The sequence below is a fragment of the Macaca mulatta genome, chromosome 4, assembly GCF_049350105.2.
Source record: "Macaca mulatta isolate MMU2019108-1 chromosome 4, T2T-MMU8v2.0, whole genome shotgun sequence".
NCBI lineage: Eukaryota > Metazoa > Chordata > Mammalia > Primates > Cercopithecidae > Macaca > Macaca mulatta.
The window spans coordinates 8,543,406-8,815,941 of NC_133409.1; the positions used below are offsets into that span (position 1 = coordinate 8,543,406).

General features: G+C 40.1%; 1 protein-coding gene and 1 long non-coding RNA gene across 10 annotated transcripts; one reads left to right on the top strand and one right to left on the bottom strand.

The window, feature by feature from the left end:
• Positions 1-24,102: 24,102 nt before the first annotated feature.
• QKI (QKI, KH domain containing RNA binding) lies at positions 24,103-189,461 on the bottom strand. Of its 9 annotated transcripts, none has more exons than XM_028846996.2 (8): positions 188,872-189,461; positions 150,081-150,223; positions 126,563-126,679; positions 69,066-69,209; positions 38,763-38,850; positions 37,101-37,376; positions 34,021-34,095; positions 24,103-30,103 (listed from the first exon to the last, which is right to left on the bottom strand). In XM_028846996.2, the coding sequence occupies exons 1-8, from the start codon at positions 189,011-189,013 to the stop codon at positions 30,087-30,089; spliced, it is 1,002 nt and encodes a 333-aa protein (XP_028702829.1). In that variant the 5' UTR covers positions 189,014-189,461; the 3' UTR covers positions 24,103-30,086. The 9 variants fall into 9 exon arrangements, 6 of the variants coding, with proteins under 6 accessions (XP_028702829.1, XP_028702827.1, XP_028702828.1 ...); XM_028846994.2 differs by having other exon boundaries at positions 37,101-37,400; XM_028846995.2 differs by having other exon boundaries at positions 26,995-30,103; positions 37,101-37,397.
• A 71,042-nt stretch (positions 189,462-260,503) lies between these two features.
• On the top strand, positions 260,504-269,731 carry LOC106998128 (uncharacterized). The gene is made up of 5 exons (XR_001444465.3): positions 260,504-261,151; positions 262,540-262,795; positions 264,186-267,022; positions 268,242-268,849; positions 269,166-269,731. It is a non-coding gene; the product is annotated as an uncharacterized LOC106998128 (long non-coding RNA).
• The last annotated feature ends 2,805 nt before the right edge of the window (positions 269,732-272,536 follow it).

Here is a 272,536-nt window from a genome sequence, read left to right on the forward strand (position 1 = left end):
TCGGGGACCCAATGATGGAGGCTCTGCTGTCTGGTCTCTAGGCGTGGTCTCTAAGGCCATGCTCATCATCACCATTTCAGCCTGGAGAGTGGATGAGCAGAAGCCCAAGAACATGAGGCAGGGATTGTGCATCACCCTTTCCCTCACATCGCATTGGAGGGAGCCAAGTCAAGGAAACACACTTAGCTGTTGACGGGGTGGGGGCGATGGGAAGGCCTTAGAACACTGTTCCCACCTGGATTTCCACATTCCAGCCATCAGTTATTTGTGTGCACTCCCTTCGTCCACATGTAGATGGCCCTGACTGCCCTGCCCAAAGCAGACAGCCCTATGTCTAGGTCACATTCAGGAACTAGGTCGAACTCAGTGTAGAGGACAAGTGGTGACTTCATCCTCCTCCTCAGGCATGGACATCACTCATGGTCTGGTGATCCATAAACTAAAAGGTAACACTGAGGCCTCCCACACACACACCTAACATGTGCTGGAGCAGACACGGGGCACTTCCGTAGAAATTCTCACACAGAAAACAAGGAAAGAGAAACTAATGGCTATTGCTGTTCCACAGCAACAAGGGGTCCAGCTGGGCAGGAACTATAATAACAACTGTCCCGGCCGAGGGAATGTGCCTTGATTTGACCTCAGTTTTTCCCTCTGGGAGGAAATCCCTGGTCCACTTTTTCCTGTGGGAAGCCTTGTCCTCAGGAGTGTGCCCTCCCGGGGCCACAGCGCTTGCACAGTCCATGTGGTGTTGGGACAAGCTTGGAATGCCATGCATCCTCCTGAGGCTCGGATTGGTACAGATCCCTGCACACTCATTCAGCGCAGGCCAGGCTTGAGGTTCCTTTGACAATGTAATTCTCTCAGACTCTTCAGAGGCTTCTAGTGCATTTGCTTTTAGACCATTCCATGTGCTGATAACTACAACCAATGCTTCACCTATTTGTAGTTCTTAAGTCAACTTTGATTCTGTATTTTTTCCTTCTTTGTGTACCTGCCCTTGTCTCAGTGTAATGACAGCTGAACTGAGGCCAACTGACATAATAAGCAACACCCTTCCCACACAGGACAGGTGAGCCTCACAGCTGGGGCTTAGCCTGGGAGGGTTCTTGGCTGTATCCAGGGAAGAATTAGATCTTTGATTGAACTGCACTGCAGCTTCAAGAGCTGGCTAACTAATATGCAGTGATCACAGAGTCGGCAGCATATGGGCTATAGGCAGCTGTATTTATAACCATGTAAACCCAGTTTAATTACATGCAAATTAAGGAGCAGGTCAATGTAAAGTGAGGGGCAGGTTACGTAGAACTTTCTAGGAAAGGGGCAGTGACTTTCAGGTCATTGCCATGGACAGGTTCAGAAACTTCTGGATTGCTGCCATGGAAAGGGGCATGACTTCCAGGTCACTGCCATGGCATTTGTCAACTGTCATGGTGCTGGTGGTGGTATCTTATGCCAATGAGCAGTGAGGGCAGCTAGGGATCACCTTCTTAGCCATTTGCTGGTTCCTGTCAGTTTCTTCACTTTATCCTGTGTGGACTAGGTTCTGATTTGGTCAGCAGGGTTGTGACCAGAAAACAAATCCTGCTGGTCTCCTGCCTCACTTCCACCTTTACAATAAGCTTTTCTACAAGGATGGTTCCCCCTCCTTTTTTTTCTTAGCAAGAAGCAATTTGGAAAGGTTTTGAGCAATGGGCATCATCTTATCACCTGCTGTTTGGGGTACAGAAGCAGTGGCCGTTCCATTTGGTCTGGCCCCCAAATCTCTATACTCTGTTTGCTCCACTCCACCTCTTCCTACTCACCAGGTCATTCTTTTCTGAGTTCCCTCTTCCTTTTAATATCTCACTAAAAGCAGTCAAGAGTAGACCACACACACCCAAATTCTGGTATTTGCCAGTTGCTTTTCCTGGATCTCTGGGCTGGGTAGGCTTATGGTCCTTCCAAGTTCCTGCAGGAATAGTTTATAAATGTTTCACCACAGCATACAGGCCACCAGGTCTCTTGTGATCTATTTCCCAGAATTAGTGAACCTTGAACATGTGCCTTTGACGTTATGTCAGCAAGAAATAAACTCCTACCTAATTTGAGCCGTTAGATTTCTTGGTCTCTTTTATAGCAGTTTGCGTTACCCAACCAATACCGAAATTGTTATCTGGAAGTGGGGTACACAGAAATTGTTATCTGGAAGTGGCATGGCTTTGATGGTCAGGTTCAGATGGCTAGGAAACCAGTGTGGCCAGTTGAGTTCTGGGTACCAGTAAACATGACCATCTCCACCATGTGATGCCAAACAATCTATTATACATTTTGAAATATTTTTCTCCATGTTCATACATAAACATATTTATGATGTGCATACAGTTATACATATATAATGAAGGTCTGGTTATTTTTTAAATCAAAGTGAGATCACACTATAGAGAGTTTTCTGAATCTCGCTTTTCCATACTCAACAATATCATAAAAATCCCTTTAACTCACCTGTTATAATTCCAATTCATTCTTTTTGTAACTGCTGCCTAAATTTCCAAGTGGTTGTACCATATATTATTCAATGATTTTTCTTATTCTGAAGCATTCATTAAATTTTGCCACTATGAAAAATGTTGTGATAAATATCCATGTACAAATATGCTTACGAATTGATGATCTAGTGTCCATGGGCCCAATTCTCAAGAGTGGGACTCTTACAGTAAATAACCCATATCCATACAGCCTCACAGCAGCAGCCTCTCTCTTGTGCTCTCTCTCTCTCTCTCTCTCTTTTGCCAACTCTTTGATGGTTGAGAAAAAAATATATCATGGGACCAGGATGCCACTATGCTGTTCCTTTGTTTCGCATTTTCATGCTTTTGACTTGGCCTTTGAATTTGATCCTTTGTGAACTGCCTCTGCAAATCTATTACCCACTTTTTTAGTGAGGGTTTATGCCCTTCTTGCCAATTCTTCAGACTCCTCTGTTTATTATACAGTTCAAACCCCTTTCTCAATAATGCTTATATTTTTATGTGTTTCTGTTCATGTTTAACTTCTTTTCCCATACAAAAGTGTCTAATTTCTACATATTCACATGAGATTATTATTGTTTCAAAGTTGCCAGATAGGAATATCCCTCACCCCAGACTATAAATGTAGTGCCTAGTTTTTCTTGAGAGATTTCATTGTTCTTTTTATTTTTAAAATTTAATTCCTAATTCACCCAAAATTTCTGCTGTGCGTGATGAGGTCTTATATATTTTATTTACTTCCATTTTCTTACAAACAGATGGCTGGCAATGACAGAATTTGTATTAAATAATTCACTCTGGCCGGGTGTGGTTGTTCACACCTGTAATCCCAGCACTTCGGGAGGCTGAGGTGGGCAGATCACAAGGTCAGGAAATCGAGACCATCCTGGCTAACATGGTGAAACCCCGTCTCCACTAAGAATACAAAAAAAAATAGCCAGGCATGGTGGCGGCGCCTGTAGTCCCAGCTACTTGGGAGGCTGAGGCAGGAGAATGGCATGAACCCGGGAGGTGGAGCTTGCAGTGAGCCAAGATCGCACCACTGCACTCCAACCTGGGTGACAGAGCGAGACTCTGTCTCTAAAAAAAAAAAAAAGAAAAAAAAAAAAGTCCACTCCATCCACTGAATTAAAATAGTACTTTGTTACATATTAAATTCTTACATAATTGAGATCTATTTCTGGACACTCTAGCTGTTTCACTGATACAGAGTCTGTTCTTATGCAGTTCCCACTCTGATTTGAATACAGTGATTTGCTAATTTCACTAGTTGTTAGGTCAAGCCCTCTCTTACTATTCTTTTCCTTAAACATTCTCAAGCATATATCTCTTCCATATGAACGTTAAGTTCACTCTCCTCAATTAAAAAATCTTTATGGAAGTTTTCTTGAATTATAGTTTTAAACATCTGTTCTATTTCATTGTTTTATTTCTTTGAGCATGTCAATTATACAAATGTTGGATCTCTCTTGTTTATATTTAGTCTATCATTTTTTTCTTGGATCCTTTTAATCTATTCTTCCCCATTTTCTTGACTTTTCTTATTTCTATCTGTTCTGTCCCTTACTCTTAGTTCCATGATATTTAGTCTCCCTTGTGCACTTTGCAATATGAAATGATTTTGCATTTTTCTTCAGATTTTTTTCCAGAGTTCCAGTCATCTCTTCTCTGAATTTTTTCAATGCTATTTCTCATGATTTTCTTCCAGAGTTGCAGTTGCTTTACAGGATGTTTTTTCTTCAAAAATTCATTTTGGAATGTTATATGTCAATTATCCTCTTTTTGTTAATTTCTTGCTTTTTTGGTGTTGATTTTCTTCCCTTCTGCCAAGAAACTTTAATTTTCTTTGTCTTATAGTATCTACAGATGCAGAATTTGTTACTTCTAAAATTCATATTTTTGTGAGCTGGATTTTACTGGGCTGGCTCTTAATAGGAGAATATGAATTTGCTACAGAGCTGCTTTTCTTGGTTTCTCAGTTAAAGAGTTACTTCATTTGTTGCTAGAATGACAAATGTGTTAGTCTAAGGACCCTTGGCTCCATGCAGTTTCCACACTTTTTTCTTCCTTCTCCCCTAGTACTCATCTGTTGTTCTATTCATTCTCAGACCTGCCAGCAGAATTTCCATTCAAGTCGGTGTCTTCTTCTGGGATAAATATTTGCTGATGTTTTCTGGGTTGCATCTCCCTTAAGCCTCTGGGAATACCTACTTATTTTCTGCCCCCAGCATAATGGCTGTCTGTATTGATTATTTCTGGCAGTGGTGTTTTCGTTTTTTTTTTTTTTTACCCAAAACTTACTGATGTTATGGAGTTTGCAGGTTTCCTCTACCTTCCAGTCTTTCAGAAAGGTGTATATTATTAGTATTTTCATACATTTTCCTTGTTTCTCTGTATGGTTTTAGGAGGAGAAACATGAAGATGTGGCTGCCACCACATTCCCACCAGAACCTAGCTCTGTCATTTGGCCTTTCTTGTTTTGTAATATAAATATCCAAAGTTATAACTTACACTCTATTTACAGCTTTCATTATTGCATACACATTTTAATACACAGTACTTCTGTTATCAATCAGTTCAAAATAGGTTTAATTTTCATTATGGTTCCTTATTTGACCCATGACCTTAGTAGTGTGTTTGTTTTTTAGTTTCCCAACTTATGAGGGATTTCTAGTAATACATCTGTTAGTCATTTTTAGCTTAATTGGACTATGGACAGAGAACACAGTCTAAATTATTTCAGTCCTTTTGAAGACTTGCTTTGACACAGTGTAAAGTTAATGTGTATCTAGCAGTTGTTAAGCAGTGTTCTAAACAGGTAATACAGGTCAATAGTTTTAATCATATTGTTTAAATATTCTGTCTTCTCTTTTTATCACATTTGTGTACATGTTTTACTAATTACTAAAAAATTACATTAAAATTTCTCACACTGAAAGTGGTTTGGCTTAATTCTCCTTATAGTTCTGATAATTTTTTGTTTTATGTAACTGCCTCAAATTTTAAAGTAGTTAAATACTGACAAATTAAACTTTCTACCATTATCTCTAGTAACTTTTTGTCTTAATTCCATCTTAATGTAGAAATTCTGCTTTCTTTTGCTTATAATTTTGCTGCTAATTTTTTCCGTCCTCTAACTTTCAATCTTTTTATATATTGGTCTTTTGGATTTTTTTTTTTTTTTTTTTTTTTTTTTTTTTTTGAGATGGAGCCTGTCTCTGTTGCCCAGGCTGGAGTGCAGTGGTGTGATCTCGGCTCACTGCAACCTCTACCTCCCAGGTTCAAGTGATTCTCCTGCTTCAGCCTCCCGAGTAGCTGGGATTACAGGTGTGCACCACTACACCCAGCTAATTTTTGTATTTTTAGTAAAGACAGGGTTTCACTATGTTGAGCAGGTTGGTCTTGAACTCCTGACCTCAAGTGATCTGCCCACTTCGGCCTCTTGACGTGCTGGAATTACAGGCATGAGCCGCCATGCCTGGCCTGGATATGTTTCTTATAAACAACATATAGTTAGATTTCCTAAAAGTCCAGTCTAAGTTTTTTGTGTTTTATCTAGAGCTTTTAGTTCACTTAAATTTATTATAACTGATATGTTTGCATTTATATGTACTACCTTATTTTGCGCTTATTTTTCCTGCCTTTTTATTTCTCTCTAATTTTTTGTCTTATTTGGATTGATGAAAATTTTTCTCATCCTATTTTTTCTTTCCTCAAGAATGGAGGTTATACACTGTAATTATTCTAATTGTGGTTGACTTATCATGTCCTATCATGTTTACAGAATAAACACAAATCCTCTTTGGAGAAATCCTGTTAACCTGTCCCCAAGAAAAACAAGAACTTATCATTAGAGGTGTTCATAAATAGTACAGTGCTCTTCCTTTTGGTCTTATGGTAGGATTGTCCTTCCTCACCCCGATGCCTTGAATTTAGATATGGCCATGTGACATGCTTTAGCCAATAAGAGGTGAAGGGGGTCATATGTGTTTAAGAGCCAATGAATTAATTTATCTTATTCTTTTCCCTTTGCCATGATGAGCTTGGAAAGATGTGTTGAGATGAATACTCTCACTCTGGGTCGTTGAGGGTCATTTGATTACATGAGCACTGTAGCAACCTGCATGGGCCATACAGTACAAGGGAAAATAAAGCTTCCTTGTGTTCAGTCACTGACACTTCAGGACTGCTTCTTACTGGAGAATAAACCAGCCTAATCTGAATGATTCAATATCTTAATTCCATTCCCCCCTGTCTAATGTATGCACTATTATTGGGTATTTAATTTTATCTTGCTTTTGGTAAACCCCCAAATATTATTTATATGACCAAAATGTATTTACGACTGTTTGTGATCTTTACTTCTGTTTGCACATCAGATGTTTCATCAAGAATCACTTGTCTGAACAACAACATTTTTTTAGCATGGTTCCGTTAGCAAGCTGTCTTACTTTTGGTTAATCTGAAAATGTATTTTGCACTTATTCTTGAAATAGTTTGGTCGACTATAAAATTTAGTTTGATAGTACAGATGTGGATTTCCCTTTATTCACTGATCTTCTTGAAACCATAATTTGGCATTTTTCATTAGTTCTGGAAACTTCTCAGTCACTATCTACTTATTGGCTTTGACTAATGATTTCTCTTTTTCCTTCTGGAAGCCTGACTAGGTGTATATTGGAAGTCAGTCTATTCTCATATTTTTAAATCTCTCATTCATGTTGTCTACCTATTTATCTGTGCTACATTTGGGCAATTCTCTCTTTAACTGTATCTAATCTTCCACCAAGCCCATACGTTGGGATTTTCCTTTCAATTCTTACATTTGTCATTAATAGACATTCTGTTTGCCTGTTATTTATATGTGCTTGGTTATTTTTTATAGCTGCTTCTTCTCCATACATATTTTCAAGTTTGTCTTTTTATTTCATTAAATTTATTAAACACAGTAATTTTATATCGGTGTCTGATACGAAGTCTTTGTGACTCTGCTTCTGCTGAATCTATATATCTACTTCTGTATCTGTATCTATATCTGTATCTGTATCTGTAGTCATAGCCACACACATCCTAGTTTTCACTCATGGTGCCTTATTTCCTTGTTGTTTGTTGATTCACTCTGATTGCCATATGCCATTTGTCCTGGAACTGTATTTGCTAATATATTCCGAGGCCTGGGATGAAGAAGGATTTTTTTCCAGAGCAGATTTGTGTTTGTTTCTGAAAGGTGCTAGTAAGGTACCTCTTTAAACTAAATCTTTGGCTTGAGATTATTTTTTAGTCCAGCAAGGTGGTTTGAACTCTGGCTACAAATTGGTGTAAAGGCAGCTCTGGTTAAACTGTTCAATGTTTGCTTTCTTTTTTCTCTCTCTACCATTCGGACTAGAGGCTGCAAACAGGCACTTTCCTGGCAGTCCTTTGTGTGTCTCTGTGGGTGGGCAAGTCCCTTCTAATTTGCCCTTATTCTGAGGAGTCCCAGCACTATGGGCTGAAGGCCTCTTACTGGAACCCCACCATGGGTTGACCCCAGGTATTGGCTCCTATATTCCATGCCTCAAAAATGATAAAAATTGAAGCTCAGGCTACACAGGTTGGCTAATACCTCCTTAGCAAAATCCAGTCTCAGTATTATGGTTATTGCTCTGCATTCATGACTTCATCTGATTTTTTAGCCAGAGGATTTCTTACTCTCTTGCTCTTTTGTTAATGCTTTTTAGAAAACTGACAATATATTTTATCCAACAAAACTGACAGCATATTTTATCCAATATTTTTTGCTGTTTTCAATGGGAACATATTCTGAGTACCCAGTGTGCCATGTTACTCTAAACAGAAGCCACTCATTCACTTTTAGAACAAACATTTATTAATGATCTTCAGAGTGTCAGAACCTATTCTGAGGGCTGAGACATGAAGATGAATAATAACCCACAGCTCCCATCTCCAGGACGTCATGACAAGGTAGGGGAGAGAGACATGAGGACAGGCAACAGTGGAGAAAGCAAAGTGCTGCAAACATTCCCAGAGTGCTTCATTACAGCCATGAGGTACTTGAAGAGGCAACTAACCCATGTGGCAGTTCAGACAAGACTTGCCAATTAAGTGCTGAAAAACAAGAATCAGTTAGGCAGGCAAAAGGAGGGAGCAAGCAGTGGTCTTCGGAGGAATTAGGTGACATGCTGAAAGCATGCGGGGGAGAAAAGAACGTTTGTGGCTGGGCGGGCTCACACCTGTAATCCCAGCACTTTGGGAGGCCGAGGTGAGTGGATCACGAGGTCAGGAGTTCGAGATCAGCCTGACCAACGTGGTGAAACCCCGTCTATACTAAAAATACAAAAAAATTAGCCAGGTGTAGTGGCACCTGCCTGTAATCTCAGCTACTCCGGAGGCTGAGGCAGGAGAATCCCTTGAACCCAGGAGGTGGAGGTTGCAGTGAACCGAGATTGTGCCACTGCACTCCAGCCTGGGTGACAGAGTGAGACTCCGTCTCCAAAAAAAAAAAAAAAAAAAAAAAATTTTCTCTAACAAATTATTAGAATTGATATGTGGAAAGGATTCTGTTTAACTTACCTAAGAAAATACCAGCCTGGCCAACAATGTTGAAACCCCATCTCTACTAAAGATACAAAAATTAGCCAAGCATGGTGGCGGGTGCCTGTAGTCCCAGCTACTCGGGAGGTTGAGGCAGGAGAATGGCGTGAACCTGGGAGGCAGAGCTTGCACTGAGCTGAGATCACGCCACTGCACTCCAGCCTGGGGGACAGTGAGACTTTGGCTCCAACTCAAAAAAATAAATAAATAAATAAAAGGTTTGAGCAACAATCATTCAAACAGGACTGGAGCTTAGAGGGTGAAGGGCAGGGTAGGTGAGGAGATATGAGGATGGAGAGACACGCAGGGAGAATGTTGAGGCGTTGCCGGGATTCTCTGGTAAAATGGCCATGTCTCTGGTTGATTGAAGCCCTCCAAGAGTATGTTTTGGGGGGCAATGATAGGAAGAGTTGGTCTCTGTGCAGTGCTTTTGTTTTGTCGCGGTCATTTGGAGAAAAGCACACCATCATATAAAGGGAGGGCGTCTGGGGAGAGGTGCAGGAGAGGAGTGGCTGGAGAGGTTGGAATAGAGGGGTCTATAGAGGGGATGGGTAGACAAGGTGCCGCAGAAGGGGCTTTGTGGGAAAAAGGGTGTGTCCCCAGGGACCATCCGGAAGAATGCTGCTTCAAGCACAGGTGGGCACCTTCAGTACCAACGTTTGTCCCCAAAGGGGCTGGGGAATGGCATGTTGGGCCTTGCAGGAAGCAGGATCATCCAAAAAACAGGCTCTTTCTAGGCTCCAGACTCAAAAAGAAAGCAGAGACAGCAGTGGGGAGGCCCAGGCGTGAGCCCTGGTGAGTCTGGCAGGAATCCACCACGTGGAGGAGCAGCTGAGGCTGCGGGAAGTAGAGCCCCAGGGGCTGCAGTGATTCCAGGCTGCGCTGGTGGAGAAGAGGGAGGCCCAGAGATCAACAGCAGAAAAAACCAGTGTGTCCAGAGGTGGTTCCTTCTGGTGGTTTCGTGGTCTGGCTGACTTGAAGAATGGAGCCACGGACCTTCCCGGTGAGTGTTACAGCTTTTAAAGATAGAAGGGACCCAAAGAGTAAGGGGCAGCAACGTTTATTGTGAAGAGCGAAAAGACAAGGCTTCCACAGCCTAGAACAGGAGCCCAGCAGATTGCGCGGCTGGCTGTGACCAGTTTTTATTCCCACATTGTCCCCGCCCATGTTCCATTTCCAACCTATCAGAGTGCCCCTTTTATTCAATCCTCCCTGCTATTGGCTACTTTTATAATCCTGCTGGTTGGTGCATTTTACAGAGCACGGATTGGTGTGTTTTATGCTGATTGGTGCATTTTATGCTGATTGGTGTGTTTTACAGAGCGCTGACTGGTGCGTTTCACAATCCTCTTGTAAGACAGGGAAGTTCTTGATTGGTGCGTTTTACAATCCTCTTGTAAGACAGAAAAGTTCCCCAAGTCCCCACTCCACCCAAGAAGTCCAGTTGGCCTCACCTCTCAACAGGGCAGAGGGAGGGCAGCTGGGAGGGGCAGAGGGGCGGGAGGCAAGGCTGACTTCCAGGGTTCCACCTTGGCCAGCGACTGGAAAGAGAGGGAGGAAATAGCTGAAGGGAAGGGAGTCTAGATGGAGAGACAGCTCAGTGCTGGGCTTGTTGGGTTCAAGCAATTTTGGAGCTTTGAGGGCACACCCACTATAGGGGAGGAAAAGATGTTAAATTAAATTCTAAATTGTGGCAAGAACGTCACATGGAAACAGCCTCTGGTGATGCACCTGGCAATTGTGACTGTAATGATCTCTTTTCCAGCCTACGTTCATGTCAGCTTCAGACTGAAGCTCATTCCTTTCTTGTCCCTAAGGTTTCTTCATGACCAGGGAGGAAGCAGTCCTTTAACTTCATGAATGCTTTTAAATCCTGGGTCACGCAAAGCCTTCCTAAGATCCTGAGTAAAACATAAGGTTGCCCGGCACAATTCTGTGGCTGACTTTCAATAGTTTTCCCAGCTTTATTCTCAACTCAATTGTATTATTCTAGTCAGCTGACCTATGGCATCACTATCACACCTCCATTATTTCAGAAATGGGATTTCCAACCTCAGCACGTCATTCATCTGAGCAACTTCCACCGTGGTTTCCTGTTCATACAAGCGGCCCTCCTCCACACCGCAATTCCACTCTTGTGCCAATTCTTCTTTTAGAGTCAGGAGCCCAGAAAGCTTCTACCATGCCAATTACAAGTCTCTTTGTGACAAGCATTCTAATCTACTCAAAAAAATACGTATTTATAGCATTTGTTCAACTAAAAATGTATACTATATAAAGCCCAAGAATGGAAGAGTTTACATGTAAAAAAAACTGACATCAGCAATTTTACCTCCTCCTTATTTTCCTCCAGCTGCCCAGTTAGGAGGATTGTTTTCTTGGTCTATTCATCTTCCCAGTCTTCTCACTGAATTATCCTCTGACTCTCCTAGGGACCAAATCTCAATTCTTGTCTTCTGTTCATCCTTACTCGTTGGCTTTCTCCTCATCCTTACTCCTTTCTCTTCTTTTAAAGAAGCAGGCCTATGTAAAATTCCAGGGAGTATTACTGTTATTACTACATTTTCTGTTACATTCTTCAGAGGGGCTAGACTCCTTGCAAAGCAAAACCGTGGGCACACAGGCAACCGAAGACCTAGGATCCGCTCAACAGGGTCATGGTGCCCTGTGTGCAGTCACCCCGGAACCAAGTCAACGGTGCTTTCAAAGACTACAGCCAGCCTCTGTCTGCATCCTGGCCTGCGCCCCGGGGAAATAGTAAAGCAATAGGTACCTTACAATAGGGGGTGAGGAAAAGCCCGCCAAGCGGGTGGCGTTCAGATGAGATTGCTTACTCTACATGCCCTCAATTTAAAGGGACGAGTGGCCCACCAAGCCTTCTAAGTCATCGCGCGCATTTCTCAAAAGAGGGCTGTCTGTGGGTTGCACACCAGTGTGACCGTAGAGAATAAGGGTGGCGTCAGTCACCTCCTGAGAAAGCGATGAATGTATCCTTGTGAACCGATCAAGGTTCTCCCTTGCAGGTGGCCTGACTCAAGGGCTTTGCAGGACACAGGGACACAAGAAGAAACTTTCAGCAAGTTTTACCATCAGGGGAAAAGGACATTAGGACCCGCCGGTCATTGCAAGTCATGCCAGCGGAAGCTTGACCCGAGGGGGCAGGGCGCACAGACACAGCTGTGCTCTAAGAGTTTAAAAAGCATTTTGGCAGATGTTTCTTGGTGATCAGTTGGAGTCTTTGGCACGAGGCTGGCATCTGGCGTGTTTCCTGTTCATTACTGATGAAATTGTCTAACGTGTCTGTGTCTCATCCGAACACAACAGAAAAAAAAAAAATGCCTGGGAATAAACACCCTCATCTAACCCTTGGAGGAATGTGTAGGTATTGTTTATCTTTGAAATAAATATTCAGGTCACATAAACTGCAGTTCAATGTACAAAGCAGAATTGAATATGAGGACATATAAGGTTTAAATATCTTTGCATAGTAGTGACTTTTTAGGTAATCACAATTTTACATGCCTGTTACATTTGTGGTAGGAGTTTAGCTAGATTTTATTTGAAAACTACAGCTTACTTATAAAGTACACACATTATTTTAATCATGTACAAAAATGTGTAAAACATGTTACTATGTAACATGGGCATCCCAAAGTACATGAGTTTCTTAAGAAGGCACGTGAAATCTTTTCAAGGCTATAAAGAGAGCGGGAAATGATTCACTTCCCAATGTCCCCAGGTGGATTTAATACACTTTTTTTTTTTTTTTTTTTAGACTGTGTCTCACTCTGTCACCCAGGCTGGAGTGCAGTGGCATGATGTTGGCCCGCTGCAACCTCCACCTCCTGGGTTCAAGCAATTCTCCTGCCTCAGCCTCCTCAGTGGCTGGGATTACAGGTGCACGCTGCCATGCCTAGCTAATTTTTGTGTTTTTAGTAGAGACAGGGTTTCACCATGTTGGCCAGGCTGCTCTCAAACTCCTGGCCTCAAGTGATCCACCCACCTCGGTCTCCCAAAGTGTTGGGATTACAGGCGTGAGCCGCCGTGCCTGGCCTAAACACATATTCTGAATTTAGCAACAGGAAACAATTGAGGAAAATAATGACACATACTCACTGAACACACACCAGTTCCAGGCAATGTGCTGAGAGATTTACATTAATTAGCTCAGTTGACCCTCTTAGGAGCCCTGGGACGTAGGTACTGTATCCCCATTGTATAGGTGAGAGACCTGAGGTTAAGCCACCTGTCTAAAATCCCCAGAGTAAGAAAGCAGTCACATTCCAGAGAGCTACGTTATGCTGACAGAGAAATATGGCTACATGAGAAAGATTGATGCAGCACCTTAAAATTTGCACCTTACTAATAGGAAATTCTGAGTGTTTCACAAGTACAAGTACTTTCTTACCTCTTCAAAAGTATTAATTTTTTTGGAATAATGATAAAAGCTCAAACCTGTTCTGCTGAACAGGAGAAAGGGCAGCCAGGGGGGCACAGAGGGAAAGCCCCCCTTTCTGTCTCTACTCCCCATGGTTAAAATGTTACTATTTGGCCACGCTGGCCTCCAGACATAACTGTGGCCAGGCACAGAATGGGGTTTCACACGAGGGTAAACCCTCAGATCTTCAAGGTCTATTCCTAGGTCCTGCCAGGCAGGTCTGGGGATTGGAGTGTGGGAGCCACTGCTCTGTGGGCTGCTGCCTAGACGGCAAGCTCCTGTTTGTTTGTTTTTTTGAGGCGGAGTCTTGCTCTGTCGCCCAGACTGGAGTGTAGTGGTGTGATCTTGGCTCACTGCAACCTCTGCCTCCCAGGTTCAGGCAATTCTCTTGTCTCAGCCTCCCAAGTAGCTGGGATTACAGGCGTCCACCACTACATCCGATTAATTTTTGTATTTTTAATACAGATGGGGTTTTGCCATGTTGACCAGGCTAGTCTAGAACTCCTGGCCTCAAGTGAGGCCGGGTCTCCCAAAGTGCTTGGGATGACAGGCATGAGCCACCATGCCTGGCCTGAATGTCTCGTTATTTAAAAGTGTGTTGGGGTGGTGGGGGGCCTTACTCCTAATACTTAAAATCATACACTGATAAATAAAAAAGCACACTATCAGGAATGAGTTAGGAATTGAGAACTCAAGAAGTTAACTTCAAGTACTTCTCCCCTTCCTAGGTAGAGGAGAAAACCGAACATCAAATATAGAGAGATAGGATTCTAAGTCATGGTACAAACCTCCCCAAAGGAACTGTGAGGATCAACTTTTCTTAAAGATCCTAGCTTCCCCGTTTGCTAGCGCTTCTGAGTGATAACCAATACTATCATTACCAGGAGAGCACATGCAGTAAAGTCATCGACGTCATCAGCGCAATTTCTCACTAGACGCCTGGTGCTGAGCGATGCACTTTCAGTCTATGCTGTGCACCTCTTTATTACTGAAAGGTGGTTAAAGCTAGATTATAATAGTCCCCCCTTATTCACATTTCCCTTTCTGAAGTTTCGGTTACCTACGGTCAACTGTGTTAGAAAAATATTAAATGGACAGTTCCAGAAATAAACATTTCTTAAGTTTCACATTTCAAACTATTCTGAGTAGTGTGATGAAATCTTGCACCATTCCTCCTGGGACATGAGTCATCCCTCCGTCCAGCATATCCTTGCTGTAGACACCGCCCTGGCCCCCAGTAGTCACTTGGCAGCCATCTTAGTTATCAGATTGACTTCCTGTGTTCAAGTCATCCTTATTTCACTTAATAATGGACCCAAAGTGCAAGAGCAGTGATGCTTGCAACTTAGGACAAAGAGATTGTAAGTGCTGCCTTCAAGTGAAAAAGTGAAAGCTTATCATAGGTACAAATATATAAGAGAAAACATTGCCGGGCGTGATTGCATATGCTTGTAATTCCAGCACTTTGGGAGGCTGAGGCAGGTGGATCACTTGAGGCCAGGAGTTCGAGACCAGCCTGGCCAACAAAGTGAAACCCTGTCTGTATTAAAAACACAAAAAATTAGCTGGGTGTGGTGGCGCGTGCCTGTAATCCCAGCTATTTGGGGGTCTGAGGCCGAAGAGTTGCTTGAATTCGGGAGGTGGAGGTTGCAGTGAGCTGAGATTGCGCCAGGAGTGAGATTCTGTCTCAGAATAAAAGAAAGAAAACAGAAAAAAACCATAATGTAATCAGGTTCTGTGTTATCTGTGGTTTCAGTCATCCACTGGGGGTCTGAAAATGTATCCCCCATATATAAGCAGGGATCACTGTATTTCAATTCTCTCAGCCCTAATCTTAGTCTATACTTTTCAAAGATTTATCAATGAAAGCAAGTCAAGATCAATTGACTTTTGTTGTTGTTAAAACAACTGTAGGACTCCCGCTGGCCTGAAAACTTTTTAAGGCAAAAATTATGAGACACGTATTTGGTAGTGTGCTTTTTTAGTGTTCTGTAAGTAATTTCAAATATTAGCAGTAAGGTAATTTTAAAATTTTGTTTTAGAGAACAGGCATTTGTATTCCCTAGTAATTATTGTTATGAATGATTTTTGGGTTAAATAAACCAAAGTTTGTGGTCTAGGCCTCAATTTAGATGTGATATTGTGTTCTAATAGTAGAAATTTCAGTGATGTTTAGATAGCCAGCTACACTATTTGGAGAAACCCACGTTGGATGTTAGAGATTTTAAAGTGCACAGGCCCAGCGAAGTCACAATTGTGTGATGGAAGCATTAGTATGAATGCCTCCACTAGGACTAAATTGTCAGTCAACAGAACATTGAATAGAGTGAAAGAAGAACCCTCTTGATTACTATGCTGGGTCATATAATCCATAGGGAACTAAATTCTGTGTGAAGAGAATCAGATAATGCTAGCTTCAAATAAACTGAAATCCCACAAAATTCAGTGGTAAATCAGGTTACTAGGTGGGGGAAAAAAACCTAGTTATTTCAGCATCATTGATACCAAGTGGAAATCTCCAGTCAACAATCCATATCCCTTGAAAAGGAGATTTGTAGTAGGTAGGGATCAAATAATTAGTTGACCCAAATAGTCCTTCAAATACCTGAAAATGTGAACATTATCACTGCCAAAGGAAGAAAAAACACTCGTCTTACTACACTCAGAATGTTCTAAATCTTCAGTACTCTATAGCTTTCTCATCAACGTGTACAGTGGTATAAAACGATTTTCCAGAGGTCAACTCTTGATAAAATGTTCTACTGCTATGAGTCATTAAGTAGGTGAACGATGATTTATGAACGGAACTTAGATGTTGGATACCAAGAAGACTTAAACTCACATCTTGTAGACAGTACCTTATGTTTTCATGGAAAAAAAGATACAGATTAGCATCACTTCCTATTCACTAAAATGGTTCGAAATTTTAAGTAATGAAATAACGTGACATTTGTCATGCTGTTCTATACAGAAATGGGTAACAATCCCGGTTTTACAATTATATTAAACTTCGGTGCAGTCACCTCTGATGCTACCTTTCCACAGAGTGGCGGGGGTCCTGCTCTGCCCATTCCCCAGCCCTGGCCTGAAGGGTATGGATTCCAAATGCATCTGAAATATTCAGTCTGCTGCTAGGCCCTGAGCAGCTGCCTCCCATTATGAGCAGCCTCATCAGTTGACCCCAGCCACCCATTCAAATACTATTTTGCAAGTGTACCATGATTAGAAAACCTTTGGGAAGCCCTCTTCTGGGGAGCCCACCTGACCCCAAGTTTTGGCAGGAGCCAGCACTCTCAGTGTACCCCTTTCTTCTTCTTACCTTTCTCCTTTGTGGAGAAAAAGAATGGAAATGGCATTTGGGAGGGTCATAAAATGATGGAGGGAATTTTGTCAGTTGTGCAGGAGTTTGGCGGAAAGCATGAAGATGAATGGACTTGGGACCAGAGGTGGGAATGTGGGTGAGGCCATCGCAGTAATTGACAGGAAGCGACGGAAGGGCAGGCAGGCCCGTCACTGGTCACTCACTCCGATGCTATTTATCAGGCACCTCTCCCACGCCAAGCACATTTGAGAAACGGGAAGAGCGAGCTCTCACTTTGCCCTGCAGAGGCTAGACACATTCCGTACGACCTCCAAAATAGTGCAATTCCAAAAGACACATTTTTGGAAAGGTGCCTTTTGAGACAGAGTCTCGCTCTGTCGCCCAGGCTGGACAGATCTGCAGTGGCGTGATCTCGGCTCACCGCAACCTCCGCTTCCTGGGTTCAAGCAATTCTCTGCCTCAGCCTCCCGAGTAGCTGGGATTACAGGTGCCACCACCACGCTCGGCTAATTTTTGTATTTTTAGTAGAGACGGGGTTTCACCATCTTGGCCAGGCTGGTCTTGAACTCCTGACCTTGTGATCCACCCACCTCGGACTCCCAAAGTGCTGGGATTACAGGCGTGAACCACCACGCCCAGCTGGAAAGGTGCCTTTTTGTTTGCAGTGTTTTTTCTCTTTCTTTTAGCAAATACTGCCTGAAACAGTTATAAAGTGTGGAGGTGGCAGTACAGTAGAGAGCCACATGTTAATGAAGCTAGAGCCCAGGGAGAAAACCGTGCCTTTCTGTGTAGATGGTTCTGCTCAGAGGATGCCAACTCTCAACACGTGGCAAGGGTTTGATACAAGAGAGTCTATTCCCAGTTTGTCAACCATGTATATGAACTTAGGACTATCATTTCCCGATATATCTCTCTGGGCATCTGATTTCTCATCTGTAATCAATAGAGTGTTAGTTCTTATGATCAACAAAACTGCTCTCACTTCTAAGGGCTTTTGATCAAATTTTAAAATTCTACATCTTTTAATTTTGGATGCTTACAAAAAGATCCTGGGTTATCTCTCAGATACGGAAACTGGAATAAACCATTTTCTATACCCTGCTTCTCCCACAATAACTTAATATAGATATATGCTTAAAGTGAATATCAAAGACAGTCTTGAAGATTAAAATACGAGTAAGGAGTACAGTTTCAGTTTCACTTTTGCAGATGGAAGAGCTGATGATGGGACAGCTAGCGCTGGCACGGCCTTGAGAACATGCACGAACCAGCTCTGGTGCACTTTAGAACCTGTGAGTGACTTGCTGCCCTCACCAGCCTTCCAGCCAGTCAGTTGGCTTCTACACCAATTTCAGGGCTAAGTCTATCAGTTGACTTGACGATTCTCTAGGGACAGGTAGGAAATGGGATATAGTGGCATTTATTCACTCAACAAATATTTACTGAGCACTTCCATTCCAATTGCAATTAAACATTAGCGACACCGTGGTGCTCCCACCTTCAGGGGCACTCTGTATACTTTCACACGAACAAAAGGACGAACAGTCTGAAGGAAGAGGAATGTTATCCTAAATTTATATAGACTGCGGAGATTAAGTGCAAAGCTACTGTTTTTAGATAAAATCCTTCTCAGACAAGACCATAGTACAAGGGTTAAAGGACAGTGGTTGAATTTCAATGTTAAATGGTATCTCATGGGAGTATGAAAGACTTTGAGACTGGTCAAGGCGTTAGTACTAGGACTATGAGGATTGTACCCTTAGGGATACATCACACTAGGACTTGGCTTTGGATAAAGAAAGCCCCCAGGAAGGCCTAGAGGGAGAGGTACCAGGGCTGGAGAAATGCCTTTCTCAGCAGCAGCCAAAGGTGGGTGAAAATAAACGGTAATTCCTCCTGGTAACCCAACAGCCAAAATATAGTGGCTTTCAAAAAATACTTTTGGAAAGTCATAGATCAATAAGATATGATATCAAGGAATAAGATTACTTCAAATATGGCTATACCAACAAGCAAGACTTTCTACTAAAGTTTAGCCATCATTCTGAAATGAACATACTGTGAGACATTTAGCTCCTGTCTTCACAGAAGAGAATCATTGACTCGATGTTCTACATAAAGCGGGGGCTTGGAATTCTTCTGTATAATCCTCATACTACTTTTATATTCCATTTCTCTCCCCAACCTGGGACTGTGAGCTGTTTAAAGCAGGAATGGTATCATCACCCTTGTCTACCCAGAGGCCAGGCGTGGTATTCAGCCCAATCACTTTAGCACATAAATACTGCTTGAATGAATAAAATCTCTTATTTTGAAAGTTCTTTGACTTGTATTTGGAATTTTAAAAAATCAGCATGAGTTCTAAATTGGATTTGTCTATTGAAACAATGTAATTAACAGTTCAGTCTCAAAATTCCTATATGTTTTTAATCTACTTCCTTGATCATCAACCCCTATTAAATTCTGTGATATGAAATAACTTAGGTGAAATCTACTCTATGTCCAAAAAGTGGAAACACACATACAATGGAAAAAAAATTAGCTTAACAATAACAAAAAACGTCACCAGAATGACCAGTGTTTAAAAAACATAACAAAAAAAAATAATATCTAGTAGTTTGGGATGTTTCCTATGATGAAAGAAAACAGACAAAAAACTGACATGGCCAGCAGCCTTGCTAAAGGTAACTTGTCTCCATAAATACACATGTGCCAATTCAACCTGGCGTAATACACATGTGGAACTGAAATCTTCATTTGGATAGTGACCATAGAGTTTTCTAGCCCTACTGAAAAGCACAGACACTCCTCAAGAGCAGGTTCTGTCTTCCAGTTTGCTTTGCAATACACCAACCATTTAGACACCTGGATGCTTTTGACAGTCAGTCCTTGGTGCAACTGTGGAAAGCAAGCTTATATTGCTCTGAGAAAAACAAAAAAACAAAGCAACAAAACAAAACAAAAACAAAAACAGCACACTTATGTATACTTATCAAGTTAAAGTTTTTGACTTGTGGCTTCTCAAAAATATTTTACGTTGAAATTCCTTAGAGATGTCGACGAGCATAAAGACGGGTGGGAGTAAAACACTTGGACACTTTGTTTAAAAGAGAGGCTAAAATTGTAAAATAAAAGATGCCCCTCCATTAAAATATCCTGTCTTTACTGTCTACCCAGACCATGTATTTGAAGCTTGCCAGTTACAATAGCAATTTCTCCCCAGTAAGTCATTAAGGGAGTATTTTTGAGAACATGTACTCAAGGTATATTGATCCCCCTTGGTTTCTGATTGTAAGAGATTAATCTGTTCTATTACACAACTTTATCATATTTGACTAACATAAATCTGATGCACAAGTTTGATTTTCGTACATTTTGATATACACAGAAATACTGATTGCATCATTTAATTAACACCAATTAAGCACTCAGAAATTTGACTGTGGTGCTAATTCATCAATATGAGTAACCTGCAAGTGCAAAGCATGCATGATTTCTGCTGGGTGCTTTCTAGTGGTTTTTTCTCCCTAATATTTGATTTTTATAGCCACTGATATACAACAGGGTATCACAACAACCCTTTTCTATATATGGCCTACTATTTTTTCCTCTGGTATTTCTGTATTTTAATTCCATTACAGAATTCCACAGTTTCTACTTTTAAGAAATATTCATATGAGAAACAGGTAGTAATTCAAACTGAAAAGGACTGGCATGAGAGCCCCCTGTGCATAAAACTCTTCAGGCATTCCTCACAGCCTGCTGAGGGCTCTCAGCAAGAAGGCTCATGTTGACACTATTACCAAATTCTTGGCAAGCAACCTGCTGGAGTGGATACAGATCTCACAGCAGGCATGACTTTCATCACCTTTGGCTTTAGAAGAATGACAAATGAAAAAATACTTAAGAAATGGGAGGGGGTGTGGTATCCAACTTCACTTTTCAAGTTTGTATTTAGACTAAATTTACATTTGTCTCTATTTTTCTTTTCCATTAGCTCTGTTCAATGGAGTTTTGAAGGCAGTAGTACTCCTCTTTGAACTGACGGGAGAAAGTGGTAAGGAAAGCAGGAGCTTCCCAATATTCCCCTTAATAACATGAACTCTTCCCAGTTCATTGCGTATGTACTTAAATGTGGGGTTCCACAGATAAAAATAAGGTGATCCACCCACCTTGGCTGAGCCCCTGCACCTGGCTTACTTCTTTCTTTTACATCAGGGACACTCTGCTTTCTGGTTCAGTAACTTTTCTTTGTTACAACCTCTCTAGGATGGAGCTAAGGATGGTGGTGGTGATTCTTTAGCAAAATACAACAAACATTTTTGAAAAATTGGGTCACACATTTTGCTGTGGTTTGGGTGGAGTCTGTCCCCAGGAAAACTCCTGTTGAAATTTGATCCCCACTGTGGAAGTATTGGGAGGTGGGGGCTGATAGTTGGGTTACTGCGGTGGATCCCTCGTGGAAAGATTAATGCCCGCCCCCCGGATGGGGTGTTTTCCCTCTTGCAGGGATGCATGAGTTCCTATAAGACTGGGTTGAGTCTGGCCTCCTCGCTTTCTCTCTTGCCTTGTGATCTCTGTGCACCTGGTCCACACTCCCCTTTGGCTTTACACCATGAGTTAAAGCGGCATGAGGCTCTCACCAGATGCAGCTGCCCGATCTTGAACTTTCCAGCCACCAGAAATGTGGGCCAAATAAACCTTTTTTCATATAAATTACCCAGCCTCAGGTGTTCTGCTATAGCAACACTAAATGGAATAAAACACTTCTCTGAAGAATCCAAGGTATTCACACGGCCATCTCGGTATTTATTAGCTTAGCGGGATGTACATTATTGGTGGTGTCCACATTAGTGATGTTTTCCTTGTACAGTACAAAATCTCTCTGCCGAATAGACTGATAGAGAATTCAGTGAAAAGGACATAACGTCAAGCTTACACTACATTTTTTTCTTTCATGTCTCTCCATACCAGGTTGCTTTAATTCCAAGAGTAATGGGAGGTTTCTAATGCATTTTAGAATCAACACCAATACTTACTGATGACAGACCACTTCTGGATGTGGTATCCAACTTTCCCAGTTTGTTTCATTTTAAACTAACTTTACTGCTAGTAGCCCAAAAACTGATGCCTGAATACTAGTTCTGGATGAGGCATATGTATGTTTGATTTGCTCATCTAGCTTTCTTCCCTGAGAGTCACATTTAACTCTTAGTTTCAGGTGTTTTCACCCGCATTGCATTCCGCCCATGAACTTTAAAGTTTTACATTTTCCCACCACCTAGGTAGGAATCTAGAAATCTAGAGTCAGTTTAAATTCTGGACAACTTTTTAATGCTGGTTTCCCTCAGTGAGCAATGAACAAAAACAAAGCAATGAACAAAAACATAATTCGTTAACATATATCATTTAATTAAAATGTATTCAAACCAACTTTCAACTTGTACTACCAGTATGTCTTAATTTTATAAACCAACTTAAAACAATAAATGTAATAAGGGAAGCACTAAAATTCAGGTTTCAAGCATAGCCAAGGCACTTTCATCACTCCCAACCTTGACAGTCCTAAGTTAAAGGAGTGATCATAAAATCTTTAATCAACTCAAATAGTTCTGCAAGAATTGTGGATTCACTTGCAAATATTTTCTTCTCCTTTTGCTCTTAATCATCTTTTTCTTGTCATAACTTTATTAATATTAATATCCAGTTAAGTAACCAATGAATATAGTATAGCATACTTTAAGAAACAAAGACTAGAGATTTTCATCCCAATTTTAGGAGATATTCTTTAAAATTGAAACTGTTGTATAGCATGTAAAAATAAGCACTTTCAGATATACACTTCACAAAATAGCATTAAACTGGAATAATCTAATTTTAATAAACATTTTTTGGGGAAGATGTGATGTCAAACTTACCATGACTATTATTTTAGATATATGTATAGTACAACTATTAGATGGTCAATTAGTTTAACTGCTAAGAAGACCACAAATTATTGTATAAAAGAGGTAATCATTAAAAATTACATTGGGAAGGAAATCCAAATGTCTAGTGCTTCCACTCACTTAATAGAAGTCCTTCTTTAAACAGTAAGAAATACAATATGCATGAATAAGTGACTAAAATATTCATCTGATTTTTTCAGGAGGAAAAACATCAAAACCGATTTTACGTCATCCCTTTTGAAAAGTTGGTTTGAAAGTCAGATCACCATCCTGGACCAGGAGACAAGCAGAGAGATCCACAGGAGTCAGGGAGAGGAGGAAGGATTAAAGCAAGACAAGAGTAAGAAAACCAACAGCCCAAGTGTGACACCAGAGACAGGAAGGAGTGGTGGGGTGGTGACTAACCAGGGAATGCTTGGCTCAAGGGGACAGTTGAATTACTCAGTTTCGGCTGGGGCCTACTACATGAGAATACATGTTTGGGCTTTCTAGACACTTTGATCTTTCAGGAAGAGCAGATTTTGCGAAGAAACTTTTTTTAAAAAAATTCTAATATGGGCAATCACTTTTTAAGTCTAGTGTTGCCACCTTTAAATTATGGCAAGTAGTTTAAAAAGGCAAAACACTGTATAAGCCAAACCAAACACACCTTTCGGCTGCTAGTCTGTAGGACGGTGCTATGGATCCTGCACCTGTGGGCTACTTTAACAAAGCATTCTGTTGAGGAAAACTAAGGTTCCAGTGAGCAAGAGGAAAGGAGCCCGAGTTACTTGGAGATGATATAAATAAGACAGACTGGAAAACTTAAGGCACAAAGAGTCATAACGTTTAGATGTTAAAGAATCGTAAAGGTTTCACACTACTGGAAATGATTTTTTAAAATAAACCAATTCTTTGTTCAACAAGTTAATGACACTAGTCCTTTTCACGAAGCTGATGAAATCAAGATTTTGGTCAGCATTTCTTTCTTCTTTCTTACATTTAAAAACTACATAAAAATTGTACCATTAAAGACAAAAAAAAAAATAACTATTTTGGATGCACAGTCCAACTGTGGAACACTGTAGCAGTCTGTTTACTAATCTCCCTTAATGACTAAAATCAGAGTGAATGTTATGCTCATTTTCTAATGTCATTGTAACTCCAGAATGTCAGATTCTTCTATTAGTATTGCAAGCCTCAATAAAACTGAAAGTGTGCGTTCTTTATTCTGATATTGATACATGCATTTTCTGGGGGTGAAGAATAAGCAGCTCTTTTCAGCTGAGTTGGCTTGAGAGGATAAAGCACATGCACTGTTTCCAGTTGGTTTATTGCATTTCATGTACAGTCATATGCAGTTCTCCATTCACATGTGATCTGCGAACACCTATTTCGACTTCTATAGAGATATATATATACACAATTTCCACAGTAAAATTTTAAATGTTTCATACATACCACTATAAACCATAAAATATATATTTGGTAATAAAAACTTAATAGCACTTTAAGTTATAAATTAACTTTTACCCTGGAAGCTGAGATCTTCCCACAATGTGATGTCTTTTGCCAAGGGGCAACAAAATTGTAATGTGGAATCAATATTGCGGCTGCTCTTTGCTGCACCTATCACCTCCTTCTACTATGAATTCATTCATCTGCCTTCTCTCCCACCCCCTGGCAATTAGTGCAGCAGAAACACAGAAAGGAGAGGACTGTGCCGAGGTTAACCAGTTTGATTCCGCATTGAAGGCACGAGTGCATATAATGTTGGTAAATCTCTTCGTTATCAAAGGCATCTCAATTTAGATCATTTAAAAGAAACTACAGATAAAATTAGATGTGTAGCACATATTTCTAAAATATTGTCCATATTTTTTCCATTTTAAATAAAGGTATTAAGGGATTCGTGACAATGTAAAACACTACTCTAGGCACTTAGGAAATTTGCGAATTCGAAAAGTTGGAGAATAATTTTTGCTAAATAAATTACCATTTGGCAGTAAGTCCTATTCTACCAAAAATAATTTGTTTGAAATGCTGTTAACAGCTACTTCTTATCAAGGAATAAAGACAGGCATCCCACCCTGGTCAAACATGCAAAACCACTCCCACTCCACCCCAAAACTAAAGAAACCTTAGGCTGTCACATGTGAAAGTGCTATGACATATATATATATATATACATGTATATATATTTATTAGTCTTGGTTTGGTAGTGAGCAATTTCATTTAAACCTATGATTCGTTTTTGGCACACTAACAAATTCAGAACCTTATCTAGTGTTGAGAAAACCGTAACCAGACACCAATTGTGTGTACGTATACACGTCCTGGTTTTATGGGCAGGGTGTCTTAACAACCTCTTACACGTGGAGCCACCGCACTGGGGCGTACGGGAGTAACTACTCTCACGTTAAGTCTTCCCTGACATTTTGCCGAAAGGAAAAAAATGTTTAAGTACATTAATTTCACCAACTTCTTGACTGAAAGCTCAGCTTTCAATTGTTTTGTCAAATAGTTTCAATCAATCAACTGACTCTAGAATTTTACTGTTCTAGGAATTTGGTAGTTTTATGTTTAATAATATTGTAACCTGTATAAAAATGAAATTTGTAATGTTATTTTTGCCTTTTAAAACTTTACATTTCCTACATAAAAGGGAGCAATGACTTAATTATACATAAAGTACCCTTAACTGAAAATGAGATGAGGCTGCATTCATAGGCTTTAGAGAATAGTAAATTGCATAGAAATTCATCAATTTAAGTGACATGGTACCATGACAACTTGTACATTAGCAGCTTGACAGACAGCTTCGAATTTTCACAGACTACTACATGAACTGTTAGGGCAACGGAAACTTTTACAAATAGTAGCATGTTAAAGACCTGTCTACCTAACAACAGTACACTGCCCCACCGCTCCCATCAGAGAAATGACCCAGTTTGTTTACACGATCCAAGTGACCATCTCAATGGTGATTCGCTGTTATCACTCGAATCAGCTATCACTACTCTGTGTATTATGTATATGTACGTGTGTATATATATTTATGAATGAGAATACCTTGACAGTCTGATTGGTTAAGGGCGTATTGGTACACTTTTTTCTTCTATTACATGTCACTCATTTCGGCCCCAAATTCTACAACTCTAAATAAATAAAACATCATTTACAAAGATACATTGCTATGTACAAATGCAAAAATTCATCCTGAGGATTTTGTTATCTAGGAGAACTGTTTCACAGAAAGAAGGAAGTATCAATCTGTGAAATAAAAATGCACCTTGAGTTAAACTAAGTAATTCATAATTACAGGTTAATTTACCCAAGTTCCAGCCAAGAAAAGCATGAAGATATTTAGGAAATCTTAAATTGATTTGCATGCAAGAAATTGATCATATACAACTTTTCAAATCCCAGTGTTCTTCCCCCTTAAACTTCTTGTTTAACGTTTTAGTCTGACTGTATTTGTAAAGTAGGTGACAGGGAAAAAAATACCTGAGGAAAACTCAGTAATGTGCTGAGGGTTCTTTTCCTCATTGGAAAGCAGTGGGGCTTCAGGCCACCATGAGAAACAGTCAGTGGGCCTTTGGCTTTACCCAAGTTAAGCTCCCCTAACAGGAGCAGTTAGCTAAACAAGTTCAATGCTTTCCAAAGGAAAAAGGTCAAGTTAAAATAAAAATCTAAATAAAGGTAAAATATCAACAGTTTCTCTGCTTTACAGTGTGACCATAAAATTACTTATTTACAGAAATTAAAAGAAATGGTTCAACAAAGAATCAAACTGGTTTCTCCAGGTATATACCATTACAATATATCTTTTTACTCTTGATGCTGTGAGCAGACAGTGATTATTTTGGAGAAGGAAAAATAAGGTGTGGAATTAGTAATGCAGATGCTGAAAGGCAAGTGGCAAGAGGAGAAGAATGCCTCCAACAAAGGCCTCTTTGTTCCCATCTCTACTGCACCTACCCGCACCCCCCACAAGGTACAAGACCAGAATAACCAAAGCCATTTTAACAGTAGTGTGCAAAACTGTCAGCTGACAAACAACATAAAAACAAGTCACGCCATGTTATCTGTGGTCACGTTCTTCAGGGTTAGTCCAGTAACTCAAGACTTTACATTCTTTTGTCTTTATTTGTTTATTTTAATTAAACATATAAAGGTTAATAAACAGACATAGTCCAGAGTTAGTAGGTTGGTATTATAACATTTATTAAAATAATGCTATGGGTTAATAGAAACAGCAAAGAACCAAAGAATTAAAATGCAAGCTATGTAAAATCCCAACTAAAACCCAAAAGTGTCTAATGTATTCATTCATTAGCTAACTAAAAGCCCAAAAAAGACAAGACACCCAATATAATAAAGTACTGCAAAACAATTGGCAATTTTCAGTTATCAAAATTGTGGATTTTGCATTTTGTATCCTTTTCTCAATCAAGAAAAAAATTCTTTTTGAATGTTATATAACATACATATAAAACAAGATAGAAAAATACATTATAAACTTGTAACAATGGCTGTAAATACATTATCTTACATGTTTCTCATAGGCAATAGGTTGGTTATGGTACATACACAGCATGAAACTAAGATAATAAAGAATAGACAAAAATACATGTCAGCTGTACGATAACATACAAGCGACACTCCCATCTACCCACACTAAAAAATTACATAATACTGTCAGAAAAAAAGTCTTAAAAACTACATATTTTAATAAGAAATAAATTCAATAAAGAATGATAATACTGAGAACCAAGGCATTCAGAGATTTCAAAAGTCATGCTTTTTTCAGTTGATCCAAAATTTTGTCAACCAAGTTTTCAAAAGTTTGTTCAGAGCCAACATTACCCATAAATGTCACACATTTATTATTTCATACATTTACTTTCTTCCCCATAAAAGACCTTTGATAAACATCTAAAATGTCCAGGTATAACACAGTTGAGATGAAACTGGATCAAATACTGGTATTTTTTTAACAACTATCACCTCAAGTGTTTGAGTGTCGCAAATTTATTAAAGCAACCAAACAATATAAAAATCAAAATGGCACAGCATATATTGTAAATAAATCAAAACTGTATGTGTAACAGAAAGACAAAGCAGTGGCATATTAAACCAAAGCTAGCTGGATACAAAACAATGAATGTCTATTGCATAGTAAATAAACTGACAACGGTTTCCAAGTGAGACAAGATGGCAGGGGAGGTCACCAAGAAGGTCATGACTCAGCTTCCTGCTGACCTCTGACTGTGATGCTGGGAAGGTGTGGAAGAGGGGACGAGTTGATAAGCTGGGGGGCGGGGGGAGTCCACTGTCACTTGAGATTTGCCACGTCTGGTACTGAGCAGTTAATGATTATTCACTCAAGTGTTTAGATGTAGGCTTTGCACACAAATTGCTTCAACTACATAACTAACTGTTTCAACTTCTAGAGAAATTAGAAGCTTAAGGTGAAATGTGGTTGAGTATTTATATGCACTATGATGCTAGTTTTTCACATTCTTTTAAAGTTAAGGGGTGGGGGAGGCAAAGGTTACTGAAACAGTAAAAGGATACACTACACCAGTTATCTGGTATGATATAAAGACATGTGATTAAATTTGGGTGATTTAAAACATTGTTTTCCAGAATGAAAATCACAAAGATTCACTTTTCTGAAAACATTTGCTAGGTATCCTATCATCTCCAATTAATTAAAAACAAAATAAAAATCAAAACCAAATGAATGCATCCCCCTTCTCCAAATAAAACAAAGTTCTAATTTGTCTGTAAACTGAAGTTCAGATGACACATAATTTTTATCTCAGAATCGTTTGGGTTAACACTGAAGATTGGAATAACCAAAAATATTAAATTATTTTTTTAAAGAATGATGTTTTAAAACTTACTAGTCAGGCATTAGAAAAGTTATCAAATCTTTTCACAGTATCAGATTTGGCAAATTTGCATCAAGGTAACGTGGCAAAAATCATATAATTCAAACCATCAACTCATTTGTCTCCCTCATATCTTCTTTCACATACTGGGCGACTGAGTAACATGCATTAACTTGTATTCTGAGGGAGGAGCTGATCTTTATGAGACACTTGACTAAATGACCATGAAGGAAAATAAGGCACTTTCTTTTCTTTAGACTTATTCCAATACTTAAAAAATAAAAAAGAAAGACAAAAAGGCTCTTTTGGTCTTTTGTTTCTTGACAACCACCAGAAAAAATCATTTAATGAAATAAAGGGTTTCTTTGTTCTTTTTCTTTTTTTTTTATAACACTTGAAAGTATAAAATGCTACATTTCCAAAAATATATATATTTTTTTCTGCACCAGCACCCTTGTATAGTAAAAGTATCTACTTTTTGTTCATTTGTTTCAATGCACTACACTTTATCTACAATTTCATTACATGTATACAGCAAATAGGCAAGCATGGCTTTTACATCCTTAATGATTTTTTTCTATACAGGGAGGTTTAAAAAAAAATACTTGAACAGTTTGCCCAGTAATGTGACACATAATGCATGTACCTTGTTCTCATATTTTTTTAGAAGGTGTAAAATAAAGATTCGGTAATTTTAACTTAGATATTTATCTTTTAAAAATAGTGTTGCAGTTTTGTTATTTGCATTACTTTTCAAAACTCCTTACGTTTTTCTCTCATGGCACACTTTCTTCTAATACTTCAAATTTTGGCAGGCAATATAAAAAAGGCTGCAACTTCTGCCCTTTGAGGGCACTGTAGTGACTAAACAGCATATCAAATTTTGAATACTTTTCGAAATCACTTCACCAATGATATCCCTGACCGAAGGTTCATGCATGATGCATCATCACACAGTACATTCAGAGAGAGCTTTGACTTTGCTATGAGAAGAAAAAGATTCCTAGAAGTCTCTCACAGTAACTGCCTCTGTCATTGAGTAGTTAAGGGCCATCTGTCTCCCCTTCTTAAGAGAGGCCTTCTTACCGTTCGCTTAGGGTGGGATATTAAAAGATGATCAGTGCTGTGGGATGAATTGGGCCTTATTGCTTTACTACTATTCAGTGCAGGTTCTAGAACCACTTTCACCCAAACAGGAAAAAAAAAAAAAAAAAGCTGAGTTGGAGGACAACAATTTCTTTGTCTTTTGTTTGGTTAGATGGTAAGACGAACGGACAAGTGCCTCAGCTCGCTGCACTGACGACAGGCAAGCAAAGGCGATTACCAGTTAACTGATCAGCAGGCAGGCATGGTCAGGTCATCATTGGGTGAAGAGTTCAGAGGTCAGAAGGTCATAGGTTAGTTGCCGGTGGCGGCTGGGTGGTTAGAAACAAAAAAAAACAAAACAAAAAAAAGAAAAGAAAAGATAGAGAAGAGATTAGTTTCAGCTAGTGACGGCTTAATGACAACATGAAAAACTAATCACAACTAATAAAAAAAAAAGCATGTTTAATTCTGACAAACTGATTGACACCATCTACAGAATACAATTAAAATCATGACAATTTCATATCATGATTTGAACAAATGAAGAAGAGCCCACTCCCACAAAAAAAACAAAAACAAAAACAAAAACAAAAAACTGGTTAACAAGAAAAAATAGAAATAAAATACAACTAACAACTAATAGTTAGTAGCAGTCAATGAAGGAAATTGAAAAACAACAATGAATAGGTTCGGTATACAGAATTTTTAAACAGTCAGTGCAGTTATCAGTATCTGACTGCTATTAAGCATTAGTATTCTCTCAGATGCAAGCATTAAAGCAACTATTAATGATGGATGTGATTATTAATAACTGATGATTAACAGAAATGAATCTAAAGAAATTCAAAATTCTATGAACAATTTGGTTCAACATAAACTCTGGGCCAAACAAGGTTTCTTTTGTTCAATAAATGTTTATTGCTTTTTCAATTATTCTATTTACAAACAACATGGAATTTCTTGGCCTCATGATACAAAGCAATACTAAACTGTAGTCTAGCAGTGTAGGCAACATCATGGGAACCAGAAAATGGCCAGGCCTTTTGCACTAGCCAACACTTTCCAGTTGAAAATACTATTTTACACATATAGAACACTTATAAAATGCACTTGCATGTAAACACTGTAAAATCCTGCCATTTAAAATTCTACACTCAAAAAGCTCTAAGTACATCAAAAAATAGAAGAAATTTCTAATTGATACCAATAAGGCATTTTAAAACTACAAACAGCTTTCTTTATTCAATTTCAAAGCTAATACTCTGCAAATACAATAAAATCTGACATTTCATATACATTCCTGCTTTATATTTTTATATTTTAAAAGAAGCCACCTGTAAATACTATTTTCTTTTGCAAAATAACAAAAAGGACAAAAAATTTTTAAAAATTACAGTAAAACATAAAGTAGTTCTCAAGTGGAAAAGTTATCATTCCCAATGTCCTTGAGTTGTTCCTTCCTTAATCAACCTTTGTCACATTCTGCTTCACCAAACTTGGTCCACTTAACAGTAGTATAATTTTTAAGACTCATTCAACAGCTTAATTATTTCTACTATATTCTGAGGTTTGATAGAATTTTCTGTACTGTTGCCATTGTGACTAAGGCAGAGGAGATGTGAATGAAAAGATATTCAGTGCAAAGTTAGATTCTGTGCCACTTCATAAATCAAAGCCCAGAAGGTGTAATGTTCAGAGTTTAAATGATCTAAATAATGGACTGATTTACCTTCATATGACAAAAATGCTTTCTATAGTCTATCATTTAGAACAGTTTATAAATACTACAAAAATATTGTATCTTCAATGTGACCAAATCTTCCCTGAATTTCTTAAAAGTGGAATTTTATTTAAAATAAAAATTGCTGCCCCAAAATCATAGAAGAAAATAAATATTTAACATGATGTAGTCATACTACTTCACAGGTATTCCAAAATATAAAATCTTAAAGCATTTTTGATGTTATTCATAATTTTGATTAAAACTGTTTAAAGTTTCTTATACAAATTATATAAGTGATGGTTTTTGTATTACTCAAAAAAACTTCTGACTTCTTTTTTGAGTGTGGAATATATAAACGAAGTGAGTGACCATATATATATACCAGGACACCTAGACTACATCCTCTGCCAAGTCTTGGCCTCCTACACAGGTGTGTCACCATACAAGACCATACAGTTCGTTACAACTAAAAGATCAGTTGGTCTCTAATAGGCTTCAAATTCAGTTTTGAAATATATATAGAGAGGTGAGTTTACTTTTAGTAAAGAACTAGATATTGGTCAACCATGTAGGACTCTAAACGTTCATATAGAATTACATGGTTATATGTCCAAGGGCTGAGTTTCTTTGCATTAAATGAATGCTTATACTAATAAACTTCTCTGCAAAATAGTTTTTAAAAATAATTTTAACCTCAAAAATAGAGAAAACAGTAGTATCATAAAATAATTTAAGTGAAGGACTTCAGACATCTCCCTTAGACCCAATGAGTGCATACAGTGATAAGTATACGAGTATTCTGTTACTAAAAAAGAAATGAGCATTTCGGTTTGCTGACACTGCATTTTAAATAAAAACAGTGACAGAACTAATCAAAACACATAACAACAAAAGATCCATGCATGGAATGTGTCGTAATTTTCCAAATACAATAAAATCTTCCTCAAATATGTCCAACTATCTCAAGGCACTGGAGTATTAAGTAGGCCAATAATTATCGTGTTAAAGCAAAATGGTGAGAAATCTCCTAAAAGGGGGCATACAGGGAAAGATTAGCTGGGAGGAAAAAACTACTTTAAAATACTCTTTAGAACAATTGTAGACATAAGCAATATGAATAAAACCTCAAATTATTCATGGAATTGTCCCGTTTCTTTAAAACTAAAGTGACTTTCCAAAAAATTTCCCCATCCCTATGAGACGTGTTCGTGCAGAACACTTACAAGGAATATCATCTTCATAGATGACCACGGAGCTGGGGTCTATTCTGTTCACTGAATAATCACTGTAAGTGATGTATACATTAGTTTGAAAGTCTTGGACATTCTTTATGTATTGTGCTAAACAAATATTAACAGTATCTTTGGGAAAGGCATGTTATTTCTGATGTGGACAACAGCTGTGTCTAGTATTTATCATCAGTACTCAAGGTAATCACATGAAGCAGGTAGGTCCTTCATAAATTCACAGAAGATGTACAATTGAAGTGCAAATCCAGCACTTTCTCCTCCACTAATATTTGAGACTTTGATCAGTTTAATTTGTAGGAAACAAATGTGCCATAATAGAAACTTGTAAAAAATCCTTTTTTACTACCATGCTTGAGATTCCTATCTTGTGATGGAAAAACTTAGAAAACGATTCAATGTCAATAAACCGAAAATACCATTCCTCAATAAGCAAAAATAATTTATAAAAGGGTCCAAGGGCATATACAGGACACAAATTATAAAAGTTGTAAAGGAGAAAAATGAAGACTTATTTTCCAGTCACAGGTTAGTCAAAAATGATATTCACACAGCTGGATCTCATATCACCACAGAAATTCAAGAGACAGTTTACCTTCAGATAATATATTTTAGCAGCAAATGACAAAAATCAAAGGATCCATTTTGGCAAGAGAATGTAAGAATAAAAGGGAATTGACGCTCTAATTTATATTAAAAAAAATCCAACTACATGAAAGTTATCTTCACAGTCCTCACTTTGTTGATTTTAGCTAAGTACTTGACATGTGCACCCTCACGTTTATACAGTGGCTCAAATATTTTATTATAAAGAAAAATGGAAACTAAATCTTCAGTTTTCTCCAAAAGTACACAGGAGGCATATATTCTTTTACTTCTCTCATTAAAGCACCACCCGTTCAATTCATTTTGCAATACCAACCCCAAATTTCAGAATTTTTAAAAGGTAAATTTTAGCAAAAGTTATTAATGAAAATAACTGAGGCAACATCAAAATTTAATAGCTCCCCAAATTGACTAATTTATGTTTTAGTAGGAATAAATCATAGTACATAATAATAGAAGATTTAATAAGTTAAAAATATGAAGGGAGAAAAAACCAAACCAAAACAAAAAACCCAACCCTTATATCTGTCAGTGATCACAAACAAATTTAGAAAAGGAAAAAAAACTGTGTGCAGGTAAGCAATTACATTTTTCCATCAGGTGTGGTGTTGCAAATTTTATGGACACCCAACGCATTTCTTATAGACAAGAACTGCAGAACTAAACTAACCTCGGTCTGCGGTCACAATCCTTTGGTAAGGATGGACACGCATATCGTGCCTTCGAACTTTAGTAGCCACCGCACCTAGTTAAATTGCAATTACCAAGACAAAGTTAGAAAACATTCACAAGGGGGGAAAAAAACATTAACAGCAGGTTTATCAAAATGGATTTCAAATGTTCATTTACTACAAAAGTTTAAGAAACACGTTAAGGCACAGTAGTTTTAAAATTAACCACAATATGTCATGTATATATGCATCTATTAATATTGCATTCATTTCAAACATCTTGGGCCTTAACCTATTTTATCCATTCATTTACAATCCCCAAGTTACAGTATTTCATGAACTCTATTAGATCCAAACATATTTAAGCTTTACTAGTCACATATTCACTGAAGTGCCTTTCTCGCAGCAGGACTACTTAAATAATGCCATGTTTAATACTGACAATTATTTGCTAACCTTAAGACCACTTCAAGAGTTTATCACTTAAAAAGGTTTAAAAGCAATTCTTAAAGCCTACAGATTGTGGTTTTAAACTCTGAGTCAATAAGTATGAACTGCAATGAATTAGGTGATTAGTAAAGCAAACAGTATAGTACACTTAGCAGTCAGTATACTACTATACACTCCTTTATAAATTACCATTACTGTGTAATATTACAGACTAAACCAAATTAATAACATAATTTTACTTTATATCTATGTGCAAAAAGTGCAAGTAAGTCACTGACTGCTAGGCTAAGCTTTTTTCCCCCGGAGGCTGCTGAGACTAAGCATTTGTTAAATTCAGATCTGATGAGGGTTCAGTTAAGACCGTTCTTGAATTCTTAGCCTTTCGTTGGGAAAGCCATACCTAAAGATAAAAGGAAGGGAATTAAAAATTAGTCATCAATGAAGATTTGATGCTAATACCAATCTCCTCACTACTACCAACACACATGTCTGCATCTGTTTTGAAGGGCACTGCTTATTTTAAAATAATTTAATGTGAGATGTGACATAAATAGCATGCATGTTATCTGTGTGCAAATTTATTATAACTTAGAAATTTAAAATAATTTTCTGAGTTCTCCAAGTGGTCAATATCATGTTTTACTGCTTAGGTGGCAAAGCAAGAAATAAAATTAACCATAGTAAGATTTTTTCATTTGGCACTTATTATTATTCACCTTATGAATGCCAATTAGAAATCTGCATATTTTGGTCTTTATTTTACCAGTCTAACAATTAAGTTTTTATAAGTAAAAATTTTTCAACAAACAAAAGACATGAAGCTTTACAATGAGAAACAAGTTTTACTGCAGTGCCTCTTGCTATTTCTAAGCAGTAAACTGGTCCATCACCCCTTATTCATTTTAGATAAGGTAATCATATACAAGTACAATTCCATGTGGCAAAATCAGGGAGATCTTGCACTGAAAGTGCTGGAACAGCAGCTGGTAGCTAAGAGCCCCAGCCCTGCAGGAAGTCAAGAGTCATAACTCCTCGGGAACAGATGCTGTGGGTGCAGCAGAGAGGAGTTCTGGGAAAAGGAGCATGCATGGGACCACAGGACAGAGTATTAATAGAAAAGAAAACTTAAACAACAAGGTTACAGGTTACATGTTATTTTAAAAATGCTTCAAGAAATGTGCAACAGAGACAAGCCTCTCATAAACAGTTCTGTGGTATAATTCTGACCTGCAATTACTTTATACAATGATTTAGAGATAAACAGAAAACATGTACAATGAAATGTATTTGTTCATGAAACAAAGGGCACCTGAGTGCATGCACACACACAGATAACATACAGAGCATCATGGCTTTCTTTACTTGAACAATGAATTTTCGAGTTTAAATCTTAGTGTCCTCCAGTTCAGTAAAGATTTTCATATCCTTATAAATCAATATTAATGCTGGAAAAAAAAAAACCTTAAGAGATCAAAGTCCTAAAAGTCAACAGCATGCATGCAGCACCAAGGTCGTATACAATTCAGGAAAAAAAGTATTCAAATTTTGTCTGGTAAAACAAAGGGGTTGCACAGAAACAGTTTGTTCCACATTGACTGGTCGTGTTATAACAGCTGCTGTATTCTAGTCCTTCATCCAGCAAGTCAATGGGCTGAAATATCAGGCATGACTGGCATTTCAATCCACTCTATAAAAAAAAGGCATCAGTAATGTCTTTTTCGAGCACACCACTTTTTGTTCATGTAAAACCAAGCGTTTAGATTATGATTTTAATTTTTGCCTTAAGTGAGATTCTGAATTCAGTGATTTGGTATTTAACTATTCCATACTGTACTACTGAAATTAAGAGTATCTCTCATGTTTAATACGACTAGGACTCCAAAAGCCAAGAACTGAAAAATCTTAAGAATACAACTACAGTCATGCCTGCATAACAACATTTTGGTCAACAACGGACCACATATACTACGGTGGTCCCATAAGATTATAATGGCTATACCACACAGCCTAGGTGTGTAGTAAACAGTATCATGTATGTCTGTGTAAGTACACTTTATGATGTACACCAAATGATGAAATTGCCGGACAAGGCAATTCTTAGAAGGTATTCCTGTTGTTAAGCGATGCATGACTGTATTTATCTGGTCTCTTTCATATTTTAAGTGATCACAAATATTATAAAACACATACAATAATATGAATTTCATAAAGATCTCAAACTACTTTCACATAGAAGTTTAAAGTTTTTCCAACAATTACACAAATCTGTGAGATAAAATGAATCTAAGTTTGAGAAGTGGAGCTGATGGAAGTGACGGGCCAGTGGGGTGGGACCTAAAACTCAGAATGGCCTCAGTCATGTAAAATGTAAAAGTATTTGTTAAAACGCACACAACAGATTTACCCAACCAAACTGAACCTGAGTTACCAAAGTGGATCTGAATAAACTTAAGGTGCAATTATTTCAAAGGGGAACCCTTATGAGAGGCTGCAATAAAATTTAGGGTTCAGGCTTTCCTAATGGAAACTTGTCTTGCCTCTCTAAAACTGATAAAACCATTTCAAAATCTGGGGGAGCAAAAATATTTATAAAGAGAATGTTGTTAACCCCATGGGGAGAAGAACTTACCTAATACACCACTAGGTTCAATAGGATACTCAAGGATTGATGTAGCTGGTGCCAATGTGTAGGGGTACTCATAGGGTGTATAGATTAAACCAGCTTCGGGCCCTGGAGGAACTATTGCAGCAGTTGGGTGAGGAGTTCCGTTTGGCATGACAGCGGTCTGTATTTGTCTGATCAAAGGCATTATGGTAGGGCCAGCTGGCGTTGGAGTACGCAGGGCAGCTGGTGGGAGAACCGGCGCAGGCCCAGTAATGATCCTTGGAGCAGCCTGGGCTGTTGCTGCAAGAGAAAAGGCAAGGGCTGCTACAGTAAGCAAAGAAATTTAGAAAGAAGTATAGAGACAGCAGTATAAAATACGGGAAAATGAGAGGGGAGTAGGAAAAAGAAAGGAAAAAGCAGGAAAGAAGAAAAATAAAAGGAAATCATTAGTACATGCGCTGATCACACAAAAATGCCAAAGCACACCAATCAAATGCAAACAGCTTTCCCTTTCCCAATGTGATTAAGAATGTGCAAAAAGTAAAAAGCCATTGTAAAAAAATGAATGCCACCATTAAATAGGTTATATTTAGTTCATACATTTGATATACCTGTTTTTAAGATTTCATAAGACTAAAGTACATGCAGAAGCACAATGAAACACTTGCATTAACAGATGTTAAAAAATAATTTGTAACTGGAGTCCACAGAAACTCAGTTTGGTATATTTCTAAAGTACAGCTTTAGTTTCAAAGTAAAGTAAGAATAATTTTTATTGCATTTAGCCAAGTAACCACTAGGTATATATGTACATTTCCTGCATCTTTAGGAACTATCATCACAGAAAATCTTAAAAAGCCCTATTTCTAAATTCCTATAATGATATATTCACATTTTCATGAGTAAATTAATGTTAACAATTTGTAAAGTAACTACTTTTAAACCCAGTAGGTTGCCTACATTTTGTAAAGCTGCCTAGAACTTTAAAATTCTATGTGTTTTAAATAATCACTAATTTAAATATGGTATGTTCATATAAATGATATGTATGAATCTTAAATTGTTTCAAAACAAAAATTTCACATTATTTCATTTTAAACATAAAAAAGCTATCCTCTTATGGCTTATAAAAACATGCAGATACATATACAAACAAAATTAGGACGGAAAAAGAGTTACCACCCACTGATCTCTGTGAACTCACATATGAAATCAACAGGGAAAAATACTGGAGGGAAAACATGCAAGCAGAGTGAAAGGACAGAACTCAACAGAGGGTCATTTTATTCAGATACACTTCAAATTCACTTTGTCAAAGTAAGCTTTCAATATGCTGTCTTTTGCATACATTTAACAAGATAAGCTGGAAGCCTTACATCTGTATTTAACCAAACAGAAAATTTCTTAAACGCTTGAATTTAGAGATGGAGATTTCGTTAAAATAATGTAAGTCTGTCAACCCAAAACTTCAACATGCTGACATAAAATAAAATCAGGAGTGTCCTCAATTCATGAAAGCATTAAAAATAGGACTCTCAAAGTGACAGAATTACTATATCAAGTGGCAGAATTACTTCAACTGTTCACTTTGTATAAACTGTTATTGTGTTGTGTTGCCAAAAGGAAAAGTCTGTAGACAAAAACAACAGAGACAGCAGTAACCCTGGCCTCAGGGTTCATTCTTACGTGATTTAATGTTGGCATCTCTGTAGGTGCCATTCAGAATCGCAAGCTCCATCAGCTGCATCTTCTTCAGGCTGTCTTCTCCTTCTGCCTATACACGGAAAACACACGAGATAAAAGCATTTGAGACTATCCACAAATATAATAGCTATATCCACACAAAAACCTTAAAGTATCATGTGACTACAGTCACTTGTTTCAATACGGGGAAAAAAAGATCAGGAACTAAAACGTGCTAACATAATGGAGCCTGTTTTCTCAGTGATGGCGTGTTGATATACAGGATATTCTATTTGTAAATTTTTATGTCAGCTACACCAATTTATTAAAGTTCTCCTAAAAAGCTCTGCTTTTAAATAGAAATGAATGAAAACCTGAGGTTAAGACTAAACATAGTATATTCTCTTTGGCATCTATCATTTTAAAATTATTTTAATTAATTTCTTTTTTTTTTTTTTTAGATATAGGGTCTAGCTGTTACCCAGGCTGGAGTGCTGTGGCATGATCCTAGCTCACAGCCACCTGGAATTCCCAGGTTCAAGCCATCCTTCCACCTCAGCCTCCCAAATAGCCGGGACTAGAGGCATGCACCACCATGCCTGGCTTTTTAAAATTTTTTGTAGAGACAAGGTCTCGTTTTGTAGCCCAGGCTGGTCTCAAACTCCTGGCTTAAAGTGATCCTCCTGCCTCAGCCTCCCAAAGTGCTAAGATTACAAGTGAGAGCCACTGCACCCAGCCAGCAACTATCATTTTGCTGAATATTCCAAAACTCAGATGTGTTCGTTAAACACACACACACACACACACATGCACGCACACAAAGAATTTTAAACATAAAAGACTGGATTGCAGAATTTAGGTAAGGAAATCTTATGCTTAATTCTTCAAAAAAGGAAAACTCAGTGAAATAAGAACTTCTAAAAAACTGTATATTCTGCTCTCTTACACCATCCCTGTCTGCTTTCAGTCTAATAAGCGAGTGCTATCAATGCCACAGCAATCTATTAGGGTCACCATATGATTTATTGTCCAAAGCAAGAAACATTTAAAAGCAAAAAGGGGCATTAGTAATAACCATGCTTCAAACGTAAATCAGGATAGTCTCTAATCATCAAAATGTTTGGCCACCCCATTCACCTTGAATTCGTCCCACTCTTTCCATTTACTGTTCCAGTCATTTTTGGCAAAGCATCCAAACTACCAAAACAAGTTGCTAATGGTGTCTGTTCTCCAATCAATCTATACACAAAGGCCAGATTAATTGCCCAAATTACAATTTTCATGTTTCTCAACATTCTGTCTCAAAACACTTTCATGGTTTCTTACTATCTAAAAATACAAAAAATTTTAGTTGCCTATAATCTGGTCCCAAGATATCTTCTCAAGTTAAGCCCATTAACCTACTACTTTACACACATATGTAAGTAACATCCTAAGTCAAACCAGATTGCTCTCCACCATTCATCTCTGTGCATATTCCCACTTCCTCCATCCCAAGTGCTCCCCTGTGTACTGCTCTGTCCCTCTCTCTTTCCAAATCCTGCCTATCCGCATCCCCACAAACTTGAACCTAAATGCTACCTTCCTTTTCCAGGGGCCATCCCTAGATTACAGTATATCCTCAATGTGGTCAATACGTTCTTCAAAACTAACTTTAAGTGAAACAATGGATAGTAGGTCCTGAAATAATGCCATTGCTTTCAACATGATTTCATTATAACATTGATGGGAAAAAAAGGCTGCAATATACTCATTTCGTTTAAAGTTGTATCTCCAAGAACCTATCGACAAAGGTAATTATTTCTACTTCAAATTACAGTCTGCTGAGTATCACCACTCGCATGAGAATAGGGCTTATTTCTTTGTTACCACTGCCTAACCCCATGTTCCTACAGCCACCCCCAAGTTATTTGCTAGAACTTATAAGTGACTGGTATGAGAAGTCTCTAACTTTATTTCCAAATCCCAAATGTCTAAGTCCGACACCAACTTTAACCACAGTCAAAGCAAGCAGTAGATGACGGTCCATCAATCAAAGTCTGTGTAGAGACAGAACTAAGTGCCCCCCACTTTTATGTATCATCTAATCCCAATAACTTTACATGACTTTGTGATATTTACAATGAAAGTAACCCAATGAAACAATTTTCTGATATAGTTTTGTTCCTCGCTGATTCATAAAAGGGTAAGGATGAACAGGACACAAGCTTCTCAGTGCTCCTTTCCATTATAGCTGTAATGATACACAAAATTCTGTTTTTGGCATTACAATGGTGAATGGTGTACTATAATATATAGTAAACAGAACTGTTCAGTGAGCTTTTAGTAAATCACAAGAATTAAAGAAAAAGATGAGTGAAACATAAAGACAATGTTTTGATGTGCTACTGTCAAATTTTTAAAAACCTGCTTTGCAGCAGATTACAGGGAGTAGATACTTGCATGCCTGTGGAATTTTACTCCTATCAACTTGCACAAAGATGAACAAAAAATAAGTATGATCTTTGAAAGACAGAAATAATTTGTTAAAAACTAAATCAGTAAGCTACTATTGGAAGAGAAGAATCAAATCCATTATAATAAAACTTTTTAAGCTTATTTGCTAAAAACTAGTCATCTGAAAGTTGAAACTTAGCAAAAGTTTCAAATTTAAATTTTTATATAAAAATGGAATACCAAAAGTATTATAAATTATATGATACATTAAAAAAAGACAAAGAAGAGCAGTAGGTTTACCTCCAGTCATCTACCATAGTGAGAAAGAAGTGGTACAAGTTTGAAAATGTCAGCAAATAAGAGGGCAAATTTACTTCCAACAAAAAGGAAATAAAGATCGAAGAGGACTTTCTTGCAGAAGGAACAGGTGCTTAAAAACATGTTGGCATTGAACTGCTCCTTTTGGATAGCAAAATAACTATTCACTATTTGGCAATGGAGTGTCAAACATGAGAGAAAGCCACAGAGAAAAAAGATAGAAGAAATGCGTGTGATCACCACTGTGTGTGCACACTTGTGTAATCTGCAGGGTACAGGATAATGAAAACAGAGGAGAGATCACCCCAAGAGAATAAAAATAAGAGTGGCATAGGAGGAGATCCTGGTGTAGACTGTCATATGGTATTGTTGGAGATGATGGTATGTTACACCAGATCACAGCCATATTATGGCAGGGTACACTAATGCCTCCCAGAAATGCACAGGATTTAGTTGGCAGAGCTGGAATTTGACCCTAGGTGGTCTCAGCCCAGGATAGGCTTCACCCTCATGTCCTGACCACTCCCCACCACTCTGTATTCACACTTTGTGTGTCTTAAGAGACAACAGGGTTCACTGGCTGGGTGCGGTGGCTCACACCTGTAATCCCAGCACTTTGTGAGGCTAAGGCAGGCAGATCATGAGGTTAGGAGTTCGAGACCAGCCTGGTCAACATGGTGAAACTCTGTCTCTACTAAAAATACAAAAATTAGCTGGGCGTGGTAGCAGGCGCCTGTAATCCCAGCTACTTGGGAGGTTGAGGCAGAAGAATCGCTTGAACCTGGAAGGCGGAGGCTGCAGTGAGCCAAGATCGTGCCACTGCACTCTAGCCTGGACAACAGGGCGAGACTCTGTCTCCAAAGGAAAAAAAAAAAAAAAAAAGAGAGACAACAGGGTTAATTATAGAATTACTTTCACATGGAAGTGGTTATTTCAACCTTACTGTCCTGGTTTTGACAATGAGATTTAGTAGTGTGTACCTGCCTAAACACTGTTGAAGGTGTATGTCACCTCTTTTTCAAATGTAAGTTCAGATGAGAAAACTAAGTTTCTTCTACAGTCTAGAGGCTCTAGAGCTTCTATGAGCCAGTCTTCAGACCAATTTGTCTGACCTTTTTCTCAAAAATTACAACTGATCAAACGGGACATCCTGATGTTGTACATGTCAACTCCAGATAGTTCACAAAGTACCTGCAGCATCTTGATCGGAAATGAGCAACCCTACAGAGACAGAACACTAACTTTTACATTTGTAACATGGGGCATTAAAATCGTATTTTGTAATACTGAACTCAAGTGATTATCTGGAATCTCACAGCTTCTGATTTCCTAAGTATTTGCCCTATATTCAAGAAACATTTAAGAAATGGAAGCTAAATTCACATGCAGTGGAGTCTCAAGATTTTAATTGCAATATCAAATCGGATATTTCTTCCTTTTTTTTAAAGTTTTTGTGGGCACATAGTAGGTGTATGTATTTATAAAGTACATGCGATATTTTGATACAGGCATACAATGCATATTAATCACATCAGGGTAAATGGAGTACCCATCAACTCAAGCATTTATCTTTTCTTTGTATTATAAACAATCCAATTACACTTATTCTTAAATGTATGATAAATCATTGTTGACTGTAGTCACCCTGTTTTGCTATCAAACACTAGATCTCACTCATTCTAACTACATTATTGTACCCATCAACCATTCCCACTGCGCCCTCCCAACCACTCTTCCCAGCCTCTGGAACCATCACTCCACACTCTATCTCCATGAGTTCAATTGTCTTATTTTACCTCCCACAAAAACAGTGAGAACATGTGCAGATTCTTTCTTTGCCTGACTTATTTCACTTAACATAATGACCTCCAATTTCATCCACGTTGCTGCAAATGACAGGGTCTTATTCTTTTTTATGGCTAAATAGCACTCCATTGAAGACACAGGACATTTCCACAAACCCAGAAAGTCTCCTTGTACTGCAAGCCCTAACCATCCATCTGATTTTACTTGCCTAGATTTTCACATAATGAAGGCATATATACTTTTTTGTGTTCAATTTCTTTCCCTCAGTATAACAGCTGTCAGACTCATCCACACTGCTGCATGTTGCTGTAGTTCATCTGTTTTAGTGGCTTGGTATGTTATTTATCTATTCTTCTGCTACAGACATTTGATTGTTTCTACCTTTTGGATATGTGAACAGAGCCACTCTGAAAATTCTCATACAAAGCTTCCTTGCGAATATAAGTTTTCATTTATCTTGCATAAATACCTATCAGTAGAGTTGCTGGGTCATAGGGCAGATGAATATTTCCCTTGTATTTGTATGGAAAATATTATGGAAAGACTATTAAAGCACAACAAAGAATGCCTTTACTTTTGAAATGTAAAAGCTCAAAAATACAATACACTTCTGCTAATAGCTAAAACCTGTGGTATCAGGGAAGTGCCTTGAGAATTTCAGAATTTTTCAGATTTATAGAAAGATTAGACACTATAGATTCTGTAACACCCACCAGAGTCTGGGGGATACTCCTATAATCCAATCTGTAACAAAAAGAAAAATACACTAAGTGGGGTGAAGAGACTATAAACACAGTTTTCCAAACTTCTGGAGGCTTGCAATTAAGGATGATGAATTATAGGTATTTATAAATATATATTTTAAAATTTATGCATATTAAGTAAGATACAGATGTATCATCAACTATGTTTTTTTTGTTGTTGTTTGTTTTTGGTTTTTTTTTGAGATGGAGCTTTGCTTTTGTTGCCCAGGCTAGAAGGCAATGGTGCAATCTTGGCTCACTGCAACCTCCACCTCCTGGGTTCCAGGGATTCTCCTGCCTCAGCCTCCCAAGTAGCTGGGATTACAGGCTTATGTCACCACGCCCGGCTAACTTTTTGTATTTAGTAGAGATGGGGTTTCACCATGTTGGTCAGGCTGGTCTCGAACTCCTGACCTCAGGTGATTCACCCGCCTCAGCCTCCCAAAGTGCTGGGATTACAGGCGTGAGCCACCACGCCCGGCCATCATCAACTATGTTTAACAGCTATGTTAAAAGGATACAAACAGGTCATGTTTAATGCAATTTATATATTGTTCAACTTTTCTAGATTTAGACACTAGATCTTCATTATCTAATCATTTATGCTTCCTAACAAATCTGTGGTATTGGCAGTGCATTATCCCTGAGGCTCAGGCAGGGTAGGCAGCTTATCCAAAGTTACAAAAGTTCACACTGCAAAACTGGCTTCCAACCCAGAATACCTGATTCAAAGTCCTTATGTTTTAACCGTTACATTATACCTTCTCCAGTCTTAGGATGCCTTTAAGTGGAAGTATCTTGAATTCATCAGACCTCATGTTAGAAAGAAAATCATGTTTATTTAGTATTTTTAGATCTATATACTTTAAAAAAAAACTACAACAAAGTGATCACCAGAGAGATGAAACAAATGTATATTTTCAAATCATTAAAACTACGTCAACTAAAAAAATAATTCGAACCACTGCCTATCACAAAGGCCCAAACACTCTAGCATTCAGGGCATTGAACAGTTTATATGAGCAACCTTGCTTGCAAATGTTCTGCATTAGTCAAAATCATCTGTCCACAATTCCCCAGAGTAGACCTGGTACTTTCCTCTCCAAGTTAGGCTCCTACTAGAAGCATCCTATGTGTTCCTCAATAACACAGATCACTGTCTTCTCCCAGAGTGCAGGCTGTTTTTGTTGTTGTTGTTGTTTTTTTTTTGAGATGGAGTCTCGCTCTGTTGCTAGGCTTGAGTGCCGTGACACGATCTTGGCTCACTGCAACCTCCGACTCCCTGGTTCAAGCGATTCTCCTGAGTGCAGGCTTTTCTAAGCACTCTCATGCATACTGGTCTTGCTTTTATAAATTCATGCTGCTTATTTTTGGGGAGATCAATCATATGTAGCCAGGTGCTACCTCAGTTTTTCTATTTTTTGATGTTTTTAAGAAATTTCTCATGAATTGTATCCATAAATTAACCAATAACCAATTAAACCCATGCTCCCTGTAGTCCCCAAAGCCTTGCAAAAATGAATGTGCTCAATATATTTTTAAAAATGAATTAGTTTTCTAAAAATTTGAAATAATGGGTAGAAAAGGTTCTCCGAACAAAAAAATACATGACTAATTTACTTGGAGAATAACAAATATCAGAGAAAAGAAAAAAGGAAGAGTGACCACATTTTATAGTGAATTTTGATGCCAATTACCACCTTGATCTGCTCTGACGGCTTTGGCAGACAGAACATGACAAAGAATTTGATTGACTTAATTTAAACAAAGGGGTTTATGAGAGGGAAGTGACAAAAAAGGATTTGTCTTTAAAGCCTCACTCTGCTATTTTGTGGATGAACTGCTGGGGGTGCCAGCGTGATTACTGAGATGGGTCATGAGCTTTAATATGGTCCAGGCAACAGAGAGGATGAACTGGACTTGGGTAGAGGTCATAACAGAGATGAAAAGAGTTATGTTAACCTGACAGGGCCTGATGATCAGTTGGACATAGAGGGTAAGGGAAAAGGAGAAATTAAACAATGTTGTTTGGGTTCTTGATTTAAGCAATAAAGTAGATGGTGGCTCCATGTAATGAGATAAAAGTTGAGGAATATAGAATCAGAAGTTCTCTCTTGAAAGGTTACATCTGAAATACTTATCTTAAACACCTAAGTGGAGATGTCAGATAGATAGCTGAATATTCGTCTGGTTGATCAACTTACTCTAACTTATCCTATACAGCTGGTAGAAAAATACGCTTTCATATAATTTTCTGAATTTTTCTCCAAGATGATGTGGCAGTTACTAAGTTCCAAACTGACCTGCCATATGCCTTCCAATGCTTAATGTAGGGATCTATAACTACTACTTCGTTGCCAGCTGGTTTTCTGTGAGGTTCTCAGAACTGAGGCATGGTGTGGGTGTTAAAGCGGCCCGCCCTGAAGAGCTGGATGAAGGTGAGAGATGTTCTTTTCAGCTATGCACGTGCCAGAGGCAGCTGTCTCCTGGCTCCATGATTCTTTCCCAGCACCTCTAGAACCAGTCTCATTGTGCAGCCCTCTTCCCTCCATGCATACCAGAAGCAGCCAGCCAGGGTTCTCTCCTCTGAGCTGCTGAGGTTCTTGAATTAGCTGAGAGACACCAAGTCAGGGTCTTGGTTCCATCATTACACAGGCTTTCTTCTCTTTTATTCCAGTCCTGGGGTAAAATATGCTTCTTTGCAGTCTCTAAATCTGTATTACAGCCTGTCTTTCTCCTTTTTCAGTTCTCAATAACTGTGTAACCAATCAACAACTTTCCACAGATAAAGCAAGGTAGAGAGAAAGTGTCAGGCACTCTATTTAACCAGAAAAGCTTAAAACACTCCAACACACACAAATATGATGCTCCTCCTCCATTAAAACTATATAAAACAAAGATTTTTACCTTAGGACAATATGTTCTGCCTCTCTTCAACAAGGTATAAACAGATCCATTTAAAAGTAGTAATAATCTCAGAAAAACAAAAGCCAAGTCTCAATAATAAGTACTTACTTCTTCTAATGTTAAATACAATATGATACAATTTGTGATTTTATTAATAGTAATTAATAGTAATCTTAATAGGCATGATAAACTTTTGAAAGATTTATATGATTCACAACTCGGGCTACATACTAGCATTAGTAGGGCCACATCATTTTATAGATTAAAAAAAAACCTCCAAAGTTGATTGTTATTTCAGATGGATATTATTAGATGATATGGTTGGGCTGGAAGGTGGGATATATAAATACCAATTGGGAGTTTAATATAGCCTTGTTCTACAAGAGAAGATAATAAATAGGAACCTGAGTTGGGCATAGTGGCTCACGCCTGTAATTCCAGCACTTTGGGAGGCCAGGGTGGGTGGATCACTTGAGGTCAGGAGTTTGAGGCTTGCCTGACCAACATGGTGAAACCCTATCTCTACTAAAAATACAAAATTAGCTGGGCATAGTGGTGCACGCCTGTAATCCTAGCTACTTGGGAGGCTGAGGAAGGAAAATCGCTTGAACCCGGGAGGTGTAAGTTGCAGTGAGCCGAGATCGTGCCACTGCACTCCAGCCTAAGCAACAAGAGTGAAACTCCATCTCAAAAAAAAAGGAACCTGAAAATTATGACTATCTAAAAATCTCTTAGTTTTGAGAGGTGGGACAGAGAGGCAAAAACTAAGAAAAGTATACCTACTGTGGTGAGAGTGGTGAGGAGGGGCTTAGAGGTGGGCAGGCAGAACCTAAAAGATGTCGTAATGATTGCCTGACAGAAAGTTCTGAAAGTGAAAATAAATTAAACTCATACATATTCAGAATGAGCACTGAGATAGAAAGGTAAAATAAGTTAAATGATGTGTAACTGGGACTATGATGGGAGTTTGCACAGGCCGCAGTGGAAGACCAAATGAAAAGACCTGGGGAAATAATCACAACAGCTTTAAGGATCTTATGATAATTACAGATTCCTTCTCTAAAAAACACACACGAGTAAGGCAGCTGAACCTTTCAACAATATGGGCTTGAACCATGCAGGTTCACTTTTATATGGAAATTTTTCTGCCTCTGCCAGCCCTGAAACAGCAAGACCAACCCCTCCCCCTCCTCCGCTTACTCAGTATGAAGATGATGAGGATAAAGAACTTTATGAGGCTGGGCACGGTGGCTCATGCCTGTAATCCCAGTACTTTGGGAGGCCGAGGTGGGCGGATCACTAGGTCAGGAGATCGAGACCATCCTGGCTAACACGGTGAAACTCCGTCTCTACTAAAAAAATACAAAAAATTAGCCAGGCATGGTGGCAGGCGCCTGTAGTCCCAGCTACTCAGGAGGCTGAGGCAGCAGAATGGTGCAAACCCGGTAGGCAGAGCTTGCAGTGAGCTGAGATCGCACCACTGTACTCCAGCCTGGGCAACAAAGCGAGACTCTGTCTCAAAAAAAATATAAATAAATAAAAGAAGAAGAAGAAGAAGAAGAAGAAGAAGAAGAAGAAGAAGAAAAGAACTTGATGATGATCCACTTCTGCTTCAATAGCAAATATATTTTCTCTTCTGATTTTCTTAGTAACATTTTCTTTTCTGTAGCTTATTTTAAGAATACAGTATATAATATACCTAACATATAAAATATGTGTTGATCAATGGTTACCAGTAATGCTTCCAGTCAACAGCAGGCTAATTTTGGGGAGTCAAAATTAGACGTGGATTTTCCACTGCATGTGGGGGTGGTTCCCCTAACCCCTACTATGTTCAAGAGTCAACTGTGTAAGCAAAAACTGTTGCATACAATTTTAGGGAGTTAACTGTGAGTATTAAGCTTATCCCTGAAGATCTGTGATCAAACTGTTAATTCACTCCAACTGCTCTTGCAAGACTTCCAAGGTAATGCTGTGTAATGTATTCATCACAGTAATGAAGTACTTTTCAAAGTGACTCTGACTCCTCAAAGTAAACGCTTTTCACCAGGAGATATTCATGAGACTTCCAAGCTATCAAGCACAATCTTGACAACCTCACAGAAGAGTAGAGGTAGAAAACTACCTGGCATTTAAAGCAATTTTATGTCACGGCTGCTACTTTCACTTATACCCAAACTATTTTCAGATGTAGTCATGGTGGTAACACCAGAGGAGGTAATTAATTTTGGTTGCTGCCCATCTTAACTTCTTTTTCTTTTTTGTTTCATCGGATGTCTAACGATATCGTCAATATAAATTACTGGCTAAAATCTTGGACCTCAGAGTTAGGCTAAGCTAGAAAAAGGTAAGGAAGAAGTGTAGGCTACCACCTACTACTTGTGACTGGTGCCTGAAAAGGGAGATGTCTTGTGGAACTGGAGCCCTCAACCTGTGGGACCTAACGCTATCTCCAGGTGGACAGCGTCAACAGGATTAAATTAGAGGACACCCAGCTGGTGTCTGCTGAGGAATCTGGTGTCAGAACCGACGGGTTGCTGGTGGTGGGGAGAAATCCCTACACATTTTGATGACCACAGACCACAGAAGTACTCGGTGTCGTGAGAGTATAGGAGAAACTGATTTTGTGTTTTCCTATATCCTTATACACATAGATATGCAAACACTGGTATTTTTCTAACATATGAGTTTTCATAAGAAATGGAATCAGGAATCAATGAATTAGGTAACATTCACATTGGCTGGCCGTTATTGGTTAAAATTTGATTGCTGTCCCTGTCCTCCAACATAAGCAGCCTTTTTTTTTTTTTTTTTTTTTTTTTGAGACAGAGTCTTGCTCTGTCGCCCAGGCTGGAATGCAGTGGTGCAATCTCAGCTCACTGTAAGCTCCACCTCCCGGGTTCACACCATTCTCCTGCCTCAGTCTCCCGAGTAGCTGGGACTACAGGCACCCGCCACCATGACTGGCTAATTTTTTGTATTTTTAGTATAGACAGGGTTTCACCGTGTTTGCCAGGATGGTCTCGATCGCCTGACCTCGTGATCCGCCCACCTCGGCCTCCCAAAGTGCTGGGATTACAGGCGTGAGTCACCGCACCCAACCATAAGCAGCTATTTGTTGAGGTGGCTGATGCTTTAAATATTTTGTACAAATATTTAAGAAACAGTTTGTTGGTGGTGAAAAAAAGGCAACTGCTCTGGGACCAGAGTTAGAAGTAATTCAACTCGGGATTTGCCCTGTTAGAATTCAGTTTTATAGTAATAGCCATACAGCTTCCCCCCAAATCTTTGATTACTGAAATTCCTATAGGAAAAAGTAGCTTTGTTACTATGTGCTATGGTTCAAATCTCCTCTCCAAAACTCAAGTTGAAACTTAATGCTCAATGTGGATCATGAGAGCTCTGCCATCAGTCCCTCAATTGATTAGTGGATTAACGGATTATTACAGGAGGAGAACTGGTGGCTTCATAAGGTGAGGAAGACAGACCTGGGCGAACACATTAGCTCACTTTCCCCCTTACCATGTAGTGTCCTGAGGCGGCGCAGGCAGGACACTACAGAGTCTCCACCAGCAAGAAGGCTCTCACCAGATGCTGCCCTTTGACCTTGGACTTCTCAGCCCCCGTAACTAAGAAATAAATTCCTTTTCTTTATTAATTATCCAGTTTCAGGTATTGTTACAAGGAACAGAAATCAAACTAAGACACTGTGAGTTTGAAACTCTCCTAATTTCCCACGGAAGAACTTTTAATGGATTTGACTGCATGGTATTAGGACTACACCTCTTCATTTATTGAAGAACAGATTGCACAGTTTAACTCTGAAAAGTATACAATTAGGTTCCTGGTATATATAATGTTAAGAAATATCTGTTCAACAAATACAAACAGATGCTTAAAACACCTGTTAAAACAGTAGTGTGTTAGATTGTAAAAGAAGGTAATTTTTTCTTTAAGAGGTAGAGAATAACAAAGTGACACATTACTATAATTGCATATTAATATATGTTCATTTAAAAAACCACAGACAAGTAAAGAACACCATGTAGTACGTTTTTGTTTTGCTTGTTTTTTTGAGACAGGTTCTCACTGTGTCACCCAGGCTGGAGTGCTGTGGCACGATCTCGGCTCACTGCAACCTCCACCTCCCGGGTTCAAATGATTATTGTGCCTCAGCTTTCGGAGTAGCTGGGATTACAGGTGTGTGTCACCATACCCAACTAATTTTTTGTATTTTTTGTAGAGATGGGGATTTACTATGCTGCCCAGGCTGGTATCAAACTCCTGGCTTCAAGAGATCCACCCGCCTCAGCCTCCCAAAGTGCTGGGATTACAGGTGTGAGCCACCATGCCCAGTGTAGTGTTTTCAGGAAGTAAGTTTTCTAGCTGCTGGTCTTTTACGGAGTCTTCAGTTATTCACAGCACTGGAGTGCAGGAGAACACTTTCTCTGGGATGTTCCCAAGCCTTTTCCTACCCTTTCCCGTCCATCTCCTGCATATCCTTTCCAGGACTGCTAAGGAAAATGAGACATTGGTTCTGCTCAAATTTCATCATCGCCAACCTCAAGTCCCCCCTCAACTTCTCTGGCCTCTCCTCCCACATTTCTCTGGTCAAATCTTCTTCAGTCGGCACTCACTCTCTTTCCTGCTGCCCTGAGGAGACATGCCTTCCGCCATGATTGTAAGTTTCCTAAGGCCTCCACAGTCATGTGGAACTATGAGTCAATTAAACCTCTTTTCTTTATAAATTACCCAGTCAGCAACCATATTCTATAATTTCAGCGAATACAGCACTATCCATCCAGTTATACAAGTCAGAATTCTGGAGTTACAAACGATACCTTCTAGTCAATCACCATTCACCACATCCTGTCTACATTACCTCTTAAATAACTGCTTATTTCACCCAGTTCTAACTCAACTCTCACCCTCTGGGTCTCCTTTCACACATCCACTCTGGCCCATTAAGATGTTAGATGTTCTCATACCTCGTAGCCACAGTGATACTGACAAAATGAAAATAAACCTGGCTCACTTCTTACAACTCTTCAGTACTGCCCAGTGCTCTTCAGATAAGATCAATATCCTTAAACATGCTAGGTCTACTCATTGGGTACCTTACCTCAATCTTTCTCTCACTCTCTGCACTTTGGCCACACATACCTTCTTTCAGTTCCTTATCAAACTGACCATGTTCTCTTATAATCTTTTAAAAAACAGCTTTACTGCCATAATTTATACACCACAATATTTACCTGCTTAAAGTGTAAAATTTAATAGTTTTGGGTATGCTTACATATGTGTATGACCATCACACATATATAGATATTAATTGATTTAGAACAGAGCAACCTAATAAGGTGATTTTTAAAATGAGGCAAAAAGGGGTAAGCGACTTGTGGAAGATTTTACATGAATGTGTTTTTAGGTTTCATTTTCACTGTGAAAAGCAAACAACAAGTGCTTTGTTAAAGGACTAATATTCAATCATTAATTCAACGAACACTGATCACTTTCTATGTATGTAGAAGGCAGTGAGGGAGAGATACTAAGATGAAACAGACTTCATGCATGTCACTGAAATGCCCAATCAGGGGCAAGGGGATAAACAAACAAACAAACAAAAATTCAGTTCTAATAATTCTATACTATCGCAGACAACGCATTCTACTATAATACTAGTACAGAATACAAATCATGGAGGTCTTTCTGGATATTGCCAAAATACACGACGTAAACAAAGGGTGTTCTGAAAACTGCGAGTTATTTAATATGTGTGGGTGTAAGTGTAAAGGAGCAACGACACAAAACAAAGTTGGAAAGGCAGGCACATGTTAGATGAAGCTAAGCGATGAATGCCATGCATTTTTACCATGGGGTGATAGAAAGCCACTGAAAACCTAAAACAAGGAGTGTGATGACATTTCTATATATTAAAAAGATAGGAGAAAATGGATAGGAGGGAGCACCACCAGTAACAGACGTATTCCATCTGTGACAAAAGAAAAGATATGTGCTATTTGGAGGTAGAATCAGACAGAACTTGGTGATGATATAGATGGGAAGGAGTCAGGGCAGGAGAGAAAAAGGTGGAAGGAAGGTGGGTGAATCCTAGGCAACAAGTATCACTCTACAGAGAAAAGAAGGGAAGAACTGGGATACGGGGAGGGCAAGGAAGAATGTGATTTTAGTTTTCAAAATGTTATGTATGAGATGCCTACGTGACATCCAGATGGAGGTGTTGAATGGCTGGTTGATTTGGAATTCCAGATTAGGAGCACACTGAAAAATAATCACCACTGCAGTGGTAACTGGAGGCATGGTTATAGAAGAGACTGTCCAGGAAGAACAAATTGGAAATGAGATAGTTTAATTCTAGTGAGAGCATGACACTTCTGAAGAGCAGACATTAAGTGATCAAAAAAGCAATTAAGAACACAGTAATTTTGTTCTATTCTCATTTACATTACGAAATCTAAGTCTCTGTATATGTTGAAGTCTTGTTTTCTAGCCTTGTAAATGGCAGTTTTTCATTAGAAGTTTGTGACATGAATTTCTTTTGTCTGTCGTTCAATGCTTAACAGAAATATTCCCAGGTATGTTATAATACCACAAATGCTAAATTAAAAAATCAAAGTATTTTTATTTAAATTGACAGAAGTATTCATAAAATAAATTACTGTCACAAAGTAAGCTATTCCTAAACTAGCGAACTTTCTCAGAAATATATTCTACAAAGGTGGTTACTAAAAATAAGCTGAGGCTATGTCAGTTTAAAGGCATAACTAAAAATCCTTTGATAAATACCTTTATATTTTATTTATACCTTAAAGATTAAGTTTTTCTCCACAAAGGTTTTAAAGGTTAAGAGAATTAAAACACATCTACTTATTTATATAATTTGGCAATATGGTTTCAGAGTTAATTCCCATAAAGGAGCCTTGTGATGAATAAGCAGGATAATTTAATAGTCACTTTCAAAATTTTCAAAATACGCTTATTAAAAATACAAACAAAAATCAAGCTATAATGAGCTACCAAAAGCTTACCTGAAATAATCTTAATACTAAAATGCTGATTTGAATCATTTAATATACTATTAAAATGTCACAGTGGTAACTATCTTAATTTTACTTATAAATATCAAAACACTAAAACATTTGAAACGTAAAGAAAAATTAAATATGAGTTAAAATACAAGCAAATTAAATATAGTAAGGGACATGGGATTTTTGAATCATTTAATATACTATTAAAACGTCACAATGGTTACTATCCTAATTTTACCTATAAATATCAAAACACTAAAACATTTGAAATGTGGTAAAGAAAAATTAAATATGAGTTAAAATACAGGCACATTAAATATAGTAGGGGACGTGATTTTCTTAAGGTTTTTATTAATTCAAGTTCAACGCACACTAATATAAAGTGAATGATTACAAATACTTTGCCTATGTATAAGGAACATGATGCTACTTACCCACCATCAGAAGGGCATGCAAACAAATTAAAGGGGCGTATGAAAATAATTGAACTAAAGAAAATATACTGAGAACTCACTCGCCTATTTTTCTAATAAATGATCGTTATTTAAAAATATGTATTGAAATTAATTTTACAGTATCTGTGTAGAATATCATACATTTAATAAAGAAATTTAAAAAAAAACCCCAACCAATGCATTATCCCAACCAATGAGAACTGTATGGGATATAAATATTAATATTTTATATAATTATATAAATATATAATTATATATTTATATCATAAAATAGTTAACATTAAAATTAACAGGTATAAGCAATTATAAAATGTTATAAACTAAACATGCAAATTCTGAGGGTGCATGGAATACCAAGTTAAAGTAAAAGGACTTCCTTTATAAATGCAAAAGTATTTCCTGGGGATAAATATTTAATTTAATAAATATTTCCTAGGTCCTATTATTCTATGCCCAGGGTCCCTTTTTTTTTTAATATTTGCAACACCTAAAATTTAGAATTACAAGATGTCTAAACCTTTTGTCAACCTGAACAAAACCTTGTGTTGAAAGAAGCGGTTCCTCAATGAATCCTTACAAGAATCAGGAGGAGGATGTTATTCATACGGAGTCTCCTTTTGGGAAAGCTTGTTCACAGTTACCGGAAACAAGACGTATTTTTTATCACCAAGAAGCCCGATCAAACTAAACCTCCAAGTTTAAGGAAAAGCTCTCTGTTGTGTTTAAGAAGCCAGAGTCACTGCCAGGCAACATTACGGCTGGGCAGACAGTAAGCAAAGCTTTATATAGCTGCTCAGTGATTTAGGTAATTACGGTATGATGTTGAGGGAAGTCTTAAAACCTGTACCTTGGCAAACTTCTTAATCTGTCTGTATGGACTGGCACCCAAATAAAGGTACTTTTAATTATTTGTGAAAATTCTAGTTAGGACAATGTGCCTGCTGTCCTAAGGCAGAAAAAGCCACACACCTAAAACATGGAGACAGAATATAAAAATTGTGACCCTGATCTAGAACTGGATTTTACTCAGAATTGTCCCTCTTCACAAGAAAGAAAATCAGCACATTTAAATTTCCGCAGTGCTTTTCTCCACCGTCATTTTTCCCAAAGCAGCATACACCCATGAGACTACCTTATACGCAGCACACAAGTGATGGCTGTGATTCCAAGGAGCTCTGCAGAAATTACAGAGCTCTCTGGTAAGGACTACATCGGTCTTTGTATTCTACACTTAAATGAGATTTTAGGATATTATCTGTCAATGAGTCAAGTTTTATTAATGGTTCAACAGTTATCTTAGAGCTATAGGATTTTAATCAGATTACACTGATGTGTGATTACACACTGACCAGTAAAGATTAATATATAAACAAAAAAAAACCTGTACTTTAAAAAATATTTTACTCTTTCTCACCTGAATTGAGCAACTGTTCTCTCCCCCAAAATACCCACATTTCCCTGGTGAAACATTTTTGAAAGACACATCCACATTTTCAGGCCACTAGGGTTAGCAACAACCAAATTATTATTTGCTTTATGAAACTGTACCCTAGTGGCTTGACAATGTTAAGACCTCCAAAAAGACCTTGTTTATTTTGTTAAAAGTATTTTACGGTCTCGAAATTTCTGGCATAAACTGTACTTCGGGTGTTTTTCTGAAGGGTAGACACAAACCACCAATGTAAGAACTACTATTACTGATATCTTGAGGATGAGTGAGGTCACACAAAGCGTAGTGATATTCATCACCTTAGACATGTGCAGGAACATTTTCTCACTAAAAAGTCACTACACCAAAATTTAATTCTTTTGAGAGATAAGGGAGAGCTGAAGCTCTCTCTGAAAGTACAGTTGTCCCTCATTATCTGTGGGGAATTGGTTCCAGAACAACAAAATCTACAGATACCAAAAATCCATGAATGCTCAAGTCCATGATATAAAATGGCATAGTATTTGTATATAACCTACGCACATGCTCCAGTCTACTTTAAATCATCTCTAGACTACTTGTAATACCTAATGCAATGCCCACATATCACTTCATTCATGTGGATTCAATGTAGTGCTTGAAGGATGCAAATTTAAGTTTTGCTCTCTTTGGAACTCTGTGGAATTTCCTCATTGGCTGAATCCATGGGTGCGGAACCCATGTATATGCAGGTTGTATTTACATGCAACCTGAATAATCCAGTTTATAAACCTAACTATCTTATTTTCCAAAAGGGCTTTAAATGTTCTTACTTTGAGAGAAAAACTATGACAAAGGAAAAAATATATATGTATTACATGCAGTGAGTAAAATTAAAGTCAGTATCTGGCTAATGTTTGTTAAAGCAAAACAAAGAATCAGTATAATAGCATTATCTGAAAATATATTTAAATTAAGATGGGAAATTTACGTCTAGAGTTGTCACTTTTTTCCTCTAGAGACTTGGAACAAAATGTCTTTCCTCAAATGTGCTTATTGTACCATATTTAGTGAAAAAACAAGCCTGAACAAGCTGATCGCCTGCATGGGAACATGGATCAACTCATTCTCATTAAGAATTTAAGAAGCTATCAGCCTTCTATACAGTTTTGCCTATATGAGAGAAAGCAAGGACTGGCTTCTTTCAAACCTATAATTTATGAGTTTATTCAAACCCGCCAAAATGCTTTAAGTAAACGCCTCTCACATTTGAAAATTCCCATGGCAACTAATTTAGGTTGGCAGACAGGCAGTCCCAAATTCAATCCTTTTATCCTGCAGCTAAACCATTACAATGGTAATTCTGCTCTGACACTCTGAAGAGACTGCTAATTACCGCACTCTGGGTCCCCAGACAGATTTCCCATTCAGATTAAAACAGCTGTGCAAGGTAGAAACCAGTAACAACACCTTTCTTTACATGAGAGATGTTCTTTCCCATTACAGCTCTATCAAGGAGCCAGTACATTACCTCTAGATGTCTTTTAATATATCTTTTAATACCTCTCCTTCTCTCCCAATAAAATGAAAAGGAGGCCAACAATACCATAAATTTCAATTAATATTTGATCAAGAACTAAATAAATGCAGTGCCACCAAATTTGGTTAAAGAACTAAATCAAAGATAAAATTACTATATCTCTATAGTCACGATGTCTGTTACCTTCTCATTCATTAACTCTTAACATTTCCAGGTTATAATTAATACTCAGCTAATTATGACTCAAATACATATGGCAGACAGAAAAGAACCTTTGGGGAACATGAAATGCAAACTTTTAAAAAGTGCATTTTGTGACAGATGCCTTTCTATTATCCTAAATTTCTATAACATGTAGTGTTATTTGAAAATGAATTAAAATTACTTTTGTTTTGATGAATACTTTCAAATGTCATAATATTCCTGACAACGTTAAATTTCAAAACCCGCAGGTGGAAATCTGTCTTCATCTATTAGATCATTTACTTTTATAGTACTGACCTCCACATATATAAAGAGATCAGCTATATGTTAAAAATTGATCTATATTCAAGCTCTCAAATACCTATAAAGTAAACATACAGAGAAAACAAGCACACAATTTTACTCACCATAAGGAAGACCTGTTATTTCAACACTTTATGAAATGTCTAGGTCTGCAGGCATATTGTGTGCCAAAGTTTGTTTTAAATTATGAGACAACATCAATGAACTTCAGTTGCCTGAAATCACTTAATTTCTGTAATACAGGTAAACTGCTCCTCAGTCTAGCCCTTTCAGATTAGTATCCTATCTCCCCAGTGGAAATCTTTTACTTCCCCACTTCCTATTAAAACTGTGGGCAAGTTATAGTGAAAATAAGATACAGGATCCCTCATCTCTACTTTCTCAATTTTAATATCAAAATAATATTCCTCCAATTTCGCTTTTTTTTTTTTTTTTTTTTTTTGAGACGGAGTCTCGCTCTGTCACCCAGGCTGGAGTGCAGTGGCAGGATCTCAGCTCACTGCAAGCTCCGCCTCCCGGGTTCACGCCATTCTCCTGCTTCAGCCTCCGAGTAGCTGGGACTACAGGTGCCTGCCACCACGCCTGGCTAATTTTTTTGTATTCTTAGTAGAGACGGGGTTTCACCATGTTAGCCAGGATGGTCTTGATCTCCTGACCTTGTGATCCGCCTGCCTCGGCCTCCCAAAGTGCTGGGATTACAGGCGTGAGCCACCGTGCCCAGACCCTTCTTGTGTTTTTAGGTCTCTTCTGAGAAGATCACAAAAGATAATAGAATATGTATCCATATAAAGTCTTGACTAAGAAATATCATGTATTACTTTCCAACTAGATGAATGAGGATTAATGGAAGGAGGAAGGATGGGATCCGATACCTGAGAAGCATTCCCATAATGTGTGCTCGTGTGTGGAGAGACAGTTTTATACCTATTATTTTTTTAGTAATGTTATATAAATAATTACGTAATTTTTGGGGGGCTACTATTCCTTGTAAATAAAAGCCTATATTGACAAGATGACGACTAGCAAACAGGGTACATTTTGTAGGGAGGGAACAGAAGTACTCTCTTTTGGTATGGTGCCTCTTGGGATCACAAATTGAATTTGCAAATGACATGCAGTTGCAAGTAACCAGCCCATACATGGTTAAACACATAAAATGCAAAAAGAGGAAGAAGGAACGTGTATGTGCCCTGCAAGTCCACATAATTAAAATAATAATTACTACCTTTACAAAGTCTCTCTAAGGCAAGTAGGCCATACTGTTTAGTACTGTCTTTACAGAAAACATGCTGCATGAAATAACTGGTATTTGGGGAGAAAAAAATAAAGACCTCAAAATTAAAACAAGGAAAAAGTTAATACCATAAGAAATGAAATAGAGTAAAACTTTTTTAATGATGCCAAACCATGTTCATACAGGTTGTATAAGCTATAATAGACGGATTACATACATAGATACGCATGCATGTACATGTACACCAGATTCTTTTGCCCTTTCAGTGCCATCAAGAAGAATACACTGGTATGTATATCTTTACAATGAATGAATGGAGATTTTTGCACACCTCTTTCCGAAACTGACAAAACTAGAGAAAAGGAAAAAAAAAAAGGGTAGACACGGGAGAAGATCTGAGTGTTTTCAACTATCTTCATCTATAAACAATACAGAATATACACCCAACTACTGCAGAATACACATTCTTTTAAGTGTATGTGAAACATTCATCAAAACAGACCATATGCTGGGCTATCAAAAAGTTATTACTAGATTAAAAAAAGACTACCATCTTACCATATACATACTGAGCATAATAAATTAGAAATCTACAACAATATGATAAATAGAAAAGTCTCAAATATTTGGAAACATTTGGAAATAAAACACAGATCAAAGAAGAAATTACAAAGAAAACTGGAAAAAACTTTTGTACTGAATGATAATGAAAATACAGCATAATAATATTTGTTGGCTATAGCTAAAGCATTACTCAGAGAGGAATGTATATCCTTAAAAGAATAGTCTCACAAGTACAAAAGACAGGTCTCAAATCACTGATCTTCTACCTTTAAGATGCCCCCAAGTAAAATTAAACCTTAGTAGAATAAAGATATAAAAGCAGATATCAATAAAACAGGAAAAAAATGAGAAAAATCAACAAAACCAAAAGCTGATACTTACAAAAAGGTTGATAAAACTGATAAAACTCTAGAACCAGATTGAATCAAGAAGAAAAAAAAAGTAGATTATTTGAAGTCAACCAATTTAGACCAGATAAAAACCTACATATAACTAGAGAAACAACTCTTGCCCAGTTATTGAATGTTTTGTCACCAGGAAACAAAAGGGATAAAAGTAAACTATCAAAATCAAAGAAACATCTAAAACTAAACTGGTGTCATTTTCAGAGTAAACATGTTCTCCAGGTAAAATATTATTTGACTCTAATAATAAATGGTGTGTGATTATCTCAAAACCCTTATTACTTTTGCAGTATAATTACAATACTGAACTGTTCTCTGAAAAGAAACAAGTATAATTGCCCTTATAATGTTCAAGCTTCTCTGGGTTTTTGCACACTTGTTGGTAAAAAAACAAAGAAAAGTCTACCATACTGTTTGGAAACCCAAATACGAATTGAAAAGATCTGAACTCATTTGCTAAACATTTAGTTACATGTAAAGTTATGCAAATTGATGAAACATTAAAATCTTCAAAATTATTTTAAAAATTAGAACTGTATCACAAAGAGAAGGAAGTACAATCTTTAATCAGATTTATTAGCCTTTTCAGCAGATGAAAAAATACAAAATATTTATTACATTTCCTTATGAAAGTATATGAAGCAAAAAGTCTACACCTCTCTACTCTCCACCCCGCTAGGACCCTCAAGCCTGGACTAGATGTTTTTTGCTATACAATACCTAACAAAATGGGCAAAAAACCATTAAAATACACAAAACTCTTTGTCTTTCTAAAAAAGAATTTACTCTATCTTTCCAAAAAAGAACTTACTCATTCTTTATATGATAATGTAAATGGAATATTTCCCATTAAAAAAAAAAACAGTTCAAGATGTGAACATTAAAGATAAAGTTCTTACGTTACAAAAGTATCTCATGTTACATAAGTACCACAAAGCTCCTTAATATAAAAACTGACCTAAATAACAAATAGTTTTAAGAACCAAGAGATTTTACTCACTTTTTTTTAAATTAAAGGGCTTAAAAAAAAAAAAGCCTATTAGAAAAAGCAAAGATCAAAGTTTGATAATATCCAGGGTTTGAGAGTGTGTTGAGAAATAGGCATTTTCGTGCAATACTGGCAGGACAGTAAATTGGTACAAACTTTCTGGAAGGCAACTTAGAAATTTTAACATGAACAAAATAATAAAATTTAAAATGCACTTACCCTTTAACCTAGTAATTCTACTTCAAGAGACTGATCCTTCAAGTACATACGCACAAGTTAATTAACTGACAAACTGATGCAGCATCTCTTCCACTGAGGAGACGGGAAACGTTCACTGCTGGACATTCTGCCGCTGCCTATTTAGGAAGGTGCCTTTAGTGGTAATGAACAGGTCTCAGGAACTACCAGGAGGTTGAGTGACTGAGTTGGAGTGGAAGATACGATCACTGGAGGTGAAGCAATATAAAAGAGCCGAGAGGCCAAAGTACTGGAAGGATTATTTATAAACACATTAAAATCTTTGGAGGGGAGGTGGAAATTTCGGTTCTTTTTCCTTTTGTGCCATTCTTTCTTGAACCCATGCCTGTGACACTTTTAACCCCACTGTTCCAAAAAAAAAAGCAAATTGACTGGCAAGGTCACCAATGACCACTACTTGCCAAATCCAATGGCTGATGATTTCCTGCTCCCACCTATAAGGTCTAAGCGTGACTTCCAGGACTGGCTCCCAACTCTCCTCCAAATCCAGGGGCTCCCCGCTTTGCTCTCCCTTGCTGGATCCTCCTCCTCTTCCTGTTACATGGTGAAGCACCCCACGCTTAGTCCTCAATTTTTCTTTTACACTTATATTCAATTTCTTGATGATACATCCAGTCTCATAGCTCAGAAAGCTTTTGATCTAATGACAATTCTTAATTCTATATATTCTAGGTTCCACTTTCTCACCTAATTCCTGACTGTTACAACCAAATGCCCATTCAACATTTGCTATCAACTTTTATACTTCCAAATCCAATTTTTTGACTTTCTTCCCAAACCTGCTTCTGTAAAAGTGTAAATAAATGACAACTCCAATTGCTTGAAGTTATCACATATCATATCATGCCAAGTCTGTCAAAATTCCTATCTGTTTTACCTTCAAAAAAAAATCTATGATCTGACTACTCAGCACCTTCAACACTACTCCAAGTCACTTTCATCTCTAACTCAACTGCAAAGACTTGCTTACTGGAATCTCTGCTTTCCCCACTGCCCTCAAAGTCTGTTCTAAGGCCAGCAGCTGGAATGATACTTTGAAACGCAAATTATACTTTGTCCCTCCTTTCCTCAAATTCCTCCAATAAACATCTTCTCATCTCAGACTAAAACCCAATCTCCTTACCAGGCCTACAGGCCTTGGATCTGCCAGTGCCTCCCGTCCCCACTGACTTCAACTCCCACTGCTCTTCAGCCTGCTCATTAAGCTCCTCACTGGACCCCGATACTCTCTGAACATGCCTCAGGGCCACCGCACTTTTCGGTTAGGTTTTTTCTTAGATGTCACCTTCTCTAACCAGCCCATATAAAATAGTAGTTCCCTAATCTCAGTTCTCTATTCCCTTATTCTGCTTTATTTTTCCTCACAGCACTTTGTTACAACAGAATATTGCTTGTATTTGTTTTCCTCATTGTCAGTAATCCAACCCCAATCAGAAGGTAAACTTCAGGATGGCAGGCACTTTGCTGGTCAGCTTTTATTTATCATTGGTGTATCCTCCACAGCTGTCCCAGTGTCTAACCTATAGCAGGCATTCAATTAACATTTGCTGAATGAACTACAAAGGCCCAGAGGTGAGAAGACTGAAGGTTTAAGAAATTCCAATAAATACAGAACGACTCAAGCTGTGGTAGGATGCGGAAGATGTGTACATATAAGTGTGTGCTTCAGGTATAGCAAAAAGTAAAAAAAAAAAAAAATGAAACCTGAAAGGTAAGCTATGGCAAATCACAAAGAAACTTGTAGGCCGTGCTAAGGAGTTCTGTATTTTTTTCTCAGAGTAAGGAGGAATCACTAAAAAATCTTCAAGCAGGGAAAGGTAATGACAGACTACAAAATAAAGATGGGTTTGAGAGGCCACAGAAGAAGGAATACCAGTTGTGGGGTTCCGATACAGACATGGTTTGAAGTAGGTAAAGGCAATGGGGATGAAGGAAGGTAAGCAAATCTGAGAGAGACAGGAAGTAACCTGACTGAACTTGGTGTTTTTTCGGGACCATGGTAACAAGTTACAAAGTCTAAACTGCCCAACAGAATACTGAAGGAACAAGAAAAGTGTAACTGAGAATTCCAAAACAAAAGACCTGTAATTTCTGTTAATCCACAAGGTAACTGAGCATCTGCTACTTAAACTGTCAACAATACAAAATTATGAGCATCACTATTAAAGGTAAATTTCAAGATAAAATATCCGCCTTTGAAAATATTTAGGCAATGATAAACTAATGAGCCTTATGTTGCATTTTTATAGAAGTCCAAGCAACTTCTGTAAAAACAGTAACATTGAGTTGGCAAGGAACTGCTATTTCTGTACATTTTCTCTCCAACTTGAATTAATGCATTCATTTTATAATCAGCATTTTTAAAGAATACAATTGCAAAGCAGTATTAGACAACATCACAAAGAAACAACAAACTTTTATAAAGCAAGTATGTGCTAGGTATTATGCTAAGTATTCTCCATGTATCACCTCATTTAATCTTCACAAGAACTGCAGGGGTTTATAATGCTCCAATCTTCTTTTTTCCCCGCTAAGGGACAGGGTCTTATTCTGTCACCCAGGCTGTAGTATAGTGGTGCTATCATAGCTCAACTTCCTGGCCTCAGTGATCCTTCCACATTAGCCTCCCAAGTAGTTGGGACCACAGGCATGTGCTACCAAGCCCAGCTACTTTGTAAATTTTTTTGTATAAAGGGGTCTTGCTATGTTGCCCAGGTTGGTCTAGAATTCCTAACCTCAAATGATCCTCCCACCACAGCCTCCCAAAGTGTTGGGATTACAGGCATGAGCCACCATGCCTGGCCATGTTCCAATCTCATAGATGAGACAATTAAGACGGTTAAAAGTCACAAAGCTGGGATTCAAAAACCAGGAAGTGAGTTCTCAAAAATACAATGTATTCTGTCTCCCACATTTATTTAAGTAAAAAACCAAATCGCTTGATGCTTCAGGAAAATTCAGTTATTTTATGCATTTCTATAGTGAAGATGAAGGAACTGATTTTACCTTATGACAAGATTCAATCATTTATTTTTCAGTTTACTAGGTTATTGCTATGTGCTGGGCACTATGCTAAACACTAGAAATAAAAATGGTAAGCAAGACAAGAGATTATAGGTGACTGGGTAAATAGAAAATTTTAAAGATACTAACAATACCCAGTTGATCCTCAAACAACAAGGGAGGGTTAGGTTGTTAGGGACACAGACCGCATCAAAAATCCTTGTGTAACTTTCAGCTCTCCCCAAATGTAACTACTAATAGTCCACTGTTGTCTGGAAGCCTGACAGCTGATCAACATATATTTTGCATGTTTTGTATGTGTTATATACTGTATTCTTACAATAAAGTAAGCTACAGAAAAGAAAATGTTATTAAAGCGGGGTGTGGTTGCTCACACCTGTAATCCAAGCACTTTGGGAGCCAGAGGCAGGAGGATCACTTGAGCTCAGGAGTTTGAGACCAGCCTGGGCAACGTAGGGAGACCCTCTCTCTACAAAATAAAAAAAAAAAAAAAAAATTAAATTTAAAAAGAAAATGTTAAGAAAATCATAAGGAAGAGAAAATACATTTACTATTCATAAAATGGATCACCATAATGTCTTTATCTTTGTAGCCTTCACACTGAAGAGGAGGAGGAGTTGTTAGTATTGCTGTCTCATCAGTGGTAGAGGCAGAAGAGGTCGGGAGGTGGAAGGGGAGGCAGGAGAGGCAGACACACTTGATGTAAGTTTACAGAAATACATAATAATTTCTGCCTTTTATCTTTTTCATATCTCTAAAAGCATTTCTATACAATACCAATCCTTTTTCCACCACTTACTTTAGTTTCAATGCCCATATCACCCATGTCGTAAAAGAATCCAAAGCAGTCTTATATAATCGGAACCCTTCTGCCAGACAGTCTAACGTCCACCTGTTTTCTGGTACTGTTTCCTCTATATCTTCCTCACTGTCTGGCACTGGTTAAGAAGCACTTATCTTCATCAAATCATCTTCTGTTAATTCCTCTGGTGTGGCATCTATTAGCTCTTAAGATTTCTCCAAGATCCACATCTTAAAATCCTTCACCCACCACCTTTTCTGCCACATCCACAATCTCTTTCAGGACTTCCTTGACTGGCTCTGCACCAAATCCAGTGAAGTCATGTGCCAACACTGGACACAATTTTGCCCCCCCGCTAGGAATTTATTGTTTCGACCTTGACGTCTTTCATGGCTTTTTCTGTAATAATAATGGCGTCTTCAACAATGTAATCCTTCCAGACATTCATGATGTTCTATATGGGTTCTCTTCCCTAGCAATCCTTTCCATAGAGTACGACATGTAAAGAGCCTCAAAGGTCCCTATGACCCCCTGAGCTGGAAGCTGAATTAGAGATGTGTTTAGGGGCAAGTACACCACTTCGATGCCTTCACTGTTGAATTCATGAGGCTCTGGGTGGCCAGGGGAATTGCCCAAAATTCAAAAGAACTTACTGACAATAGTACGCTGACTTCAGGGACAAAGCATCGATCAAACCAAACTAGAAAAAGGGTTCTCATTGTCCAGGCCATCTTGCTGTACAACTGAAAGACTGGAAGCTGGTGTTTATCTTTTCAAGACTCAGGGATTAGCAGGTTTATAGATATGGGCAGTCCTGATCAGAAACCTGATTTATATTTGCATAAAACAGTAGAGTTAGCCTATCCATGCCTTAAATGCTGGTGCTCACTTCTTTTCCTTACTAATAAATGTGCTTTATGGCATTTTCCCCTCCCAGAATAGGGTGCTTTCATCCGCATTAAAGACCTGTTCACACAGATGAACTTTCTCCTCAATGATTTTCTTAATGGCATCTGGGAACTCATCTGTTGCCTCTTGCTTAGCAGCTGTTTTTCCTGTTATCTTGACACTTTTTAAAGCCAAACCTTTTTCTTAAACTATCAAACCATCCTTTGCTGGTAATAAATTCTCCAGCTTTAGATCTTTCACTTTCCTCTTGCTTTAAGTTGTCATATACTGACTTCGCTTTTACTCAAATCATATTAGAGTTTATAGGTATGCCTTTCTCATAGTAATCCTGCACCCACATAAAAGCTGCAACTTCAACAGGTGATAAACAGATAATTTGCAAAAGGTGCAAGGTTTTTGTGGCATAGCTGCAGAGGTGGCTTCACCAATTTCCTTTACTTCTTTCCTTTCCCTGTACCCGACCCCCAATGATTTCACTTATCTTGAAATGGTGGTAACCACAACTGCAGAACCTCAATCTACATATGAAGCAATTCAACTTTTTCTCATAATGTCATGACTTATCTCTGTTTCTTGGAAGCACTTCCATCATCACTAGTGGAATTCCCATGGGTTCCCTGGTACTACTCAAGGTTTACAGTTCATACTAAACACGATTAAAAATACTCAAGAACTGTGAGAGATCACTTTTTACCGCAATAATGCAATTTACCAAAGACACGAAAAGCTCATTTGAGATGATGAGAGTCACAATGCATTTAAAGTGAATACTCGCAACACTTGAGCTCACCATAATAGTAACAGGAGGCAGCTATGAAATTACTGCAGTAGTGCACTATGTATTACAGTTAAGGTTTAATATACTGAATCTTGACATCTGATGACACTTCTCGACTGTGAATGGCACCATGTACAATAAGTGTTTTCAAGTATAATGTCTGATACATTTTAACTTATAATTTTTTTTGCTATATTTTATGGTAGTAAATGAGAAAACAGGCTAGCATATACATACATTTTTTGCATTGTATCTAATTTTTCCAATTTTTTTCAACATTTCAGGCTACATGGTTCATCTGTGCATTTTTTCAAATTGTTGCAAATCTCCAAAAAATTTTCCAATAGATTTATTTTTGAAAAAAATCCACTTCAAAAAGTGGACCTGCACAGTTCAAATCTGTGTAGTATGTGCTATGATCAGGGCAAAAGTGTACTTTGGAAGAACATGTGTTGTGGGTGGTTAAGATTGGTCTTTTCAGTCAACTAGCCTACCATGGTATTCTCATAAAAAGAACTTAAATTAAGATAATTTGATAATACTACTGAATACACTGATACTACTGAATACTGAATACTACTACTGAATACACACATCAAACTATGAAGATTAATCCTATAAATATTTCTAGCAAAAAAAGCAAAAACAAATCAACCTCAAGATATGTATCCAAAGACAAACAATTTTTAAAACAAAAGGATCCTTAGGTCATTTACACTAACTCCCTGGTTTTGTAAGTGTGGTAATAGATACAGAGAGGTCAGAACTAACTTTCTGAAAAACACAGCTTCTAACTCAGTGCTCTTTCCCAGTTTAATACCTTTTCAGAACTAAAGTGGCTTACAGAATGATCAGAATAAATCTAATAGGTCAGTAAAAGTTTCAATACTGCACACTGATCTATTTGCTATATTAGATGAACTCATTTGCTTAGTATAAAATGAGCTGAATATTATTGGATACACTTAGCAATAAAAGTCAATGTTAACTTTTTCTGATCATGACACTAATAGCCCAGTATACTTTCAAAAATCTCCTTTTCTGTACAGTTTTTCAATACCACACAATTAAGGAAAATGAGAAAGATTCCATGGTTTAATATTACACAAATATAGATTTTAGTTTATGTTTAACCTGCTCATTTTTTAAAAATAAAATCTATCAACAGAATTTACACAAAACTTTTATTCCAAGGAATTAATTTCATCAAGTTAATGGGAAATGTTTATGATCTCTGAGTTTACTTGTTGAATAAATGACTAGGGTAATAAAGAATAGGCTATCTGGGAAATAAAAAGCAGCAGGTACCTTAACAAAATGCCAATACTTTTTGTTGGACACAATACTAACAGTATTCCTAGTTTTTTCTTTTCGTTTTTGAGACACGGTCTCACTCTGTCACCCAGGCTGGAGTGCAGTGGCGCGATCTCAGCTCACTGCAACTTCTGCCTCCCAGGCTCGATTCTCATGCCTCAGCCTCCCAAATAGCTGGGATTACAGGTGACTGCACATTCCCAACTAATTTTTTGTATTTTTAGTAGAGATGCAGTTTCACCATGTTGGCCAGGCTGGTCTTAAACTCCTGACCTCAGGTGATTCACCCACCTCAGCCTCCCAAAGTGTTGGGATTACAGGCATGAGTCACCGCGCCCAGCCCTAGCTTTTTCAATAGCAAATTAGGGTCCACATTTCCATATAGTTTTACTAATATAAGAAAAAAAAAATTAATGGCCCAGAAAACCAGTAATTTATTTTTCATTTCCCGTTAAAAACAAACAAACAAACAAACAAACAAAAAAACTCTAGGAGTAGTGCAATTATTATTGCTAAAAATATTAAAGGGTTAAGTAACAATAAGGAGCCAACCCAAGGAAGGGGGGCAGAGGGAAGAGATGGGGAAAGAGAAACCGGGAGGGAAGGAGAACTGAGAACACAAAAGCGTCTGGATAATTTCTTATGAGATGTCACCCTCCAAAATCCCTTTTAATGTCTAAGGACCCCTAAATATGAACTTTACGTTTTTATTATCTTAGAAATATCAGTTAGGTGTTTTTAATTTTATGCTTAAATAAAATTTCTAACAACCAATAACCTATTCCTCATAAACATCACAATAACTTAAAATAAACTGACAAAAAAGGACAAGGCCCAAATCTAAGTTCTGGAAATTACTTACTGCAGGTACCAATAATTTCTTCACTTCTTCAACTGCTCTCTTCAATTTGATTTCTGCTCTGTTCTGAGCATCTTCCACAGTGATTAGTACATGTAAATCTTCATTTAGATGCTCCCAATTGGGCTTGCCTCTATTTTGCTCCTCCTAAAAAATTTACAGAGTACACAATTAAAATTTTTCTCTTTAAAGAGAGTACATCTTTCATAATACTAACCTGTTGTCAATTATTTAAGCTGTGTTTGCATTATTTTGCTATGACGGCATTACAAGTCTTGGAATTATTTTCCTGGGTCCTCAAAGCTTGGTTGAATGTGATACTACTGGGTCAAATGATAATTAATTCAACACGTATTTGCTGAGCACGTACTTTCTACCAGGCACAGAACCAAATGCTACAAGATCAGCCCCTAGCATGCTCCTATGCACTAAGAAACATAGATCTGATACTGTCCTTACATTACCATGAAAAACACTTTGAGAAACATATCATTATTTCTGCATTTTACTTATGAGTAAACAGAAGGTCATCAAGGTTAGGGGGGTTACTTCTCAATGTCACACAGCTAACAGGCTGTCAATTTAGGAGCTGAATCAAAGTTTTCATTCTCCAATTCAGTGATCTTTCCACTTCATTACAACTGTTTTTAATGATATTGGTTGTCTTCAGCATTAGAAAAGGTATTTTGCGTATAGATGTTATTGTGTAAGATGACTGCCACTTGTTTTAAGTACTTCATATGGTAATTATGAAATAGTTTTATCTACATTCCCATCAGACCATACTTTAAAATTAACTGTAAGGCTACTCTTTAATTATATCAAGTCATAAACACTAGTTTCATAGAGAATATCTGTATTTCATTTCCTTAATGCCTTCTAGTAAGAAATATCCCCATGTTGAAAACCTGGTCAAGCTACAGGGAGGTTAAATAGAGTTGGTCATAATTTCAGAATCGCTGTTTCAAGAGAAAGTGTTTTTAAATAAAATAAGAATATAAGTAGTATATAAATGGCATATATAAATGCACCTGGCACAGAGCAAGGTACCAGGCAAACAATAAATATCTGCTGTTGTTGGACCTTTATTTTAGAAGTTACCATTTACCTAATTGCTAGATTCCAATAAAAGAAAATAAAGCAGGCATAATAAAACTGCTTTCTGCAACAATTCACATAGATTTTAACAGTAAATGCTTCTGCTTTATTTTTAATTAATACATCTTTAGGATGAAAATGTATCCACATATTTTAAGGGAATACAAAAAAAAAAAAAAAATCAGACACAATCCTATGCTGGGCCGTCTATGTATTTCCAAAGAGTGAACTCTGAGTCAGCACAGTATTTTACAGGGGTACCATCTGTCCAACACTATGTGAACTACCAGCTCAGAATATCTGACTGTTTCAACATAAGGTCACATTACATTCTTTTTGATGATGTCGTATCTTTACAAAGCTAGGTTTTAGCGGTTGCTGTAATAAAAATCAAGTCCATACAAAAATCCATGTGGAATAAGAAAAGAGGGTGGCAGTATAAAAATCTGATTCCAAAGTTTGAGAATTTAAACAGCACTCAAGAAAATACAAATGCTATTAGTAAAAATGTGGTTATTTACCAAAAAAATGTATAGTGTGTTTCAACTCACTATTTAATATAAATACTAATTGTTTGTAAATATTTAATAAACATAATTCTGAAATATTTATTTTTGACTAGGGTACACCATGCAAACTAACGGGGAAACCAAGGAGTCAATGAATCAAGAAATTGGAAACCTTGGGGTTATCTGTATGGCAAGAAATAAAATGTGTATTAATATCTCTACTGTGGCAAGAAAAATTAGTTTTGTTATCCAGATTTCAATTGTTATGTTCAAGAATGCTAACTATTTTCTCACCAAAATTCGTATTTCTATTTATTTATTTATTTTATTATTATGGTTTTTTTTTTTTTTGGAGAGAGACCTACAAAAGCTACTAGTCTGGCATTATTTGGTGGGCCTAGAAGTGCACCTATCTGCCTAAATGCATATGTATGAGGGACTCCTGCTTCCAGGCAAGATACAGTAACAGGAACCAGATTCACCTTCCTGCTGAAACAACCAAAAAACTGGCAAAACACATAAACAAATTTCAAGCCACTGGACATCAGACAACTAAGGACAAATGATGCAAAGAGTTGGGAAAAACTGAGGTAAGTCTACGACTGCCCCCACTCACTGGCTTGAGAGTCTCCAGACAACTCCATGAGGAGACTAAACAAGAGGGGGAAACCGAGGCAGCCAGAGCTCACAGGGTCCTGGAAGAGCTGCCACTCAAATATTCAGCTGAACACTGATCATTGCATACTCAAGAGGAAATTCCAGCGGCCAGGGAAGGAACCACCCAAAAGGATTCCAGGTCAAAGTGCCTGGCTCTAGAAAAGAACAGACTGAAAGACATCAATGATTCCCGGGGGTAAGGCACACAGAAAGGTCTTGCCTCAGTGGTAGGAAGTAACTAAACCTAATCTGAGCATTGTTCCAGTACAACTAAATACATTTTAAAAGTAAGACCAAATGCCTCAAATTATTTCCAACTAACTTAAATGTGTCCCAGGACAAAGCTCAAAGATATTTATACGAATATAAAAATATCCATCCAACAACGTAAAAGTCTGGCATACAATTAGAAATTAACAGGCATGCAAAGCAGCAAGAAAAATGCAATACATAATGAGACCGTCCCCCCCACCAATCAAGCCACTCAAACCAATCTAGAAGTGATACAGATGTTATTACAAAGACATTAAAAGCTCTATGTGTGTGTCAAACACTGATGCATATAAACACTAATACAATGAAAATGGAGGAACATTTATAATAAAATATATTTGAGAAAAACTTAAGAATAAAAACTAAAATTGTGACTTGCCACAGAAACCTTTATACATGGAGAAAAGCCAGAGAATTTAAAAGGAATAATTATTTTCATGATAGAAACAAAGTTGCAGTATTTGCCATTTTGCTTTATTGCAGGAATACATTTTTAAGGTGTAAAACACCTTGGCCAATGCATACTCTTATTAACTCAACAACTTAAATGATAATTAAAAATATAAAAACAGGAGAAAGCTACATCTACCCTGTTGGCTTCAAACTAAACATTTTTGCTTACACTTTTAAAAACAATTGAAAGAGCAAAAACTTTCAAAGATGGAGAAGTTAATGGGAATTGTGTACTTCCACTCCCACCAAAAATTTTTCTACAACACTGTAGAGTTTAATATGTACAAACTCGGCCAGGAACGGTGGCTCATGCCTGTAATCCCAGCACTTTGCGGGGCTGAGGCAGGAGGACTGCTTGAGCCCAGGAGTTCAAGGCCAGCCTGGGAAACACAGTGAGACCCTGTGTCTATTATAAATAAATAAGATGTCCAAATTCATAAGAAATAAGAAAATGGGAAAGGAAACCATTTAAAAATTAAGAATCTAGAAAGCAGATGGTTAACTTAAAATTTAGCAGACTTTAGTTAAGAAACTTATTTCCTTGCAATCCCCCAATCCCCCCCAAAAATATGGAGGAAATGGGCAGCAGTGAAAATCGGGGTGAGGGTGGGGCTGAGATTGCAGGACTAGATGAACTCTCATTGAAACAGCAGCTCAATCCCCATATCCCCTATCCACAAATGGCTAGCTATCAAGCACCCCCTAATTCCCAGCAACAGACCAGAAACTGATTCCAAAAGGAAGTAAAACACTTGCTGAAACTGCATTAGAAGAACAGTTGACAGGGTAACTTCCACACTGACGGCTGGGCTGGCCGGCCATCTCCCCTGCTCCACATGCAGAGCAAGGGAACCCAGGCCCACATCTTGGGGACAGGAGACTTGAACAACTGACCCTGGCTTCAGAGAGTTAAGAAAAAACACTACAATGCTGAAACAAGTAAAGAATGCTCTATTTAAAAATTCTGAATACAAATAGAAACTCCTGTAACTAAAAATATGAGAGAAAAGATGAAACACTTGATAGAAAGTTGGAAGACAAACTTAGGAACTCTCCCTCTAAGTAGCAAAAGACACAGAGAAAAAAAAATGGTGCAGAACTGTGTAATAGTAGAAGACTAGTCCAAGAGGTTCAGAAACTGAAATGACAGATGTCCAACTACCAATATAAAGAAAAAGAAAGCAGAGGGAGAAAAATCATCAATGTTACACATTTTACGCAAAACTGAGGGATCTGAGCTTCCAGACAAAAAGGACCCCGAGTTTTCACCACAAGGAATAAATGAAGTGGACACTTCAAAATCAAACAATGTAGCAACTGAAAGTAAACACTAAAAGCACCTCTTTTAGTGTTTTGGAGGGTGTGAGGTGTGAAGAGAGAGACTGACCAACCCCTGTTTTCCAAATCAGGCCTCAGAAAATCTTTCATGCATGCAAGTGTCACACAAAAAAAGGCTTTGAGGTCATGCTACCCAGAAGCCACATTTATTCTACTGTAGTCCATTCCAGCTCAAGAAGAGTTAAAGTAAATTCCTTCAGTGAATTTGGAGTTTAGTAATTATTTAATACAAACACTATTTTTCCCTGTGATTTCATTCTGTTTCTTAAGCAGATTATAAAGGCAATCTGGAATTGGCAAATTTTATAGAGAAATCAATAAAACACACCCCAAAAGGTCCTCTTTTAGTCATAAAGTAAGTATAGATACAATTATAGGATGGTTACTTCTGAACTCAAAATATCCATAGTAACAATCCACTCGCAAAACCCATTTTCTCACTTTAATAAATAAATCAGGACACAGAAAAGGTTGAAATAAGCAGACAGGAGGGATGACGATATGGACGCACACCAAAAATGCTGTATTTATCAGTAACTGTGTTCTATGAGGCATTCGTTTCTTTTTACAATTATGTTTCAAATCATCTTTCAGGGGTTAACAGCTGAGATATTGATGTGGAAAAAAATAGCTCATGACTACCATAATGTCTGTTTTACAGTTACTAAAAAGCAGTATCATTTCATAATATATATGACACTAAATCTTCAGCAATATAGAAGAACACAGTTTTGCATCAATATAATCCCAAATTTACATTTTCCAGCACAGTACTGTCCCCTGATTTCTGAACCTCCAATTCAACTGCCAACTAGAAATGTGTACTTCAATCTCTAAAGCAGCCTGAACTCCACATGTCCAAACTGGGGTTCATACCTCCCTGCTTCAAATCTGTCCACAATTATGTCTTAGCTATTACTCATCCTGAATGAATTTTCTGAATCAGCGTGGATTTTTAGAACTTGCGGCTTTATAGGAAATCTCTGAAACATAGTCATGGCTTACTTGTGCTTTGACAGAGACTGGCTGCTGCACATGCACCCATTCATGTCTATCCACACTAACTTGAAGTGCTGTGTTCATTCACTTCCCATGACAGGCTCAGATTTGCTCCATGCTGTATATTGGCCATTCCCCAAACATGGATTTTGATACCCATAAGTTTATGGAAGCTATCACCTACATCTACAATGCCTCCTTTCCCCTTCTTTAATACTTTTCTTTTTTTTTTCTGTATCATATAGTAACTTAGTTATCTGTGCATTGTCTTTTTCTAGCTATTAGAAAGTCTGCTCCAAGTTGAATATCAGAATCGTCTCATTGATTTTCATACTCTTGACAGTAGGTACACATTCATTTTACACATATCTGGCTCTAAACAAGTATTTACTGAATTGAATAACTGAACTTTTATGATTGAAGAGCATCATTAAAATCAAATATCAAACTGTGCATGAATATGCTGCAGCTTTCCCATAGTGCTCTGCTGTACTCATGATTATTGTGTCTGTTTAGATAATCCTTCATATATTCGCCCTTGCTCATGTATCTTGGTTTCTGGGACTGCTTCTTTCTTTCTCCTTGGTGACCAGTTGTACATGACAATTTTTACTCCATTTCTTGTTCTCTTACTTCTAGTCAATTCTCCCAGATTTTCTACAATAACGCTTACGAGGTCCGGTTTTCACACCCCATCAAAGACTGCTTTTCTTTTACTCTAAAACCTCAGTGCTACCTTGTTTTGACGTATCAGAAGAACAGGAAACAAGATGGGTCAAAAGTATTTTTAAAACTGCAAGACTCAAGTTCTATCTCAATATAACAGCAAAGTGACAGCAAAGGCAAATTACATACAAATACTATATGTATAAATATGTTCAGAGCTCAAAACCACTAATCTTCCATCTTTTTAGGGTGCAATAACAAGAGAGGTTCCAAGGAAATGGAAAATAGCTTTATTTATACAGCAAATTAAAATTTAGTAGCATATTAAGCAACTTTATAATTCATTCACACTTGATGGCAGAGCAGATAGTCACAATTATTAATGATTCTTTATTATGGTCTATATTCTTGACAAGTATACTATGGTGAGATAAATTAGCCTAAGGTGATGATAAACACTTAAAAATGAAAATGATGATCGCAATTAAGCTTTTATCAAACACTTACTGCTTGCCAAGGACAATGCTAAGCAATATAAATACATCACCTCATTCAATCCTCGTAAGTTACATGAACATGGGACTATCGGTCTTACCAACATTTCACATGATTTAGTCAAGTCAGGCAGTAAGTGTTGTACCACCAAGCTACCATACCTAGCTAGAGTAACTTTAGAGCATGCACCCTCAACAACTAATTCCTAGCACAACATATCACCTACATGAGAAATTGTCCTAAAACAGCATCATAAAATAGTGAAAAATCAGAAACAGAACACAGAATAGTGGAATCTCTAGAATTTTTTACTTTACCTTTTTACCTTTAAATATTTTTGTGTAGAATTCTAAGCACATCTTGTCCTCACAGAATTCTAGAGCTGGTGGGGACTTTGAAGGCAGATAAAGGGGTAGATGAGATTATTTAGTAGATTTGGTTTTGTCTTTCTGTATTCGTCCTATCTCCTAACTTCATGCCAAGTATTCTTTCTCCATAAATGAATTTCTGAGTAAGTCACATCCACAATAATGTCAAGAACTGGGAGAAACATCTGCTATAACAGATCTCTTTGCACCTACAAAAATGTTTTCTCCCTAAATGAGAGATTCACCTATCAAATTACAATGATACATACATACAAAAAGGATAAATCTGTAGCTATTTCACTTACATAAAATTCCTCTAGTCTTTAAAGTTTTAAATAGGTGAGGTTGTTAAAACTAAAATTAGATCTTAATATACAATGCATATTTCCAACATTATTACTAAGTTAGGACTAATTAACCCCATTGTTTATAACTAAATTTTACTACTTTTCAATAAAATAGCTTCCATTTCATTTTTGAAGCCACTGTATACAGTGATGTAAAACTACGAAGTAAAAAAATAATCTCAATATTTGACAAACCACTTTTGTTTTGGATTTTTGAAAAACTTTCAGTCACTGCTCTATGAAGTTTAAAAGTATGCTCTAATTACAGTATCTGTTTGAACAACGGGATTCTATAACATGAAGGATTAGAGCATACTGACTGTCCCACCCCTGCTGACAAACTCTTTTAGTTATGCATTTGTAGTCAAGCAAATGAGCATAAGACTGCTGCTCCTACTGTGCTCTTGTGAAAGTTCACACGCCAAAACTTCTCCAAACAGAATTCAAAAGTGTTACATACTGACGCAAACCAAGGTTCCAATAACATGCTTGTTGTGAATATATACATTTTAAGATAAATATTAAAGCTTAGACATATTACCATGTCCAGTTGTACATATAATCTTAGATTAGTTGAAGAAATGTTCATTGAGAAACTGGGCATAAAGTAGATTTCACACAATTTAATTCCTCACTGACTCAGTTACAAAAGTAGACCTCAAAAAACTTTTAAAAACTTGAACATGAGTCCAACAAAACCTACATTTTCAAAGCAAATTATTTTTTAATAAAATATGAAAATTAGGATAATTTTATATTCAGTCCGTTGAAATCATCATCTAGGAAAGTCATTCAGCAGGCATTCAACAAATACTTATTAAATGAAGCACAAAGGAACAAGTTGCTAAATTCAAGTTAACTTTTATTGTGTTAAGCCAAATAATTTCCAAGTTAAAAACAACAGGACTGTAACATCTATCTCCTACAGACACAGTACTTATTGACTGCCAGTTCTGTTTTCCAATTTTCATACATTAATTCTTCTAATTTAATTGTTAATTACTTTATGTCTAAACTAAATTTATGTAACCCCAGTACTAGCCAAATAATACTATTCTGGCCCCACGATGACCAAAATGAGCGAGATTTCTCTGATATGAGCTAGTTTTAGCATGCCGAAACTGGACAAGATCAGTTGAAAAGTTGAGTATGATCTTGATGAAACACAGTTAAGGCTGAGAAGAGTGAATTAAATATATACAAAAAGTTTCCCATAAAAAGACAAAAATCATCAAGTGATTTGTTATTTCCCAACAACTTTAAAGCTGACTAATATTTAACAAAAATAGTGATGATAGAAATAAATGATTGTTGGGAAATCCTTTTATAATAGAAACTTTGGGCTGAGTTCCTGTTGCTAACAAGCACCCATATAAAATTAGTTACTGTCCATCAAAGCACAAAATATTTCCTCACAGCATTAAAATAATCCTTTCACTAATTCATATGTGAGATTTTGTACACTAGGTCTTATTCTCACTATCATCTAGGGACACAAGGTAATTAAAAGGCACAGAAAAATGAAATAACTTTTAGAATGTGATGTTTTAAAATACTCAACTGAATATTTACTGATAGTATACCAGGGGAAAAATACATAAATAAAAGACTAACATTTCTACCTATACTCATTTTCCTCCCTAAATCATCAAAATCCCAGTTTCAATAATCATCTTTCAATCAAATTTACCCCTTCCAGGTTCTCCCAGACAGGATGTTCCCTGAATACTCCCATTCTATTATTTTTTCTTTTAACATCATCAGTATGGTATGTATGATTCCTAAAAAGTTTCAAGAAGTATGGAATCAGACTCCTCTCCATATCCTTTAGCACAGACTTTTTAATAAGTGCTCCCTAGAGCACAGCATGAGATACAAAAATAAAGTTAGTGCAGTCAATATCAACCAAAACAAAAAACATATAGGGCTTTACACTCAGCACTTGATATTCATAAAATAACTAATCCTTTCAACAATCTTAGAGGTAGGCATTATTATAATCACCTATTTCTCATTTAAAAATGAGATAAACTAATGGGCAGAAACCTAATGCAATGTACTCAGTTAAACTGACTTCAGATGACACTGTCTGCCTTTGAAGACCTGACAACTACCTATTAAGAAGAAAGGCTAAATACAATACTTAAAAGCCAACATAATGAAGATTATAACTATTTCATTGAAAATGATAAAAAGAAACAAGATGGCCAGGCGCGGTGGCTCACGTCTGTAATCCCAGCACTTTCGGTGGCTGAGGCGGGGGGATCACGAGGTCAGGAGTTTGAGACCAGCCTGGCCAACATGGCAAAACCCCATTTCTATCAAAAATACAAAAATTAGCCAGGCGTGGTGGCAGGCGCCTGTAATTCCAGCTACTCGGGAGGCTGAGGCAGGAGAACTGCTTGAATTCGGGAGGCAGAGGCTGCAGTGAGCTGTGCCACTGCACTCCAGCCTGGGCGACAAGAGCAAGACTCCGTCAAGAAAGAAAGGAAGGGAAAGGAGGGAAAGGAGAGAGAGAGAGAAAGAGGGAGGAAGAGGGAAGAAGGAGGGGGAGGGAGAGAGAAAAGGAAAAAAAAAAGGAAACAAGATGTTTTGAAAAATCCAGATACAGCCTGTCTCAAGCAAAGGTCATTAACAGGTTCACGTACTGAGGTTTTAAGGAGAGAGTGAGAATGGCAGCACATGGTTCACTGTGCAAATGCTCCATTTTTCAGAGGGAATTTTATTTAGGTATAAATCCCACAGAGATTCAACACAAAACAACTGTTTTACAGTAGTATTTTAAAAATGCGAATGTTTAATATTCATTTTCTGATACTCTAAGGAATTTATGATACCACACTTACTAATCACTTAATAGCTGTTTAGTGTTAAGCAAAATGCTTGAACTCATCTATGCCTCACTGTCCTCATCTACAAAAGAGAGACAAATATAGTACTAACATCTCAGAGCTACGATGAGTTTTAAGTGTTCAGATAGCACATAGAGTAGTACCCATCATATAAGAGCTCTGAAATTAATATTCCCATAATGTAACTATGGTATGGACAGGCTGGAATCTAGAATAGATGATTGTAGAAAATTAAACAGAAACGCTGGGAAGGGATGACTGAACAACAAATGACATGACATGACTAGTGGTTATAATTTAGAAAAAGAAAACTGGAAATGCACTTTCAGAATAAAAAGTGCTAGCTTAATTTATTTTTTAACCAACTTAGTTAATAAAACTATATTAACCATTACATGAAAATAAAATTATTTTTAAATATAAAAAAAGCTTAATAAGGACACAACTGTAATCTTTGGGGTTTTAGACTGGAAGAGAGCTCGGTTGATCAAAGCACTAAACTGCCCTCCATGAAGGGTTTGGATCAGAAATGACACATAAAGGAGGACCGCTACAGTTTCCTGGAAAGTGGGATAAACCGTGACTTTTATTATGTCACAAGCAGTACACAACGAATAGTAAAGGGAATTTATAAAAACTTAATGAAATTGAAGGATGAGTTCAAATACTACCTATTCCTTAACTGTTTTCCACTACCCTACTCTATCCAAATTCATTCTCCCTAAGCCCCGCTTTGCTTCCATTGAATCTTATGGCTCTAAAATGATACTTACGATCATACCTTAATATTCCAGTGTACATAACAGTAAGCTCTAGAAAGCAAATACTGCTCCTTTTAATTTTTTGTATTATTCACAAGGCATTAAAAAAGAAAAGTTTGGTACATAACCAGTAGCTATTTCTCTTCTGTCCTGCACAGATCTGAACCTGCACTTTTTATATTTTCATCAGTTTTTAAAATATTAATTTCTGTATTTGTCTCATTTTTGTATAAACAAAGTAGCTCTGAATTCTACAAATGAAATCATGTCAAATACAAATATACTAGTTTCTCAACATATATGCATACTACCATAATTAACATACTACAAACTCATTTAAAAAGAACTATAGAATCCATGGTTTCTGTAATTACGCATTTATTCAACAAATGCTAAACTGTCCTTCTATATTAGGAACCATTTCCCTAAAATATCCACCATTTGTTATTAAATTTCTATTTAATTTGTTATTTGTTATTAAATTTCTAGAACATAAACTGAAAATAGCAAGTAACATAAAATATACTGATTACATGATTACTATGCTCCTAAGCCATATGATGCTTTCTCGTGCATTCTACATATGTATTTTTCTACATTAGTTAGGGAAAATAAATACCAGAAAAATTCAAGATTTACTTTAAAAACTCAGGCAATACTGAAAGAGAGTATTTTACCTGCCTTCTGTGAAATTAAAATGAAAAACACACAACTAAAGAACTGAACCAGAGTCCCATGATCTACCACCACAAGCAAAGTAAGAATTATGCTGAAGGATCCACATACCGTCTGCCCTACTTCCTCCTCAAGCAAAAGATCACAGCCTAATGTTATATATCAAGATTTCCAAAATGTAACAGAGCAACAGCGCATAGCTCATTACGTTACAAAAGGTGTTTCATCCTTGGAATGTTAAGATAGAAGACTAACAGGAGCTCTTTCCATTATTTGTAGTTGGTAGGTTGCAATGTCCTATTCAACCTAGCGGCACTGTGGATATCTGTAGTGTTCGTACTGCCCAAATATTAATTCACAGCTGTCTTCATGTAATCGTGCACACATCAGTGAAAAGCAGTGACAGAAACACAACCGTGTAGAATAATGACTCTAGCTTATGACAATGTCCAGGAATATGTATGTGTGTATGGAAGAGCTATGTTGGCATAAATGAACTTGGAGATCCTCGGCAAGGAAATAGGCACATAATTTATAATTCCACGGGGCTTACCACAGTGCTAAACACTTATCCAGTACTCATATTTGCTGACTGATAAGCGGAATGTCAAAAGTTTGCTCCAAACCCTGAATTTTCATTTGCTCACTGGAGAACAGAGACAAAATGAAAAGAATTGGTTACTCACAAACACACACACAAAAAGGTCTCTCCCCACACTCCATACTCCCCAAAAATCAGACGAGTAGAAAATAGAGTGGGGGAAAGAACACGGACTCAAATGCCAGTCTTATTTCAGTGCCCCTGTAATCTTGAGCAACTCACTCATTATTTAATAAATATATAAATAATAATTGAGTTTCTACTACATCCTGTGAGTGAACAAGGTTTATGACAGGCAAGTGAACAGACATGCAAGCTCTCAAGGAGCCTACAGACTAGTAACTATTTATTTGCAATTGAGGGAGTGACACCAAAGTTCACTGTTATATAAAAGCACATATGAGAGCTGACTGATCAAGGTTATATGACAAAATGTTAACTATTTTTTGAAATCTTATTTTCTCATTTGTAAAGGTTACAAGGTTGCAGGGATTAAAGAAAGTATGTTGAAGACAGTGACTAGTTCATAATACTTAACACTTTTACTATGTAACTCCCATCCCTGTTCTTTCCAGTATCTTCCTTAAAAGATGGCTTTTTAGCTAACAGGGATTCCCCTTAATTCCACTGCAGGATGTCCTTTCTGTCATTATATTAACATAATTAAGCATAAGCACATCCTGCTTCCTCAATTAAGAAGCCTCAAAATCAAAGCCATAGTAAAAAAGAAATTAGCAATTAATCAATGATCCCTTTGGGTTAAAAAATATACAGGCCTGACACGGTGGCTCACACCTGTAATCCCAGCACTTTGGGAGGCTGACGTGGGCAGACCACTTGAGGTCAGGAGTTCAAGACCAGCCTGGCCAACATGGTAAAATCCTGTCTCCACTAAAAGTACAAAAATTAGCTGGGCATTGTAGTGTGCCCCTGTAATCCCAGCTACCTGGGAGGCTGAGGCAGGAGAATCCCTTGAATCCAGGAGGCAGAGGTTGCAGTGAGCTGAGATCGTGCCACTGCACCCCAGCCTGGGTGAAAGAGTGAGACTCTGTCTCAAAAAATAGATATGTAAGTGCCTGCCCGAAATTATTTGGGATGTCATAATTTTTTTCTTGGTAATGACTTTCAACCTTTGAAAGTTCTAGAATTAAGATTAGAGTAGTAAGAGCGAATCAAACACAATGTTAATAGTCTACATATGTTTATCTAAAATATTTGTTACATTTAAGGTTTAACACATTTAAATATCTGAAAGATTATCCTTCTAATTTCAATTGAAAAATATATAGACAGGTACCTACAACACATCCCATGATTCTCATAGGGATGGATCCAAAGCATGGTATTCCTTGTGCACAGTCAGGTGACAGCAGGTATAGCTACTAAGAAGAGCATGCCTCTATACTCATGGGCTGATATCTGGATGACATAATGTCTGATGCAGATTAAAAATCTAATACTAGATGGTGCAAATGCTTAGTGTATTAAATGGAGTTCTTTCTTCACTTAAATTCCAAAGCGTTAACATGTATCTCACACACCCATTCTTCTCAGCAGAAAAAAAGCAAGGGTAATTTTACATCATTAGAAAAACTAAGTGACTTTAGGTCCTCTAGGCATACATTTCTCCCACACTTACACCACCTCTGTCATCCAAAACCCATAATAATCCTAGACTTTTCTTCCAATCTTTTATTAAAGTTTGACTAACAAGATAACTATAAAAACTGATATATTTCTTATAACCCTTCATCATAATTTGATTAGCAAAACTACAAAAAGTGATAATGTAGCAGAGTATATTAAATAATGTAGTTTTTCTATTTTCTTGAAGATACTGATATCTTCACTTCCTTTGGGTAAGACTGATATGTACATTCAAATATGTTAATAACTTGAAAGCATTAAAAAAAATCTTCAATGATGTTGCCAGCATGATTTGGACATAGGTCATACGAACCTAGCTAACAGCACCACTGCAAAGCCTTGTAGCTAATAGGTGGCAGTCAAGCTAAAACGAGACTGTCCTAAAAATTATCCTATCGTACCACCTTTTTTATTCTATAGTTTTGAAAACAGGTAAAAAAATAGCTGTATGAATGTCTTCCTTCATGAGTTACAATTAAGCAACTGACATTTATAATTTCCCCGAACACTATTTTTAAAAAATTCCTGCTAGCTAAAACCTAGACTGTTAGACTCATGATTTTTTTACTAAATGCCACTTTTTACATAGTCTATACATTATCTAGTGTTATGATGATGAGCTTGTTAAATGTTAACCATTTTATTATCTTATACTTTACTGTAAATACCTAAGAATTCAACTACATCAGCCAACAAAACAGTAATCTCTCAGAGGAATACAAAATAAAAGTTCAGAGAATCCATGTTTTGTTTCCTTCATTAGAAATCATTTCAAGTATGTTCAAGTTTCAGAGATATGGAACTAAATTGAAATTCTTCAACTTCTCTCCCTGTTATCAACCCATTATAAAATCAGAAATTATTTGCTTCAGTCTTTGATAATAGCTCTAAATGTTTCACTGGTGACAAGAAAGTATTTTCAAAGGGTACGTTACTTGTCCACTAGTGATTAAAGACATCTTTCCTAAGACAAAAAGTAAGTCTACTCTTTCAGAGTATCTTTGGCCCACTTGCCCTTAATTAAGAAACAGATGTAACATGCCATTCTCAACACTAAAATGTGAATGCAATGAAAAACATTTTCTGAGATATTAAACACATTTTATATAACCACCATATAAAATCCCTGTAATGCTTAAAAAGCTATCATTAATAATTATTGTGGTTAATTTTGAGAGCAAGGGTTAATTTAAATGTTAATCGTAATCATTATAATTGGAGAAAACATCTTTTTGAAAATGACCATAGATACCTCAGGATCTATCAACTGCCTGCTTTCTAAAATAGTATTAAAGAATACTAAAATTAATACCTTTAATATCTAGTAACCCTGAATGGTAGATATTAACTTATTTTACAGATGTGAAAATTTCGACAGCAAAAGTAATTTGTCTTAAGTCCTTCAATCAGTAAGTAGAAGGCCCAGAACCTGAACTCAAATCTGACTCCTTATTTCATCTCTGTCGCCACTATGCCACATAAAAATATCATCACACCCATTCTTTTCAAGGCCCACAGGAAATCTGGCATGATCTCTGAGGTCCCCTTTTGTCAAGCTGTCTTAAGAGCTCTTTTGTCCTGAATTTCTCTAACAGTCCTACTCATGTGTTCTTATTAATGACATATTTTTATAAGGAACTTTGTATGTCTACATATCTTTTCATTTCATAGTACTATGTGCTACTTAGGGTTAGGATTCCTGCCCAGCACTTCTTGAAATAACCTTCATACTCAGGTGTTTATTCAGTGAAATAAAAAGAATCTGATTGGGGAAAGGGAGAGGACGTATCATGTTCAATGAATATCAGCTCTCTAGCTCAGCTCTGTAGGTTTATTAATAAAGCAGAACACATATCAACAGATCTTCACACTGAACAGAAAGCCCAGTGACTACTTTTGTCACTATGCTACTCTAAAGACTACAAATAAATTCATGTAGCCATACAAGGTGTGTAACTCTAAATACCTATTTACATTTTGGAAGAGTTGGAAATGGCAGAATTGTTATGTGCCTTCCTAGGCTTACCTCACAGGTACTCTTGCCAAAATACAAAATTGACATTCTATGGAAAAGGGCAATCTATAAATTGAATTAGTTTTATTTTCTTTGCAAATCATGCTGAAAGAGTAGTTACTACAATCTACTACAGAATAAATGAAACCTCAACCTCAATGTCTGCAGTTCATAAACTACAATTTACTTACATGTATAAAACTTGACCTTAATGACAACAGTTAGTAACACCTAAATTTGTATCTCTTGCTCATCAGTGAAATATAATATTATTTAATATCAACAGCCAAAATAAAGCTTTCTTCACAAAAAGGTAGAAAATACTCTCTTAAAATGTTCATAAGGTTTTTAAGAATTTTGAAAATTATATGCAAGAAGCCTGAATTACTTTAGAAATGAGTCTGTGGCTCTTCTCAATTATACCCATTACTGGAAAAAACTAAGAGCACGTGACCCACAAAAAACGGTATCTATGTAAAACACATGATTTCCAACTTTGCTTATCTCGGCCCCTTCTAGCTAAAATTTGTGTCTGTCCATCCTGACTACAAAAGGGCAGGCACTGATTGTATCTTATATCTGACTGGATATTCAAACACAGCACACGGCCTACCACAAAGGCAAAATTTTATAAGTCTGTTGAATAAAGAAATAAAGAAATGAACTCAACTATCTTCTGTTGATGTGAGTTTTTCCTGAAAAACAAGATTTCCCTAACCAGCTTCTATAGCTTTTTTCCATTTAAGATAAGAATCAGACATCTCTCAGATTACACAATTTCTAATAAACTAGAATCTTACTTTGGCAAAAACCTCCTGAATTACCACTTTCCTTCACAATAAATATTAAAAGGAGTCTATACACTAAACATATAAAATTGGTGCCAGGGAGGAAATCAAAGAACATGTAGGGCAGGGGCAGGTAAACCCATTTAGTAAACATAAGCTAAATGTTGGTCAAAAAAGGACCAGGTTACCGGATTGACCTTAACCTTCTAGAAATAGCTGTGTATCATCTAATAACACCTAAATTTATATCCCTCACTCATCAATGAAAATATCCTTTAATACCAATCAACAAAATAAAGGGAGATACTATTTAGGAAAAAGAGTTAGTTAGTTATCTAGTGTGATGGCTTCACGGTGTGTCAGCTTAGCTAGGCTAAACTAGAGTTTCTTGTATGTTTCCAGTTGGGATGGTCTATGAGGTATACTTTTTCAAGAGGTGGACTATAAATGGGAAACCGTGGTCATTTGGTAGCATACACATACCTTCTCCACTTGATGCTGGGAGGCAGAGGTTGCAATGAACCAAGATCAAGCCACTGCACTCCAGCCTGAGCCAAAGAGCTAGAGAATGTCTCAAACCCCGCCCCCCACCAAAAAAAAAAAAATCTAGATACTGTTGTGAGAAATTCTGCAGATGTAATTAAGAAAAGTAATCAACTGAATTTAAGTTAATCAACAAGGAGATTACCCTGGGCTAACCTGACTTATTCCGTTAGAAGTCTTTAAAAGAGGGCTTTGGTCTTTTCTAAGCTCAGATATTACAAACACCAACTGTGCCCTCTGGATCTTCCTTCCTTACTGCCTGCTTTGTGGACTCTAGACTAGTCAGCATGAAGTATGCAAGCAAATTCCTCATAATGAGGGAGACAGAGAGAGCGAGAGAGAGCTTGAGTGAGTGTGTGCGTATGTGTGTGTGTGTATATGTCTCCTACTGCTTCTCTGGTTGAAACTTGATAAGCTTTTCTTTAAAGCTTCACCTTCATAAAAATTCTAAAATAAAACTTAAAACACCCCATTAAGCCACTAACATCATAATTACAGCTCATGGCATGAACCCAAGAGGCTAACCTTATGATATGTGTTTCAAAAGTTATAGTATGGAGTATTTTTAAGCCAAGTAAGTTAAAATCTATTCCAGAATGTCAAATACTCTAGCCTACACCTCTACACTAGTAAGAACGCAAGTAATATTCATTTCAGTATGAAAACATATTTTATTTAATAAACATATTAATCCAATAAATATGATGGAAAATAGTTAAGACCAGAAAAATAAAAAGCATTCTTGAAGTAAGTCATCAATGTATTAAAGGTATATTGAAAGACCATAAAAGCCCTCAAGCTTAATTTGAAATGAAGCTTTAGGCCGGGCGTGATGGCTCAATGCCCATAATCCCAGCACTTTGGGAGGCCAAGGCGGGTGGATCATGAGGTCAAGAGATCAAGACCATCCTGGCCAACATGGTGAAACCCTGTCTCTACTAAAAATACAAAAATCAGCAGGGCATGGTGGCGCATGCCTGTAGTCCCAGCTACTCGGGAGGCTGAGGCAGGAGAATCACTTGAACCCAGCAGGTGGAAGTTGCAGTGACCAAAGATGACACTACTACACTCCAGTCTGGGCGACAGAGCCAGACTCCGTCTCAAAAAAATAATAAAATAAGCTTTAGAAACCCTACATTTTTCCCAAAAAAGGCCCCATAATTGAGTTGCAAGCAACAGGTAGACACTGAGGGGTACAACGTATGTATGTCGTTGAGAGTCATGTGTGCACATATGTATTTTAGATTTTCTAAAAATAGCCTGCACTCCTAAGGAAAGACGTTAATAAAGGACCCATAGAACAATATTAATCTTAGTTTACCTTAACACCCTAGAATATAACCACATTTAGTTACTACCCCATCAAAAGGTATTCTCTTTAAAAATAATCAGATTACATCACAATGAGGTGACAGATTTGAAAGATAAATAATCAGATTGTATCACAAAGAGGTGACAGATTTGCGATAAAAATAAAAAGTGAAAAGCTTTGATTACACAGTAAATGTCAATTGCTGGACTTATTTTGCACCTTATATAGAAAACAGTCGTTAATTACCTATGCCAGAAAAAGTCAAATATTCAATATTTAAAGTGCTTTCTGAAAGTTTAATAAACTAGAAAGATCACTTGAAATTCCACTTCACATATAGAATGACCTATTACCATTATCATTATGTCTAAGTTTCCCTATTGTTATAACACATCAATACATTTTTATCACTGATCAAAAATATATAGAATAATTTAAAACTATTTTTATGAATGTTATAGTATCAAGATGCAGCATGCATTAAATCAAGTGTATTTGATTAAATTTAATCATTTCCATTGCCCCAAAATATTCCACTACACGAAGAACCACAACTTATACTTCCATCTCTCCATTTATGGCCATTTATATTGATTCCAATTTATTATTATAAACAATCCTGCAGTGAATATCCTCATACCCATCTTCCAAAACACATGTGACAAGAGTTTAAGAAACTGACACACAATGAAATTTCCACAAACAGGACCTTCTTAAAAAAACAAACACACTATTAGCAGACAGTGCCAAACTGCTTTCCAACATGGCTATGTCTATTTACACTGACCTCACTGTGTGGGAGTTCATATTTCTCCATATCCTAGACATAGCTTTGATAATGTAACACTGAAAGCATCAAATGGTACATTATTCTCATTAAATATAAATGTGCATTCCCTTGAGTATTAATAAGGTAAAGCATCTTTTCAAATGTTCATTGTTAATTCAGGTTTTCTGTCCTGTGAATTGCCTATTCACATACTTTGTTCATTTGTAATTGAATTTGTGATCTTTTAAAATTGTTTTTGAATTTTTAATGTAGTCTAAATACACACATTTTGTTACATATATTGCAAATACACTTCCACTCTGTGGCTTGTCTTTTAAATGGGATATGGTGACTTTTGCATAAAAAGGATTTTTTAAATATATTTCAATGTAGTTATAGCTACTGATATTCCTTTGTAAATTTTCTAGTCAGTAATCCTGCTTTACACTGAAGTCACAAATGTATCTCCTATGTTTTCTTCCAGTGGTTGAGTTTTTTGCTCTTCATTTTTGGGTGTGTGATCCATCAAAAGATTTTTGCATATCCAAATTCAGCTACCCTAGTATCATTTATTAAATTCATGCTTCCCACTTCTCATGTACATTTCTCTCCATCTACCTCTTTCACAATATACACATACATATCCTAGTAAAATAGCTTAGTCTAATTCCATTGGTCAACATGCTTATCCCTCAGTCATATAGACAATTATGAAACTGATAGGAATTAAATGCTCTGAAAGCACTCCTCCATTTTTCTTTTAGAACTGTCCCAATTACCAATGGGCAATTTTACTATCTTAAGAATTCTGTAATCAATTTATTAAATTCCACCAGAAAAAAAGTTAGGATTTCTAACTAGATTTTACTACATAGATTCGAAAATATGTATCTTTAAGATAAAAAGTTATATCAGTTTTCAAATTTATAGCTCAAAAGCTGTTTGTTGCATTTTCCATGATTTTTTAAATACTTACAGTATTTCAAAAATTTGGCCCTTGATTTCACTTACTTACAGTGTGTCACCTATTCTAAGACATTTCTTAAAAAGTATTTTAAGGTTTTCTTGAAACCTGATATGTCTCACTAATGCCATAAGCTAGGCAGCAGTAGGCCACAGGTGTTCCTGTCTAACCACTGTTGGGTGAGCTCTGAGCAGCCCTCAATGTTCCCACTGAGTGTGCCAGAGTGCAAGGGTTATCCATCTCCTCTGGCTGAGCAGTTTCTGCAGTGACACAGGCAACTTTGAGGAGGTCAAGGGTACAGGACTGTCTTGTCTGCTTCTTGCTCAGAAAGTGCAGGACCTTGGTCCTGGGCTCCTCTTCTGAAATCCAGCCCACCAAGAGCAGGTGTTGTCTGGCTTCTGCATTACCCTGTGCACACCGGGGCTCAGGGCATCAGTACAAGTATGCTGACACTCTGCTACTACTTTTGCTGTAAATAATAAAACATGGCTTCTGATTCAGGAGTCCTGGGTCTTCTGCCAGCATCCATGAAACTGTGGTGGCAAGCTAGTTTATCTTACAAGTAAGACAAAAATCTCAACCGCTTCACATTTCTTGACGACAATGTGTATGAAAACTTGCAATGGCCTGGGACGAAATTCTGGAGGAGAATAGTAAGTCACTCTCTTAAAAATGCTGCATCATCAAACATTCCTGGTAGTATAGATTGCTGTATGTTATGAAGAACATGACTAAAAATTGATACTGAACTCTGCGAAAAAGTCTTAGGCATTCACTAATTTCACTTACATTTTTCTTTTAATGTATACCATGGGATACAATGAAATGACAGGACTAAATAAGTTTAGAAAAAGTCTATTTCATATATAAATAAAAACTCTGTGAACTGCAAGTTCTCTGTCAATTTATCTGCTTTTTTGTTTTGTGTGTTTTACGTATCATCAAGTTTAGTTCTACTTGCTTTTTCTTATCAGTTTTATAAAGGTTGTCTCATTTGTAAATTTTCAAAGAAACTTCCTTCATTTTAGTTAATCGTCCTCCTCTTATCATAGTCGTCCTCCTCTTATCCACAAGCGATATGTTCCAAGACCTGCAGTGGAGGCTTGAAGCCGTGGACAGTACCAAACACTATATATGCTACATTTTTTCCTATAAACACATGCCTATGATAAAGTTTGATTTATAAATTAAGCACAGTAAGAGATGAACAACAATAAAATAGAGAATAACAATACACTGTAATGAAAGTTGTGTGAACGTGATCTCTCAAAATATCTTGTACCCTACCACAGGTAATTCAAACCATGAAAAGCAAAACTGTGGATAAGGAAGGACTACTATATAATTTTCAATACATTTTCTATTTATTAATTTTTCCTCTTTGCTTTTAATCTACTCTACTGCTCTTTCCAGATTCTTAAGTTAAAACATACATCCTTTATGGCCAACTCTTAGTTTTTAATTTCCAGCTCCATTCCACTATGATTAAAGAATATATTGTGAATAATTTCAGGTATCTGAAATTTCCTGAAGCTTTATGGACCAGCACATGGTCAACTGGACAACATGTTCCATGTATACTTTAAAAGAATGTAAATTGTGTCATCGTTGGATGCAATGTTCTTTTTGATAATTAGATAAATGAAGTATGCTACTTGTGTAGTTCAGACCATCTTTATCCTTACTGAGTTTCTGTCTGCTTGTTTTATCAGTTATTAGGAGTTGTGTGAACAGTATTGACTGTGGACTTGTGAGTTTCTACTTTTAGTTCTGGTAATTTTTGCTTTATATATTTTCAAGTTATGTTACTTGATACACAGAGACTTAGGATCATGATCTCTTCCTGCTGGAATGACCTTTTTAAATACTTTAGAACTTTCTATATTAAAAAATAAGAAAGTCTTCTTCCTTTCCATTCTGTATGCCTTTTGTTTTATTGCTTTAGTGCACTTGCTAGGACCTTTAGTATAAGTTGGAATAGAAAGGGTAAAATCAAACATCCTTGGCTTGTTTGTGACCTCAGGAGGAACACACTGAGAATTTTACTGCTGAGTATATGTCTTTTCATAAATTGAATTTATCAAACTGAGGAAGTTTCCTTCTATTCTTAGTTTGCTGGGAGGTTTTATAATATATATGTATTGAATTTTGTCAAATACTTTTTGATGCTCCTATATATAATCATGCAGTTTTTCACCTTTATTCTATTGGTACGATGAACTGCACTGATTAGTTTCAAGATGTTAAACTTGCATTCTCAAAATATACCTCTCTTAGTAATGCAGTATCTTATTTATCGTTAATTTAATTTGCTCAAATTTTGTTTAAAACTTTTACATCTATATCCATGAAGAATACTGATTCTTTGTTTTGCTGTTATCTTTGTTGAATTTTGGCATAACAGTAACAATGGTAGTTATCAATTTGTGATAATGAGTTAAGAAGTACTCTCATTTTTTTTGTCTTAATGGAAGACTTTACATAAGATTCACAATATTTCTTTCTTGAAGTTTGATAACATTTATTAGTGTGGTCATTTAGGCTTTACATTTTCCTGGTGGAATAATTTTTAACTGCAAATTCAAGTTCTCTAATCGATATAGGGATACTAAAACTTATTATTACTCCTTGGTAATAATTTCTGTTTTCCAAAGAACTTATTCTTTTCAACTAAGTTGTCTAATTTACTGGCTTAAAGCTGTTTATGATATTCTTTTAAAAAGCCTTTTAATGTCCATATGATCGACAGTGATGTCTCCTATTTTATTATAGATGCTGGTAATTAGTGTCTTCTCTCTTGTTCTGGATTAGTCTAATTAGAGCTTTATCTTAATTATCTTTTCCAAAAACTCTTTGTAGTTTCATTATTTTTCTCTACTTGTCCATATTCTATTTCAATAATTTATTATTATTATTTCCTTTTTTTACATTATATTGGGTTTACCTTGTTTTCTTTACACGTGTAAATTAGGTAGGAAATTAGATAATTGTAGTTTTATTCCAACATAAACATTTATGTATATAAATTTCCTCCAAACACTGCTTTAGCTTCATCTCATAAATTGTTATCTTGCATTTCCACAATCACTGGGTCCAAAATATTTTCTGATTTCCCTTTGACATATCTTGACCAACTGATTACAAAACAGTGTGTCACTTTCCAAATACTTGGAATTTAATTCCACTGCGGTCGAAGTTCACATTCTATATAATCTTAATCTTTTGTACCTTATGGCCCAGCATGTGCTCTGTTTTGGTGAATGTATCATATGCATGTGAAAAGAATGAGAATTCTCTAGCTCTAAGGTATAATGTTTTATAAACATCAGCAAGGTCAAGAATGGCTGATAATAAAGTTAAAATCTTCTGAGTAACTGATTTTTTATTAGTTGCTGAGTTACATTAAAATCTCAATCTGATTGTGGAACTATTTCTGCCTTTAGTCACATATTAAGTCACTCTGCATTAAATACATACATATTTATGATTAATATGTCCTCCTGATGAACTTTTGTTACTATGAAGAATCCACATTACCTGATATAAAATTTTTCTGTTGCAATCTATTTTACCTGATATTAATATAGTCATTCAATCTTTTACTGTTTTCTTAAAAATATGCTTTTCAATCTATTTATTTTCAACTTACCTGTGTCTAATATTTCTCTGTAAACTGTACATAGTTGGGCCTGCTTTTTTTTATTTTTTATTTTTTTGAGACGAGTCTGGCTCTGTCACTCAGGCTAGAGTGCAGTGGCATGATCTTGGCTCACTACATCCTACACCTCCCAGGTTGAAGCAATTCTCCTGCCTCCCAAGTAGCTGGGGTTATATGGATGCATCACCATGCCTGGATAATTTTTGTATTTTTTAAGTAGAGGCAGGGTTTCACCAAGTTGGCCAGGCTGGTCTCAAACTCCTGACCTCAAGCGATCCACTTCCCTCAGCCTCCCAAAGTGTTGGGATTATGGGTGTGAACCACCGCCCTGGCCTGCTTTTTATTTTACTTATTATTATTATTTTGAGATAGAATCTTGCTCTGTTGCTCAGGCTCGAGTGCAGGAGCATGATCTTGGCTCACTGCAACCTCCGCCTCCCAGGTTCAAGTGATTCTCCTGCTTCAGCCTCCTGAGTAGCTGGCACTACAGATGCGCATCACCACATCCAGCTAATTTTTTTATTTTTAGTAGACATGGGGTTTCAACATATTGCCCAGGCTGGTTTCAAACTCCTGAGCTCAGGGCAATTGGCCCATCTTAGCCTCCGGAAGTGCTAGGATTATAGGCGTGAGCCACCACGGCCAGCTTGCTTTTTATTTTTAATCCATGATGACAATCTGACAATCTCTGTCATTTAATTGAAGTAGTTCTTCCATTTCTATTCAATGCAATTTTTGTATGATTAGGTGTGTATCTACCATTTTTACTACGGTTTTTCTATTTATAGCCTCTGTATTTTGTTCCTTAGCTTCCCTTCCAGACTTTGAAAAATATATCTATATATACATTATTTCAATATATTTTATAATTCCATTTTAGTTTTTAAGTTATACTTAAAGGCTCTTTACATACACCTTCTGGCATTGCTTTTTCAGTTATTGCTATGGGGGATACAATACAAATCTTTAACTTTTCAAGGTCTACTTAAAATTAATATTACACCGTTTCACATAATATGAAGAAACCTGTAACCTTATAGGTCCACATATACACATACAAGAGTCAAAAACTCCACAGGACAATACTACTTCCCCCACTTTATTAAATGGTCATATGTAATATAAAGAAATTAAGAAAGCAGAAAGAGCAAAAAAAAAGTTATTTTCCTCTTTATGAAGATATTTACCAGTATCAGGGTAAAAATTTATATGTAATGAACTTTCCATCTCCTCTCATTTCTCTCTAGCCTGTAAAATTCCCTTTAGCATTACCTGGTGTGCTTATCTGCTGGCAATTAGTTCTCTTTGTTATCTTTCATTTCAAAATGGCTTTACTTTGTCTTCATTTTTAAGACATTTTTACTGGTTATAGAATTCAGGGTTCACAATTTCTTTCTTTCTTTCTTTTTTTTTTTTTTTTGAGAAGGGTTCACAATTTCTTACTTTTACCATTGACTGGTTGATTGATTGATTGATTGACTGAGATGGAGTCTTACTCTGTCACCCAGGTTGGAGTGCAGTAGCACAATCTCGGCTCACTGTAACTCTGTCTCCCAGATTCAAGCGATTCTCGTGGCTCAGCCTCCTAAGAAGCTAGGATTACAGCCACTCGCCACCATATCTGGTTAATTTTTCTATTTTTAGTAGAGTTGGGGTTTCTCCATGTTGGCCGGGCTGGTCTCGAACTCCTGACCTCAGGTGATTCACCCACCTCGGCCTCCCAAAGTGCTGGGATTACAGGTATGAGCCACCGCGCCCAGCCAGTGAAACATCTTTTAAAAGATAAAAGTGCCCAAGCGCGATGGCTCATGCCTATAATCCCAGCACTCTGGGAGGCCGAGGTGGGTGTATCACCTGAGGTCAGGAGTTTGAGACCAGCCTGGGCAACATGGTGAAACCCAATGTCTACTAAAATACAAAAATTAGCTGGGCCTGGTGGTGCACGTCTATAATCCCAGCTACTCGGGAGGCTGAGGAAGGAGAATCACTTGAGCCCAGGAGGTGAGGTTGCAGTAAGCCAAGATTGCACCACTGCACTCTAGCTTGGGCAACAAGAGTGAAACGTCATCTCAAAACAAGGAAAGGAAAGGAAAAAGAAAAGGAAACGAAGAGGAGAGGAAAAGGAAAAGAAAAAGGAAAGGAAAAAAGGATATTTTACTCTCTTCTGGCTCTTTACTATGTTCTGATAAGAAGTGGGCCATTAATATCATTGTTCCCCTATACATGATGTGTAATTTTCTCTTGCTACTTTCATGACTGGTTCTTTCAATCTTTAGCTTTTAAGTTTTACTCTCTGATGTAACTCAGTGTAGGCTTCCTTGTGTTCATTCTACTTGCTGTTTCTTAAGCATCTTGAATTTGTACATGTATGTCTTTCATCAAATTTGTAAGATTTTTCAGCCATTAGTTCTTCAAGTACCTTTTCAGTCTTATTTACTATTTTTCTGAGACTCCAATTATACATACGTCAGACCACTTCACATGCTATTCCTACCTCTCAATTTTTTTCTCTTTGTTCTTTACAATGGAACATTTCTATTGCTCTTTCTTCAAATTCACATACTCTTTCTTCAGCAATTGTGTCATCTAGTGAATTTTTTATATCAGATATTCTATTTTTCAGTTTTACATTTTCCATTGGTTCCTTTGATTACTTCTATTTCTCTGTAAGAATTGTCTTTTTGTATTTTGTCCTTATGAGAATCGTTAACAGCTGCTATTAAAAAAAAAAAAATCTGTCTCAGTTCCAAAATGTAATGGTTGGTATCAGCTGATTTTCTTTTGAGAGTATGATTTACTTTCAGAGTTTAATTTTAAACTGCATCCTGATTCTAGATTATTTTGGCGGATTTTTTTCTTTTGTTTTTGGTTCTGGTTTTGTTTTTGTTTTGTTTTGTAGTAGGCAATATCTTGATTCAATTGAGGGCTGCAAACTTTGTTACTCAGGTGCCAACTCTGGTCTCAGTTCACATCTTTAAATGAGATGCTTTACGTCCACTCTGCACGTATAATCCTGGAGTCAGCTACAGTTCGGGGATTCCTGCTCTCTTCTCTTTCCCTTCTTTTTACCTTTCTCCATCAGCAAAGATTTCCCTGGGTCGGAATTAGTGCCACCTAATGTGCTTTGCCTCAGGCTAAAAGCCAGGAAAACTAGTATTCAGTGTACTAACTTCCTTCCTCCAAGGACCAACTCTATTTCAGACTCTGCTCATATTCATCCTACAGAGTTCCTTGGAGTAGCTGGTTTTTATTGTGCATATTTTAGAGCTGCTTATTGCAGGGGATTAAGTATGATAGAAATTTACTCATTCATTACTGGAAACAGAAACCCTCAAGTTCTTATTTTGGCAGTTCAAAGCCCATTCTTCCATGGAAATATCAATAATCCAGTATTCAGGCCATCTGGAGGCTTGGCCTTAGTTCTAGTTACAATACTATCTCCAGTCCTCATGCAACCAGAAACATTCCCTAGGTGACAGGCAAACTTTTAGGCTACATTCACAGGTGATACAGCACACCCAAAGCATAGTTTACTCCTGTGAGACTGGCTTCAGTGGCCATTACTCATGTTCAAAGTCAGTCCATTTCCTAGCCATTTTTCCCTTAATCATTCCAGAATCAAGTTGGTCTTCTAATTCAGTCCTTGCTTACAGCGATGTGTTTGTGGCCAAAGGATTACTATACACAAACATGTTCACCAAAGTTACCATTGGTGGATGAGGGTGAGGGTGAGGGATGGGAGGAATGATATGGGTAATATAATCTTAAAACACAACACTGAAAGGGGTGTACTTATGTATGAAAATAGTATTAACAAATTCAATAGTAGATACTAAAAATTCCAGCAATTAACTCAAATATACAATACTAAGGATCATATTAAGCATTCCTAAGTGTCTACAATGTGCCAGGCACTATGCACATTATAGAGGTTAAGATACAGTTACTACTCTTAAAGAACTCTGTAACCCACTGTAGCAGACTAAGTGCTTACATAATGATGTGATTATGTTATGGGATCAAAGGAATAGGAAAGAACTAACTTTTCTGAAAATATTGCCTAAGACCTAGAAAATACACTGAAAAATCTAAATAAAATCCAGAAATCAGGTGCTTGGGAGATTTTCCAGAGATCACAAATCATGTGATGTAAAAGGGTATTCTTCTTCATTTGTACAATGAAATTTCCTGTGGTTACAAAATACAGAAATATTCCTAATCATAAAACTCCCATACATGGATTTTACTGACTGATCTTGATCCCTTATATTTTTATTTTAACAACCATTTTTATAGTGCATTCATTATTCAACAGACCAACAACTGAAATGTCAATTCAATTGGGAAACTCTCACAAGAATAATGAAAATCTCTCTGATACCTCAATTAGTCAGCTCTCACACTGCTATAAAGATACCATCTGAGACTGGGTAATTTAAAAACAAGAGTAGTTTAATTGATTCACAGTTCTGCAGGCTGGAGAGGCCTCAGAAACCTTACAATCATGGTGGAAGGGAAAAGGGCACCTTCTTCACAAGGTGATGGGGCGGGCGGGGTGGGAACACATCTGCCAAACACTTTTTAAACCACCAGATCTCGTGAGAACACACCCACTTTCACAAGAACAGCATGGGGAAAATGGCCCCTATGATCCAGTCACCTCCCACCAGGTCCCTCCCTCAACACATGGGAATTACAATTCAAGATGAGATTTGGGTGGAGACACAGAGCCAATCCATATTACTCCACCCCTGAGCCTCCCAAATTTCACGTCCTTTCATAACCAACCATAACATACCACTATTTAGTTCCCCAAAGTCTTAACTCATTCCAGCATTAACCCAAAAGTCAAAGTAAAAACTCTCATCTGAGATAAGGAAAATTCCTTCTCCTATGAACCTGTAGAATCAAAAACAGGTTAGTTATTTCCAAGACAGAATGGGCGTACAGGCATTGGGTAAATGTTCCCATTCCAAATGGGAGAAATTGGCCAAAACAAAGGGGCCACAAGGCCTATGCAAGTCCAAAACTCGGCTAGGCAGTCGTAAGATCTTAAAGCTCCAAAATCTTTGACTCCATGTCTCACATCCAGGACACGCTGTTGCAAGGGGTGGAGCGGCTCCCACAGCACTGGGCAGCACTGTCCCTGTGGCTCTCCAAGGTTCAGCCCTCTTGGCTGCTTTCATGGGCTGACCATGAGTGCCTGCAGCTTTTCTAAGAACATGGTGCAAGCTGCTGGATCGGTGGATCTACTTTTCTGGGGTCTGGAGGATGGTGGCCCTGTTCTCACAGCTCCATTAGGCCATGCCCCAGTGGGGACTGTGTGGGGGTTTCAACCCTACATTTCCCTTCTGCAGTGCCCTGGCAGAGGTTCTCCATGAGGGGTCCACCCCTGCAGCAGACTTCTGCCTGGACATCCAGGCATTTCCATACATTCTCCGAAATCTAGGCAAAGATTCTCAAACTCAACTCTTGTGTTCTGTGCAGCCGCGAGCCCAACACCACCTGGAAGCTCCCAAGGCTTGGGGCTTGTGTCCTCTGAAGTAACAGCCCAAGCTGTACTTTGGGCCCTTTAAGCTACAGCTGGAACTGGAGATGCTGGGATGCAGGGCACCATTTTTTCCTAAAAATATTAGGAAACATATTCAGAAGGCAAAGAAATGTAAGCAATGTTTTTAAAATGGGATTAATAGTATGCTTGGATTCAGAGCTAATAAACATTTTTAAAAAGAAGAGGAGCAAGTCCCACCCAGATGAATCAGGTAAAAGAAAGAAAAAGCATCCAAATAGGAAAAGAAGTCGAACTATCTCTCTTTGCTAACAATATGATTTGATACCTAGAAAACACTACTCTGCCAAAAGGCTCCTGGAACTGATAAATGACTTCAGTAAAGTTTCAGGATCAAAACCAATGTACAAAAATCAGTAGCATTTCTATACACCAGTAACATTCAAGCTGACAGCCAATGCATCCCATTTATAACAGCCACACTCACACCCTCAAAACCTAGAAATACATCTAGCCAAGAACGTAAAAGATCTCTGTAAGGAGAACTACAAAACAAAACACTGCCAAAAGAAATCAGAGATGACACAAACAAACGAAAAAACATCCCATGCTCATGGATTGGAAAAATCAGTATCATTAAAATGACCATACTGCCCAAAGTAATCTACAGATTGAACGCTATTTCTATCAAACTACCAACACCACTTATCACAGAATTAGAAAAAACTATTTTAAAATTCACATGTAACCAAAACAGAGCTCAAATAGGAAAAGCAACCCTAAGCAAAAGGAACAAACCTAGAAGTATTACATTACCCACCTTCAAACTATAATACAAGGCTACAGTAACCAAAACATTATGATATAAAAACAGACATAAAGACCAACGGAACAGAATACAGAACCAGAACATCTACAGCCACCTGAATTGTGACAGAAATAAGCAATGGGGAAAAGACCCCCCCATTCAATAAATAGTGCTGGGAGAGCTGGCTAGCCACACACAGAAGAATGAAATTAGAACCACATCTTTCACTATATACAAAAATTAACTGCTGGAGGCGGTGGCTCACACCTGTAATCCTAGCACTCTGGGAGGCAGAGGCAGGCAGACTGCCTGAGCTCACGAGTTCGAGACCAGCCTGGGCAACATGGTAAAACCCCATCTCTCCTAAAATACAAAAAAAAAAAAAAAAAAATTAGCCAGGCGTGGTGGTGGGTGCCTGTAGTCCCAGCTACTCAGGAGGCTGAGCCAGGAGAATTGCTTGAACCCAGGAGGCGGAAGCTGCAGTGAGCCAACATCGAGCCACTGTACTCCAGCCTGAGTGACAGAGTGAAACTCTGTCTCTAAAAAATAATAACAATTAAAAAAAACTCAAGACGGATTAAAGATTAAAATGTAAGACCTCAAACTGTAAGAATCCTAGAAGAAAACCTAGAAACCATCATTCTGGACATCAGCCTTGGGAAAGAATTTATAGCTAAACCCTCAAAAGCAAATGCAACAAAAACAAAAATTGACAAGTGAGACTTAATTAAACTAAAGAGCTTCTGCATAATAAAAGAAACTATCAAGACAGTAAACAGACAACCTACAGAATGGGAGAAAATATTCACAAGCTACGCATCCAACAAGGGTCTAATATCTTGAATCTATAAGGAACTTAATTCAACAAGCAAAAAACAACTCCATTAAAAACTGGGTCAAAGCAATGGAGAAAAGACCCCCATTCAATAAATGGTGCTGGGAGACACAGCTAGCCACAGGCAGAAAAATGAAATTAGACCCACATCTTTCACTATATACAAAAATTAACAGCCGGGCGTGGTGGCTCACGCCTGTAATCCTAGCACTTTGGGAGGCAGAGGCAGGCAGACTGCCTGAGCTCGTGAGTTGAAGACCAACCTCATCCCGTTTCTTTTGAGAAGTGTCTTCTCAAAAGAAAACATACAAGGAGCCAAGAAACATGAAAAAATGCTCAACATTACTAATCATCACAGAAATGCAAATCAAAACCACAATTAGATACCATCTCACACAAGTCAGAATGGCTATTATAAAAAAGGCAAAAAAAACCCCACAAACATAGATGCTATTGAGGCTATGAGGAAAAGAGAACACTTATATACTGTTGGTGGGAATGTAAATTAGTTCAGTCACTGTGGAAAAGTGTTTGGAGATTTCTCCAAGAACTTAAAACAGAACTACCACTTGACCCAGCAATCCCATTACTGGGTATACATTCAAAAGAAAACAAATCACCCTACCAAAAAGACACATGCAACCTGCATGTTCATCACAGCACTACTGACAACAGCAAAGACATGGAACCACCAAGGTGACCATAAACAGTGAAGTGGATGAAGAAAATGCAGCAAATACACACCATGGAATACCACGAAATAAATAAAGAGCGTGTGGAAATTAGTGAATTTGTGTATAAAATAAGTTCAAAATGATAATATAAATTTCAAGTTCATCATAAACACAATCGCTATTTTTCTCTTAGATTCAACCTACAATGGAGCCCCTTTTTGAAGCATGAAAATTGTAGCAGGGGGGTAAACATTCGCTTTATCTTAATTTTGGTCCAGTTTGCTCTCTCAGAGTTTAAATCATCAAGAAGTGCTTACAGACTCAACATTAGGTTCAAAACACAGAAAAAGCTTTAACTAGTCTACAAGGCTTCTAAATGACATTTAACAAATATTAAGAATATAAATTTTTTTTTTTTTTGAGACAGGGTCTCACTCTTTCACCCAGGCTGGAGGGCAGTGGCGCGATCTCAGCTCACTGCAATCTCCACTTCCCCAGTTCAAGCGATCCTCCCTCCTCAGCCTCCCAAGTAGCTGGGACCACAAGCACATGCCACGATGCCTGGCTAATTTTTGTATTTTTTGTAGAGATGGGGTTTTGCCGTGTTGCCCAGTCTGGTCTTCAACTCCTGAGCTCAAATGATCCACCCACCTCAACCTCCCAAAGTGCTGGGATTACAGGTGTGAGGCACCATGCCTAGCAAGAATATAAAATATTTCTTAATAACCTTTTTGTGAGGCAGCAAAAATAAATAAAATATTTAAAGTCTATGAAAGCATACAGGACACATCTTATAACAAACAGTTTTTAATCCTCAAAGGATTTACCAAAAACAAAGCTGCCAACAAACAGCTGGAAAAAACAAAGTTAATTTTCTTCACCTCATGTCTTCCAAACAGATAAATAAAGGCATTATAGCTGCTTAATACAAGTTTTAATTGAGTGCTGTCACTGGTGGAAAGAAAGTGCAGAACCACTACTTTCCTTATCACACAAAGTAGATAATTAACAGCCATTCTGGCACAATCCCTTATCACCAAAATACACAATGGATGCTAACTTCTCTCAAAGCCAATGCTCAGTTACAACAAAGCTGAGCTGGTGTTTCAGGGTCACATTCACTTCTTTATTACACAAGCATAAATTTACTGCTCAGTCAGACACCTATAATTAAACACAAGAAGACTATAATGCTAATATTCAGGCTAGCTTGCATGGAATGGGGTTCCCCCTCCTCCCCATAAGATGATTGCCTTTCATGTTAGAGTTTCAAGTAGCTACAGTTCACTTAGTTTTGATTACATAGCAATTAGATATGTAAATGCACAAGATCCAGAAAAATACTTTTCAAACATCAGATTGTGAGCAATCAGGCCCATTCTCTTCTCTTGTATATACAAGCAGCTCATTAAACAACTATTGTCTAAAAAAATCTCTGCCTCAAATGCTTTGGGTTTTTTTTTTTTTTTAAATGTTAAAACATTCAAAACACACCCATAAACGAAATCTCTTTTGGCCACCTAGTGAGCAGTCCATGCCAATGTTGGGTGGGGAGCACTTTGAGTGGCCAAAGAACACGCCTTAATTCACATTATCCATTTAAGTTTGAGTATTTCACAGCTTGCCATAAAGCTTTTAAAAATTTCTTTTAATATATAATTTAAAAGTCACTGTATTAAATGACATCTATTATTAACAAAATAAAAAATACTGCCAAGTATTACTAAATATTCCAACCATTTGACTGAGAAGCTATTTTCATCTTACTTTATGGGTTTATATCAGAAGCTACATGTGGGTGTTACTGTGGAGAATCATGCACATATTGGAGGGAAGAATTTGTACTTCAAAAGTATCAAAAATTGTCAGTTATGTGTGAGGGTGTGGCTTGAAAACCTAATACGGCCACCAACAGTCTTTGCAAAATATGCTCACATATTGTCTCTAGTTTAGCAATTAATTTTAGTTTTAGGTTTTACATTTCAACTTTCCTTCTTAACTTCGACTCCAACTAATTCATAAAGTATTTGTTGGTTTTTTCTCTCTTCCGTAATTTAAGTCTTATTCAGGTATTTAAATTTCTAAAATTTAAATTTCTTCATTATTTGATGCTCCTATACTTCAGAAAATAAATTTCCTGTAAAATTCTGTAGTAAGAAGAACATAATTTTTTTTAGTAGGCACCAATTATGTCCACACTTCATTGAGGAAATCAGAAATATAAATTACTCATCCTGAAGACAGCCTGGGTAAGGAAACAAAAGCAAACAATAAATACAAACATTACGTTGCATATTTAGAGAACAAGTGCTTTGGAAATTCTGCCAAGATGAGCAAATGTTGAAGAACTCTAACAGCATGGAAATAAAATGAATCTGAAGAAGATTCCTAGTCCACGCCACCATCTCTTGCCTCAACAACTACAACAGCCAACTAATGAATCCCCTTCCTTCAACTCTTCCCCAACTCCCTGCACACATACATGTCTCTAATTGCTAAAGACAACTCTTGCTAAAAATAAATATCATGTCACTCCTCTGCTTAAAACCATCAACTGACTTCCTGGTACTTGCAATAAAATTTTACCAAGCCTATAGAGAAGCATATGGACAGGGACACAAACGTCCTCTCTTCCCACTTTCCACCCATGCTGACTTTGCTATTCCTTAGACAGTTCCACCACATTCACAACTGAGTGCTTTTGCTCTAACTTCACCCAGAAACATTCAGTCTGCAGATCTTCCCATGTCAACCACCCATCAGAGTCTCTGTTTAGATGTAACTTCCTCAGAGTCCTTCACCGGCCCTCCTAGTTAAAAGCCTTCCACCTAGCCCACACTTATATTGCCTGGCATTATTATTTCATGGCACTTATCCCTATCTGAAACTATCTCGTTCATTTAATTGTGTAGCTTCTGTCTTCCTAAATTATGCTCCATGAGAGCAAGAACCTCCCAGTTTTGTGTCTAGTCCAGAGCAGGAAATAAAAAATACTTACTAAACTATTTAACAAACTTTGAAAAGTAGAAGAAAAACAGTCTGGGGGTGGAGGGTGGGTAGGACATGTGAAAAGAATAAAGATAGCTTGATTTTTTAGAACGTGAGGACAGGATTGACAACACAGGGTACTGGAAATATTGTATGAGAGACACAAGGGACTTGGCTGAATTATTTTGCCATTTAATGTTAAACTGAACGTACACTGTCAGTGATGCTAATGAAACAAATTCACATGTTTTAGCATATATTTAATCAAGTCTAGCACAATGTTACAATGTGTCCTAGTCTTCCTTGCCAATTTGATAAAATGTTCTTCTTTTTCATTTAATCATATCATCAAAGGAGAATTCCTCAAAAGTGATGAGTCAACGACCATCTTCATCTCTTTATCACCAAAAAACTCACTTGCTGTGTCTAAATTAGGTTTGGTTTATCAGTGGCCTATCTAAATATTACAAACTGGTCCAAGATATGTCATATATGTAGATAAATATGAATAAAAGCCAAACAAGTTCAATCATCACTACTCCTGAATTATTTTTAATACTACAAGAGTTTTACGGAAAGAGAAAACACGTTGAAACCAGTGACTAACAGCCCAGATTGAGCATCCTTAATCCAAAAAAACAAAATGCTCCAAAATGACACATTTTGAGGACTGACATGATGCCGCAGTGCAAAACTGCATATCTGACAACCTTGTTCTCTGATACTTCAATACACATAAAACTGTTTCATGCACAAAATTTAAAATATTGTATGAAATTACTTTCAGGCTATGTGCACATGAAAGAATTTCGTGTTTAGTATTCGGTCTCATCCACCAGATATCTCATTGTATATATGCAAATATTTCAAAATCCAAAAAAACCCAAACTCCAAAACATTCCTGATCCCAAGCATTTCGGATGCTCCATCTGTATAACTAAATTCATATGATATCAAAGGCAATGGAAAAATAAAATGAGCACACTTAGAATCTAGTGTTATATTCTAACAGCAGATACACGTACAAATCTGTCAAATACCTAGAATCAGTTTTTAAGTGTTCTTAATCTTAAGAAATTATTTCTAAAAACTAGTGTAATATTCTTCAAAACAATGTGAGGAAAAAAACAAACTAAGTCTGGGGAATTACTCCAACTTAAAAGGGGAGAGGAGGGAGAGAGGGAGACAGACATAAGAACAAGAGGAAGGGAGGGCCTGAAAGTGAAGGGGAATGAGGGACACAAACATGGCGGCCAATGCACCAGGAGCCACATATGGTAAAATGCTACACATGGGTAAGTGAGGTGAAAGGTGTGTAGGAGAGCTTTGTACTATTTTTATAATTCTGCAAGTTTAAAATTATTTCAAAACATGAAATTTGAAACAGGAATTATTTGTCCACAAACTTTTATTTCTTCAAATTTTCTGTATAAATGTGCTCTGCCTAAACCAACATTGTCCAATACAACTTTCTTTAACAATGGGAATGGTCTTTATCTGTGCTGCACAAAACGGTAGCTAAAACCACATGTCAGTATTGAGGATGTCAATGTCACTATGTGACTGAGTGACTTTTTTCTTTTATTCAGTTTTCATTTAAATATCTATATATTGTCGTGGTGACCTGCTATGGCCTCAATGTGTCCCCGAAAATTCATGTGTTAGAAACTTAACCCCCCAATGCAACAGTGTTGGCAGCCAGGGCCTTTTGGGAAGCCTTCAGGTCATGAAGCAGAGCCCTCTTGTATGAATTAATGCTTTGACAGAAAGGGCTTGATGGGGACAGTTTGGTCCCTTCCTTGCCCCTCTGTCCCTTCTGTCCCTTAAGGACACAGAATTGCCTCCCTCTGGAGGATGCAGAAGTAAGGCACCATTGTGCAACGGGAGGCTGAGTTCTCACCAGGTAAGACCTGTCAGTGACACCATGATCTTGGGACTTCCCAGACTCCAGGGCTGTAAGAAATGTATTTCTGCTCTTTATAAATTACCCAATCTCAGATATTGGTAGAGCAGAACAAACGAACTAATACAGTACTCTAATTGACAGCACAGGTCCAAATATTTCACTTAGACAAGAAATGCTAAGACTAGTTTATTGGGAAATGATAATACTCTTTCTCATACCTTTTGGGTATGCTTAAAGCAGTTTCAGTTAAACAAACCCAGGGCTCAAGGCTTGGGTTGAGGTGAAAGAGGTTAGGGATGGCAAGTGTCCTGAACTTAGTCCCAGAGATTCCCATAAGGAATCCTCTAACTACCGGAGACAAAGGACATTGAAATCATTGAAATACTCTGATTGAAATCAGAGTATTTATATGCACTTCAGCCTTCACCATGCAGAATGCTGCACTTTGAAAAATTTCTATCAAAGATCTGATTAGGACAATAATCAGTGTTTAATTCCTGCCAAATGATTTCTGCCATCATGTCAAGTATACAGAATGTATTTTTTATTTAAAAGCTCTTCCACTAGTTAGTTTAATACATGTATAATGCTCTAAACATAAATTCATGTACTGTTCTCGATGGTGACTTCATTATCTTCTGTTGATAATTACAATGAGCTATAAAAACTACATTTTAAAAAAATTTTAAACTCTAAAGCAATGTGGTCTGAGATGTTTCTAAATAGCTACAAGTTCCTACTAAAGTTTTAAGATACATGCAAAGTTCTGAACAAGGGTTAAAACAGCCTTGATACAAAACTTTTAGGCTGTTTTATATCAACAAGTAAAAGAAAACCGCCCTCTACATAATGGATAGTCCAAAAGCTGATAAGTGAAATTATGTTTATTTTATAAATTATCTATACAGCTTAAATAATTAAAGAACTGAAAGTGACTAAGACAAATCAGGTAATAGAAACAAGTCATTTAACCGCTTGGCAATGAGAAGAAACCATTGTTTTATTTCCCAGAACAGAGGACTACAAACTTACACATACCTAAACAGACAGACACTCACAAACAAATATACCAATAAGATACTAACCTTTCTGTGTAGAAACAAAAAAAAATAAACTAACTGAAAAATACATTAAAATTGTGCAAATTATTTGGGGTGGGGTGACAAAGAGAGCAAGTAAGAGACGACTATAGAAAGTATAGGCAAAAAATAATCCCCACACAAATTCAGCCAATGCTGGTGGGGAAGCAGTGAGAGCACCAGAGGGTCTTGAGCTGCACAACTGTGCAAACTTGTTGAACGACTGAGGGAAGAAAGGAGTTGAGGATGCGTCCCACATATATATTTTTTTACCACGGCTGCAGTAGGAGCAAACTAATGAAGAACATGAATTAAATTCTGTAAGCAAACAAGACTACTGGAGGACAAAAAGATCCACGGATTTACATAATTTTCCGTAATTTATTTTCTTCAAGGATCATACAAAATTTAGTTCTTATTCTAACAGCAACACAGTAACAGAAATTTTTATAGTAGTATTTTAATTTTCTATCAAAAACTTCATAAGGCCACAGTATCACTCCTTAACAAATCCCATGATAGCTAGTAACAAAAGTAGATTTAAGAATGACACTAGTGTTTTGTAGAAGTCACAAACACTAAAACAACACCCAAACCTGAAGAGACTACATAAGTTTTCATCCCAACCAGAATGTTTTGAACGTGAATGGAGATGCTACTAGTAATTACAACTAGACAATAAATATAGCTAAAACTATCCTAAGCAAATCAAAACTTAATGTCACTCTTCCAAAAAGCTATACTGAGAAGAAAAATTTAGCATGCTTTCAAAATATGAAGGTAATAGGGTTTTTAAAAAAACATGGATTTTTCTTTTTTTAACAAACAATATCTACTCTTATTTCTTCCCAGGCCATTAGGTAATAAATATAGGACATCTAGATAAAATAAAACTAATAGACTGAATAAATTCTTACTTATACAGTAAGAGCAAATTCCCCCAAAGACTAAAACACTGCACCAAAAAATTCTTTAAGAAGTTAAAAAAAATTTCCTACTAAATTAAGAATTTCAAGTGTGAATTTTTCATTTTTAACATACAGAAAAAAGTAAACTATACAATCATTAAAAGCAATTTTAAAAATTTTAAGTCAATAAAATTGTTTTAAAAAGGAAAATAATTGATAAACAGCGAAATTTCCTATCTTCCCTTAGATAAATGAATTTCCAAAAGAATTTAAGATTTAATTGAACAAACGCTAGAACAAAACTAATGACGGCACAAAATGGCAAATATCCATATAAACTACTGAACAAGGTAAAGGCCTTAAAGCACGACACTGAAGACAGAATCCACAAAATCACAATAAAATATACTTTAAAATTATTCAATTAATAATGTCTTTATGCAAAATAATTACAAGCAAAACTAAAAGACAAACTACTCCTTTCTTCAACACATATTTACTGAGTACCAACTACACGGCAGGTATGTACAACTCTATTACTGAGGACAGAACAATGAATAAAAGAGACAATTCTGCTCTCAGTGAACATATTCCCTTAAGTGAGGGTGGTAGTAACATATATGTAGAACATGTCAGGGCTGTTGATGGTAAGATGAAAAAATACAAGACAGCAAAAGGGCAAGAAGGTTTACTCTATGGGGGCCAAGTGGTTATGGAAAGTCTCTCTGAAAAGTGAGATTCAACATCTGAAATGAAGGGACAAATAAAGTTTACATATATATAAGGGCAGAGTATTCCAGGCAGAGGGAGTAGCAACACCAAAGCAATATGATGAGAGAATGTGTATGTTTGAAGAATACACAAAGAGGAGGCAAAGAGTAGAAAAGTCTAGGGAGGAGCAAGCTACAAGGCCACGTAGGGCCTTTAGCCACAGTAAAGACCTGACTCCAACTGAATACGTGAAAATATGCTTGAAGATTATTCTTTAAATTCATTCTGGTTGCTGAAAAGAGAAAAGAGCAGAAGAATGGAAATAAGGAAATCAGAAGACTACTTAGAGGAAAGACACAATGTAGTAGTTAAACTCAAGCCGGCCTGGGTTCATATCTTGGGACCAAGCAACTCACTAGCCACAGAAGGTACTTTACCTCCTTAACGCTTCATTTCCTCATCTATAAAATTAAAACAATAACTGCCTCATAGGGCTTTCAGAGGATTCAATGAGTTAATTCACATGGACTGATAACAATGGCTAAATCACAGCTCAGTGTGTTCAAGCCCTTAACAATAACAATATCAACTTCTCGTCACCACAACCATTACTACCACCATCTAACCAAGTAAAGGTATCAAGCAGCGTAAAAGTCAGAAGAGAGACTCTAAAATCAACAAACGAAAGGGATATGGAAGAATACATATAATATAGAAAGAGCTCTTAACCTATTAGAAATGACAGGCAATATATTCATTACAATTAAATGTTAACTAACAAATGTAAAGGGAATGACAGGAAAATTGGACAAGAGACATTGCAATCCTAAATTTGTTAGGAAAGAATATTTACAAAGTTTCAAAGTATTTCTCCTTAGATTAGTTATGATTTAAAAGGGGGTAAAGTTACCTTTACAATGACAATACATAACTCATGCTATTTTAACCAAATGATCAGCTACCGACATCAAAAATGAGGCAAATTAACATCATCTAATTGCTAATGTGATGCCTGAGAAGGACACATCACTTTTTGAAACATTCTTGCCAAAAATGCATGGCCTGAATCTAGTCATGAAGAAACAAGACACACCCAAATTATAAAAGATAATGAAAGTCTGAGGAACTGTTCCAAATTACATGGTAAGAGACAGGGCAGATAAATGTAATCTGTGATCTGGACTAGATTCTGAATCAGAAAGAACTCACAACGAATGAAACATTGGAAAAATTTGAATTAGGATGACCACCAAATAACAATATTGTAATAATACTTAATTTTCAGAATTTGATAAAGTAATTTTATGTAAAAGAATGTCCTTGGTTTTAGGAAATGCAGTCTAAGACAGGGATGAAGGATCATAATGTCTGCAAGTTGCTCTCAAATGATTCAGCAAACAGTAATAATTATCTTATACACACACACACACACACACACACACACGCAAGCCAACTCTCATTATTTGTGGTAAAGTCACCAGGAACACTGAATGAGCCAATACTGCTCCTCAGGGAAACATAGGGTTGGTTGCCACAAGCCTTTGGTTACATTTTCATCAACAATCAATGCATAATTTCGTTTTATATGGGGTTTCTGTTCAAAGACACCTTATTTAGGCCAGGCGCAGTGGCTCACAACTGTAATCCCAGCACTTTGGGAGGGCGAGGCAGGCAGATCACTTGAGGTCAGGAGTTTGAGACCAGCGTGGCCAACATAGTGAAACCTTGTCTTTACTAAAAACAGAAAAATTAGCCAGGTGTTTTGACTCGCTCATAATCCCAGATACTTGGGAGGCTGAGACAGGAGAATGGTTTGAACCCAGGAGGCAGAGGTTAACGTGAGCCAAGATCACACCACTGTACTTCAGCCTGGACGACAGAGTGTGACTCTGTCTCAATAAGAATAAATAATAAAAAAGACACGTTATTTAATACGTAACTGTTGATTCTTTAACATTCAACAGCCAACAGCACTAATTCATGCCTGAGCTAAGCTTCTCTAACACAAGTATTTTCTCCATAAGGCACAACACACACAGTCTTCTTGCTGTTAGGAATCCTAAATCCTAGACAGCACCTCAGCACTATGTTTGAGGGACATTTTAAACAGCAAAATCGTAATAAAAAGTCGAAAAACGCCCCCCCCCCCAAAAAAAAGGTGACACTAAGCAGACCATAAAAAGAACTTTTTTTTTTTATAGTATATGAACTCAAGTAAAAAGGTGGTAATGTGTCATCTTGCTCTATCTCAACATCACACAAGAGCATTTGGATGACTCAGATTTTTATTGCCACTGTGTGCGTGTCCATGAATGACCGTGAAAGTGTCACCAGTAATGATTTGAGGGTTACAGATAAGTTTCAGCAAGTAGGTGAACTTCCAAATACAAAATCAACACTGTGTGTACACACAAATGAACAAAACATTAATACAGTTGTCCCTTAGTATCCCTGCGGGATTGGTTCCAGGACCGCCTCCCTACCAGTGCTCAAGTCACTGATATAGGAAGGTGCAGTATTTGCACAGAACTCAGGCGCACCCTCCATACACTTTAAATAATCACTAATTACTTATAACACTGAATACAATGTAAAGACTATGTAAATCGTTGTACCATGTTTTTTATTTGTTTTATTTTCTATTGTTGTATTATTTTTTATTATTCCCCTCCTCGGAATATTTTTGATCTGTGCTTGGCTGAATTAGAGGATGCGGGGCCTGCAGTATGGAGGTCCAAGGTATATGGCAAATCTAGGTTGAGGGTATACATGAATTCACTTTGCTAGCCTTGTAATTACTCTGTACGTATGTATAATTATTTATTTTTTCAAAATGCAGATTAAAAGGAAATACAAAGTGTGGGTTTAGAGTTGGCAGCAACGTCAGGCAATAAAAAAGTGAACATTAATATATCCTAATAGATAAGCTTTAACTTTGTTAACCAGAGGTATGTTTCTGTTATATTTTTGTCTATATTCCTGTCCCTCTAAAAAAAGTGATTTTTTAAAGATTCATTACATAAGCATTTTCATTTTCTGAGGGAGCTTACGATTTCAAACAGTGAAGTTGAAAGGCAATTTTGAAATGCATTTTCAACCAATCAATTCTACACATTTACCTTTTTTTGGTCGTACTTTTAAGTTAGAGAAGGGTGCAGGGTGGTCTCGAACTCCTAAGCTCAAGTGATCCTCCCACCTCAGTGGTGGAATCCCACCTACAGTACTGGAATTACAAGCATGAGCCATGGTGATGGCGCCCAGTCACATTTATCTTAATGATAATGTACAGATATTCTTCACAGCATTTTCATAGTAAAAACAATTATTTTAAAACTTCAATAAACAATATACCTCAATACACATATGTACAATTAAATGCTACTTATAACCATTAAAAAGTATTGTAGGCCGGGCGCTGTGGCTCACGCCTGTAATCCCGGCACTTTGGGAGGCTGAGGCAGGTGGATCACCTGAGGTCAGGAGTTCAAGAACAGCCTGACCAACATTAAAACCCCATCTCTATTACAAATGCAAAAAATTAGCTGGGAGTAGTAAGAGGCGCCTGTAATCCCAGCTACTCAGGAGGCTGAGGCAGGAGACTCGCTTGAACCCAGGAGGCGAAGGTTGCAGTGGGCCGAGATCGCACCATTGCACTCCAGCCTGAGCGACAAGAGCAAAACTCCATCTCAAAAAAAAAAAAAAGGTATTGTAGATAAGTTTTTAGTAAGTAATATACATAAAATATATCGGGTCACAAATACACAGGGTGTCGAAATATGTATTAACACACAAGTAACAATGCTAAATGGGGAAGATTACATTTTTAAAATACCAGAATTGTCTGATTTTTTTCTACATTAAACATGAAAGGCTTTCATAATTAAGAAAAATTCATTTTTATGTTATAAAAGATGAGCTTTGGTATTTGCTTTCACTTCTTTTGACTCCTTTTAAAGTACTTACTTGGCTTAAATCTTAAAACGTTCTAAACAATGTGCTATTGTAACACTTGATCATATTACACATTCTGAAGCATCCATATAGACATCCGTTTACTCATTTTCTTATTATTCAATAATCTCACTTAGATAACACAAATTATTATTCAAACATCAATCTTATTAGTTACAAAGATAAAATCACTCAAAATTTTCTTCATATTAGATTTCTTAAGAAAATCTTTTTCTATTTGAAGTGACTAGTCCTCTACATTTAGACTACCTTATAGTTATTTTAATTCACCAAAAATCTTAAGTTAAAAAGCAGACCTTTAAAAAAACATTCTTCACTATCTGCTACAATTTCTGTTACTGTTTTTTAAAATAATTAAACATATAACAATTCACAAAATGAAGAGTAATTTCAATAGTCTGAGATTCACAATTTAATTGTTAAACATTAAACACAACCCCACAAACTGTGTCCTATAACAACCTGTGATTTAAAAACACCAAATTAAAAATTATATGTCTTTAAAATCAAGAGTTAACAATTATATGTTTTAAAATCTAAAGAACAAAATAATTTAATAGTGGTCTCTCATAACTGAAGAAATAAACAGAAAACTAAAACTAGTGGGATAGAATAGGATGGCTCCCTAGGCTTATGAAACTGCCTAATAATTTGTTAATATGACTGGAAAAGCATTTCCAACTAAGGTTTGTCAAAGCGTTTTCAAAAAATCAATTGCTGCAGCATAAATACAAATCAACAACATTCCACTACTCATTCTGTCAACAGAGAGCTGAATCCTCTAAAAAGAAAATTTGTTACATAAGACACAACTACAAGATGCTCAAATATTCCTTAACTAAATTGACTGCAATCCAATCAAGACTTAATTTTAAAAGGCTCATTAAGAGCATCTAGTGATAAAATGGACTCTCCCTTTTCACTGCAACTCACGTCTCATTTCATTAGACATGGACAATTAACTCATCCTGGAGTTATATCTATGGCTGAGGAATTAGATGAAGTTTTACAGGTTAAAGTATTACTTTACTAAAAAAAACAAAGGTTTACTCTCATTGGGTCCATCTTTTTACCTCTCAAAAGGTGTCTCACAAATTTTAATAAATGTATTTTCAAATAAATTAAATTTTTTATTTCAAGTCTTCCCAATCTTTCTTAACAATGAGCAAAAAGCAGTGACTCCACTCTATAAATGTATTGAGATATTATCCAATCAGAAATAAACATTTAATTTTTATTGCACTGTTTTGTACTCTTGTATCTTAAAACAAAGCTAAGTCATTTGAGTCCTTAATGAACATGTAACCAGAAATCAAATTTAAAAACAATCTAGTCAATAATCTAAAATGAATTTTATTTTATAAACACAGAGCAAAAAAATAAAAATAAAAAAATGAAGGGGTGAGGAGAACAAAAGTAGAGGAGGAGGGGCACCAGGGAGCTAGTTTACAATCCTGAAACAAACACACCACGTCACAGCTGGCATTTAAACCAGTGCCGCCAGAAGTGCAGCCGACAAGTACAGAAATCAAGCCTGTTCAGAAACTCTTTGAGCATTCTGACAGGATAATTTTATGTCTCTTGATAAAAGAAAGTTTTAAATGAGGTTAAATATATGTCTTTTTGAAATTTGACTTCTCTGATAACTCATTTTATTATATTTCACCAAAAGATATAATGGATTGAATTTTTTTAGTGGGTCTCTTACCATAGACAGTTTGAAAAGCACTGAAAGAATGGCAGGTCTTCTTTTCTCTTTAAAAACAAACCAATCTACCACTTTTGAAGTTGAATTCAACACCATATATCACATGACATCTTAACAAAAAAGAGAACTAAGGCTACTAGGCAATAAACTTTTAGCTAGGGCAGAACACCTGTAAGACAAGCACTGTAATTAAACATGTCAAAGTCTCTTAAGTTTATTATATTTGTTTTGAATTCAAAGTAGATTAAGATCAGAGGATTGAAGTTTCAAAGATTTTATCCTAACACAAGAAAGAACTTTCTAAGGCAGAGTTGTCTGAGACTTGATCATTTGTCTTCTGCCCACTTCTGTCCATCTCTTCCACTACTGTCAAGTTACCTTTCCAAAACAATTAATATGTCATATAACTTCTCATCTTTAAAAGAAAAGAGTGTCAGTGCATGGCTTTCAAAATGAAATCAATTTGGATATAAGGTTCACGGTCCTTTATCCTCAGACCTCAGCTTTATCTCCAATACCAACACTCCACTGTGCCCCATATCTTCCACTGAGACACACCGAGCATCCACATAGCAACATACCCTGGTTGATTCTATTTCTGATGTCTAGAATACCATTTTACTTATTTGACTGGTAAACTCCTACTTCAGTCAATCTTCTCTAGCTTCCTTAAAAAACCTTCAACTTTCAAAGAACACATTACTTCTTGACTTCCTGTGGCATGACGTATATATCATCTCCGTTGTATTAGTTCACTGTCAATATTATTAGTCTCCCAGGGGTGAAAGTTCCTTGAGGGCAAAAAATCATAGGCATTCAAAAAAATAACTGCTGCCTCAGATTGTATTAAATTAACTATGGCAGAAAGTAATGAAAACTGACTAACAGTCATTTGTAGTACTACTTACTGAAATATCACAGAATTAAGTATCACAAAGATGGTTTAGACTTCGTGACTTAATAAGGTTCCCTCTAGACCACGTTATATAAGAGTACACATTTCACTGCCACTTCTCTAAAGCAACTCATCTGTTTTCATAGCTAATTCTACTATTCAATTGGATTCATGAAAGTTGGTAAAGAGGCAATTTGTAAGATTAACCCTTTAACAAAGAATCTGTAACAGTTTCTACTCCCTAATTCATCTCATCAAATGGTACCAATAAGGGAGACTGAAGGAAGAGGGGGATATATATATGGTTTGATGGTGAGGCAGTAATATAAAATGCAAGAAAAAACCATTTCTCACAGGGGACACCTTTCTCAACTAAGAATTCCACATGAGAATCAAATTTCAATGCCCAGCCCAAGACATAAATTATATGTGGTTAACTTATCTCCTGTGTAACAATAACAGTAATGGCTCTCTTGATGAATCATCCTTAATAAAATGAAATAACTCCTACGTTCTGTGGTTCAGATGAGGAACCCTAGCTGAGAAAAGCTTGTAAGCTTATGGAAAATCAAAGCATATTTCCACTTAAAAACATTTAAATAGTAAGTAGTTTATTAAGCCCAATCAGAAGTTATTACAATTACAATGTGCCTTAAGACATGCTGTAATGGTACCATTTCAAGTAAGCCTAACCATTATTTATAAACTGCTTCAGTCAGAAAATTTAAAAAAACACTACAAACAATAGTTGGGAAACTGAAGATGGTAACAGTGTTCATAACAGTAATGACTTTTACACACACACACACACACACACACACACACAGCATAACTTCTTTGAAAGTGCCTTTAACAGATGCTCAATCTATTGCAAAACAGAGCAAAGTTTTGTGAAGCTGTGGGGAAACTGCTACTCTCATACACTGCTGATGGTAATGCAAACCACCACCCCAAGACAGTGGAATTTAGCACTAACTAACAAAATCACACACCACAATCCTACTTCTACAATTCTATCCCAAATATAAACTAGCAACTTCAAGAAACACTTGTCAACACAGCACTATTCCTATTTGTAACGGCAAAAAAAGGAATAAAGGCTGTTCTTTATATACTCCCATTAAATGATCACAATATACTGTTAAGTGAAACAAATAATAAAGGTATGAAAAAGTGCTGAGAGTATAATAATCTATGAAAGGAGAAATTACACACACACATACATACAGAAAAAACTGTTACATAACTGCTTATGTTTAAAAAAAAAAAAAAGAAAGAAAGAAAGAAATGGAAGGATAAACCAAAAACTAAAAACAAAAAATCTACCCAAACAGAAAGAGAGGACTAGGTAAACAAATGGGCCAGAGATAAAAGTCATACTTCATAAAAATTCTCTGCTTTGTATATTTTGCTTTGGAGCCATGTAAATATTTTAAAGTAGAAAACAGGAAAATATTTTATGCAATTTCCACAACTAGAAAATCAAGTGCAACAAACGAACCTAACCATGGATCTGTATACTAGCATAACTGTTACATATAAAAATTATTCCAAGTGCTTTAAAAGATGGTAACTTGTATCTAGTGGATATACCCTCAAAATAGTAAGAGCTCAGTGTAAAATTGTTGTCACCAACTATATAATTGGTAGTAGATTCCTTTTTGAAATAAAGCAAATGAACCATTATTTTGTGTCATTAGGAACCAGAATTTTCAGTAAGAAAGAAGATACAGATAGAAGATTAAATAACATTATAGTCCTAAATTTAATGAGAATGAATTTGTGAAAATATTCGTGTGTATTTCACAGCTGTGAAAAGCCTACAATAATGAGCATCACTAGAGCCCAGATTATAATCTCTGCACTATTTCTCTCTGTTTTTGTTTTGTTTTGTCTTCAGTGTTTTTTGTTAACAAAGCTTCCCTGAAAAACTGGCTGATGCCAAGTCTAAGGAAGAATTCTTACAAGAAGAGTGCAGGGTATCGTATCACACTACACTAGAAAGCAAAGTTACTATTCACATTTACTAGGTTTATATTGAAAAGATTTAGAAGTCAATGCGAAGAAGTCCCTCCAATGGCCAAACAACTTGAGCACCAGTGAAAAATAATAACTTCAATGAACGAAACATATACAACTGTTTAAATGCATTCATAGTGATACCCAAAGTGGGGGAAGAAAAACACTCATTCTTTCAGTCTGCAGGATTTCTCGGAACCAATTCACTATTTAAAAACTAGCAAATAATTAAACATTTATTCTACCTTTCTGATAAAAACTGTATCTAGCTAATATGAATGAAGAAATAGAATATAGCTATTCTGCAACTCCCACTGAGGAAAAAAAAGGACCTAGAAAACAATCAACAATGATTGCTAAAATCACAGAGAGGAAATGAGACTTTATGTACTACTATCACAACACTAGTTATGAAATATTCCTTCAAAAAAGAATAGAAATGAGGAAGAGAAGGTGGGAGAGCTGAATCTAATTAAACCTTTGTCACTACCAATTTACAAGAAATATGGCGAACAGAGATAAATGTTAAACACCACCATGAAAATGCCACCAGCAAAATCCACGGGAATTCAAGACAAATCACCCAGTGACGCCAAGAGGGAGAAATGGCCGTCTGGAAAGTGGCTTAAGAGAGCTATCAATTACAATGTAGATGACCCTCATTTGTATGCTCATTAAAACAAATCATTTTAAAAGCATATTTATGAGACACCAGGGAAGCTATTAACACTGACTACATATTTGATGATAAAGAATTTTCTAGAGATTAAAACACAAACACATTATCATTAGAGTTCTTCTATTTCAGAGATAGCTAATAAAACATTTACAGTTGAAATTATACGTCTGAATTTGCTTCCAAAATAATCTGTGAGGCAAAAGGTGGAGAGAGGCAATGGGGAACGAGAGAGTTCCCTCTTCAAAAGAGAGAGGCAATGCTGACCGCTGACCGTGGGTGATGGGTAAATGAGGGTTCACTACTCTACTTGTCTTTCCATTGCTTAAAATTATGCATAATGAAAAGTTAAAACAAAAAACAAAAAACCATACCCATGCTACAGCTTGTCAGAGAGCTAAGTATTCAACAAGATCGATAAAACAGGCTGTTTGGAACCCTACTTTCCTACTTGTACTTGATGTTATGCTACCAACTGCCAAAGCCACTCTGGTGTATCAATCACAAGACTGAATTAATTTATCTCTTTCGAAGTGTTGACACAGCAGTAACATATTTCATAAAAAAAACTTGCAAGTTCCCCCACCCAAAAATTCAAGGAAATTTATTTTTGCATATCACTATGAAGGCTGCCTTGAAATGTCCTTTAAGTGCACGTTCCTATCACCTAGCACAAAGTCTTAGGCATAAAGCTCTACTATTTGGTGAACTGACATAGGACAGGATATAGAGTTGCAGGAAAAAATGCTGATTATAAAGCAGCAAATATAATACGATCCACTTAATACACCACATGTGTACATATGTATAACTGCATGAAGAACAATCTACAAGACATACCAAACTATAAACAAGGGTAATGTCTAAACTAATGGAATGTCAGGAGCCTTTATTTTTCTTGAGACCCTCTGGGACTTCCTCACTTTTCTTTTCTTTCTTTTTTTTTTTTTTTTTTTTTTGAGATGGAGTTTCGCTCTCCTTGCCTAGGCTGGAGTGCAATGGCGTAATCTCAGCTCACCCCAACCTCCACCCCCTGGGTTCAAGCGATTCTCCTGCCTCGGCCTCCAGAGTAGGTGAGATTACAGGCATGCCTGGCTAATTTTGTATTTTTAGTAGAGACAGGGTTTCCACATGTTGGTCAGGTTGGTCTCGAACTCCTGACCTCAGGTGATCCACCTGTCTCAGCCTCTCAAAGTGCTGGGATTACAGGTACGAGCCACCGTGCCCAGCCTACTTTCTCACTTTTCTAAAAATGTAACACATTGACCAATTAAAATATATTTTAAGCACAACAAATAGGGCTAAGAAATCTCTGCTATTAAGAGATACTTAACAATTTGTAACGTATATGAAAAGTATCATGTGAAAAAAGTTATTAATTGCTCTACCTAAATAAGTTCTGTAAAACAAAATTCAAAAATTCCACCTATGTCTGCAACTCTACAATATGACTCTAGTAACATTTCCTAAGTCATGTTCCACAAAACACTGTAGTTCTTCAGGAAGTTCTAGAGACATCTTTAAAAAAGGAGAGACCACGGCCAAATATATTTGGGAAACAAGTATTAAGTTAAAAACTACTACCAATTGATTTCAAAGCCCACATTCTGATAAGAATGATTTACACAACTGAATTTGAATATCCAGTGAGAGACAGAAGTTTCTATTTTGTGTACTCTCTAGGTAGAAATGAGGAACCAGGTGGCATACTTCACTTCTTTAAGGCTCCATTTCTGTTGGAAGAGTGTGACTCTTTTCCAAGGTTGTCCCATGGTCTGAACATGATGTGGCACAGATAGTAAAAGTGGCTGATACCATCCAGCCCAACCTTGTCCAACCCCCGGTCCAAGGGCCGCATGCAGCCCAGGAAGGCTTTGAGTGTGGCCCCACACAAATTCGTAAACTTTCTTAAAACATTATGGTTTTTTTGTTTTGTTTTTTGTTTCTTTGTTTTTTTTCAGCTCATCAGCTATTGTTAGTGTATTTCATGTGTGGCCCATGACAATTTGTCATCTTCCAATGTGGTCCAGAGAAGCCAGAAGATCGGACACCCCTGCTCTAACCACTGCATCAGCAGCCCTAGAATGGCTAGAAGAAGAGTGCACATCCCTTCATTTTGAGCAAAGAATTTGAACTGGAATTGCTGAGTCTTTGCACATTTCCAGATGATGCAACATCTGGCCTGACATGGCTTTTGATAAACTGCACACATTTCACCAATCAACACATTGGGAGAGAAGGGAGGAGAGAAAAAGGAGGTGAGAAGGAGGAACCCACAAGCATTGCTACTTAGTCTCCTCTTGTTTATGAGAAGCGAGATCTCAGAAGAGCTGACAAATTGCAGACTGATAAGACAAATCCATAAATGGCATCACCTACAATGACAATGCATATGTATTCCCGAAGCGTGAACTTCAAGGTACTACTTGTCACTCCACAACAATTTGCCAAGTACCTAATGATGTGCAAAACACTGTTCTGTTTTAATGGCTTACATATTCTCATTTGCTACATTAGAACCAGCTGACTCCCACCTGTTTCTAAAGGCGGACCACGCCTCCTAGCATGAATACATTTCTTTCACAGCCCTGGATACGGCCTCTGCAACTCAAGCGAAACACCAAAATTACTTTCTTTTCCTAAAATTACTCCTCTAGTCTGCCATACCACCCTGAATGCACCCAGTCTCATCTAAAATTACTCCTCTAGCATTTGTAATCTGCTCAAGTATATAGATTTCCATTAAGAACATGGGATTAAAACCTCTAGGGAGAATTCCTGAAACATCAAAGGAATGATAGTATGATATTGTGATTTATGATAAAATAAATATAATTGGTCTTTGTTTCCTGGCACAAATCTCCTAAAACCCTTGAATCTCCCAAGTAATACAGGCATACCTCCTTTTATTGTATTTCACATACACTGCAGTTTTACAGATTGAGGTCTTATGGCAACCCTGCATCAAACAAATCTTGTGGCACCATTTTTCCAACAGCATGTGCTCAATTCGTGTCTCCAAGCAGCATTTTGGTAATTCTCACAATATTTCAAACTCTTACATTACTATTATTATTATGTCTGCCATGGTGACCCGTAGACAGTAATCTCTGAAATTATTACTGTAATTGTTCTGGGGTACACCAACCATGCCCATATAAGACAGTGAACTTAAGTGATAAGTAGTGTGTGTGTCTGGACTACTACTGGAAGAAAATGACATCTAAAACTTTCATAGCTAGAGAGAAGTCAATGCCTGGCTTCAAACCTTCCAAAGACAGGCTGATTCTCTTGTTAGGGGCTAATGCAACTGGTGACTTTATGTTGAAGCCAATGCTGATTTACCATTCCAAAAATACTACGGCACTTAAAAATTATGCTAAATGGGACAGGTGCAGTGGCTCACACCTGTAATCCCAGCATTTTGGAAGGCCGAGGTGGGCAGATCACTTGAGGCCAGGAGTTCGAGACTAGCCTGGCCAACACAGCGAAACCTCATCTCTACTAAAAATACAAAAAAATTAGCTGGCTGTGGTGGTGCATGCTTGTAACTCCACCTACTCAGCAGGCTGAGGCACAATCGCTTGAATCCAGAAGGCGGAGGTTGCAGTGACCTGAGATTGCACCACTGCACACCAGTCTGGGTGGTACAGCGAGACTCTGTCTTTGGGGGGGAAAAAAAAAAAAGCTGAGGTACCCTGCCTGTGCTCCATAACTGGAACAACAAAGCCAGGATGTCAGCAGAGAAAGGTTTACTGAATATTTTAAGCCTACTGTTGAGACATATTGTTCAGAAAGAGAGATTTCTTTCCAAATATCACTGCTCATTGTCAATGCACCTGGTAACCCAAAATCTCCGGTAGAGACATACAAGGAGATAGATGTTGTTTCATGCCTGCTAACACAGCATTCATTCTGTAGCCCATGGATCAAGGGGTAATTTAGACTTTCAAGCCTTATTATTTAAGAACTGTCTTTCATAGGCCTACAGCTGCCACAGATAGTGATTCCTCTGATAAATCTGGGCAAAGTATATTGAAAATCTTCTGGAAAGGAATTACCATTCTTAATGCCACTGAGAACATTCATGATTCATGGAGAGAGGCCAAAATATCAACATTAGCAGGAGTCTGGAAAAAGTTGACTACAACCCTCAAGAAAGACTCTGAGGGGTTCAGGAGTATGATGGGGGAAGAAACTGCAGATGTGGTGGAAAGAGCAAGAGAACTAGAATTGGAAGTGGAGCCTGAAGATGTGACTGAATTGCTGCAATGGCATGATCAAACTTGATCAGGAGCTGCTTCTTATGGATGAGCAGAGGAAGTGATTTCTTGAGATGAAATGTATTTGTGGTGAAGATACTGTGAACACTGTTGAAGACAATAAAAAAATTTAGAATATTACATAAACTTAGTTGATAAAGCAACAGCAAAAGTTCTGTGGGTAAAATGCTATCAAAGAGCACTGCACGCTACACAGACATCTTTTGGGAAAGGAAGAGTAAATCTATGAGGCAAACTTCGTTGTTCTTATTTTAAGCCATCATCACACTCACCCCAACCATTGGCAACCACCACCCTGATCAGTCAGCGGCCATCAACATCCAGGCAAGGTCTTCCACCAGCAAAAGAGTAAAACTCCCTGAAGGCTCAGATGATCATTAGCATTTTTTAGCAATAAACTATTTTTAAACTAAGGTACATGTATATTTTTAAGACAAAATGCTGTTACACACTTAATAGACTACAGTATGGTAGAAACATAACTTGTATATGCACTAGGAAACTAAAAAAATGTGTGACTAGCTTTATTGCAATATTCCCTTATTGTGGTGGTCTGGAACGTGTTTGTGTCTTTTTGTATAATGAGGTAACAAATGGGTGGGGGTCCTGGATAGTCTCAAGATCAAGGCTGATTGCCAGAGAAACCCCAACCAAATAAAATAGAGGGCTGAGACTTTCAGCCTCATTCCCCAACCTCTAAGGAAAGGAGAAAGGCTGAATGTTGAGTTGAACACCAATGGCCAATGATGAACATCAGTCATGCCTACATAATGCAACCTCCATAAAAAAAAAAAAACAGAAGGACAGGGTTTGGAGAGATTCCAAATAGCTGAACACATGGAGGAACATAGAGGGTGGCACACTGGAGAAGGGATGGAAGTTCTGAGCCCCTTTCCACATGTCTTGCCCTATTCATCTTTTCCATCTGCTGTTCATCGGTATCCTTTGTAATATCCTTTATAATAAGTAAGTAAAGTGTTTCCCTGAGTTCGGTGAACCACTCTAGCAAATTAATTGAACCTGAGGAGGGACTTGCAAAAAAACACATTTATAGCTGGTCGGTCAAAAGCACAGGTCATCACTGGGGCTTGCAAATGGCATCTGAAGTGGAGACAGTCTTACGGGACTGAGCCCTCAACCTGTGGTATGTGACATCATTCCCAGTTTTGAATTGAATTAGAGGACATCCAGATGGTGTTTCCTGGAGATTTGTTTGGTTTGTGGGGAGCTTCTGGTGTCACACAGCATCTGGTGTCAGAAGTGTACTGAGTGGTGTGTATGAAATGGTAGTCAAAGTTTATAATACTCAATATTCAAGTTGTTCTAATATGTCTGAAGTTATCACTCTTAGAAATGGTTTATAATTAGAAAATAATGTACAACAGCATAGAACTTAGACTTCAGTGTTTTTGTTTTTTTTCTTCCAAGACAGAGTCTCGTTCTGTAGCCCAAGCTGGAGTGCACCGGCACACAATCATAGCTCACTGTTCCTCAGCTCCTGGGCTCAAGCATCCTCCCACCTCAGCCTACCTAGCAGCTGGGACTACAGGTGCACATCACCACACCTGGCTAATTTTTTTTTAAGTTTTATTGTAGAGATGGGGGTCTCACTATGTTGCCCAGGTTGGTCTTCAACTCCTGGGATCCTCCTGCCTCAGCCTCCCAAAGTGCTGAGATTACAGGTGTGAGCCACTGCACCCAGCCTAGTTTCAAATTTGACTGCCACATTTTGGTGTGTGACCTTTGGCAAATTACTCAACTTCCCCGAAGCTTTGGTCTCTTCATTTACAAAATAGGAATAAAAAACTTAGCCAATACAGACAAGAAGTTCGTAATAGTTTTCAAGCCCTGGTTCTGTGATCTTAACCAGTACCAGTCCACTGGGTATTTATGCACTAAACCAATGCTGTTGAGCCCATCAATAATGCTGAAATAACAATCCAAGAAAATGAAAATTAAAGTGGCATATTAACTTATTTGCTTAAAACCAGCAGCTTAGAATAATATAGTACTATCTTCCCCAAAGCATTAGAAGTACACAGCATTTACAATTTCCTTTATTTACCAAACCTTTTCAGGGAACATGAGGGAAGGTGCACCTAAGCCTTTCATTTATTACCTGAACTAGTCACTCCTTTCACAGATATTTTTTCAAGGCCTGCACTCTGTGTCAGGTACTCACCAAACACCAAGGAAATTGATACTCCATAAAATAGCCATGGTAGGCTCTCACTGAGTTTACCAGTGTAGGGAAGGATTCAGACCAGCACACAACATTCCCATCATAACCTTTTTTGTTAAAAGTAAAACAGGCAATCAGTAAATTAAGATTTTCTAGCTTTCTTAGTGTGTGTAGACATACATATATCTATACACACATTATATATACACATATATATATATGCACATACGTCTATATATATGGAAAACTCTGTAGAAAAGTTTAAAGCAAACGGCTTTTTCTCTTGAACTCCTGAAATACAACTCAATGAGCTATCTTTATTACTTACATCAATACTTCTTTTTGTTTCCATCTCTTTTCATGTTCTTTACCAAATGGTCAAGCATTCATTCCATTCTGACTTTACTTTTATTATAAACACTTATAAGAATGCAACAGTATAATCACACAATTACAAGCTCTAATGCTCACTGTTTGGGAGGGTTTGAAAGAGTGAGCAAGGTGAGTGGAGGGCCATTACTACAGAATTCACAGAAACTCAGAAGAGGGGGAAAGGGGTTTCGTTAACTGGCTGACAGAACAGCTTAACTGATGAATATATACTAACCTTTTTGTACAGACTTATATATCTGTCAGTTGTCAAGACTTCATTCACTGTCCATAGGCAATTAAATAGTATTACTTAATGCCCACATAATCCTAAGTCCAAACATGAGAACCAAAACTTTATGGCAACATTCATCTGAAAAGGTTATCACTCAACTGATTCGAAATACGCACAATTTTTTTAAGATTCTAATAAAAAAATTTAATACATCTAAAAATGCTCAAGAACTCACAGACTCCCATGAAAATATCTTTAAACACAGCTGACAAAGAATACATTATAAGATTTTTAAATAATCAATATTATGAGAACTTTTTGCCCAAATTTCTTGGCTACTAAATCACTGATGAGGAGCAAAAATGAATGAGACCCAGTCAGCTTATGTGAGGGCTTAAAAGACATGAGGCAGAGGGCTCAGAAAACAAGTTTATCAGATACCCTGTGGGTCTGGCGTTCATTCCGTAAATTCCACAAAGCGATTCAGTGGACATGGTCTAACACAGTTAACCACGCACCATTCCTAGATAGCCCCTTCAAGTCAATGGAAAGAAAGGAAGAAAGGAAGGAAGAAAGAAAAAGAGAGAGAGAGAGACAGACAGAAAGACAGATAGACAAAACCTCCTAAAATACTTTTAATCTTTGGCCATTAAAATCTAGTTTTTTAAATCCGCCAATTTTTACAAGAATAGAAATTCAAAACTATCCTACCTCGCAGTATTGCTGGATAAAACAAACTAGGTTAATAAAATCTTCCTAAAAATAATATTTAGATAGTTGGGTCTTTACTAGTTAAACCAGCAAAAGAAGAAATGGCAGGAGAAAAAAACCCACAGAAACAGAAACAAAATACTTTAAAACGTAAAATCAACACAAAATGTGGATGAAACCCACAATGTATCTCACATGGCTAGTGACCGCCTTCCTTTCAATAGAGTTCTGTCTTCTAACTCTCCCAGTGATGTGACATACATCCAAAGTTATCTGACCATTCTTACTTAAATCTCATCAAAAGAAATATTTCAGATTTTTCAAACTTTTACTTACATACTTTTACACACATTACAGTCTGACTAATTTCCAAAATGGCAGCTTCCCAAAAGTAAATAACAAAGGAAAGTAACATGATGAACTGATATTTTAATTTGCTAAGTAAAAAAATGATAATGAACAAGGGAAAATTGCCAGGCGTGGTGTTTCATGCCTATAATCCCAGGTCTTTGGGAGGCTGAGGTGGGTGGATCACAAGGTCATGAGTTCAAGACCAGACTGACCAACATGGTGAAACTCCATCTCTACTAAAAATACAAAAATTAGCTGGGCATGGTGGCGAGCACCTGTAATCCCAGCTACTCAGGAGGCTGAAGCAGGAGAATCACTTGAACCCAGAAGGCGGAGGCTGCAGTGAGCCAAGACTGCACCACTGCACTCCAGCCTGGGCGACAGAGCGAGACTCCATCTCAAAAATAACAAACAAACAAAAAAGAAAAACAAGGGAAAATCATGACACCACCTTTGAAAAGTTTTAAAAGTTCCTGACATGGAACATAGTGGGTTTGTTTGTTCGTTTTTGAGACGGAGTTTTACTCCTGTCGCCCAGGCTGGAGTGCAGTGGCACAATCTGCAACCTCTGCCTCCCAGGTTCAAGCGATTCTCCTGCCTCAGCCTCCTGAGTAGCTGAGATTACAGGCACCCGCCACCACACCTAGCTAATTTTTGTATTTTTTTTAGTAAAGACAGGGTTTCACCATGTTCGCTAGGCTGGTCTCAAACTCCTGACCTCAGATGATCCGCCTGCCCCGGCCTCCCAAAGTGCTGGGATTACAGGCATGAGCTGCCGTGCCCGGCCTGGAATATAGTGTTTTAAGCACAAAAACATCTGGAAATTTTATTATTGAGATGTAAAAGTATAGTAAGTTACTCACATAAAGACTCAAGCCATTTTCAAGGACTTACCTTTTTTTTATCCCTCATTGAGCCTTTGCCTCGGACCATGATTTTACATCCGGTTTCTGCTTCAAGTTGTTTGGCTGTAAGTCCTCTAGGTCCAAGGATTCTCCCAACAAAATTAAACTGAAAAACAAAAAAATAAGGGTCACAATATATTATTCACTTGCTGGAACTTGCAGCTCTTAAAATATAAAGTATATCTACATTTACTTACTCAAGTTAAATGTCTTTTTAATACTAAGTTGAAATAAAATCTATAGCCCTTATGAATTTCTTGCTAAGTCTCAGATTTAATTACAACAGCTCATCGTTTAGCATTACATTTTCACAAGTATTAACACAAACTATGAACTGGGAACAGTATACAGCTAGAACAGGTACAACTGTCCATCAACATATAACCTAAAACAGACAGTATTAAAGAGTTTGACAAAATATTAGATGCCAGCCAAGAATGCAAGTCCCTTCCACAAAATGTCCAACTTCTCTTTGCAATGACAGTGTTGAAGAAATTGTTAGGGTCTGCCCTTTCTACCAAAATCCTTGGGGGAAAGTCCTCTTCGATTTACCTAAGAAAAATTATACTTTCTCCAAAGCAACTGTTCAGAAATATGTTACCGAAAATTATAGGTTGGCTATGCTAAATGTGTCTTAAGAGTACATATTCCTTTCTACCTTTAACTGGTAAGAAACCTAAACTCTGAATATCACTAAACAGGACAGTGATATCAATAACTGTATAAATAAAAAATTGTACAATAAAAAATTACCATCCCTCAACAGAAATTCCTAGTATTCATATATACAAGTTATTTTTTTAAGGCCAATAGGAAAAACGAGTTAAATCGTGAAAAGTAAATTTTCCTCATTTGCATGTCATCTGCATAAAAGACCAAAATATAAGAGTTTGCTATCAGTTCCACAAAATTCCACCGGTGGTTTTCATTTATTTATTCAATCAAATAGGTACTGATTCTTATGTATATGGTCTCCTATTTTTTCTGGCATTTATCCAACTGTTAGTATACCATTACATAAAAGTAACATGCTAGAAAACCCACTGCCATCAGGGCTTTAGAAGCTGGGTACTTCTGGTATCTTCTGTACTCCACTGGCTCTTATTTTGCATTGCCACACCTTAGAAACGTGATTCTCAGATGAAAGGTGGTAGGTAGTATGCCTATATCATTAGAAGAAAGTCTCCGAGGGGATTTTCATACATCTTCTTTCACCCTATGTTGAGACTCACAGACTGATCTATAAGCACTTAATTTAGCTCTTCAAGATCCTAGATTCTGAAATCTGCTAATAGCTCTTTATATTCAAAGAAAGTCCCTTATCTTTGCCCAGTGCTTCAGTATATAGTAATTTTACCTCTTTACCCAACCTAAACCCCCACCATGATCCACTTTAACAAAGGACTTCCAATTTAGAAACTCATCAACTTAACCTCCCCACATCTCCAATTTAAATAAACTCAAGTAGTATACGACAGTAATGTGCTTAAACTCTGAAAGCACACAGATTCCAGCTGGTATCCAAGTTCAAATACGAAAATAGTAATTAGGAATCTGAAAACTGACCTGGCGCAGCGGTTCAGGCCTGTAATCCCAACACTTTGGGAGGCTGAGGCGGGTGGATCACTTTAGGTCAGGCGTTCAAGACCAGCCTGGCCAACATGGTGAAACCCTATCTCCACTAAAAATACAAAAATTAGCCGGGCTTGGTGGTGCATGCCTGTAATTCTAGCTACTTGGGTGGCCGAGGCATGAGAATCGCTTGAACCCAGGAGGTGGAGGTTGCCGTGAGCTGAAATCATGCCACTGCACTCCAGCCTAGGTGACAAAGAGGGACTCTGTCTCCAAAAAAAAAAAAAAAGGGGAATCTGAAAATCACATCAAATAAGCCTCAATTACAGAATGGGGACAACACTATCTGATAGAGCTACAGTGATGGCATGTACAGATATGTGTGTGTATAGCTACATCATACATACACAAGGTCCATTAAAAAGTGTGCCATATAGTTGACAAGAGCCTACCAAGTCTAATGCAAATCCTTTTCTTAAAACCTCAGGCTCTTACTCTTAATTAAGCTTGGAATGTCATTTCTAGAAGGAGGTGTGATCAGTAGCAAATTTTGGCCTACAGAACTCCAGAGAGACTTGACGCTCAGAGACTTGAGTTTTGCAGAAAACAAGAATGAAAAGGTGGAACTAATATATAGAACAAGCGACCATCACTGCCCACAGAACACCAAAAGCCAGGCTTCTGACTTGTAGGTAATAGGCTAGTTTTTTCTCTAGAAAAATTGAAATAACCCATGAAAAGAATTCTGTGTTCCATTATATGGCTTCCATCTCAAAGACTGGAACTTTAGGTGGTCACCCCAAATTAAGGTAGGCAATGGACAGCTCTGTTCCTGAACACAAGCTCCTAATTCAAATTTTCATTGTTTCACACTTAAACAATGTTCACCAAAGGTTCATGAAGGGCTCTATCATGAGAGACACAGGACAAGATAAAGAAGCAGGACAAGAGACTGAACCTGGAGGAAAAAAAGACTACAGGACAAAGATGATTTAAAAAAAAAAAAACTTTTAGTATGTAGTGTTAAATTATTTTCTAAAATGGTTGTACATAATTTTATCCCTCCATATAGTATAAAAATTTCTTTTGATCCACTTCCTTTCCAATATTTATTATCAGTGTTTTTATGCGTTAACCATTCTAGTGTATGTATTAAATGTTTCAATTAGCATTCCTCTGACTACTCATGAAGCTACGCATTTTTTCATATTTGTTGGCCATTTGGATAAGCATTTTTTTGAAGGACATTTGAAGTTTCCTGTGTTTTTCTATTGTGTTATCTTTTCCTTACTGATTTCTACTTTGGGGTTACACAGCTGGCAGGTATTTTTCCCATCTGTGGCTTGTCTTCTCCCTCTTCAATGGTGTCTTATGATGACTGAAAGTTTTTAATTTTAACGTAGTTCAAATTTTCAACCTTATCTTCATGGTTAGCGTTTTGTGTCCTGTTTAAAAGAAGCCTCTCCCCACCCTAAGGTCACCAAGATACCCTCTGGTGTTATCTTCTAGAAGCTTTATTGTTAAGTCTTTCGAATTTACATCTACAGTGTACCAGGAATTGATGTCTGTGCATGAGATAATTTTCTTTTTTTCTCTCACATGAATATCCAAATGTTATTAAATATCCGAATGTTACTGAATACAAATGTTATTGAAAAGACTACCCGTTTCCAATTGCTCCACAGTGTCATTACTGTCATAAATGTTGATCTACACAATCGTCCCTTAGTATCTGGGGTGGGGGGGATTGGTTACAGGTCCCCACACAAATATCAAAATCCACAGATGCTCAACTCCCTTATATAAAACGGTGTCACATTTGCACATAACCTATGCACAACCTCCAATATAATTTATATCATCTTCGGATTACTCAAAATACCTAATACAATGTAAATACTATGTAAATCACTGTTATGCTGCATTGCTTAGGGAAAAAAATTGTATATTTCAGTACAAATGCAACCAGTTGAAATATTCCCCCTAAATATTTTGATCCTAGGTTAGTTGAATCCACGGATGTGGAACCTGAGGATACAAAGAGCTGACAGTACTTAGGTCTGTTTTGGAGCTCTCTAGTTTATTCCACTTATTTATCTTTGCTTTAATATCACACGGTATTAATTATGGTAAATTATATGGTACACCAAGTTCTTCCTTCTTGCTGTTCCTCAAGAGTGTCTTAGCTATTCCTGGCCCTTTACATTTCCACATATTTTAGAACAAGTTGGTCAATTTCTAAAACAATACTTGCAAGAATTTTCACTGAGATCATATTATAATATAGACTCTTCAAAACCATAAACACTGTACAATTTTTCCATTTGGTTAGGTTATCTCTCATCTCTCTCAGTAACGTCAAGTTTATTTTTGTTTAGGCTGAAGTGCAAGTGGCACAATCATAGCTCACTGTAGCCTTGAATTCTTGGCCTCAAGCAATCCTCCCACCTCAGCCTCACCATGCCTGGCTTTTTAATTTTTTATTTTTTAACTTTTTTGTAGACTTCGGGTCTCGCTATGTTGCCCAGGCTGATCTCAAACCCCTGGACTCAAGCCATCCTCACCCCAACCCCACCCCAGTGCCTAAGCCTTCCAAAGAGCTAGGATTACAGGCTGGAGACACCATGTCCAGTCTCCAAAATGTAGAGTTTTTTTTATTGTGCCTTTACTTGTTTTTACTTTTGTTGTTGTTAGATTCATTCCTAGAAATTCACAGGGCTTTTTCTGCTATTGTATGTCATAATTTTAAGTTTTCATTTTCTGTTTCTGGTATATGAACATATAATTGGTTTTTGTTTTCTATCAACCTTATAACCAGCATTTCTTCATTACTGACTCTCACGAATTTTTTGTAGATTCTTTTGGATGCTAAACAATTACATCACAAATAATGACAGTTCTCTATTTCTCTTCCTTTCCTATCATATATTTTTATTTCTTTTTCTTGCTATCCTTACAGTACTGGTCAGCACACCCTGAGTTCAAAGCCAAATAAAAGTGTATCATCCTTGACTTGTTCCAAATTTCAAGACTAAAGGTTTCAACAGTTCACCATAAAGTTTAAAGTAATCTTAAACTTTTTGAAGATACACTTTATCACATTAAAACTCCCTTCTATTTCTTAGTTTGCTAAGAGTTTTCAACTACAAGTGGATATCTAAATTTATCATTTTTCACTATCTATTAAAACAACAATATTTCTCCTTAATTCTGTTATAGCAGTGGATTTCAACTAATTGTCAAATGTTAAACCAATGTAAAGCAAACTCGAGCAAATTGTTTCCTGGCATTTTGGTGATTTTTTTTTAAAGAAATGTCCATTCATAAATAGAACTGGCCTGTAATTTCTCTTTCTCGTGTCTCAGGTTTTGGTATCAAAGTTATTCTGGTCACAAAACATGTTGGAATGTATTCCTTCTTTTTCTACTCTCCAGATAAGCTTGTATATGGCTGTTATTTCTTCCTTAAATAATGAATAAAATTCACTGGTGAAGCTACTTGAGCCTAGATATTTTTCTATAGGTTTTAAATTATGGATTCAGATTTTCTGCTCCTTCGTATGTCAATTTTTAAGTTGTGTCCATTTTGTCTAAATTTTCAAATTTGTTGATTTAAAGTAGATGTCTAATTTAATTATTTTTAATACCTATAAGATTGGAAATGATGTCCCATTTTTTTATTCTTGACTGGTTACCTCTATTTTCCTTTTTTCTTGATCAGTCTTCAAAAGTGTTTTAAAAGAACTGCTTTTGTTGACGGAGGTAGACTGATTTCAAAAATGGCCACAATTCTCTGCCCCTCATTGTGTCCATGCCATCTGCAAAGGGAATCTGCACCTCCTCCTACCTCCTGAATCTAGCCTAGCATTGTGACTTGCTTTAGCCAATACAATGTAGTGGTAAGAATGATATGCCTCAGTGTCAGTCTTACATGGTTCTACTCTCTTAGAGCCCCCTTCCCCCATGTAAATAAGCTTGGACTAAAACTTGTTGGGGAATGAAAGACAGTGATCCAGTCATCATCAATGTCTGCAACCAGGCAACTCCCAGAAGCACAACCACCTGGCTGACCTTACAGCTGACTGAACGACGGACTCAGGAGCTCAACAAGTGGTGTAAGTTTCTGGAGAAATTCATTATAATAAAGAGATAGCTAGCTGAAATACTGAATTATTTCATTCTGTGTTTATCTTTAATTGATTTCTACTCTTCATTAACTACTTCCTTCCTTCTACTTCCTTCGTTTAATCTGCTGTTCTTTTTCCAAATTTTTGAAATGAATATTTTGCTTATTGTATTCCTTCTTTTCTAACATAAACATCTAAAGCTTTACATATACCTCTCTAAGCTGGTTTTAGTTGTATCCCACAAATTCAGATAGGGAGCAGTTTCATTTTCATTCAAAGTCAAGGTAATCTGGCATCTACTAAATATTTAAATATATTATTCTCATTTCAACATATAATAATTTCCTAGTTATATTTTTTGATTTCTAGCTTTCTACAGTGTAATCAGCAAACATACTACATGTAATAGCCATCCTTAATATTTGTTCAAACTTGCTTTTCAGCATAGTACATGGTCAATTTTTGTAAATATTCCATAGGTGCTTAAAAAGAATGCAAAGTCTGGTGTGATTAAATTTTATCTGTTTCGCCTTTTACTTCTAATTTTGCTGTATATGTGTAAAGGCTATTACAACCAACCCTTAAACAAGAGGTCTGAACTATGTGGGTCTACTTACACACAGATTTTTTTTCCATAAATATTACATCACGCATGACACCCCTCCCACCTCCACCACTTCTTCTGCCTCTGCCACCCTTGAGACAGTAAGACCAAACCCAAATCTTCCTCCTCTTCCTCAGCCTACTCAATGTAAAGACCACCAGGATGAAGACCTTTACGGTGATCTACTTCTGCTTAATGAATAATAAATATAGTTTTTTTTCCTTATGATTTCTTAAAAACATTTTCTTCTCTATGGCTTATTTTATTGTAAGAATACAGTGTTAATATATGTAACATACAAAATGTGTTGATCAATTGTTTATGTTATCAGTAAGGCTTCCAGTCGACAGCAGGCTATCAGTAGTTAAGTTTGGCGGTAGTTAAAAGTTATACGTGGAATTTTTTACTGCAAAGGGGGTCAGTGCCCCTCACCCCTATGTTGTTTAAGGGTTAAGTGTGTATCTTCCTGTCATTATGAAGTGGCCTTCTTCATCTCTAGAGATGCCTTTTTGCCATTAAGCTTACACTGATACTAATACAGAATTTTCTGTTAATTTTTCTTATGTGTCTTTTCTTGATCCTATCTATTACTTTCAAACTTTTGTTATCCTTATTTTAAACAGGACTCCTGTAAAAATCATCTAAATGAGTTGCTTCTTCATTGAACTTTAATAGGCACAGCCCACTTATACTACATGGTTTACTAAATCTTTTTACTAAGTGTTTTCTATGTACTCTACTTCTTTTCTTTTTCTTTTCTTTCTTGCCTCTTTTTCCTGGATGTGGGCAGAGGGAGGGTTGCATATGAATGTATTTTCTTGGTTCTTTTCTTCTATCAGTTTGGAATTTATATGCTTGTTCACCCTAGTATTTACAACATGCTTCCTTGACTTATCAAACATTAATATGCACTTGTACTTTTACCCTTTTCCCATATAAATACAAGGACCTCAGAAAGTGTAATATTTATCCTCAATCCAGTTTATATGCCTGTGTTTTTCAAATTCTATATATTTTAAACTCAACAGGCCATTATTTTCACTTTGTACAAATATGCATTTAGGTTTATCAACATATTTTACCATTTTTGTTGCTCTTTATTCCTTTATGCATCTTCAACTTTTCAAAGTCATCATTCTTCTGCCTGAAAAACAACCTTCAGCATTTCCTTTAGTGAACGTCTTCTAGTAATGAACTCTCTCCATTTTTCCTTATCTGAAAATGTCTTATTTTTGAAGGGCACCTTAAAGGTTTATACACTGTCTCCTGGATTCATTCCACTGTTACTAACAGAAGTGAACTGAGTCTTCCCATTGCTCCTTTGAACGTGATCTTTTCTCTCTTCTAGCTGCTTTAAGATTTCCTCATCATTACTTTTCAGTAGTTTTATTATGATATGCCAAGGTGTGGTTTCCTTTATCATGTTTATCAGTAAGTATGATAAATAGAAAGAAAACCACAGTTTCACAAATCTGTGACTTTCTTTCCTTCTATGGTTTTATAGTTCTGAAACACACTTCTCCCAAACTCTGCTTCTGTCCCATTCCATGTCTCCTCTTCTTCTAATACCACAACTACATATATTAAATTTTCTCACTATATTCCTTTCACTTTTCACACTCCCTTCTACTTTTTTCCATCCCTCTGCATCTCCATGCTGAAAATTTTCTTCTGAGCTATCTTCCAGTTTACTAATTCTCTCTTCAAATGCTTCCAATCTTCTGTTAAACCCACCTGTTGAGTTAATAGTAGGTAAGTAATTTTCTGGCTTAGTTTTTCTCTTATAGCTTCCATTTCTCTTCCTTTTCTTCTGTCTCCTTCCACACTGAAAACTTACAGATCTTACAAAGTCTGGGTCTGAAATTCTAAAATCTAGAGTCTCCGTGCATTTGTTTCTATTGTTTGTCAGATTGTTTCTTCAGATTTTTGTTAATGTCATCTTGTCTCCTTGTGTGCTTAGTTATTTTCTAGTGTGTGTCAGACAATACACTTGCACCTACTTTTACAAGCAACCCAGGATCAATGCAATTTCACTTACTGAGATAGACAATTTTGAGCTGAGATATTGTCTCTGTGAGGACCTGTAACCTCCTGGTTCATTCTTACTCCTAAAGTACATATCCATCAGTGTCCCTACCCCCAAGCAAAGACTAGGCTGGGCATGGCAACAGAAATTGACATAGACAAATTATAGACTCCAAATGCTGTCCCCCAAAGCTCAGCCTTTCATCTGCCCTCTCCAGATTCTGCAAACATGCTCAGCAGAAAAAGAGATCCCCTAAAACAGGCTTATATCCTTGATCGTCTCACCTCCTGAAGACCCTGAACTAGTAATTCTTTACAATCTTGCTGGGTCTCTGATGTGTTCAGTTTTTTTTTTTTTTTTTTTTCCTCTTCTATCCTATTTTACTAGAATTGCTCAGCTGGTCTGCATTACCTTGTCAGTCCTTAACAAACACAAGTCTACTGGCATTTTTTGAGCAGTTGCTTTTTAATCTAAAGAGGTCTAGAACTGACATAAGGTAGTATGGTGTAACAATGTGTTGAAATGAGGATCTGAAGGAAAAAAAAACATAACAGAAAAATCTATCAACATGCCTGGTCTTATGTTCATCTCCAATAAGTTCTTCCTACTTTTCTACAACATCATCACTTAACCAGTTTATGTAAGTCACAGATTCCATCAAATTTCACTTCCCCGCTCCTCCAAACAACCTGGACGGAGATAACAATCTTTATACCCCATCACTCACCCACTTTGTTTTTCAGTAAAATAGAGAACAGCCTTTCATTTTCAAATTCAATTCAACAAAACATTTACTTAAAGCTTATTATGTGGCAAGGAGTGAAGTAAATGTGAAGGATTGAGAATAAAGAAACTCTGCTCTCAAGAAGTCTGTGAAAATGCCTGTACTGTATTTGTTACCTTGGCTATTCTTTAAATAAGTAACCTTGTCAGCTACTCTTCAATAATAGTAGTACTCTATACAGATCTTGTTCCAAATTGTCACATACTAGATACATATCTATACTTCACATATGGCCCAAAAATGTCTGAAAAATGCATTATGAACAGAGATACTTTAGTACAAATAACTAATATGTAACTGGTTTCGACCCATACCCTTTGTGAAGCCAGTTGCCCTACACTCTGTGACCACATACAGAGCCCTGTTTGGCGTACCTCACCCTTTTCATGCCTTAAACCTCCTTGGCTGGAACCACATCAAGATTACATAGAAAAGGGCTTCTACCACAGCTACTTAACCTTCACAATTATTTACTAAATTAAAAATGTTTGTAAAACAGTTACAATCACAGCATTAAATCTGTGACACAAAATTTTACTAACCTTAAAAATGAAACAATCACTATTGCCCCAAGAAACAGCTCAAGGATGTTAAGTTGCATGCCATCAGGACTCTGGTACAGCTGAAATTGTCAAGGTCATCCTTCTCAAAATGTTGTAAGTAGAGAATGAAAAAAAAAAAAAACTAATCATAGCAGCTGCTTTGTCTACTGCAACCAATTTCCAAGTTAATATCGTTTGCCTTGCATTAAAATTCATTCTGTGTTGATTTATCACGCCAGTTCTGCAGCTTCATTCAATTAAAACAATGTCACAACACTTTCAAAGAAAATCATTTCAAACAGCCTGAGCTAAGTGCAACTTTCAAGGCCAAAAGAAGGGAAAGAAAAAGGGGAAAAAAAGATGTTCATTAACCCTACTGTTTAAATACAGACCTTCTCTGTGGCTCACCAATTATATTTCTGCCAAGTGGCACGTTAATTTACAAAGAAGAGGTTTACCAACAATTATGTCTAATGTTACTCATTGCTGCTCACACTTCATTTTAAATGGAAATGATAGATTTTTCCCAATGACAAAATGTAAAGCATTATAGAAAACCCTTCCATTAACCTTTTTAAAATTCCATAAACTCCTGCGACACATTATCAAAATAGATAATAAAAAATGGATTTCCAAAAGCACCTCAAGTGAAACACTTCTAAGAACTCATAAAGTGTAATCTCTGCCTAAAATGTGGGGGCGATGGGAGAAACCAAGATTTCATTTTAAAAATGCACTTTTTTGGATTGCTTCTTGCACAACAGATTGATAATCTGTTTTTAAATATTGTGTCTAGTTCTAATTTCTAGGGTGATTTTAGCTAGATGCCTTATACATCTTCCATTATATCACATAAGCAACACACTGGGTATGAAACAAATACAGTCACAGAAACGTATATGTGTATTTGTTAAAGTCTTTCACTTAGCAGAAGACAAAAAATGGACCACACCCAATCTAGTCAACACTAGTGGACCTATCTTATACAAGTATGTGAGACGAGAGAAGAGTTGTGGCTATATATTAACAGCACAACTGTTTTTAATTAAAAATACAGAATGAATACAGATGCTCCTTGACTTACAATGGAGTTAAGTCCCAATAAACCCACCATTGAGTTGAAAGTGCAGTTTTAAATTTATGATATTTTCAATTCCAATGGTTTTATCTGGAGATGGCCCCACCATAAATTGAGATGCATACTGAAAACATATCACTTTCGAACCACTGTAAACAATCCTAAGTCAGACCATTGTAAGTTGGAGACTATAGATCAAAGTGTCTTGTGTTTTGAGGGAAAATGAGCATCTTATGCCTTGCTACCTTCATATTAATTCTTATAAATTAATAAGTGGCCAAATACATCTGCTGGAGAAATAGCTAATTTATAAAACATAATTAACATTACAGGAAACATCTGGCAAAACCTTTCACATATTGGGCCTTTATAAACATTTTTGTTCATGGCACATGTTATGTACAAGTGCTGTGTAAAAAAGTTTTCTTACAAGGCTCTGTAAAAACAAAACAAAAATTTAAAACTGCATACTTCCATGCTGAAATAGAAAGTGGAAATAACAACTGTTTTGTTTTTATTACTGACTTTGTCCTTTGGGATTTATCCTGAGAACAGCCAGTCAGGCTTATTATATGAGAAATTTCTAAACGTATGAGTTCCAGTGCTGCATACAAGTTACAATTCAGTGACTGAATCCCTCCCTCCAGCTTTATTGAGATATAATGAACAAGGTTTAACTTGTGATGATTTAATTTGGGTATACATTGTGAAATGGTTACCAGAATCAAGCTGATTAACACATCACCCACACAGCTACTGCGCTCAGACATGCACATGCACGCGTGTGTGTGTGTCATGTTAAGCACCTTTTCATAAGCCTTTTGGACATCTGTATATTTTCTTTTGAAAAAATGTCTATTCAAGTTGCCTATTTTTAAATTGGGTTATGTGATTTTTTTGTTTGTTTTGCTGTTTTGGGCTGAGTTAATATTCTGATATCTTTTGGATATTAAACCCTTATCAGATATAAGGTTTGCAGATACTTCCTCCCATTCTGTAGGTTGCCTTTTCATTTTGTTGATTGTTTCTTTGCTGTGCAGAAGCATGTTAATTTGATGTAGTCCTGTTTATTTTTGCTTTTGTTGCTTGTGTTTTATGGGTGTAATATCTAGAAAAATTATTACCAAGACCAGTATCAAATACCTTTATATTTCAGTGTTTTTTTCCTACGTTTTACAGTTTCAGGAAATTCATTTAGGTCTTTAATCCATTTTGACTAAATTTTTACGTATGGTGTAAGATAAGGGTCCACTTTCATCTTTGGAATGTGAATATCCAGTTTTCCCAGCACCAATTGTTTAAGAGACGATTCTTTCTCCATTGTGTAGTCCTGGTACCCTTGTCAAAGATTAGTTGACCATACATTCATAGATTTATTTCTGAGATTCTGTTCTGTTTCACTGGGCTGTGTGTCTCTTTTCATGCCAGAAGCAAATTGTTTTGAATAGAATTTGAAATCAGGAACTGCAATGCCTCAGCTTTGTTCTTTCTCAAGATTGTTTTGGTGTTAGGTGTTTTTTGTGGTTCCACATGCATTTTAGGATTTTTTTTTCCTATTTCTATGAAAAATGTCATTGGAATTTTGACAGGAATTGTATTGAATCTATAGATTGCTTTGGGAAGTATGGAAATTTTAACAATAATCTTCCAATCCATGAACATGGAATATTTTTCCATTTATTTGAATCTTTAATTTATTTGATTAGTGTTATAGTTTTCAGTGAGCAGACATTTTTTACCTCCTTGGTATTATTTCTAATTATATTATTCTTTTTTTTTTTTTTTGAGACACAGTCTCGCTCTGTGGCCCACATTGGAGTGCAGTGGCGCAACCTCAGCTCACTGCAAGCTCCACCTCCCCAGTTCCCGCCATTCTCCTGCCTCAGCCTCCAGAGTAGCTGGGACTACAGGCACCCACAACCACGCCCGGCTAATTTTTCGTATTTTCAGTAGAGACGGAGTTTCACCGTGTTAGCCAGGATGGTCTTGATCTCCTGACCTCATGATCCGCCCGCCTTGGCCTCCCAAAGTGCTGGGATTATAGGCGTGAGCCACCGCGCTTGGCCTATTTCTAATTATATTACTCTTTCTGATGCTACTGTAAATGAGAGTGCCAATTTTTTTTTTTTTTTTTTTGAGATGCAGTTTCGCTCTTGTCACCCAGGCTGGAGTGCAGTGACACGATCTCAGCTCACTGCACCAACCGTCACCCAGGCTCCAGTGATTCTCCTGCCTCAGCCTTCCAAGTAGCTGGTATTACAGGCCTGGGCCACCACACCCAGTTGACTTTTTTGTATTTTTTGTAGAGACGGGGTTTCACCATGTTGGCCAGGCTGGTCTCAAACTCCTGACCTCAGGTGATTCTCCCGCTTCGGCCTCCCAAAGTTCTGGGATTACAGGCATGAACCACCATACCTGACCTCTTAATCTCTTTTTTGAATAGTTTGTTGTTACTGTATAGACAGAAGACTGATTTTTGCATGTTGATTTTTATATCCCAGAACTTTACTAATTGAACAGATTTTTTTGATGGTGTCTTGGGTTTTTCTATATACAAGATTATGCCATTGCAAACAGAGATAATTTTACTCCTTCCTTTATGATTTAGGTGTCTTTTACTTTTTTTTTTTGAGACAGTCTTTCTCTGTTGCCCTGGCTGGAGTGCAATGGTGCAATCTCAGCTCACTGCAACCTCCACCTCTTGGACTCAAGTGATTCTCCTGCCTCAGCCTGCTGAGTAAGCCGGGATTACAGGCATGCATCACCATGCCCGGCTAATTTTTGTATTTTTTTGTAGAGACAGGGTTTCATGTTGGCCAGGCTGGTATCCAACTCTTGACCTCAAGTGATCCGCCCACCTCAGCCTCCCAAAGTGCTGGGAATCAGAGGCATGAGCCACCACTCCTAGCTGCCTTTATTTTTTTGCCCTTGGCCTAACTGCTCTGGCTAGCAACTTACTATATTTAATGGAAGAGGCAAGGGTGGGCATCCATGTCTGCTTCCTGATCTTAGAGGAAAAGCTTTCAGCTTTTCACCATTAAGTACGATGTTAGCTGTGGGCTTGTCACACATAGCCTTTATTATGTTGAGGCATAGTGCTTCTACACCTTATTTGGTTTATCGTGAAAGGATGTTACATTTTGTCAAATGCCTTTTCTGCATCTTTTAAGATGATCTTATGGGTTTTATCTTTCATTCTGTTAATTTGGTGTAGCTCAGTTAATGATTCGCATATGTTGAACCATTTTTACACTCGGGGAAAATCTCACTTGATCATGGTGTATGCTCCTTTTAATGTGCTATTCAATTCAGTTTGCTAGTATTTTGTTGAGGATTTTTGCATCTTTTCATCAAGGATACTGGCCTATAACTTTATTTTCTTATAATGTCCTTATCTGGCTTTGGTTAACGGCAATGCTGGCCTCATAAAATGAATCTGGGAAGTGTTCTCTCCTGCTCAGTTTGAGAAGCATTGGTGGTAATTCGTCTTGAAATGTTCGGAGGAATTTGACAGTGAAGCCATCAGCTCTTGGGCTTTTATTTGTTGGGAGGTTTTCACTTAATGATTCAATCTCCTTACTCATTATGGGGCTGTGCAGATTTTCTGTTCCTTCATCATGTGGTCCTGATAGGTTGTATGTTTTAGGAATTTATCCATTTCTTCTAGTTTACTCAATTTTTTGGCATGTATTTATGCACAGTAGTCTTTTATGATCTTATTATTTCTATGGTATCAGTTGTAATGTCTCCTCCTTCATTTATTTTGACTTTTTTTCTCTTGGGTTAGTCCAGCTAAAGGTGTGGCAATTTTGTTTACCTTTTCAAAAACCAACTCTCAGTTTTGTTGACCTTTTCAGTTGTATTCCTGGCCTCTATTTCATTTATTTCTGCTCTGATCTTTATTATTTCATTCCTTCTGTTTAAGCCTCTGGCACCCACTATTTCCAGGTAGTTTCCCACCCATTAAAAAAAAAAAAAATCCCAGGAAATTTTTACTGTGAGAATGAAAACTCACTATGTAATTTCACTACACAGTTTCTTCTACGGACTATGTATTGTGTGAGATATCATAGATTTAAAAAAAATAAAACACTAACAGTGAGTTTCTGACTTTAGGAATGACATGCAAGAGTCATGCAGATCACTGCATACCATGTGATAAGAGTTTAAAAGGTGGGTACAAAGTGTTCTAAGGGGAACCAACTGTCTGTAGGAGTCAAAGCACACACACATAGCAAAAGGAGCACTAGAGCTCAATACTGTGGGATGAGGGAGAGCTGGGCATGTTTGGTGGGAAGGAAGAAATAAGAAAGAGGTGTCACAGAGAAAAAAAATTAAAAAGTACCTGCCATTTTTACAGAAGAGTGAATTGCTTAGGTGGCTGGGAAACATGGGTAGCAGCAAATAAAGCTTGAAAAGTAGTTTGGTATCTTTTAAAAGGCCTTGTGCATTGGACCTCATATTCTCACAAATACTGTCTTCTGCTCTTGTCATAAAACACTTGTTGACTTGTATTGCCTTCATATTGTTATTAATTGGTTAAATAATCTTTTTTCTAATTGTTACTTAACATCTGGAGTGATAATCTGTCTTCTTCACCTGAATTTGTTTTGAATGGTTTCAGCTTATTATCCAGTTATATCAGTACTCAAAGAATGATACACTGTAATTTAGGATATCCAAATGAGCATACCACAGATTTCAAATTTTGGTTTTAACTGGTTATTAATTTTTCCCCTTTGCTGCTGGTGTCAAATGGGAGTATCACGAGTGCAAGGACTACGTCATTCAACATTTCTTAGGCGTTGAGTATGCTGCAGTATGTTTTGAGTGTTGAAGTATGAGCCAACTTCTGGCCTGGGTATTCTACATGCATTAAGTCACTTAATCCTCAAAACAACACTGTACAGTGCTTACCACTACCACCTACATCTAATACATGAGAGGTAACATCAGTAGCCCAAATCCTAGAACACCTAGATTGATTCTTCTAGAGTTCAGACACTTAATACAGCCTCTCTTCTAAAGACCTTAACATATACCCTGATAACAACAAAAATTCATGGTTAGTTTTCTCATTGTTGTTAATCTTTCAAAATGTCTAGTACTCAGTTTACAGAACCTCTATTCAAATCCAAGTTTACTTTCAGAATTAGTCCAGTTGTGTTTTTATAATTTCTTCCCCAACTACATACATACCAAACATATCATTACTATATCATTTCAGATCATCACATCTTGGTTTCTCAATATTTTCATATCTTTTGCTGATTGTCACCACTTTAACAATCATCACATATATCTTTATTCTCAATGAATGGCAATATCAGCAAGGCCCTTCCCTCATTCTTAGCCTTCACATGTGAAAGATAAAGAAATCTTAAGATTCTCCCTATTTAATCTGTGCTCTTCATTTCAACTGCCACTGCCTGAGTTCAAGCTCTCATTATTCCATACCTGGATTGTGGCTATATCAGTACCATGAGAGCAATTATGTCTTTTCATATTCCTGTGCCCTGTTACCTAGCATGGAACACATACTAACATTTCTAGGATGAAGAAATGATACTAAGATTTTGCTGTTTTATATTCAGATATCATTTTTAGTGTTCAAGTTCTAATTACTTTTCAAATTTTAAGAGGTTTGTTTTAATCTGTCCTTAACATGGCAAATTTATACTACTTATATACTATCTTAAAAGTACAAAGGAAAGAAACTATCAAAACAATCATTGTTCTATAACCTCAAACAATACAGCATTGAAGTTTTCAAAGTCAATCAATTCCCTACCAGATAATAAAGAAAATATTTAACAATATGAAACAAGGAGATGCTCAAGTTTATGACGGACAGGCTGCTTATTGATGACACTGATTTTGGACTTGGGAAAAGCAGTGTTCTATGGTAGACAAAACAAGATTTCAAGAAATCCCCAATTTATTTGGAAGCTACCTTGTTGTAAATCCTGGGTTAAGATATAAAATATGTTTTCTGGCTGGGCGTGATGGCTCCCACCTGTAATCCCAGCACTTTGGGAGGCTGAGGCAGGAAGACTGCTTGAGCCCAGGAGTTCAAGACCAGCCTGGGCAACACAGTGAGACCTTGTCTCTAAGATAAAACAAAACAAAAATCACTTAAATATATATGTATTTTTTCCCAATGAAATGATTAACTGAATTTAGCTCAAAAGCTAGTAGCTGAAAAGCTCAACCTCAACATCCCTAAAGTAAAGGCAAGTGATCTCAAAAACTCAGGTACTTTTCTGCCCAAATTGAAATCAAAAGAAAACATAATCTCATTAACTTAGAAAATAAATTTAGGTCACCTACTTATAAACAGGAACTGAAATGCGTGGAAGAGTTCAAGCAGTATAACCTTTGACTGCTTCACAGCCCATTTCATGTGTGACAATATGAGGGGTTAGGAGGAGGAAGATTCTGTTATTAGCCATTTTACTCCCGGAGACACTGCTCTCTCAAATTGTGATGAAAGGAGACCATCACCTTGAGCGTTCCTTTAATCTTTATCAGAAATAGTTCAATGTTCCTGGAATATGCATAGCACTGAGAAGCAGATTTCTCCTCGATTTCTATATTATATACTTTGGCTATTTCAGCAAGAATCCCAGAGATATGGAGATTGAATATCTATGAGTAGATATCAAATTATTATCAAATTATACATAAGTCCTTTGTAGCAGTAATTTTAACAGAGTAGATTCTAACTCTTTAGATAAATCATAGACAAACGTTTCTGTCTAATCTGAATAATTCTTCCCTAATAACCCCATCTTTTCTTTTGTTCTTCTAAGCACTAGTTCCTATCAAATATTAAAACATATTACTTACAAAAGAAAGTGCCTGCATTTTTAAAACTCGGAAAGGCCTTATTAAAGAAATGTTAAACTTTGGGAAAATATCAGCTATGTATTGTTTTCAGACTGTCTTGTAACCCTTTCTGTAATTATTTACTAACATCCTAAGAAATGTAGTATATCCCAAACCATAAAAAGCCTATGAAATATTTGGTACACAACAGGCCCTAAATATACCCTTACAGAGTGAAATAAAGAGGAAACTTCAAAACACAATGAAGAGTCATAAATTGACTTTTACTAAACCAATCTAGTTGAAATTATACATCAACAGTAAGTTTCCCCACCTAAAATGTAAAGATATGCCCTACATTATCAAATCACACTGCTAAATTAAAACTTTAACAGGTTAATATGTAATCTGAATCACTTCACAACTCCACTGAATAAAAATATATACTAATGAGAAAAACTACCTTTAAATAGATTCCTGTACAAACTATCAAAGAGAGACATGCAGATCTTACTTTTAAAGATTATTTTCACTCATAAAATTATGATCATATTCAGGCAAAAATAAAGTGTTAACCTGGGTACTGAAAAAGGAGACTTTGAATATCATTAAATTTTGATTTAATATCATTTGTTATTCAGAAGAATGAAAGTGAAAGTAGAGTACATCAAGACTCCTGAGGTTCTTGATTCATCCTTCGTCAAAGGAACAAAGCCTTTAAGGAAAGATAACTTACTGAATTGGCCCCTCTCCCCATAATCCCTCTAAAACAAATGCCAGCTCAACACCCAATTTGACACCAGCTTCTCAAGACTGGTGACAAATAACAACCCTATGCTAACTAACTCAGAAGCTATGACTAGCCTAAGCTGATTTGCAAACCCAGGAAAATGAAACAGAAGGAGAACTTACAACTCATGTTCCATCATCAACATATATTATTATAAGAGTGTACTGTGAATAACATTATGAATCTAAACTACTCACAACAGCAACCAGGCTGGGATCCTACAGGCTGAAAACACAATCCTTGAAGAGACATTGTCTATCTTACAAAACCTTTGACAATATGGGTATTCATGATGGCCTAGACCCAAGAGATGCCTTTCAAAAGCTATTATTCGAAATTAAAGCCCATTTTAAAAACATCAGAAAATCAGAACTATATTCACATAACTCCAAGAAGTCTCACTACAATTTAATCATCAAATCATGTCCAAAGGAAGCAGTTTACCAATCTAAACTGTTCATGCATTTAACAGGACGACTAGTATCGTCAACAGCTAGACCTCGCCAATATTTATCAAATCTACTACTCTGGCAGATCCTATAGAACAATTTCCAGCAACTTGAAATTGATAACTAGGCAAATTTAATGACAAAATTATTACTGGCTCATTCAAAATATAACACTTTTTACTTATGTAAATCAGTTAACTCTATTCATAATCATTTATAACATTTCCATGGATTCAAACAAGAAAACTTGACCAGCCAGATAAACAGTTTGATGGTCTAAATATAACTTCAATGCTCTTTCATGTCTGTAGTTTTATGAATGCACAAGAAACTTAAAGTCTTAAATAATTTAATCTTTTATCTTTCATACAAGACTGAGCTCCTTCAAGAACAGGATTATTTTTCTTACGTGTAATCACAAAAACCACAGAGTGCCTGCTCTATCAGGTGTCACATATTTGCTACCTTCACTCCTCCAAACAATCCTATGAAGTGAACCTTATAACTTCATAGACAAACAGATTCTAAAAAGCAGCCATACGCTCAAAGCCAATGTGATCATCTCATTTATTGTTCGGCAAATATTTATTTCAGTCCCCTTCTCACTGTAAATGAAGTGAATGTCAGTAGTGCTGACTTTGAGGTTTCTCAACGTCAGCACTACTGACATTTGGGGTCAGGTAATTCTTAGTTGGGGGGCTGGAGGTGCACAGAGGCTGACTGTCCTGTGCATTATAGGATGTTTAACAGTATCCCTGGACTCTACCCACTAGATGCCAATAGTACCCCCTCTCCCAAGTTTAGACACTGAAAGTATCTCTAGCCATTGCCAAATGTCCCCATAGGTAAAACTGCCACCAGCTGGGAATCACTGGGCTAATGGAAAGGAACAAGAGCAGAGGCCTTATACATGCTTATGCAATTTGGCTTGGATCTTGCATTCCAGTGGCCTGACATAACAGCATGCCCTAAGCAGCCACTGCCCGCTTTAGCCTGGGTCCAGCAGGAACATAAATGGAGAAAACCTAAACCCACCCACAGTTAGCCTCAATCAAGCTAGGCTCCACCTTAATCAGTATACCCTCAGCCAACATACAGACCCATGAGCACAGAAATAAATGATTATTATTTTAAGCCACCCAGTTTTAGGGTGTTTTATCATGGAGCATTATTGTGGCAATTGTTGACAAATACAGCCTATAAGGGGAGAAGCCAGAATTCAAAAGCTAGGCTTATCTGACTAAAAAACCTACTGTCTTTACTGTATCAAAGAGTTTTTTCAAAAGAATTAAATATTCTCACCCAGAATGTGCTTGGTACACAGTAGAGATGCAACAGAAGTCTGCTTTATTCATAAGTATTAATTCTGTAAAAATTTTAATACATTTTCAGTGGCCTATTCATATCAGCTTCTCATTCTTACATCATGAGGTCAAACTTCAAAAACGTTGCATAGGGCACTACAGCACTGCTTCATTTCTCAGACCTTGAGTCTGAGACTTTCTTCTCCTATCAGTTTCAGAGCTCTGCACAGCTAAGTTCAAAACACTATCTCTAACTTAACACTGACTTCTGTAGGTAACGTGCTATGTGCAAATGCAAAAGACAACAGGTTTAAAGAAAAAGAAAAGTTGAACAATATCTGAGTGAGTTTCATACAAATATGCACAAATACTTACTGTGCATACACCATCTACCAGACACATTCTAAGCACTGGAAATACGGTACTGAAAGACAAAAAGATTCCTGCCCTGATAGAGCTTCCATTCTTGTGACACACAGCATAAAGACATTTTCCAAGTGCTTCACTCATATTAACTCTTTCGTCTTCATTATCTTGTGAGAAGTTTAATATCTCCATTACAGAAATGAGAAAACTGAACACCAGGAATGAAAAGTCACAAAACAACATCACTTCCCAGGCTTTTGGTTAAGATCAAGTGTAACACCAAAGCCACAAAACAAGCAGCAAAACTAGCTAGAAGTCTTGACTCTGAGTTCCTACTTTTGACCACGGCATGAACTGCCCCTCTGCTAACTCTCTAACCTCACGTCTTACACTTCCCAAGCACGTTCCTGCCTGAGTCAGCTGTACTTGCTGTTCACTCTGCCTGGAATGTTTTTCTCCCAGATGGTTTTCATGCCTTCCTCCCATCATTCTGTTCCTGTCTCTCCATTCCCATCATATTATAAGAGATTTCTTCCCTGATTACCCTTAAAAATGAATACCTCCTTCCATACACAGTCACTATTCATCTGTCTACCCCACTTTATGTTCCTCCATAACACTGATTACAGCTATAGATTCATTTGTTTACTGTTTGTCTTTGCCACTGAGATGTCCACTCCACGAGACCAGTGACACTGTTTAATTCATCACTTCACCACTTACCGTTTCAGGCCTCCTGAAATGATGATGCTTGGCAAAATAACCAGGTACATGATCACCTACCTCTCAGCCTGGCTGACCCTGCCCCCGCTCCAAAAAAAAAAAAAAACCCAAAAAACTTAGAGGAGTGATTCTCACACTTCAGCAAGCATCAGAATTATCTACAGGGCTTAACAGGCAGATTGCTAGGCCTCACCCTTACCCCAGAGTTTCTGATTCAATAAGTATGGAAAGGGGCTTGAATATTTACAGTTCCCAGAAAGCATAGAAACTATGGTCCAAGGAGTGTGTTTTGAGAATCACCGATCAAGACAAATATCATGCTCCAACACACCTGTCAGTAACAGTAGTTCACTGTGGCAAGAAGTCACAACTGGAGGAGGAAGGAAAGGAATATAGTGAAGAGTTGCCCTCTAGACTCAAGTCCTGACTTAGAAGACTATATGAAACATATGTCTTTTAAATAATGCATAACTATCCCTTCCTTGAATAGGATTTCCTTTTTTAAGAGATGGAACCAGACAGATCAACATTGTATTCTCTATCAAGGTCTTACATATTCTATGTTAATGCCCACTGCAGAAACATTATCCCTTAAGGTTTAAATAAGCAAAACAGACAGTTGCTAACCTTTCTGGGATAGTGAAAAACCTAACAGCAGTAGACCCCAATTGGAACAGCTGCCCAAATCACAATTTCCCATCTCTACAAATAATCCTAATACCCAGGGTAGGCTCACAGTGGTCGTGTCTAGGTAATGGTAGGTAACTTCACTTCCCCAGTCAGAAAGGCCCAGAACACATTCACTCTTCTAAGAATTTTAAAGATAAAGTCTGGGAGGCACCGATGCCAAGTTATGTCAGCAAGGCTCTCAACCGAGAAGCTCCACAAACTCCTGCTGCTCAAGTTCTCAGATGCCCTCGTTCCTAGCCTAACATGGCACTTTGTTTTCCAGCTATTCCTTTAATCCTCTGTGTTACTCAATAATCTTCCAACCAACTCCTCTTTTCCTACATTATCCAAGACTATTTGTGTATTTGCAACCAAATACCTATAAAACCAGAATAAATAATTAAAAAAAAAAAGGTTATATAGATCAATTTTTGCAAATTGTAATGTAACCGCAAAGTATCAAAGCTTTTTCCTATTAATTCAACTTAAGACATTTCTCATCTAGAGACTAGTGTTCTGTCCATATAACCAATGCATCATAGAGCACAACATCGTATTTCTGACATTATAATAACTCCTTTTTTCATCTGCTTTCATAAAAGTCCTCTGAAATTTAGCAAAAAGCCACCATCTTTTCTTGGTTTATTCAACAACTATTGTTACCTATTATGTGCCAATATTACGAGGGATACAGCAGTGAATAACAAAGACAAGATTCTTGTTTTATGTACACCTTACATTCTTCTGGGGAGACAGAGAGAGAGAGAAAATAAACCAGAGAAATGCCCGATTATAAGTGCTATTGCAAAGAAAAAAAAAAAAGACAATGTGAAACAGTGAGTAGCTAGACAGATGGCTTTTAAATAAAAAGGTCAGGGGAAGCCTCTCTGAAGTGACATTTGAGCTAAATTCTTAATGACAAGAAGCAGCCAGCCAGAGATCAGAGCACAGCTAACATAAAGGTCCCTAGGACTGGGAACAGACTTGACTTGCTCTAAAAGCCAAAAGAGGGCCAATGTGACTACAGTGTGGTAAAGAAGAGGGAAAATCATTTTAGATGAGGTCAGAGAAATAGAATGGACGGTATCACATAGGGTTTTGTAACAAAAAGCAAAGAATCTGGATTTATTTAGAAATTAACAGATATAGGAAAAGGAGGCTATTTGCAAGATGTTTATAGAGAATAGTTGAACAATGGACTAAGACGGGGGGAAATCAGATTACAAACAGTGGTTTCAATAAAAATTTTAGAGCTGAAAGGAACCTTGTAGTCCAACACCTTCATTTTACAGAAAGAATGCTGTGGCCCAAGCTGTGGCTTCTTGAAGGTCAGATTAAAGATGAGCAGAGTTGTGGTTGGTGCTCTGTGACAATCAGGCCAGAGTGCTTTCCACAATTCCTCATTCAGTTTTGAAACCCAAGAGTCTATACCATGTGCATTTCCAAAGTGACATAGCAGCAATCAAATGGAAACATATTTAGAAAGAAACTTTTTAAATTATCCATGCCAAATTATTCACACTTCAGTTGATGACTGCATTTTTTTTAAAGTGGCTAATAATGCTTAAGTATTTACCACCAAATATATCTCTTCCCAAAATATGTGAAGCAGAACAAAATTGAATAAAACAACAAAATATACTTACATCTGGGTATTCTTTTACAGGCACATAAAGTTTCTCTTGTAACTGAACAATAGGTCCCACAGCATCAGGCAATTCTGCACTCCTTTTCTCTGTACTGCCATTTAATGTGTCATTGTACATGTCTTTCCGTACTCTGCTAATTTCTGTTAAAAGTAAAAATTTTAAATGTGTTAGACAAAAAAAATATTCTTGCTAGTCCAGGGGAAAAAGAGAGGGCAGGGGAGGTTTCATTGATAAAGCGTTAAAACTCAAATAAAGAGCTCCTGGCCTATTCTGTCATTCTCTGGATTAAGCCCATGTTTAACAGGACTACAGCCTTAATTAATTTCTACCACAAACCAATTTTTATACCAATCAAATAACATATCTTATTAAATTAACTTCAAAGCCCAAGCTCCTTCCTAACCGGTATAATATGGACTTGTTAGTTTATCTAATTTTTCCAAATCTAAATGAGGCCAGTCATTCCAAATGATAGCTTCAGTAAACAACTATAAGAATGCCTGTCAGACAAAACTAATACCAAAGCCTCTTTTGTACTTCAGAACTAATCTGTCTGAAGGACATTTAAATGGGACCACTTCGATTATTTTTAGATATCTTTAGAATACCCAAACAGAGATGTTCAAAAGACAACAGACTGCAAGTTCAGCAGAAGTCTGAGTTTCATATACAAATCTAATGGTTAAAGCTATCAGAAGAGACGTCTTAGAGCAAGTAACGGGAGAAAGAAGGACGGAATGCACTTGAGAAAAAGGAAGGGGTAAGGAAAAGAAGATCCAAACCAAGAAGAAATGGAGGTAGGAAGGAGAACTAGAGAAGAGGGGTGTTAGAGAAGCTAAGAAATGACAGATTCAAGGACAGGGTGATCAACAGTATCAAATACTACAAAAGAATGTAAGATAAACAGCAAAAGATGGTACCTTGGATTTGACTATAAGCCACTGGTGATCAGAGAAGTTTCAAGGGAAAGAGATAGTAACAGATCAAACTACACTGGGTTAATAACTGAAATATTAAATATAAAAAGAGGAAGTAGTGATACCTAAAATCAATGACCTGTTTTTAAAAACCTGTATTACTGTTCTTGGATATACATATACATTTTTTTTTAAGTAGGCGAATTCTATTTTAATGAGCCGAGTACTATAAAGAAAGCGGATCCTTTCAAAAATTACTAAGCTTCTAGTATGCACCAGAAGACAGGCTCCTGTCCATTGGAACATACTGCCTAGTAAGAGCTGTCATTATGAAGGTTAGCCGGATGCATATGTAATGTCTCTCTATCCTACAGACTGTGTCCTCCTTGGGAGAAAGGCTTGCATCCATTAGTATTTAAAAATAAAATGTCTTTTATTTTTTAAATGTATTTTGTATGCTTTCCAAACATGGGGAAGTTCAATCTATTGACAGTTCCTTAGGAACTATCAAATATGAAGGCACTCTTTAATTTTTCTAACTAGTTATTTAAATCAGTTTTGGTTAAATAAAATGCAACACAGCAAAAAGGCAAGATCAAAGCTATTCTTAGTTATAAAATCTTAATCAATTAAAAAAGGCACTGTAATACATTTTCTGCTTCAGTGATACCAATATTCATTTTATAACAAATTTTATCTCTTAAATAACAATTTGCTTATTAAAGCTTACCAAATGCTTTTCTCTGAATAGCAAATAAAATCAACAAAAATCAAGAGATTACCTTGGATTTGACTACATGATACGGGCAGAATTTTATTATTTCCTAAGGTTCTTTTTATACTTCTAGCTTTATAATTAAATCTTTCCTAAAAATGTCCAGTATCAAATTGGTGTTTATCTTAAATTAGCATATGACAGCAATTCTCAAATCAAGTTTTCAACAACCAAATAATAATTTAAACACAAATGCTCATTTACATAATTTATATAACTACAGCAAGTAATTAACCAAGGGGCATTAGAAAAATTTAATCTAATTAAAATCACACATATATCCTTTAGCCAGGTCTCTGGACCAATAAAGCACTTTGCGTATAATTATCATTTAAATATCTTCTTCAGAAACTACCTATTCTTACTATATAGTTAGCATCACGCCAATATCAAAGCCTGAGAACAACAGCAGGAAAGAAAACTATAGATAAAATTTGCCTAAAAATATAGATGCAAACATCTGAAAGAAATAGAAAAATAAAAATGCACTAAGACATAGTAGAATTTATATACTGAGTGCAAGAATAGTTCAATATTGAAGAATCTACTATTATAAGTAACCATAGTAATATAATAAATCTAGGGAAGAACAGTGACTTTCCAGGTAAACAAATTTATCAAACTTAAAAAAAAGAATCTATTGCAAGTTATCAAAAAATTCATATAAGATGACTAGATTAAAAAATATATAAATGTGCCAGGTGCAGTGGCCCATGCCTGTAATCCCAGCACTTTGGGAGGCCGAGGCAGGCAGATCACTTGAGGTGAGGAGTTCAAGACCTGCCTAGCCAACATAGTGAAACCCCGTCTCTACCAAAAATATAAAAATTAGCTGGGCATAGTGGCGGACGCCTGTAATCCCAGCTACTTGGGAGGCTGAGGCAGGAGAATCACTTGTACTCAGGAGGTAGAGGTTTCAGTGAGCCAAAATGGTGCCACTGCACTCCAGCCTGGGCAACAAGAGCAAAAAACTGTCTATAAATAAATAAATAAATAAAGCATAAAACCAACAGTCCTCATACATGAGCATCTATCTGGTTAGAGAATACAATTCATTTACCACTTAAGTTGTACGTTTATAAATACCTATGCTACTCTGATTAATAACACAAAGTTCCATGAGACTCTATTAACCAGTGTGTCCCCAGGTGCCTGGAACACAGCTGGCCCTCAATAAATACCTGGTGGAGGTAAACAAAGGGAAGAATGCTGGGTTTCTGCAGCATTAAAGTTAAACAAGTCATGGTTCCAGCTCTCAAAGAACTTACTCTAATAAGGAAGACAGATAAGTCTTTTTACCATCTTTTTTTCAGTCTCTAAGATATATCACTCAATTTCATAACAGAACACCAATTAATGTACAAGGTAGTAATGATGGGAATGAAAAGGTGACCAAGACATAGTTCCGGTCCTCAAGGGCTTTATAATCTTATTCACTGTTGAGTTTGGCCAATTATTATAAACAGGAAAAAAAAAAAAGGTAGAAAATCACCAGCACTTCCTCTGTGTTACTCAGAACAAGTTCTGATTCCAGTTCTAACAGTAACTGTGATTTTAGACAAGTCCCTTTCTTACAACCTCTCTGTGCCTGTGCTTCATATGCTTACTCAATAAACGAACTGAATCCATTGGTTTCCAATCTAAGTATGCAAGAGCCCATTTATTCTTTTCCTCCGTAATCCTGTTTTTAAAAGTTTTGTCTTTAAAGCTTTCCATTTGTAAGTCCTGGCAATCAGGGCTTCTGCGAATGTTATCCTAGCAGGAGGATACAATTATAGCCAAACTACTACAGAAACATGCAACAAGTATGGGTTTGGGAAATGCTTTAGTCCTTTTGTAAGTAACAGCTTCACAGGTGTTCTCATGAAACATAGGAATTCTTAATATGTTGTACACATTATTTTGCTGTATCAAACATTATGACACTCAAATGCCCCACCACCGTGCTACAACCCGCAGCAGTTGTTCAGAGAACTAAACATTCGGAACAGTTTGCTTAATCACACGTAGTACAAAAACTCTCCCAACATGAACTCCAGGCATGTATTTTCTATCTAAATATCCCCAATATCAAGATAAATTTTTAGGTATCTCTAAAGATCTTAAATATTATAAATTTGTTTTAATAAACCAAAATCTGCTCTCCTAAAATTTCTACCACTGGCCACCACTCAGCAGCCCCACAAACATTTGAAAAATTCTAGGCCGGGCGCGGTGGCTCAAGCCTGTAATCCCAGCACTTTGGGAGGCCGAGACGGGCGGATCACGAGGTCAGGAGATCGAGACCATCCTGGCTAACAGAATGAAACCCCGTCTCCACTAAAAATACAAAAAAATTAGCCGGGCGAGGTGGCGGGCGCCTGTAGTCCCAGCTACTCGGGAGGCTGAGGCAGGAGAATGGCGTAAACCCGGGAGGCGGAGCTTGCAGTGAGCCAAGATCGCACCACTGCACTCCAGCCTGGGCGACAGAGCGAGACTCCGCCTCAAAAAAAAAAAAAAAAAAAAAAAAGAAAAGAAAAATTCTAAAATATCTAAGTGTCCTCTTCCCTAAACCAACGACATGGGAGGCTGTTTAGACGAACTCTGTTTAGACGAACTCTGATTTGTCTAGGTCCCTTTTAATATGTAAAACCCTACATTGTACACAACATTCCATAATGATCAACGGGTAAGGCAACTGAGGTTATCAACTTCTAGTCCCAAACCCTGCCCTGTCCATAATCACTGTTTAAGAGCTGATGATGCTTAAGAATATCTTTGCTGACATTTTGCTAATGGTGTTAAGACAAGTCTCTACCATTCCATAATTCTACATCTGTTTTTTAGACACCAACAGAAGATTTCAATTTTTTTTTCCTGGATATTTTCTGCAACACATACCCCTTCAGCAGACTGACACTAATCTATCAGCTGATACTCTTTAAGCATGAATAGTCTCCGAGTCAAGAATCCAACTAACTGCAACTTTATAGAGCACACATTTCTTTGGCCCAGATCCCAAAATACAGGCACACCTTGGTGAAGAGTGAAACATCGTTTCAAAAATAAATAAATAAATAATACATACTCTAGTAACTTGCTTTTTAATCTAGTTGCTCTCTGTACCTTGCGAATTTGGCCTCTTAAAAAGAGCACAGTGAAGTTAAATTCCATGGGTTGTTCTTAGCTCAAAAATAACTTTTTTTCATCAACTACTTGATGAAATCCAAAGCTACAACGGGACCAGAACCTCCTTGTGGAGCCACCAGTTTAAATAGGAAATCATCTGTTTAGGAATCTACAGGTTATGCCATCAAGTTCAGAATATACATTTTTCAAGTTTTGGGAGTACTTGCCTTTACAGAACTTAGGCTCTTCCCATTTTCTACAATCTTTTGAATTTACCTTTTTTTTTTTTTTCTTTTTCAAATTTCACTATGCTGAAAACTATTGTGTAGGCCTGAAAACATGTTACTACTTACTGTCTCATCACATTTCTCTGCTTTAATTATCTTGATTTTTTTCTTTTCCAAACTAAGGTTCAACTGTCAGTTAATTCTGCTCCGATGTCACTGCACAGTTCTGTTTCATGTGACCTTTACTCCTTTTTCTTTCCCCTTAATTCACCCAACTATGGATTTTGCTAAAAGGTTTTAAAGTCATTCTTATGTTTCAACAGCCTCAGCTCACGTTTGTCTTTGGCTTTTCCATCACCACTACTCTTTTATTGCATCCAAATTATTGTACATGTACTCTGCCACTTTTGTACACATCCTTTTAATATCTGAATTACTGGGCCGGGCGTGGTGAGTCACCCCTGTAATCCCAGCAATTTGGGAGGCCGAGGTGGCCAGATCACTTGAAGTCAGGAGTTCAAGACCAGCCTGGCCAACATGGCGAAACCCCATCTCTACTAAAAATACAAAAATTAGCCAGGTGTGGTGGCATGCACCTGTCATCCCAGCTACTCAGGAGGCTGAGAAAGGAGAATTGCTTAAACTTGGGAGGCAGAGGCTGCAGTGAGTTGAGAATGTGCCACCACACTACAGTCTGGGTGACAGAGTGAGACTCCATCTCAAAATATATATATATATATATATATATATGAATTATTGGATTTAACTAACAGATCAATCACTCTGAAAAACTAGAACACTGGAATTAAGGACAACAGGAAAAACTGTTAAGAGAATAAAAAAATATGGCATGAGAAATCTTACAGCATTTAGCAGTCATTTCCCGAAATATATAAATACATAGCTAAGGCTGTGTATAAAATCAATACTGCAATGTTGGAGAGCCAAAGAATCAAATACAGCTCTACGTTACTTTCTGGTTTATAAATTTTTCAGCAAATTTAAACTAAGAAAATGAAAATTAGGAAATGAAACATGAAAAATATTTACTAACTCAATCATAAGCAACAAAATATTAATGAAAAGTAAAATTCAAAACCAAAATGCATCAAAGAATTACTTTCAGGATTTGTAAAAAAACGAAACAGTTTTAAAACACTGAAGAAAACCTCACATAAAATGCATCTTACACTTAGTGTTGTGGTAGCTGATTCAACTGCTCAGCCTGCAATGCTGATGTTATAGACACATATATTTTTTCACTGGGTATCTATCCGCTGTTTCTTTGTACATTACATTTGAATCCATCAACAAAATTTGCCTTATCATTGTACTAGAACAGGAGCTAATAAAGGAATAAAAAGGTTACTGTGTCGTCTGACCATAAATGTGCTTTTCAAATTTTACATTTTCCATTAACTTATGGAAAATCCTAGTTGTCAGTAAAATGACAACTATATATAAACACATATATAATTTGATATACATAGTATAAATTTTATGAGGTAGCTTAAAATGACTGCTTTCATCTGAAGCTTAAATAGGCTCCAGTATTTCCACACTGTCTGCAATCCCTACCTCTTGCTAGACATTAAAGCAGTACACTAACACAAAGAGCAAAGTAAGATTTAGTTATTTTAGGTCTTAATAACAAATACTTGTTTTTATTTATATAATACTCATTAAATCTTAAAACAATAATATTAGTAATTTATTTAAAACTGAAGAACAACTGCCACTTCATAAAAAGGTGGCTGTTATGTAACCTCACGTATTTAGGATTAACAACGATCTCTTCTGTAAAAAGAAACAAACTTTAATTAAGGGTTGACTAAGTACAGAGAAAGTTTTAAAGTAATTTTTGAGCTAAGAACCCATGGAATTTACCTTCACTGTGCTCTTTTTAAGAGGCCAAATTCACAAGGTACAGAGAGCAACTAGATTAAAAAGCAAGTTACTAGAGTATATATTACTTATTTATTTATAAGACAAAGTTTCACTCTTTTCACAAAGGCTAGAGTGCAATGGCACAATCTCAGCTCACTGCAACCTCCGCCCCCTGGGTTCAAGCAATTCTCCTGCCTCAGCCTCCCCAGTGGCTGGGATTACAGGTGCCCACCACCACAGCCAGCTAATTTTTTTTTTTTTTTTAAGTAAACATGGGGTTTCACCATGTCGGCCAGGCTGGTCTCGAACTCCTGACCTCAGGTGATCCACCCGCCTCGACCTCACAAAGTGCTGGGATTACAGGCATGAGCCACTGCACCAGGCCTAGAGTATGCACTATTAAGTGAAATGTGTTTTGCTTACTCTAACAACCAAATAAATCCGATTTAATTTCAAAGCAACCGCTTTCAAACTGGCAAGAAAAAAAAAACAAAAAAACCCAAGCTATCAGTAACTCTCTAGATGGAACCTTATTCCAGGAGTTAAATTGTACTCTGTACTTCACAATTCTAAGTTCAAAAACAAAAACTACAAAATTAAATTAATCATAACTCCTCTTTGTATTACCAAAATTAACAATGGTCCAAAATTGTCAATAAATTTCACATGCAAAAATTCGAAACAGCAAAAACCTTAACAATGTTAATTCGATTTCCCTGATTGTTCTCAGCAGCAGTTCTGTATTACAGAAGTACCTAACAGTAAGTTGCACATGTTCCAGGGGTTATAGAAAAGAACCTCTATCATACCGATCAAATTTATACTTAAGTATACATTTTTTTGGTAAACACAACAAAGTCGAAAAAGATACAACTATTAACAGTAATCATCTCTGGGAGATGAATTTACAAGGACTATTTAGCTTTCATATTATACAAATTTTTCTTACAATAATCACCTATTAGGAGAGTAGAAAGCAGAAAGCTTATGTCAAAACACTGCAAGCATGGGATTGCCTATATAAAAACAGCATAATAAAGACGTTATAATTCAGTGCCTCCCAACTCTAAAAATAAAGCGATCTAGTTCTTTTTTACATGACTCAACTGGTCTTCACCAGAATCTGAAGGAGGATATATTACAATACCCTTTTTACTGTCCTCCCAAAATAAAAAGAAAAAACAACTAATGCTCAGTGATTAAAGAATTACAAATATCGTTATGTTCTCACTCATACATGGGAGCTAAAAAAGTTAGCTCATAAAGGCAGAGTAGAATTATAGATACCAGAGGCTGGGAAGGATGAATGAGTGGGAGAAGAGATGAAGAGAAGAACGTTAATAGGTACAAACATACAATTAGATAAAGGTATGAATTCTACTGTTCAACAGCAGATTAGAGTGACTATAGTTAACTAATATATTGTATATTTCAAAGTAGCTAGAAGAGAGAACTTGAATTATTCCCAACACACAGAATATAATAAATACTCAATGTGATGGAGACCTCAAACACTCTGACTTAATCATTATACACGCTATGTAGGAAAAAAATCACATGTACCTCGTAAGATGTAAAATATGTATCAATAAAAATAAAGAAAAGGTAAATCAAAAAAATAAAAGAAATTGGACCAAGTCACAGCTAGTCTAACCCGCTTTACTTAGAGTTTCATAGAGGATTTCCTGGCACAAGAAACTCTTAAAATTCATTTTAAGAAACAGTAATTAGAGAATGGAAATAAAATGGAACAAGTCACCTTTTGATGTACTGCTGGCTGTACTATAATAAGTGTAGACCAGTATGTTCACTGTTTTAATAGTGAGTGAAAAAAAGTCTTTTCAGCCCTTTCTTTCACTCCATTTTAACAAAACACAGTTCTGTGGATGAACTCCAGGTCTAGGTTCCTAAAGTGACATCCTGAATGAATAAATGGATACTGCCGGTAGACAGAGAAAGTAAAATAGGTCACTGAAAAGAACAGAACAGAGTGTGGGACTTGGTGGGGAGGTCCTTCATTCACTTTTGAAAAACCCGTTACTTAATTGGATAGGCAGCCTTTCTCATTTAAATTGACTTTTGTTTCAACTTACCAAAAAAGAGTTTACTTTTAAACCTGTTTAGCTTTACACGTTAATATTTAACTATTATTTATTTAATAGAAAATGTTGTCTTCTGGTCATGTTGTTTCTTAGAATACTCAGAGGAAGCCAGTCCCTATCTACATAGTCACTGTATTAAAATGTAAATTTAAATCTAATGGCGAACTAGTTAAGAAACATTTTAATGAATATCAGAAGAAGATGCAACAGTAAGCTGGTTCAATATCATCAGCATCCAGGTAAAAAGAAATATCTGAGAATCTAGCAATTATTATTAACAACTCTTTTCCCAATCCTTTTCATATTTCTGAAAGAATAAAAATAAACTCTTAGCAATGGAAATGGGTACCCAAGATAACAGGGATATAAGAAAATGTACTCTTACAAGTCTCTGAATTTTGAATTATCTCAATGTATTAACTTTTCAGGAACTTTTCTTAAAAGTGTTTACTTATATAGTGATAATAATGAATTACAACCCATAAGATATAAATAACTGAATAAATAAATACAATGGGGAAAGGGGACAGATCTTCCTTAAAGAATTTTAATTAGTAACAATCAATGCAGACAAAAATCATTCAATGAATGCTAAATTAGTGAGCAAAAATATGAAAGGATAGCTGTACAGTTTCAGAGTATCTCCCCTTGAAGGCATTCATTAATGACTAAGGAAAAAGGAGAAACTACAGTGGAGAAATCTGACAGACATCACCTTAACCAACTAATCAAAGTTAATATCACCAGTATTATGACATATACCCCACAGCATGATCCACTGAGATGCACACAACAGCGCTTGTGTGTGATTGTTTTGCCAAAAATGATCCTCATTCTAATCATGAGAACACACCAAACACACCCAAATTCAAGAACATTTTTATAAAATAACTAGCATTCTTCAAAAGTATCAAGGTCATGAAAGAATGTGAAATGGAAACAGATTGGAGGAAACAAAACAGACATTGCTACTAAATGCAATGTGGAATCCTGGACCAGAAAAACCAAATGAGTAGGAAAACAGGTAAAATTTGAGTACAATTTGCATATTAGTGATAGTACTGTATCAATACGCATTTCCTGCTTCCCATAACTATATGATTTTATGAGTTGTTAATGCCCATATTATTTTTTTCCACTATTATGTAAGACTAAATTTATTTTAAAATAAAGAATTAAAATTTAAACAGTGATCCTGGGCAACATGGCAAACTCCATCTCTACAAAAATTAACCAAGTGTGGTGGTATGCCTGTGGTCCCAGCTACTCAAGACTGAGGTAGGAAGATCACTTGAGCCCAGGAAGTAGAGGCTGCAGTGGTCCATGATCACCCCACTGCACTCGCCTGGGTGACAGAGCAGGACCCTGTTGCAAAAATAATAATAATAATAATAATTTAAAAGTGTTTGCTTTGGACTTTGGGGTTATTTATTCTAATGAGGGAAGGGGGGAAATAATTGTGACAAAGTATGAAAGCCGTGAAAAAAGATAAAGAAACCTAAGGGAAAAAAAATCACTCAAAATAGTATCTTCCACGGTTGAAACAATGCTAAAAATTTAATTATACATATTTGCTTTCTTCAAATAAGCAATCATTACTAATCATCCAAAATATACGTTAAATGTAAGTCCTTAATATGTTCGTTATTCTTCTCCAAATATCCACAGATAAAAGATCTAATGTTTAACCTCAACTACAGATGACTTTTCTTGCAAAAGCTTTGTAAATTTTATCTATAAATTTTAATTAGATTTTCTTTAATATACTGCTTTAAAAGAAAACACACACACTTTAAACCTTCCTTAAAGAAGGTAGAGAAAGATTACAATCCATAAACAATGACCTTTCCATAAAAAGCCTATCTTCCTAATACATGCGGTAAGGCAAAAAGCACTGGCCTTGAGTTTACACAACCTGGATTTTACTCCTGTTTCCCAGGCATGATTTAGCTGAGCTGTGTGCCTTCGAACTGAACCTTCTGGGTCTCATTTTCTTCATCTGCAAAATAAGCACGTTAGACCACATCATATTTATAGCTTGTATCTACCCTAAAATGCATCTCCTTGTCTTCTTACAGAGAAGTCCATTTTGTGCTCCTTCTGTACTGGCCTCCCACAGGCAAGGGCTGTATATACTCAATGACTGGTTGAGAATGCCAGGCCAGTCAATCCTACTCCTGCCAGAACTACATATTCTAAAATGTCTTAAACTACTACTGGCCACCAAAATTTACTTTAAATTACATCCTCGTAAAGCATCAAATCCTCATGTGATCAGATTCCTCCACACTTGTTCTTGAAGAAGTGGGGAAAGGTCTGTACCTATGTATTTTGCCCTCTTGAAGCTCCAAATCCCTTAGGGCTTTAAAAGGAATTTGGTAAATCAGAGTGAAAAAGAAACAGATGCTCCAAAAATTCTGAAGGAGTTACGTCTGTGTAGGAGGTAGGGGTAAACTGGTTTTTCCTAGGTAATAATTCATTTGATTTTTAATTAACCTTTTCAATTGTATTCAAAATTTCACCTAAGTTCAATACAGCAAGAACCTAAAGTTTATAATCATGTAGCATAGGTTTACCTTAGTATCACCTTAATTCCATAACAAAGCAAATACATGTCTGTCACTTCATGACATTTTTAGGAAAGAAAATACATGTCAAAAGACATTCACAGGTGTTGTAAGAGAATTCTCTCATACTATGAAAAAGCCAAGAGGAGCTGTTGTTGCTGCTGCTGTTGTTTTGAGACAAAGTCTTGCACTGTAGCCCAGGCTGGAGTGCAGTGGCGCAATCTTGGCTCACTGTAACCTCTGCCTCCTAGGTTCAAGGAATTATCTGCCTCAGTCTCCCAAGTAGCTGGGAATACAGTCACCCGCCATCACGCCAACTAATTTTTGTATTTTTAGTAGAGACAGGGTTTCACCATCTTGGCCAGGCTGGTCTTGAACTCCCGACCTCGTAATCCACCTGCCTTGGCCTCCCAACATGCTGGGATTACAGGCGTGAGCCACCACACCCAGCAAAGAAGAGTTTTTTAAAGGCTTAAGAAACAATCTACACAATATTCCAAAAGAACCTCTACAGCAATCACTGACATTGAATTAGAAAGAAAAATAAAACTTCAGCAAAAATATCTTGGTCTGTAACAAGAGCAACATATTACAGTGCCTTCAAATGTCAAAGTAATTGGTATTGAAAACAGTATTTTAATATGGTAAGCAATATGATCTCCTTTAATTAAACCACAGTTGGTTTACTTTACAAAGATTCAGAAAATCTAAGTTATGTCATGCTACTGGCAAATCTACATTTACTACTTTTTTACTGCCTCTTCGAGTGTACATTCTATCATGTAACATTCTTGGAAAGCAAATTTAATCAGTTTTTCAATGGAGAAAGCAGCACTCTGTGTTGAGATTATAAAAGTATAACTGATTAGAATAGAAGCTAAATACTGTATTTAAAATACATATATTACTAATACAATCCAACAAAAACCCTGGTAAAGGACATTCCAGACCAACCCTCCACACTGAAATCCTATCACCAACTCCCTTCTCAACCTATTTGACACATTCAAGACCAAACTCCTAGGCCTTCCCAAAAACTTGTTCCTCCTGATCTTGGACAATGGCACAATGTCAAGTCCATTCTCACACTTCATACTCCATCCACTAGCAAATACGGTGTACTCAACTTTCAGACTATATCCCCAATTTCACTTCACCACCACAACCCCTAACATCACAGCTCCAATCACAATCATTTCCTACCTAATCTTAACCTAACTGATCTACCTGCTTCCACCACCACCTTGGTCAGTCTATTCTTCATTCTTTGGAGTTAGCCTGCTGAAATCCAAGTGAAATGTCACTCTTCTGCTCAAACTTTTTGGTTTCAGGACTTCACTCTCTAAAAATTAATTGGAGGAGTCCAAAGAGATCCTTGTTCATGAAAGTTGTATCTAATAAAACTTACCGTACTAGAAATAAAAGCTAAAAATGTTTAAATTATTTTTATTCATTTTAAAACATGAGTAAACTTATTACATATTAACCAGAAACGCACATTTTACAGAAAATAACATATTTTCCAACTAAACAAAAGAAATTACTGAAAAAGTCAATTTTATACTTTTGCAATCTTTTAAATGTCTGTTTATTAAAGACAGCTAGATTCTCTTATCTCTTGAATTCAATCTGTTGCAATATCACATAGCATGCAGTCTCTGGAAAACTCCACTGTACATTCATATGTAAATGCTGGTGAAAATGGCAAATAACATCTTATTATCACAAAGATAGTCTGATTTCACCGATTCCCTAAAAGGATGCCCAGACCCACTGCTCTAATAATTTCCCATCTCAGTTGGTATAAAAGCCCAGGTCCTCACAAAGATAAACAATAGCCGACAGCATCCACACAGGCTCCCCTCCCTTGTCCTCACCTCTAGTCTCCTTAACCAACCTAACCTCTGTCCCTGGCTACAGTCCACACAAGGAATTGCTAGTCCTGCCCTCAAGGTTTTGCACTACCATTTTCCCTGCCTTGGAAAGCTCTTCCCCAGAAAGCAGTATGGCTCACACTAACACCTCCGTCAGATCTCTGCTCCAATTTTTCAAAGAGTCCAACCTTGATCTTCCTATTTTAAATGGCAACTTGCCTCAATCCATAGGAACACTCCAGATCCCCTTTATCCTTCAATTTATTTCTATAATTCATATTTCTGAATACGTTACTGTACTTGTTTATTGATTATTGCCTGTTGACATTAGAATGTTAACTGAGAGGGCAGATAGCTGTTTTTGCCCTTTGCTATATATGTAACATCTACATCATTGGATTAAAAACACCTTTTGAACAAATATTAGGACTATTAGCACAAAAACATGCAAAGCTACAAAAACATTTCTTATAACTTCACTCAAGCACCAATATGGCATCTGCTCGACAATTCTAGCTAGCTTACTCCTCCTCTTCCCTTTAAAGTAATATAAATGCACAGTGCTCTTCTGCAAATGGCTTGGCCTCTCTATTCTGGACACGTGAAGTTTAGAACACTTTGCTAATAACATGTTCATTACATCAATGCTACATTCTTCTAGTGTATCTTACCTCAGATGAGAAAATAAAATGTACAGGCATCTAAATATATTATTAGTCTTGACTTTAAGAAAAAAAACCTAGCCAATAAGGAAAAGGCTGCTCCTGCCAGGATTGCACAAAAGGACTGCAATCATCCACTCGTACTGAGCTTTATCATAACCCTATACTCACAGCCAGCACAGTCCTGATTAACCCTGTACTCAAAGTATATTTAGTAAAAATACGTTCAGAATATAATAAAAGCTTTTTAATTTCCTAAAAGAAAAACTTAACAAAATCGAACTGACCTGAAGAAAGTATAACCTGTGTTTAAAAAAGACTGTCTTATCAATGATACAATATAATGATTTTTTCATATATGCATTCAACAACTATGTATTTTACACCTACTATGTACTAGGCACTGGCCAAGGCCCTAGGAATATAGTCATGTGCAAATACAGACATGGTCCCAGTTCTATAACAACTAAATGAACAAAAACTATCGTTGAAGCAGAGTAGCAAAATATGACCTCTTAAAAGAAACCTCTAAACATACTTTACAACACAAAGAATAATTTTACCTTTTATTGAGTTTCTATATCTCATAATCATCCTATAACTTAAAATAAGGAAGTTATGCCAATATTAAAAGCATTATGTTGGATTCTATGGTCATTCAGTCTATATGGCTAGGAGATACAAATCCAGAATTCAGAATAATGAAGTCTAACATCTTTCCACGTAAAGAGCCTCCCCAAGAACTCTGTGGTGGAAGTCAGCATTTTATTACAGTATGATCAGGTAGATTCCCTTACAGGTAAGTAGTATTTTCACCTTCATTTCATAGTTAGGAAAGACAGATTTGGGGATTAAGTACTTTCACCAAAGACCACATAAAGATGAAAATCTAGCTCTGACTCCAAAAGCTGTATTATTTTACTCATACCATTTGGCCTCTCCAGTACTACTGCTCCATCCCCAAAGTTAAATTTGGTTGCTGCTAGAGTGAGTGATCATGATAGTGGGAAAAACAGTGATGACAGATGGTAAGAGCTAGATAGAGAAAAGGGAAAAGATGGGGCAGTGAGTAGAAATTAGAACTATGAATAAAGAAAAGAACAAAAAAGTAGAGACATATACAATGAGGGGGGAAAGGAAATGGTATATTCAAATTAAAAGTGGAATGAAAATCAGACAAGACATTCTCATTTAAGCTTTTCACCATCCATATTTACTCATCCATGAGGACTTCTAAGATTATTCTAGGCCAGGCGCAGTAGCTCACATCTGTAATTCCAGCACTTTGGGAGGCCAAAGCAGGCAGATCACTTGAGGTCAGGAGTTTGAGATCAGCCCAGCCAACATGGCAAAACCCCATCTTTACCAAAAATACACAAATTAGCTGGGCATGGTGGCACACACTCGTAATACCTGCTACTCAGGAGGCTGAGACATGAGAATTGCTTGCACCCTGGAGACAGAGGTTGCAGTGAGCCAAGTCACTGTACTACAGCCTGGGCAACAGAGTGAAACTCTGTTTCAAAAAAAAAAAAGGATTATTCAGCAGGGCGTGGTGGCTCACGCCTGTAATCCCAACACTTTGGGAGGCCAAAACAGGTGGACCAACTGAAGTCAGCAGTTAAAAAGGATTATTCTAGAGTGAAACTTCTGAGTTTGATAAAATAAACTCTTTCACTTGAACAACAAATATTTGTAGGTGTCTGGCACATAATAGATGCTCAAGAATCGGTTATTATTAATACAACTGTTCCTATCTTTCTATGGTATCAGACACTGTACTGGAGACACACTGGTAACCAACATGGCCCTTGTCCATGAAGACCTGGAAGTGGGCCAAGCTGTAGAGGTGAAAGAAGATGAAACTGATGATCTGAACCCGTGTAGGCCTAGGTTATTGTGCATGTTTGTCTTCAACAGAAAGGTCTAAGAAGTAAAAATTAAATAGAAAACTTTAAAAACAGAAAAGAGCTTATAGAATAAGGATATAAAGAAAATATTTTTGTACAATTGTATAATGTATTTTTGTTTTAAGCTGTAATTGTAGTCAAACGTTTAAAAATTTTAAAAGTTTATAAAGTTATAGTAAGCTAAGGTTAATTTATTACTGAAGAAAAATATCTTGTATAAATTCAGTGCAGCCTAAGAATACAATGTTTATTACATCCACAGTAGTATCCTAGGACTTTCACACATTCACTCACCACTCACTCACTGACTCACCCAGAGCAACTTCCAGTCCTGCAAGCCCCATTTATGGTAAGTGCTTTATACAAGTATACCATTTTTCATCTTTTATACCATATTTTTACTGTACCTTTTCTATCTTCAGAATGTTTCTATGTTTACACAAATACCATTGTGTTATAACTGCCTACAGTATTCAGTACAGTAGCATGCTGTACAGGTTTGCAGCCTGGGAACAAAAAAGGCTGTACCATATAGCTGAGGTGTGTAGTAGGCTATACCATCTAGATTTATGCAAGTACACCCTATGACGTTCGCAAAAGAAGGAAATAGCATAATGATGCATTTATCAGAATCTATCACTGTCTTTAAGCAACGCATGACTCTGTGTGTGTGTGTGTGTGTGTGTGTGTGTGTGTGTGTGTGTATACATATCTTTCTCTTTAAAATAATAGTACTGGTCATCAGTATCATTATAAATGATGATGGTGATGTAAAATTATATATTCTGGAAATACTGTGTTCTGACAGATCTGAAAGATAATATCTACTGATCTGATAATTATTTATCTGAAATCTGAAAATGGTCTTTTCCCAGACTTTGTAGGCATAAAGAATACTTAGAAAAGACACTTAACAAATGCTGTTTGCAAATTACTTCTCACGTGTAGATTTACTATACATAGTAAAAGGAAGGTAGAATGTAACAGCTTAACTTTTCCAACTCATTTTTCCTAAGTTCCTCCTTAAAATTCGACCATATAATCCAGAAAACCTTAAAAGCTACTCAAACACAAACCTCACAGTACATTTAGCTTATGAAAATGACCGTCAAATACTTTTCCAACACTCTTTTTAAAAGGTCAGAACTTTTGCTTCCAGGATCTGACCTTTTTTGGCTTAACCACTTTTCCGGAGTTTAAAATTAGTTTAACCTCAAATGAATAATTTGAGGGATACAGAGATGGGAACAGAGATGGGAGGGGAGGGCATTTTAGCTTCTAATACATATTGGCATAAATTCAGAATGTATATTTGCATTACTGTAATGTAAACTCGCATAACTGTAACTCAAACCCTAAAATAGTTATCTAAACAAAAACAAAAATTTGAAAAGCAGCACATCTGAAACTGTCAATGTGAAACAGCAACATTACTATGGCTAATTTAGTGATGGAACTGTTCAACACACGATTCTAAAATCCATTCACAACCACTCAAAAATCTCAATTCAGGTGTTTTTCAGACTCTGGCATAAACAATCTTGAACTAAATTATGGCTACATTTCGGGTGTGGATTTAAGCATGTAACAAGAAAAACTCTTTCTAAAAAGTAAATCACCACCAGTATCTATGGGAACTGAATTTAGTATCATCTCATAAATAAATTATTCAGCTAATTATACTTTCATAATCAATACACTAGAAAAACAGTAAAATTTTAATATAAGTACTATACATACACATACACCACTTATATCATTTAAATTATATACATATATAGCTTACATATACAATGTATATAATGCGTAACATGAAGCTTATTCTAGCTTATATAGAATATGTAAAATATGTATTCTAGCTTATATAGAATATATAGAATAAGCTTCATGTTATAACAAATTTTAGTTTTCATCTGAAAGTAAAAATAAAGCTTTCCTGGATCAGGAGAATTAAGAGTTAAAATAATTAAACTACATCTCTCTCACAAAGGTTTTACCTCTGAATTCTCAACTTGCCACAGCTTCCTTTAGCCAAATAAAACAAATGACCAAGTATCTATGTCACCAATAAGGGAATAAAAGAGTTGATTTATTTTGAACTCTCCTTTTGATGCAAATTTAGAGATGGCTAAACATTCAAATGTATCTTCCACATTACATGCTCTTCTCCTATGAATGTAATCATTCTCCAAAGTCTAGCTCTTAAAGTAATTTAGATGGAACTACTTTCAATGAAAAAGATACAATTTACTGGTTCTTGCTTTAGCAAGAAAAGGAACACTTCTATTTCTTCTTCCTTTTTTTTTTTTTTTAAATGGAGATGGAGTCTGGCTCTGTCGCCCAGGCTGGAAAGCAATGGCATGATCTTGGCTCACTGCAACCTTGGCCTCCCAGGTTCAAAAGATTCTCCTGCTACAGGCACGCACCACCACGCCCAGCTAATTTCTGTAGTTTTAGTAGAGATGGAGTTTCACCATGTTGGCCTGGCTGGTCTTGAACTCCTAGCCTCAAGTGATCTGCCCACCTCGGCCTCCCAAAGTGCTGGGATTACAGGTGTCAGTCACCGCACCTGGCCTCTTCTTCCTTTTCATACCTTCAGTCTCATGACCACCTCAATAAGTTGTTCCCTGAATAGAGAATTTGTAAAACGTTTTTCTTGCTTCCTCCATCAAAATACTAAGCTTTCATACTTGCTTTAAACTAAACACTTCCACAATTCTATACCTAAAGAGAACAAAGATTTACCACAGCTATACCCTTTTTACGTAATGTACCATGTTGCCCAAAAATACAGTCAAAGGAATCAGGGTTATGTATGGAAGCAAAATCTAATAACCTTCTAGAAGTAACACTTCTTGCCCTTTAAACCCAAGTAGTTTCAATAAGTATAATGAGAAATGTTATTTTTATATTTTACATCAGCATTTTTACATTTTAAACATTTACCTTGCTTGGATGGGTAAATGTTTCCAATAGCCACAAATAATTCTCTGAATTTGGACATCAGCTGTTAACAAGCATGTATACTGTGGGAGAGAACAGGCATCTCAAAATACACACTACAATGCACCTAAATTCTGGATTAAACACTTTAAATAGTGTGTACTGAATCAAGGGTTTGGTTATTCCTAAGAAATTACAAACATTAGTCACTTGGAGTAAAAAATGACAAAAATCCAGATTTTCCCATAATAGAAATTTTCTACCATTCTGTGTTTAAATATTATAATATAAATGGCTTAAATACAATAGAAAATAGTAAAGACTGATCATTTATATGACAAACATTCTGTCACTAGTGTGTTAATTATAAGCCCACATTTTAAGAATGCAGTTCCTCATATACACAGCAGAAACATGAAATACATGGCATGTGACTAGAAACGTGGCAAATGGATTTCATTAGGCATATCATCTACTAAAATATTAAAAACCAGCAAATTTTTAAATACTTTATAAAATACAAAATGCATGTGCTAAAGGCTTTAATATGTATAAAATTTAACTTTAAACCATCTCTAACACTTAAATAGAATACTCAAGTGTCATTCATCTGAACTAAGCAGGCCAAGCAAAATATCCTATGATTCCAATGTTCTCCTCAATGTCGAAATGGGTGGATAAATTTAAAGCCTGTTCTCTCAAGAGTTGCTTTATAGGCAATTTTCTCCCAGTATCAAGGTCTGCAATTTCCATTTGGCTGCCAGTTTGCGATTAAATTCATCACCTTTATTATAAAAATGTGCTTTACTCCATGGCCTGCTGCACAAGAACTATAAGGAAAACATTTTTCACTGCTACTGACAAAATCATTCTAAGGCAGCCACCACATTCACTCCGACATTAGCTTCTTCAACCTGATGTAGTAACCTAACCTTCACAGGAGAAATCTGTAACAATTGTGTAACTTACAGAAACTAAATTCTATAGAAATGTCATGCTTTATGTTTTTGGGATAATATGCAACTAATTTACTAAATTCTAGATTCAGTATTATTGTGAATTTGCCGTGGGGGGATAAATCAATGTACAGAATATACTCAAGTTGCAATTTTTAAAAAAAATCATTTTTAAGTGTTGGATAATGAAGTATCCATCTTTTATTCCATTATTTAAAAGTTAATGGTTTATTTTACAGTTTAATTTACCATCTGTGTAAATAATCAAATACATTTTTATATTAAACTTCTATCTGACTTTACCTTTCTTAACAAGTCACAATACTGAGGGGGGGGAAAGTCAGGAAAAAAGTACTTCTCCAATAATAATATTAAAGCTAGTTCCTATGACATATTTAGGAAAATATTACTCATTTGTAAAATTTAATTTTATTAAAGATTACCTATATAATTAACATTTTATTGATTGATTGATTGATTGACTGGAGATGGAGTTTCACACTGTTGCCCAGGCTAGAGCGCAGTGGCGTGATCTCGGCTCACTGCAAGCTCCACCTCCTGGGTTCATGCCATTCTCCTGCCTCAACCTCCCGAGTAGCTGGGACTACAGGTGCCTGCCACCACGCCTGGCTAATTTTTTATATTTTTAGTAGAGATGGGGTTTCACTGTGTTAGTCAGGATGGTCTCTATCTCCTGACCTCATGATCCGCCTGCCTCAGCCTCCCAAAGTGCCAGGATTAATATTTATTTTTTAACAAACTTGTCCAGTAAGCTAAAAGTTCAAACATATTTTATTTTCAAGTAAACCTGATTTGTTTAGTTTTTACAAAATCTAGGTAAAAAACTAACTTTCCCAACAAGGTAAGCCCGTCATAAGAGGGATTATCAGATTATATGTGGTAATCTGCGAACCTAGAAGAAACTGCCATCTTCCTGCTAGGAAATGATGTGGTCCCTTCCATTCTCAGGCTGGGCATGCCTCTGTTAGAGCAGTTACAACACTGCAGCTTCTTATTTTCATCACTCTCCATACCATTGTGAGGCTCCTTGAACACTAGAGTATGTCTTACTCATCTCTGTATCCCCTTAGCACCCAGCGAAGTGCTGGATTAAAAAAAAAAAAAAAAAAAAAAAAGTTTATTGAAAACTAAATTACAGCAGGAGTCAACATCAGTTTTGCTAAGACTATACAGCACACAAGCCACTAAATCAACATTATCAATCACAACCAACCTTTTTAAAAATGAAATAGAATAGAAAAATACTATACTGCATAATAGGTAGTGCAGACAAGTATTATTTCACGAAACTTTGAATTGTAGAGTTACATAAATGTGTACGTACATGTTTTAAGTTCATAACAAAATGTTTATCCTCATAGATAGCATTTCAAAAGTTCAAGACATGCTACCTTTTGTGGTTCATTCTTTATTTTTGAGACGGAGCCTCACTCTGTTGCCCAGGCTGGAGTGGAATGGCGTGGTCTCAGCTCACTGCAACCTCCACCTCCCGGGTTCAAGTGATTCTCCCGCCTCAGCCTCCCCAGTAGCTGGGACTACAGGTGCCCGCCACCTAATTTTTGTGTTTTTAGTAGAAACAGGGTTTCACTATGTTGGCCAAGTTGGCCTCAAACTCCTGACCTCATGATCCGCCCACCTCAGTCTCCCAAAATGCTGGGATTACAGGTGTGAGCCACCGCGCCCAGCCTGTGGTTCATTCTTATTTTTCTGGTTCATATTTATACTGTTAGAATATATGTACCTGTTATTTAATAATAGTAACATTAACAATCAAAGAGACTCTGAAATCACAAAATCAGACTTCTACTTGAGGATCTTCTTAAATTACCACCACTTGCTCCTATACTTTCACTCTTTCCCCCGTCTCAGGCTTCAAGCCATCTGTCTTTAAATAGCCACAAAGTAATATGTAATATTCAAATGTGGTCAACTTGAGACCTATCTGCAGTTACCATGTAACTAAACAATGTCACTATGACATATCCTATGACATTCAGTTAATGTGGTCCAATTTAAAAATCAAATAAAAAAGTTTCACTTTGATGAAAGTAAAATGTGAAAAAGAAGCCTCTTGTGCCTTTTACCAACGTGTAAAATAAATCAATTTTCCTATAACCTAAAACAAATCTAAGATTTTCTGACTCTGATCTTACTTCCACCTGCGTTTATTACTATCATTCTCTTAAGAGATTCATTTATCTCTCTACTCACTACCCCATTTGGTTATTTTCTTTTACTCAAGATTTACAAAAGAACAACATAAAGTCTTTTCAGACACTTGTCAACTAATCACCAATCAAAATTTAGTCTATTCTAGCCTATAAAACTACAACCTGTACAGAACATCAACACAAACATGTCTAAATATTAGTCTAGCAATCCTTTATCTTACACTTTTATCATACTATTCCAAAGCAAATGACTCAGATCTATAAGGAAGTGGGGAAATAAAGAGACTACTCCAACAAAACATTTTAAATTACTGGCTGACACCTGACACAGGAGGATCACTTGAGGACTTAAGTTTAAGACCAGGCTGGGCAGTATCAGGAGACCCTGTCTCTTACAAAAAAAAAAAAAAAAAAAAAAAAAAAAAAAAAACAAACAAACAAACAAAAAAAAACCACTGTTTTAATTATCCAGGTGTGGTGGCTCACCCCTGCAATCCTACCTCTCTGGAGGCTGAGGCAGGAGGGTCGCTTTTGCCCAGGAGTTAGAGGATGCAGTGAGCTATGATAGCACCACTGCACTCTAGTCTAGAAAGGGTGAAACCCCATCTCTTTAAAAAAAAAAAAAAGGATTTTAAATTATTCATATTGTGTAAAACACGGACAGTGAAAACCTTAGGCAAATATACAGTGAACTGTTCCTAAATCTAGATTCACCCTGCTGGAAAATGCTAATGGACACTACCTAGGAGAGACTCTCTTTAGTTTAACCTCAATTTACTGATAATATGACTGTGCATTAGATGCTTGATTATATTCTTATTTGGAGGAAGAGTTTAAAATACCCTGGGTAGATATTTCAAGCAACAAAACAGAATTAAATTAATAAGACCCAAGGATCCACAGGTCTTTAACAATCCCCTAAAATTTCCCATAACGTATCCTCAAAACTAGTACCAAGAAGAAAAGAAAGAAAAACCAAGTAATTTCAGAAAATGCTCAGTTAAACCAAGTTAACTTTCTTGACTGCAAATCCTGGAGACCTAACATGGCAACACATTCTGAATTCATGGAAGGAGTGTACAGAACTTCCTGGACTACAGAACCCTTCTTTTCTCAGACTACCTCAGGAAACCAGTATTCCATGGAACACACTTTTCAAACATTAACCTCAAGCCTCCCTTGTTCAGAGTTAAATTAGCAGGTTTTGTTCTCTCACTTCCAACCTAACCTATGCTTTTTCAAGCCATCAGAGTAAAAAGCAAACTGGGACGACGGAGAAAAGAAGGCATACTGGTAAAAACTATGCCATACTATCTAGACCAGAATATGCTGGCAACTAATCTATCCTTTAGAGCTTAGACCCATCAGCTCAAGAATTCACACACTCACTAATCCAGATGTACCTCTTCCTCCATGCTCCTGGATCAGTTCATAAGACCATACAATCACCTACACATACAGAAAAAAACTGAAACACATGGCTTCATAATAAAAGCTAAGTAAAATCCAAATGCACTAGGCAAACAAAAAAATAAAAAGCCAAATTAAGCCTATAGATAAACAATAGCTAAAATAAAAAGTTAGGCAGTAAGATACCCCTCTTCTCCAAAAAACTAAAGAAGCAAGAGAGTCAAAGTCAAGAAAAAGTAACATCGGAAGGGAAGGGAAGGGAAGGGAAGGGAAGGACAGCAGCAAACACAGCAATCTCCCGCATTACTACACCACTCTATAATGTAATGCCTGTACAGGGCAGAGATAAGAAAACCTGGACTAAAAACAAAAATATGGAGGCAGATAAAGGAAAACGCTAAGACAAAAGGTATAAAAAGCTCTAACAGAGAATTATTTACCTCCCTATCAGAATGTTCCCACATTCAAGAACACTGTTCCCTGTGTCTAGAGCACCACTCCCTTACCTGTTCTCTACTTCAATCCTATCTGTCCTTCAAGAGCCAGGTGACATTTTACTTCTTCTACTGAAACTTTCCATAGCCTCCTCAGCCTAAAGCACCCTCTTCAGCACCAGTCTTTAGTCTTCTTGGTATGTTTATATTTCCTTTGTTACTTTTACTTTTACATTCTTTACAACTACTGACATAACTTGAAGAAATGAACTTGAAGCTTTAGTGTACCCCTCATAACATCCCACACATATTAATAGCATACAACCAAATAGCCTAGAATAGAAAAGTTTCAATTAAGTATGTTAAATCACTAAAAACTAATATGTGAAATATGCAATTCTAACATTATTCAAAAATCACATGTTGCATCCTAACAACCATTTTCTACTGCAATGCAACATAAAATGCTTATTTCAGATTAACTGCATTGCAAAAATAAGAGTTTGGTATTCATAATGCCCAGTTACAATACTTTGTAACTCAAGGCTTTTAAAAAAGTAACTTCTGAAGCCACTTAATGCTATCATTACACACATTTCCTGAAAGCAAAGTGGCATGTCCAACAGATTAGTTAAGTAAACTATAATATACCTCCGACAGCATGAAATATATTACTATAAACATTATATCTGCAAAGAATATCAAAGGGCAAGGAAAAATGCTCATGATGTAATTTTTTTTAAAAACCCGTAATTTCAATTTTGCTACATCCATAAACACTGGTTGGGGGGACCAGAAGGAAATACTAAGAGCAGCTATCAGTGAATGATGAGCACTTTTAACTTTTTAATTGATACATTTTAGTTTTTCCCAATGAGATAAGGAATATGTCTTACGATAAATGTGAAGTTATTTATAACAGTTTTTTAGGATTACTGAAAGAAATTCAAGCTTCTCATACTCTCTAACAACTATAAGAAACAATCTTAAAATGTACAAACAAAATTGGCCATCACTATATTTCCCTGAAAAGAAGTAATTCCCATTAAGGTTCAAAGACAAGGTGCTATACACTATCTCTGTGCCCTCACCACTGCCTCTCCCAGGACTGAAAGAAGTTACAAATCATGCTACCACCAAAGATGAACTGAAAATGTGTGGCTCAATCTCCAATTCTCTACATTTTGGGAATAACAGAAAAGGAAAAACGTGGGGCTAGAGAGCAGGGACTAAAATGCAAATTATTATCAGTTACAAAGGTGGCAAAGTCAATCTCTTCCTCCCTGGTTCTCTATATAGAAACAAGACAAATTCTCTCCTGTACAGAGTTCAATTTCAAGTCATTGAAGGCAAGAGTATTTTAAATTGCCTTGACAGTTGCAAAAAAAAAAGAAGCTCAACATAACTGAACTAGGAAAATATAACTTAAATACACTAAATAAAAGTACACGTCTGAATCACATCTAAGAAGGAACTTAAACGAGCAGTATTTCTTCAACAATTGCAAAGCATATGTTAAAGCAATCTATGTAGTATTTACCTACCAAAAAAACTAACAAAGTATGTCGTAATGCTATAAACTATAATAAAAAGTGAGATAAGATTATCTTTCTACTGCTGATAATTTTTTATTACTATGATAAAACTATGATCCCCAAAAGAACTTTCTCTTCATATAACATACAGTAAACTATGACACATTTTCTTGATTTATTTTAATAAACAAATAAACTGCCTGGTTAAAGACTTTATAATTACACAGAAAACGTACAAACAGGATACCTCTCAATGTAAGTGACTCAGTCACCCACCAAAATAAAAACCTTTCAAACAACTGAGCTGTAAAGGCAGAAACTATTTCGGAAAATAGCTGCAATGAATCTGATGTCCTAAACTAGTTACATTTAATACGGTCAACATACCAACATATAGTCTCTTAAAGAGACACGTTCTTTAAAGAACTGTCACAACTTTTTCACATGCCAATCAAAATATTCCATTCAGTAACTGTTATTTGTCATATTCCTGAGCAACTCTTCCCCTACAATTTAAAGAACATTTTCCTATTCTGGCAAAAGGGTTATTTCTCAACACATTTTAATCACTAAGTGCTCTCTTTTGTGTACTAATATCCCCATCTGCTGGAACATAAGTTCCTTACTACTAAAAGTTCTTAATGACAACAAGTTTGCAGTAGAGATTTTGCAACTACTAAGAAATACAATTTTAAGACTTAGGTTCTACCTATGAGGTCTCCCCCACTTCATATGACTTTAAAAGCTTTAAATATCTATCTATATTCTTTTACTGATACTATTCAGAAGAATTCGCTCAATTGAAACATCTTGCCTGTCATCATATTCTTTTTTCCCTACCCTTCGTGCTTAAGATACAAAGCATTAGTATAAACAACCATCTCCTTATAAGTTATCTTTCTGGATCACATTGCCATAACACACACACACACACGCATGCACCTGACTTTAAAACATATTTGTATTTTCCATTTCTGCTGAGCATAAGGTAAAAGCTAGTAGAAGCAGTAAGTACCACAAAAGAACACAGCTAATAAATGACAGCATCAAAAAGTCAAAAATAAGATTTAGTAGAAATTAAAACTTGGTATACACAGAATGAGGGTCCCCCCACCAAAAAAAAGGAAAATAATTGTCATCAACCAGAAGAATGGGTCACTGGCTATATCTATTATTGGTAACATGTCTAAAACAAATTTAAAAAAAAATTTTTAAGATAGTTTTACTATTAGTAATATTATTAATTTTGTTATTTTGAAAGTATTTTCCTTAATATCGTAGAATAAAACAAATAAGTATGTCACCATCAAGAACAACATTAGTTTAGCTGTGGTCGGCAAAAAAAAATAAAGACATGACTATAAAATTAACAATGTTAAAATTGAATTGAAAATATAAAAATGAACGAATTTTAAAATCAATATTGTCCATAGAAAATGGCTCAGAAGTAATCACATTCTGAGAGTAATGAACATGTTTAACATCTAAATTCAAGTATTTCATACCAATCCTATTGGAGAAATGGCCAAGTCTAGCTCCAGAACAGGCAAGGCAGGCAAGGCACAAGGGGAGCCTGGGGCATAACGTTGCCCCAGAAAGCAAGTAGGAGTTCAACAGACACAGAAGCCAGTTTAATTATCAATGGCTAAAGCTGTAATAATTTTAACATCAAAATTAATTATAGTTGACTTAAGTACATTGAATCTATGAAATCCATGAGTCTACAATGATGACTAGAAAAAAGAGAAAAAATTCATTGGTCTCCATTTGAGGCAGCCAGCAAACCAACACTTTACTTTGAGAACCAAATAATAATAAACAGCAGCATATATCCGGCTTGCCCTATTAGAAACTTACTCCAAAACAGCAATGTATTTCCGTGTTGGTGTGAGAAAGCTGTACCTTTCAAAGGATGCCAAGTAATTGCAGAAAGAATGGCCGAATTAAAATATCATCATGGTGCAAGCTCTAATGAAACTGATTCAGGCAAAAAACTGGTTAAAACCATGGTGTGAATGTTGATGGGGCACCCTTCGTTGATGGGGCACCTTCTGGTTCCAAGAGGAAAAAAAACAAAAAAACGACCTTTAAAGTACAAGGATTCATCTATCACCACTCTAATCCAGCTATCAATCTTTCCTTCTCTGAAGGCAGAACCAGTTACTGTGCCTCCTGATGTGATATAACATAAAGTACACAGCAGCACCTATGACGTCCTCTAGTGGAAGATGCTATACTTGAACCTACTTTAGATCTAGCTTCCAATGTAATAGATACATAGCGCATAAAGGAAAAAGTCCTAAACAAGTTAAATCAATGCCATTTAAAAAAAAAAAAAAGAGATGGTTCTAGATTTTAAAAAGTGTAACCACCAGATTTAACGAGTGGTGTTGAGTAAGATTCTGGTTTGGACAATCCAGCTATAAAGAATATCTGTGGATCCACTAGAGAAATCTGAATATGGACTGGTTATTACATCATCTGTAGGATTAACCCATCCTGTTCAGTGTAATGTCATTATGTAGTGAAGTGTTAATTTTTAAAGATACACAAATATGTATCTCTCTTCGGATAGAATGTCAAGATATCTCTCATTTACTTAAAATAACTAAATACAAAAATTAATACAATTAAATTTTAAGTCCACATCGAACTTGGTAAAACATATTTAATCGATCTCTGACACTGGGACAAAATTTTCTTCAAGGCAAATTAATTCAAGAACTCCAAAGATTCTCTCTAAGAGTCTCTTCAATTGTCTTTAGCTCATATAGAAATGAAAGCTCAATTCTCTAACTAAAAATTGGGCTGACAGCTAAACAAATGAGCCCCACATGTTCTCCATCTTTCAGAATGAATACACTAATCTGTAGGTAAGGAAAAGAAAGACTTGTTTCTAGTTAAAACACACTTTAAAAAATCTTTAGAGTTTAAAATACAGAACACTCAATATAAATATTTTTATTAATACTATTTTGAGAAAATATCACTATTCAAAAAATTTTCCTAATGGGTTAACCACATATATAATAGTTTGACTCTTCACACTTCATCCAATGTCTATTTTAAACCCATATATATTCTACACATTCTCAGTTTATGCACAAAGAGTTCATTCTGACACCCCCAAATAATCCAAGCCTTAAAGATTCCCTACAACCTTCAGATTAAAATTCAGACTACGTATTCTGGCCTTCAAGGCCCATCACAATCTAGCCCTAACCTGGTCTGCTTTCTGTAGTCTCTCTTAATTCCCACTACTTCTATCTATGCATTTGCCATTTCAACTAACTAAATCTGTACCTATTTCCTAAGCCTTGCCCATCACCATGGTGCTGGCACTGCTGTACCTTCCCTTCTCCTGGAACATCCTCCACCTTCCCATTCACCTCATTAAATCATACCAACTGTTAATACCAACTCAGGTTCCACTTCTCAAATAAACATAACTAGATAGTTCAGCTCAAAGTGACATCCTCTAAACTACCAGAGTGTTAGTAGTGATTCTCATGCACATAAAAACTAGCTGAACCTACATGGATACATTACCTTTCTTTTTCTTTTCTCATCCTCTAAAAGCTGCTTTGCTTATCTAATTGTTTACCCTATCATAAACAATTCTAAAATGTTGATAGACAGCAGATGATACAGGCCGGGGGCAGTGGCTAACACCTGTAATCCCAGCTCTTTGGGAGGCTGAGGCAGGCATATTAATTACCTGAAGTCAGGAGTTTGAGACCATCCTGGATAACATGGTGAAACCCTGTCTCTACTAAAAATACAGCAATTAGCCAGGTGTGGAGGTGTGCACCTATAATCCCAGCTACTGGGGAGGCTGAGGCAGGAGAATCGCTTGAACCTGGGAGACAGAGGTTGTAGTGAGCCAAGATCCAGCGCCCGGGCGACAGAGCAAGACTTTAAAAAAAAAAAAAAAAAAAGCAAGCAGGTGATGCTGCTACTTTATAGTATGAGAGGCTCTTCTGAATACCCATCAACTTCAGAGTATTTGGATTTCAGGTTGGCAGGGCAGTTAATAATTTCATTCACAGATGAAGAAGCTTGAGGTTCAGAGAGATTAGTTATCTCGCCCAAGATCGCCAAACTAGTTAATTGCAGAGTCATGATTAGATCCCAGGTCTACAGTCCAAGAATGCTTACCACTTCACCACAGGGTCTCATTAGCATATGCACAAAAACATAAATTTCATCTTTATGCTGGCTCACCCATGTGCATGCGCACACACACAGAGTTAAAACTTGAATACTCTCATGATAACAGGGCATCACTGCAACCACGGTAGAATCAGCGACAATAGACAATTAGGTGCAGTTTCAGGGTAATTTTTTCGATCCCAGTTTGAAATTTTTTTCTTAAAAAAATGTATTCACCTGCCATGTAACAACTATATCAAAGGGATACAATTACTGTAACACAGCAAAGAACTGTGGATTACGTTTAATTTGTTTGAATTATTTGAAATGAGCAATCATCCTCCAGATGCTGGCATCAGGAATATGATGTGGTGGCTACTTGGTGCAGCACCGTTTCCATTCAATTCATAACCATCCACCTCATGGGTGTCACTCTCCAGTTATCTACCAGATATATTACCGGGCTGTTTACCCCAGGCTGATCTAAAACTGATACAAGTATACACTCCTGACTTGAATCACTTAGCAATAGTATACTTCTCTATTAAATCACCGAATCAAAAATGTTTCCTCTTCAGTAGTTAGTAAAAATAATAGCAGCAACAATTTTTACTACATTATTCAAAAAACTGAGGCTCTAGTCTTTGCTTACAAAGAAGTGAATGAGCTGAAATTCTCTAAAAATGCCTTTCTCGCTTTTAGCCTTTTAATTAGTTATCATTAAAAATAAATTCTAGTTCTAAGAATTTGACCATCATTTGTTCAAAACCAGCATATCACAGAATTAGCAAAAAACCATTTGCTTTTTCTTCTTTACCTTCACAACTTGAGGCAACAGCAGCAGCTTTTTAGCACATGGAAATATTCCAGGTTTTTCCCTCCAGTTCCCCTTGTGGAGAGGCCATACAATGGAACAGAGGGGAGAAGTGAGTGTCTCACTCCAGCTCTGCTGCTAACTTGTCCTGAGACACAGGCAAGTCACAACCGCTTCAAGTCTTAGTCTCTGCACCTATGAGAAGCCCCCAACTCTCAGGAAACCTGCAGCTCTAAAACACAATTCTCTGATACAATCTGCAAGGTAATTTTGAGACCCTGTAAAACTATGACATTGAAGAGTTTACGAAAAGGTCCCAAATTTTATTTGTTTTTGAGATGGAATCTCACTCTGTCGCTCAGGCTGGAGTGCAGTGACACAATCTCCTCCCTGCAACCGCCGCCTCCCAGGTTCAAGCAATTCTTCTGCTTCAGCCTCCCAAGTAGCTGGGACTACAGGCACACACTACCATGCCTGGCTAATTTTTAGTAGAGACAGGGTTTCACCATACTGGCCAGGCTGGTTTCGAAATCCTGACCTCGTGATCTGCCTGTCTCGGCCTCCCAAAGTGCTGGGATTACAGGCGTGAGCCACCTCGCCTGGCTCGGTTTCAAATTTTAAAATTGTATGTTTGTTTTTTTACCACGCATTTTCCTACTTCTACTCTTAAAATGTACTATTATTTTGTTGCTTTTTCCTATGTATTTCAAACTAAAATCAGCTTAAAAGCCAAGGGCTCCCCAGTGATTTGCTACTGACCAGATCAGGTCCAGTTTCCACAATGACCTCTCCTGCACTAAAGCAAAAGCAAGGTGCTTACTTAAGGCCTGCTACTTATTCAATCCCCGGGCCAACCAGATATTTCATCATTTTGAAAACCTTTCTCAGCTGGAACTTAACCAGCCCCAGTACTCACAAAGCCCAGCTCACATTCACCGCATGTCTCCACTTACAGATATAAATGCCTACACACACATGCCCTTTACTTACATTGTGGCCATAATGTGGAGCCACTTAAGGATGTAACTGCACTTCAATGTTTTATTCTATTTTATTTTTTTAAGAGAGGGTCCCACCGTTGCCCAAAGTGGAGTGCAGTGGCACGATCATAACACTGCAGCCTTGACCTCCCAGGCTCAAGCAATCCTCGCACCTTAGCCTCCCAAGTAGCTGGGGTTACAAGCACAAGCCACCACACCCGACTAATGATGTTCTTTCTGATACTTCAATATCTGTTTATCTGCTAAGCAGAGTATGACACATTCTGCTTATAATAAATAATGTGATCGAAATCTTACAATCAATTCATTTCCCCAACCTCAAAATTTAGTTCTATAAAAATATGAGACTAATACATGAAGCAACTTTTTGAACATATTTTGTTAGACTTGATAGGATTGCTGGATTTTCAAACTAGTTTCCACATCAAGAAACTGAAGATGAAAACATTAAGTGCAGTCCTTTTCTTGCTAATTACAAGAATTCTAGATAAATCAATTCTGCAATATATTTTTTAAAAATTCATCAGACTTTCAAACACTGTTACTGCTAAAGCACAGTAATAGACATTTTAGAAATAAAAGAGCTGGCCACACGTGGTGGCTCACGCCTGTAATCCCAACACTCTGGGAGGCCGAGGTGGTCAGATCACAGGGTCAAGAGTTCAAGACCAGTCTGGCCAACATGATGAAACCCTGTCTCTACTAAAAATACAAAAAATTGGCGGGCGCCTGTAATCTCAGCTACTCAGGAGGCTGAGGGAGGAGAACTGCTTGAACCCAGGAGGTGGAGGTTGCAATGAGCCGAGAGCACGCCATTGCACTCCAGCCTGGGTGACAGAGTGAAACTCCGACTAAAAAAAAAAAAAAAAAAAAGGAAAAAAAGAAAAGAAAAAGAAAAAAAGAAATAAAAGAACTAAGTTTCAGCTAAGTGAAAGCTTCAATTTATCAGTTTTCTAAGTGATGGCACTGTTTAAATTAAAGACACACCTATGTTTAAAAACACAGCTATTTGTGTTAAATGACAATCAGCTACGTATGATTATACTCAGCTTCCTTTTAAACTGAAGTCACTCAAATACAGTCTATCCTGAACACACCAAAGCAGCACCTAGGGACAAGAAATCATTCCTATCTATTGTGCCCTGCATGGAGTACAAGAACTATATAGATATATATGGACTTTTAAAAGGGTAACTAACAGGGTGGGGAAAGTTTACCTAAGTAATTCCATAAATGCCAAAATTTTCCAAGAGCTAAGATAAGCACTGGTAGTTTTTCTCTGCTTATGAACTGATACCCTTTGGTATAAGGACTGACAAGAAACTATACTGCTTAAGCAAAGCAATTTTATCTTTCTAAATCTCCTTCCCAATAATAACAGTAAAGTAACATTAAGCACCTTGACAGCAAGTACTACAAATAACATGACATTTTTTAAAGTTATTTTTAAGAAAAAATACAAATGTCTTTTCTTCTAAGGGCATAAAACTATCAACAATCACACAACTGCTTCATTTCCTAAAATTATTAGACACTATTTCTAATGTCACCTCTGGATTTTCATTTTTTCAAACCATGTGCACATACCCTATCTTTAAGAAACTAGAAATCAAAAAAAGAGGTAAGATGTAACATGTTTAATTCAACAAGCATCTGAGAAGTGTATGCCAGGCTCTAAGGTAGGCACCTTCAAGAAAGTAATTTTAAGAGGGCAGACAGGCAATAATATTCCAATGCTAACTATAATGATCACTCCACAGAAGGGAGTACCTAACACAGACTCAGGTTATAAACAAATTTCTTAACAGTCCCACTAACATAACAAACTATATTCACTATAAAAGTTTATTGTTAGTTGTGCTTCTCCTGTTAAGTAAAAATATAACTGTAAAACATCAAATAATCTAGCTATTTTGGGCCCAAAATTGATATGCCAATTTTCAAAAGGGGTATAAATATTCCCTAAAAGTTATCATTAAGGGTAAACAACACATTATTGCACTTAAAATTCACATTAAGCTGTCTTAATGTCAAATAGAGGAGGGATTGGAGGAAAAAAATGAAGTCCCGTTGATCATGTAAATAAAAAGCTAGTATATATCTCTGTGACCTCCTAACACAGGCCCACTCACCACTCCCCATCCCATGGCCTTAAAATAGAACCTTGGATATGTTCATAACAGCTGACATACCAATAGCAGAAACTTGCTCAGTGGGCTGCCTTTTAAGTTATCAACAAACAAAAACCCACAATGTCATAGCATTTTCCATCTCCAACAGAGAAGAGCAAGTTTTGCTTACAACTGCAACATCAAACAAATAAATCAAACACATGTATTAGCTACACTGAATTTCTCAAGTAAATTAAACTGTAGTTCCAGTCAGTTTATAAAAATTGCTCCTATGATCACACTGGTGTAATTCCCTTGATATAAAAACCAAACCAAACTGTAAAAAAAAGGGAAAAAAAAACCACACACACAAAAAAGCCCTTACATGTCTAAGTATATTGGCCTCAAAAAAAAAAAAGAATCTGAATCATGCTTCAGTGAAGGCCAGGTCAAAGCAAGAGGATTTTATTATACTTCACTTCTTTCATCACAGAAATCTATTTCCCTGAAAAAGGAAACCAAAAACCATTTGCTCTTATGAGAAACTGACCAATTTCAATCAGCTCCAGGACAGTGACAGTGACTAGTGAAGCATTAACAGAAATATAATGTGCATAAAGCATTTAAGAAGTCAAATTAACTTGATTTAACTTGACATTCTCAGTCATTTAAGAAAAAGTGTTCATCCCAAATACGCTAGTCAATGTGACTAGCAAAGAGACCTATTTCCATCAACTCAACTGTGTTACAGTCGGATACTTTTACTACAAAACATGCAAACTGGATACAGTTTACAAAGGAAACACCTTCCACCTACAGGGAAATTTAGCTTTAAAAGTACAGAATGAATGTCTAATAAATGACCCATAATGATACAACTGATCTTTCCCATGACTGCCAATATATAGCTGCTGACACCTCCTGGGTGAGAAAAGATAATGGAAAGAAGTGATTATAAATAGTAGCTTCCTTCTTACTACAACTAATTCAAGGGCTGTGTACAAAAGCAAAATCCTAAAGAGGAGATTATTTCACCTTAAAATCTGTTTGTTACAGATGATGATTACTGACAACAATAATTGCTTCTTCAGACAAAAAGAAAAACTTTTTTTAAGAAATCTCTATAGCAAAAGTTCTCTCAATACCAACAACCACATAATTCTTAAGTCAAAGCTTTTGTAAATGAATTCTCAGGAAAAAAAAAAATGATGGCAAGAAAATCTTATGATACATCCAATAACAAAGGCAAACAAAGTGAAAATAAACATTAACATGAAAAAATATCAACTATTTAAGCAAGTTTTAACAAAATATTTTTACTCATATATTTAAAGGAGAGGGAGCAGGCAGGGTACAAACTAAACTGAGGTCAGACAGAAAGTTTATTATAAACACAAAAAGATCATCAGAAAATGAAAATGTATTTTTCAAATCAGTAATAAGGCATTCTAATGCATCTGCTCTTTTTCTAAGCCACACACTAATTTTTCTGATATCCACAATAAAAAGATTTAGACTGTCCTTCCTCATTATACATTTTTTATTTCCATATCAGCAGCTTTAACCCCTCCTCCATCTAAAAAACTGAAAACTCAAAATCTGCTTTAAAAATACTAGTTCTCCATTTTTCCCTAATACAGGATTGCTAAGTCTGACTGTACTCTTCACCTTCTCAATTCTAAATTACAAAACTTTATTAAAACAATTTGCATTCAACTACTGTTGTTTCATTTTCATGACAAAAAAAGTTTGTTTTTTAAAAAACTATATACTGACTGCTCTAAGGGTTCAGTCAAAAATTTCTCTCTAAAGGTAGAGCAGTTTAAGACCTAGGTTTTATGTGTAATCCTATGATCATCTCTATCTTCAATAAAAAGTTTCAAACTCAAGTTTATGTCCTTTATATGACGGGCCCAACCCAATACGTATTCATAACTTTAACAAACAACCGTGTTGAAGATACTTGAGTGGAAGAGCTGGCACACACACCCCCACCACCAGCAACAGCAAAAAACAAAACAAAAACAAAAACAAGCAGTAAAACAAAAGGACTGTCCACAATCAAGATACAGGCTAAAGGTTAACTTGGCAAGGAATTAAAATACTTATTCTAAAACATCCAAGTCTTAATCGATTAACTAGGAAAACCAGCACACTTAATCCTCAAATTTGCAACTAGCCAAATGGAAATTCTTAGGCTGACAAGTTAATTTTTTAAAACCGTATTCTTTGAAAAATATTTTAAAATAAAAAATTTAAAATCTCATTTAAAATTCCTAATTATCAGAAAATACATCTACCCTAAATACGATGTTAACTTCATTAAACCAATCCCTAAAGTAAAATTTTTAGTAAATTTTATCTAGATTTAAAAGTAATTTTTCGACCAAGCATTATAGGCAAAAAAAAACAAAAACAAAAAAGTAATGCCTAACCAGAAACAAAAGTCATGATTAATTTGTTTTGAACAATGACAAACCACAAAGGGGTAAAGCACAAGATGCCAAATTTCACAATTAAATCATCTAGAAAAAAAAATGTGATGGACTTCAGAAACCAATATTTTTCTTAAATCAAATTAAGTTTATAATAAGACTAACAATTACAGGAAGCAGCTTATTCCACACTAAGGAATAGCCCTTTTTCCTGCATGTTTGTACTGGTCTGATAAAAAACAATCAAGCTTCCTTGTCATTATATTGCCCATTTTAAACATACTATATGTCATACAGAAGCAATCTTTACACTGGGGAGTTGACAAGGCAAAAACTAAAGACAGAGTAAGATGAGAGATGGAGTAAACCACATTAAAAGGGGAAGGGGAAACAAACATTATCTAAGCGATATCATAGTGATCTCCTACATTTAAAACGCAAATGAGAACTATTTCCAACCAGAGAGAAATAAGCCTTTGTTAGAGATAATGACATAATTAACATTTCTGGATTTGAAAGATTAAAAATTATTAAAGCCTAAGGTTGGAAACTTGATAACAAGGAATCAGCTCTAAATTTAGAGATTTTAGATCAACACAAAAGCACAAGAAGCCTTTTAAAACTAAAGAAACTCAAAAGTATGCAGTTTTTTAAATAGTATACATAAGGTGAAAGTATTTTCACATTTTTGGAATCTCCTACAGTCTTTGAATTCAACATTTCAAGAATACAATTTAATTTTAATTAACCCTAAATATTGTCAAGGCCTATTTTCATTTTATCGTCGATAAAGGATTCCTTCTAAACAACTGCACTCAAGAAAAAAAACTTTCACCAGAAATTGTTACTAATATTACTAAAACTTTAACTTAACCGAAATATGCCAAGGAGAAAATATTAAGAGTGTTACTTTTGAAACGTCATGAAGTTGTGCTAATAATTTTAAGGAAAGTGTTTTCAATGTTCGAAAACACTATATAAACACATGACAAATCAAATAATCTATAATTTAAGTTTCAACTAAATTTAATATAGGTCAGATTACTGAGTATGTTACACATTTGGTTCCAACCATTTCCATGGTTAAAAAATAACTGGCGCCCCTTAGCGCTCACATTTGGAAATACTCAATTTAAGAGTTCCAGCAATTTTTTTTTTTTTTTTTGACATTCCAGAAAGTTTTCTGCCTCCACAATCTTTCAAATGCCAACACAAACAGGAAAAGCAGAACCCTTTAAAGGGACAGCTCAAGTTTTCTCTGGAGCAACTTGAAATTAACAGATTTGCTGTTCCAACAGTGGAAAATGCCCATTTCAATGCTGGTGAGTGCTGTATGTTTAACATATGGAAGCAAAACGACGAGAAAGCCGTAACACCTAACCATTTTCTACTTTTAAGTTGTTTCTTTGACTTTCAAGACAATAAAACTCCAGGGATTTTTCTTTAATCATCTTTTTATCATGGAAACATTTCCGGCCTTTTGTTCTCTAATGACATTCCAACTCCCCAAGCTTCAAACTCCTGTTCCCCGACTCTATTTTTAAAATCTCGAAATTCTTGCGAAAAATCTAAACTCCATTGCTCATCTCTTCAACCTAAAGTTTTCAGTTTCCTTTACACAGTCCTCCGGTGATGCCTCTGAGCAGGAAAAAAAAAAAAAAAAAAAAAAACTCCTGGCTAGTCGATTTTCGAAACACTTTTTTGTGGTCATTTATTTTTGTCTCTAGGCGTCCACAGAAACCCACAGCTACTAGAAATTAATACTCCAGATACTGCTATGAGAACTTCTTAAGGAAATTCCAGAGTTGGTCAACATTAATCTTCTTGTCATTCTTCGCTCCCCACAGCGCTCCATAAAGCTTTTTGAAAACTTCGGCTCAATTTTATTTCGCCCTTTCCAAACGTCTCGATTCCCTGTCCTACAAACTCGGGCGGCTGCGTCTCCGGGAGCAAACCCTCCGCCCAAGTTCTTCCTAACTCAGGCTGCGCTCCGATCTGTCATCGCGTTATTTCGCACTCCACCCCCCCCCCACCCCCGAAAAGTGAAGTTCAACTCCCTAACAGTTCTCGCTTCCCCAAACAAAAGGGAAAAAAGTGCTTTTCGCCGTCACTTCGTCCTCCTTGTCGGCTACGCCAGCATAATTTCGGTCTCCTATGGAATTTCTTTAAACTAACGAGCCCCACTCTGACTTCCACTTAGTATTTACCAGCTGCTCCAACTCCCCAAGCACGAAACCCCGCTTTAGTCCTCATGGGAGGGAGAGAGCTCCCGAACGCGGGGCAGCGGGGGTCCGCGCAGAGCAAGCTCAGGAGGTCGAGGAGAGGAGCGGGGCCCGCGCCGGGGACACGCGCGTCCTCCAGGCCGGCGGCGCGGCGTGGGCCTGCTCTCGGGAGGGCTTGGCGAGGACCACCGAGCCCGCGCAGCCCCCGCTGGCCTCTCGGAAATGTGACCGCCAAAGCCAGAGGGGCCGCAGGGTTCGCCCCGCAGCCCTCCGCAGCGCACAAACTTGGGCGCCAGCGGCGCGGGGTCCCGGGCCGGGCAGGGGGCGTCCGGCCCCGGCGGGTCCACCCCGGCCCGCCCGCCGGCCCGCCCGCCCGCCCGCCGCCGCCGCAAGCCCGGCCCGGCGCCTCCTTTGTGCGCCCTCCTGGCCTCCCAGTCCCCCCGGCGCGCGGTCCCGCCCGGCCGTGACCTTCCCGCCCTCCCCACCATCCCAAGCAGGGAAAGGGGCCGCCCCGGCGGGGATCGGGCCGGGGCCGGGGCCCCGGAGACGCTCACCTTCGTCCAGCAGCCGCTCGAGGTGGTTGAAGATCCCGCAGAAGTTGGGCAGGCTGCTCATGAGCTTCTTGTCGTTCATCAGCTGCATCAGGTAATCTGGGGTGGGCTTCGGCTTCTCCTTCGTTTCCATTTCCCCGACCATATTCCAGGCTCCGCAGCTCACTCCGCCCGCCGCCGCCGCCGCCGCCGGAGAGGAGGGAGGGGCGGGGGCGAGCCCCGGCCGCGGGCCGCTCGGGACCCGGCGTCCCGCTCCGCGCCGGCTCCCGCTCTGGCTCCCGCGCCGAGCCCCGGGGCGGCCGGCACCGCGCGCTCGCCCGCCCCCCGCAGGCACTTTCCGCCCGGGCCCGACGCGCTCCCAGCCGCCGCCGCTCTCGGCCGCCCGGCTCGGCGCGTCCCTCACGAGGCCGGCGGGCGGGCGGGAGGCGGGTCTCGGCTGGCCGAGTGCGGGCGCAGGGCGCGGGCCGCTGGCGCCGGACGAGGAGGAGCCGGGGCCGCCGCTCGCTCGGCTGGTCGCGCCCGCTCAGCGCCGCCGCCGCCTGTGCCGCGGGCTCGGGGGGTCTCTCTGGGCTGGTCCCCGCCGCGGCGCCTCTGCCGCTGCCGCTGCCGCCGCGCTCTGACTGCGCTCCTCCTCTTCCTCCTCCTCCTTCTCCTCCTCCTCCTCACTCACTTGGCGGCGGAGTTCGCCTCAGTTCAGGCGGCGCTGCCAGCGGCGGCGGCAGCAGCGGCGGGGGGGGAGGGGCGAAGGCGCGGGGAGGGCCGGGGGCGGGCGGCGGGCGGGGCCGCGCAGGGCGGCCGTTAGCGGGGCCCGGCCGGCGCGCTCCCGCTGCCCGACGCCCCCCGACCCGGGCAGCAGCCGGCGCCGTGCCCCCTCCTCCCTGCCTCCCTGGCGGGGCGGGCGGCGGGGGCGACGGGAGCGTGACGGGCGGCGGCGCTCGGCGGCCCCGGGCCTGGGCGCAGGGACTGGGTCGCCGCCGTGCGGGGCGCCCGGGGCGGGTGGGTGTGGGTTGCGGGGCTGACGGCCGCGGGGGGGCGCGGGGCTCGGGCGCGGTTGGGGCTGGCGCGGCAGGCGGGAGGAATTCCAGCGGGACGCGCCAGCGCTGCCTCCGCCTCGCCTCCCGTTACTATAGTTTTTTCAGAACCTCTCATCCACCCCGCAGAAAAGAAATTTTTTTTAACGTCCTGTTGCTTCACGGGGGACTTTCGGGGTGGGCATCACGTGGCCCGACACGTAGCCATGGGGCTCCAGAGCGCGTGCGCGCGTCGTGCCCCGTGGCCACGCCCCTTCCGAGGGTCGCTCCGCCCCCGCCGGGCCCCGCGAGCGCGCGGTGGGGGAGGGAAGGGGCCCGGAGCGCGCCTGCGTGGGGCGTGGGCGGGGCTGGGGGCGGCAGCCGCCTAGGGGCTGGGGCTGCCCGTTTAGGGCCGGGTGCTGGCCAGTCGCCCACGGTGCGGAGGGCTGGTGGGCTTGCCCTGGCCGTCGGGCCCGCCACCTCGCGGGTCTTGGCTGCGGGGCGGGGGTGTGGCGGGGGAGCCGAGGACTGGAGTTTGAGGCTTTCTGAGGCGCGTGCGGCGGCGTCCGCCTCTGCGGGGTAGGGCGCCCGTCGCGCCGGGCTCCCGCTTTGTCGCCGAGGGAACCACGCGCGACGCCCCTCCCGTCGCCGCCGTGGCTCCCTTCCGTGTTCGTGATTTGCTGAGAGGCTGGAAAGCAGCACGGCGGAGAGAAGCCTCGCGCTCGCCAGGCGGGGAAGCGTGCGCGGACACGCGTGCGCACCCACGGGGCGGTGGGCGGGCGTGGGGGGTCTGGGCCAAGCGGTTGACGCGCCGCCAGGGAAGCGATCTTGTTGCACCTTCTCGTTATTCTGAAAGCAAATCGTAGCGAGACCCGAGCGCAGCGGCTTAGCAAATTATAAGGGGAGCGTTAGTCGTGCTCGAAATGCTTCTTTCGCGATGGCATCAGTGTTCCGTGAGGGAATGAAGCCGCAGTAGGAAAGAGCCTGTGCGCGTAGTCTGAAAAGCAGAAGTCAACATTTTTACAGATGAAGAAAGAATACGGAGGCAAGAGGTCTTTCTCTGCAGTGTGGTGGATTTCCAACATTTAGATTTGTTTGGAAGAATGTTCTGAGCTGCAACAATGAAGTCCTCCTTGATCTATAGAAGTCGACAGTCCCTAAATCTACATCTGCATCTGCATTTTGTTGCAAATCCTTTATAACATTCCATTAAAATAATGCAGTTATTTAATATCCAATTGATACTGAGTAATTCGCGGCTGAAATTTACTGTTAATCATTCTGTCTTCTGACTTAATAGTGAACGTAGGTGATTTTTTTTGTGAAATGTTGCTTCACACGAATTCTGAGAATCACCTCTAAGTTTGAGTTGTACTGAAGGCACTACAAGAATTTCAAACGAACGCTGAGTGGCCAGTAGCTTCTGGCCTTTTCATTTAACAAGCACAGAGTTCGTTTGTAAAATTAAGTTACTTTGACAGAGGAAATGTAATAGCCTTGGTAGACAACGTTAAAAATGTAACTCTCAGATATTTTAAATTCTCCAACAGCAGTATCTGTTTTAGAGCCATAGAATATTTACTTACTGAATTGCCTATTTAAAGATGAACTTTCTAAATGCAGGGAATAGTAACTTGAAAAAAAGCTCTGGTCTCTGAGTAATGAATGCTGTTTCAGTACCTAGAAAAATAGTTACACAAGGTTTTGATGCTGCTAGTATAAAATGCAACCCCCTTCTTAATGGCCTGCTTATTTCTTAAGCTCCTAGGCACTATGCCGAATGTTCTACATACATATCTCATTTAATCATCAGTACAAGTTGGGCTTAGGTTAGACTGTTATCCCAATTTTACAAATAAGGGGAAACCCAAGAAAGATGAAGCTAAGTGCCTTGTGCAAGAATACAGCTTATGAGTCCTGTGTCTGGGATTATAATACAATTATATTTTATTGTAAAGCTTATGTTTTTTTTCTTTTTTTCCTCGCCCTATCCTTTCAGTCCGGTTGAATTTTATGACAATATTCCACCATTTTTGACCCGTAGAAACGGCAGTGTCAAGGCTCAACCACTTAAACCAGATTAAAGAACAATGATAGGCAATTTTCATTTCCTGTGTATTAGATAATAGCTACTGTGTGTTACTTTTTTTTTTTTTTTTTGGTGAAACGGAATTTCGCTCTTGTCGCCCAGGCTGGAGTGCAATGGTGCGATCTCGGCTCACTGCAACCTCAGCCTCCCGGGTTCAAGCGATTCGCCTGCCCCATCCTTCCTAGTAGCTGGGATTACAGGCATGCGTCACCACGTCTAGCTAATTTTGTATTTTTAGTAGAGACAGGGGTTTCTCCATGTTGTTCAAGCTGGTCTTGAACTCCCGACCTCAAGTGATCTGCCCGCCTCAGCCTCCCAAAGTGCTGGGATTACAGGCGTGAGCCACCGTGCCCAGCAGGTTACCTTTTCAAATCTATGTAGATCACTTCACTAACTGACAGTTCCTCAATGGTTTCTTCTCTCAAAAAAGAAAAAAAATCCGAAGAGCTTACCAAGGCCTGCAAGACGACAGGTGTGGCCCCTGGTGCATCGCTGACCTTATGTCCTTCCTGTCCTCCCACAGCCCACTTGGCTGCACCCCCGTGGAATCTCGCTGGATCCTTAAACATTCCAAGTATGCTTACCCTCCCCAGGACTCTGCCCTTGGTGTTTGCTCTCCTCGGAAAGCTTTTCCCCATGCATCGGTGACCCCTGCTCCTATTTATCTTTAGAAGGTGTCCCTTAACACCCTATGTAAAATGGCACTTTTGTGCACGCACACACCTCCTCCCTTCTTCCATCTGCTTACCCCGGGTTCTTTTCATACCATTTGTTTCCACCTGACATAACTATGGGTAAACTTGTTTGCCACTGGCAGCAAGATTGTAAGCTCCATGAGAAATAGGAGTTTCTTCTATTAGGGATTTCCAGCACTTACGTCAGCATATGGTACATGTAGGCATTTATTAAATATGTGTCCAAATGAAATATTAAGTACTTGTTATGGACCAGAAGCTCTGCAAAACCCTTATCTTCATTGTTTATTTTCATCCGTACAGCCAATATTTGAGGTAGGCAGGAAGAATCATATTTCAGAGATGAGAGGGCTGATGCTTAGGAGTAGTAAGTAGCTGCAGAGGGTCGGGTGCTGTGCTTGTGACAGTAATCCTAGCATTTTGGGAGGCCAAGGCAGGTGGATCACTTGAGCCCGGGATTTTGAAACCAGTCTAGGCAACATAGTGAGACGCTGTCTCTACAGAAAATACAAAAATTAACAGAGTCTGGTGCCACATACCTGTAGACCCAGCTACTTGTGAGGTTGAGGTGGGAGGATCAGGGAGGCAGAGGTTTCAGTGAGCTGTGATCACACCACTGCACTCCAGCCTGGGCGACAGAGCAAGACCCTGTCTCAAAAAAAAAAAAAAAAAATTAATGTAGAAAGACTAACTTTGTAACAATTACATTATTACAAAAATGTTATCTTAATACAGCATTCAAAATAAATTACAACATGTACTGAATATATATACAGAATGAGCTTCCACTTGAAGATCCCTAAAATAGGTTTTTTCACTCTTAAAATTTGTCATCTAATATGTTGACACTAAAAATGGTTCCACATTCTAACATCAGTAATTAACCAAGAGTGGAAACATATTTTCTGTTCTCTTAAATTTGATTGGCTCTATTTGCTTATTGCTATTCTTGACATTTAAAATAGAAATTTGCAGTATTCCAAACCTTTCTTTATCACCACAGAGTTCTTGAAAGCACTAAAATGTTCCTTGGATATAAGATTCAGGGTTTTATGGCTTTTTGTGCCAATGTTCTTTTTAAAAATCTTAGTCTTGGCCGGGCGCGGTGGCTCACGCCTGTAATCCCAGCGCTTTGGGAGGCCGAGGCGGGCGGATCACAAGGTCAGGAGATCGAGACCACGGTGAAACCCCGTCTCTACTAAAAATACAAAAAATTAGCCGGGCGCGTTTGTGGGCGCCTGTAGTCCCAGCTACTCGGGAGGCTGAGGCAGGAGAATGGCGTGAACCCGGGAGGCGGAGCTTGCAGTGAGCCAAGATCGCGCCACTGCACTCCAGCCTGGGCGACAGAGCGAGACTCCGTCTCAAAAAAAAAAAAAAAAAAATCTTAGTCTTTAGATTTTTCTAAAAGGGATTGGGGCATTCTTGGTATCTTCACAAATAATTGTTTATTGTCTTAATAGATTTGAGCATCCTTTTAAATTGTGAGATGACTTTTTGTTTTTTTACCTTTTTTTTACTTTTAAGGTGCGAGATGGCTTATCAGGCACTGTTTAAAAGATTGAAAATGAAACATTTCAAGTGAGAATATCTTAAATATTTCCAGTACCTGTTACATGTAAATGCATATCATTAACCCTAAGGCATTTACAAGCTGATTTGGGAGTTAATAGCATGTGCAGGTACATTTAAAAAGTTAACTAATAACTGCCAAGTAAAGGCTAAAGACAAAAATGCTGTGAAAATACCAGTGAGCACCAACATTGCCTGCCCGAAAGCCGTTGCAGGACCACACCGGGGAGGTGGGTTTGATCGGAGTAAAGGGTGTTGGCGGAGAGCAGTGACAGAACTTGGGGAGTGGAAAAGTACCAGGTGTTAGGGTAGGAGTTTCCACAGAGTATATTTGATGCCAGATTTTGGTTGGTCTCGAACATCAAGCTAGAGGGTTTGTAGGGGAAGAGCCTTGGGATTTGTGTGTGTGTTGGGGTGGGGAGTGGGGCGGAGATGGTGGCCGGGGTCGGGGGCGGTCGGGAGGAAGGTGGTCTCCCTGTGTTGTTGCCCAGGCTGGTCTCAAAAGGAATTTTTTTAATATAAGGAAATGAACAAATCAGTTAGTAACATAGATTCCTCTCAGTGAAGTTTATTTGTATCTACCAGTACGAATACAACATTTGTAAAATGAAAGGCATTGCTCTTCACAGCTGTTCTAATGTTAATTTGCTGCTTTTCTAAACCACTGACATGAGTACTAACCTTTAGCTTAAACTACCTCACAACGGTTGAACGCTAACTGACAGTGTAAGGTTTCTACTCATTTGACCCTAAATGAAACTTGAGAGGTAAAAACGTTCTCAGCCAGGATGCAGGTCCTTGTGCTATATAATCCAAACTTCATTCCATATTTAAACAGAAACCACCTAAAAAATAACTGTCAGATACAGGAAGGTGAGAGTGAGTTACAAATGCGTTTTGTTTTGATCTGCTCCCAGATTGATGCTTGTTTTTATGATTGCAAGACAATTTCAGAGGTGCTCTCCTGGATTGGGTTAATCGTTATTGTTTTTTTTTTTTTTTCCTTCAGGATCGGGACCCTTCAGGATGAATCTGTGATTCGATTTTTTTTGACATACTAAATGGATACTCTTGGATTCATAGTCTGTGAGTTAGTTTTAAAAGTTGATATGGGTGACCATTTTACCACCAAGGGAAATAACTATTCATGTCCCAGACATTTAATCAAATGCCATTATCCTTTACTAAAATTTAACTTAAGAGTCTAAATGTACTTTTCCAGTAATTTCTGTATATTCATGCATCCTTAACTGAGTTCCCAGTGAGACCAAGGAAAGACCAAAAGAAGGACTGACATTTAGAGTCCCGATCAACCTTCGGGCGCTTCAGTTACTGAGTACACGGCAACTCTGAGTTAATAATTATCCTCATTTTACTGCTGAAGAAGCAGAGGCTGAGAGGGTTAACTACATAATGTGACTCATGTGGCAGCTACTGAATTCAGGACAGGATTCAAGGCAGACGTTCGGAGTCCTGAGTGATGGAAGGCACACTGTTGACCTTTCTGTAAGTTAAACTTGGGTACCTCAGGAGCTGTAATTTAATAAGTAAAATACCTGTGGCGTTTGATTCTCTTTTTTCCAGTATTCTAGCTGATGGTGTATAGAGAAAGGATTGGTGTGCTAGGTATAAAAAACCTTATTCGTTCTATGCTAATAAGTTGTGTAGCACTGCGTAAGTAACCCTGAATCAGAGTTGAACTAAGTGATCTCCAAAGTCGTTCAAAGGTCTAAAATTCTGTGATTCCAAGTAAAATATCCTCATCAAGATTAGCTAATTGATCTTGTTGTAATTTTATTTCTGCACCCAGGATAACCCCGTATACAGATGAATGGTCATGTAATAGCAATAAGAAATTAATATAAAAACCTTTAGGTGTCCAATTTTGCACAACTTGTTGAAATAAGTAATATGTATATATGTATAAAATATATATTTATATATAATATATTTTATATAAAATATATATTATATATACATATTATATATGTATATATTTTATATAATATGTATTATATATAATTATATATATTTTATATAATATATAATTATATATATATGCACACTAAGAATTTTTATTTGCCTTAGGCAACACAATATATTGGGCTGAAAATGTTACATTTTTGTAATTTCCAAAGAATTAAAATCACATCTTTTTTTTTAAACATACTACAACTTAATAGAAAGTGGAGCACTAAAAAATTTCATCTAGAGCTCTTCATGAAGAAACTTACTACAAGTAGAGCATAAAAATTCCTTGAAGGTAGAATTCAGGTCTTATTCCTCTTTCTGCTCTTAAAATGCTTTACAAGTAGTCTACTTTAAATAATTACTCCTTTGAATGAACAAAAGAAAAAAGGAAGAAACACAGAGACATACTTGGACTCTAAGGAGAGGAAGCAGCCCTGTAAGCTGCTCATAGCATCTGAAAATCCAAAAGATTTCTTTGCCTTCCATGACAGGTAGTGTTTGATGCTGTGTGTTCATATTTTGCAATGTAATTCAGTGATTCTTGCGAAGTATTTTGGAGTGTAAGCGATGTCTTACTCAGCAGGAAACATAGCATTTGTGGCAACTAGGCCAGGGAATCCATAGTCCTCTGACTCTGTCACAGGTTAGAAAATGAGCACCTCTGGTTTTAACATTAAAGAGTTTGCATAGCAATGATATTTTATCAGAATCGTTCACTACTTATTCAGATATAAGATTAAAAGCAGGCAGGGCACAGTGGCTCACGCCTGTAATCCCAGCACTTTGGGAGGCCGAGTCCAGTGGGTCACTTGAGGTCAGGAGTTTGAGACCAGCCTGGCCAATATGGCGAAACCCCATCTCTACCAAAAAATACAAAAATTAGCCGGGTGCGGTGGGGTGCACACCTGTAATCCCAGCTACTCGGGAAGCTGAGGCACAAGAATGGCTTGAACCCAGGAGATGGAGGTTGCAGTGAGCTGAGATCACAACCACTGCACGCCAGCCTGGGCAACAGAGCGAGACCCTGTCTCAAAAAAAAAAAAAAAAAAAAAAGATTAAAAGCAATTCTTTGTAGCACTGAGATTCAAGCAGTACACACTAGTACAGCCTTTTCAGTTTTTAAATTTTGAAAGATTCCCACACCACTCAGTGAGCCATCACTGCTCTCAGCCATACTACCCAGGCCCTCTTCCGGAGCCCCTGGGACCCCCCAACCTAGCAACCAAAGGCAAGATGCCTGGCACCCGGCCCCCGTCAGGGCTGGCAAACACGGATCATTTATGCCTGTGCTGGGCCAATTGTTACAACCTTTTGATTGTTACTTCTGTTTGTGTGGGCTTCTTTGCATATTTAGAAAGTTATTTTATTTCATTTCTTTATGTCCATTAAACTCTGGGCTTATGAGTTTTTACTAAATGTAATGAAAGTGGATACTTTTTTTCTAAGATACGTATAGGTTCTTTGGGTATATATCCAAATTTAGAAAGGTTTATACAAATGACATTTATCCAGTGACAATGAAATACCAAAGGCTTCAGTTTTGCTTTCTATTTTCCCTAAATAATATGTTAAAAAAAAACAGGATGCTGCCGGAGCTGAAAAGTGATTCATTCTCCTCCTTATGATAAACTCTGTATTTCACACAAAGAAATATCTCTGTTCTGTTCTTCCCCAGTGCTGTGCAGCCATTCACGTTCCTTTGCTGAGCCGTACAAGTAATACTGATGATGCTAGCATTTATTATTTCCTAGTTATTCTGCCTAAGCCAATCTGTAAAATGTGTTACAGTTACATTTTATAGATCTTCAAGGGCCACCAACTTGATTAACTGACATTAATGACACTGTGTTTTTCTCGGTATCCATTGGTAGTGAGCATCCTCTTTAGTTGGAAAAAAAAATGTGGCATAGTAAAATGAGTAGCCCTTTTTGTTTAACAATTCTAAAATGCGTGCCCTATATTGATAGTGTGAGCTGGGAATTAAGCAGCCGTGAGAAACTGAAAGCTGAAGCTGTGATCGACAGAGGGACATGGCTCTGCTCCTGCCTCTGTCCTTTCTCTGTCCAGGTGAAGCTATTAAAAGAGCAGAAAGAATGTGAGGGGATCAGGAAAGCAAACTGAAATGTGAATCAAGAAGGAGAAGAAGGGCTTGCATGCAAGGAGTTCAGAGACAGTCTTGTAAACTCTCCCATCAGCTGACCTGCCAGCAGCCAGCCGTCTTCTCCTCCAGTTCCTCTCTGGGTGCCTGGCTGTTGGTGGCAGAGGCAGCAGGCCCTGCTCTGTGCCAGGTCCTTGACCTCTGTAGACCGACAGCCAGACTGGACTCTCTCCTGTCCCTCAGCTGACCAGATTTCAACATTTCAGTTGGTCCCATGCCTGATTGCATGAAGGCGCACTGGCACTTCATCAGATGGCCCCAACCAGGCCCTGCCTCTGTGTTTGGGAAGAGGGAGCAGACACAAGTCTCAGGCTGTAAGAGGCAAGCTGGCCTGGCGTCAGGGCCACTCAGCACCCAGGCCGGTGCGGGAAGGAGGCCTTTCATCTCTAGGCTCAGACAACTGGTTGGGGCCTTTTAATAAGTACTTCCTTCTGCACTGAAATATGAAATAATAATACCTTAGCCCCACAGCATAACCATGTGCCAAGTCTATAGAAACGCTCTCACAGATAATGCAGAGGAACAGTCCTTAAATCCTGAGCAAGGACGGAAAGTCCTGAAACAGTTTTCCCGAAGAATTTGCGGGTCCTCCGAGGCAGCTGCAGAGCAGGAGATCCAAAAAAGTCACTGAAGAGGTCCCAGGTTCGAATCTCGACCCTGTCACTTACCAAAAGCAACGTAAACTCTCTGCACCTCTCTTTCCTTGCCTGTAAGGTAAGGTGGTGCAGCATAATGGCATGAGTGCCTCGCTGCATGCCTGGCACACAGTAAACTTTCAATAAATAGCATCATTTTAAGAATTGAAAAGGAGGCCTGGATAGGGCCCCAGTTCATGCACACGTATTTTGGAATCTGTGCAATCTCTCTACATTGAAATTTTCTCTACAGAGCTCAAAAGCATTTAGTCATCAGTTTTCTGCTGCTTCCTGTTACACAAACCATTTCCTGTTCCCAGGACTGCTGACACTAGGAAGTAAAGGGACAGACAGCCTGATGAAAAGGAGCCTCAGTCTTAGGCTGGCCCTATTGTCAGTCAGCAGCAACAACACTTGCTCTCAAGCTGGCCAGGGGTCACCACACCCTCCAAGACCCAGTGTTGAAAGCCACAGTGTCATTGTGGGACCGAGTGGAAAAGGAGAGGCTGCCTCCCTCCTGCCCCTGCCCTAGAAACAATGGGCCTGGCAGTTAGCTGGGGGAGCTTAGGGGATCCCATCTTCTGGAAGGCCCAGGAGCTCACCATGCCTGCTAGATTTCCATGATGATATTCTAGCACAGAGAGTTGTGGGCTGACCCAGGGTTTAAACTGTGATTTCCAAGCAACTGTTGGGCTGCATTATGCCAGCTCAAGGGCTTTCTCCAATCCCTGCCCCGAGGTGGCCACAGCAGCAAGTGTAGGAGAGTGAAGGAGCCGGAAGGGGGTCTGCTCCACCTGCCCACTCAGCAGACCATGTTTTGGCTTATTTCACTAGACACTTGGAAAGCAATAGCAACAAGCTTTAATCAGATACCATGGGAAAACATAGCCCTTGTTTTGAAGCACTTAAAGTCTGAAAGTGGAGAGACAAAACTAGACGTACTTCACTAGTGGCTTCTGCAAGTTTGTTTTACTAGATCACGCAGGAAGCAGCTAGACAGCAGTGGCTCCTTCTGTCTTCCCTGCACCTGCCTTGAAATGAGCTTCATCTCTCCTGGTAACCCCCTAGAAATTTTGCTTCAACGAGACTTGGTTCCTAAAGACTTCTTCACCTGCTAGTATTGTCACCGCCTCCCAGCCACTGGGCCACACCTGTAGCCTCCAGAAAGCTTATCAATGGGGTCAGGACCTTCTCAGTGGTTTTCAAGGTAACAACATGATTTTCAGAGCCTCATCTCCAAATGAAGGCCAGGACACACACAATTAAATCAAGGCAGTTGAAAGGGAAAAAGGAGCTTTCAAATAAACATTTCTGAGATTCAAGTATGAGTCTTGCTTCACTGCGAATCACATACCCTATTGTAATACTAATCTCGAACAACATTTCTATTTGCATCATATGTTTTCTTGCTCACCGAAAGGGCGACACGTTACCAGTAGATACCTGGGGACGTGATTCAGTCTGAACTATAATTGAATCCCTGACATTATAAGGAACTTGGTGAGAATTTTCCTCTTGAAATCTATTTTTACAAAAGTGACTTATTGTGTACCTTGTATGCGGTGATAATGCACTAAGTAAGGGTAATGCCAGAGACCACAGCAAAAACTTAGATGATGTGTTTTTACACCAGATTTCTCCAAAGCAAGATCACCATCACATCACTGGGCTGCCGTTCACTCAGTAAGCCGCACAAATCTGAATTCAGCACAAAGCCTTCCCTCTTCGTGCTTCCCCCTGCCTCAAGCCTCAAGTTGAGCAGCTCCTGACTCAGCCCTCTCCCATTCCCTCTGTCCTCATCATGGCCTGTGGGTCCTTTCCCATCCTCCCCACAGCCTCTCCATGCAGAGTTTCTGAGGGGCCCTGAGTTACACGAAGCTTGAAACCTGCTGTGTGATGTGATAGAATTTCTTATGTATAGTACAACATATGCATATGAGTGCAACATGAACACCCCATAACCTTGTTCTTGATGTCTACCGTAAACTTCCTGGAGGTAAGACTTTCCTAGCATCTTAATACAGCTTTTAAAAAAATTGCCAACATACCGGCTGGGCATGGTAGCTCACACCTGTAATCCCAGCCCTTTGGGAGGACAAGGCAGGCGGATCACCTGAGGTCAGGAGTTCGAGACCAGCCTGGCCAAGATGGCAAAACCCATCTCTACTACAAATACAAAAATTAGCTGGGCCTGGGTGGCGGGTGCCTGTAATCCCAGCTACGCAGGAAGCTGAGACAGAAGAATCGTTTAAACCAATTGGGCGGTGGCTGCAGTGAGCCGAGATCACGCCACTGCACTCTAGCCTGAGCAACAGAGTGAGGCCTCATGTCAAAAAAATATGTATATTGCTAACATACAATTTCTCATTGTTATTTACCCTTCATTTGACATTGTATTCCATAGTCTCAACTTCATCTTTACAGCATTCATTCAAGAAAGGAAATGGGGATTGCATGAGGAAAAAGAGAGCAAAGGAAAAAATTTCAATAAAGGAAATCGTGTTCCCTTTCCCCCACCTCCAAAACAAAAATTCTCCTTTGCTGGAAAGTGGACCTAAAAGTGTTTTTGCTTTTCAAAACAGTTTTCTAAACACACACACACACGCGTGCGCACACACACACACACACACAAACACAGTATTTCATGGCCTGTGCACCACTTCTTGCCTGCTGGCTCAAGGTCTAGCTTGTTTTTCCACCCCACAGTGTCAGGCAGGTCCAGCCCTCCTTTATGTCCTAGAGTTCGTGTTGGTGCCAGGCAGCTTCAGATTCTGTGCCCCGTTTGAAATCATTCGCAAGATCTGAATTGTTAAAGAAAATATGCTGGCTTCTGAGTAATGCTAACCACTGGAAAATATTAGAAAACATTTCAAAATAAGAGAGTCCTTGGATCTGTTATTTATTTTTTATTGGAATTGAATTAAATTACTGGTCAGCATCACAAAAGTAAAAACCTCTGTCATTCACCATTATCTTTTCCCCCTTTAAGAATCAAAAGGAAGCCCCACGGCTGGGGGAAAAATCTTCCAGCTAAGTGAACCTCACTGTTTGTTCTACCTGGGCCTGACCTGCACAGTAACCAGAAGCTTCCTGGGCCTAGCAGTTTCAACCAAGTATTTCAGGAACCTGTGCTCACCCTTGGCAATAACAAGCCTCGGGTGATTTCAGCTGTCAAGTGTCTCTGATCCTCAGATTCTTACAAGGGAGCTTTGCAAAGCTTGTAGTCTCTCCTTCCTAATTTAATTTAAACTGCACTTGTGATAAAGAGGTAAGTGCGCGGCTTCTCCCTAATGCTACCACGAATTTCTGTATGACACAGATCCTCCTTGGGGCTGAGAGTGAAGTGCTGGGAGTCTAAAAAGAACCGTGTCCATCCCCTGTGTCCCATGGTGTCTCCAGGGAGCTGCCATCCTCCCAGCCCCCTCCCACCTGTCTCTTTTCTCCTCAGCCAGCCCCCAGCGTGGAGGTGCCCACTGCTCCCACAGTGTCTCTGCCAGACTCTTCCAGGGCCCACTGCAGAGCCAGGCACAGCTTCCCCAATCTCTCCTCATCCCTGCTGCCTCCAAAACAAACACACATTAGAAAAAGGACAAAGGATTTTTGGTTCTAGAAAGGTCAAAGAGTTTTAAAAATTACTGACATTGGGAAAATTACAAGGTTGCTAAAGAATCTGAAAAAACTACCAGCAGCGGTTCCCAGAGCCTGACCTCATTTATGTTTCAATGGAGACTGGGGTCAACTGCTCTGAATATTTCCCAAGCATTCTTATTAATCTTTTGTGGAGCTAGAGGTTGGTCTTGTGGGCACCTTCGCTGTTACCAAGCTGTGCCTAGCTCTTGGGTCCAGGCCCAATCCCTGACCCTTTAATGAAGAACACACTTCTCCTTCTCCCCTACAAAGGCCTCTCCCTTGGGCTTTAGGCTACTTGTTTTGACCTTCAGTTTGCCACCAGGGTCCATCATGGAGGGCTCTTGGTTGAAGTCTTAGGAATCTGCCCTCCTACCCCTCCCCCACAAAGACATCCCCTCCGGGCCATTGTTCCCTTGCAGTTGTCTTCCGTGTTCCTCCCAGAGGCTGTGTGCCTCTGGCATACAGCACCATGCGGGTCTCTCTCATTGAATTAAAACTGGCCCAGTGAGGCAATACAACACAATGAGGAAAAGGTGTGTCTCGACGGGGTACCATCCGGCAGGCAGCTTGAGCTCAGCGGTCCTCAGTCTTCTCAGCTGCAAAATGGGGTTGCCAATTGTGAAAGGGAAATTAAAAATTGGGATCACAATTTACTCTGCCAAAAGAAAAATTAAGCCGAAAGCTGAATCATGCAAGATGCGGCCTTTCCTTTTGTTCCTAAGCAGAGATCTACAGATAAAAGCTTCAACCTCTCCACAGGTAAATTCTCCGTGTTCACCTTATGTTACATGAATTGCCAATTTACTGAGCACGATTTACTGAGTAGAGAGGAATACGTAACGACGATTGCCCTACCTGCCCCTTTTCTCTTTTCCGCTTTAAATATTGAAGCCCTCAAAATTCGTGATTGGAGAAAGGCACAGACCACAGATTGTTTCTGTGATTCCATGTTAATTGCTTCTGGGCACGTCCTTAACCTTGAGAAAATCAACTTCTAAATTGATTGAGACCTGTCTCCAAAATTTTTTGGTTTACATAATCCCACTTTATCATGCTACCGTGAGGATGACATTGGGCAATCATAAGCCCCTGACCTGTACCTGGAATATGGTGATTGCTCAATAAACACTGGTTCTGATTATAATTTTTATTAATGTCTTTTTTAAAATCAATTTGCTCACTGATTTTTATTCTTTCTTTACTTAAAAAAAAAAAAATAGACCACCTTTAGACTGCCTCCTTTCGTCAGGCACAATGTGAGGCATTGGGGGTACAACGGGAAGTAACTGTCTCTGCCTTCCAGGAATTCTGCAGAGTGGTAAAGAGGACAAATACCAACAATTACAGAGCAATGAGCTAGGTCTTGCAATGGGAATATCCTCGGTCTCCTGTGGGAATGTTGGATGAGAAGCAACTAACTCTGCCTGAGGACTAGAACAGGGAGAGGCTGTGCAGAGAAGACCTCCTAAAGGAGCTGACGAGAGTCAGACTGAACAAGACCAGAAGGGAATTGCCACAGCCGGAAGGAGGAAGGAAGGTCCTGCCTGGGGAAACCGAGGTACAGTCAGCAGGGATGGCTGGTCCTGCCCTCCATGGCCCTGGGCTGGTACAACAGTTGTTCTCATTTAATCTGTGGATCCAGTCTCCTTAGTAACCATGCAGACTCAGTAGAGAACAACGTTCTGGAGCCTGCTTCTGTGAACATCCATCTCTCAGTTTCAAAGCGCTACCTCCAGACGAGCCTTCCTTCGCAGCACGGTGTTTCACCTGAGGAACATATTAATAATATGACTCGCACTGTTTGAGCGCTTTCCATGTGCTCTGCACGATCTGGGCCTTTCAAACATCATCTCATGCAGTCCTCTCCAAAGCTACCCTGTGTGGTCATCTCGTCCCGTGTCAAATCCCGGCTCCAAACAGTTTCTACGCTGGCCCTTGGGCAAGTAACCTCACTTTGCCTCTGTTTCTTCCTCTTCCAAAGGGGATGCCCAGCCCACCTCACAGGTTGACAAGGCGGCGATAGGAGTTAATGTAAGCAGAGCCCTTAGAACAGTCACCAGCACATGGTAAGAACTCAGTAACTGCTATTCCTGTGCCACTGCATGTGCCTCTAGGGTTTTTTGCTTGTTTGAGATGGAGTCTCGCTCTGTCACCCAGGCTGGTGTGCAGTGGTGCGGTCTCGGCTCACTGCAGCCTCCGACTCTTGGGTTCAACCAATCCTTCTGCCTCAGTCTCCCGAGTAGCTATAGGTGCCCACCACCACACTGGCCCAATTTTTGTATTTTTAGTACCGACAAAGTTTCACCATATTTGTCAAGCTGGTCCCGAACTCCTGACCTCAGGTGATCAGCCTGCCTCAGCCTCCCAAAGTGTTGAGATTACAGGCGTGAGCCACCACGCCTGGCCAAGTGCCTCTAGATTTTTGACCCATTTGCAGAGTAGTGGGAAGAGGCAAAGATTGACAACAGTTCGAAATTGGTTTTCTCTTGCTCTTAGGCACATAACTAATTTCCGTTTCCCACCTCCCATATGGCCATGCACCTGAGTGTCAGCCAACGGAATGGGAGCTGTACTCCTTCCAGCCTGGCCTACAAATCCGGCCCCTGCATTCACCATCGGCTCTCTCATTCAGGCCAGTGGGAAGGGAGATGTGTTGAAGATGTGAATCCCAAAATGAAGGCATGGAGAAGGTCATCCTTCAGGCTTGTCCACTGCACAGTTCCGTTTTCTAAATAAGAAGCCTTCACACACTTGATGAGCAGCCTAGCCAGCTTCTACTAACACATGTGTGTCCAGAGCTCAGGGAAGGGCCAGCCTTGCAGTGCACTGTGGGAGATACAGCTGTGGTCTGCCCAGCAGGTTCTACTTCCTCCTCCTCCTCCCAGTAAGAAACTCCCTCTCTTATGTGAGAATTTACAACATGATTTACTGTGGCTTAATTTCTGCACCACCAAGTCGGCAGGCAGTGCACACACAGCCCAGGCTCCGAGCCCTTGGCTGCATGATCAGTTCTGGGGCAGCCTCTTGACCCACAGTTATTGTGGCCTAATCAGTTATTGCCAAAGGGTTCAGGAGAAGTGGATCTCTCCTTTTGGGTGAGATTGCTGGCTTTAGAGGATGTAGATATCCTAGGGATCCTTTCAAAGAAAGAAGCCCTCACAGGGGAAGCAGAGCCCATGTGGACTCCGATGTGTATGCCTTAGGGCGTCGTTTCAACTCCAGCATCCATTAACATTTGATTCACCTTCCTCAGTTACCTGGGTAATAAGCCTCCTTTGTGTTTAAGCTGATTAAAGCCAGTTTTCCCAACTTACCAGCTTTGCCCATTACCTCCAGTTCCCTGGACCTCAGCCCCGCTGCCTCTAACACCTGCCTTGAGAGCTGTCTTGATAATCTCATCTTCACATTACATAAATATTACAATTCCTTAAATAATCAGTGACTGTAACAGGCACGGCTTCCACTGAGGGGAGAAGAGTATTAGTCACTCACATGTGGTCTCCATGGATAATACTCCTTCTTAGGAAGGCAGTCTTGCTATATACACTGGAACAAACAAGGTCCCATTAGCACCAACTCAGTAGAACTGCCCCTTTGTTTTATTGTGCTGAACTTTTGTCCTATTAAAGATTTTTAAAAGTAAATGGTGAATTTCAGGAGTTTGGAAATCTTTGCAAATTTCCTTCACAATGTGTTTCCTTGTACTAGAATTTAATTAATGATACTTTTATCTGTTTTTCATTTAAAGCAACATAGTTGCAACCCCAGAGATTTACAAAATCAGAAATATAAATTAATTCTTACCATCAGTTATACAGACTATCCTCCCAGCCTTCGCTTTAGTCTTTTGATTAAATACAGGCTATCCCCAAATATTTGATGGGATAGTTCTGTAACGTGTATATTCCATTTGTATCTCAAACACTAGAATGCCAGGCTTGTATTTTTGAATTTTATTTTGGATTTTATTTTGAAATTCTTACTTGTATAAACCAATCCCTTATCAAAATAGAGAATTTTCAAAAGTTGCTTAACTTTGTCACTCTCGTCGCCTTTCATTCTGGTGAAAACCAGCCTGACCATTTTACATTCAGGTTTTCTTTCTCCATATTCATTTCCAGGCTCTGAGTTCATTATTCCAGTGAAACCATACTAAGGAAAAAAGACTTTTTACCCTCCTCTCATCTGTTGAACTTTGGCTTCCTTCACTCTCCCTTGCTCTGCACACCCCAGCTCCTCCGAAATCAAATGTCAGGAGACTAACCCCGTGAAGAGTCTCTAAGAATGGAGTTCTCATCAATATTGTTCATGTTGCGGGGAGGGGTGGACTGGGAGTTCCTGTTTAAAGTATTCAGAATTTCTGCTGGGGATAATGACAAAGTTCTGGAAATCGTTGGTGATTACACAACATTGTGTATGTGGCTAACGCCAATGAATTGTACATTTTAAAATGGTTACATGGTAATTTTAAAATATATTTTATCACAATGAAAAAATCTTCATGCTTTCTGTCTTGTATATTTGTATAAATTACTAAATCTAGTTGCATCACTCATATGGAGGGCAGCAGCTAAGAAGCCTGAAGAAGTCAGTTAAAATTGAACGGGTAAAGAAATTTTGTTTCTTAAAAAAATGCCCGACAGAACAAAGCATACGCACCCTTTGCCAACTGTCTTTGGGAAAAGGCTGTGTTCGCTCATGCGCAGAAGGAAGCCAGGCAGCGAGGATGTCGACAAGGGAAAGATGAATGACCCCCTGGAGACCGCAGGGTTTGTGTTCGAGTTTCCACCACCTTTTCATCCTTTTGTCCCCCTTCTGATTCACATGCAGATTAGCCCAGACCAACTCCTCTCTAAATACTCTTTTCACGCTGGTTGGAAGGTAGAAGGCTCAACTAAATATGCATGAGGTTTTTTCTCCCGGGTTTCTGATGCGCTCTTGTTGGGTGTTGAGGAATTACGTTAATGAATGCGTGCCTGCACACACCGACACAGAAACCAGGCACGCACATGCACACACACACGCGCATGCACACACACACGCGCATGCACACACACACGCGCATGCACACACACACACAAACACACACACAATCAGCTTTGTCAGATCCTCCTTGGGCACTCACCAAACAGTTCCCATGAAAAGGAAGGAAGGAGAGAGGGGGAGGAGGAGAGATTTAAAATCTGTTGCCAGGGGAGAAATAAATGGTACAGCTTGATACAAAGGAAAGAACAAAGTTTCATCTTTGCTTTCTGGAGTTGCAAATGTAACTCTTGTTTCCAGTCAGTCCCAGTGTAAAATAAGACAAGGCCATTGCAGAAGCAGAACTAGCTGGCCTGGCTCTTCCCAGTGGAGAAGAAAAAGTTAAGGACAGAGTTTAAATGTTGGAAATAAGTTGTAAATTTGAAAACAAAGAACTCATCAATAGTTTCTTTAAGCAGGGCTTTATGCAAATTCCTTCACCACAGATCGTGAGTCTGGATCCCAGAAGGAGTTATTAGGGTTTATATAATACTGCCCTTTGTGCTGTCTTTTTTTTTTCCTGTCTCTTCTGTGGCTTTTAGATGCTGTTTTCATTAGGCTAGCTAAATTCCACTTTAAGATGAATTCACCCTAAATGTGTTTGCATGAAATTATATCGAGTTATGGCTTAGAGTGTAAATCATCTTTAATTATAGGTAATCTTTATGATATTTTAACAGATAGGATAATATATTAGCACACTGGAACTGAGGTGCAGACATATTAATGGCCTTAATATCACACTGCCAGAAACAGTCATCTTTCCAACCTTTAATCATCTCCCTCGCCTGCCCCTTCCTTTCTGTTCTTAGTGATCACAGAATGGCCAAGCAGCCCATCAGACCCTGGTCCGGAAGGGCCCGGGGGCTCTGTCACTATCTTTCACACTTGTGTATCAGGACAGTAGGTTGAAAAGTGTATTTTTTCTGTGTGTGTGTTTCTAATGTAACCCATCAACGGATACTGGTTTTCATTTGTAGATTTTAATATACTAAAATATAAAGATTTTGTTATTTTCAAAAATTCCTTCTGGATTCAAGCAACAAATAATTAGCGTAATTCTCTTCATCCATCCTCACAGGGTACAAAAAGATGGGGAAATCCTGCTTCAGGCCCACACTGCTTCTCTAGCTGAAGGGACGCAAAGCAGAGACAAATCTCCAACTTCCCTGAAGCATACGGAAGGCTTCCCTGTGCATTTTGTGACAGACTGAAAATTAGTTGTTGATAGTATTTCTTTCACATGAAAGCACAGAACATACTCTATTTTCCATCCCAGCCCCCACCCCTAACAGAATCTGGTTATTTGAAGTCCACATAAATAACCAACCCTGGTCTATTGTTGTAATCAGCATTACACATTCTTAGCTTATAACCAGGGTGTCTTTCTGTTTCATCAATAAAAACTAAGATGGAAAGTTCACGCGGAAAGCGTTCAGTCTTTCATCTGCTACACTGACAAGGAATTATCATACTCAGCATTATTTCCTAGTCATTTATTACTGACTTGTCTGAATTAATAGGTACCTGGCTCTATCTAAGTTTAAAGAAAATTGTATCTACGTTTTTTAAAGAAAAATTTAGTGAAAGAGTTCAAAAAATTGTTCCAGATTCCTCCTGGGGGAGGAAGTGCATTGCTTGGAAGCTATTTCAGAAGGGCGTTTTGTAGAAAACCCTGGGAATCAGTGTGGGTATTCAGTAAATATTTTTGAGTGAATGTTGGATGGCTTTGACCAAGTAAATTAAATGCACACGCACACACTTAGTCATCATTTTATGTGTAAATAAATACCTATACACAAACAGAACTATTACCTCTACTGATGGTGGATTACTGAACTCAGCTGTGTCCCACACTTCAAATGGGTCCCGGTCTCTGGGGAGGCATTGCTGCCTGGTGTGAAGGGACCACCCCACATCCATCGCCAGGTCTAGACAGAGACTGGCTCCCTCCCGGCTGACACTCAACAGAAAACGGTGGAGCTGGCCTTTTAACCGTGCCCAGTGGATGGTCCTGATCTGCGTGGAGTAAGCTGAGGGTCTCCAAGAAGGGTTTCTTTGCTAAAAATATGTTCCGAGCCAGTGGACTTTACTTCTTTTAACAAAAATATTAGTCATGGAAATTTTAAGAAGAAAATTAGAGTTTAATTTTGCTGAGTTAAAGTTACTAACCTTTAATATATAGATAATATATCTATATGTATATATAGATATATATATCTTCTGGGTAAATGGCATTATCAAGTGCTAACCTCTGACTAAAATTAGCATGTTGGAATAACCTGAGCAGGAAAGAAAAAAGAAGGCTATTTTTTGTTTTTCACTTTTGTTTGTTTGTTTGTTTTTGAGACAGAGTCTTGCTCTGTTCTCCAGACTGGAGTGCAGTGGCGCAATCATGGTTTACTGCAGCCGCTGCCTCCCAGGCTCAGGTGATCCCCCTGCAGGCACACATCACCAAACCTGGCTAATTTTTGTAGAGTCACAGTTTTGCCATGTTGCCCAGGCTGGTCTGGAACTCCTGAGGTCAAGCGACCTGCCTGCCTCGGCCTCCCAAAGTGCCGGAATTACAGGCGTGAGCCACCGCGCCCAGCCCAGCTCTATTTTAAAACACAGAATCCACAAAGGAAGGAAAAGGTCAGGCCCTTGCAACAGTGTTCTGTGGAGGCACACACTAGAATGTACTGGAATAGGGTTCCCTGAAAGCCAAAATACAGGTTTTTTTTGAAGGGGTGCGGAGGTGTGAGGTAGCACACAAGAGAAAGGACCAGCAGGACAGAGGGAGCTGGGGACAAACTTTGTTCAGTGTCGAAGTTTATCCAGGAAAATGAAACTACACAAAAACTTTTTTTTTTTACATATATAATTGAAAAGTATGTTTTAATTATATTATCCATGGTTAACAAGGAGAGGAAACAGACATTCTCATATACTGATGATAATACTATAAATTGATAGAAGGTTTCTGCAAGGCAGTTTGGTAATAGTTATCAAGAGATTTAGGTTGTGTTGGGGGGCTATAATTTCACTTCTGGGAATTTATTTTGTAGAAATAATCATGAAAGGGTAAAGTTATAGCAATATTTTTATTTTAAATAGAAAAATGTAGAATTTTTATTTATTAATGTTATTTCATTTTATTTTGCTTAGCTATAATTTCTATAATGAATTGATTATGTGATGAGACATCAGCAATAATATTTGTTAAGAAAAAAAGTGTGCCCATGGTCAGCGGGCTCCTTTGGTGTTTGTTGATTGAAAATTTCCCTCCCAGGACCTTCATGGACACTACTCCAGTGCCACAGAAATCCATCCAAGGATGGCCGTAAATCCCATGTGCGAATACTGTGAAAAACACTGCCTCTCCTGACACCAAAACAGAACATGAGGATTTCAGTGAAATAGTCATGCATTGAGTAAAGCACACAAAATCTGAAAGTTTTCATAAATTCAAATACGTCTTTCAGAAACCAGTATACAAATGGTTTCCCATTTACCTTTATAAGCACAACTAAATACACACAAAATATAAGCAACATTTAGCATTTTCACTCTATAACTGGGAGACTTCATCTTTTATCTAACCACTCTTTTTTCTAATACAGCATCATTACCATGGAGTTTCATGTAAGTGGAAAAGCTTTGCAGAACCTCTTCTCAAACCAGAACCTATCCGAATCTGTATTAAAATAGCATTTTCATTAGCATGTCATTTCATTAAAATGAAAATATCTATATGACGTCTTAATTCAAAACTGAAATATTAAAAGTGACCGTTTTGCATTGTCTCTTTCTCACAAAGCTTTATCTTATGGCATGATTTTTGCTCCTCAGACATTTTCAAATATTTGATCCTTGAAGTTTTCGCCCAACTCACTGCAAAGTTTAAAAATACTGCCTATTACACAGTGATTACACATGGTTCTCAAACATGATAGGAACGGGCAGACCAGCCCCCAGCTGTTTCCATGGAGACACTGGGAGCGGCAGTTACACATTGTGAGATTTCTCCAGCCTAAAACTGTTACTGCCTTACACTGAGACATACATGTTTCACAGCTAAGCCTGAATCCAAAATGAAATTAAAAGTTTACTGGCTAAGCGCCGAATTCAAAAGTGCCCTGACCTGTCTTCCTCTGTTCTCTGACAGTGTGTGCGTGTACAAGCTCGTCTGAAAAGAGCTGGCTTGTAAACAGGGGAGAAGCTATCCAAGAAGTATTCTCACAATGAAATAATCATTTTATTTTGTCCATGCTGACAAACAACCAGTCAATTCAGCAGGAGGAAACAAACAAACATTTTCTTTTCCAAATTTGTAATGAGTTCACTTAATTATTTTTGGTTAATTGTGTTGTCTACATAGTTGAATCTTAAATGTGAATTTTCATAACCTAAAGAAGGAGTCCCACTGAGTGATGTTTTACGTTACAATCATTTTACTGTAATCAATATCTAAGCGTATGGTAAATGCAGCTAATATTGTGTCATAAACACTTCAAGTGAGTCACAGAACTCATTTCACCTGGAGGCTATGGCAGATTCCTGGGCTTCCGCATTCCCTCCCTGACTCCTACAGTGGCCGCCAGTCCACCTTTAATAGTTTTGTGTGTGTCACTCCCTAAAACAACAACAACAAAAATGCAACTTGAAAACCACAGATCCATTCTAGCCTTTTACTCAGTTCACCCCTGTACAGCATTGCACAAAGACTTGGAAACCAGCACAGGTCACATTTGGAGACTACCAACCTTGGCTACTTGCCTTCAAGGAGCATTTATGTCGTTTAAAGAGTTGCTGTACTTTAGCTTAGTGGCAGCCTTCTTTCCACCATTTCAGTATCTGCCATCGATTTTTCCATAAAAAAAACGAGTGCCAGATCTTGGCTTTTCTTTACTGTTTAAGCTTATTGATAGCAGGAAGAAAATGAGGAGTAAGACTTACATAACCTTACATTTTAAGGATAATTCATCTATAAAATCATTCAGTTTCCCTGAACTATGTGAATGGAATTTGTTTGCATAAATGGAATTCCACCAAAGGCTTCTAAACTATGAACTAATTACATGGTCTAATTCTGGAGCTTTCCCAAAATTAATCTTTGCGTTAGTTATCTTTCGCTCTCTTTTTATGTGTCATCTTGCTTTTTCACATTCCATTAGGTATCAAAACCAAGAGAGACAAAGTACAAGCTATTTATATTTTATCAAGTCTCAAGATAATGGAAAATATTTTATACCAGTTAGTACTGCAGAGGAGCCAGGTGATTCCTATACCAATATTTTGGCAGGATGCGAAAGAACAAATAATTACGGGCGATACCTTAAAACACTTATTAAACATAATCTTGAGAAGGATAGTGATTTCAATAAATTTTATTTTTATTCTTTTTTTTTTTTTTTGAGACAGAGTCTCGCTCTGTCACACAGGCTGGAGTGCAGTAGCACGGTCTCGGCTCACTGCAACCTCCGCCTTCTGGGTTCAAGCGATTCTTTTGCATCAGCCTCCTGAGTAGCTGGGGCTACAGGTGCCCACCACCACACCTGGCTAATTTTTGTATTTTTAGTAGAGACGGGGTTTCACCATATTGTCCAGGCTGGTCTCAAATTCCTGAGCTTGTGATCCACCTGCCTCGGCCTCCCAAAGTGCTGGGATTACAGTCATGAGCCACCACGCCTGGCCTTTATTTTTATTCTCAATTGAAATGAACCTCTGTGTGCACACGTGTCTATGTGTGTTTGTGTGTGTGTACAGACGTATAGTGAGGTATGGTTAGAATGAACATTGCTTCAAGCCCTGTTTCTTCACCCCACTGATTGACAGTGGGGAAGTCACCTCACTTCTCGGAACCTTTCTTTTCTCACCTAGAATTACAGCTAACAATGCTTGTTCCATCTGTTTCCATTTTGTCATAAAAATCAAAGGAGGTAGTGGATGTGAAATTTTACTAATTACATATATAGGATCCAAATAACATGTAGTGGTGAATAACATAATTATACCAATAACTCAACATAGGAGTTGCGGTGACCTGTTTGTCTTTAATGAGCCTATATGTCTTCACATATGAAAATGGTATTGAAGTGGATAGAAGTGATAATGCAGCATAACTTTGAGGACAGATAGATTTCTTACAGCTCTCTTCTTTTCTTTTCTTTTCTTTTTTTTTTTTTTTTTTGAGACGGAGTTTCACTCTTGTTGCCCAGGCTGGAGTGCAATGGCGTGATCTCGGCTCACCACAACCTCCACCTCCCAGGTTCAAGTGCTTTTCCTGCCTCAGCCTCCTGAGTAACTGGGACTATAGGCATGCACCACCACGCGCAGCTAATTTTGTATTTTTAGTAGAGACAGGGTTTCTCCATGTTGGTCAGGCTGGTCTCGAACTCCCGACCTCAGGTGATCCACCCGTCTCAGCCTCCCAAAGTGCTAAGATTACAGGGGTGAGCCACTGCACCCAGCCTTTTGTTTTCTTAAGTAACCAAAATTCAACTTGAAATAGTGTTTTTTGTTTGTTTGTTTGTTTTTCTCTGTCGGCCAGGCTGGAGTGCAGTGGCACGATCTTGGCTCACTGCAACCTCCACCTCTAGGGTTCAGGTGATTCTCCTGCCTCAGCCTCCCAAGTAGCTGGGATTAAAACAGGCACCCACCACCATGGTGGGCTGATTTTTGTATTTTTAATAGAGATGGGGGTTTCGCCGTGTTAGCCAGGCTAGTCTCAAACTCCTGACCTCAGGTGATCTGCCCGCTTCAGCCTCCCACAATGTCAACTTGAAATAGCTTAAGCAAAGAAAGAAAGGTTTTTATTGAAAGTCTCAAATAACCATGGAAAGGGCAAGGAAGCAACTGGGCCTTAGAAACCACTGGAACCAGAGGCTGGAGTGCTAACAAGACTTTCTCTTTTCTCTTCTCCCTGCATGTTATTTCATTTTTCTCAGACAAACTCCCTGCACATGGCTGGATGCATTGCCACCAGCTACTCCTGCCCTCACATCTCACAACTTTGCTACAAGAAAACACAAAACATCTTGGCTAAAATTGCCCCCCTCCTCACCCCAAGCTTGATGCCAGCTGAAGAGTCCCAGGAGAAGACCAGCTGGCTTAGCCCGGGTCAGAGGCCCTGGATGGGAGTGGAGGATTGGCAGCCATCATTTGCACCGGATGGTTAGAATGTGCGAGAAGCAGTTTTCCTGAAGAAGAGAGGTGGTGTCCTCGGAAAAGAGGAAAGGTCCAAGGTTGTGAAAGCAATAAATGCTCACGCAAAAGAGGGTTGACCCAAGGTGTGGCCTTCTTCTTGCCACTCTCTAGTGAGGGTGCCCTTAGCAAATTGATTAAGCTCTGTGTCAAGCGGGAAAAATACAGCCTACCCCTGCCTTGTGTGGTGATGTGAGGAATAGATTACAGAACAGATTTCAAGTGGCCTTTCAAAGTCTAAAGTGTGATACCAATGAAAAGTAAACTAAGTTATTCTGGTTCTCTCCCTGCATTTGGTCAGTTCCTGTAACACAAACCATTCTAGGTTATAATCTCATCAAAGTTCAGAAGTGAGGATTAACACCGCTCTCTAGCTCTATTTGGTCGAGAAACCTCACTATTTCAGAGATTTTTTTTTATAGTTAAAATTTTATCCATCACCTGTTAAATCATGCATGAGATTTGCTTGGGGCGATCCCTGAAATTTTTTCAATTAGAAAAATGTAAATTACACAATACATTATTTATAATGCACACACGGTTGACTATGTTTTAGAATATCACCTAAAGAAACCACAGAAGAATAACAACACAAATATAGACTCTTTGATACTATACTAGTATACATGTCCTGCTTCCTCCTTTCAGGTCTGTTTGCCGAGTCTTCCATTCTTGAGCAATTTTCTCTGGGGTGACTCTACTCTACTGTGAAACCTGTGTCTGTTTGACAATGTCTGTGCCCATTGTGCAGAGTTCTTTGTGGCCCTATCATGGGGGACTTCCATTCTGTACGTGGTTACTTCAGTGTGTCAGCTAGATCTAGCTGCTCTGCGCTGGTTCATGTGGTGCCACCTACCTGCAGTGCATCTCCATTTGTCTCACTGCCCATCCAGGTCCATTGTACCCTTTAAGACCGGTTGAAGCCCACTGCTGTAGGACATCAGTTCCTCTGGCCTTGTTCCTTTGTGGAGCCTGTTTGTATTGTGTGTGACTATGTGATCTGACTGCATTCACAGACACTTCTCACGCATAGCTTTGTGCATCTTCTCAAATTGCTACATGTGTACGTTTGTCCCTCCAAAGGATTAAAACCTGAGTAAGCACCAAGTTTCTCTGCAGAAGCGGGCTGTGACCTTTGGTGCTTCCAGAGGAAAAGCATGCAGAACATCATGGTAAAAGTGGGACACACAGCAGAAACACCCTGGCAACTTCATCCCGCTGCCCACTTCCCACCCGGGTCCCTGACCTCACTGGAAATTGGGGTCCAGGAACTGGAATCCATTTGCCCTGGCCTTTGTCTCTCTGGGCTGGATGTGGGGCTGTGAAAGGATGGGTGCCTCCTGCCCGTAGTTGCAATGGGACATCCAGAGGATACATGCTGAAAATAATATCCTGGGGTGAGGGCCAAGGTCATGGCCAGTGAGTGAGTCCAAACCATCTCATAAATCAATGCAACTCTCAGAAACTGGGAGCTGACTTCATGAAGCCAAAATCAGTGGTGTGGAGCCATGGGGAGAGCCATGAGTGTCCAGAGGTAGCCGGTGCCACCGGCCATGCTGCCCAAGGTCTTCCAGGGCCTTCCCTTCATGGTCTTGCAGGCAGCTGGGCCTGCTGGGGCCAGAAGGGAGCTGGGCCCCTCAGACACAGCTGGGGAAAGCTTGGCTGCTCGTGTGCTAGATCAGTCCACAGGTCCCCAGGGATTCCCCAGGTTAATTCTGTCCTCTAATTTAAAGCTCGTCACAAACAGGTAGGAAATTCTACTCTTTAGTTATCCTAATCCCAAACAAGTCATGATACTCACAGAGTCAATTTCAGGTTTAATCGTGTTACCTTTATCCAAGTAGAAATCAATTCCCATTTTTGTATAGCCTGCAGAACATCCAGAGTGCTTCAGCACAGAGCAAAGCCCCAGCAGTTACGAGTGCTATCATCATATGGGAAAAAGAAGTTGGTCACTCTGTGTGTGTATGGAGTGGGAAGGGATGGGAGGCGAGTTTATGACAATTTCCATACTTTATCTAACTATCCATACACTTCCTCCTCTTCCCTCCTCTTCCTGTTGGGACATTTTTGTACATGCCACATGCCATAAGATTCCAAAGGAAATACGAGTCCTTTATGATTGTCTAAATCAGAGTCCAGTTGCAGGGCTGGGCTTTCTGTTACAAATTCAATCACAGTTTAGAAATTAATCATACATTTGGCTGAGTGCAGTGGCTCTCACCTGTAATCCCAGCACTTTGGGAGGCTGAGGTGGGCAGATCACAAGGTCAGGAGTTCAAGACCAGCCTAGCCAATGTGGTGAAACCCCATCTCTACTAAAAATACAAAAATTAGCCAGGCGTGGTGGCACGTGCCTATAATCCCAGCTACTCTGGAGGCTGAGGCAAAAGAATCACTTGAACCCAGGAGAGAGAGGTTGCAGTGAGCCAAGACCGTGCCACTGCACTCAAGCCTGAGCAACAGAGCGAGGCTCCATCTTACAAAAGAAAAGAAAAGAAAGGAAAAGAAAAGAAAAGAAAGGAAAAGAAAGAAAAGAAAGGAAAAGAAAAGAAAAGAAAGGAAAAGAAAAGAAAAGAAATTGACTGTACACTTTAAAAAAAATGCAACATTTCAAACCCAAGTATGACTCCACTCACTTCTACGAAGCTGTTGGTCTGTAACTGCATGCCTGACTCCTACAGAGGCAGAACTGTATTGCTGCCTGCTACTCACACACTAGATTGTTTAATTCTTAAAAAATAATTTCTGACAGATAAATTGAATATGTGTATGGCTATCTGAGGTTTGCACACAGTAGTAATTTCGATCGATTGGTGATTGAGGGACTGTTTCTCTGTTAGTAGGCTTTGAAATGCCACAGTTCAGGGGGAAATGTCCTTCCCGCTGTTCATGTTTCTCCTCCCTCCCTTCCTCTGCCAGAGAAGGATGGGGGCGAGGAGAGGGAACCTTATCTCTCCCAGGCCTGAGCTCTGCAACTGGATGGAGACTCGGGAGATGTCAGGGGTTGAAGAAGATCCAGGCGGCCTATGACTAATCCAGAGTCGGCTGTAATTTTCATTCTCTGTGCTTTCCAATGGGAATATAAAGAAAGTTTTGGACTCCGAAGGAGAGGAAAGCAAGAAAAAGTCCTTTTTTAAGGGGAAAAAAAGGCTTTCTTTATTCACAACCTCATTTTCCATTGAGTAAAATGTATCACTTTTGTAAAACCTTTTATTTTCTGGTAGGAAAGTTCAAACACAGTTGAGGATTTTATTCCCTCCTTTGTACCCAAATGTGATTTCTCTTAAGGTCAATTCCCTTTCTATCAAAATTTGAACGTGTCAAAAATTTCACTAAAAATGTGGGTGAAGCACAAGATTCTTTTCTATCCAATGACCAGAAAAAAAAGGAGACTGTCTACTTCATCTTCTTTTAGATGACACCAAACCCTCTCCAGATGGAATAACAGAAAGGGGAAAACAATATCCTTCCAGGATGTGACTTTAGAGAGAAAAGAGGTAACAGACCAAAACAGGGGACGTGAATGGCATGTGGGCCGCGGGGCTGTCACAGTTAGCAGGATTCACGCAGTAAACCCAAGTGCTTTCCCAGGAATTGCCTTCTATGCTATTTTGATGTTTTGTGTTTTTGAGACAGTCTTGCTCAGCTGCCTAGGCTGGACCCAGGCTGGAGTGCAGTGGTGCAATCACAGCTCACTACAGCCTCTGCCTGCTAGGTTCAAGTGATTCTCCGACCTCAGCCTCCCAAGTAGCTGGGACACAGGGGCGTACCACTATGCCTGGTGAATTTTTTTGATTTTTTGTAGAGATGGGATTTCACCATGTTATACCCAGGCTGGTCTCTAACTCCTGAGCTCAAGCGATCCGCCCACCTCTGCCTCCCAAAGTGCTGGGGTTACAGGCAGAGCTGCCGCACCCGGCCCTCTTCTGTGTTGTTTTAAATGAACACCCGCTTTGGCATCCAGAAGCTTTATTTGCCTTATGGATGACCAAGAGTTTATTGTAACGTTCCTTTGGGAGGCAGAGCAGCTGCCAAGCAGCTAGAGAGTGAAGAGACTTTGTTGAAATGCTAAGACTTTGTGTTTGGTGTTTGGAGACCCGGGTTCTAGTCCTTGTGCCACTAAATAGCTGTGTGACTTTAGGCAAATCACTCCCTCTCCCTGAGTGTCACTTTCTTTATAAGAGGTGAATTCAACTATTTTTTCCCCTATTTCTTCAAACTCCAAGACTCTGTAATTATAGCAATCAACACCAGCAAGAATGTTAAAATTATTATGTGAGCAGTTAATGCTAAAATGTGAATTAAGGCATGAATTCCTATGGCACCTTGAGCATGACTAGTAGCATCTTACCAAATCACCTCTAGGAACATCCTGAGATGGTAACTTAATAGCAAATCAATAAATTCCAGACAGCAGGGGACATATCCTAGCATATGAACAAACTAGCAATTGGTGAACTGATTCTTATCTTAATAAGGAGAGCCTAGCTTTTTGAACACCTACTGTGCCAGGCATTGTGTTACGCCCTTTACGTCAATTTCCTCATTAAGTTTTTGCAGTCCTGTGAAGTTGCTAGCGTATCCATTTTACAGATGAGGAAACTAAGACTCAGAGTGAGTAGGTACATTTACCCATATCATTCAAATCAGACTCAAAGACACGTGGCTCTGACTCAATGCTAACATCCTTGAGCAACGTACTCTACGTCCTCATTCATTAGAAAACTCACGAAGACCTGAAATATTAATAGCAACACATCCTTAAGGGTAAGAATTTTGTTTTGATTACAAATCCTCTCTTGTGCTTAGATCAGGACTTGCACATAGTTCGTTCTCATTCAAAGTCTGTTCAATGGAGAATAGCCCCCCACTTGCCGACATGGCCCATGTCTTCTTGGGGCTTCCAGTCTTTAAATCCGTGCTTTAAATGTTCTGTGTTGAGAGAAAATTCTTTTTCTGCACTGTCCCACTGGTACCCACCATCCACCTGTGGCTATTGAGTACCTGAATTGTGTTTAGGATGCCTGAGGAACTACATTTTAAATTTCATTTAATTTTAATGACCGTTCATGTAAATAGCAACATGTGACTTGTGATTACCATAACTGAACGGTGTGGACCTAGGGCCAAATAGGTGTAGAATGCTGGGTCAAGGGCCAAATAGGTGTAGAATGCTGGGTCAAGGGTCAAGTAGGTGTAGAATGCTGGACATGAAGTAGGCATTTGGATTTACTACTGAAAAAAAACAGACTCTTTGAAATTCAATACCTTGCCCAAGGAGTCATGCACTGAAAGGCGTGGACCCACGATTCAGCCCTGACTTCTGCTGATGTAACCCAAATTCATACTTTCTCCACCTTCTTCCTGTACCCCATTACAGAAAAAAGGGTCAAGAACCTTGGCTAAAGAAGCCCTAAAACATAAACAAATGGAAGTATCAAATGGTCATTTCCACGATTTGAGATGATATCATGTGGGGAATTTGACCACCCTTTAGAGGAGGGAATCTACTGCCTTTTGACAAAGGTCTGCCGGATAAGAAACTTTCCACAGTCCAATAAAATTTGCAGACCAGCACTGGCACTCAGTTCTACTATCATTGGGTGCTAACAATTAGTTCACATTCTGTATTAATCAATTTTCACACTGCTGATAAAGACATACCCAAGACTGGGTAATTTATAAAGAAAAAGAGATGTAATGGACTTACAGTTCCATGTGGCTGGGGAGACCTCACAATCATGGTAGAAGGTGAAAGGCACATCTTACATGGCGGCAGACAAGGGAGAGAATGAGAGAGCCAGGAGATGGGGCAAACCCCTGATAAAACCATCAGATCTCATGAGACTCATTCACTACCATGAGAACAGTATGGGGGAAACCGCCCCCATGATTCAATTATCTCCCACCAGGTCCTTCCCACAACAGAAGGGAATTATGGGAGCTACAATGCGAGATGAGATTTGGGTGGGGACACGGCCAAATTGTATCACATCTCATGTGTCTGAGCTGTAAATATAAAATAATAGCAGGAACGGGAATGCAGGATGGTGATGCCTGCTGCTGTGCCTGAGGATGAGTGAGTGAGTGCGGGGGCAGCGTGCCACTGCAGATGCTCTAGAACAGTGTTTCCCAGCCTTTCTCATGGGCAGCTTCCCAAGGTGCCTTTTCAGACATTTTTTTATTTTTGTCTTCTTTTTGAGACAGGGTCTCACTCTGTGGCCCAGGATGGACTGCAGTAGCATGATCATGGCTCACTGCAACCTTGACCTCCCAGGCTCAAGACATCCTCCTGCCTCAGCCTCCCAAGAAGCTGGGAACATAGGCACACACCACCATGCCCAGGTAATTTTTTTTTTTTTTGATTGTTTTGTAGATGTAAAGTCTCACTATGTTGCCAGGCTGGTCTTAAACTCCTGGGCTCAAGTGATCCTCCCACCTCAGCCTCACAAAGTGTTGGGAGTGCTGGCATGAGTCACCGCACCCAGCCCCCAATGTCTTTTTCTAAACGCCCCCTCTCTTGAAGTTTTAATACTATATCAGATATCCTTTGTGTACATCTGTTACGTATACCTGTGCTTTATACATAAAAAGAATGTGACTTTTTTGCTCCCAAAGAACCAATTTTCATCACCTTGAGGGGGAAGGGAGCACCATCTAGGGAGAGATTGAGGATGTTCTAGCATGGATGGACTCTTCTTGGCAATGAATAGGGACAAAATGGAAAAAGTGGGTGCCCCCATCAGGCAGGCTTCAATGTGAGTCCTGGCCCTGCCTCTTAGGCAAAGGACTTCAACTCTGTAAGCCTGTTTTGCTCATCTGCAAAATGGGGATAAAAATATCCCCGTTGGCCGGGCACAGAGGCTCACGCCTGTAATCCCAGTGCTTTGAGAGGCTGAGGCAGGCGGATTACCTGAGTTCAGGAGTTCAAGACGGCCTGACCAACAGGGAGAAACCCCATCTCTACTAAACATACAAAATTAGCTGGGCGTGGTGGTACATGCCTGTAATCCCAGCTACTCAGGAGGCTGAGGCAGGAGAATCGCTTGAACTCGGGAGGCAAAGGTTGCAGTGAGCCGAGATCACGCCATTGCACTCCAGCCTGGGCAACAAAAGTGAAACTCCATCTGAAAAAAAAAAAATTAGCTGGACATGGTGGCTAACACCTATAATCCCAGCTACTCAGGAGGCTGAGGCAGGAGAATCACTTGAACCCAGGAGGCGGAGGTTGCAGGTGAGCTGAGATCACACCACTGCACTCCAGCCTGGGCAACAAGAGCAAAACTCCATCTCAACAACAACAACAACAAAAATACCACCCTCCCATTTGGCTTGTTTTGAGGATGACATGAGGTAATAAATCCATCTAGAAGTCGGTGGTCTCTAATGTTGGCTAGTTAATTTATTATTTTATTTTATTTTTTTTTTTTTGAGACGAAGTCTCGCTCTGTCGCCTAGGCTGGAGTGCAGTGGCGTGATCTTGGCTCACTGCAAGCTCCGTCTCCCGGGTTCACGCCATTCTCCTGCCTCAGCCTCCCGAGTATCTGGGACTACAGGCGCCCGCCACCACGCCCGGCTAATTTTTTGTATTTTTGGTAGGAACGGGGTTTCATCATGTTAGCCAGGATGGTCTCGATCTCCTGACCTCGTGATCCGCCTGCCTTGGCCTCCCAAAGTGCTGGGATTACAGGCGTGAGCCACCACACCCGGCCTAGTTAGTTTATCTTTATGAACACAAGCATTCTGGTAGTGCAGCCAATTTCTAAATCTTTTGTTTCCTGGAGGTTTCCATTATGAATTCTTTGACTTCAAGAGGAGGCTTTAAGGTGTCTAGGAACAGCGTCATCTTCACGGTGCAGGCCCTCAAGACATCAATGTTCAGAAGATACAGGTTGTCCTCCTCCTCCAGCCCCAGTCACATCTTCCAAACACTTACTAAGGCCCTTCAGAGCTGATTAAACTGAAATCACAGGCAGCATTTGCCTAATATAAAATATGCACAGGAACACTATCTTAATTAGATGTACATGTCTCTGAAGATATAAATAAATGCTTCCTTTTTGATACGTCTGATTTAATAGCCTAATAGCAGGGGAATGCTGCTGAAATATAATTCAGGGGGTGAGGGAGAAATTAATAAACTCAAATATTTAAAGCTCAACAGCAATTAACAACCCATTTAAAGCAAATTTCCGAATTTTAATTTTATTTATCCTTATCCAACCAGGACTAAGCCTGGGGTTCATCATTATTCACTTTCGCACCTAACAGGGTGCTCTGCCCTTTGGCTGGGAAGCCCTCTCCAATTCCATTAAGCAGGAGCAGCGGAGCGTGGCGCCCAAGGCGTGAAGGGAAATGCGGGAGTCCCACCTGAGTTGCCACAGGCACAGTGCTTCCCATTTCCCCCTTGACTATTTTTGCTTCTCTCCCTTCATCGGGAACTTGGGCTTTTATTTTTGTGCTGTGTGTCTAACTGCACACCTATGCTACGCACAAAGCCAGGATCGTTTTCGTCTTTACGGTTCAGAGGAATGAAAGAACATCCACGTCAGTGACCTCCGGTCGGCTAAGGCGGAGCCCGGGGCTCTGAGCCCCTCTGTGCTCATATTGAGGGGGTATGAACAGGAGTCTCCAGGCATGTGTACCTAGAAATCAGCTTAGAATGAGAACCCTCTTTCTTTTTAATAAAAATATTTCTTAGCATTTTAATTATTTATCAAATTATAGTATGGCAGTAAAAATCACTTTACACAAAGACATTACATGTATATTAACAAATCAATCTTCATTCATGTATTTTTTTTTTTTTTTTTTTTTTTAGATGGAGTCTTGCTCTGTCACCCAGGCTGGAGCACAGCGGAGCTATCTCAGCTCACTGCAACCTCTGCCTCCCAAGTTCAAGTGATTCTCCTGCCTCAGCCTCCTCCCGCATAGCTGGGATTATAGGCGCCTGCCACCACACCCGGCTAATTTGCGGGTTTTGTTTGTTTGTTGACAGAATTTTGCTCTTGTTCCCCAGGCTGGAGTGCAATGGTGCCTCTGTTCACTGCAACCTCCGCCTCCCGGGTTCAAGCGATTCTCCTGCCTCAGCCTCCCAAGTAGCTGGGATTACAGGCATGCTCCACCATGCCTGGCTAATTTTGTATTTTTAGTAGAGACAGGGTTTCACCATGTTGATCAGACTGGTCTCGAACTCCTGACCTCAGGTGATCTGCCTGCCTTGGCCTCCCAAAGTGTTGGGATTACAGGTGTGAGCCACCATGCCCGGCTGTATTTGTTTTAGTAGAGATGGGATTTCACCATATTGGCCAGGCTGGTCTCAAACTCCTGACCTTAAGTGATCCACCCGCCTTGGCCTCCCAGATTATTGGGATCATAGGCGTGCGCCACTGCGCCCAGCCCGATCATGTATTTTGCCTTTCCGTTTCTCCTGGCAGCTTTGTAAGGATGCATGACTTCAGTTTTTCTAGCTCAGTTTTGCTTAGCTCGTCATACACATCTGGGAAACTGAAACTTCTGCTCGCTCCAGAGATTTTAACTTTGAGGCTGTCCCTTCTGTCCAAGACTGATGAACTAACTGATGCCCCTGGGATGGGGAGGAGCGTGGTGGCTTAGCACGTTGGTGTTTTCCTTGTTTGTACCTGTCTGACGAGACGAATTGCAGGGCACTGGTGGGGGCACAGGGGGCAGGGCTGGTGAGCACACGTGCTTTTTCGGGGACTCTCGACTAACAGATGCTCAGCCTGATCTGCTGGGAGGATGCAGGGTTGGAAGAAGTTAAGGAAGCCAAGGGCAGTTTCTTCAACAATTTCTTATGCATGTACCTAGCAGGGAACAACTCAGAGGGACTGGAAAGTGAGGAACGACACTGTGTGGTCAGAGATGGACGCTTCCAGGTTGGCCTCTGTGTGCAGAGGTTCAAGGCAAGGAGGTCCTTGATGAGGCCCCATATTCAAGGGTTGCAGCTTCTAGAAACATCGCCACTACCATCCTGTCCCTCGGCACAATTTTGTTACGTCTAACACTTCCACAGATCCCCTTTCTGAGAGCCACCCTGCTCCCCCACCAATATGCCCCAGGAGCCATGTTTATACCACATGTCTCTGACCATTTGGCCTCATCTGGGGCCTCTCCCAGTGGAATGTCTCCACCATTTTGGAATTGGAATTTCCAGGTGCTGACTCCCTAATGCTTAATTGAGCCGAGGGGAAATTGGGATGTGGTGGGGTGGCCGTCGTTACCTGTGGGACAGAGGATAGGGAAGCTGGGCTACAGAGAGGGAACGGTGCTCTGAGGGGAACCCAGGGACTGGGCCTGGGAGGCGCCTCCCTGTTGGCTCTCCGGCCTTGGAAGGCCTGGTGGGGCTTCCGGCCCTCAGCTCCTGTTTATCTCAAGAATAAATTCCCCTTTGTTCTTTGCTGAAACTCACATGGCTCGTGATAGTTGTACCCAAATAATGATAATAATAATACTGAAAGCAAAGGTTAGATAGTCATTCTAACTAACAAATCTGTGGGCATCACTGGGCAACTCCAGAGCATTGCAGAAAGCAGTGAAATGGAGAGGAGTTTTATGTTCATCAGGAGAAGGTGACCACATGGCAGGGTTTGTCCTCTTAGCAGCTATGAGGAAGGAAGGGGATGGGACCATCCTGTGTCAGTGAGGGAGTGCTGCAGTGGAATGGCCAGGGTTGCCCAGAGCACTGCACGGCTGTGTGGGGGCGCCGCGTAGAAGCAGAGGGTCGACCAGCAGGCGGGCGTGCCTGGAGTCACAAGCCTCCACCAATCTCAGAGGGTGCATTATTTCCTTGGGCTGCCGTAACTAACACTACAAACTTGGTGGTTTAAAACAACAGAAATGTATTTATTTATTTGTTTGTTTGTTTATTATTTATTTAGATACAGAGTCTCACTCTGTCACCCAGACTGGAGTGCAGTGGTATGATCTCAGCTCACTGCAGCCTCAACTTCCCAGGCTGAAGTCATCCTGCCAACCTCAGCCTCTCAAGTAGCCGGGACCACAGGCACCTGCCACAATGCCCAGCTAATCAAAAAAAATAATTTATTTGTAGAGATGGAGTCTCACTGTGTCACCCAGGCTGGTCTGGAAATGCTGGGCTCAAGCAGTCCTTCTCTCCTCGGCCTCCTAAAATGCTGGGCTTACCGGTGTGAGCCACTGTGTTAGGCCTAGACAACAGCAATCTAGCTTCTCACAGTTCTGGAAGGCAGAAGTCTGAAATTAAGGTGTCGGCGGGGCTGAGCTTTCCTCAGAGGCTCTAACAGAGATTCCGTTCCTGCCTCTTCTCACTTCTGGGGCTGCAAGCGTTCCCTGTGTTGTGGCCACCCCACTCCAGGCTGTCTCCATCTTCACATGGGCTTCTCCTCTTCTGTCTGTCCTCTGTGTGCCTCTGATAAGGACACTGGTCATTGGATTTAGAGCCCACCTGGGTAACCCACCATGATTTCATCACCCTTAATTTCATTACGTCTGCAAAGGCACTTTTTCCAAATAAGGCCATATTCACAGGCTCCTGAGATGAGGAAATGGAATCTTTGGGGAGTCACCATTCAACAGCTCCCACCCTCCACAGTAAAGAGCAGGAAGGGAGCACTCATGACAGATCACTTGAGGCCAGGAGTTTGAGACCAGCCTGGCCAACATGGTGAAACCCCATCTGTGCTAAAAATACAAAACGTTAGCCAGGCGTGGTGGAGGTGCCTGTAATCCCAGCTACTCCAGAGGCTGAGGTAGGAGAATCACATGAACCCGGGAGGCGGAGGTTGCAGTGAGCCAAGATGACGCCATTGGCTCCAGCCTAGGCAGCAAGAGCAAAACTCGGCCAGGCGCGATGGCTCATGCCTGTAATCCCAGCACTTTGGGAGGCCGAGATGGGCGGATCACGAGGTCAGGAGATCGAGACCATCCTGGCTAACACGGTGAAACCCTGTCTCTACTAAAAATAGAAAAAATAGCTGGGCATGGCGGCAGGCACCTGTAGTCCCAGCTACTCGAGAAGCCGAGGCAGGAGAATGGCGTGAACCTGGGAGGCGGAGTTTGCGGTGAGCCGAGATTGTGCCACTGCACTCCAGCCTGGGCTACAGAGCAAGACTCTGTCTCAAAAAAAAAAACACAACAACAACTTTCTCTTGCTGCATAAGGACCAGCTTGTTTCTAGGGGAGGATTTTGTGCCAGTCACCTGCGCTGCTCCGGGGAAGGAGGTGCTCAGTTTTCTTGGTGGGAGGTTGGGCCAAATGAATACATTATTCTAAGGGTCACGTAGATCAGTCATATCGAAGGCTTCCCGGTCTCATCCTAACACCCTTGCAGGTGGCCTCATGTTTCCTTTCAGGACATGTGGGATGGGCAAGGAGGAGGAGGAGGCCAACCACCGCAAGGGCGGGCAGGCCTGACGTGCCGCGAGGCTAGTGCGGGACTTGTGGCCGTGTGGGTAGTGCCAGTGACAGAGACACATGGTGCTTCCGGGCGGGAGATGAGGGATTTGGCAGGTGACAGGGTCCAACAGTAAATTCGTAGATTATAAGGAGAGAGAATGGGAACGTATACTAATTTTTTCCTATTAGTTAAGCTTCCCTCCCCCCTTTTTCCCCCCAGCAACCTGAAGTGATAAAAGGATAATGTGAAACTAACGGGGTAGCTCAGAGAATTCACAGCAGAGCTGCACAGTCCACTGCAGGAACCAACACAGAAGCCAGAGCCAGATATGAGGTGAGCTAGCTGTGAGGTAGGCTGGATTCTGCTGCTTTCGGCGGTGCTGCCGTTACCGTGCTGCCGCCAAGGATGTCCAGGCTCTCTCCCCATTCAAGGTGCAGATTCCTAAGAGAGGAACTGTGATTGGCTCAGGACTGATCAGCCTGGCATAGATATGGACACTTTGGACGTATCTGGAAGCTGCAGACATCACCCCCAACTGGGGTCAAGGACAGCGTTCTCAAGAGTCAGGTGGGCAGGAGGTGACCCAAGGGCACAGGGCTTCAGCAAAGGCCTGGGACTGGGAACTGGGCTTCAGGCTGCAGGGCCTGGAGGCAGGAAGGCTGGGACGGGTGACATGGGCCAGAGAAGGAGCAGGTCCAGAGGTGAGCAGCACAGAGCCTCGGCTCTCAAACCTCTCTGTCGAGGGACCTCTTTACACTCTTAAAAATTACTGAGGACCCCAAGGTGGTAGGTGAATATCTATCAATATTCACCTCATTCGAAATGAAGACTGAGACATTTTAAAGATACAAGAACACACAAGCACACATTCTGTTAGTTGTTGGATGTGACCATTCTTCTAGCAGCTGGGGAGATGCCAGGCTACCCCTGAGAGTATTGAATGAAGATAGATGGCAAGTGACATTGTAGTGTGACTTAGCAGTTGTTTTGACCTTGAAGACCCTCTAAAAGGGCCGTGCCTAGGCTCCCCACACCACACCTGGGGAACTGTTGGCATGGTGGCCCGGAACCTGTGCTTGAGAGCAAGACTGCCTAAGTTTAAAACTTGTTCTACTGTGGCCAGTCCCGCAGGTCTCTTATTTGGTGCCTCCACATCTTCAGCTGAAAATGAAGTGATAATAGTGTCTTCCTCATTGAGCCACTGGGAGGATGAAACAGACAATCCCTCTTTCTCCTTCTCCTTGTTCCTAGAACAGGGCCTCGCAGGTAGTATGTAGTCAAAACACTTCCAGGATGATGCACACAGCACGCTGCCAGGAGAAGCCCGCGGGCACCGGATCCCAGGTGTGGCAGCTGGACAGGACCTGCCTGGGACTGTCCCCAGGACCCAGAGCTCCCCACTAAGGCTCTGGCTCCATGAGGGGGACTAAAACTGAATTACCCCCACTGGGAGGGGCCTGAGCTGGCTGGGCTGTGCTGCTGGGGGGCTCCGTGGGCTTTGTTCTCAGGAGCTGCTGAGGTAACAGTCCGTGGAATGCGATGCAGTCTGGTAGCTCAGCAAAGATGATTATCAGAAAAATATCTTTTTAATGGGAAAAATAACTGGTATTGCTGAGATACATCTTTCTCTGCATCAATCAATAAAAATGTGAAATTAAGCCAATCTATGAATATTTCATATATAATAAATCCAAGTTGTTAATGCTCAAAAATGATCAAAAGTGGCCAGGCATGGTGGCTTATGCCTGTAATCCTAGTACTTTGAGATGCTGAGGCAAGTGGATCACCTGAGGTCAGGAGTTCAAGACCAGCCTGGTCAACATGGTGAAACCCTGTCTCTACTAAAAATACAAAAATTAGCTGGGCGTGGTGGTGTACACCTGTAGTCCCCAGCTACTCGGGAGGCTGAGGCAGGAGAATCACTTAAACCCGGGAGGCAGAGGTTGCAGTGAGTCAAGACTGTGCCACTGCACTACAGCCTGGGTGATAGAACAAGACTCCGTCTCAAAAAAAAAAAAAAGAAAAAGAAGAAGAAAAAAAGATCAAAAGTCCATCAATATGCATTTGACTTGAATCTCTCTCTGGCATCAGTTCAATTGGAGTCCCCAGAACCCAGGGGCAGCTCTGCAACCGGCAGTGCACACATCTCCTCAGGGGCCAGCTCCAGGGCCAGCTAACGGGGACGCGTGGACCTGGCTTCCTTCCACTAAGAGCCGATCGGGCTCATCCATCCAGGGCTGTTCTGAGGTTGGGGTGTGTAGGACCAACTTACCAGCAGATCCAATTAAAGGAGCAATGCTAGATGCGTTGATGCACACATGGAGGACACCAAACCACGCACTCAGCCTGTATGCGCCGCCCTTGAAAACTGCCTTAATGTGATCAGGCGTTGCTTACTTGAAGAATAACCACAGCAACACTTGGATGAAAAGAGAAGAACGCATTTTACAAAACTCTCCTGGGGACAGAATGGTTGTGAGTGCAAGGGGCAACCCGGATGTAAAGAGGTTGTCTTCTCAAGCCACCCTGGGGCCTCAGTCTTCTCCTCACTGTTCCTCCTGGGACTCCGCCCACTCCCACACAGGGCACTCTGGGTTTCTTTCTTTAATGCCGTAATTTTCTTTTCTTTTCTTTTTTGAGACAAAATCTCACTCTGTCGCCAGGCTGGAGTGCTGTGGCACAATCTGGGCTCACTGCAACCTCTGCCTCCCGGGTTCCAGCGATTCTCCTGCCTCAGCCTCCCGCAATGCTGTAATGTTCAGTATGGGGCCATCCTTCCTCTTCATCACCCCAGTGCTATGGGCACATATTTCCTGAGCACTGGCAGCTCTTTCACCCAGAGATGCCCGGGGAGCAGCCCTGAGTCTAATTTTCCTGCTACATCAGCATTGCTTTTGCTAACCAGAGTGACATTCTGGGTGGATTGAGGCCCGCCCCCCAGTTTTTAACCATAGAGCCAGTTCTCAGCCACTGACTCGCCTCTTACAGTCTTCGAAATTTAGGCCGGGCACGGTGGCTCACGCCTGTAATCCCAGCACTTTGGGAGGCCGAGGTGGGCGGATCACAAGGTCAGGAGATCAAGACCATCCTGGCAAACACGGTGAAACCCCATCTCTACTAAAAAATACAAAAACAAAAAATTAGCCGGGCATGGTGGCGGGCGCCTGTAGTCCCAGCTACTCGGGAGGCTGAGGCAGGAGAATAGTGTGAACCCGGAAGGCAGAGCATGCCGTGAGCCAAGACCACTCCAGCCTGAGCGACAGAGCGAGACTCCATCTCAAAAAAAAAAAAAGAAAGAAAGAAAGAAAGAAATTTAGAGCTGAAGGAGCTGTACAGGTCACCGCTTTCAACTCCTGGATATAGAGTTGAGGAAGTAGGCTGGAAAGAGTGAAGGACTCTGTGACTATTATGTGGACAGCAAGGAAGACGTTTCTGAACCTCTTCAGGAGGAACACAGGCACATGACTCCATGCCTCTTCTCTCTCCCAGTGCCTTCTGCTCAACCCTGTAGCTCTGCGGACAGGTAACAAAGATCTACTTCTCATCAAGTAAAATGCCTTAGAAGCCCAGAGAAAGAGCCTTACCTGAATAAATAGGTAAATAAAGATATTTGTAGAGATACTAATGGTATTTGTACTTTTGTAAAGCAAACTGCCTTTTCTCTTCTGTTCTAGGTTCATTTTTGTTAACCCATATTAGAGGGTTCTCTGAGGCCTAAAATGTTGCCTGATAAGGGATTTGGGAGGTCTGTATCATAAGGGATTCTTGAAGGCCAAAACAGCTGCCAAGACTCAAAGGAATGAACTTGAGGAAGTGGAAAGTCAAACTCACTGCTGTTCAATTCCACCAGACCTCCTTCCAGCCCAGAACTGTGCTGTTGGTGTGCCGGCCAGGGCTCGGTGGACTCCCGAGCTGACACCATCATGTGACCACCTACCGGAAAGGCTCAGAACCAGGAGCCTCGGGGTCCTCCGCACCCAGGTCTTCAGAGCTCCCGGCATCTCAGCACAGTGTTCTTTCTAGAAATGCACCCACTCCTATGGTCCCACTGCTGCTGGGAACAGCTCAAGGGTGGAGCTGTGACCATGGATCTCAAAGGCGCCCAACCACGAGTCAGTCCTTGGGGGACATGGGTTTTGTCAGCTCTCCTGAGCTGGCCCACTCTGGTGCCGCCTGTGGGAAGAAGGACACGAACCCACACATCTGCTCAGGCCAGCCCCTTGTTCCAAACCCTTCTGGGCTTTTCTGTGCCTGTTCACGCATCTCATCCTGGGTTCCACGTGAGCACTTGTCTTCCTGAAAGGTGGATTTTATTTAAACTTCTAGTGGAAAAAGACTACACCGTTTTCATTTTAATTATGAAAAAAGCAAAATGTCCTTGAATTCTAGGATAATACAGGAACTCTGGCTCTTCGTGTTATTGCTAACCGTTAAGGGGGACCAAGTTTAGTATCCTCTAACAATGGGGTTCCTTTAGGGGAAGTGTAAGGAGAAACAGGACAAAACCTTCACTCCTGATGGCCTCCAGGCCCTCCAAGGTTTGACCTTGCCACATGCACAGCCTCCTCTCCCTGCACTGGAAGGCCTCGGGGCCACACTGAGTCCCTGAGATGTCCTGTGTGCCCTCGGACCTGCGGCTCCTGCACGCCTGGCACAGCCTCCTCTCCCTGCACTGGAAGGCCTCGGGGCCACACTGAGTCCCTGAGATGTCCTGTGCGCCCTCGGACCTGCGGCTTGGCTCCTGCACGCCTGGCTTCTGTAACTCAGGGTGTCTCTGCCTGGGCACTGTTGACATTGGGGCTGGATGACTCTTCTCGCACAGGGGCCGTCCTGTGCATTGCAGCCATGTCCCTGACTGGCCTTGACTCACTAGAGGCCAGTAGCACCCCCAAGTCGGGACAATCAAAAATGTCTGTAGACAATGCCAAATGTCCCCTGTGGTCAAACTGCCCCTGTCTCTAGCCCTGCTCGGGTGGGGACAGGCTTCTTGAGGCTCTCTGTCTAGTGACCTGACTCCTCTTTTATGCCTCAGCGCAAACATCACCTCCCCTGTCAGGTTTTCTGTGACTGCCCCAGACAGGTTAATTGTCCTCGCCCTGCCAGCTATGGAACTTGATTGGTTTGCACCCATTTGGTGCTTGTTCATGGGAACGTAATTTGTTTGTCCACCCCCATTAGATTATGAATGCCTAGAGGTCAAGGAGTATGCCTGCAATTGTACATGCTTCCATCCTCAGCACTTGGCACACTGTCTGATCCACTGAAGGAGCTGAGGAAATGCAGAAAGAATGGGTGAATGGGTGATCGGCCATTGGAGGCTGGGATTCTCCCAGCGAGGGCTCCTCAAAGAAGCATCACGATTGTCCCGTCCTCTCAGATCACCCAAGAGTTCAGCCACTGTCATAATCTCAGCATCACTACACCACGTGATACTTATTTGAAACCTAACTTTGCTGGCCAGGTGCAGTGGCTCACGCCTGTAATCCCAGCACTTTGGGAGGCTGAGGCGGGTGGATCACCTGAGGTCAGGAGTTCAAGACCAGCCTGGCCAACATGGTGAAACCCTGTCTCTACTAAAAATACAAAAATTAGCTGGGTGTGGTGGCTCAGGCGTGTAATCTCAGCTACTTGGGAGGCTGAGACAGGAGAATCGCTCGAACCCAGGAGGCGAAGGTTGCAGTGAGCCGAGATCGCGCCACTGCACTCCAGCCTGGGCAATGAGAGTGAAACTCTGCTTGAAAAAAAAAAGAAGAAAAAAAAGAAACCTAACTTTGCCAAGGAATTTCCAAGGAAATAACCCAGATTTTTATTAGTGGTTGTAAGCATAGTAGTAGTGTTAGAGTAACAACAGCCGCGGGGGCCATATGAGCGTCTTTGCCGTATCCTGCCAGGTGTTTTCACTCTAACTGCTAATCCTCACCACTCTTCTGTGAGCTACAGCTTATTACTTCCATTTTACAGGTGGGGAAACGGAGGCTCTGAGAGTCTCATTTACAAGCTCAGCATTTTGGTAGCCTTTGGATCAGAATGGAAGGCAATTTTCTCCAAACACAAGTTACCACCCTGCCTTCGGTTTCTAAACTTTTATTCTTTTTATTTATTTATGTATGTATTTATTTATTTATTTTTGAGACGGAGACTCACTCTTTCTTCAGGCTGGAGTGCAGTGGCGCTGTCTCGGCTCACTGCACCCTCCTACTCCCTGGTTCAAGAGATTCTCCTGCCTCAGCCTTCTGAGTAGCTGAGATTACAGGCACGTGCCACCACACCCAGCTGATTTTTGTATTTTTAGTAGAGATGGGATTTCACCATGTTGGCCAGGATGGTCTTGATTTCCTGACCTAGTGATCTGCCTGCCTTGGCCTACCAAAGTGCTGGGATTACAGGCATGAGCCACGGCGCCTGGCTTAAATTTTTATTCTTAAGGATGATTCTCAACAAGCAGGCATTGAAAATCTGAATGTCCAAAATGTGCCAGATGAATGGGTTACTGATGCTTTGCTGCAATTTGTGTCACTTCTTATCACTGCAACGAACATAAAATTCTATCAAAATATGGGAAAAAATCATTTTGATGTTGCATTTGCATATCCAAGGATTGCAGGATGGTTTGTATAATCAAATTATGTAGAGTTGTAAAAAGGGAGCATCATTTAAATAGCTTACAAAATTACTTTGAAGATGCACATTAAAATCTAAAGAACCCATCTCCTCCAAGATCCTTACAAAAAGTTAAATGCTAATTGATTATGACAGCTTTGTCTTTATCACTGGCACCATTCTCCATTTCCACTCTGTCAATATCACAGCTCAAATATCACTCTGTCCTCTGTTCCTCTTCTAACCACATTCATTCCATGCTGTAATAACAGATGGAAGTTTATGCACGACTAGCTTTTCCCCCTCTCCCCATTGTTGATCAAAAGGAGTAGCCTGAAAAAAAACCAGAATTTGCTGAAATTCTGATTTCTTTCAGCAGTTTTATAGATTTTATAACTTATCTTTTATTGACTATGCAAGGTCTCTGCTCCCCAGCATCTGTTTGTTGCATCTGGGGAGAAAGATAAATTCCCTTTTTTTATGCCACTGAACCAAATTTAAGAGACAGACAAACAAACAGGTCTCAGTGGAAGAGGATAGCATCACATCCACAGCCCAGCTGTCCTCTTTCCCAGTCCCTGTGTGCGCAGGACAGGAGGAGGAGGAGGAGGAAGAGGAGGAGGAGGAAGTGCCTTGTAGTCCATGGAATTTGCCAGCCCGTCAGGGATAAGAGTGCCAGAGACTGGATGATCAGGCTTAGGGAGGTACTCCCCGCAGAGAGGGGACCTGGGGGTCATGCCGCACAAGCTTTGAAGAGGCTGCTTTGTAAACTTTGTAAAAAATTCATATCATTTACAATTTCTCAAACTTAAAGAATTGTGCCTGGTCACCCAGAGACATGATTATACATCACCCAACTTCATTATAATAATGGCCCTGGTACTCCAACTTCTTGAAAGCCTCAGCTGTTTGATTCAGCCTCTTCAGCTCCATAACTGTTTATAAGATTAATAGACTCTGATGCATAATTGACTCTCCCACCAGGAGGAAAAAAAAAAAAAAAAGAGAGAGAAAGAGAGTCTAATCGTAGCCCTGGCAAAAGTAACATTCCCATAAAGAGATGGTGTCTGTTCATATTGACTGAGTCAGGGATAGGGGAGAATGGCTAGCACCACCAAGTCAGGAGAGAAGGGGAGACGGATGAGGAGTCAGCCCCGGGGAAGGGAGTCTGAGAAAGTCGATGGGACATGTCCCATCATTTAGAGGCTTCAGTGGACACCCTAAAAGATAGGCTTTATTGCAGAACTGGATGGGATCCAGTTCCACAGCAGGGAGCAAGGGAGCTAGGAATAGGAAAGAAAGAGGACAGGAAGGTCCCCACCATACAGGAAGTGGAAGGAAGAGGAAAGAAAGAGGACAGGAAGGTCCCCACCATACAGGAAGTGGAAGGAAGAGGAAAGAAAGAGGACAGGAAGGTCCCCACCATACAGGAAGTGGAAGGAAGAGGAAAGAAAGAGGACAGGAAGGTCCCCACCATACAGGAAGTGGAAGGAAGAGGAAAGAAAGAGGACAGGAAGGTCCCCACCATACAGGAAGTGGAAGGAAGAGGAAAGAAAGAGGACAGGAAGGTCCCCACCATACAGGAAGTGGAAGGAAGAGGAAAGAAAGAGGACAGGAAGGTCCCCACCATACAGGAAGTGGAAGGAAGAGGAAAGAAAGAGGACAGGAAGGTTCCCACCATACAGGAAGTGGAAGGAAGAGGAAAGAAAGAGGACAGGAAGGTCCCCACCATACAGGAAGTGGAAGGAAGAGGAAAGAAAGAGGACAGGAAGGTCCCCACCATACAGGAAGTGGAAGGAAGAAGAAAGAAAGAGGACAGGAAGGTTCCCCGCCACATAGCAAGTGGAAGGAAATAGAAAGGGAATCCACAGAGCAGTGGGATGGGGTGAGGGCTTGACATCTGGTGACAGGGAGCTTAAAGAGAGAACGAGTCCCCTGGCCCCCCTTTCTCTTGCTGAGGTTATGGGTCGCAGGGTGTCACACCAGGTCTGGCAGGAGACCAGACACATGCTAGGAACGATGGCAGGGCAGGCCTTTCTCAAGGCAGAGGAGCAAGGGCATCACCTAGCAGGCTGGAGGGAATGGAGGCCTTGTGTGAGCACGTGGCAGGGAAGCCACTGCCACACAGCGATAGGGCCATAGCTGGGGCTCAGAGGCTGGGCGGGTTCCAGAAGGCTTGGAGGGGGGACAGAGCTGGACTGAGGCAGGCCCTAGATGGCCAGGGTGAGGGCACCCCTGAACTTCTAGGCTTCCATTAGAGAGGTCCCTGTATGCTTAGGTCGTCATTTGTATAAAACAGGCACTCGGTGGACCCGATGACTCAAATAAAGGAGTGAGTCTAACCAAAAGGTGGAAACGAGAAGTGGAGTGTTCGATGCTAGCTTGTGTTTCTCTTGCTCTCCTATACCTGCCCCTCTTCTCAGGGCTTATTTTACTCTTCCGGAAAAAGACCAGGTGTCTCGCAATCTTCCTGGAAAACAAACAACAAACAAAACAGAAAAAGCAGAGCAAGATGAGAGAAGACTGACATGGAGACGGGGTCTTCTTTTCTACTCTGTAGAGTGAGACACCCACACCTAAAAGACCTCACCCTGTTGTTAGAGGGAAGAGAAATGTGGGTTACTCTTTCATTGTCATCAGATTTGTGCTTCTTCCTCTTAGCTTAAGTAACTGCCTTTAGCTGGACTTCCGCAGCGTCTGCTGCTGCTTCTCCAGCTCCTGGAAAACCCTAAGGGGGTTGCAAAGATAAGTCTTATCTCTGCCTCAGTTTTCCTTTGAGTTGACCACCACATGAGCCCAGAGTGAAGAAGACACATCAGGCTCCTATTAGTGTGGCCACAGATTCACACATTTGCTTGATGAAAACCTGGTGCAAAGGAATAAAGTCATATTGCGGACTTGTAAACCTCCTAGTTATTTGGATGTGAACTCACGCTTTTGTTCATCTCTGGGAGAAACAGCACATTTTTTTTTAAAGTGCATCTTGCATCTCGGATTGAAAGGCTAATACCTTACCATTAGATCTAGCATAAAGCCCTCACCCACGCCAGGTAACTCTACATTTACTCCTTCCTTCCATCACAAGCAGAGAAGGCCCAGGGTCAGTTTATTGACTTCTAAGGACTATTGGTCTTTTGCAGTGAAGGAAAAAAAAAAAAATCCCTTAGGGCCTGCTAGGTGCTAATTTGACCTGGCAATGGGATAAAGTTAGGCTTTGGCTGTCTTCAACCTCCTAGGATCGGAATGCCTTCTACTTAACATAAGAGTCAAACAATTCCCTGGCAATAGATTGCTTTCCACTTGTAGAGCTACTGAATAAACAGAAAAGTAATTAACCGTGTGCTATGGCTGGATGTATCAGGTGGAATTTCATTATAGCAGAAAGAACTGAGAGAATCAAGAAATCATTTTGTGTCCACTGTCAGACGAACCGTTCGTGCTTTCTTCTGCTAGGATGGACACGCTATCTCTGCTTTTCTTCAAGAAGAGAAATTTCTGAATTCCCTATCATATCTTCACTTTGATCAAGGGGAAAAGAAGAAAAGAAAAATCTTAAGTGCCTACACTTAGTCCAAATATAAAGAATTCTTCTCATTTTTCCATTTAATGATTTTGTTCCTGAGACCTATGGATGATGCTCTTTCGTTGTAGTTTTTGTTTTTTATTTTTTCTCAACTAGTAAATATCTGAATTTTGAAATGTGAACTGAAGGTCTCATTATTATGATTTCCCCTCCCTTTGAAAAATAAACGGCATTATGTCATTTATAACAGCAGGAAGAGATGGGGTTTCACAGGAAGGAAATTTATGCTCAGTTGGAAAAAGAAAAGACATCTAAGCCATTTATTTTTAGCCGCCTTTAAAAAAATATATTCGAAAGTACTAAACTCAATTTCACATGTCCAGAATGGTATAACCTAATTTTAGTATATTAATTAACAATAAAAGTAGTGTTTTGCCTCATATGAAGGAATAAAATAATTAACTTACTGAGGAAATGGGGTCATATGATTTTACTTTGGGAGGGTAATGGATGACATTGAGTAACTGTAACAGTAGGGTTTTGCAGAGCCACTGTGGCGGTGGAACCTGTTTGGAATTCTCTGTTGAACGCCTGACTGAGAACCAGGTTTCTCCCATGCAAACCTCCCCTGTCTTGACTCAGACTAAGGGCACACACGTCGGCAAGGCCGGCCAGTGCTCCTTACGAAGAACACTGGGTGTGGAGGGAGACATGCGTTTGAGGACTTTCCAGGCTTAGTTGAGTGTCCACACGCTCCCCGAATCAACAAGTCCTTGGGCTGGCTTGAGCACCAAGGTGCTTTCTACTTGAGGAAGGAATTCTAGCATTTTACATTTTACATATTTGGACCTTTGAACTTGAAATATTTTGTTACACTTCACATAGCTTCATTCCCTGGGGGGGAGAAACCTAGTCTTTCAAGTGGTTATTATAAAGCTAAGTACATAAATATGCATGAGAGGTCATTATTACCACAAGATGATACTTAAAATGTTCGAGTGTCTCTTACTAAGATTTTTCGACTTGTTCAGTGACTGCAAATCAAAGTCTCCAGCTTTTAGTTGCTGAACTTTGCCTCTGATTGTTCTTTCAAAGTTTTCAAGGAAAGGGAATGGTTTTTGGAGCCTTGACTGGCTTTCTTTCTTTCTTTCTTTCTTTCTTTCTTTCTTTCTTTCTTTCTTTCTTTCTTTCTTTCTTTCTTTCTACAGATATGTAATGAGGTGTTTCATTACCCATGTCCATGTCTAATGCAGAATGCCATATTTAAAGCATTGTAGCTGGAGCTCTGGAGGTTGGCTAACGGAATTTCCAGATTTTAGATCTGGAACTGAGAGGCACAGAGAGGCTAAGTGACTTTTCCCATGTCACATTGTGACATACAGTCGAGGCTGGCAGTCAGACCTGGCACCCCCGGCCAGGTTAGGGCTGGTGAGTCAAGGCCTGTGAAAGGCTCGAGGGCCTAAAGTATAGGGTTCCCGTGGGAATCATGATATTGAAGAGTTGCATTTTGACCCATTTTTTACTTCTAGAATTTGATATTACAATGTGGAAATATATAGTGTTAGCAGAACCTTCAAGACTCTTAAACATGACTTTCGCATTCAGAATCAACTCCAGTTGAACCCTTCCTGCAGCAAGTTCTCACTGGGAGAAGATACAAATTTTCATCTCTAGAACTAATAACCCAGGCTGCCCTGTTCTCCTTGGGAAAGGAGAAATGGCAATGGAAACCAAAATGGAGCCGGAGAGAGGAAAACAGGTCTACCAGAAGCCTCAGACTTTCCCTCTCTGGGAGCAGGGACACCAGGCAATAGCCCTTGGGTTCTGACAACTGTTTTAGTCCCAAATTAACAGAGTAAAGAAAGCCTTTAAAACATTTTTGCTTCTGGGATCCCAATCTCCGATTCACGGGCAGAATCTTTGGAAAGTGGAATAGGAGGAACCCCCCAGGGTGTGCTGTCTTCCCTGTTCAAACCCATTGTGACCAGTGCACCTGCAGTGTTTCCCACCAGGCTTCCCCTGGGTCCTCGGGTGGATCTTGCTTGAGGACGCTGCAGTAAAAGAAAGCCCTCCTGCAGACCAGGGCTAGTGCTCTGTCTTACTGCAGGATGACTAGAGTCAACAATAATATATTATGTACTTGCAAGCAGCTGGAAGAAGAATATTGACCACTCTCAACACAAAAAAAGATAAAAGTTTGAGATGGTGCATATGCTAATTACCCTGATCTGATCACTATGCATGAGAGGTATTGAAATACCACTATGTCCCCCCATGAATATGTACAAGGATTATTTGTCAAATTTTTAAAAATTAAAATTAAAAAGAATCAGGGCTAATCTGCCAGTGAACTCGCAGCCCATGGGCAGAGCTCCCCGAATGCTGCATTTGAAATCGACTTCCCATGGGAAGCTTTCTTAGGTTACATCTCACAGCTTCTCATTTACCATTGTCCACAGCTGGCACATTCTGAAATCGGTTTCTATTTGACCCCATCATTTAGGTGCATCATGTGGCCATGGAGATTGGTGGGAGGGGCTTGCCCTGAGAAGCCAGTCTGGATTTGAATCTGTGCCCCTTCACTCATTAGCTGTAATGTGAGCAAGTGGCTAACTTCTCTGGACTGCTCCCTCATCTGCAAACCAGGACTGATCCTACTTACCTTGCTTCCAGGACTCCTGGGGTTATAAAAGATCACACACAGGACATCTGGTCTTGCAAGGTGCTTGACAAAGCCCTGCTTCCAAATTCCTTCCCAATGAAAACTCTTCCATTGTGTTTGAACTCACCCTGGGCACCCCAGAATGTCCAATAAGCATGTACCATGTTTGCAAATCAGTTCTGTATATCGCTTTGTTTTATCATTTTAACTAATTATGTTGTGATTTGAGTTTCAAAAGAACATGACTTTTCTTTTTTCAACCCCTTCATTAATTCAGTATTTTGTCCACCTTAAAAGCTCAAGAAGTTTGCTGACAGACTAACAGAATGATCAAAATTTCCCAAACCTAAGCCTTTCCTTTCATTCCTTCCCCAAATGCTAGAGTTGCAAGGTCAGGAAGGAGCTGTTGAGGTCACCAACGCCTCCTTGCTCATTGCCACAGCCTGATCACACAGAGGTCAACATCATAGACCTATGGAGACCAGGAAGGACCACGAAGCAGCTCTGGCCAAACTCCTGGGTTTGAGAAGGATGATTCCCACCACGTGCAAATGGAATGGTTTTTGATGGTGCTGTTGGTAATCCTTCTGGCAGATCATCTCACCATTCCCCGGTAACCAGTGTGCTCTTTCTGTTTGTGATTCTGGATACATTTACTTTTATCTAAAATCTTTTTTTTTTTTTTTTTTTTGAGACGGAGTCTCGCTCTGTCGCCCAGGCTGGAGTGAAGTGGCCGGATCTCAGCTCACTGCAAGCTCCGCCTCCCGGGTCTACGCCATTCTCCTGCCTCAGCCTCCCGAGTAGCTGGGACTACAGGCACCCGCCACCTCGCCCAGCTAGTTTTTTGTATTTTTTAGGAGAGACGGGGTTTCACCGGGTTAGCCAGGATGGCCTCGATCTCCTGACCTCGTGATCCGCCCGTCTCGGCCTCCCAAAGTGCTGGGATTACAGGCTTGAGCCACCACGCCTGGCCTATCTAAAATCTTTTGTTCAGAATCTTGGTCCAGGAGTTGGCCTTACAGTTTCCCAGTGACTAATGTGTTTCTGTTGACCGGGCTGGTCTCACCCTGGACATATGTGTAGTCACATTTCACAAAGTAAGCATTTCCTCACCTGCCAGTCACTCCTGTCCACCATTCATTCTGAGTTACTTGTTCTGGCTGCACACCTCTGAAGCGCCAGGCTTGGGCTCACCCTCCTCATACGTCAGCCCCTGTGCTGGTTCTTGGCTTTCTGTCCTTTTGTCACCCCTCAGGAGTCCTTCTGGCTCCTGCACTCAGAGGTGCCCACACAGAATATAATATCCCGTGACAGGATGTCTCTCCACGTGCAAACCAAAATAGCACCAGCCTCTGTGTGCCATGTTCCTTTCTAAATGCACACTGACATCATGTCTAGTCTCACCTCTCGTCCGTCCCGGCCTCTTTATGGCACACACTGTGAAGGACTGTGAGAGATCTAAGGTGACTTTTTTGGCTCCTTTATTTGTAAGCTTTGAATCCATTCATATTTTTTCTCCTCATCGCTATTTGAACTCTGTCCCTGGTGGGGAGTCAGATGTGGACGGCTGTCTTGTGTTTTTCAATCCCTTTTCCTTTTGCTAAAAAAGATATTTAAGGAACTATAGCCAGGGTTGGAAAAGGGGCTCCATTACATTCTAGGAAAATAACACGATGTAGTCTTGTCTTGGGTGGCGGACTGTCTCCTCAAAAAATTTCAAAACAAGATGAGACCTTAGAAATCTCCTGGTCCAGGCCCTTTAGTTTACAGCGTAAGAAGTCAAGGTTCAGAGAAGCAAGCAATTGGCTTGAGATCTCAAGAGGAGTCTAATCCTGAGTCAGAATTATAATTCTGGACTCCTAATTGGGCGAGGTGGCTCATGCCTATAATCCTGACACTTCGGGAGGTCGAGGTGGGAGGACTGCTTGAGGCCAGGAGTTTGAATCACCAGCCTGGGCAACATAGTGAGACCCTGGCTCTACAAAAATAAAAATAAAAAAAATTAACTGGGCACGGTGTCGCACACCTGTAGTCCTAGCTACTCAGGAGGCTGAGGTGGGAGGATTGCTTGAGGCAAGGAGTTCCAGGCTACAGTGAGCTGTGATGGTGCCACTGCAGTCCAGCCTGGGTGACACAGCAAGGCCTGTCTCTCAAAATAAAAACTAAAAACATAATAAATAAAAAGAATTCTAGGCTCCTGGCCTCAACTTAGTGTGTGGGTTTTTATAGGGTTTTTGTTGTTTGTTTGTTTTTTGAGATGGAGTTTCACTCTTGTTGCCCAGGCTAGAGTGCAACTGCTTCATCTCGGCTCACTGCAACCTCCACCTGCTGGTTTCAAGCAATTCTCTTGCCTCAACCTTCCGAGTAGCTGGGATTACAGCTGCACACTACCATGCCCAGCTAATTTTTTGTGTTTTTAGTAGAGACAGGGTTTCACCATGTTGGCCAGGCTGGTCTTGAACTCCTGACCTCAGGTGATCCACTGTCTCAGCCTCCCAACGTGCTGGGATTACAGGCATGAGCCACAGTGCCCAGCCAGTTACTTATTTATTCACATAAATTAACCCATTTATTATAGGCTAGTGATGCCTCAAAGAGGAGAGGAGCGTCTACTGGTCTTTTATCCTTTAGTCATCTGATGGTGGATTTTCTTGTGACAGCAGAAGTGGTGTTAGAAGTCCAGGCACTGCCAGCTGCTGTCTTCATGCAGGGACCACAGTGCAGATCCCCACAGCTCATCTCTTCATCTCAGTTTTATCACGGAAAGAGCAAGTGTACTTGGCGTGCTGGCTGATTTCAATTTTCTTCGCCGTCTTCCGGAGGGAGGCACTCTAGCAGGTCCCGTATTTACCAACCATTCCAACTCTCTTGGTGCATTCAACTATGTTACGGCCAACTAGGTTCGAACCCGGAGAGCTGAGGTTATCTTTTTTTTTTTTTTTTTTTTTTGAGACAGAGTCTCGCTCTGTCGCCCAGGCTGGAGTGCAGTGGCCGGATCTCAGTTCACTGCAAGCTCCACCTCCCGGGTTCACGCCATTCTCCTGCCTCAGCCTCCCGAGTAGCTGGGACAACAGGTGCCCGCCACCTCGCCCAGCTAGCTTTTTTTGTATTTTTTTAGTAGAGCCAGGGTTTCACCGGGTTAGCCAGGATGGTCTCCATCTCCTGACCTCGTGACCCGCCCGTCTCGGCCTCCCAAAGTGCTGAGATTACAGGCTTGAGCCACCGCGCCCGGCCAAGGTTATCTTTTTAAATTAAAAATGTGTATGTCAAAGAAAGAACAAAAGCAACTTCTAACGTCAAGTCAAATCATACATGTTTCCAGTGTCGTATGGCATCTGAGCATGCTAATTCATCCCAGGCATCTTGAATCTCTATTATTATTTACTTCCTCGGGGGACCCTCTCTGTTCAGCCTGTTTTAGTTGCCCTCTAAACCCAACAAAGCCCAGAGTGGCTCCAGCCAGGATGTGCTGATCTCTTACAGTCACGCCGTGTCTGCACCAGACAGTCACTGGCCGTCACCACTGCTAGCGCTGCCTGTCCCACTCCGTTTGAAACGCTCTCTGGATAGGGGTTAGATTTTAGTTTTTGACAACTGTACTTGTTAGAAAATTTATCTTCTAATCAAACAAGCTCTGTCTTCTCATCATCCTCATTATGCCCATTTTGCTCTGTGCCCTTCAAGCAGACACAGCTCGAGGGCAAACTATAACTGGCATTGAACAGAAGGTGGGATTTTTATCCTCAGGCATCTCCTCCTGGCCACTTCTCCCCCTGACCCTTGATCTCAGCTTTCCTAGTCCCTTGACCTGCCTTATTTTGGTTCCTCACTTCATTTGCATTGTCACTGAAACTTTGTCATTCACCACCTCGATGGACTGTCTTCTGTAGCTTTTTCTTGAAGCTTTCTCTAGGGTATGACTCCCAGTGTTGCCCTCTGGTCTTGTGAATCTTAATTGTGCAGACAGTGGGCTGTCCCCGCAATCAGGAGTGAATGGGACTGGTCAGTTGCCACATCCTTGCTCAGCCCCATCAGGTAGGGAGTGACCCTTCGGCTCGCTGGCCTCAGTTCTGTTCTCTGGAGCGAGGTAGGGTACATCTCACCACTGCTAGTCTTTTCAGAGTGTGGTCCTGTCCCTCCTGACGGTTCTTCGCTCTCTCCTACACACCCTTTCTTTTTTCTTTTCTTTTCTTTTCTCTTTTCTTTTCTTTTCTCTTCTCTTTTCTTTTCTTTTCTTTTCTTTTGAGACAGGGTCTCACTCTGTAGTCCAGGCTGGAGTGCAGTGGTGTGATCTTGGCTCACTGCAATCCTCACTTCCCAGATTCAAGCAATTCTCCTGCCTCAGCCTCCCGAGTAACTGGGACTACAGGCACCCACCACTACATCTGGCTAATTTTTTTTTTTTTTTGGTAGAGACGGGGTTTCATCATGTTAGCCAGGCTGGTCTCGAACTCCTGACCTCAGTGGATCTGCCCTCCCCGGCCTCCGAAAATGCTGGGATTATAGACGTGAGCCACCGCGCCTGGCCTCCTACGCACTCTTTCAAAGGATGGATATAAATGTATCAGTAGAGATGTTGTCTGACCTGTACGCAGGCCAGTGGGGCATTTTCTTTCCTTTACTGGAATATTCTATTTTCATCAGTGCAGACTCAGATCCTTGGCTGTCTTTAGCAGTAACTCATACCTTGAGCTTGGGGTCAACAAAATTCCTCCACCCTTCTCCCCCTTTCGCTTGGTCTCTATTCTCTTCTGCCTGTGTCATTTAGTTATTTTTGAACTCTTGCATCTTGTGTTTATTTGTATTTTTACTTGGATTCATTATTCTAGCCGATCACTGGAATTCTTTTGAATCCTGATTCTTTCATGTGCATTTATGCTGACTTCACGCTTTTATTGTGTACAAATTAATATGTGAACATTTTGTGTGTCAAAAGCGCAGATGAAAGTGCTCAATGGGGTACAGGTTAGCAATTCCGCGTCAGCTTGACATATACACTGAGGTCAAGCAAAGAAGTAAGTGAGTGGCAGATGCTGGAAGCCAGTTTCTCCCCACTGGAGAGGGAAGTTACAGATGCAGAAGGGGAGAGGCTGCTGGATTGAAGTCAGAGACATCAGGGTGAACTCAAGTGTATCTTAGTATAGACGCCAGGGAAGAACACACAAATAGTTGAAGCGGTGTGTATACACCGATGGGTGTGCAGAATCAATGTCCAGCTCTGTCTGCCCAGAGGGCCTGGAAGCAAAGAAGCTGCAGCCGCCTCAAGCACATCTTGAGTCCACATCTTGGTTTCCAAACACAATTCTCCAGTGAAAGGAACCAGGGTTGTTTGGAGAAATGGCTCATTCTAGGGCTGGGTCAGGGAAAATACAGAATGAGCCTGCAGGATCTTGAAGTGGCAAAAAGCAAGAAAGCCCTCAAATAATACGAGGATGGGGGCACGTCACAGGGGCGCAAGAGCCAACCTGAAAAATCTCCCTATGGCCAACGCTGTAAGAATTTGAGCACAAAGGTAACTAACGTAGTACTGTGTCGTAACGTAAAGAATACAACAAATACATGAGCTCACATTGACATAAATACATGATTGAATACATAAATGGGAGAGAAGGAACACATATTTCTTATAATAGAATTCCAAATTATTTACATAGATATTTCCCTGTCCAAGTTGTGGAGTGTGATTTCACCCGCCATCTTACCTGTGTCCTGAGGGTGGCTGGACTTAGTGACTTGCTTCCAAAGATAGCGGAGGGAGGAGGAAGAAAGCGGCTACTCTGGACAAACCTGGCAAACACTTCCTCAGCCAGAGGACCAAGGCCCATGTCATCAGTGGCCAACCACACAGAGAGCATGTACCCTTGGTGTGACTTGACAAGAATGACACTTTACCTCTGCATCTTCCCCCAAACCCATTTCCTGCAGTCTATTCATGAGAAAAACATCAGAAAAGAAAAACAAGTTGAGGCACATTCTACACGGTAACTGACCAGTAGTGCTCAAGATTGTCAAAGTCATCAAAAACAAGGGCAGTTGAGAAGTCACAGAGCAGGGGAGACTATGGAAACATGACAACAAATGAATGTTCATGATTATTCTGTATATCTAAGATTATTCCCCCCAAAATGATTAAAAATAAGAAGAAGCTGGGTGCAGTGGCTCATGTGTATAATCCCAGCACTTTGGGAGGCTGAGGTGGAAAGATCACTTGAGCCCAAGGGTTCGAGTCTGGGCCACACAGGGAGACCCTGTCTCTACAACAATTTAAAAAATTAGCCAGGTGTAGTGATGCACACCTGTAGTCCCAACTACTTGGGAGGCTGAGGTGGGAGGATCACTTGAGCCCAGGAGTTTGAGGTTACAGTGAGCCGAGATGGTGCCATTGCACTCCAGCCTGGACAACAGAGTGAGACCCTGCCTCAAAAAGAGAGAGAGAGAGAGAAGGGAGCATAAAGAGCATATACATATATATAAATTTTTTCCCCACAAAAAGTGTCCCGTAGGACAAGAGCAAGAATCCAGTGGAATTCTACTAGTGACCTCTGTCAGTAGGGATCAATGCAATAATCAGCATTCTTCCACTGAATTGGACCAACCATGGATCTTCCTACTTGTGGGCTAGACAACCCCCCAGGCTGGGCTTCTCCAGCTGTCGAAGCTGTGTCTTGGGTACCCAAGTCTCTTTTGCCACAGTGTGAGGGCAAATGCAGTGCCAGAGCCTGGTACTTCCAAGGCCTTGGTTTCTACTCTACTCATCTACGTTGAGCCCAGCCGTAATTTATAACTTTTTTTTTTTTTTTGCAGGGGTGGGTAGGAAATCTCCACTTAGAAATCCATTCGCATTTCAAGCTATACACATCTAAATCCAAGATCCACATTAGGCTGCCTTCGTGTGCCCATCTTTTCTCTGTGTCTCTGTTACCAGACTCCTGCCACCCCCGAAGTCTGGATTAATAACTTCCGGGCTATCTGCGAGTTTCTTTTGTCCCCAGGATTCAGCCCATCTCTGACCCACCTGTGAAGCTGCTTCCTGTCACCTGTTTCCATCTCCCATTCGCACAGCAGGTGATTCCACTTCCAGAACTTCCGAAGGTGACGCCCTCCCCCATCCTGTGTCCACAGAACTTCCCTGGCCCTTGGACCATTTTCCTTGGAAGCCTCAATGTCTGTCATTTCCACTGAAATAAAACCTGCAGCTCTTGGCCCAGACCTCCACAACTTTCCACTGGGTTCCCTTCCCGCCTAAGGTGCAGATGAAGTCCAAGCTCGCTCTTCTGTCTTCTCCCCAAACGCGTCCTGTCATGGGGCCCTGGCCACTCTTGCCTCTCAGCTTGCTTCATGCAAGATGTTCTATTTGGCATTCCCTCCTTTCTGGACACAAACCCACATCCCTCCCACTCTTCTTCACACTCCTTGAAGAGGCTTTTGATTCAAATTGTCTTGAGGCCTCCACGTCACCCCAGCTATTTTAGCGACTCCTTGACATTTCTGAACAGCCATAAAGAATATATTTCTTCTGTTTCTGTAATTCTTGTTTTCAGTACCTTATTTGAATGTAAGCTTTTTGAGTTCAGGCTTTGCATCCTCTACCAGCTCCTTATTTCTACACATGGAGTTTGGTAAAGTGTTATTTGAACAACTTTTTTTCTAAACACGAGGCTTGATAAAGTGTTACTTGAACACAATGAGTGTCCAGTTAAAGATGTTAGCTTTTCAGTTTGTTAAACGTGCAACCTTCACGGTGGACTAACTGAAAGTTGGCGCTGCCTAATCAGGATTTGATCTTTCTCTACAGTTGACAGTTTCAAACGCAGACCCCGCGGTGCCCCTGGAGCCACCTCTTTAGGATACCAGGACTCACACCATCTGTGTGATCAACAGCCACGTGACCTCCTCTCACCTGAGGGCCTGATCCACCAGCCTGAGATGCACCTAAGCCAATGTGAGCTAACTGTGCAAAGGGAGCCCCACAAGGTCCTATAGGAGAGGCCCTGATGAAGAAGTATAAAATAGAATATCGACATTGTTCCCTTGATCTGTGAATTCTATAACACTATCAAAAAAGCCTTTAAGTTTTCAGAGCACAGTTTGTGCTTGGTAAACCCAATCCACACTTCAAAGATCTACCCTTCTCCAGATACAAGCTTTAAAAGAAACTGTCTGGCCGGGCACAGTGGTTCATGCCTGTAATCCTAGCACTTTGGAAGGCCGAGGTGGGTGGATCGCCTGAGGTCAGGAGTTCAAGACCAGCCAGGTCAACATGGTGAAATCTCGTCTCTACTAAAAATACAAAAATTAGTCGGGTATGGTGGCGGGCACCTGTAATCCCAGCTACTCAGGAGGGTGAGGCAGGAGAATCGCTAGAACCCGGGAGGCAGAAGTTGCAGTGAGCCGAGATGGCGCCACTGCACTCCAGCCTGGGTGACAGAACGAGACTCTGTCTCGAAAAAAGAAGCTGTCATGGTATTTCCTTTTCTTCTTGACGATTGGTCACCACTCTTACCAAGCTCCCTCAAGCAATGTCTTTTCCTTTAATACACAGAAAGGCCATTCTCAGAATCTAGTACTTTTTCATTTATTTATTTATTTATTTATTTATTTATTTATTTTTGAAACGGTATCTCGCTCCTGTCGCCCAGGCTGGGGTGCAGCGGTGTAATCTCGGCTCACTGCAACCTCCACCCCCCGGGTTCAAGTGATTCTCCTGCCTCAGCCTCCCTAGTAGCTGGGATTACAGGCATGCGCCACCTCGCCCGGGGTTTTTCCATGTTGGCCAGGCTGCTCTCGAACTCCTGACCTGAAGTGATCCACCCACCTCAGCCTTCCAAAGGGCTGGGATTACAGGCATGAGCCACCACGCCCAGCAGAATCTAGTACTTTTTCTTATTTCAATATTGCCACTGTGTATCCTGTACTAACATTCTCTGTTCCTCTCTGCATGTTCACACGAAAATGGCGTTTTTCAATCTCTGCATTGTGACCTGAGACTGCTGCGCAGGAGGGCGGGATGGGGTGAGCTGAGGAGCGGGATGCAGCCCCGCAGTCTTCACTGAGTGCTGCTGGAATGGCCCTGTGTCCTCTGTGTGTGAGAGAGTTTGTCCATGTCTGTGTGTATGGGCGTGTTTATTGTGAGTGTGCATGAGTGTCTGTGTTTGTGTGAGTGTATGAGTGTGTCTCTGTGTGTTTTTGTGTGTGTCTGTGTGTGTTTATGTGTCTATGAGTGTCTCTGTGTGTATGTTTATGTATGTGTGAGTGTATGTTTTTATGTGTGTGTGTATGTGTGCGTGTTTATGTATATGTTAGTGTGTATGTATGTGATGATGTCTGTGAATGTATGATTGTGCGTTATGTATTTGTGTGTGTGTTAGTGTATATGTCTGTGGTGTGTGAATATGATTTGTGTGTGTGTGTATGTGTGTTTTTATGTGGTTTTGTGTGTGTGTGTATGTGTGTTTTTATGTGGTTTTGTGTGTGTGTGTTTTTATGTGTTTTGTGTGTGTGTGTGTTTTTATGTGGTTTTGTGTGTGTGTGTGTTTTTATGTGTTTTGTGTGTGTGTGTGTTTTTATGTGGTTTTGTGTGTGTGTGTGTTTTTATGTGTTTTGTGTGTGTGTGTGTGTGTGTTTTTATGTGGTTTTGTGTGTGTGTGTGTGATTATGTATGGATCACATTATGTATGGGAGTGTGTGATGATGCATGTGAGCGTGTGATTACGTGTGGGAGTGTGTGTTTGTGTGTGTGCATGTGTGTACGTCTATGTGTGTGTGAGCGTGTGTTTCTGTGTGTGTGCACACATGTGCTGTGTGTATGTAGAGAAACAGTTCCCAGCTGGCTCTACCCTAGAGGCCTGGGGAGGAGGGTGGCACCAGGCGGGGAGCGGGAGGTGGCGGGGCCAACCCGGAGGCGATTCTGAGTCTGCAGCTTCCGATCCAGTGCGGCGCGGTGGGTTACTCCTGCCTGCGTGCAACACTGCGGCCTTCCTTGGCTGGAAGTTTGTGATTCATGCCCACATTTGTGCTTCACGTTTCTTCCTCCCATTTCAAGTATGGTCACTTAGCCCCTCCAGGATCCTCAACTTTCTAATCTGTATAAGGGTGACAAATCACAAATGTGAATATTGAAGGAGGTGGGAATGTGCCTGGAGGGGCGTTGCTGGTGTAAAGCACTTGAACTTCATGGAGAGCTTCTCTCCCCAGGATCCAGCAGTGCCTATGACATCTTTAAACAACGGATGTGCACATAGTTAGCTGCACAATACAGCGTGTTTCTACTTTTCTCTGAAACTGAAGGAATGAGAGGAGAAAGGAAAAGAATGTGGTGTTTCACTTTCTGCAAATTCACAGGCTGCCCCCGCTGGTCGCAAGCTGCCGTTTCATGGGGAGTTGACCTTTCAGCTCCCTGGGTTATCCATGGCTTTGATCAATCTCTGGAAGTTCACTTACTGGCTTTAAATTGATCTATTGATTTAATAAAAGTCACATATCATCGTCCCTGGTTCAGGACAAAGCACTCAATTTATCTCCAGTTTGGCGAATGTCATCAGTAATAGACGTTTTGCTGATTCTGTTGGGTGACTAATTTCCATGGCATGCTCACGGGGAACTTGTTCCTGTCACAGTCCAGTCTCCCTGCATAGAACTTACGACCCCAGCCTGTTGGCTGGATCCTCTCTGCTTAGGCCCCTCATTACTCGGGCTGACTATCACCTGAGTCTCTCGTCTTAAGAATGACGAGGGCAGCTGCAGTCCGTGATGGGAGAGGTGGGAGTGGGTGTTGGCAGAGTGGAATTGGGGTGTAGCTGCAGGCCTGCTCTCCCCACTCTCCATTCCCATCAGTCCCCAGTGGCTGGCTGAGTAAGCCTCCCCCTGAGAGGCCGGCCGAGTTGCTGGGAAGCGGTGGAAATGAGGTCATCAGCAAGTGTGGATTCACTTCCTCTGGACTTTTGTAGCCAAGCAGGCAAAAAAGAAGAAGAAGAAGAACACGAAGAAGAAGAAAAAGAAAAAGAAAAAGCTGCATATCCGGCTGAAGGGCATCTGAATGCTCTCCGTGATCTTCTTTCTTCTTGCTCACAGAGCACGGCTTACACAGCCACACGCCCAGCACTTCTGCACACATGCATGCCCGCACGGGCTTCCTTCAGTCTATCCCCGACCCGGTCCTCTCACGCTGTTGGAGTGAGTGGCCGGGAGGCAGAATGCCAGCAGGTCTGGAGGAGTTATCAGCATTTGCTGTTTCTGCACATTTAGCCCCAAATCTCAGAGTTTTGTCCACAGCTCCTGCCAGGGGCTGGCCAGGCCGGGAACCTCCATGCCAACTCTGCATGTCCTTTGGGGAAATGAGAGTCGGCCTGCCGAAAATCAAAAAGGGAAATGAATCTAGCAAGCTGCATTCCTTTCTTCACCCCTTCATACACCGCATGCCACCCCTTTTGGGCACCGTCTAGACCCTTTAGCGTCTCTGCTAATGAGGAGACAGTTTCTCCCGTGTCTGGCACATGTTTTCTGCAAACCACAGTGAGGAGATACACGGAGCAAGTGTCTGATCTTCCTCCTCTTCCCCCAGCATTGGGCAGCACCAGTTCAAAGAAAAGCACAGCATTTCCTTCTTCATGACTTTGTGAGAGCAACAACGTCTCCTGGAGACACTTCCTCAAAAGTGACATCTCCATTCCTAAAACGCTGACCGACATTAATCCCATTTAAAGCTCCAGTGCCTTAGAAGATATCACGCACCGACATCTCCTATTTTTTTCCTTACGGTTTTAGTCTCTACACGTAAAGGAAGACTACGTGTCTTAATAATTAATTATGATCGCTATTTAAAGCATGTGTAGCTATAATCAGAAACCTCAGCCTCGTCACCATTTTCCAAAGAGAGCTCCATTATTCTACATGTCGATGCCTACTAGTCTGAAAGAAATTCAAGGAAAAGGGAATGCAATGTTTTGTCAGTCTTTACTTAAGCTCCACAACACATTTTTACTCTGAAAAAAATTCCTTAGTTATTGTATGGAGTTGCTGATATTCCTTAGATTCCTATGCAAGTTGTATAAGATGGGCGAGGCCCGTTCTTACAGACACGTGCAGCCTTGGAGTGAAATGCACGGGCTCTGTCGTCAAGCTTGGTGAGGCCCGTTCTTACAGACACGTGCAGCCTTGGAGTGAAATGCACGGGCTCTGTCGTCAAGCTTGGCGAGGCCCGTTCTTACAGACAGACACGTGCAGCCTTGGAGTGAAATGCACAGGCTCTGTCGTCAAGCTTGGTGAGGCCCGTTCTTACAGACAGACACGTGCAGCCTTGGAGTGAAATGCACAGGCTCTGTCGTCAAGCTTGGCGAGGCCCGTTCTTACAGACACGTGCAGCCTTGGAGTGAAATGCACGGGCTCTGTCGTCAAGCTTGGCGAGGCCCGTTCTTACAGACAGACACGTGCAGCCTTGGAGTGAAATGCACAGGCTCTGTCGTCAAGCTTGGCGAGGCCCGTTCTTACAGACACGTGCAGCCTTGGAGTGAAATGCACAGGCTCTGTCGTCAAGCTTGGCGAGGCCCGTTCTTACAGACACGTGCAGCCTTGGAGTGAAATGCACAGGCTCTGTCGTCAAGCTTGGCGAGGCCCGTTCTTACAGACACGTGCAGCCTTGGAGTGAAATGCACAGGCTCTGTCGTCAAGCTTGGTGAGGCCCGTTCTTACAGACACGTGCAGCCTTGGAGTGAAATGCACAGGCTCTGTCGTCAAGCTTGGCGAGGCCCGTTCTTACAGACACGTGCAGCCTTGGAGTGAAATGCACAGGCTCTGTCGTCAAGCTTGTTGCTGCCGCACTCAGTGAAGACTTCGGTTCATTTCTTGCCCCAGATCCTCTGACTCTTGCTGGATTTCCAACTACAGGACAGAGATGATCTCATTAGCACCCCACATGCTTCATCCTCTTCCGGTTTCCTCACTCCTGACCCTGAAGAGCCCTGAGTTCTTCAGGCAGAAAAATAAGGGCTGAGACTCGTTGCCGACGATGTTTAGGAAAGGTCAGGAATTCCAGTTTACCAGATTTTTCTTAGATTTTTTAAAATTTGGGTTTGGCAAAGATTTTTGGTCTGAGAATGTGCCTCACCTTCAAACATTCAAAGGATGGTACAGAAAGCATGGAGAATGAGGTGAGGGCCCGGTGCAGTGGTTCATGCCTGTAATCCAAGCACTTTGGGAGGCCACGGTGGGCAGATCACCTGAGGTCAGGAGTTCAAGATCAGCCTGGCCAACGTGGCAAAACCCTCTCTATTAAAAATACAAAAATTAGCCAGGCGTGGTGGCGTGCGCCTGTAATCCCAGCTACTGGGGAGGATGAGGCAGGAGAATTGCTTGAACCCGGGCGGTAGAGGTTGCAGTGAGATGAGATTGTGTCAGTGCACTGCAGCTTGGATGACAGCAAGACACTGTTTAAAAAAAAAAAAAAGATAAAAAAAAAGAAAGAAAAGAAAGAGGTGAGCTGAAGTGTGTTTTTAAAAATTACACAAAGTTCATTTTCCAAGAGTTTGACACCACAGTGGATTTAAGAGTATATCATTAATTCCAATGTACTTATGATTTGATTTGCAAAACTTCTTTCACTGTAGATATTTCTAGGGAAAGTGAAGCGTGAGGTTACAGCCTGGCCACGGGTTTTTGATTCTGAGGGTCCCCTGGTTCCCCTGTCACAAATGCTGAAGGATACTCTCTATGGATTTTCTTGGGAGGGCTGAGGGGTGGGACTGAAAAGGAGCCTGCAGGCACAGTGGTCCCCTAGTTTCCTGGAGCCTCTTCCTGGGCTGCAGAACTCAGAGTTTCAGTCTGAATGTTGAGATGTAGAGGCAGAAGAGCTGTGGTGCTGGCGAATCTGTTCTAGCACTGAATGGTGTCCTTTCTTCCCTGAACATCTTAGCAAGTCTCCTCTTAGTAACTGCAGCTGGGACATTGGGATGTGGCTATGGACGCAGCATTTCCTCCAGGGACTGTCCATGAGAGACAAGGAGGGAGACTGCAGAAGGGGGGCCTGTGGCTGACAGGGCCCTTCTTCCGCAACCTGGAAGTAGCTACTGTGATCTCCTCCTGGGCTGGCTGGGGACATGCATGTCTACTCTCCAAGGGCTGTGGTCCCCTAGAACATGGTGAGAGGCCAGTAGGATATAAGGAGGGGTAGGGAGGTTGCATGGGGTAAAAGAGGAGACTCCAGGTTTGGACCTCAGGGCTGGTTCTTGTTTGTTTTGCTGCCTTGAGGAAGAAAATTGTTTAACCTCTGTGACCCTCTGCTCCTAATTTGCAAAATGCAGATGCTAATGTCCATCTTTTAGGGTCTTTGTGAGGCTGTGCCACTGTACATGCATATCATGGGGTCTGGCACACAGAGGTGCTCAACACGTGGGGATTACTATGAAGATTTGGTGAGTCCTGGGTAAGGCCCCATATTTCTTTTTTGTTTTTGTTTTTGTTTTTTTTTTTTTTGAGACAGAGTCTCACACTGTCGCCTAGGCTGGAGTGCAGTGGCGCGATCTCGGCTCACTGCAAGCTCCGCCTCCCGGGTTCACGCCATTCTCCTGCCTCAGCCTCCCGTGTGGCTGGGACTACAGGCGCCCGCCACCGCGCCCGGCTAATTTTTTTTTTTTTTTTTTTTTTGTATTTTTAGTAGAGACGGGGTTTCACCGTGTTAGTCAGGATGGTCTCGATCTCCTGACCTCGTGATCCACCCATCTCGGCCTCCCAAAGTGCTGGGATTACAGGCGTGAGCCACCGCGCCCGGCCAAGGCCCCATATTAAAACGATCTTCCCCACTGACCTGTGTCCATGAAGGAAACTCCTGCCACCACTGGGTCATTAGATTTTGTCCTAGGAATGCTCCTGTTAAGACACAAACCATCCTCCAGGGGCTGGGGGGAGAGGGCCGGGAAAGAAACGAATTGCCCGGGGGGAAAGGCCTTTGGTGGAACAAGTTTATCAAGTCAGCCAGTCAGCCCTGACAACTGGACAGACTGACAGACCAGTTTGGAGGGGTGGTGTGAGAACAGAAAGGAAGAGGCCTGGCCCGGCATGGGCTGGGCAGGTGGAAGTGAGCAGGGGGTAGGGTTTTAAATACTAAATTACAAAATACAGTGCCCAAAGAGCTGAGAGACAGGGGACACGTTTATCTTTAAACAATGTCAGTTGTTTGCAAATAATAAGATCATTGTATTCTTCGCTTTTGGAGTCAGGATCTCGCTCTGTCACCCAGACTGGAGTGCAGTGGCTGATCTGGGTCAGTGCAACCTCCGCCTCCTGGGTTTGAGCAATCCTCCTGCCTCAGCCTCCCGAGTAGCTGGGATTACAGGCATGCGCCACCACACCCAGCTAATTTTTGTATTTTTTGTAGAGACATAGTTTTTACGTAGGCTGAACTCCTGATCAAGTGATCCACCCGCCTTGGCCTCTGAAAGTGCTGGGATTACAGGCGAAAGTCACTGAGCTCAGCCTGTATTTTTATTTAACTTCTGATAACTTTCTAGGTAAGGAAATTTACATTTGAAGCAATAGGTCCAAATGTTAGCATGAAAAAAAAAAAAGTACAGTAAATATGCTACAGGTGTCAAATAATTCTGGAAACCCAGAAAAGAAAAAGTAGTAAATATATCTAGAGCAGGTGTGAGTGGAAGGCACTTACCATATGGTACTGGACCGATATTTGTAGATTGATAGGGAAGAGGGGCCTTGCTAACCATCCAGCACCTGGGGCTCCTGGATAAATGATATGATGTCACAGGTCCTCAGATACAGAGCATTTTGCTATTTTCTCCTCATCTTAACCACCCCTCAATTGTTCACTGAGCACTTACAGTTTGCAAGGCACTGTGCTGGGTGCTAGGAAGAATAAAAACTGAGAAAATGTGTCCCCCCTTGAACAAGACACCTACTGGGCAGCCTTCTCAGCTAGTGACCCCCATGTTTAGCAAACTCCTTCTCCTAGCCTCTCCTTCCATCCCCTAAGCCAGGGACATAGCAGTCACATTTAGCTACATGACCTGCTTCCCCAAGCAAAGTTAATTTGCCTGACTCAAGATGAGCCAATCAAACTCTGTATTCCAGGATTTAGGCATCTGGATTCAGAGATACAAGTCAGTTTCAACTGCAGTTTCAACAGAGGACACATACACTCAAGGGATGCAGGAACATTGCATTTGGCTACGGACTTACTGAGGAGCAAAGAGCCCTGGTCAGCAGAGAAAAGAATAGCATAGGCTTGCAGAGAGAAATGAAAAGGGGAGGCTGGATGACCCTGGAGAACAGGAGAAAATCCAGTTTCATTCCCAATGCCTCCAGCTCCTGCTGCCACTTCTTCTTTTGGCCCTGCTGTACTCCCTCTCCCTGTTTGGATTTCATGTATAAAAACCTGTCAGCGGTGACTTCAGCCAGGGTCTCCCCACCGCAGCACGATTGCATGTGGGGCTGGATAATTCTTTGTTCTGGGGGCTGTCCTGTGTGCCACAGGGCGTTAAGGAGCATCCCTGCCTCCACCTACTAGATACCAGTAGGACCGTCCCTGATAGTGACAACCAAAAATGTCTCCATACATTCCACATATCTCCTGGGGGCGGGAGATTGTTCCTGGTTGACAACCACTGACTTAAATGAAGAACAGTTTATTCTTCTCAGGTGAAAAGGAATTAGTTTAGAGATAGTGTAGTGGCTCAAAAAAGTCATCCTGAGCCTGGATTCCTTCTGGTTTCGCTTTCATTTATAGCTTGTGGCTTCAGCCTCATTGTGGCTGCTCTGCCTCCTGTATCACATCCATGCTGGGGAGGGAGGAAGGGGCAAGGGGAAGAGGTACACGAGGTTTTTTTATCCAGAAGCCCCACCCAATAGCATTTCACTTACATCTCATTTGTTAGAGCTGGGTTCTTTTTTATTTTATTTTATTTTTTTTTTGAGACAGGGTCTCACTCTGTCACCCAGGCTGCAGCGTAGTGGTGAAATTACAGCTCATTGCAGCCTCACCCTCCTGGGCTCAAGCAATTATCCCACTTCAGCCTCTAAGTAGCTAGGACCACAGGCGTGTGGCCATGATGTCTGGCCAGTTCTTGTAAACCATGGGGTTTTGTCATGTTGCCCAGGCTGGTCTCGAACTCCTGGCTTCAAGAGATCCGCCTGCCTTGGCCTCCCAAAGTGCTGAGATTACAGGCATGAACCACGATGCCCAGCCAGAGCTGAGTTTTGAGAAGCATTTCTGGGTGGCCACAATGCCACCTCAATCAAAAAGAAGGTTCTGTTACAAAGTGTCACGGATTGAATTATGTTCCGCTTCCTGCCCTCTGCCAAATGCACATGTTGTCCTAACCCCCAGTACCTCAAATGGTGACCTTATGGGGATCTAGGGCTGCTGCAGGTGTAATTAGTTAAGTTAGGATGAGGTCATGCAGGAGTAGGGTGGGCCCCTAATCCACTATGCCTGGTGTCCTATAGAAAGAAGAAATGTGGACACAGATCCGCATGCGGGGAGATGATGTGTGAAAAGAAAGACAGACCCCAGGGTGATGCTTCTATGAGCCAAGGAATGCCGAAGACTGCTGGTCACCCCTAGGAGCCAGGCGGAGGCCTGGGCCGCAACTTCCTCGGGGCCTCAGCAGGTGCCAGCCCCACTTGCACTTTGGCCTGGGGCTTCCAGCCTCCAGACCCGGGAGAGTTCTGTCATTTAAACCACTGAGTCCAGGGTACTTTGCTAGGACAGCCCCAGGAAACCAATGCACTCAGGAAGACAAGCATGAGAGACGCTGCGCAACCAGGCAGTGAAGTCCACGCTGGGCCTCGGAAAGAACCGGAATGCTTTGAGCATGTTTCCTTCGTAAGGTAGACTGTGTTCCTGGCAGGCGCAATGCAAAGGACCCTGATGAGGACAAACCCTCCCTGGACATAGGACCGGAGGAAGGAGGCAGGGCATGCATGTAACTGAGGCACCCCCAGAGAGACCAGGGCCTGTGGTGACTCACTGCTCCAGGGAACCAAAGATTGTTACTGGTTGAGCCGGGGCGGCCTGTTGGAGGCACAGGCGTTGGAGACGGCAGGCCTTGGATGGGGGGAGGTTGGGGCGAGTGTTCCAAAGGGAACAATGAGCCCAGAGACTTGGGGGCAGGCGCACAATGGGGCCAGTGTGTGACACTGCGCACTGTGTCACTCGGGTGGATGGTCCCTGCAGAACAGTACATTGTAACTGCTTCCAAAGCAAGTGAACTATGGGTTTCAACAAACTGCTGAATTTCTGTATTAAAGACCCAACAGGTGAAGAATAAAGAACGTGGAGGTATTCTGACTCAGCAATTTCATTTCTGATGCAGGTCTCCTTTGCAGAACTTTTGGCAGGATGGTTTTATGCTTCTTACATTTATTTTTCAACCTCTCTGACCTTTACATGAAAACAGCCATCAGGGGCTTGTTCTGAGAATCTTGGTCACTTTGATTCTTGGCCCCAAACACCGACACAGAACTGGTTTCCCAAAGGATTGTCTGGAGAAGGCTGAGAAGTGTGACAGTGTCTCTTTAATTAGATTTGCCCCTGAACTATGAGAAGGCCAGGATGTTCACGGCAGGGCCCTTACCTCTTAGAGATTCATCACTCCTGGGCAGAACACTGGCACGTGCTCTTCCCAGCTGTGTCCCCTCGGAGGAGACTTTTCATAGTTTTGTTTTGGGCCAGCCATGAAAACAAGAGCTCAGCCCCTTAGTCTCAGCTCTATGGGACGAGCGTTTGAGAAAAAGAGGTAATAATAGACACTGGTTTATTCAAGGATGCGATCCTTCAACAGCTTTTACCGTATCCACAAACACCAACACCAGGAGGGCCTGAAGCTGAGAAGCAGATGGGCTGCTTAGGACACATATTCACGGTGTGTGATCATTAAGCAGGGGTGTCCTCACTTCCCAAATTCTAGTAATCAATACGTATTTCCTATGGCTGCCGTAACAAATCGCCACAAACGTAGCAGCTCAGACCAACACAAATGGGTTTTCTTAGCGTTCTGGAGGCCAGAACTCTAAAACAGGTCCTAAAATCAAGGTGTCAGCAGGGCTGTGTTCCTCACAGAGATGCCAAAGGAGAACCCATTTCCCTGATTTCTCCAGCTTCTGGAGGCCACCCACATTCTTTGACTTGTGGCCTCTTTCTCCACCTTCAAAACTCATCCTGTAGTCATCGTCCTGTCTTTTTTGACTTTAATCTTCACGCCTCTCTCTTAAAGATCCTTGTGAGTAGATTAGGCCCATCGGAATCATCTAGGACAATCCCTCTATCCCCAAATCCTTAACGGAATCAAGCCAACAAAATTCCTTTTGCCAAGTAAGGTAACATATTCACAGGTTCTGGGGATTAGGACGTGGACGTCTTTGGTGGAGGAGGGGACATTGTTCTCTCTACCACACCGACACTTTGCAAAAACATGTTCTTCTTGGACAAGTGAATTTTGAACATGTTGGGTTAAATAAAAAACAAACAAACAAACCAGGTTTCTTCACTGCAGGACTTTTTAGTTTTCAGTGTTAATGAATGTTATAAAATCCAAGAGGGAAACGGAGTATATAGTTTTTCCCAATCTTGTTTGAACAAGATCCCCCCCTCCTTCATTTCCCCCCGTGAAACCAACAGACATTTCAGGATCGAGTGGGGACACAGTCTCAGGGAACACATTTTGGCCCCACTGTGGAAGTCGAGGCCTGGAGGAGCAGGTTTACATCTCACCAAGGTTTGGGGATGAAACAGATTACAGGGGAGAATCGTCCTCCCCTGGCCACCACGTGCCGTGCGGTGCGGTGCGGTGAGCACTGGGGAAGAGGAATTCTTCATTTAGGATCCGATATTTCATGTCTGAAATTTCTAAGTAGGATTTGGTTGACCTCAATTGCACCCTCCAAGGCAGATAGAGAAGTCAGTCCCTCACTTATTCATTCACCCGTCCATGCGCTTAGTAAGTGTGTATAAGGCAACATTATACTGGGAATTCCATGTCCACAGGTTCCCTGTCCACGTTCACCAGCTCTATTTCCCGCGCCCAGCCCCATTTTTGCTATAGCCACGCATAACTGTCAAGTTGAATCACAAACAGCTGTCTCCCAAAAATATCCCGAGAAATCTCCCCCAACTCTATATATTCCCTGAAGGTCGCACGAAACAGGACTATAGGCAGGAGGGGCGGGGCCCAGGCAGAGGATGTGAGTCATCAGGCAAGTGCTGCCGCGTATTTTTGGCCTTCGGGTGGGGTGGCTGGGTGGGTTGGGCAGCGCGTGTGCTCATGGTCGGGTGAATTTATGGGATTTATCCAAGTTAATGGTAGTGCTGGAGGCAGCCCCAGGGAGCGAGGCAATCGGAATGTGCCTCTTACCACTCCATTAAGCCGCTCTCTGGACACGGAGTCATCCCACTAGGCCTGTGCTTTTAATGCCAAGATCCGCATTGCCCAGCCCTGGCCTGTGGGTCTCCTCCTCCTGCGCCCCAGCCCCACCTGCGGTCTTTGCAAACAGCGCCCCTGGACGAGGAGGGCACACGGACCCGATCCGCTTCCCCAAAGCCTGTGGAGCACTTATCAGTCCTATTTAAAGCTCCAGTTAAGGATTCGGATTAGGGACTATGTCATTAAATGACCACATTCACGAGCCCTCAGAGAAAAGCTCTCACAAAGCTTTTGAGCTCATGGCCTCTTGGCTGCCTTAGGAGCTTCCAGTGTGTTAACATTCAGAAAATCAAAATATTCCGAGCGCTGGCGCTGCAGCATTCCCAGGCCTTTGCGGACTGGAAGCTTCTCTGTCTGCTGTGTGGACGGAGCGGCAGGAGCCAGTGAGTCCTGGGCAGCTTCGGGGCCACCTGGTCACAACCCCCCTCTGTCCCTCTGTCCCAGGGGCCCGGTCCTCTCGGCGGGGCTCCAGACCTCTGGCGGCTGCTTTTGTGCTCCTTCGCGGGGCATCTGTGAGAACAGTCTGGAAGATAATGACAGAGTGCTTGCCTGGGGTGTCAGAGGAACTCTGGTTATGTCTGAGCCGAACCCCCGGAGCCTCTGGACCACCTAGCACTGAGGGAGCGGGAACTGGAGGGCGGGTGTGAGGCCGGGAGGAGCCTTCCAATGGGAAGAAACCAAAGTTTCCTGCTGTGTCATCTGAACTGGAAAGTAGGCATATCAGGGTATTTCTGAAGGTGAAGGGCACCGTTTGCTTGTACTCTGTTCCTCGGCGTCCCCAGAAAAAGAAGCTTTGATGTGACCAGGGCTCCTGGGCTGTGCTTTTCCTTTCTGTGTCCATGTCAGGGTTTCTCTCTGCCAGCCCTTATTTTCAGGGATGTTCAGACCTGAGGGTTCGGCCTGTGCAGCCAAGAAGCCCTTGAGCCGATTCATGGTGTGGATCCCTGTCCTTGTGGCTCAACAATGGGGGGCTGGAGGTGGAGCCACAGGGCTGCTGGAGGGGAATGGGGCAAGGGCCATGAGTCTGGCTCAGTGGCCCCAGCGAGGCCAGGGCTTCTAGTCTTCACAGGAAGCCAAGGCTTTGTGGACGTGGCCTGGCGCCCATGCCTGAATTGCATGGAGGTGGCCCCTTTTGCACACTAAGAAAGATTCCCAGAGTTCCTGCTCTCCTCTCCTTTCTATCGTCTGGGCTGACGTAGGGGCTTTTGTCCACTGGGGAGGAGCCCATCACCTCTGAAGCTGACTGGGATTCTCTCCCTGGATGCAATTAGAAGTTGAACTTACTTTTCTTTCTTTCTTTTTTATTTTTTTGAGACAGAGTCTCACTCAGTCGCCCAGGCTGGAGTGTAGTGGCGCATTCTCGGCTCACTGAAACCTCTTCCTCCTGGGTTCAAGCAATTTTCGTGCCTCAGCCTCCCGAGTAGCTGAGATTACAGGCACCCGCCACCACGCCTGGCTAAGTTTTTGTATTTTTAATATAGACAGGGTTTCGCCATGTTGGCCAGGCTGGTCTCGAACTCTTAAGCTCAGGCAATCCACCCGCCTTGGCCTCCCGAAGTGCTGGGATTACAGGCATGAGCCACCACACCTGGCTTTGAGCCTAATTTTCAACGTAGTTTGATCCTGTCTGTACTTTGAAGCAGAAGTGGCACCGACTGGATGCGGCCGAGGAGGGACACCTGGGTTGCATTGGCTCCCATTAATGGCCAAAGGCAAGGAGGGCAGAAGATGGTTCCTTTTTAGAAAGAAGCTTAAAAAGCAGCAAAACAAAACACAAGCACACCCCCACCAAAGTGTCTTGGCTGTGGCGACTGTGGACCTGCGCCCCTGGGATGGCCCCGTCATCCTTCAAAATGCTGCTGGCACCTCTACAACCTGCTCAGCTCTAGGCCATGGCCACACTCTTCCTGGGCTGCCCCTGTCAGATGGAGCTCAGTGGAGCCACGAGGTCTGGGGACCTGGATGCCCCAGCTCATCCCTGGATTCCTCCGATGGGCCATCTTGCTCCAGGTCCCCTCACTGGGTTGGCCGAGGCTTGGTCGGATCTGCACCGCACTTTTAGGCTTTCCTTGCCCGATCCTCCCCTTCGTCTCTTACAGGTGTTGTCCCCCAGGAAGTCTCTTGCCCTCCCCTTCTGCACGGGCAGCCGCTTCCCACGCTGTCCTTTGATGGACACGCCAATGCAGGTGGGAATGAGCTTGGAAATTCTAAATGACCAGAGTGATTTCTGGGCCCTGAGTGTATTACAGATGGAGAAAGCTTCTGAATTCTCTATGGAACTCCAGGCCCGACCTTGGGATGGGAGGTGGGCGGCTGGGCCCACAAGGAAAGAGGCCGTCTTGCCCCACAGAGGAGGTGGGGAGCAATCAGCCGGCCCCAGGCTGGAACCTGAAGAAACCCAAACACCAAACGCGGGGAAACTTTCCCTGCCTTTTTTCCAAACATATGTTCAAGCAGGGGGTCTGAATATGCAGTGGGCTGCTCTATTTCCCACCTGGCTTTGGGGACGCAAGTCAACCAGGCAGTTGCTGAGTTTGCTCCAGGAGCTCTGCCTGGAGGGGTAGTGCCAGCAGGGGCAGGCATTTGGAGGAGCTGGGGCTGGCGGCAGGTCCAGGAGGCTGCACGTAGACTATGCCTAGGCACAGCTTTATTTTTAGTCATCACATGTTTCTTTCTATGTCTGATAAATGGTGCGTGATTAATACAGAAGAGCAAACAATTTCCTCGATATGGCAAGCGATGTTATTTCTGTATACACCCGATGGCCTCCTATGCAGGTGTTGCTTACTCTGTGCAACTTGTGTAGTAACCAGCAGCTATCAATACACTTTACAGATGTGCTGGAAGATAGTTATTTAAAGACAAACAGTGATTCTTTTTAGAAAGTAAAATTCTGAAGGAGGCATCAAAACTTTGAATTTTGATGCAGCATTTTTTTTTTTTTTTTTGAGGGGGAGTCTTGCTCTGTTGCCCAGCCTGGAGTGCAGTGGTGCAATCTCGGCTCACTGCAAATTCTGCCTCCTGGCTCACTGCAACTTCTGCCTCCCAGGTTCAAGCGATTCTCCTGCCTCAGCCTCCTGAGTAGCTAGGATTACAGGCACCCACCATCATGCCTCGCTAATTTTTGTATTTTTATAGAGACGGGTTTTCACCATGTTAGCCAGGCTGGTCTTGGACTCCTGACCTTAGGTTATCCACTCACCTTGGCCTCCCAAAGTGCTGGGATTACAGCCATGAGCCACTGCACCTGGCCTGATGCAACATATTTTTAAAGACAGGATGCACATGTAATTTGGAGAGAGATGGCATATTCCAAAATATTGCAGGTATGATGACATCCTCCAATGATAAATACTTCCCAAATGGTCCTGTGAGAGCTCCCAACTTCCTCCTCTGGCCAGTAGCCTTTCAAGCCAAGACTTCAAACCAACAGAATTTTATTTTAACTGTAAGGAGAGGACAAAGGCCATGGAATGATGCCATCCAGCCTACCCTTGGCCGGCCTCACTGACCCCATCTGCAGGAGGCTCAGGAAGGTTTCCACATGCCCAGAGTAGTGTGGTTCAGGCGCTTCTCGGAGTCATTCTCACCCCAGTCACCGGAAGTGGGAAGGACAGGAGATCTGTCAGTCAGGTCGGCCATGGAGGTCAAAGGCAGCTCTGTTGAGAATGTGCGGATGTTTATCCTTCCAGGTCCAGAGAAGGGATGGCACAGATTTCATTCCTGCATCGTCTTTTGACCGCAGGTGCTACCCTGAGCACTGTCGGGGGAGGATTTCAAGGCCGCCCCCGGCCACCCCTGATGGATGCATCAGTCACTTCAGCCGTGGTGCTGGGGGGACCCGAAGCGCAGGAGCATCCTCTGTCGTCCTCCTGGCTAGGACCCTCTCACTTCCTGTCTGCACTGCAGCCCCAGTGTGTTCCTCTGGGAGCATGGGGGCGACGCCATCTGGGCCTGCCACTGGTCCTTCAGTGACCTTTGACCTCCCCATCACCTGTGCTCCCCAAGTCTGGGGTCATTTCCTGCTCAGATATCTTCTACCCCTGATGATCGATTCCCCCTGGAGGGGTGAGCCACTGTCGGGAGGGGAGATGATGCTGCCTTGGGAGCTGATCACGCAAGGAGGGGCAACCCCAGCCCAGATCCTGGAGGTCTTTGGGCTTCCCGGTAGAAGCCGGCCTTTGTGTCAGCAAACCAAGAAAATGCCTCCCCAAAATGGTCTCCAGGTCCCCCCAAACGCCTACCTCCCCCTCCAGCCTTCTCCACTGATGCCTGCAGCTCCATCAGTAGCGTTTCATTCCACCCCAACAGGAGCTGGTACTGGTTCTTCCCTGGCCTCATACTGGGGTAGATTTTAAATAGGATTGGGAGCAGGGAAAGGAGTCAGAGAAAGGAAGGGTTCCAGGAAGCTGGGGAGGGAGATGTCAGGTGGGGTGACGGGAAAGGAGGCCAAGGACCACCTTTGTCTGTAGGATGGGCTGAACTGTGTTCCCACAAAAGATAGGGAGTCCTAACCCCAGCTACCTGTGAATGTGACCTTATTTGGGAATAGAGTTTTTGCAGATGGAATCAAGTCACGATGAGGTCACTAGTGTGAGCCTTAATGTAATAGGATTGATGTCCTTTTAAGAAGAGAAGACAGGGACACATGGGAGAAGGCCACGTGATGAAGGAGGCAGAAGCTGGAGCGACGCTACCACAGGCCAAGGAACACCGGGGTTACCAGGAACTGGAAGAGGCGAGGAGGGGCCATCCCCTAAAGACTTTGGAGAGAGTATGGCTCTGTCAACACCTTGATTTCAGACCTGTAGCCCCTAAATGGTGAGAGAATAATTGTCTATTGTTTTAAGCCCTCCAGCTTATAGTACATTGTAAAGGCAGCCCTAGGAAGCCCTTGCCAGTTTCACTCATTATGATAAATATCATAGATGATGACTGTCATATATTGGATGTGCTGGAGATCTTAACAGCCACAGAATAAACTGCAGGCCAGAAAAAGAACATTCATATGAGGTCCCCAGGAGGGGCTGGCTGTGCCAGTCAGAGACTGCAGAACCAGGTAGGCAGACAAAGTGAAATTGCCTGGAGCTGGACACGTATGTGCACCACTGGGAAATAAATAGACTTGCAGTGGAAATGACCAACGTGGATGGCCAGGGAAATGCCGGCAGCAATAAAAGAAAAGAGCGCACAAGGCCTGTAAATCAGCAGATGCGAGAGCTCCTGAAAAGTGGCGAAGTCTGAAATAAAAGGCAGGCTCAGGCTTGGGGTCCAAGAAGTTGAAGCAGGATATGAGAGCGCGGGCACTGTGTGTGCTGGGCTCCCGAAGACCGCAGGGAGTGGCCAGAAGTCTCCAGAGGCAGCATCATGCGGGGCAAGGGGGACCTGAGGAGTGTCAGCATCCTCGGTCACCTCCTTCTTCGAACCAGCTGTTCGGAATCTGGTGTCTTATTTAGGATAATTGTAGGAACTGACTTTTTTTTTTTTTCTCACCTGTTGGCTGACTGAAAGAACCGACTTTTTAATGAGCACCTCCCTCATTAGAATTGTTCAAATGATAACAGCTGCAGCAGTGGGAGCAGCAGCGAGGTTGAAAATCCAACAGTCTGCATTCCACAGCAACAGTACTCTTGGTCACCTCGGAGACATGGCAGCCAAGAGCCATGGCTCTCATCGCTCGTGGTTGGTTGGGTTGCCAGGCCTAGGGCTACAGAATGTAGCTAAAAGAGAGGCTTGGCGGGCAGCTAAGAGGGGCGCAGGACACCAGGATGGGGTTCATGTGGCAAGAGTGGATGGAGCCAGTGGCCCAGTAGGGATGAGATGGCACAGTTCCAATGGGCAGGACAAACCCCAGTCACTGTCTCAGGGTAGTGGCCGAATTTGACAGGAGGTAAACAGCAGACAAAATCCTGGAGCACAAGAGGGCAAGAGTGTCTCATTCCTATGAACGGCAATATTGGAGGACCGACCCCCAAGAGCATCAGCTTCCAAGGCAGGGCTTTCTGTCTGGCGTTGGCAGCAGCCACCTAGCACTATAGGCAGGGAGAAGCAGCCCAGGTCCCCTCACATTTGCCTCACTTAGACTCTTTTGACCAAAGCACCACTGTTTAAAGCCTCATTTTTCTTCTCCCACGTGGAAAATCATATTGCTTAAATTTAAAAATGACGATAGATAGATTGATGAAAAAATCCCCATACAGCAAAATTCTGCCTGTGACAAAAGGGTCTCCATGTCTGAGGTGACGGTCTACTTTGAGTGACGCCAAGAACGTCAAAATCGCTCTATAAAAAAAGAATAGGAACCAATAGGGCTCATGAAAATGCCACACTAAGAAAAGTCAACAAATATATACTTAGTGGTAATTATGGTTGCAGAGAAAGAGAAAACTTAAAACAATATGAACATATATGGTTACATAGATTGAAAACCCACCATGTCATAAAACCCCAGGACACAGAATGCATCAGCGTAGACAGCAGCCATACAGACAATGCTGGGGCGGTTGTGGAGTGGGACTGGAGGGTGGGAGGAGCCATCGAGTCAGGTCCAAGGCCATTAGCCTTGTGATGCCAGCAAAATGTGTGAGTGGTGAGCCTCTATGTTCTCTACTGTAAAATGGGGGTGACAGTACTTCCTTACAGGGTTGTGGTATGAAGTTACTTGGCACAGAGCTTGGCATGTGGTCATAATGAGTGGTGGATAATAATAATATGGTAACAGTGGACATCATTGTGAGAAGGGACAGAGACTCAATGTGAAAAGTATAGAAAGGGTTCTTACAAATCTCCAAGCACATAAAAGTCCCTAAAAGACAAATGGCGAAGGGTTCACAGTTCACAGAAATGGGAAAAAAGGAAATGAATGAATTCAATGAATATTAGGGGAAGAAAACCGTTACTAACTAGTGACGAAGCACAAAGAAATGCAAGTATCCAACACCATTTTGACAACGCTTGAGAAATCGAGAATTGAGAAACATTGTAAAGACTGACGCTGGCTCTGGTGGTTAAGCAGGAGTATCCTGACAGTAGGAGTTCCTGACGATAGTGCAAATGTGTCTGATTACTTTGGAAGACCATTTGGTAATTCTCATCCAAAGCCATAATATGCCACACTTTGATCCCATCATTCTCTTCCTGAGAATGAAATAATTCAAATTAAGAGAAAGCTATACTTATAATGAGACATGTAGTTAGAATTATGAGAATAAAAATAGGTTAGCACCCCATAATACAGAAATGGTTACTTTGTCATAAGAATCCTAATTCTATAACATATTACATGGTGATTAAAATGAGGGTGTATATAAAATAATGTTAAGTGCAATACAATTTATTGAAATAATTAATGACAGGTATTTTTAAAATATGTGGTTAAAGATTAGATGAAGCTATCAGTTAATGCAATTTATTTGATGTAGGTAGAGGAACTTAGATACAACTATGTGTGTCGTTTTATTAATAAGTATATTAAAAGACATGTAACTAAATTATCTTAATTTCTCTGTATCACTAGTTATGAATACATGACTCCTCGTGATTCATTTTGTACTGACCTATACGAGGGTACACAAATCTAAATCAGGCACTGAATCAAGGCACAAGCTAGCTGTGTCCTCCCTGGAACATTTCCTGACTCAATTTAGAAATATCAGCTGAGCATGTAGAGTCGTCTCTTTGAGGAAAGCTTTATTCTCTCCAGACTACTTGGTTCCCTGATACTCTCTTTAATGTTATTATAAGAACTCTAATCTTTTAATCTGCTAAATCACTCTCTATTATTCTTATATCTCAAAAACAGCTTCAAAAGTCACTGGATTTTTCAATGAGAAGGAAAAGTTAGGCAGCTACCAAATAGCTGAAAGAATATTAAATCTGATGGATCCAGCCAAATAAAAATGTTCAGTCATTCATGGGATTTGCGGTTGTTGAGGAATCTTCTAAGTTTTATAAATGGCAAAAACTCTTTCTCAAAGTTACAGATCAGACCTCACATATGCATGAGAAGAGAAGCTATTTTTGTCTCTGGGTTCCAGTTACACATCCACAGCCTGGAAGCTTTGTTCTCAGAATTCATGCTGTCATCAAAAGGACTCAATACAAACACTGCAGCCAGCCTGCCATGGCTTAGCTGTGACCGCAGCTGCAAACTCTTCTGTCATGTGAAAACCTTTGGGCTTTTTCCGGGTGTGGAGTGCCTGTTGGTCCCAGCTCCGCCTGCCTTTCCTCCTCCTGGAATCGTGCCCATCCTTTCAGTCAACTCAGTTTTTCCGCATCTTCCAGGCCTCATACCTCCGCCTGATCTGCATGGCAGTGGTGGGCTGGCTCTTTGTGCTTTTACACCGTGATCATGTTTAGCGGGTCAGCTTCTAGAGAATCGACCGGCACCTGTGTGATGTCTTTCCCTAGGTGGATGTAGGTTCTTTTTTTTTTTTTTTTTTTTTTGAGACGGAGTCTCGCTCTGTCGCCCAGGCTGGAGTGCAGTGGCCGGATCTCAGCTCACTGCAAGCTCCGCCTCCCGGGTTCACGCCATTCTCCTGCCTCAGCCTCCCGAGTAGCTGGGACTACAGGCGCCCGCCACCACGCCCGGCTAGTTTTTTGTATTTTTTAGTAGAGACAGGGTTTCACCATGTTAGCCAGGATGGTCTCGATCTCCTGACCTCGTGATCCGCCCGTCTCGGCCTCCCAAAGTGCTGGGATTACAAACTTGAGCCACCGCGCCCAGCTGGATGCAGCTTCTCCATGGGCTAAGTTCATCATGTTAACAATGCCTGCCCCACAGGCCCTCAGGGGATTTTAATGGGTGGTCTGTGGAGAGACTTTAGCAGGTATATGAATCCCCAAAATTGTAGGCAAAATTTGTGTGCGCCGTTGCCTGTTGACAGCGGGGACTCTGTGGCTGCTTTCTTCTAGAAGCCTCCTGCGGATTTGAGTGAATCATGGCAGTCTCCTTCCCTCTAGAGTGATTAGTTTCGGCTTTGGCTCAACATGGTGCAGACCATGGGATCCAAAGGGAAGTTTGCTGGGCATTTCTGGGAAGGAGGGCTCTTCTTCTGATTTGGTAGGGAGCCCTCTTTTTCATCAAACGCCACGGCTCTCACATGAATGCTGCCTAGAGCAGACACAGCCCTTCCAGGACCAGAGGCCAAGGCTGATAATGGGACAAGAGGGTGGAGGAAGAAGTGAGGAGCATCTAGGCCTTCCTCTTTGACCAAGCACTGTCCTAACCAGCCCTGATTTGTTCGCTTCTAGTTACATGATATAATAAATGTCCTATTTCTTAAGGCACTTTTAACATGAGTGCAGCATTTTAGAGTCTCATCAGGTGTTCCACAGGACCCGAGTCTCCTCTCAGGCTTAAGGATGCCCATAAAAGGTGCCCAATTAAATGTGGATTGGTTGATTGGCACACAGAGAATCGCTGGAAGTGCCTCTGAGTCATCCAGGTGCCAAGGGAGCTTGCCAGGCTTGTCTAGAGGAGGTTGGCCAACTGGGGTGTGTTGTTCTCCCACTCAAGTCCACTGCCCAGTGCTGCCAGGCGTGGGAGAGCAACTCAGAGAGGGCTGGATGTTACACCAAGCGAGGTCTTGAGAGTGTCATGCTCAGGGAGACTCCCGAGAGGGGATCAGCTGGCTGTTTGTGTGGGTGTTGCTTCACTCGGTAGACAGGAGAGAATCCTCTTCATCAAGGGCCTGTAGAGTAGATGGACTTAAGCTTTTGCACCCACTCTGGCTGAGCTGTGGTGTTAAGAAGGATTCTGAAGCTGTGTCCATATTTAGATGGAAACTGTGCCTTGATTATTAGTTAAGTGTCCCATGGATACAAATGGAAAGAACTGAGGCATTCATGCCAGTGATTCATCCCCCCTGTCTAGGGTCTGGTTCTCGGCTTTTTAGATCGGGAGACTCAGGGAGCCCCTTCAGAGTAGAGACCCACTTCAAAAGTGGGTTCATCTGTCTCCTGAAAAATGCCCCACTCCCTCTGATAGACTGTTCTGCTCAAAAATGTCTTCTGACTGAGCACAGTGGCTCACGCCTCTAATTCCAGCACTTTGGGAGGTTGAAACAGGCGGATCCCTTCAGCCCAGGAGTTTGAGACCAGCCTGGGCAATATGGTGAGACCCTTGTCACTACAAAAAACTAAAAACAATTAGTCAGGTATGGTAGTACAAGCCTGTAGTCCCAGCTACTTGGGAGGCTGAGGTGGAAGGATCACCTGGCCCCGGAGGTCAAGGCTGCAGTGAGCTGAGATCATGCCACTTGCACTCCAGCCTGGATGACAGAGTGAGGTTTTGTTAAAAAAAATAATGATAATTTGGGAGGCCGAGATGGGTGGATCACGAGGTCAGGAGATCGAGACCATCCTGGCGAACATGGTGAAACCCCGTCTCTACTAAAAAATACAAAAAAACTAGCCGGGCGAGGTGGCGGACGCCTGTAGTCCCAGCTACTCGGGAGGCTGAGGCAGGAGAATGGCGTAAACCCGGGAGGCGGAGCTTGCAGTGAGCTGAGATCGCGCCACTGCACTCCAGCCTGGGCGACAGAGCGAGACTCCGTCTCAAAAAAAAAAAAATGATAATAATAATAAAGAATCATAAATAACTAAATAACTAAATAAATAGGTCTCTGAGGCTGAGGACAGGCACCCTCTGAGGATGAGTGGTGCTATCCGAAGCTGTCTCCCTCTGTCAACTAACAAGCTGGTGCCAGGAACACCAGCTGGTCTCCTGGGCACTCGATGGACCCTCAGCTCTTCCTTGGATGGTGGTGAGCAATCTCAGACACGTCTCCTTTTTTGGATCCCGTGAGGAAGAGTGTGACCTTTCTGCTTGGCACTTGGCTCCTCAGCCTGATGCATGCAGAGCGCGGCACAGGGCCAGGTGCACAGACGTGGTGCCGTGACCCTGGGGAACGCTGTCTTGGGACCCACGTCTCCCATGCAGAATGAAGGGCCCCCTGCAGATCTGCTGCATGTGCTGTGGAGTTGCTGGTTCTGATTAGGGAATGGTTTCCTTTAATCCCTCCGGGCCTAGGAATGCTCTCTGCCCACCTGGACTCTGTTGGGTGCACACAGGATAAACATCACAAAATGAAGAGTGCCGTCTGCAGAGCCAAGAAGCAGAGGCTCGCTTGGAGAAGGACAGGACTGGGCCTAGAAGGGTTTGGTGGGTGGCTCTGCCTGGCCATTTGGGGACAGGAAAGGGGAAGGAACCCCAAGTAAGGGGAGTGGCCTGAAAGAAAGGCAGGATGTAGGGCCTGCTTGGGGCCTGGTGACCAAGGCATCATTTGCCCGGCCGAGGGTCTGCGTTCACTCAGGGGTGAGATGTAGGGAAGGGGAGGAGGAGGTTGAGGACTTGAGGAAAATGAGACTTTAGGAAGACTCCTGTGGCTGCTGGGGATGGGTGGGAGAGGAGGGAATCCAGAGAGACAGAGAACCATCCAGAAGGGGGTGACTCTTGGGTTGAGGGTGCTGGCTCCATGCTGGGGGTTCATACCAGAGGCCACCAGGACCTCAGGTGAGGGCTGCTGCGGAACTCCCCCTCCCTGGCCAGGCCTCCCTCCCCTCCTTTCCCTCTCTCCCTGCCCTTCCCAGGCGTGTTGGGCTCCAGTGGTGCTGGCCTCCCGTGCTCGGGGACTGAGAGCTGGCTGCTCCTTCCTGCACAGCCCTGCTTTGAGAGACTGCAAACCTGCCTCCAGGCAGGCAGAGCTGGGGGACGGGGAGTCAGCCCGCGATGTGCTTGAAGCAAAGCAGATGGTGCTCTTGGCTCAATGGAGGTGGCCGAAGGACATGACCTTCCCCACCGGCCTTTCTTTTGGGAAAGGAAGTCTTTGGTAGTTTGTAGCAACTGAATAAATCTTGTCATTTTGATAAGCGGGGTCCCCGTTTCACTCCCTGCGTGGAGAAAGCGCCACACTTCCTCCCATTGTTCCCGCTGATGGCATTTCAGTCTGTGAGGCGGGATTGCTGTCCCGGGGAGTTTAGGAAGGAAGTGCAGGCCCGGCCGTGGTGGCAGGAGAGGCGTGCGGTGCGGGCCGGTTATTCTTGGAGGTTATTTCCATCTGCTGGGCCCAGAGCAGCTCAGGTTTCTGCGCCCGG

Coding starts and splice junctions, on each gene's coding strand:
- QKI (XM_028846994.2), bottom strand. CDS start 189,013: ATGGTCGGGGAAATGGAAACGAAGGAGAAGCCGAAGCCCACCCCAGAT. Junction 37,401..38,762: donor AGATGCCAACATTAAATCAC/GTAAGAATGAAC, acceptor TGCTTACTGTAG/CAGCCCTTGCCTTTTCTCTT. Junction 34,096..37,100: donor TGAACCTAGTGGTGTATTAG/GTAAGTTCTTCT, acceptor CAATTTAACTAG/GTGCGGTGGCTACTAAAGTT.